This window comes from Aquarana catesbeiana, unplaced genomic scaffold (genome assembly GCF_042186555.1).
Source record: "Aquarana catesbeiana isolate 2022-GZ unplaced genomic scaffold, ASM4218655v1 unanchor237, whole genome shotgun sequence".
Lineage (NCBI taxonomy): Eukaryota > Metazoa > Chordata > Amphibia > Anura > Ranidae > Aquarana > Aquarana catesbeiana.
Genome location: NW_027362665.1, coordinates 1195984 through 1441994, shown reverse-complemented (window position 1 = coordinate 1441994; position 246011 = coordinate 1195984). Strand labels below are relative to the sequence as shown.

Below are 246011 nucleotides of genomic sequence, written 5' to 3'. Positions count from 1 at the left end.
ACCAGACCCTTATCCGAGCACGCAACCTGGCAGGCCCCAGGAAAAGAGGGGGATGAGAGAGCTCCCCCCTCCCCTCCTAAACCGTACCAGGCCACATGCCCTCAACATTGGGAGGGTGCTTTGGGGTAGCCCCCCAAAGCACCTTGTCCCCATGTTGAGAGGACAAAGGCCTCATCCCCACAACCCTTGCTCAGTGGTTGTGGGGGTCTGCGGGCGGGGGGCTTATAGGAATCTGGAAGCCCCCTTTAACAAGGGGACCCCCAGATCCCGCCCCCCCTTTTTAAAATGGTAACGGGTACATTGTACCCCTATCATTTCACAAAAAAAGTGTCACATTTTTAAAAAAAGCCACAAGACACACTTTAGGACAAGTCCTTTATTAAAAAATAAAAATGTCCCACAAAGTCCATTCATCTTCTTCTCTTGCTCCACCGATGGACCGAAAAAATAGTTAAAAAAGATCTGCCTCCATGGGAGGCACCCGCCGCATGACGTGTCCTTGCAGATAACAGTTATTTGGTGCAGGGTTCCCCTTAATATCCATACCAGACCTGAAGGGCCTGGTATGGATTTTAGGGGGACCCCCATGTAATTTTTTTTTAAATTTTGGTTCGGGGTCCCCTTAATATTCATACCAGACCCAAAGGGCCTAGTAACGGACTGGGGGATCCCATGCCTTTTTTATCAATGACTTTTATGTGTATTGCCGAGACCCGACAATTCACTATAGCCGCTATTACTTTTAAATGACTTTTTTCCTTTATAAATGTCATTTTGTGCGGGGACTGTTCTAAACACGGGAAAAATGTGCCACTTTACAGACATACTATAGACACCCCCCCAGGCACAATATTAAAAGTAATATTTCACTTTTATTGTTTCACTTTAAGAATTATTAAAATCACTGCTCCCGAAAAAACTGACATTTGTAAAACTTTTTTTGCATTGATACATGTCCCCTGGGGCAGGACCCAGATCCCCAAACACTTTTTAGGGCAAAAACTCGCATATAACCCTGTAAAATTAGCACTTTTGATTTCACCCATAGACTTTTAAAGGGTGTTCCGCGGCTTTTGAATTTCGAACAGACTCGGTGACACATGCACACACCCAGTGATAATATGTGATCTCCTTGTACATGGACCTCAATACAGATTAAGGTCAGGACCCACCTGAGGCCTCCTGAGGAAGTTCTGGTACAGGAGGGAAACACGCACAGGATTTGTAGCCGCTCTGTGGGTATGAGATCCCTGGCTGTATTAGTCACTATGACCCATGTTTATTCATCCTGAGATACACTATATTATCAAATGTATTGGGACGCCTGCCTTTACACACACATGAACTTTAATGGCATCCCAGTCTTAGTCCGTAGGGTTCACAATTGATTTGGCCCACCCTTTGCAGCTATAACAGCTTCAACTCTTCTGGGAAGGCCGTCCACAAGGTTTAGGAGGGTGTCTATGGGAATGTTTGACCATTCTTCCAGAAGCGCATTTGTGAGGTCAGGCACTGATGTTGGACGAGAAGGCCTGGCTTGTAGCCTCCGCTCTAATTCATCCTAAAAGTGTTCTATCAGGTTGAGGTCAGGACTCCTCCTCCTGAACCGTACCAGGCCACATGCCCTCAACATGGGGAGGGTGCTTTGGAGTAGCCCCCCAAAGCATCTTGTCCCCATGTTATTGGGGACGAGGGCCTCATCCCCACAACCCTTGCCCGGTGGTTGTGGGGGTCTGCGGGTGGGGGGCTTATCAGAATCTGGAAGCCCCCTTTAACAAGAGGGGCCCCCCCTATGTGAATTGGTAACGGATACATTGTAACCCTACCATTTCACAAAAAATAGTAAAAATGACAGGAGACACTTTGGGGCAAGTCCTTTATTAAAAATTAAAAATGTCCAGCGTTGTAAATCCATCTCACGCCGCCCGACAAACGTGGCGCCAGAGGAAGGCGGGGTCACCCGTTTATGTCACTGAGAGGCCCCGCCCTCAGCTATATAACAGCTGTCATCGAGAAGAAGCGTCACTTGGCGGGAGTCTCCCATGGAGGCGGAGCTGTTGCGGCTTTTTTTTCTTTTTTCAGCTTGTCGGGTGGCGTGAGATGGATCTACATCATGGGACTTTTTTATTTTTTAATAAAGGACTTGTCCCAAAGTGTCTCTTGTCTCCTACACCCCAGAATACATTTGGCTGCTTCTCCTGAGTACGGGGATACCACATGTGAAACTTTTTGGGAGCCTAGCCGTGTACAGGACTCTGAAAACCAATCACTGCATTCAGGCTTTCTAAGGGCGTAAATGTCAAGATAGCACAAAATCCCCCCAAATTCCCCCATTTTGGAAAGTAGACACCCCAAGGTATTTGATGAGAGGCATGGTGAGTATTTTGCAGATCTTATTTGTTTTTGAAAATGAAGAAAGAAAAGGAAATTTTTTTTTTCAATTTTCAAAACTTTGTGACAAAAAGTGAGATCTGCAAAATACTCACCGTGCCCCTCAGCAAATACCTTAGGGTGTCTACTTTCCAAAATGGGGGAATTTGTGCTATCTTGGCATTTCATGTGACAGGTAGTCACATGTGATAGGTAGTGAGGAAGTAAAATCACCCTTAAAAATCCTGAAGGTGGTGATTGGTTTTCGGGGCCCCGTACGTGACTAGGCTCCCAAAAAGTCTCACACATGTGGTATCCCCGTACTTGGGAGAAGCAGCAGAATGTATTTTGGGGTGTAATTCCACATATAACCATGACATGTGTGAGCAATAAATCATTTAGTGACAACTTTGTGTAATTTTTTTTATTTTTTGTCATTTTTTCAATCACTTGTGACAAAAAAAAGTTTTCTTAATGTGCTGAACATGCCTCTCAGCAAATTCCTTGGGGTGTCTACTTTCCAAAATGGGGTAATTGTGGGGGGGGGGTTTCGCTGCCCTGCCATTTTAGCACCTAAAGAAATGAGATAGGCAGTCATAGACTAAAAGTTGCGTAAATTCCAGAAAATGTACCCTAGTTTGTAGATGTTATAACTTTTGCGCAAACCAATAAATATACGCTTATTGAATTTTTTTTACCCAAGACATGTGGTTGAATACATTTTGGCCTAAATATATGACTAAAATTGAGTTTATTGTATTTTTTAATAACAAAAAGTAGAAAATATCGTTTTTTATCCAAAAATGTTGGTCTATTTTGTTTATAGCGCAAAAAATAAAAAAACTCAAAGGTGATCAAATACCACCAAAAGAAATCTCTATTTGTGGGAAAAAAAGGATGCAAATTTTCTTTGGGTACAACATTGCATGACCGCGCAATTACCAGGTAAAGCAGCGCAGTGCCAAATTGTAAAAAGTGCTCTGGTCAGGAAGGGGGTAAATCCTTCTGGGGCTGAAGTGGTTAAGCACTATGTGAGGGGTGGGGAGGGGCGGGAGTATCTAGCTCAAGTATAGCCAATAACCCATCTCAACCCTATCATTTATGAAAGAAAGAGAGAGCTTGTGGAATCCATATTACACTCATGGAAATACATTCATAGTAAAATTCAAAGAGCTTCTCAAAAACAATGTTAAAAAAATATATAAAATGCAGTATATATCTGTGTATATATACTGATAACAATCCATAATAATCAATAATGTTGACTCATGAATAAATAACAAATAAAAAGATAAAAAATAATGAAAAACAATATATATTGATGATGTCCTGCTCATCATGAATGATGAAAATAATAAAATCGATATATGTGAAAAAGGGGGAGGAGTTGATATATAAAAGGAATAATGATGATGATGAGGGTAGGATGTGAGGGTAACTCTACCTGTATATATATGTATATACACATGTGACACTAACAATGATAATGATGATGCTTATAACACAAGGACGGTGGAATGTGAGGGTAAATCTACATGTAATAGTAATAGTGTATACATATATAACCATGAACCTACCAATACCTATAAAAAGTATATATAGAACTGGGACAAACCTATTTCTTAGAACATCTGACCCAGTTAGACGTGAACTAGCTGTATGAATGTTACACGATGCTATGAATATCAAGTTCTTCATTGAGGCCTTCAGGCGAAAGAGATCCTAACATCTAGATCTGAAAGTTTTCTCTCCTGCACAGGAGGGAAAACCTCTCGTTGTCAGTAAGGGTCGGTTCACACTAGGACGACTTGTCAGGTGACCTAGTTGCCTGACAAGTAGTGTCTGTTCTGTACAATGGAACCGTTCTAATCGGAGCGACGCGCGAAAAAGGTTCCTGTACTACTTTGGGGGCGACTTGGGGCGACTTGCATAGACTTCTATACAGAAGTCGTTTTGCAAGTCGCCATGGCAGTCATGTCGTGCCGCCCCTAGTGTGAACCGAGCCTAAGTGTACCTTCAGGAATGGATTCAATCACCAATACTTCCAGACATTTTATATATTTGTTATGTATCTGGAGAAAATGGCGTGGGACGCTGTGTTTGTCAAATCCCTTTTAATAAACCTCTCCAACCCTCTTATGCAAGGTACGTATCGTACGGCCTACGTACAAGAAGTTACAAGGGCACCACAGGATATACAGTAAATAACAAAATCGGCTGAGCAAGTAAAAAACTGCTTAATCTGGAAAGTGGTACCCTTATTGGTGGCAATCTCAGGACGCCCATGAGTGATAAATTGGCAGGTGAGGCAACCTCTTTTGCGACATTGAAAAATGCCCATCTGGGGGAGATGGGCGGAGTCTAGCGGAGCAGACATGCATTGTTAGAGCTCTGCACTGCTGAGGAGAGAAGAGAAGGACAAAGCGGAGCCTGCAGGCTCAAAAGGTATCCATTTGAACCTTTTTGCCCCAGGGAACAAACTGTGAAAGTTTGGGCAGGAAATAAGGTACTGGGAGGAAGCCGTGGCAGAAATAAAAATCACCTCACAAAGAGCTCACAGGCACTCACTGCAGCTGAAGCAGCTCCAGTCACCTCACAAGATGCAGCATCAGGGCGCTCTCACAGACAGAAAATGTCACAGCAAGACTCTCCATTTGAGTCAGATACAGAACAAATCCTCTCACAAACTTCTCCACAAGCCTCCTCAGCATCCCCAGTAATATTATTACAATTTGAAAAGATGCTTCATAAGGCTTTAAAACAAACCTCAGACCAAATAACAAAAAGCCTAACCAAAGAAATAAGAAAGCTGGGAAACCGCACCGCAGCCTTAGAAATAAAAATGGATGAAATTGAAATTACAACCCAAGAAAATATAACAGAATTGGAACAATTAAAATAAGAGAATTTAATACTTCAAACTAAGCTCGAAGATTACGAAAATAGAGCCAGACGTTTCAACTTGCGCATAAGGGGAATACCTGAAACTGTGACAGACCTGCAATCTACTATTACTGCTCTATTACAAGAACTAAAGCCAGATATCCCTATTGAACGTTTAGAACTGGACAGAGTACACAGAGCCCTCACAGCCAAAAAGAAAGATGGACCCCCACGTGATATAATCACAAAATTTCATTATTACAGAACGAAAGAACAAATACTAATTGCTGCAAGAGAAAAAAAGGAACTTAATTTTCAAGGACACAATTATCAAATTTTTGCTGTCCTATCCCAACTTACTATTACTAAAAGACGATCCATGAAACCCCAACTAATGGAACTGCAACGCCACAACATTATGTATCAATGGGGCTTCCCCTTTTCAGTCAGATTTAACTACCAAGGTACAATTTACAGAAGCAGATCAGCAGATGAACTACAACAAACCCTTTTAAAATTAAATCTGACAGAACCCACAAGCAGCAACTCTCCCACACGCAGAAGAATGGCATCATCTTCACCTTCAGGCAGCACCCAGAAAATTTCAGAACAAAATGGGAATCATCATTCTCACAAAAGAGGCCGTTATGCCACATCATCCATGGACCAAGAAGATTCAATGGACTGACATCCTAATTCCTGATATCTCTTCATTTATTATACTAAGAGAGGGTTCTCTATAAAAAACCTATATTTATAACTGAATGTAACTGCATTCTGATAGTCACACACTGTGTGGGATCATGTTACATTCCAGTTATATTTCTTATTACTTCTGATTCATATAGCCTTAGAATATATAAGTGAAATAAGGAAATTCTTGTTCAGTTATATATTTTCAGGTAATAACAATAGATTTATTACTTTTTAGGACAAATATGTTCAATAATCCAGAAGTAATGGAAGCTTTTTCTTTCTTTTCTTAAAACAAATATATTATTACCTAACTAGTTCCTAGAACTATGTTTTTGTTTATTCTAATCTGAAGCAATACAACCTCAATTTTATGAGTTAACATATCTAAACAGTTACATATGAATAAAATATGTAATTGTTTACTCTAAAAGGGTTAAAACCCCAAAATAATTCAAACTATCTTCATCAATACCAAAGTTATTAACAGTACCTTTCTAACTGAATTATTTAGCCTAGGGCAAGACTAACCATATACAACCACCCTGGAATAAATAATTTCAACAAAAACTATATTCTGCACTCCAATTAATGAAACATCATTTTGATGTCTTTTGACATAGCACTTCTCTCCGGTAAGCGGAAGATCCGTGTACCCCCATTAGCCCTCCTCATTCTCCCAACCATATTATGTGGGAGTGTGACGAAGGCACTTATTCCCCTGAGAGAGATATTTATTCTCTTTCACGGGTAAATTGTGATTACTTGCAAAAAATAATTTATACAATGTATCATCTAATCTCATATGTTTTTTGTTTACTCTTTACTCCAGAATTCACTGGTTTCTTTTCTATCTTTTCATCTCTTCAGTCCACACAGGTTGATCTGCGCAGTCAGCTCTGCATAACAAAAAGTAAGTCAAAACTATTTGATCTGTTGCCATGGCACCACTGAATATACTTTCCCTGAATGTTCAGGGAATAAATGTCCCTCAAAAAAGGACCAAAGCCTTCCGTACTTTCCATAACAAGAAGGCTCACATAGTATGCCTCCAAGAAACACACTTCACCAAAGATTCTACTCCAAAATATATTTCTCCTTTTTATCAACAAATTTACACGGCTTCTGCCTGTACCAAGCAAAGGGGAACTCTAATTGCATTTCACCGATCCACACCATTCACCTTATCATCAGAAATTAAAGACCCAGAAGGTAGATACCTGATACTCATGGGTTATATAATGGATACAGCAATCACGGTGATTTCCTACTACGCTCCTAACAAACAACCTACACCATTCCTCTCACATATATTACAAGTGATTAATACACACAAAATAGGAACAGTGATAATGTGTGGGGATTCGAACCAGGTCCTCCTCCCATTTCTAGATAAATCACCTTTTACACCATCCAAAATAACCTCTAGATTACCTTTTTCTCAACTTCTTTCCAAATACAATCTGGTAGATTCATGGAGAGAAAGTAACCCAATGAAAAAGAAATTCACTTATTTCTCGCACCCTCATCAAACCTTCACCAGAATAGATCATATTTTTCTAACAATAGGAATGATACCAGAAATTATTGCATCAGATATAATTCCGATTCCGTGGTCTGACCATAATGCAGTATACACTACTATAGCCTCAGCCATACCAAAAGCGCATGACCCAACGTGGTACTTACCGGACATAATGCTCAAACACCCACTACATCAGATGGCCATTGAACAAGCTTTAAAGGAATACATATCAATTAATAATACAACAGACATCTCCCCAATAACACTGTGGGAAGCTCATAAGCCTGTCTTTCGTGGTACAATACAAAGACAAATGGCACTATTTAAACGGGAACGCAAAAATCTAGCAAAAAAACTAGAACTCAATTTTAATGCAGCCTACATATCATTTCAAGATAATCCATCTCAGAGTACAAAATCTCATCTGGAAAAATCTAGATTGGAATACGATCTATTTCTCACTGAGTCAGTTGATAAATCCCTCAAACGCTCCAAACACAATTTCTACATGAATACAAACAAACCAGGTACATATTTGGCTCGGGCATTAAATTCAACTAACAAATCTTTCAAACCAATACGTTTGAAATTATCAAAAAATGTTTACACTTGTAATCCAGTTAAAATAGTCCATAAATTTCACTCACATCTCGCAACTTTATACAAGACAAACAATGAATTTAATCCTACAGAGGCTGAATCCTTCTTCTCAAAAATAACCTTACCTGAGTTATCTCAGAATCAAAAAAGCAGTTTGGATGAGCCTATAACTATAGATGAAGTTGCTAACGCCATAAAAGACCTAAAACTTAACAAAAGACCAGGCCCAGACGGCTACTCGGCTTTATACTATAAAACATTCTCAGAAATACTCTCTCCCATTCTCACTGAAACTTTTAACAAACTTCTAGATGGACATTCTTTTCGGCAAGAAACACTAATGGCAATTGTTTGTATGATCCCAAAACCCCTTTCTGATGATACTTCCTGTGTGAATTATCGGCCTATCTCTCTGTTAAACATCGATATTAAATTATTAGCAAAAATAATAGCAAAACGCCTCAATAGCATTATAGGAAAATTAATACATAGAGATCAAGTAGGCTTCATGCCAAATAGACAGGCAGGCGATAATATACGCAGGACAGTGTTATTGGCACATATTGCTAAAAAACGGAAAATCCCTTTATGTTTTCTATCTCTCGATATTAAGAGGGCATTTGACACAGTATCCTGGCAATATATGCAATATTCATTACAAAAATGGGGTTTTGGACCCCACTTTTTAACATGGATCAAAGCATTATATAATAAACCCAAAGCCTATATAAAATATGCTGGATACAAATCTGAAGCCTTTAATATCGAAAGAGGTACCCGACAGGGTTGCCCATTATCTCCCTTATTATTTGCCCTTATACTCGAACCCATGGCCCAATACATCAGAACAAACCAAACTATAACTGGCATTGAAGTAGGAGGTATTACACACAAATTATGTATATTTGCAGACGATATATTACTTTTTCTATCATCACCACAGGTCTCTGGTCCTAACTTAATACCAGCTCTTGATGGATTTGCAGCCCTATCCGGCCTTATGATTAATCCTAAGAAATGCCTAGTGCTTAATATTTCACTCACAAACATGGAATTGATCCCGGCTAGGGCTGCACTCCCATTCACATGGGCAGAAAAATCAATCCCATATCTTGGAATTCATTTAACAGCATCCCATTCTGACTTATTCTCAACCAATTATCCTCCTGTATTAAGACAGATCACAAATCTAATAAAACAATGGTCGCAACTTCCTTTATCCTGGATAGGGAAGATTAATGCAATCAAAATGACTATTCTACCCAAATTGCTTTATCTATTCAGAGTCCTCCCTATTCCAATTCCTTCCTATTTTTTGAGAATAGTACAAAAAAGAGCAACTTCGTTTATATGGGGCTCTTCTAAACCACGTATACCTATACACACGCTACATCTTCCCAAAAATAAAGGAGGCCTGGGATACCCTAATTTTACTAACTACTACAGAGCAGCACATTTGGCCAGTCTGTCCAAATACCATGCAAAACAGGAAATCCCATTATGGGTATTTATAGAGGCTTCAGAAAATGACCCTCTATTAATATCAAACTTGTTATGGCTTGATCCTAAAGACCGCTTTAAAATTCATAATCCCATAACTAAACACTTCTTATCTCTCTGGGATAAACTAAAAACCAAATATCAGTTACAATCTCCACACAATCCTCTCCTTTCTTTTATCAGAAATCCGGCCTTGGATCTACCCAAATTCTTTTAAAGCTTGGACAACATCAGGCATTCAGACACTAAATGACTTCATAGCATCTAAATCATTCCTTTCATTCCCATCGCTTAGAGAAAAATATGATCTACCAAACTCTGAGATATTTAGATATCTCAAAATCAAAAATTTCTATACACCATTCCTAAAGGGGGATACACCATTATCCCAATTATCCATTTTTTAATCAATCTGTACAAAAGCTCCATTTGCTAAAGGTACAATTTCATCACTTTATAATCAATTATATGGAGTAGCAAATCTTAATAGACCCTCTTACGTTCAGAGGTGGGAGGAGGACCTGGGACGAACTTTAGAAGACACGGACTGGTCTAACATATGGCTCACATCTAAGTCATCTTCACCCAACATCTTAGCACTGGAGACAAATTATAAAGTCCTAACTCGCTGGTACCTTGTACCCACTAGAGTGGCAAAATATTCACCTAATACCTCAACTCTTTGTTTTCGAGGATGCCCAGAAATAGGCACATATTTACACATATGGTGGGCGTTCCCAGTAATCCAAACCTTCTGGAAGGAAGTTTTCGTGATTGCATCTAAAATATTTAAAAAAATAATACAACCAGATCCATATTTAACTTTACTTAATCTAAAACCGGAATGGTTAACACTCTCTCAATTCAAACTTATGATCCAACTAATAACGGCTGCAAAACAAACAGTGGCCAAGGCATGGAAATCTCCTACATTGGTACTAGCAGAAACAATTCACAGAATGAATAATACAATGTCCCATGCTAAGATGGTAGCCATCGATCAAAATCAAATTCCAAAATTTGAAAAACTTTGGCACCCTTGGATAAAACAACAGTTCCTGTCTAACTTCAATGACTCTGTCCTGTTGCCATGGTAACAGATTAAATGACTTACAGAGACACCAGTTTAAGGCTTCAAAGAGAACTAAAAAGAATAATAAACTGACGAGCGGGACAACCTTGTGGACCATACCTCTACCTTTCAACCCTTTTTCTTCTTTCTCTTTCCTTTTCTCCACCTTACGATTAAAGCTCATTATCAGAATTTATTTGACCTATATACACTCTACTTGTAAACAATATGTATAGTAGGTATAAATCATTTAAATATCTACAAAAGTAACTAAGGAAATGATATATATCTTTAATTTAGGTTTACGTGAACCCAATGTTTAATATTTGAAATTTCATGATATTTACCTATATAAACCCTACTGTAAAACAATGAGCTTACTTTATAGATCCTTGTAAACTTACTTTATGTATCTTTATAACATTGTATACTCAATAAACTTCTTTTGACAAGGAAAAAAAAACAAATAAAAATATATATAAGTGCCAAACATCTAAACAAATGCAACTACTTTATATATTAAACCTCTGATGCAGTAAACCACTCTGGTGTTGCACCCCCTGGGGGCAAGAATTAAAAATAACCTATACAAGTGATAGTGTTACACCCCCTGTTGATGAATATCAGAGTGTGTGTGTGTTGAAGGTGCTGAACTTCAGATAGGGTGTCCAACTGGTGTGCTACACCCTCTGGAGTCCGCAAACTAAAATCTATGATCTACAATATCTGGAACTGTAGAAATGCAGTGATCTAATACCTAGTTGGCAAAGTGATAAATATGGATGTCTGCTGTATCAAAAATCTGGTATGTGAATAAAAATCCAATTATGCCAATAGATAAACTTAAAGCAGAAGTGAAAAAAAATAAATAATAATAAACAACAAAAATGTGAGTGCACAATTCAATATACGTCTCTGTGTTACGCCACAGTAAGACCACATTCAAAACCAAAACGAATGATGAAATTATTGCAAACACTAAATTATTAGTAGATAAGTACATACAATAAATAAAGTGATGTGCTTAAAAAAAAAAACAGTGTCCAGTGCTTCATCAAAATTTGGTGCTGATTATCCTTTCAAGTGACAGTGGTGCCAGGTGATATTATCCGTGTTGATAATGTGATTGCACTCACCAGATGATATTACCCCTCAGGGTTGTTATGCCTTCACAGTGTGAGCTACTGTGCAGCTCTCTGGAGTTCTGCTGGGCAATCTGAGAAACGTTTTGCTGGCTTTTCCACCGAGATGTCACATAGGGGAAAGAGTAATGCCCATAGTGTGACATTGTTTAAAAAAGCTTTATTTAATAAAAAGTTTAGGAGATATACTCACATGATAAAACAAGAGCTGGCGTTGTGTAAACAACAATCGCCAATCAGACCGGAAGTGACGCCATACTAAAATAGAAGTTCTGAGTAAAAATATAAGATTTACTAACCTAACAGTAGAAGATGCTATAGCTTTGGAGACAGGATACCAAGGACAAAAATGAGTGGTTAGAATGGTTGAGGTATATGGTTAAAACTTTAAAAAAAGGAAAATGGTTTAGTTTGTGCCAGAGCAAGACTACATTTAGCAACTATTCTTTTTTCTCTAGATCAAAATACAGATCCAGGAGGTTTAAAATGTATGTTGCGATTGTATAATAATAGCTATAAACCTGAAACAAATTCTACCTGTCACACGTTGAGTTTGTTGTTTCCCCTAGTACAGAGACCTCAGATACCTCCAGCGGTTGCTGCTTATCCGGGCAACGTTACTTGTTTTGCACTCCCAGGGAACTGTAGCGGGGTGGATCTTGGGTCACTACCCGATGACTATTGTGTGGAGAGGATTAACATGGGCAATGGTGACTGGGTTGAACATGACATTCAGAGAGCTGATGTCTGGTGGATGTGTGGGGATAAGAAACTGTGAGCTAGGATATCAGCCAATGCCTGAGGGGATTGCGCTATGGTCCAGCTGGCTATGCCCCTGAGGATCCTGTCAGAACACCCGTGAACTAAGAGTCGCCAACGGTATCGGAGGGACACGTCTCCCATAGGGTCATTTGACTCTCGGATCTACATAGATAAGATTGGGGTTCCTCGCGGAGTGCTGGATGAGCTTAGGGCCAGGAATCAGGTAACAGCTGGGTTTGAGTCTCTTCTCTGGTGGGTGACTATAAATAAAAATGTTGACTGGATTAACTAAATATATATATATATATATATATATATATATATATATACTATAACCAACAACCATTTGTAAACTATACTAGGGACGCTGTGAAGGGCCTAACAGAACAGTTGGCCACCACATCTCTAATGGCATGGCAGAACTGATTGGCCTTAGATATGGTCCTGGTTGAAAGAGGAGGGGTATGCAAAATGTTTGGTAGCATGTGTTGCACCTTTATCCCTAATAATACAGCTCCTGGAGGGACCGTGGCCAGAGCCTTGGAAGGACTGACTGCTCTATCGAATGAATTAGTGGAAAACTCAGGTATTAATAATCCTGGCTTGAAGGATGGTTCGGTAAGTGGACTGGACTTATCACATCATGTTTGATCTCAATTGCTGTGGCTTTGGCCATTTTGGTCACTTGCGGATGCTGCTGCATTCCCTGTATTCGAGAACTTTCACAAAAACTGATTGAAACCGTAGTCTCAAGAACGATCTATCAAGCCCTTCCTACCTCTGAGGAGACCTATGTGGACATTGAAGCTCAACTTAATGACATACAGACCGAAAGTGTATAACACTGGGACTATCATTGAAATGTGTTGAGATAAAATAGTCACACAAGAGGAGGGAATGTTAGAAAAGTTTTAAATGTTTATTGTGTGACTATTAGAAAAACAATAACCCTGAGACTTTTCTTAAGATGATTTCTGAGCACATTGTTGTATTAACTTGCTGTATCGTTTGCTTTAACTAACTCCATAGTAAGTTGTAGGATGATTAGGCTTAACCATATATGGTAGAACAAGAATGTACAGGAAACACTAATTAGCGAAATAAAGTACCATTTTGTACCAGGCTTGCTATCTGTGTTTCCTCAGCCAATAGAAGCGTTATAGCTATATTATTGTAGGTATTAGGAGGGGGGATGTACATCTCTTTGTATGATTCTTACTGCATCTTTTGGCTTGTAAGCATCATCCATGTGTGTGACACATCTGAAATAAATTGTCTGCTTTTCAATACATCTGGAGTTCGACTGATCACAAGAGGAAAGTATTCCTAACAATAGCATTTCTTATCTGTAGGAAACATCTTTCTCACTTACATAGATTTTCTCCTGGTGAATTATATCTTGTGGCGTGCGGTTAGGCCGAAGTCTCCGAATAAATTTCCTGTTCTAACTGAAATGTACGTCATTAAGATGGAAACAGGGACATGCATCATCAGGGTGGAAACAGATGTTTTGCTAAAGATGTCTTGTGTCTGTAGCAATAACTCTCGGTGGAGCTGCTGGTTTAAGCAGGCTTGTTACCTTCACTCTCCTTCCCTCTGTTTCACCGGCACCGGGTCTAGGGTTCCGTTGAGTTTACTTCTGGATGACACACGCACCAACACTTGAGTATGTTTTCAATGCTTTATTAAACCATCGACAAAGGAAGTAGCAGGAAAGAGGCAGAAGGAAAACCCGCAGGGGAAAACTCAAATACCCTTTTTAGTAGAATTCTTGACAAATGTCCTTTGGGGTTGGATATTTCAATAGAATGCACTCCCTTGGTGGGACACACTCCTTACCTGCCTGGATAGGCCTCTCTCACTTGCCTAGCAGCCAGTACGTAGCATGAACAAAAGTCTCTGCCACAGACTTGTTTAGGATGAACCCGTACGATCCTCTGCTACAGGATGTATTGTTTTTTTTTCTACGATGAATGTCAGTCACAGTGCTTGAACCTTTAAGCCAACCCGGCAACACTATGCTGTATAGTTGCTTTAGGATACGTCCTCCAACCGAGTCACCAGGCCCCTCTCCAGACCAGCACGCTGCATGATCCTTCCATGACGGGTCCTCCCGTGGGATCTCCTCGGTCGTCCAGCTTCTTCTCTTTTGGATAAACAGCTCAGGACCATTCCTAGGCTGCTGTGGTAGGCCCCAGACAAGCTTCTGGGCCCACCCCTGCGCCGCAGCGATGTGGGCCTCCGGAACGGAGGCCCATGAGGTAGCTCTCTAATGCATACCTGTCGGCCAGGAGGGCCAGCAGGTGGCTGTAAAACAAACCCCAAAATATGGCGTCTGTCCCATAAATACCCTCGCCCAGAATGCAGCTCGGAGGACAACCTCCACCGAGTTGTCTCCGGGACAGAAGAGCATCCATACGCTTAGACACGTTGCCTTTCCAACACTAGCCAGTGGTAACAGCGACACCCACGGCTCAGTATGGAAACACACACAACGTCAGACAAGCTGAAACAGAGCAAATCTAACCTTCCTAACGAATGAGTTACTAAATTTACCTATCAGGTGGTAGATCGCAAATCTACCAGCGCTACATGTCTTTTTCCTGATAACATACGTACATATTGTACTAACTCCCTCATAAGCCCCACCTTTTCTTTTGAATTGCAAATATACTCTGTATTTGTGTTCAATAAACCAGACACCTTTTTGATACACTAAGGCCCCTTTCTATGGAGCCTGCCTCAGTCCATCGGCTCAGTGTCTGGTGATCTCCGTTGAGCCGGCGGTTGACAGGTCCCTCTCTGCTCACTGAGCGGGGAGGGGCTTGTCAGGCACCGCTGCTGCCTATGGAGGGATCGGATGAAAACGGACAGCATGTCCGTTTTCATCAGATCTCACCCGATCTGATTCACCAGCGACGGACCTGGACGTAGAGCCATCCGTCTGCTTTTAGCGGATCGGACCGGGTCGGATGTCAGCAAATATGTCTCCGCTGACATCCAACGCTCCATAGACTAACATGGAGCGCCCGTTCAGGTCCACCATCAAAACTGACAGACGGATCTGAACGATCCGACCGTGTGAAAGGGGCCTTAAGCAACTGTTCCATGTGTTAGAATTTGGGTGTCTCTCAGCTCTGAAGGGTCCCTGAAAGTTCTTCCTGCATTACTGGCTGGTCGTATTACCTGTTCCTCTTCACACACCAATGCGTGGATTTTGTATTTCCACATGTCTTACACAAATAAAGAATTGAAAAAAAAGGACATGTATAGCCTGTGGCCCTATCACAGAGATTATACATTTTGACCCCAGATCTGGCACGCTTGCTGGGGAGATGCTGTTTTATTGGAAGGTGGCCAGTGAAATGTATGATGGACTCATCTACATAGATGGTTTGTTGGGGCGTATATACATCTGCAAATTTCTGGGAGAGGTAGTTTATGAGGGGCAAGATTTTGGAAAGCTGATCATATTCAGGGTCACCCCGAGGATGACAAAGTGTGTGATCACTAAAATGCATAAAACACATTATCGTCTCATATCTATGCCTGACCATTGCAGTAGAGAACACAGGCATATGATGAATCGGGTCTCTGGACCAATATGATCGCAGCTCATTCTTTTTAGTAATGCCCATGTTGAGGGTTAGGCCCAAAAAAAGTTTTACATTTATAAACCTTGATAGGTCTCCAATGTGAATTGCCTGGCAAGAGTTGAATTTGGGTTGGTGGTGATGTACTGTTGTGTGTATAAATTCCTTCAGCTCACAATCGATCGATACAGATCTTCCGTGAAAAATAGCTAAAAAAAAAAAAAAATCTAGGGGAGTTGTTAAATTTGCTGTTTCCATCTGAATTCAGGGTTGGGCAGTGAATGGGGGAAGTACGAGCGCTGCACAATCTGTGGGCTGCTAATCAGGACTTGCACAAGCACATCTGGAAGAACACTATGGGCTCTATGGGTCTGTGGTTGAATTCTTGGTGTCTGCAGGATAATACTAGTGCTAGCCACCTCACCAGCTTGGACTGAATTTGTGGGACCCGCCAGGTCAGCACGAAATACTTCTGTCCTGGTATATAAAAGACTAGGATGTACTAGGCCGCTGGTACCTGCCAGCTCATCCAAAGGTAGTGGGACACTAGTACTGGCATCCTGCTACATATAAGACAAATCAAGTGTTCCTAGCACTTCAGCTACCCGGGGTCGGGTACACCTGACCTTAGCAGGGACCTCTCCTCCATCCTCTGAGCTCCCTGTCAGGGTGCAGCTGCTCTCTACAGGTTTGTATTCGGAGCCTGATTCTGTCAGTGAGGACTCCCCCTTCGCTCTCAGATGTCATACTCAGAATCCTGTAGGCCTTCTTACTAGTGTATCTTTGTTGGGACATTTTGGCCACTAAATTCACAGATACCTAGTGCCAGTCATGGGAAAAAGAGATCCTGGCTGTCAGGGACTGCTTGAACTACTACAAATAAAACTTACCTGCTAGTGCTAGAAGAGATCAGGCCTGATTCTAACACTGCAGCTATGTGTGCAATGTATCAGAGGTGCCGGTGATCTACTGACACTGCACTTGTTGGAGGTCAGAAGGGCTGATCCTGCTAACGCTGCGTTATTAGGGACATTAAACTAAGGAGGGACACGAATATAGTTCTGTTCATGATCGTAATATTGATCCATACAGACACTATACTAAGGGGGACACTAATATAGTTCTGTTCATGATCAGGATATTGATCCATACAGACACTATACTAAAGAGGGGAAACTAATATAGTTCTGTTCATGATCAGGATATTGATCCATACAGACACTATACTAAAGAGGGGAAACTAATATAGTTCTGTTCATGATCAGTATATTGATCCATACAGACACTATACTAAGGGGGGACACTAATATAGTTCTGTTCATGATCGTAATATTGATCCATACAGATACTATACTAAGAGGGGCTCTAATACAGTTCTGTTCATGATCAGGATATTGATCCATACAGACACTATACTAAGAGGGACACTAATATAGTTCTGTTCATGATCGTAATATTGATCCATACAGACACTATACTAAGGGGGGGACACTAATATCGTTCTGTTCATGATCAGGATATTGATCCATACAGACACTATACTAAGGGGGGACACTAATACAGTTCTCTTCATGATTAGGATATTGAGCCATACAGACACTATACTAGTAATGGTGATGATCAGGATATTGATCATACAGACACTATACTAGTAATGTTGGTGATCAGGATCCTATAGTGTGATTGAGATAGTGTGCGGGCAATCTAATGCTAGCTGACCCTGGCACAATCTGATGTAACAAGTGACCCTAATGCAGCGATTGGTGAAAAATACTGTACACTGACGCTGTACTAATGGCACTGGTTGGGTGACAGGGGTGATCAAAGGGTGAATGAGGGCAATCAATGGGGTTAAATGTGCCAATCTAAGGTGTGTGGATGTAAAGTGTGGTGATTATACTCACAGTGTGGTGTTCTCTTCTCTTCCTGAACCGAAAAGGACTCGGGAAGAGAAGAAATTGGAAGATAGCTCCCCGTATTTAAAAAATAAAACACAGGAGTGATTTGTCATTGGCTGCAGGTGATCAGCAGGGTACAGGGCAAAATCATTGGCTGGGACCTGCTGACAAACTTGTCCTACAGCCAATGACAGTGGAGGTTTCTGGGTGTGCGCGTGCATGGGTGCGGACCTGGAAGAAAGCCATGACATAAAAGTACATTACCAGACCTGTATGAGCCGCCCATCTACAGTATATACTAACACAGGTCAGCAACTGGTTAATATTGTTGCTTTGATTGACCAATTCCCGCCCGGCCTATAACAGAAAGACGGTCGGGCGGTGGTTCAGTTATCCTGACTGGGTGTCATATGACGTCCAGCAGATAATATGCCGGCGCACTCCCGCGGGGGCACACAGCGCAGTGATCAGTGGTGCTGTGTGTCACTCTGACACAACGCATCTCCGATCGTGGTAAGTAGCCTCTGAGGGAGGCACCTTACCACATGATCAGCTGTGACCAATCACAGCGTAAACCAGGAAGTGGTGGTAAACGGCTTTCATCGGTTCGTGCCGATCGGGGGCTCTCCCTGTAAGGGGGGGGTTTGAGCTAATAATCAGCACATGGATTATCAGCACAGCCCCATCAGAATTGCCACAAACCATGCCAATCAGTGCTCATCAGCTGTCAGTCAGTGCCCCATCAGAAACGCCTGTCAGTGCCCACAACAGTGCCAATCATTGCCCATCAATAAAACCTCTCAGTACCTGATCATCAGTGCTGCCCATCAGTGCCATATATTAGTGTAAATCAATGTCCCCTGTCAGTGCCCATCAGTGCTGCATATCAGTGTCCATCAATTCTACATATCAGTGCCACCTTATCAGTTCCAACTCATTAGTGCCCGTCAGTGAAGGAGAAAACAACATTTTAGAACAGAAACAAAGAAAACTTTTTTTTTTTTTTTAAATTTTGATCTTTTTTAGATTGTTTAGCAAAAAATAAAACCCTCCAGTGCTGATCAAATACCAACAAAAGAAAGCTCTATTTGTGGGGAAAAAAATAATAAAAATGTTGTCTGTGTACAGTATAGCAAGACTGCGCAATTGTCATTCAAAGTGCGACAGCGCTGAAAGCTGAAAATTGGCCTGGGCAGCATGGGGGAAAGTGCCTGGTATTGAAGAACTTCTGTCCTTCAGTGTGTACTGTACTCACCAGTGTATGAGGATGAAACCATGTCTGACAGGGGAAACTAAGGGGTCTACTTCTAGAAGATTCATTGGACAAATACAACAATCATTCATCCAACCATTACACATTCTGGTCATAATGCAACACAGTGATTTCCTATCATCATCAGCTCCATCTAGTGGCCATAATGAGATATTGTTTCTGTCATATCATTTGACAATACCGCATTATGGCCATTAGATGGAACCAAGGAAATCAGAGTATGAAATAAAATACATCCAACATTCATCACAGCCGGGTGAATGTCGGTCATAATCATTTAACTATTTTATTAAAAACAGACCTCTAAGTGTTTGTGAAATCTTACACCACAAAATGTACTCAGCCAATGAGAGGTAATGACTCCATTTTTATTTTTCTACTGCTATCAATGGCCAACACGGTACAACACTTCATCCATGTCTTTGGTGATCTCTGATCTCCTTATCAACTGTTTCTTACATGATGAAGATCAGCCATGGAGTATATCTGAGGTGTATATCAGGGTGTGCTTCTTCCCCACATGAGAGCTGTGATGTCCAGCAACATTCATATAGAAGACATTTCCCACACTCAAGGCACTAATACACCTCAAGGGTTGTGTGGGATCCCTGATGTACAGGAAGACAGGACTTCAGTGAGGAACAATTCCCTCACTCAGGACAGGAATACGGCTTCTTCCCGTGTGAGTTCTCTGATGTATGTGAAGACTGGACTTCCGTGAAAAACATTTCCCGCACTCAGGACATGAATACAGCTTCTCCCCCGTGTGAGATCTCTGATGTCTGTAAAGACTGGACTTATCTGAAAAACATTTCCCGCACTCAGGACAGGAATATGGCTTCTCCCCTGTGTGACTTCTCTGATGTCCGTAAAGACTGGACTTTTCTGAAAAACATTTCCCGCACTCAGGACAGGAATACGGCTTCTCCCCTGTGTGAAATCTCAGATGTGTGGAAAGATTGGACTTCACTGAAAAACATTTCCCGCACTCAGGACAAGAATACGGCTTCTCCCCTGTGTGAGATCTCTGATGTTTAGAAAGACTGGACTTCACTGAAAAACTTTTCCCACACTCAGGACAAGAATACGGCTTCTTTCCTGTGTGAGATCTCTGATGTGTGGAAAGATGAGACTTCTTCGCAAAACATTTCCCGCACTCAGGACAGGAATACGGCCTCTCCCCCGTGTGAGATCTCTGATGTGTGGAAAGACTGGACTTCTCTGAAAAATATTTCCCACACTCAGGACAGGAATACGGCTTCTCCCCCGTGTGAGATCTCTGATGTGTGGAAAGATTGGACTTCTGTGAAAAACATTTCCCGCACTCATGACAGGAATACGGCTTCTCCCCGGTGTGAGATCTCTGATGTGTGGAAAGACTGGACTTCACTGAAAAACATTTCCCGCACTCAGGACAGGAATACGGCTTCTCCCCCGTGTGAGATCTCTGATGTTTAGAAAGACTGGACTTCACTGAAAAACATTTTCCGCACTCAGGACAAGAATACGGCTTCTCCCCTGTGTGAGATCTCTGATGTGTGGAAAGATTGGACTTCTGTGAAAAACATTTCCCGCACTCAGGACAGGAATACGTCTTCTCCCCTGTGTGAGATCTTTTATGCACATTAAGTTTGGATTTAGAATGGAAACACTTCCCGCACTCAGTACAGGAAAAGCTCTTCTCTGTTGGAAGGACGGCACCGTCCCTCACAGTCTGAGGTTCCTCAGGATAAGAGGAATACGATGGTCCATCTACACTGTGTGGTGCCGGATGGACATTTGAGGTAGTCGGGTTTTCTCCTGGACTATACTGTGTGATGTCCTCATCTTCTACTTTACAGTCTGGAGACAAAGTGAGACAATCCTCTGAGGTTTTCCTCATCTCCCGTCCATCTACTAAAATAGAAATAAAAAGTTTATTACTAGACATGAGCTGATTGGTTCCCCTAAACCAGGACTCCGCCCACATCAGGCAGCTTTGTCTCTGAGGATCTTACAATTCCCCCCTCAAGATAACTAGTAAATGGGTCCTCTGATCTCCTACCAGTTCATTTCTTTATTCATGGACCTTAGTCAGAGAGTGAGAAGTCCTGCACTTCCTTATTTAGTCCATGATTTAGTCATGAATAACAGCGGGGCTGAGCCCCACCAGAGGTCAGAGAGTGAGGATGGGGGGAGAACAACCAAGATGAAGACTGGACTGATCCTGAAGACCACCATCATTGGGTCATTATCACTTTCTGTTTAAGGTTCCAAAGTTTGAGGATGTTATCACATTATTATCAACATGTAAAAGTCTGTGCTCCAATCAAATCATCAGATATAAAATGTCCAGCTGGTAGGAAATGGGTGTAACAAAAGAGAATACATATTATGTGTATATATAGCAGTGGGTAGAGGGGAGAGAGCAGAAGTCAGGACTATGTAATGTACAACATATTATATAAGATACAACAGATAGGACTATATAGTAACAGAATGATGTAATGTACAACATAGAGTATATAGTGCAGGGGTCAGGAGTATGTAATGTACAATATAAAGTATACAGTATAAGGGTCAGGACTCCTAATATTGGTATTCAGTAATCAGTGGAAGATGAAATGTTTACATGAGACAAGTTGCAGAGGTCCCACACCGCTGCCTCCCATCTCCTGAGACTGCACTCAGTGACTTGGGTCTGAGACTATACAGACATATCCCTCCACCCGACACAGCCAGCAAATAACAGAGCAAGTAACCCTGGGAGAATTGTTCTGTCAGAGATTATGCTACACCTGGGCATGAGGTAGAAGACCCAAAGCACATGCCCAAGGTGCCTAGGTAGAGCAACATTTATGGTGAAAATCAACCTTTTGCTGCCAGCTGAACCCCAGAATCTCCATAAATCCAGTCTAGATACATAAATTGTGTCTGCAGCACAGAGAAGGAAGATTATCCGAGAGAAATACAGGAATACAGGACGGGGAACACAGCTCAGGAAAGTGACCAGGGGATTACAGGCTGATATCACCCAGTCCCCACCCTACTCTGGACCAATCAGTGAGCAGTATGGGTGGAGGAATGTATTTAGTGTTAATGACCCACCTGTGCTGATCTCTGTAGGAGTGTCCTCCTCTATAAATGTCCCCGTTATTCCATCCTCCTCCATAGACTGCTGATCATCCCTCACATACCTCTCTTCTTCTTCTGATTTAACTTCAAATTCTATATCGATTGGATCTCCACTCTAAATCAAGAAAATGAGAGAGAATATCATCTGTAAGATATAAGATTTATTATTGTGACATCACATAAATAATCCACACATCATCTCTAGGAGTCCATGTTCTAGAGGATCCATCCCACCAACCTTGTAACAGTGAGGGATGGTGTGATCTTCCTGTGTGGAATCCCGGGAATACAGAGGACGGGGACATCTCTCTGGTGGGTTCCTGGTATTTGGTGGCTCCATCTTAACCTTCTGTCCTTCTGAAAACTCCATCACTCCATACTCCTCTTTATATTCTTCTTTAACATCGATATTATTATCTGTGAATTTTCCACTCTGAATATATAATAAAACATTAATTGTGTATAAATCAGAACTACCAATAATTGTCAATCATCTACCTGATAATGGTGAGGGATGGTGTGACCTTCCTGTGTGGAATCCCGGGAATACAGAGGACGGGGACATCTCTCTGGTGGGTTCCCATTACTGGATCCATCTGTAGGAAACACACACACTGACTGAATACATTGTTTCTATGTGTTTATCAGATGATGGGGGATCTAGGTGGACCCTCCGTACTGCTCTCTCCTTTACAGTAAAGTCTCCTCTTACCCGGTGATGTGAGGGGCGGCTGATTGTCCATCATGACGTCCTTGTAGAGATCCTTGTGTCCTTCTAAATACTCCCACTCCTCCATGGAGAAATAGACAGTGACATCCTGACACCTTATAGGAACCTGACACACACAATGATACAGTCACCATCCAGACACATCCCTTGTCTGTTACTGGATAATGTCCCAGAATTCCCAGCACCGCTCACCTCTCCTCCATGATCTCTCTGATGACTTCTAGAATCTTCTTCTCATTTCTCTATTCTATCAGGGAGGGAGGTGGAGGCAATGTGATGGTCATATGATCTCCAGACTTCACAGGAGGAATATTCTAGATCTAAAGACAAAACGTAAAATCAAATTATATTCCCAGAATCCTCCTCACCTTATCATTCAGGTCTCCATTTTATTAAAGCCCACCTAAGGTTGATATAGAATTTACCCACAAAGGACCCCCACACTCTGTAGGTTAAAAGCTTGTTGCAGGTATTCTGACATCAATACATATAATGCAGGATCAACAGTGCAACTTTGCAAGTAAGGATACCAAGGGTCCGCCCACATCCTAAGAGCATCAGAAGAAAAAAAGCCAGATAGAGGGACATTGGGAGGAGGAGCTGTGAGGTCAGTGTGATGTCATAGGACATATAGACTCTGGATGGAGGGACATTGGGAGGAGGAGCTGTGAGGTCAGTGTGATGTCATAGGACATATAGACTCTGGATGGAGGGACATTGGGAGGAGGAGCTGTGAGGTCAGTGTGATGTCATAGGACATATAGACTCTGGATGGAGGGACATTGGGAGGAGGAGCTGTGAGGTCAGTGTGATGTCATAGGACATATAGACTCTGGATGGAGGGACATTGGGAGGAGGAGCTGTGATGTCAGTGTGATGTCATAGGTAAGGGTGAAGCTCCGGTGTGTTCGCACAGCCCACGTGCAGAGCCCGCTAGGAAATCAGCACTGCGCTGCGCTAATCATAGGCAGTGAAACATTTCCTGATCTCTGCAGCCGCGTATTGGGACAATGTCTCACTGCCTGAGATTAGTACAGCGCAGTCCTGACTTCCTGGCAGGCTCTGCACATGGGATCTGCGAACACGCCGGAGCTCATCCTTAGTCATAGAACATATAGACTCTGGATGGATGGACATTTGGATGGGGAAATTTGAGGGGTCCTCTATATGAGGCTCCTGTGCAAACCAAATCATTGTTCCTGGGTGTGTCCTTCCTCTCCTAAACTGAAGATTGAACTTTGACCTTTACCATACAGAAATCTGTCAGGAATCTGTGAAAGTAAGCTCTCATGTGATCAGGTGACGTGCAGAGCAACGGAGTGTAAATAGCAGACAATTTTCTCCAGAGCTCCTAATGGTGAGGATGGATTTTGCTGAGTGCTGGTGCCAAGTTTCCACCCCCCAGGATCACTGCAGGTGTGGAGAAAAGCTGTGTAAGAGGATATGGAGGAGAGATGAGGAGGAGATCCAGGAATCAGGATAAAGGTCAGGACAAGCAACAGACGAGCGCATCCAAGAGATGAAGCCGGGGTCACTACACAGAAAATCAATCCAAGGAAACAACAGGCAGGACGAGGAATAGCAAGAAGGAGCTCAGAGACCAATGAGAATATTGCTCAGCCAATGGGAGATTATCTCAGCATGACTTACATAATGAAGGAGATGAGGGGGAGGGGAGGAAGTCACTTATGGTGGGGCTTGACAAATTTGCTTTGAATCTAGGAGCAAGCTACAAAAGTTAGGAGACAGTTTTTTTAGAGCAGTGTGGGTTTTCAGCACCCGGGGCTGGGCAAATAATGTGTGAGTAATCTGTGAGGTGTAGAACGTAGGACATGGCGTACAGGGTGCATGAGATGGATGCATGACATGTGGTGCAGAACACAGGACATGGGGTGATGGATACCGGAGAAGACTGTAGGTCACTGCAGTGTGCAGAACGTAGGACATGGCGTACAGGGTACATGAGATGGATGCATGACATGTGGTGCAGAACACAGGACATGGGGTGATGGATACCGGAGAAGACTGTAGGTCACTGCAGTGTGCAGAATGCAGGACAGGGGATGCAGGGTACCGGAGAAGGGTGTAGGTCACCACAGGACATGGGGTGCAGAATGCAGGACATGGAATACAGGGTACCAGAGAACGATGGAGGACATGGGGTGCAAGACATGTGGTACAGGGTGCACAAGGCAGGACATGGGGAGCCGGGTACAGAACGCAGGACATGGGGTACAGGGTGCAGAACATGGGATTCGGGGGTGCAAAACATGGGGTGCAGAAAGCAGGACATGGGATGCAGGGTGGAGGTCACCGCAGGACGTGGAGTACAGGAGAAGGGTGGCGTTCAGAGGACATGGGGTGCAGGGAGCAGAACATGGGGTGAAGGTTGCAGGTCACTGAAGGACATGTGGTGCAGGGTGTAGGACAGTAATCCTATCCCCCCTCCCCCCCCTGTGTCCTCCTGCATGTCCTGTACATCTCCCCCAGCAGTGTGTGAGAGCAGAGTGGATGGAGAGGACATCTTGTGTACATAAAGCAGCATGTCCCTCCCTGGCTGGTTTCTTAGCTGGCTGCTTTGCAGGCTTTTCCTGGTTACTCCTGTAAGGACTCTGTAGTCCTGTTTCTCAGCACCTTGTGGAGATCTTTGTGGCAGTGCCGAGGTGGCGCCATGTTGGAGATTTGGTCCCGCTCCTTCCTCTCTGTTCTGCCGGAGGGCTCTGCAGGGACACAGGCAGCTGTGGATGGAAGCAGGAGCCGATGGTGACAGTAATGCGGCCGCGGAAAGGAGAAAGATGGGCAGCGGGAGCTCAGTGAGATGAGTCCTCTCATGTCCTGTCCTGTCCAGTCCACCCCTCACTTCACAGGTCGGGTGCCATCATCTCCTCCTCCCCTCCCCCTCCCGCCTGGCCCCGCTCCGAGCCACATTCCTGTCTGAATAATGTGTCCGGGTTTCAGGCAGAAACGTTATTCAGACCAACAGTGAGAATGACAAGAGCCCAGGGGCCAGGACACCATTTCTAGTCACCATGGTGACCTGGGATTTGTTGTACCCTGACTTATGGTGACCATAGAGACATGGAAATTCAGCTGGTTCAGCAGGGATCGGTCACATTTCCATCCATGTGTGGTCACTGCCGGATAAAAGTCACTCCATCAGCGGCTGCAGCCAATAGCTTCATCACTGATCTGTGTATTCTGAGAGCGGAGGAGCGCCCCCCATTGTCAGAATACAATAGTGCAGCGGGGAGGATTCCCCCATCCCCCTCCAATGTGTGGATGGGGGAATCACTTCAGTTTTTTCCTCTCATCCCGCTGGATGAACGATAAAACTGAACCATGTATGGCCAGCTTTGGAGGGAAGATATATTAATCATCAACTGATCCCCTTGAAGGGGTTAATCTACATATTACCTCCTCTGCTGCCAGATCCAGCAACGTCTTCTTTCTACCTCCTTCCAAATGGAATGGCATTTGTCTTCTCTGTATCTGACATCACTTCCTGTCTGTACCTGACATCACTTCCTGTCTTCCATAGAGACTTCCTGTCTGGGTAGAAGTGAGATCACCATCTTGTGGAGATCAGAGGAACTGCAGCCCTGAGAAACGTCTGGTAGTGTGAACACGTCCTTGTGCTGTGTGTGTATGTACTGTATATCCTTATAGATGGGTCATCTCCACTCCCACCAAGGGGGATAGAAATATATTACTGCTCGGGGGGGAGACATTTTGGCCCCTTTGATTTTGCAGTAAAATTGATTGCAGATTTAGTCATGTAGAACATCTGTTATATGGATACAAAGAACCCCAGCCGAGAGTAAAGGGTGGAAATGGCTCCTGATCCCCAGATTTGGGCAATTATGTCACCAATATAAATAGAATAAAACCCGCGCTATGTGTAACAACTCAAATACCTACAAAAATAACTTATACCGGACTGCTGCTGTAACAAAGGTAAGTATTCCCTTTATCAACTAGAAGAGCATTATGTGTCACAGCGCTGTCCTATTGTGTGTGCACATAAATCATCACAAATACACTAAAATATGTGGAGACATTCATATATAAAGTGCTAGGGGCTCAAATCATATTCTCTGCAGATCTACTGCTTCCACTTTACACCTACTTCACTGATCTTATGGTGTTTATCAATAAATGAAGAAAACTGATCCATGTGTAAATTCATATAAAACAAAAAAGTGCTTTGTGCTCAAGATGCTGTTCCCTGCAGATCCACTGCTTCCACTTTACATCTGCTTCTTTAATCTTATAATATTTGCTGCTATATTAAATAAACTAAAAATCTGTGCAAATTCATGTAATCATATAATATTTTGTGCTCAATATAGTGTTCTCTGCATGTTCACTGCTTCCACTTTGTATCTACTTCAAAAACCTGATTTTTGCTTAAACAAATCCACAAATCAATAAAGATCACCACTAAGGAGGCGCCCTCACCATCACGTGTGTAAGAGGTGGAAGAAGGCGTGGCTACACTACAGCTGCCACAGATTGGAGCACCGAGAACTTTACACCTTATCAACTTTTCATTGATTGGTGGATTTTATGGAGAAAAATCAGTTTGTTGAAGTAGATGCAAAGAGGAAGCAGTGGACTTGCAGAGAACAATATAGTACAAAATATTGTATGGTTACATGAATGCACAGATTTTGTTTGTTTATTTAACATAGCAGAAAATATTAGATTGGAGAAGTGGGTGTAAAGTGGAAGCAGTGGATCTGCAGGGAACATCATCTTGAGTACAAAGCTCTTTATGTTGTATATAATTTACAGATGGATCAGATCACATAATTCATTGATAAACACAGTACAGTGCGGACCACAATATAATAAATACGTCCTCTTCTCTGATGATCTCCTTTTATTGGTCACTTCCCCTCTAATCCCCTCCCCCAACATCTGTCCATTACTGGATGATTTTGGTGAATCTCTGGCCTGAACATCAACATGTCCAAATCTCAGACATGACATATCACGGAGCCGCACACACTAGTCACACGTGTGATAGATCACTGTGACTTGTCTTGGAGGGATTCCGTCATTCCTTACCTGGGGGGGAATCTAGACTCCAGTATAGACCAACTGTATGGAGCCAACCTCCCCCCTCCCCCGATATACAGGAAATTAGAAGAAGATCTACAACAATGGGCACAACTCCACCTGTCCTGGTGAGGTCGGGTCATTCCAATAAGATGACTTTTCTCCTCCGTGTACTATACTTCTCCCGCTCCCTACCCTTCCCTATCATTAAAGACCATCTACAGCATTTAAAGGTGAAAATTCTTGACTTCATCTGGGGTTCGGAAGGGCATCGAGTGTCTAAGAGGGTCCTATTTCACGCTCGTGATGAAGGTGGTCTTGGTCTGCCAAACCTATTATGGTTCTATCAAGCCTCTCAACTAGCCCAGATCTCAATCATATATTCCCGAGTCACTAAACCCAATTGGGTGGATATGGAAGTACAGGCGGTACCCCAGTTCACTCTGGACTACCTAATGTGGTGTCCTCCTTGTCCCTCTATCTTGGCTCCAACTTTCTCTCAGTCAGTAACCCTATGGGGTGGCCTTTGAGAGTTGGTCTCTGATAGTCACCCATTAGCCCATCTGTTTCATAACCCTCAATTTCCTCCAGGCATGGACATCAAAGATTTTAAATGGTGGCTGAACAAAGGGTTGTATAGGACGGCCACTTTTTCAGTCCTCCAGTCCGATCTCCCTTAGCTTTTTGTATAAGTAGACTGGATATGCCCCTGACAGAGAAGTTCAGATTTCTACAAATCTCCTATTTTCACACTCTTTATGGGTGACTAAAACTGAATCATGGCCTACGAATAATGGTGTGGCCAAACAATGGAGTCGAGTGGGGGGGGGGGGACTGTGATCTACAAGTCACCATCCACTGATCTCACCAAGACCCCTCTACATGGTGGAATGTGAGGGAGACCATTGATTTTTGGAATTCCACACCATAATATTATTGATTGAGTACATACCATTGCATGCATTTGAAGAGTTAAAATATGGAATAAACCAAACTGATGTCCATTGGCTAATTATGCTGCTGAGTACAATGCACACTTCCAGGAGGTGATGCTGTCAGTGGGATTTGAACTCATGGCTTGAACCTTTGAGGGCAGCAGGACATACCGCTACACTACAGAGCTGAGCACATACCTACAGAGAAAATACATTTACTAATGTTTAATTCAATACAATAATGTTTTGCATTTCAGGCATTAATATTATAGTAACAACCATGCTCATACTGATGTGTCATTGGCTAATAGGCGTTCGCCTCTTTTCAGCATATGCTGCTGAGTCTAATGCAAGCTTTCAGTAGGTGATACCATCTGTGTGATTTTCAGCTATTTGAGCACAATTATATTGAGAACATACGTTTACTAGTGTTTGATGGTGGGACTACTTTATATTCTAGGTATAATAGTACTCAGCACAGTGACTTAGGCACCTTTCACACTTGTGCGACCTGAAAGTTGCGAGATTTTGATGCGACTTTAAGCAATGCCTGTGTAATCTTGAGGTCTATGGACGCAGGAGTCCACGATTTTGCGTCAGCAATTTTGCCGCGATTCCAGGGAATGCCTGTGTAAACTTGAAGTCTATGGACCTCAACTCACATCAAAGTTGGACCGAAGTAATACAGGGACTACTTAGAAGTCGGAGTGACTTGAAGTTGCACAGATATGAATGGTACACATTGAAAATCATGGGGTATGACTTGTTATGCGACTCGAATGTCCAAAGTCGCACAAGTGTGAAAGGGGCCTCTGCCCGACTTTGTGAGTGATTTCAGAGACATCAGTGCACTTTCCTTCACAGATGTCTAGTGAAATCACATAGGTCCCAACTGTCCCTGATTTGGAACAATGTCCCTCTGTCCCTCTTTCCTCCTCATTTGTCCCTCATTTTGTTCTGATCTGTATAGTTGTATATAAAATGCACTTTTTATCTTTCAAAAAGGGTTTCCCAGCACTAAACCTTTCATGTAATTTCTAAATTGCTTTGTTTGTAAATTTCCAAAGCCAATCTAAAGGAATATTATTGGTAAAAAAAAAGCACTTAGAGGTTTAACTAATATTTTTTTTTGTTTGAATAATTCTCCTTTAAGAAGGTGTTTTAGGAGGTGTGTCCTATGCCTACATACTTTTGCTAATAGGTGTCCCTTATACCCATCTCAAAAAGTTGGGAGGTAAGAAATCGCCCCCTGAAGTCGCCCAAAGTAGTGCAGGAACTACTTTTGGGAATCTTTGTGGCATCACACCAACCAACAGTTCCATTGCCGTCAATAGGCACCGATTTGGCCTGCAATTTGACATGTTAAGATGGGTGAAGTTGCATAGATATGAATGGAAATCATGGGGACAACTTTTCATGTGACTCTGAGGTCCAAAGCTGCATGAAAAGTCACCCAAGTGTGAAAGTAACCTAATGAGATTAATTGATAACACTTTTGAATAAGGCCCCATTTGCACTTGTGCGACCTTAAAATTGCACAGCTTTGCCATGACTTGAAGCAATGTCTGTGTAATCTTGTGGTGTATGGACCTCAAATCACATCAAAGTCAAACCAAGGTAGTGCAGGGACAAATTTGCCCCACTTTCAGGATGCACAAGTGACAATAGAGCCAAATTCAAATATATTATGCTTGAATCTCATTCACACTGCTGCGACCTGAAAGTCACACTATTTTGCTGCCACTTTGCCGCTGCAACTTGGCCCCAACTTCTGGGCATGCCTGTGTAATATTGTACCCGATATACCTCAAGTCACATGAAAGTCACACCAAAGTAGTACAGGGACTACTTTGAAGTTGTTGCGACTTAAAGTAGCACAGATATGAATGGTTGTCATTGAGAATCATGGGGTACAACTTGTCATGCAACTCTGAGGTCCAGATTTGCTGGAAAATTCACCCAGCTGTGAAACAAGTCATAAATATTTTAATAAAAGGAGCTCTCATTTATACTTGTATAGTCCTTACTGATTTACATCAGCAGAACAAATGCAGGAAGTGATGTGTGCACATGGGACGGAAGCAAATGTGTGGTGATGCCAAACAAATCAATGAACCCCACCCACACCAAATCTAACTATGACATCCACCCCCACATTGAGTAAGTACATATCCTACACTTACCCGGCCAATCAGCAGCACCTCCTCTTTGCCAAAGAGAGACCTCGCCATGTCCACCTAGATGGAGATCCTGACCAGCACAGGAACTTCCGGGTGATTACAATGATTCATTTCCGGGTCAGAAGGTCAAATCACGCTCTTTTGATAGCAGCTGCGAATATTTGATCACAACCACGATTAGTATTTTTTTATTTAGTTTATTTGCAGATATGCAAATCTGTATTTCTACATATAATGATATTTGAAGGTAAACTTAAGGGCGTTCGATAAGAAATGGTGTCCCTGGGTTAGCAGCAGGTGAATTACAAAGACAAAGGCCCAGTTTGAGCCCTGGTTCACACTGACAGCAGGAGGAAAGCGTTCAGCTGAACTCACACGATTTCATTCCTACATGTCAGTCTCGACTGCGGGGGGAATATCAGAGACATCAGTGCAGGTTTCTGCACTGATATCAATACAAATTGCACCCCAAAGTCGCACCAATTAGAACGGTGCAATTGCCACCATTTTGACATGTCAAATCGCACCAATGTGAACCAGAGCTGACACATACAACACTGCCTATCCACCAGCTGAATTCATTACCTGCAATTCTCCACAGCTGTTATATATAAAGATCCCACCTTTATCACTTACTTACAGGTGTGCTGAAGCCTAGGTTTACATTGGAGAGATTTGTCATGCAATTTGAGAGATCAAATCACATGACAAGTTGCAGCCTATTGGGGGCAATGGCACTGTTCCAATCGATGCGACACCGATTTTGCAGCACCGCACCGATTTGCAAAAGTAGTTCCTGCACTACTTCTGCTGATTTCAGGTGTGACTTAAATAGAAATCTGTGTATGAAGCCACACAGATGTCCATCAAGTAGCACCTGAAATCACGTTGACCTTGCTACTTTGACTACTTTTTTCAAAACACTCTATTTTTGTTTATAGCGCAAAAAATAAAAACGCAGAGGTGATCAAATACCACCAAAAGAAAGCTCTATTTGTGGGGGGAAAAAAAGGACGTCAATTTTGTTTGGGAGACACGTTGCACGACCGTGCAATTGTCAGTTAAAGCAACACAGTGCCGAATCGCAAAAAGTGCTCTCGTCTTTGGCCAGCCAAATGGTCCAGGGCTTAAGTGGTTAAGGAGCTTACAATCTAAAATTTGTCTAAACCTTACGCCCCGTACACACGAGCAAAATTTCTGTCGGAAAAATCTTGAATGGTTTTTCCGACTGGAGTCCGCTCAAGCTTGGCTTGCATACACACGGTCACGCAAAAGTTCTCTGAACTTTTGAACATCAAGAATGCGGTGATGTACAACACTACAACGAGCCGAGAAAATGAAGTTCAATGCTTCCGAGCATGCGTCGAATTGTTTCCGAGCATGCGTGGTTTTTTGCGCGTCGGAATTGCATACAGACAAACGGAATTTCCGATAGGATAGGAACTTTTTCCGTCGGAAAAATAGAGAACCTGCTCTCAATCTTTTGCTGGCAGAAATTCTACCAGCAAAAGCCCAATGGAGCATACACACGGTCGGAATTTCCGACCAAAAGCTCAGATCGATCTAACATCTGCGATGGCTCGGTTCTCACAGCTCTGCCCCCCGCACTCACTGGAGATGTGGAGGGGAGGGGAGCGCCCGTCTCAGTCTCTCAGTGGCTCGCTGAGAGGCTGAGATGGCCATCAGTCCAGGGACCTGGAAGATCCAGACTTCATTGTGGTGATGATGCGGTGCCTGGACTGATTCCAGTGATGTCACCAGAGAGAGGACTTCATCCCGCTCTCTGCTGAAAACAGGTCACAAGAATGCAAAACGAATTGTATTCCTGTAACCCATAGGAGAAGCCCAGCCAAGTGATCTCAAGCTGGACTTCTCCTTTAAGGAGGTGAGAAAAGTATGTGCAGGTGGGGTGAGAGGACCATCAGAGACCAACAGCCTGTGTGGTGTAATAATTGTCCTTTGTAGGCCATGTATGGTCAGGATGGTCATTGTCTTGTCTATTTATTGTCAGTGATGTTTGTTTAGAGGAACATATTACTAGAATTCATCTCCAAAATGAAGAGAATGTTCCGACCCCATAAGTGGGGAAATGTTCTGCCCCTGAAGGAGTTAATCTATGTATATCCACACTATATATGTGTGTATCATCATCTGCTGGAGATAAAAGACATCACAGTGACTATGGAGGAAGAGGACGGACATGACGGGGGGTTACTGGGTGTAAATAGAAAATAAGATCTTATTACCTCCTCTACTGCCACTTCCAACAATGTCTCCTCTCCACTTCCTCCTGACTCACCTCTCACCTGGAACTTCCTGTCTGTACCTGACATCACTTCCTGTTTTCCATAGAGACTTCCTGTCTGGGTAGAAGTAAGATGACCATCTTGTGGAGTTCAGAGGAATTGCAGCTCCAAGAAACGTCTCATAATAACCATTCCTGTATAACAGGGCAAAGGCAAAAACAGGACTAGGCCATCAAGGTTTATATCAGTACTATACTTTATGCCTTCACAGTTTTTGTATTACCAATGTTGTATAATATATGCAGCAACTTCTATTGATTTGTATTTGTTTGATAAAATAAATAAAAAATATTGTTAAAAAAAAACAAAAAAACATAACTCCCAAAATTGGTGAAGAAAATGCAAAAATATATCAAAAATCATAAAAATATATACAGTCAGGTCCATAAATATTGGGACATTGACACAATTCGAATCTTTTTGGCTCTATACACCACCACAATGGATTTGAAATGAAATGAACAAGATGTGCTTTAACTGCAGACTTTCAGCTTTAATTTGAGGGTATTTACATCCAAATCAGGTGAACGGTGTAGGAATTACAACAGTTTGTATATGTGCCTCACACTTTTTAAGGGACCAAAAGTAGTGGGACAATTGGCTGCTCATCTGTTCCATGGCCAGGTGTGTGTTATTCCTTCATTATCCCATTTACAAGGAGCAGATAAAAGTCCAGAGTTCTTTCAAGTGTGCTATTTGCATTTGGAATCTGTTGCTGTCAACTCTCAATATGAGATCCAAAGAGCTGTCACTCTCAGTGAAGCAAGCCATCATTAGGCTGAAAAAACAAAACAAACCCATCAGAGAGATGGCAAAAACATTAGGTGTGGCCAAATCAACTGTTTGGAACATCCTTAAAAAGAAAGAACGCACCGGTGAGCTCAGCAACACCAAAAGACCCGGAGGACGACGGAAAACAACTGTGACTGATGACCGAAGAATTCTTTCCCTGGTGAAAAAAACACCCTTCACAACAGTTGGCCAGATGAAGAACACTCTCCAGGAGGTAGGTGTATGTGTGTCAAAGTCAACAATCAAGAGAAGACTTCACCAGAGTGAATACAGAGGGTTCACCACAAGATGTAAACCATTGGTGAGCCTCAAAAACATGAAGACCAGATTAGAGTTTGCCAAACAACATCTAAAAAAGCCTTCACAGTACTGGAACAACATCCTATGGACAGATGAGACCAAGATCAACTTGTACCAGAGTAATGGGAAGAGAAGAGTATGGAGAAGGAAAGGAACTGCTCATGATCCAAAGCATACCACCTCATCAGTGAAGCATGGTGGTGGTAGTGTCATGGCGTGGGCATGTATGGCTGCCAATGGAACTGGTTCTCTTGTATTTATTGATGATGTGACTGCTGACAAAAGCAGCAGGATGAATTCTGAAGTGTTTCGGGCAATATTATCTGCTCATATTCAGCAAAATGCTTCAGAACTCATTGGACGGCGCTTCACAGTGCAGATGGACAATGACCCGAAGCATACTGCGAAAGCAACCAAAGAGTTTTTTAGGAGAAAGAAGTGGAATGTTATGCAATGGCCAAGTCAATCACCTGACCTGAATCCGAATGAGCATGCATTTCACTTGCTGAAGACAAAACTGAAGGGAAAATGCTCCAAGAACAAGCAGGAACTGAAGACAGTTGTAGTAGAGGCCTGGCAGAGCATCACCAGGGATGAAACCCAGCGTCTGGTGATGTCTATGCGTTCCAGACTTCAGGCTGTAATTGACTGCAAAGGATTTGCAACCAAGTATTAAAAAGTGAAAGTTTGACGGATGATTGTTAATCTGTCTCATTACTTTTGGTCCCTTAAAAAGTGGGAGGCACATATACAAACGGTTGTGATTCCTACACCGTTCACCTGATTTAGATGTAAATACCCTCAAATTAAAGCTGAAAGTCTGCAGTTAAAGCACATCTTGTTCATTTCATTTCAAATCCATTGTGGTGGTGTACAGAGATTAGAATTGTGTCGATGTCTCAATATTTATGGACCTGACTGTATGTATCAGTCCACTCATAATGAAGATGTTAAACATAAATTGCAAGGATGTAATGTTTACATAGGAATGGTGGTGGAGATCTCTCCAAGTAAGAACATTTCCTCATATATGCTTATACAAATAAAATAATTAATGTGCAAATAAGCTGTAAAACAATATAAAAATATATAGACTGAGTCATCCACTTCAGCCATAAAGGCATTGTGATTCAAGATCTTCCAGATCACATAGAAGGAGGACTCATCGACATACGTCCCAACTTTTTGACATGGGAATGCGGGACACCTATTAGCAAAAGTATGTAGGTATCGGACACACCCCCTGACACGCCCCCTTAAAAGAGAATCATACAAAAAAAAATGATTGGTTAAACCCACAAGTGCTTTTTTACCACTACTTTTCCTTTACACTGGCTGTTAAAATTTACAAATGCAGCAATTTAGAAATTGGATGAAAGGTTTAGCACTGGGAAACAATTTTTGAAAGATAAAAAGTGAATTTTATATACTATATATATATAGATCAGACCAAAATGAGGGACAAATGAGGAGGAAAGAGGGACAGAGGGACATTGTTCCAAATCAGGGACAGTCCCTGAAAATCAGGAACAGTTGGGAGCTATGCATCGGTGATTTCATACATTTGTTTGGAAGGATAGAACAATCCTCAGAAGGGAGCATGTAGGATGACCGGAAAGGCTCCTGACTGGTGAGATCCAACAGACATCCCAACTCTCCCACATTTCGGCTGTGGCTCCCTGACACCCGCAAGTGCCACGCAATATCCTGATTATGGGCGGCGATACCGCTAGGCAGTCACCTAGGGCGCAGCCACAACCGCTGGCTTACCTACTCTCCATTGGGAGGAGAGAGGGCATCTGATGCTTGTAAGTGCCTGTGCAGCTGTGCCTCATCCTCTACCCCTCCCCTACCTGGTGGCTATGTGACCAGTGGCATAGGATGGGGGGAGGCAGGCGGGGCACTGCCCTGGGGCCGGGTGCAGAATGTAAAGGGGCACTGTTGTACTGTCCCCAGTGTGATGGCCATTTAGCAGGGGCAAATAGGTCCAGCACTAGTGGCCCTATGGCAGCAATCCACATAACCCTTGGGTTGCAGGTGGGCATCCATCGCCACACACGGCAGTAATCAGTGATCCGAGGGTAGATAGGTGGGGGGACCTGAGAGAGCCCAGGACTCGGAAGAAGAGCTCCTCCGGCACCCCCTCTTCCTCCTAGACCCCGCCTCCCGAAGAGGCGAAAAGCAGCTGGGCAGGCGCAGCGTACCGTACCCCGTGCTTCCAGAGCAGCATGGATTGATCAAACTTCCTCCGCTCTCTAATGCCACGTGAGGCCCGGAGCGAGGACTGTCCTCTGAGGACAGGCTGATTTGGGACACAGAGGACAGCCGAGAGCAGCTGACTGGCTGAAAGGATCAAAGCGAATCTTCACAAGAAGACAGACTGGCATTGAATGGAAGGTACCGTACCATCACATCATCATCATACATTCACAGACCTGCAGACAGATTCTAGTACAATGGGACAAAGGAGGGACTGCAGATAGGGACAGGGCTAGGGGTCTCACTCATCTCCCCTCCCGCTCCCCTCTCTCAACCCTCCCCTCTCTAAGCACCCCCTCTCTTTTAGCCCTTCCTCTCTCAGACCCACTTTCTCAGTCCTCCTCTCTCTCAGCCCTCCCCTCTCTTAGCCCCCTTCTCTCAGCTCCCCCTCAACCCCCCTCTCTCAGCCCTCCCTCTCTCAGCCTCCCTCTCTCTCTCTCTCTCTCTCTCTCTCAACCACCCTCTCTCAGCCTCCCTCCCTCTCTCTACGTCAGCCCCCTCTTTCTCTCAACCACCCTCTCTGTCAGCCCCCTCTCTCTCAGCCCCCCTCTCTCTCTATCAGCCCTCCCTCTCTCTATCTCTCTCAGCCCCCCCTCTCTCAACCACCTCTCTCTCAACCACCTTATCTGTCAGCCCCACTCCCTCATATCAGCCCACCCTCTCTCTCTCAGCCCCCCCTCTCTGTCCACCACCCTCTCTCTGAGCCCCCATCTCTCTGTCAGTCACCCCCTTCTCACCCTCCCTCTCTCTCTCAACCACCCTCTCTCTCTCTCAGCCTGCCCTCTCTATCTCTCAGCCCCCTCTCTGTCCACCACTCTCTCTCTGAGCCCCCCTCTCTCTCAGCCCCCCACCTCTCTGTCAGTCACTCCCCCCTCTCTGAGCCCCTCCCTCTCTCTCAGCCCCACTTCTCACTCTCTTTCAGCCCTCCTACCTGTTTTAAGCAAAAACACTGCACACCCTGACTCAATAGTTGCCAACATTGTAAAAAAAAATTTAGGGACACTTTTTTGGCTGTAGGCGTAGTCACATTATAATTAGGGGTGGGGCATGCGATTTGTGGGCGGGGCATAGTAAAAACAAAAATGTGGCGCGCCCAGCTGAAACTGGGCATGGTTTACGCAAAATAGTGGGTGTGGCTTAAATGGGAGTGGCTCAAAAGGGGTGTGCTTAGAGTCTGAGATAAATGAGGGATGGAGAGGGAAAGGGGGGAGAGTTAGCAGGATGGAGGGACAGCAGCCCCAGATCCTACACCACAATAGCAATATGTGTATCCAAAGTTTAACAATCAGCAGATAAAGATACTTCAAACACCTGGTGTTAGCGCTTCAATCATCCCGGCACCATGGTTGTTAAGCGCATTATTTCTCTTATTACATTGTAATATAAAATTAAATCATTCAACTCACCATAATGCAGAGTCAGTGGGAGCCCTGAGCGTCGTCTGCAACCAGATGCCATCAGGTGCCCCCAGCAGAGTCCGTCCTTACATCAGGTGCCCCCCAGCGGAGTCCCTCCTTACATCAGGTGCCTCCATCATCGGAGCCTTCCTCACATCTGTGTCCCCAGCAGCCGAGTCCTCCTTACATCTGGTGTCTCCATCAGCGGAGCCCCTCCATACATCTGGTGTCCCCATCAGCAGAGCCCCTCCTTACATCTGTGTCCCATCAGCTGAGCCCCTCCTTACATCTGTGTCCCCATCAGTCCTCCTTACATCTGTGTCCCCATCAGTCCTCCTTACATCTGGTGTCCCCATCAGTCCTCCTTACATCTGGTGTCCCCATCAGCGGAGCCCTCCTTACATCTGTGACCCCATCAGTCCTCCTTACATCTGTGTCCCCATCAGTCCTCCTTACATCTGGTGTCCCCATCAGTCCTCCTTATATCTGGTGTCCCTATCAGTCCTCCTTACATCTGGTGTCCCCATAAGTCCTTCTTACATCTGGTGTCCCCATCAGTCCTCCTTACATGTGGTGTCCCCATCAGTCCTCCTTACGTGTCGTGGTGTCCCCATCAGTCCTCCTTACATGTCGCGGTGTCCCCATCAGTCCTCCTTACATGTTGCGGTGTCCCCATCAGTCCAACCTTACATGTCGCGGTGTCCCCATCAGTCCTCCTTACATGTCGCGGTGTCCCCATCAGTCCTCCTTACATGTCGTGGTGTCCCCATCAGTCCTCCTTACATGTCGCAATGTCCCCATCAGTCCAACCTTACATGTCGCAATGTCCCCATCAGTCCTCCTTACATGTCGCGGTGTCCCCATCAGTCCTCCTTACATGTTGCGGTGTCCCCATCAGTCCTCCTTACATGTTGCGGTGTCCCCATCAGTCCTCCTTACATGTTGCGGTGTCCCCATCAGTCCTCCTTACATGTTGCGGTGTCCCCATCAGTCCTCCTTACATGTCGTGGTGTCCCCATCAGTCCTCCTTACATGTTGCGGTGTCCCCATCAGTCCTCCTTACATGTTGCGGTGTCCCCATCAGTCCTCCTTACATGTCGTGGTGTCCCCATCAGTCCTCCTTACATGTCGTGGTGTCCCCATCAGTCCTCCTTACATGTCGTGGTGTCCCCATCAGTCCTCCTTACATGTCGTGTGTCCCCATCAGTCCTCCTTACATGTTGCGGTGTCCCCATCACTCCTCCTTACATGTTGCAGTGTCCTCATCAGTCCTCCTTACATGTTGTGGTGTCCCCATCAGTCCTCCTTACATGTCATGTGTCCCCATCAGTCCTACTTACATGTCGTGGTGTCCCCATCACTCCTCCTTACATGTCGTGGTGTCCCCATCAGTCCTCCTTACATCTGGTGTCCCCATCAGTCCTCCTTACATCTGATATCCCCATCAGTCCTTATATCTGGTGTGCCCATCAGTCCTCCTTACATGCCCGTGGTATCCCCATCAGTGAAGTCCTCCTCACATCAGCTTTCCTTCCCAGCAGCGGAGCTGGCCTCACATCAATGTCCCCATTAGCAGAGTCCTCCTGTGTGTCCCTGGCAGCAGAGCCCTCCTTCATGGCGCGTCTGTCGTGTCCCCTTCAGCAGCAGCTAGTACGTTCCCGGGTTTCTCTGTGTGTTCAGTGGAGAGGGGAGGGCCCTCCCCTCTCCACTGAACACAAGGTGATCAGTCCTCACGGCGGCAGCAGCGGCCATCTTCTTGTAGCCCGCCGGCTGTTTTTGCTAAAACATTCCCGATTTTCCCCTGGACAAAAAGCGAAATCCCGGGAATTTAATCAGAACGAGCTCCGACCGTGATGAGGGTCCCAAAATCGGTATTTTCCCAGGAAAATCGGGACTGTTGGCAAGTATGCTGACCGTACCCCTATCTCAATCCTTAGGATCCTGATCTCCCAAGATAAGATTAGCGACATCACTCAGGATATAACAGATGCCTTCCTATCTTTCTACCATGACCTTTATACTACTAGGGCCCACTACTCCGAGACACATCTCGACGAATATGTAACCCAAACAGCACTTCCCTAATTGTCGGACCAAGACCGTGATGAACTAGACGAACCTCCCTCTATGGAGGAGCTCTCCCTTGCAATTTCACAGCTAGCGACCCATAAGATGCCAGACTTGGATGGTTTTCCAGTTGAATGGTATACACACTTTCGGCACCTCCTTGGCCCTATCCTACTCAATACATATAATGAGGCCTTGAAAGACGGAGTACTTCCTTCCTTAATGAGAGAGGCATTAATCATTTTGATACTAAAACCTCGGAAAGATCCTCTTAAATGTGACTCCTATCGGCCGATATCCCTTATCAATGTAGATGTCAAAATTCTGACCAAAGTCCTGGCCAATCGTCTGAACAAAGTGGTTGCGAAATTGGTTGGGAGCGACCAGGGGGGCTTCATACCAGGCCACTCAACTAGAATGAACATCTGTAGACTATTCCACAACCTGACTTAGCCATATGACTGTTCGCCTACCCGTGTTGTTGTGTCACTGGACACCTGCAAAGCTTTTGACAGTGTGGAATGGCCTTATTTGGTTTGGGTATTACAACTATACAGGTTTGGCCCCCGACTCATAGCATGGATACGTCTCCTCTATAACTTACCACTAGCCTGCATACAAATTAATTCCCATGTCACTGAGACATTCCCAAATCACCAGAGGCACCAGGCAGGGATGTCCTTTATCACCCCTCTTATTTGCTCTGGCTTTGGAACCCCTTGCTGTATGGATCCATAGCTCTCCATCAATTAAAGGCCTCCCCATAAACGATATAGAGGAGTGCATATCCCTATACGCAGAGGATACCCTAGTTTACCTAGCAGATCCCCGCTTCTCCCTCACCAACCTCTTAGCTGAAATTAAATACATTTGGTGACTTTTCCGGATTCCGAGTGAATTGGGACAAATCAATCCTTTTTCCCCTAGACCAAGCTACTATATCAGAGATTCGATCGGACTGTAAGCTACAAGTCGCCACCTCCTTCAGGTACTTAGGAGTCAAAATTCAATTGCCATTATCCCTATACGTAACCAATAACCTATGCCCCTTACTGCTTCAATTACAAACACAAATCAAACAGTGGAAGGATTTGCCCCTAGACCTCATGGGAAGAGCCAATATCCTTAAGATGATTTACTTGCCTAAATTACTGTATGTCATGGCTAATTCCTCTTGTAGAACTCCCAAATCCATGTTTAAAAGTATTGACTCTATTTGTACTGCGTTCTCTGGAATGGATGACCCCCTAGAGTTGCTGCGCCTCCAATTCCACATGGCTGGCTTGGCTTTCCCTAACTTTTACTTTTACTATCTAGCATCCCAGCTGGTTAGTATTCACGATTGGCTTCACCCCAACTCTAATTATGCCTGTACCACTACTGAAGGAGCTATAGTCTCCTCATTTGAGACTCTCCATAACATTGTATATAGAGGATGCACACCACCTGGACCAGGCATGTCTGTTATACGTACTTCCCTCTCATGGTTCCAAACTGTGGTAGCGAATCTTTCCACTGACTCCTGGATGGCCTCTCCCAATAGTCCACTGTGGTTTAACCCTACTCGAAGGAGTTATGCTCTATGCCTGACCCCAAAAAATGGACGTCCAGGGGAATCAAGTACTTATGTCACATATATACCCCTCAAGGTTTCAAATCCTTCTCTCAGATGCGTTTAGCCTTTGACCTACCACGTACCTATCTATTTTACTATTACCAACTTAGACATGCAGTACGAGCACAGTTTGGTTCCCTGGACAGTCCTCTTGGGACGCCTAACCTGGAAAAACTCCTGAGATCCCTGGACCAGACACAACTCATTTCCACCTATTACTCGGGCTTCGTGACAGACACCAACCCTAGACTTAAGACAGCACAAAAGAAATTGGACTCCCTAGATGTCCCTATTACAGAAGAAGACTGGTCTGAATTCTGTGACACATTTAAGACTTCTGTTATCTCCTCCAGGGATAGGGCAATCCAAATGAAAATCTTACACCATTCACACCACACCCTGGCTAGAATGCATAAAATGGGAATATCCTCCTCTGCAGAATGCTTCGGGGATGTGGCCAAACAGCTCCACTGCTTCTGGACCTGCTCATAGTACATGATTTCTGGGTGAACATAGGCTCCTTCATCTCCTCAGCACTGGGTCTCCCAAATATAGTCAACCCCAAGAATTGTCTTCTGAGCATCTTTGGCGACCTCACTATTCCCTCTCAGGCCAAGAGACTGCTTCGTATCCTCGTATTTTTATATGAAGAAGTCCCTTTTACTGACATGGAAGGGATCAGAGATCCCAACTCGGAATTTCTGGTTAAAACTGGTTAATGAGTCCCTGCCTCTATACAAGCCTTTAATATCCGAAAGAGGAAAAAAAAAAACATTCCACGAAATCTGGGGCAGATGGCTAGCTAGTCCTCTGACCCTCTCCCCCATACTGCCATAATCAAAGATTTTACTGTGAGATTTGTATTGTACTACTACCCTGAACTTTGCCATGCTGATAATGTTTGGAACTATAGCACTTACCTCCCAAGACTGATACCCGTATCGGACGTAATTCTGCACTGCCTAGTATAGTGTCTATATCATGCACAATCCCCTTTTTTATAAGCTGGAATAGGAAAATTCTGTACTTTGTGTGAGTTTTTTTTGTGTATGTATGTATGTATGTCTGTTAAGAAAATGCAATAAAAAATATCTTAAAAAAAAAAAGATAAGGTACTAAGTGAGTTCAGCCACAGAACCCGTGTAATCAATATGTGTTCAGTTTTTATGAGATGAGGTGACAACCCTTGTGCTGATCCCTCCTGAAGGGGTTAATCTAGGTCTCCGCACTATATATGTGTGTATCATCATCTGCTGGAGATAAAAGACATCACAGTGACTATGGAGGAAGAGGACGGACATGACGGGGGTGTGATGAATGAAGAGTGCAGAGAGAGAGCTCACAGAGACAAATCACCAGGAACCCGACATTCCGGCATTTATTGGGGGACTCGGGGTACAGGCAGGAGGAGAATTACTTCACAGGACAAACAATAGACACAGCAATGAAGAGGGATCCCCAGGGTGGCAATATGGGACATCAAATGGGATGTAGTCCACAGGGCAAAGAGAAGGCACAGCAATGAAAAGTAAACCTTCGGGACAGCAATATGGGACAGCAAAGGGGTGATAGTCCACAGGGCAGAGCAGTGTTTGGTACAGCGAGGGTTAAAGTCCTTGGCACATGAGCAGAGCAGTGTTTGGTACAGGGGAGGGTAAAGTCCTTGGCACATGGGCAGAGCAGTGTTGGCACATCAGGGTAGCAAGACACAGTAGAAAAAAACATTCCCCCTGGGTAGCAATGTAACACCACACAGATAGTCCACCAAGGATGGCCCAGCAGAAATGGGGAACCCGTACTCAAGGACAGAGATCCAGGCAGACAGGGCTAAGTCCAGAACAGGGCAGAGATCCAGGCAGACAGGGCTAAGTCCAGAACAAGGCAGAGATCCAGACAGACAGGGCTAAGCCTAGAACAGGGCAGAGATCCAGGGAGACAGGGCTAAGCCCAGAACAGGACAGAGATCCAGACAGACAGGACTAAGTCCAGAACAGGGCAGAGATCCAGGCAGACAGGGCTAAGCCCAGAACAGGACAGAGATCCAGACAGACAGGACTAAGTCCAGAACAGGGCAGAGATCCAGACAGACAGGGCTAAGTCCAGAACAGGGCAGAGATCCAGACAGACAGGGCTAAGTCCAGAACAGGGCAGAGATCCAGGCAGACAGGGCTAAGTCCAGAACAGGGCAGAGATCCAGGCAGACAGGGCTAAGTCCAGAACAAGGCAGAGATCCAGACAGACAGGACTAAGTCCAGAACAAGGCAGAGATCCAGACAGACAGGACTAAGTCCAGAACAGGGCAGAGATCCAGACAGACAGGGCTAAGTCCAGAACAGGGCAGAGATCCAGGCAGACAGGGCTAAGTCCAGAACAGGGCAGAGATCCAGGCAGACAGGGCTAAGTCCAGAACAAGGCAGAGATCCAGACAGACAGGACTAAGTCCAGAACAGGGCAGAGATCCAGGCAGACAGGGCTAAGTCCAGAACAAGGCAGAGATCCAGGCAGACAGGACTAAGTCCAGAACAGGGCAGAGATCCAGACAGACAGGACTAAGTCCAGTACAGGGCAGAGATCCAGACAGACAGGGCTAAATCCAGAACAGGACAGATATCCGGGCCCACAGGGATTGGGGCTGGTAGCTGAAGCAGGTCAGGCAGGGTGAAGTCCATGGGCCCCTGGAGGGGGCTGGGAGGGTCTGACCGCAGCTCAGCAGCACAGACAATACAGAACTATATGTCCCGGGGTGCAGAGAGTAGCACCCAGTCCATACTGATCCATCAGACTCAGCAGTTCTAAGCACCTTCCAGTGAGGTCTGCAGCCATCAGCTCCTCTCTGTGTCCATCATGGAAGGCGACTCTCACCAGACTGACCCCCTTCTTTGTGTTGTGAATTCAGCCAGAGACCTCACCTCAGATTCAGGTGGTGCCGAGGTGTCTGGCTCTATCCTGACACAATATACAATCATTTATGTGCTTCTTACTGAGGGAGCCTCATGTCCTCCCCCTGTGGGGACCCCGGAACTCAGAGCTCCGCTACTTCATACACACTCAGAGCTCCGCCTCTTCATACACACTCAGAGCTCCTCCTCTTCATACACACTCAGAGCTCCGCCTCTTCATACACACTCAGAGCTCTGCCTCTTCATACACACTCAGAGCTCCGCCTCTTCATACACACTCAGAGCTCCGCCTCTTCATACACACTCAGCGCTCCGCCTCTTCATACACACTCAGAGCTCCGCCTCTTCATACACACTCAGAGCTCCGCCTCTTCATACACACTCAGAGCTCCTCCTCTTCATACACACTCAGAGCTCCGCCTCTTCATACACACTCAGAGCTCTGCCTCTTCATACACACTCAGAGCTCCGCCTTCTCATACACACTCAGAGCTCCGCCTCTTCATACACACTCAGAGCTCCGCCTCTTCATACACACTCAGGGCTCCGCCTATTCATACACACTCAGAGCTCCGCCTCTTCATACACACTCAGAGCTCCGCCTCTTCATACACACTCAGAGCTCCGCCTCTTCATACACACTCAGGGCTCCGCCTCTTCATACACACTCAGAGCTCCGCCTCTTCATATACACTCAGAGCTCCGCCTCTTCATACACACTCAGAGCTCCGCCTCTTCATATACACTCAGAGCTCCGCCTCTTCATACACACTCAGAGCTCCGCCTCTTCATACACACTCAGAGCTCCTCCTCTTCATACACACTCAGGGCTCCTCCTCTTCATACACACTCAGGGCTCCGCCTCTTCATACACACTCAGAGCTCCACCTCTTCATACACACTCAGAGCTCTGCCTCTTCATACACACTCAGAGCTCCGCCTCTTCATACACACTCAGGGAGGAGGGAAAGGGGAAGGATATACAGTACATACACACACAGCACAAGGCCGGGTTCACACTACCAGACGTTTCTCAGCACTGCAGTTCCTCTGATCTCCACAGGGTGGTGATCTCACTTCTACCCAGACAGGAAGTCTATGGAATAGAGAGGAAGTGATGTCAGGAACAAATAGGAAGTGATGTCAGGAACAGACAGGAAGTTCCGGGTGAGAGGTGAGTCGGGAGGAAGTATAGAGAAGACATAGCTGGAAGAAGTAGCAGACGAGGTAATAAGATCTTATTTTCTATTTACACCCAGTAACCCCCTTGTAGTGAAGGTCAGAAGTATTAGATGTTTGTATTTAGTTGTATAAAATGGACAATCTGTAATCCGGATACAATGTATAACGCAGTCAGTTTATCTGTATAATTTGGAGTGTGAGTTCCGGGGTCCCCACAGGGGGAGGACATGAGGCTCCCTCAGTAAGAAGCACATAAATGATTGTATATTGTGTCAGGATAGAGCCAGACACCTCGGCACCACCTGAATCTGAGGTGAGGTCTCTGGCTGAATTCACAACACAAAGAAGGGGGTCAGTCTGGTGAGAGTCGCCTTCCATGATGGACACAGAGAGGAGCTGATGGCTGCAGACCTCACTGGAAGGTGCTTAGAACTGCTGAGTCTGATGGATCAGTATGGACTGGGTGATACTCTCTGCACCCCGGGACATATAGTTCTGTATTGTCTGTGCTGTGTTCAGACCCTCCCAGCCCCCCTCCAATGGCCTGTGGACTTTACCCTGCCTGATCTGCTTCAGCTACCAGCCCTAATCCCTGTTGGCCCGGATATCTGCCCTGTTCTGGACTTAGCCCTGTCTGTCTGGATCTCTGTCCTTGAGTACAGAATCCCCAATTATTGCTGGGCCATCGTACGTGGACTATCTGTGTGGTGTTGCATTACCACCCGGAGGAATGTTTTGTTGTACTGTGTCTTGCTATGCTGATGTGCTAACACTGCTCTGCCCATGTGCCAAGGACTTTAACCCCCCCGTACCAAACACTGCTCTGCCCGGTGGACTATCACCCCTTTGCTGTCCCATATTGCTGTCCTGAGGAGCATGCTTCATTGCTGTGCCTTCTGCTTGCCCTGTGGACTATCACCCCTTTGCTGTCCCATATTGCCACCTTGAGGATCCCTCTTCATTGCTGTGTCTATTGTTTGTTCTGTGAAGTAATTCTCCTCCTGCCTGTACCCCGAGTCCCCCAATATATGCCGGCGTGTCGGGTTCCTGGTGATTTGCTCTGTGTGCTCTCTCTCTGCACTCTTCGTTCATCACACCCCCGTCATGTCCGTCCTCTTCCTCCATAGTCACTGTGATGTCTTTTATCTCCAGCAGATGATGATACACACATATATAGTGTGGAGACCTAGATTAACCCCTTCAGAGGGATCAGTTGATGATTAATATATCATCCTTCCAAAGCTGGCCATACATGGTTCAGTTTTATCGTTCATCCAGCGGGATGAGAGGAAAAAACTGAAGTGATTCCCCCATCCACACATTGGAGGGGGATGGGGGAATCCTCCCCGCTGCACTATTGTATTCTGACAATGGGGGGCGCTCCTCCGCTCTCAGAATACACAGATCAGTGATGAAGCTATTGGCTGCAGCCGCTGATGGAGTGACTTTTATCCGGCAGTGACCACACATGGATGGAAATGTGACCGATCCCTGCTGAACCAGCTGAATTTCCATGTCTCTATGGTCACCATAACTGACTTCCTCCCCCTCATCTCCTTCATTATTTAAAGTATTGTTAAAGGCTTGTTTTTTGTTTTTTTTAGATAACAAACATGTTATTATGGGGTCCCCTGCTTACAGTCCTGGCCCCTCCCTCCTGCCAATTGCCCCCAGAGCGAGCTGCTTGTTCTGGGGCACCCAAGCAGGCTCACTTCCAAGCTGCTGCTCTGCATGTCCATTCACACACAATGACGCAGCTCAGCCCCACCCCTCCTCCCTCCTCATTGGCTGACTGGCTGTGATTGACAGCAGCGAAAACAAATGGTTCCCACTGCTATCTCAGCATATGAGGAGGGAGAGTCGAGGATTTTGTGCACATCGCTGGAAACATTGATGTCTCTGATGAGTATGGGGGGGGGGGCTGTGAACACAGAACGTTATTTACCTTCATCTATAGAATACATGAGGGTAAAAAACCTTGAGCCTTTAGGACCATTTTCAGTCATGCTGACATAATCTCCCATTGTCTGAGCATCACGGACCCATCATGCCCTGGGCGGTGACATCACAAGAGGGCGTGGCCTCCGGATGACACAATCCGATTGCCACGCCCCATCGTTATTTAAGGAGTGCAGGACATCAGCGCCGACAGATCAGCAGGACGCAGCATCGGAGGAGGGTCATCGGTGGGAGCGGTGGCAGAGGAAGAAGAACACCGGACAAAGAAGACAGAAGAAGAGCGGAAGAAGAAGCAGGGGGAGAAGGAGAAGACCGGAGGATGAAGATGCGGGAGAAGATGGAGGAAGACCGGAGGAAGAAGCGGAGGAGAAGATTTTTAATAAAAGACTTGTCAAAAACTGTCTACTGTATTTTTTACCACTACACTACTTTTTTTTTAGTGAATGGGTAGGGGTACAATGTACCCCATACTCATTCACATGGGGGGCGGGATCTGGGGGCCCCCTTGTTTAAAGAGAACCCCTCAAACCTCCCTATCAAAATGTCCCTCCATCCAGAGTCAATATGTCCTATGACATCACACTGACCTCACAGCTCCTCCTCTCAATGTCCATCAATCCAGAGTCAGCACATCCTATGACATCACACTGACCTCACAGCTCCTCCTCCCAATGTCCCTCCATCCAGAGTCTATATGTCCTATGACATCACACTGACCTCACAGCTCCTCCTCCCAATGTCCCTCCATCCAGAGTCTATATGTCCTATGACATCACACTGACCTCACAGCTCCTCCTCCCAATGTCCCTCCATCCAGAGACTATATGTCCTATGACATCACACTGACCTCACAGCTCCTCCCCCCAATGTCCCTCCATCCAGAGTCAATATGTCCTATGACATCACACTGACCTCACAGCTCCTCCTCCCAATGTCCCTCCATCCAGAGTCTATATGTCCTATGACATCACACTGACCTCACAGCTCCTCCTCCCAATGTCCCTCCATCCAGAGACTATATGTCCTATGACATCACACTGACCTCACAGCTCCTCCCCCCAATGTCCCTCCATCCAGAGTCTATATGTCCTATGACATCACACTGACCTCACAGCTCCTCCCCCCAATGTCCCTCCATCCAGAGTCAATATGTCCTATGACATCACACTGACCTCACAGCTCCTCCTCCCAATGTCCCTCCATCCAGAGTCTATATGTCCTATGACATCACACTGACCTCACAGCTCCTCCCAATGTTCCTCCATCCAGAGTCTATATGTCCTATGACATCACACTGACCTCACAGCTCCTTCTCCCAATGTCCCTCCATCCAGAGTCTATATGTCCTATGACATCACACTGACCTCACAGCTCCTCCTCCCAATGTCCCTCCATCCAGAGTCTATATGTCCTATGACATCACACTGACCTCACAGCTCCTCCTCCCAATGTCCATCTATCCAGAGTCAGCACATCCTATGACATCACACTGCTTTTATAATGACCCCATCGTAGTGCTTCAGAGCAAAATTATTCAAGAAGGCAGAAGATCCTATTCATTATTACGTCTCTAAAGTTCCAACACTAAACAAAATGAGACCAGAAACAAAGCACAGCCCACACAGAGAATGGAACTTGTGATCCAGTGGACTGGGGACCATAGTGCTTAAATAAATCCTGACCTTCGTATTACCTCCTGATAGCCTCATCCTATTATTGTACAACCAATCCAGATAATTCTCTGTTATTATGTTATCTTTCAACAGGGAACCCTTCATAGATGATGGCACCAATGAGGATGGAGGAGGACCGGAGTCACATGACTGAGAAGATACTAAACCTCACCCTGGAGATCATCTACCTGCTGACCGGAGAGGTGAGGAGGATTCTGGGAGGTCACATGACATCACTCTTATCTCTATTAATAAAACACAGACCTGACCGGAGAGGTGAGGAGGATTCTGGGAGGTCACATGACATCACTCTTATCTCTATTAATAAAACACAGACCTGACCGGAGAGGTGAGGAGGATTCTGGGAGGTCACATGACATCACTCTTATCTCTATTCATAAAACACAGACCTGACCGGAGAGGTGAGGAGGATTCTGGGAGGTCACATGACATCACTCTTATCTCTATTAATAAAACACAGACCTGACCGGAGAGGTGAGGAGGATTCTGGGATTCTAACATGATATTCCTATTGGTTCCTCAATACAGAGATTTCCTCTTGTGAAGTCAGGTGATCATATGACCATCACAGTGCCTCCATGTGACTCCCTAAAACCTGAGAGACACAACATGCAGAAGATTCTAGAAGTCACCAAGAAGATGATGGAGCTGCTGACAGGAGAGGTGAGGAGGATTCTGGGAATTCTGGGACATTATCCAGTAACAGACAAGGTATGTGTCTGGATGGTGACTGTATCATTGTGTGTGTCAGGTTCCTATAAGGTGTCAGGATGTCACTGTCTATTTCTCCATGGAGGAGTGGGAGTATTTAGAAGGACACAAGGATCTCTACAAGGACGTCATGATGGACAATCAGCTGCCCCTCACATCACCGGGTAAGAGGAGACTTTATTGTAAAGGAGAGAGCAGTACGGAGGGTCCACCTAGATCCTCCCAGGATTACTTGTTCTGTTATCTGCTGGCTGTGCCGGGTGGAGGGATTTGTCTGTATAGTCTCAGACCCAAGTCACTGAGTGCAGTCTCAGGAGATGGGAGGCAGCGGTGTGGGACCTCTGCAACTTGTCTCATGTAAACATTTCATCTTCTACTGATTACTGAATACCAATATTATGAGTCCTGACCCTTATGCCCCGTACACACGGTCGGACTTTGTTCGGACATTGCGACAACAAAATCCTAGGATTTTTTCCGACGGATGTTGGCTCAAACTTGTCTTGCATACACACGGTCACACAAAGTTGTCGGAAAATCCGATCGTTCTAAACGCGGTGACGTAAAACACGTACGTCGGGACTATAAACAGGGCAGTGGCCAATAGCTTTCATCTCTTTATTTATTCTGAGCATGCGTGGCACTTTGTCCGTCGGATTTGTGTACACACGATCGGAATTTCCGACAACGGATTTTGTTGTCGGAAAATTTTATCTCCTGCTGTCCAACTTTGTGTATCGGAAAATCCGATGGAAAATGTCCGATGGAGCCTACACATGGTCGGAATTTCCGACAACACGCTCCGATCGGACATTTTCCATCGGAAAATCCGACCGTGTGTATGGGGCATTACACTGTATAATATATATTGTACATTACATACTCCTGACCCTTGCACTATATACTCTATGTTGTACAATACATCATTCTGATACTATAAAATCCCAACCATTGTATCCTATGTAATATGTTGTAAATTGCATAGGCCTTACTTCTTTTGCACCCATTTCCTACCAGCTGGACATTTTATATCTGATGATTTGATTGGAGCACAGACTTTTACATGTTGATAATAATGTGATAATATCCTCAAACTTTGGAACCTTTAACAGAAAGTGATAATGAGGGAGGAGTCAATAACCCAATGATGGTGGTCTTCAGGATAAGTCCAGTCTTCATCTTGGTTGTTCTCCCCCCATCCTCACTCTCTGACCTCTGGTGGGGCTCAGCCCCGCTGTTATTTATGACTAAGTCATGGACTAAATAAGGAAGTGCAGGACTTCTTGTGTTGAGAAGATGGCAATGAGTGATAGAGGGGTGGGGACACTCGTCCTATAATCCCCTCATCACTGTCACTCCTATAAAAGACAATTCTCGTTTCCTGACTAAGGTCCATGAATAAAGAAATGAACTGGTAGGAGATTCAGAGATGTAAGGCTGAAACAACTAATCGATTTTGAAACTAGTTGTCAACTATTTTCATAATCGATTAGTTGGTCAGTTGATTAATTGGCCTTCATACAGAATGCATTCTTTTTTTACATATCCGAAAATACAGCTCAGTACACCATCCATACATGCCAGTAAATGCCTGAGAACTTGAATGTGTGAGGAGCAATGCCTCATGGGACATGTAGTCCTGGGCAAGAGAAGGAAGCAAGTGATTCTAAAGGCAGGAGTTTCTTTATCTTGCTATAGGGGAACTCTATACTATACTTTGTAGCTTCCTATAAGGGAACTCTATACTATATTTTGTACCTTCCTATAGGGAAACTCTATACTATACTGTGTGGCTTCCTATAGGAGAACTCTATACTATACTTTGTGGCTTCCTATAGGAGATCTCTATATTATACTTTGTGGCTTCCTATAGGGGAACTCTATACTATACTTTGCGGCTTCCTCTAGGGAAACTCTTGACTATACTTTGTACCTTCCTATAGGGGAACTTTATACTATACTTTGTACCTTCCTATGGGTACTCTATACTATACTTTGTACCTTCCTATGGGTACTCTATACTATACTTTGTACCTTCCTATGGGTACTCTATACTATACTTTGTACCTTCCTATGGGTACTCTATACTATACTTTGCGGCCTCCTATAGGTGAACTCTGAAGGCAGGAGGAGCCAGATGTGGGGGAGAGGGGGGGGTCCATAAGAGGAGAATCTGGGCTGCTCTGTGCAAAACCATTACACAGAGCAAGTAAGTATGACAAGTTTGTTTAAAAAAAAAAGAAATCCAACTTATACAATAACTTTAAAGTCTCTGTTCAGGGAAGATCAGCATCTGACCCCAGAGAAGGTGGAGGCTGATAGACTGACGGCATCCCAGAACGCCCGCTCTCGCACGCTCCCCCAGCTGCCCCACCTTGTTGCAAGGACACGGCACGACCCGATCTCTGTAAAGAGCCGCGGCTCTTTAACCATGTGATCGGCTGTATCTAATCACAGGCAGTCACATGTAAACATGGAAATGCTGGTAATTGTATCTCATCACCTCACACTGACAGAGTGTGTGGTGAGGAGAGCCAATCAGCGGCATCTCCTCGCAGGGGACATCGAGATATATAATCAGAGCACTGATTACAATAAAGTGCCACCAATCAGTGCCCATTAGTGATGCCAGTCAGTGCTGCCCATCATTGCCACCCATCAATGCCTATCTGTGCCACCTCATCAGTGCCCATAAGTGTTGCCTCATCAGTGAAGGAGAAATAAAAATTCACTGACAGAAACGAAGAAAACTTTTTTTTTTTTGTTCTAGTAAAAAACCCAGCAGTGATTAAATACCACCAAAAAAAGTTCTATTTGTGTTAAGAAAATGATAAAAATGTCATATGGGTACCGTGTTGTATGAACCCCGCAATTGTCATTCAAAGTGTGAGAGCGCTGAGAGCTGAAAATTGGCCTGGGCAGGAAGGGGGTGAAAGTGCCCGGTATTGAAGGGGTTAACCACTTACAGACTGGAAGATTTTCCCCCTTAATGACCAGGCCATTTTTTGCGATACGGCACTGCGTCGCTTTAACTGACAATTGCGCGGTCGTGCGACGCTGTACCCAAACAAAATTGGCGTCCTTTTTTACCCACAAATAGAGATTTCTTTTGGTGGTATTTGATCACCTCTGTGGTTTTTATTTTATGCGCTATAAATAAAAAAAGAGCGACAATTTTGAAACAAAAACACAATAATTTTTACTTTTTGCTATAATAAATATCCCAAGATTTGAAAAAAAAAAATTAATTTCTTCCACAGTTTAGGCCCATGTGTATTCTAATACATATTTTTGTTAAAAAAAAACCCACAATAAGCGTATATTGATTGGTTTGCGCAAAAGTTCTAGCGTCTACAAAATAGGGAAAGATTTTTTTTTTTTACTAGTAATGGCGGCGATCTGCGATTTTTAGTGGGACTGTGACATTGCGGCGCACAGATCGGACACTTTTGACACTTTTTTTGGACCATTGACATTTATACAGCAATCAGTGCTATCATAGGCGTGCGCACGGGGTGTGCTGGGTGCTACCAGTGGCACCTATCAATGCCCATCAGTGCTACCTGTCAGTGCCCATCAGTGGCACCTATCAATGCCCATCAGTGCAGGAATGGGGAGATGAATTCAGCAGACAGGCACATTTTCTATGGAGGGCGGCCTGGTTGGGCACAACTGAAATCTAAAATCTAATATATAAAATATCTAAAAGGTAAAATAAAAAAGTGTCAGTAAAAGGCCTGTTACACTGTTATGTGTAAAACTTGTGTGTGAAACTTAGCAGGGATGGTGGAAACCCCTCCTATAGATATTTCCCATACAGATTACCTTCAAGTGTAATCATTCCAGTGATATGTGATGTCACATGTAATACACATCAAAATGAGAAGAAGACAAACATTTTTTTAAACTTATCAGGGATGGTGGAAACCCCTCTACAGATAATTGCAATACAAATTAACTTCAAGTGCAACAACTTTTTAGTTGAGAGGTTCCCACCATTATAGCACTTTGGAATTTTTATTTTTTAGATTGTTACATTAAATTGTATATGTTTTAGTTACTATTATAATGTAATTTTTTGCACTTGAAATTCATTTCCAACCACCCATGCTAAACCCATGTCTTTATGGACCTTGCTTTGTGCTCTGGTGCTCAGTCATGTTGGAACAGGAAGGGGCCGTCCCCAAACTCCTCCCACAAAGTTGGGAGCATGAAATTGTCCAAAATGTCTTGGTATTCCGACGCCTTAAGAGTTCCCTTCACTGGAAGTAAGAGGCCAACCCCTGAAAAACAATCCCACACCATAATCTACCCCCCCACATCATAATTTCCCCTCCACCAAATGATTTGGACCAGTGGACAAAGCAAGGTCCATAAAGACATGGATGAGCGAGTTTGGGGTGGAGAAATTTGACTGGCCTGTACAGAGTCCTGACCCCAACCAGATAGAACACCTTTGGGGTGAAATAGAGCGGAGACTGCGAGCCAGGCCTTCTCGTCCAACATCAGTGCCTGACCTCACAAATGCTCTTCTGGAAGAATGGTCAAACATTCCCATAGACACCCTCCTAAACCTTGTGGACGGCCTTCCCAGAAGAATTGAAGCTGTTATAGCTGCAAAGGGCGGAGCCAACTCAATATTGAACCTACAGACTAAGACTGGGATGTCATTAAAGTTCATGTGTGTAAAGGCAGGTGTCACAATACTTTTTGACAATACAGTGTGTGTATGTGTGTGTATATATATATATATATATATATATATATATATATATATATATATATACAGTGGGGATGGAAAGTATTCAGACCCCCTTACATTTTTCACTCTTTGTTATATTGCAGCCATTTGCTAAAATCATTTAAGTTCATTTTTTCCTCATTAATGTACACACAGCACCCCATATTGTACACACAGCCCCCATATTGTACACACAGCACCTCATATTGTACACACAGCCCCCCATATTGTACACACAGCACCCCATATTGTACACACAGCACCCCATATTGTACACACAGCACCTCATATTGTACACACAGCCCCCCATATTGTACACACAACACCCCATATTGTACACACAGCACCTCATATTGTACACACAGCACCCCATATTGTACACACAGCCCCCCATATTGTACACACAGCACCCCATATTGTACACACAGCACCCCAGCACAGCACTCCATATTGTACACACAGCCCCCCATATTGTACACACAGCACCCCATATTGTACACACAGCACCTCATATTGTACACACAGCCCCCCATATTGTACACACATCACCTCATATTGTACACACAGCACCCCATATTGTACACACAGCACCCCATATTGTACACACAGCCCCCATATTGTACACACAGCACCTCATATTGTACACACAGCACCCCATATTGTACACACAGCACCCCATATTGTACACACAGCCCCCCATATTGTACACACAGCACCCCATATTGTACACACAGCCCCCCATATTGTACACACAGCACCCCATATTGTACACACAGCACCCCATATTGTACGATCAGCACCCCATATTGTACACACAGCACCTCATATTGTACACACAGCACCTCATATTGTACACACAGCCCCCCATATTGTACACACAGCGCCCCGTATTGTACACACAGCACCTCATATTGTACACACAGCACCCCATATTGTACGATCAGCACCCCATATTGTACACACAGTGCCCCGTATTGTACACACAGCACCTCATATTGTACACACAGCACCCCATATTGTACGATCAGCACCCCATATTGTACACACAGCACCCCATATTGTACACACAGCACCTCATATTGTACACACAGCCCCCATATTGTACACACAGCACCCCATATTGTACACACAGCCCCCCATATTGTACACACAGCGCCCCGTATTGTACACACAGCACCTCATATTGTACACACAGCACCCCATATTGTACGATCAGCACCCCATATTGTACACACAGCGCCCCGTATTGTACACACAGCACCTCATATTGTACACACAGCACCCCATATTGTACGATCAGCACCCCATATTGTACACACAGCACCCCATATTGTACACACAGCACCCCATATTGTACACACAGCCCCCCATATTGTACACACAGCACCTCATATTGACAGAAAAACACAGAATTGTTGACATTTTTGCAGATTTAATAAAAAAGAAAAACTGAAATCTCACATGCTCCTAAGTATTCAGACCCTTTGCTCAGTATTTAGTAGAAGCCCCTTTTGATGAGTCTTTTTGGGGAAGATGCAACAAGTTTTTCACACCTGGATTTGGGGATCCTCTGCCATTCCTCCTTGCAGATCCTCTCCAGTTCTGTCAGGGGGGATGGTAAACGTTGGTGGACGGCCATTTTTAGGACTCTCCAGAGATGCTCAATTGGGTTTAAGTCAGGGCTCTGGCTGGGCCATTCAAGAACAGTCACAGAGTTGTTGTGAAGCCACTCCTTCGTTATTTTAGCTGTGTGCTTAGGGTCATTGTCTATTTGGAAGGTAAACCTTCGGCCCAGTCTGAGGTCCTGAGCACTCTGGAGAAGGTTTTCGTCCAGGATATCCCTGTACTTGGCCGCATTCATCTTTCCCTTGATTGCAACCAGTCGTCCTATTAATGCAGCTGAAAAACACCCCCACAGCATGATGCTGCCACCACCATGCTTCACTGTTGGGACTGTATTGGTGATGAGCAGTGCCTGGTTTTCTCCACACATACCGCTTAGAATTAAGGCCAAAATGTTCTATCTTGGTCTCATCAGACCAGAGAATCTTATTTCTCACCATCTTGGAGTCCTTCAGGTGTTTTGTAGCAAACTCTATGCAGGCTTTCATGTGTCTTGCACTGAGGAGAGGCTTCCGTCGGGCCACTCTGCCATAAAGCCCCGACTGGTGGAGGGCTGCAGTGATGGTTGACTTTCTACAACTTTCTCCCATCTCCCGACTGCATCTCTGGAGCTCAGCCACAGTGATCTTTGGGTTCTTCTTTACCTCTCTCGCCAAGGCTCTTCTCCCCCGATAGCTCAGTTTGGCCGGACGGCCAGCTCCAGGAAGGGTTCTGGTCGTCCCAAACGTCTTCCGTTTAAGGATTATGGAGGCCACTGTGCTCTTAGGAACCTTAAGTGCAGCAGAAATCTTTTTGTAACCTTGGCCAGATCTGTGCCTTGCCACAATTCTGTCTCTGAGCTCTTCAGGCAGTTCCGTTTGACCTTGATTCTCATTTGCTCTGACATGCACTGTGAGCTGTAAGGTCTTATATAGACAGGTGTGTGGCTTTCCTAATCAAGTCCAATCAGTATAAACAAACAGCTGGACTCAAATGAAGGTGTAGAACCATCTCAAGGATGATCAGAAGAAATGGACAGCACCTGAGTTAAATATATGAGTGTCACAGCAAAGGGTCTGAATACTTAGGACCATGTGATATTTCAGTTTTTCTTTTTTTAACCACTTCAATACCGGGCACTTATACACCTTCCTGCCCAGACCAATTTTCAGCTTTCAGCGCTGTCACAGTTTGAATGACAATTGCGCGGTCATTCATCACTGTACCCAAACTAAGCTTTTATTATTTTGTTCCCATAAATAGAGCTTTCTTTTGGTGGTATTTGATCACCTCTTTTTATTTTTTGCTAAACAATATTTTGAAAAAAATAAAAGTTTTGCTTTTGTTTCTGTTATAAAATTTTGTAAATAAGTAAGTTTCCTTTTTCACTGATGGGCACTGATAAGGCGGCACTGACAGGCACTGATAAGGTGGCACCGATGAGGGGGCACTGACAACGGGCACTAATCTGTGGCACTGATGGGCCCTGGTAGGCAGCACTGATGGGTGGCACTGATATGCAGCACTGATGGGCATTGATAGGCGCCACTGATGGGAACTCATGGGTGGCACTGGTGGGCACTGATAGTTGACACTGGGCACTGAAATGCTGCAAAGATGGGTTCTTATGGGTGGCACTGATAGGCGGCACTGCTGCGCACTGATAGGTGGCACTGCTGGACACTGATACGTGGCACTGATATGAGGCACTGATAGGCATCCCTGGTGGCACTGGCAGTGGTGGGCACTGATTGGCAGCTGCCTGGGCACAAACTAGTATTTCCCTGGGGGTCTAGGGAGGGCATACCTGATAGTTTAGTGTGGATGGCCATGCTGGTGGTCCTCGGTGGGATCCGAGGGGGGCTGTGCTGATAAACAATGTTTTGTGATACACTTTTAGGTTTTGCTGCATTAGATACACTTTTTTATCACTTGATTTCTGCCACTAGCTACATTTACTGGTTACTCTCAGTAGTGCGAGAGACACTTCCACTTTTAAGTGTTTAAAGTGCATCCAATATTTCATTAAAAAATTAAGTGAAAACAAATATTTTGAAAAAGTTCAGTAAAGTCCTTATGAATGAATAGTCGAATATTCAGAAAGGTGCAAACAGTGAAGACGGTGAAGAAATAATCCCTTGGTGTATTCTCATGAGTGAAATGGCTGACACCACACCACTGTGCTCACAGGACTCTCACCTCATGGACATATAACATATGCCTTAGATCATCATCCAGTAAAACAACGATCACCACCACTTCCAGGATCCAGAGTCACCAATATGCCTCTTCCCAAAAGGATTCTGCCCCTCATTCAAGGTAATCCATTTCACATGTAAGGTAAATAAGCTTCCAACAGTGTATTACCATTACAAAAGATGCCGGCTTACATCAATATAATAAAAAATGTGCCAAGGAAAGACAAACAAACGGTGTTCATGCCACCTCTCACGTGATTTCCGGTCCGCTGTATACTCCGGTCATGCCCTACGCGTTACATCACGTGTAAACTGAAAAAAAAATTACTGCGCTATCCCCAAGTGAAAAATATTATATGTGAACAAGCTGCAACCATACAATGTGAGACACATCCATCTGTTATACAAATCGAAATTTAAAGGCTGCGCTGCAATAAATGACATAAAACAAATGAAATAGTAAATGCATTTTGACAAATATCTATTTCTATGCGTGAATTATAGCAGTGATGACATAACCCACACAATAATAACCAAAAAATTAATAAACAACGTAAAGTCCAAACTGCAAAGTGCACAAAAGTGTATAGTTCATATAGAGGCAAGATTTATGCCAGGAAGAGAGTGGTGAACATCCGAATGGTGTATAGCATATGATTAAATCACCCAGGGTTCAGTGATGATAGAAAAAACTCCTCCACCTATGTAGAAAGATGTCCCCTTACCGACTCCAAAGATCTCTTTTCGGGAGATCAAGCAGGCATATGGCTGTATAACCCCAGCCTCGGGTATGGACCCGGAAGGTGACACTCATAAACCTCTAGGATGGGAGTCCTCTGTGTGGCGAATGGTCACTCGATTGTCATGAAAAATAAGTGACAAAGGCTCCCATAGCGTAACAAGTTTAAACACTTTATTTAAAAAAAGTAAAAGAATCACACTTACATGGTAGTAGAAATAATAATCGCACAATTGCCGGCCGGCTGCACACTGCTGCCCGTGTCTTCCGGGATCAGCGAGGATCGTGGTGACGTCAGCACGTCGCTCCTCCCTACGCCGTTTCGTCAGAGGTGACGTCTTCCAGGGGCACGGGCGGCGTGCTGACTCACCACCTATAAGTATCCTAACAGATAGATAGAAACGCCCCCATCCGAGCTCAAGGTGTCCCGCGATCGTGATCGCCATTTTGAAAGAGGGCAAAAATGCCCTTCTCTCGCACGGATGGATCTGTGGCTTGATTATATGTATGAAAAGGATTTCATTTGCTTAGCACTAATCCTCTCCTCTTTATTGCAGCGCAGCCTTTAAATTTCGATTCGCGTTACATCACGTGCCTTCCTCAGGGGCTGGGCTGGGATTGTTTCTAACTCTATGGAGCTGGGCTGACTGGAGGAGGAGACAGATTGCTGTTCCTAATAACTAGGAACAGCAGATCTCTCTCTAACTCTCGTGTCAGAATGGGGATCTGTCTGTTTACATTGACAGATCCCTGTTCTGGCTCTCTGAGGAGCGGACATTGCGGCCACCAGCCACACAGATCGGGTCCCCTGCCATGCAGCAGGCGCGCAGGCTATGACTCCTTAATGGAGCCAACGTACACCTACGGTGATTTGCAGGAATGTGCCGACCTGCCACCATATAATGATGGCGGCTGGTCTGTAAGTGGTTAATATAAAAGTGTTTTTTTCCCCATGACTCCCAGGTAAAATCCCCATATATCCTACTTCTGGGTATATTTATTATATATATGATATAAGATATATTACTTTCACTATTTCACAGTATAAATGAATCCCTTATAGTAGTGATTATCTGCTGTTTTTGTACTATAAAGGATTATTTTTTAACCCCATCATCAGAGATGATTAAAAAAAATCATGCTGCTACTAAATGTCCTATGCTGGCCATACACGGATCGATTTTTGAATGAGAATATTCACACAAATATGTATTTGAAAATTATTTGTACATTCGATGAATGGACGAGTGTAATTTACTAAATTCCACTTAATTTTAACAATCAATTCTAAAATGAATGTAACTTCTGACCACAAACCACATACATGATGTGAAAATGTGTTCGATGGAGAAAAGTTTCCTGTTCTGCTCACTGTGGTGGAAAATGAACGCCGATTTGACCCACTAATGGTTAGAAAATTGGATGAATGTTTTTTTGAAAGAAAAAATGAGTTTGTGTTCGGCCAGCATAAGTGACATCAGGTGCAGGGAGCTTGTACCCACCTACCTGTCTATGACAAGGGAGTCTGTCATCCATCATATTATATTACACTCCTGTCTGATCATCTGCAAAACAGCGTTTTACCTCTTTTTTACATTTTAATAATGTTGATCTCTGATTCTGATATGTAGCAGATTCTCCCTCTAATAATACATCTATCTGTCTGGTATTCTCAGAGTGGATTAAATATCCAACTATATATCTGGATATTTATATTTACCGCTGTATATAGATATTCAAGAATATTAACTAAATTATACACCAACCTTTTTTTGAGGTTTTTATGCAATTAGTCAATTAATCAAAACAATAATCGGCCAACTAATCAATTCTGAAAATAATCATTAGTTGCCGCCCTACAGAGGACCCATTTACTAGTTACCTTGAGGGGGGAATTGTAAGATCCTCAGAGACAAAGCTGCCTGATGTGGGCGGAGTCCTGGTTTAGGGGAACCAATCTGCTCATGTCTAGTAATAATCTTTTTATTCCTATTTTAGTAGATGGATGGGAGATGAGGAAAACCTCAGAGGATTGTCTCACTTTGTCTCCAGACTGTAAAGTAGAAGATGAGGACATCACACAGTATAGTCCAGGAGAAAACCCGACTACCTCAAATGTCCATCCGGCACCACACAGTGTAGATGGACCATCGTATTCCTCTTATCCTGAGGAACCTCAGACTGTGAGGGACGGTGCCGTCCTTCCAGCAGAGAAGAGACTTTCCTGTACTGAGTGCGGGAAGTGTTTCCAATTTAAATCCGATCTTAATAGGCATAAAAGATCTCACACAGGAGAGAAGCCATATTCCTGTCCTGAGTGCGGGAAATGTTTTTCACAGAAGTCCAGTCTTTACAAACATCAGAGATCTCACACAGGGGAGAAGCCATATTCCTGTCCTGAGTGTGGGAAATGTTTTTCACATAAGTCCAGTCTTTACAAACATCAGAGATCTCACACAGGGGAGAAGCCGTATTCCTGTCCTGAGTGCGGGAAATGTTTTTCACAAAAGTCCAGTCTTCACAAACATCAGAGATCTCACACGGGGGAGAAGCCGCATTCCTGTCCTGAGTGCGAGAAATGTTTTTCAGATAAGTCCAGTCTTTACAGACATCAGAGGTCTCACACGGGGGAGAAGCCATATTCCTGTCCTGAGTGCGGAAAATGTTTTTCAGATAAGTCCCATCTTTCCACACATCAGAGATCTCACACAGGGGAGAAGCCGTATTTTTGTCCTGAGTGCGGGAAATGTTTTTCAGAAAAGTCCAGTCTTTCCATACATCAGAGATCTCACACGGGGCAGAAGCCGTATTCCTGTCCTGAGTGCGGGAAATGTTTTTCAGATAAGTTCCACCTTTACAGACATCAGAGATCTCACACGGGGGAGAAGCCCTATTCCTGTCCTGAGTGCGGGAAATGTTTTTCAGATAAGTTGTATCTTTACACACATCAGAGATCTCACACGGGGGAGAAGCCATATTCCTGTCCTGAGTGTGGGAAATGTTTTACACAGAAGTCCCATCTTTCCACACATCAGAGATCTCACACAGGGGAGAAGCCGTATTCCTGCCCTGAGTGCGGGAAATGTTTTTCACGTAAGTCCCATCTTTCGACACATCACAGATCTCACACAGGGGAGAAGCGACTTTCCTGTCCTGAGTGAGGGAATTGTTCCTCACTGAAGTCCTGTCTTCCTGTACATCAGGGATCCCACACAACCCTTGAGGTGTATTAGTGCCTTGAGTGTGGGAAATGTCTTCTACAGTACCTGACCGCAAGATTGTGTTTCCAGCGTGATGCCATAGTGCTGGTTCTCGGCGACAGGGTACTGTGCATGTCACGTTGGCTCACTCATCGGGAAAGGAAAACTTTTTTTTCCTTTTGCGTTGAGTGACAGGCAGTGCTGACAGCTGTCTAGTATGAATCCTGAGGGGAAACACAGTGCCAAATTTTAAATGAAAAAACTGGCATGGGCTCCCCCCAGGGGCATACCAGGCACTATAATCTGGTATGGATTGTAAGGGGAACCCCCTATGCCAAAAAATCAGCATGGGGGTCCCCCCAAAATCCATACCAGACCCTTATCCTAGCACACAGCCCGGCCGGCCAGGAAAGGGGGTGGGGATGAGCGAGCGCCCCCCTCTCCTGAGCCGTACCAGGACGCATGCCCTCAACATGGGGGGGTGGGTGCCTTGGGGGAGGGGGCGCCCTGCGGGCCCCCCACCCCAAAGCACCTTTTCCCCATGTTGATGAGGACAAGGGCCTCTTCCGGACAACCCTGGCTGTTGGTTGTCAGGGTCTGCGGGCAGGGGGCTTATCGCAATTTGGGAGCCCCCTTTTATAAGGGGGCCCCCAGATCCTGGCCCCCACCCTATGTGAATGAGTATGGGGTGCATGGTACCCCTACCCATTCACCTAGGGGAAAGCGTCAATAAAAGAAAACACAGTACACAGGTTTTAGGAGTAATTTATTAGGCAGCTCCTGGGTCTTCCGACTTCGGGGGGGTTTCTTCTGACTTCTCCTGGTGTTCCGCCTCTTCTCCTGGGCCCCTCTGCTATCTTCTTCCAGCTCTTTTGCCAGCGGGGGGGCCCGGTCTGCTGCCGCTGTCTTGTCGCCGCTGTCTCGTCGCTTCTTCTCTTCTTCCGATGTTGACACGACGCTCTCTCCGGCTGGAATGCTTTGTGCGAGCTGCGGAGCCATTTTTATAGGCGGTGACCCCGCCCCTTGTGACACCACGGTCCCAGCATGCACAGGGACTCTGGCGTCATAAGGGAGCATGACCCCAGAGTCCCTGCGCATGCTGGGACCATAGCGTCACAAGGGGGCAGGGTTACCACCTATATAAATGTCTCCGCAGCTCGCACAAAGCATTCCAGCCGGAGAGAGCGTCGTGTCAACATCGGAAGAAAGTGACGAGACAGCGGCAGCAGACCGGGCCCCTCGCTGGCAAAAGAGCTGGAAGAAGATAGCTGAGGGGCCCGGGAGAAGAGGCGGAACACTGGTAGTAGAAGTCGGAAGAAGACCCCGGAGCTGCCTAATAAATTACTCGTAAAAACTTGTGTACTGTGTTTTTTTTTATTGACACTTTTCCCTAGGTGAATGGGTAGGGGTACCATGTACCCCATACTCATTCACATAGGGTGGGGGGCCGGGATCTGGGGGCCCCCTTATTAAAGGGGGCTCCAGGATTCCGATAAGCCCCCCGCCTGCAGACCCCGACAACCAACGGCCAGGGTTGTCGGGAAGAGGCCCTTGTCCTCATCAACATGGGGACAAGGCACTTTGGGGTGGGGGGGGCCCGCAGGGCGCCCCACTCCCCCAAGGCCCCCGGTTCCCCATGTTGAGGGCATGCGGCCTGGTACGGCTCAGGAGGGGAGCGCTCGCTCATCCCCACCCCCCTTCCTGGCCGGCCGGGCTGCCTGCTCGGATAAGGGTCTGGTATGGATTTTGGGGGGACACCCATGCCGATTTTTTTGGCGTAGGGGGTTCCCTTTACAATCCATACCAGACCTGGGAACCCACACCGGTTTTTTCATTTAAAATTTGGCGCGGCGTTCCCCCTCAGGATTTATACCAGACAGCTGTCAGCCACTGCCTGTCACTCATCGCAAAAGGAAAAAAAAGTTTTCCTTTCCCGATGAGTGAGCCATCTCTGTGCTGTCTCCCGCGACGTGGCTCGCAGGTGTCAAATATCGCCGAGAAATGCGGCGAGATTGACACAATATCGCGGTCACCTACTGTATATGAATGTTGCTGGACATCACAGCTCTCATGTGGGGAAGAAGCACACCCTGATATACACCTCAGATATACTCCATGGATGATCTTCATCATGTAAGAAGCAGTTCATAAGGAGATCAGAGATCACCAAAGACATGGATGAAGTGTTGTACCGTGTTGGCCATTGATAGCAGGAGAAAAATAAAAATGGAGTCATTACCTTTTTATTGGCTGAGTACATTTTGTGGTGTAAGATTTCACAAACACTTAGGGGTCTGTTTAAAAAAAAAATAGTTGAACGGTTATGACCAACATTCGCCCAGCCATGATGAATATTGGCCGTATTTTATTTCATACATAGATTTCCTTGACTCCATCTAATGACCATAATGCAGTATTGCACTAATTGAGGTAATTCAGGAAAAATACCCGATTATGGGCACTAGATGGAGCTGATGATCAGAGGAAATCACTGTGTTAAATCACAGCCAGAAATTGTAACAGCTGGATGAACGATTGTCACATTAATCTAATATTTTTTTGAAAAATAGACCTCTTATTCTCCTTTAGGGATGAGCTGAAGACCCCCCTGTTCGGTTCGCACCAGAACATGCGAACAGGAAAAAAGTTTGTTCGAACACACGAACACCGTAAAGTCTATGGGACACGAACATGAATAATCAAAAGTGCTAATTTTAAAGGCTTGTATGCCTTTATGTTAGCCCCCCAAAACACCTTGTCCCCATGTTGATGAGGACAAGGGCCTCATCCCCACAACCCTGGCCGGTGGTTGTGGGGGTCTGCGGGCGGGGGGCTTATCAGAATCTGAAAGCCCCCTTTAACAAGGGGACCCCCAGATCCTGGCCCCCCCTGTGTGAAATGGTAAGGTGGTACAAAAGTACCCCTACCCTTTCACTAAAAAACTGTCAAAATGTTAAAAATGACAAGAGACAGTTTTTGGCAATTCCTTTATTTAAATGCTTCTTCTTTCCTCTATCTTCCTTCTTCTTCTTCTTCTGGTTCTTCCTCCGGTGTTCTTGTCCAGCATCTCCTCCACGGCGTCTTCTATCTTCTTCTCCTCGGGCCGCTCTGCACCCATGGCATGGGGGGAGGCTCCCGCTCTTCTCTTTATCTTCTTCTCTTTTTCATCTTCTTCATCCCCCGGTGACCCTGCCCCCTCTGACGTACGGTGACTTGACGGGACTTCCCTGTGACATCACAGGGAATGCCACAGGGAAGTCCCGTCATGTCCCGTGTGTCAGAGGGGGCAGGGTCCCCAGGTGGCCCCGCCCCCTGTTATTTAAGAATCGTCAGAAGAGGAGACGCGTCACACAGCGGGAGCCTCCCTCAATGCCAGCATTGGTGCGGAGCGGCCTGGAGAAGAAGATGAAGAAGAGAAGAAGATGAAGAGAAGAGCGGGAGCCTCCCCCCCATGCCATGGGTGCGGAGTGGCCCGAGGAGAAGAAGATAGAAGATGCCGCGGAGGAGATGCTGGACGAGAACACTGGAGGAAGAACCAGAAGAAGAAAGAAGAAGCATTTAAATAAAGGAATTGTCAAAAACTGTCTCTTTTTTAACATTTTTGACTTTTTTTAGTGAAATGGTAGGGGTAATTTTGTACCCCCTTACCATTTCACACAGGGGGGGCGGGATAGGGGGTCCCCTTGTTAAATGGGCTTCCAGATTCCGATAAGCTCCCCGCCCGCAGACCCCCACAGCCACCGGCCAGGGTTGTGGGGATGAGGCCCTTGTCCTCATCAACATGGGGCCAAGGTCTTTTGGGGGGCTACCCCAAAGCACCCTCCCAATGTTGAGGGCATGTGGCCTGGTACGGTTCAGGAGGGGGGGTGCTCTCTCCCCCCCTCTTTTCCTGCGTCCCGCCAGGTTGCGTGCTCGGATAAGGGTCTGGTATGGATTTTTGGGGGGACCCCATGCCGTTTTTAAAAAAAAATTTGGCCGGGGTTCCCCTTAATATCCATACATAAGGGGAACCCCGGCCAAAATTTTTTAAAAAATGGCGTGGGGTCCCCCCAAAAATTTATAGCAGACCCTTATCCGAGCACGCAACCTGGCAGGCCGCAGGAAAAGAGAGGGGAATGAGAGAGCGCCCCCCTCCTGAACCGTACCAGGCCACATGCCCTCCACATTGGGAGGGTGCCCCCCAAATCACCTTGTCCCCATGTTGATGGGGACAAGGGCCTCATCCCCACAACCCTTGCCCGGTGGTTGTGGGGGTCTGCGGGCGGGGGGCTTATCGGAATCTGGAAGCTCCCTTTAACAACGGGAACGCCCAAATCCCAGCCCTCCCCCCTGTGTGAAATGGTAAGGGGGTACCCCTACCATTTCACAAAAAAGTGTCAAAAATGTTAAAAATTACAAGAGACAGTTTTGACAATTCCTTTATTTAAATGCTTCTTCTATCTTCCTTCAGTTTCTTCCTCCATCTTCTTCTGGTTCTTCCTCCGGTGTTCTCGTCCGGCATCTTCCTCCGCGGCGTCTTTTTCTCGGGCCACTCCGCATCCACCATGATGGGAGGCTCCCGCTGTGTGACGCTTCTCGTCTTCTGACGGTTCTTAAATAATAGAGGGCGGGGCCACCCGGTGACCCTGCCCCCCTCTGATGCACAGGGACTTGACGGGGACTTCCCCAAGGCTTTCCCCGTGATGTCAGAGGGGGCAGGATCACCCTTACATAACGGGTGACCCCGCCCCCCTCTGACATCAGGGGGAATGCCACAAGGAAGTCCCGTGCATCAGAGATGGGCGGGGTTACCGGGTGGCCCCGCCCTCCATTATTTAAGAAGCATCAGAAGACGAGAAGCATCACACAGCGGGAGTCTCCCATCATGGTGGATGCAGAGTGGCCCGAGAAGAAGAAGGGAAGAAGACACCGCGGAGGAAGATGCTGGACGAGAACACGGGAGGAAGAACCAGAAGAAAATGGAGGAAGAAACCGAAGGAACATAGAAGATAGAAGAAAGAAGAAGCATTTAAATAAAGGAATTGTCAAAAACTGTCTCTTGTAATTTTTAACATTTTTGACACTTTTTTTGTGAAATGGTAGGGGTACTTTTGTACCCCCTTACTATTTCACACAGGGGGAGGACCGGGATCTGGGAGTCCCCTTATTAAAGGGGGCTTCCAGATTCCGATAAGCCCCCCACCCGCAGACCCCCACAACCACCGGGCAAGGGTTGTGGAGATGAGGCCCTTGTCCCCATCAACATGGGGACAAGGTGTTTTGGGGGGCTACCCCATAGCACCATGTTGAGGGCATGTGGTATGGTACAGTTAAGGAGGGGGGTGCCCTCTCATCCCCCCCTTTTTTCCTGCGCCCTGCCAGGTTGCGTGCTCGGATTAGGGTCTGGTATGGATTTTTGGGGGGACCCCACGCCATTTTTAAAAAAAATTTTGGCGCGGGGTTCCCCTTAAAATCCATGCCAGACCTGAAGGGCCTGGTATGGAATTTAGGGGGACCCCCATGTCATTTTTTTAAAATTTTGGTTCGGGGTTCCCCTGTGGGGAATTCCTATGCCGTTTTTATCAATTAACTTTTATGTGTATTGTCGGACTGGCAATTCATTAATAGCCGCGAGTAGTTTTAAATGACTTTTTTTCCTTTGAAAAAGTCGTTTTGCTGTCAGACTGTTCTAAACACGGGAAACATGCGCCCCTTTACAGGAATACTATAGATACCCCCTGGTACGACATTTAACTTTAAGCATTATTAAAATCACTGCTCCCGAAAAAACGGTAGTTTTTAAAACTTTTTTTTGCATTGGGACAGGACCTGGGTCCCCAAACCCTTTTTATGACAATAACCTGCATATAAGCCTTTAAAATTAGCACTTTTGATTTCTCCCATAGACTTTTAAAAGGTGTTCGGTGGCTTTCGAATTTGACGCAAACACCTCAAATTGTTCGCTGTTTAGCGAACTGGCGAACAGCCGATGTTCGAGTCGAACATGAGTTCAACCCGAACTCGAAGCTCATCCTTACTCCAAACATATATTTTCTAAAAGCAGAGGCCCTGGAGAATAAAATGGTGGTAATTGTTAAGGTGTTCCTCGTACACAAATGTCACCTTCATATCCGGGTTTATTTTCTACTTTCCCCCATTTTCTATGGTGTGATCTTTTCTACAATACTTTGTTATAATAATGTAACACGTTGTGTATTGTATTGTACTCAAATTAATAATGACTCCACCTTCACATTCCAGACAAGTCATTTTCCTGACCAATTGGATTTCTTCCTTTTCTATTTTTCATTTTTTTATTGCTATCTTGTTCAAAGTAAAATTATAATAAAAATATGTATTAAAAAAATATTCTGTGTATCGTATCAATGATGAAAATCTTTGGTACCCAAAATTGCTCATAGATGATGCTTTAAAAGCCTTAAAGCTGGCCATACACCTATAGATTATCTGCAGAATTTCTATGGTTAGATGGAAAAAGTGGAAGATTCCTCCATCCACACATTTTAGCGAACATGGAGAAATCTGTTGCACTTTTTCCATCTAACCATAGAAAATCTGCAGATAATCTATAGTTGTATGGCCAGCTTTACAGGTCATCAGTTTAGAGATAACCAGAAATAATGGTCAGAGTGCAGTGGTCAGGAACATGTCATATACAGTCCTGTGTATAGAGTACAGTGGTCAGGAACATGTCATATACAGTCCTGTATATAGAGTGCAGTTGTCAGGAGAATGTCTTATACAGTCCTGTGTATAGAGTGCAGTGGTCAGGAACATGTCATATACAGCCCTGTGTATAGAGTGCAGTGGTCAGGAACATGTCATATACAGTCCTGTGTATAAAGTGCAGTGGTCAGGAACATGTCATATACAGTCCTGTATATAGAGTGCAGTGGTCAGGAGAATGTCTTATACAGTCCTGTGTATAGAGTGCAGTGGTCAGGAACATGTCATATACAGTCCTGTGTATAGAGTGCAGTGGCCAGGAACATGTCATGTCATATTGGCCTCGTAGAGGAGGATAGGCACCTGCTTCCCTCTGTGCCCCGCCTACCTGCGTTTACTCGCTATGGTGCTGCAAAACAAAAAGAGAAGAGAAACGGGTTCCATAAAAAAATACAATTGCAATCTGAAAATTACATCAACACAAGAAACAAATGTAGAATGAACACATATAATGAATCAATGCAAAATTTTTAGATTAGGTGCATTTTTTCATGTAGCACAAGATTTTTTTTTTTAATTCTTTATTTATATTTTATAAGTACAAAACTAAAGCCATACAATAAAAAATATGATTACACAACATTGTCGTGGAAAAATACAAAAATCTCCCTCATAATTAATACCCACCCCGCCGCCCGAACACACCCACCCCGCCGCCCGAACCCACCCACCCCTCCCCCTTCCTGCAGGTGGTTACAATAAAACTAGCAAACCTCCGTATATCCTTCCATACTTTCCCTAAGCCCGAACCCGTAAATTTAACTTGTAATCTCCGCTAGGTAACTCCAAGTACTCTTGAAGCTTCACCACCCTACCCATTTATCTATTCCCACATCCCCCTCATCTGACACCAGTCCAGGGTTGACCATATACTCTATATTATAGATTTTGTTTATATAGAGAAGCCAGTCACGGGTATTTGGACTCTCTGGCTGCAACCACTTCTTTGATATCTGCTTCTTAGCCGAGTCCAATAATATAGGGACAATGGATGATTGGTAATGCTTAATAGGCTTCTCAGTACCATGGAATAAACATATCCATGGGTCTTCTACTAAAGATTCATTAGTTATTTCCTTGGTTAGTTGTATAGTTTTCTTCCAATATGCTCTAATAACAGGGCACTCCCACCATATGTGAGCCATCGTGCCTATGTTTGTACACCCTCTCCAACATCTATCCGTTATATCCGGCTAAAGTTTGCTAAGTCTGTCCGGCGTGGCATACCATCTTGCAAGGCATTTAAAGTTAATCTCAGTTCGCATAACATCAATTGAGGAACCATGTAACATTCTGACTTGGTTAAATTGATGATAGGCAACTCCTATCCTCATATTGATTAGTGGTTCCAAATTAATAATAACTACTGCAGTAGGGAACAGACACAAAAGATACGCTCAGCATCTTTCTAAATTACTGTTCTGCTTTATTATGACGCAATTAAAGGTTTTTATGCACATGATTACATAGGTATCACATTAATATTACAATTGTACATTTATGGTAACAAGGGGCGTTACATAGGCAGGCTTATTCTAATCAGGACTCGAAAGAATGTAAACATGCACTGAAAACATTATTAGTGCCGTGTGCACAGTGATGGCAGAGTGCAATACATACAAAATAGAATACAATTATATACAGAACTTACAAATTTCCATTACAGTCTCCCCTCTTTTGATCAATATTTTGATCACTAACCATACCTGCTATCACCATTACCTGGAACCTCCAAACGCTTAGGTGGAGGTAGTCCTGGCCAAAGAGGCAAAAAAAAAAAAAAAACTCAATTGTGGAGAAAATAATAGCTGAGCAACTTTTTCATTACAAAATGACCTTTCATTGTGAAAAACAAATGATTGATAAGACATATTTACAGAGTACTGGCTGTACACTCCTGTGGCCAGAATGGCCTTCTAGCTGAATTTTTGGCATGCTGACTTATCAGCACATGTAAACACAGAGAATTCTACATAAAATGGAAGACATACAAAAGACAAATATGACTTCAACATGGCTAAACTACTTCTCAAATATATATATATCCCTTATAATTGTGAATTTACTACACTGTGACCCTAACTCCCTTTCCCATTTCTTGATGTATGGAGGTTCATCCAGCTCTTCATTCAAAGTCAGAATTTTATAGAGATGGGAGATAGTATTACCCGATTTATCTCTCTTACACAGTTGCTCTAACGCCCTGTACTCATCCTCACCTCTAATAGGTTTCGGAAGCTTCTCAATAAAGAGCGTCAACTGGGTGTACCTCCATGCATCAACCACCATAAGATCAGTCCCCGCTTTCAAGTCGAGGTACTAACTATGTCTTTTATTTGTGTGCTACTATTTTTTATCCAATTCCCTCCCACCTCCCTCATACCCGGCTCAAAAAATGTGTTATCTTTAATATATATCAGAGGAGAGTTATAACTCCATTTATTATGTGCGTCTACCTGATCCCATAATTTAAGAGTGTTTTGCGTTAGTGACGCTGTCTGAGTGCTTAGTAATCTATATTTTGGAGGGTTCCAGATAGTGTGACCTAAATCTGTGATACTTAAACTGTGTTCAATATTAACCCACCTCCTATCTGATACCTCCTTTGACCATTCTATAAACCGTGAAAGAATTACTGAAGTGTAATATTTATTGAAATCTGGAAGAACAAGTCCTCCTTTTTTTTTCCTCTAATCAGGACTGAGTGAGCAATTTGTGGCTTTTTGCCACGCCAGACAAAGCTCACGATTAGGCCTCGTAAGGCTCTCAAATAATAGTGTGGGAGTGGGATTGGAAGCATCTGGAATTTATACAGTATTTTAGGGGTTAACATCATTTTGGCTGCATTAATGCGTCTGAACCAAGAAAGGGGCCGCATTGACATGCTTCTTGTTTCCTGCCTGATTTCGTCCAACATGGTAATATAATTAATTAGAAACATTTTTTTCAGTGTGTTAGCTAATTTAATTCCCAGATACTTAATTTCCTTCCTCCAGGGGAAGGGGAAGGCCTCAGACAGACTCTCTTCTTCCTGTTTGCCCACATTTAAATTTAGTACCTCCGATTTGCTCAGATTTATTTTGAAGTTTGAAATGTCTCCATACATCCTCAAAATCTGGAGCAAATTCGGGATTGTGATCCTAGGGTTCGTGATATAGAACATAATGTCGTCGGCAAATGCTGCCAGTTTGTGTTCTTCTCGCCCTACCATCATCCCTCTGCAATCTGAGTTATTACGGATGGACGGATTGCCAACAAAGGCTCTAAGGACAGAACAAATAAAAGGGAGGACAGGGGACACCCCTGCCTAGTCCCGTTCTCCATCCTAAACTCCCTGGATGAAACCCCATTCACCTTGACCGACGCCGAAGGGTGATTATATAATATTTTCACCCAAGAAATAAACCTTGGGCCTACCCCCATTGCTTCCAATGCTTTAATCATGAACCCCCAGTCTACCCTGTCAAACGCTTTTTCAGCATCCATTGACAGGAATAGAGCTGGGGGCCCCCCCAATTTAGTGGACTCTAACAAGAGCAATGATCGCCCTCCATTGTCCCTACCCTGTCTACCTGGGACAAATCCTACCTGATCTGGGTGCACCAAGGTGTTCATTTTATCCTTCAATCTATTAGCCAGCACCTTTGCGTAGAGTTTAACGTCTGCATTTAACAATGCGATAGGTCTATAGCTGGAGCAGAGCATGTTGTTTTTTCCTTCTTTTAAAATCAACGATATGGTTGCTGATAGGGCGTCTCCCCCCATTATACAGTTGGAGCCCAGTTCATTCCAATAGTGGCAGAGCTTCGGCACCAATATATGTTTGAATTGTTTCAAATAAAGGGTGGCCCGGGCTTTTCCCCTTGGGTGAATTAATCAAGGCTGCGTAGATTTCATCTTTGGTTAAGGGTCTATCAAGAACTAATTTGTCCTCATCTGACAATCCAGCTATCCCAGCTCCTTTCAGAAATTCTTCCAACTTCCTGTTCTCTAATTGATCCTCGTCTCCCTTTTGTCTAATGGAATACAAAGCCTCATAGAACTTCCTGAACTCTTCTGCTATCCCTTTGGTAGTGGCTACTACTTCACCTTTTTTATTTTGTATTTTTTCAATAAAATTACGGTCTCTCTTCCTTTCCAATAACCTCGCCAGATGTTTACTTGATTTATTACCCCAAAAGTATTTATCTTTTGTTATTTTAAGTAAAGCCCTTTTTGAGTTCTGTTCCATACTATCCTTTAACTCCTCCCTTTTTGAAGCTAACAGGCGGAAACTCACTATGGTGCTGCAAAACAAAAAGAGAAGAGAAACGGGTTCCATAATAAAACTACAATTGTAATCTGAAAATGACATCAACACATGAAACAAATGTAGAATGAACCCATAGAATGGAATAATGCAAATGGAATTTTTGGATTAGGAGCATTTTTTCATGTAGCACAAGATTTGCACATTTTTTTATTTACCAAATTTATTTAAAGAAAAATTAAAAACGTATGCTTTTTGGTGCACAATAAAATATAAAAGACAGGATTGTGCCGAGTAAATTGATGTCCAGTCCACCAGTCTAATTACACGCTTGTGTGAACTGTGTATGGTGTAAATTTCCTTTCTTGTTTCTTTTGCAAAGCATTAACCACTTGCGGATGTGGACCCTCCCATAGTAAACATACAGTGGCTCCGCAAGCTGGTTAAGTCCAGAAACCGGAACACAACAATTTTTTCTTTTTTTAAATATTTAATTCTTTATTTTTTTGTTTCAATAACAAAAAATGTAAAACCCAGCGGTGATCTAATTCCACCAAATAAAAGCTCTATATGTGGCGGGAAAACGGCGTAAATTTCAGTTGGGTAGTACATCGCAGGAGCGCGCAATTGTCAGCTAAAGCTGCAGCACGCTAAATAGCAGAATATGGCCTGGTCAGAGAGGGGGCGGAACCTACAGGTGGTCAAGTGGAAATTAAAAGCACTTACTGCTCATCAGTTTAGTGATAAGAACAAATAACGGCCATGGAAACATTCCTCTCACAACGATCGTGGGGATAATATGTAACATGTGAAAACTATGCTTTCATGTGTAGGCTTGGCACACCTATGCGCAAATTAGGTTTTTCACAGGAGGGAGGATGATTTGAAAATTATTTTTCCTTTTTTTTAAAAAAAAATTCACTGAACTTTACTGACATTAAATGTGATAACAATAATATATGTTTAGGTGTGTGGGGGGGACTTGTTTTTGGGTATAATATGTGATTTTTAAAATGTAAAAGAAAAAAATCAGACACGTTACTTACCGTTTTATGTCGCTTAATTATTTGCGTCAGGCAGACGGTCACATGATGGCGCTGTATCACCTCAACTTTTCAGGAGATCTCCTCCCACTTCTCTCGCTTCCACTCTGAAGTGGTCTGCCTAGAGCGGGGGACACACAGCTGCATCCAGCAAGGAAGCGTTTCCCTTACAAGGACCTGGGACTCAATGTGAGTCCACGTAAGGTTACGCTTCCTGCTGGTTGCAGCTTGTGTCCCCCTCCTGCACTTTTTTGATGGTGGGGGTGGTGCTGCTGCTGCCTCCATAGAAGGGCCAGAAACCTCCATGGGGTCAAACTTCTTGGAGCCACCGTTGGATGCTGCCATCGCACTTGGAACCGTTAGGAGCGCAGAGCGAACAGGAAGGAAGTTATATGCTTGAATTTCGATACGCAATTCCATTGGCTGACTGTTGGGGTAGAACGTTGGACATGAACAGAAACAAACAAGTATTGTATCATTCAATACGATCAAAAATATGTATTCTACCGTTCGTCATGAAGATTCGACGAAGCAGCTAAAAACATACGATCGCCACGAGCGGACATTTACAGTCAAATTCTCCGCCCACAAGTTGTAGTAGAATTATAATATTGTTTGACTAGTAATAATAATTAATAATTACAATATTACTAGTCAAACAACATTAGAATTCTTTATATAACTTTTGGGGGCGGAGCATTCGACCAGAAATGTACGATCGCAGCGTCGTACAGTTTACTTTAGCTGCTTCGTCGAATCTTCTTAGAACATTCGACAGACACCATAAGCCTTCAATTGATATATTCAACCTTAATTCATTCAGATTTTCAAACGAATGCATTTTTAACTAAACAAAATAAATAAAATTGAATTTCGGAAGTAACTAAATAATTTTATTTTTCGGACGAAACCGAAATTCCGAAACAAAATATTTCATTGTGCACATGTCTATCGTTAAGTGGATAATGATTGCACCAGAACAGATATGATTTTCATGAAGATGGAGGTTTAATGACGACATTAAAAAAAAAAAAAAAAAAAAGAAGTGAAGTGGAGGCCACATGCTTCCTGTCATCAGTGAAACTCCACTCTGCAGCCACACCCCTCTTCTTGGAGACTTCCTATTTGAGTAGAAGTCAGATCACCATCTTATGGAGTTCAGAGGAACTGCAGCCCTGAGAAATATCTCGTAGTGTGATTACAGCCTTACCATTGACGTCTGGAACACTCTCTGGATTCCATCACCAGGCACTGCAATTATAGCCGACTGTGGGGAGCAGTGATCTCCTTTCTGACAGTGATAGTAGAACTCCGACATCAGCAGAGAGGGAGTGGGAGTGTGTGATCAGGTAAGTACCACAACTGACCACCAATGCTGGGCTGGAGTTACACTTTATTCTCACTGACACCAACAATGGGGCTGATTTTATCTCACTGACACCAATGTTAGATGTCAAGGAAATCATGTCCATGGTGACTTGCTAACTGAAGTGAGAATCTTAAATGGTGGAGGAGAAATGAGGGATTGGTTTATTTGGGAAGATAAAACCAGCTATGATGCAGTTCTCACAGCCTGCAATACTGCTGACCACCACTGAAGGGAGACTCTCCCACATTTATCTGGCTGGACACACACAGGCAGATACAAATCTTTCATACAATCTGATAAAATCAGTGTGGTGTAGACAAGTGATCCCCACACACTTCAGAGGATCCCCCAAGTGATCCTTCAATCTAGAATCCTGGTGTGATGACTTCTTCCACTGCCCCCCACACACATGATTTAGGGCAGATTGGTTGAAGTGTGTGATGTGAGTGGTGTGTCAGGCAGTGATACACACATACAGATCCCTGTCTGCCAGATACAATCACTTCCACACACTGACAATAATCTGCATTAGGGAGGAGCTCCGTGTCTGAACAGAAGTTTGGATGAACACTGGCTCCTCCCACATTCTTCGGAACATTCAACGTTTACAGCATTTGGTGCAGACGAATGTGATGGCTTCTGGCTGTCACTGGTTTCTAGGAAAGCAACGAATGCCTGCAACAGCTGTGTCCTTAGCAACCACCGGCTGTGCCCATTCCCTTACATGGCCACGTAGGCAAATGGGTGAGGCATAGATCATGACATCATTGTCTGAATATGACCATATCTGGGCCACAATGTCATCCCCGCCCCTTTCTTTACAGGTGAAACTAAAAAAATTAGAATATCGTGCAAAGGTTCATTTATTTCACTAATGCAACTTAAAAGGTGAAACTAATATACAGGGGGTCCCCGGGTTACGAACAGGATAGGGACTGTAGGTTTGTTCTTAAGTCGAATTTGTTTGTAAGTCGGAACAGTACCTTTTTTAAGTGCAAATCTAGTCTCAGAGACAGGATGTAAACCCAAATCAACAGAGAAAGGCAACCGGATGGCAGGGGTGGCATGGTTAGTTCAAATATGTTTTGTTTCTTTTATTTTTTTACTTTTTAATCACTTTTTTCTATTTGTATTTATTTGTAGCTTGTCGTTTACTTTTTTTTTTATTTTTGTATAATTTTCTTATTTTTAATATTATTTTTCTTATTCTTTACATTTTTTAATTTTTTTTTTATTTTATTAATTTAATTATTACTGTATTTCTTATTTTTATTTTTTTTATCAATTTTTTTTTCACTTAACTTTATTGCTATCACACAGGAGGAAACAATTCCCTGTGTGATAGCAATTGGAGGTGACAGGTTCTCTTTATTGACCCTGTCACTTCCAAAACAGGAGTCCAGGATCGCAGCTGAGCACTGCTCTCCCCTCTCACTATTTTCATGGCAGCAGCAACAGGAGACAGCAGAGAGGTACACTGTATGGCACAGCAGGGAGATGGATGGTGAAAGCAGCCATCAGAGGCCAGGCAGGCCGGCCGGCCGTGCGGCCGGCCGCGGTGCACCATCGCGGGGCAGCGGCGTAGGAAAGACCGGGGATCGTGGAGGCTTCGTAGGCCGCACAAGGCCTCGGCCACGACGGGCAGTTTCAGCGGCCTGGCAAGCCACCGGACCATACCAGGCCTGTGGATGGGCAGGCAGGAGGACGAAGGGGACCCGCAGCCAAGCCAGGAACGGAGGAAAGGCTCAGGAGAGGAAGATTCGGCCAGCAGTGACGTCATTCGGGCCCCGTTCGTAAGTAGGGGTCGTTCGTAAGTCGGATGTTCGTAAGTCGGGGACCCCCTGTATGAGAGAGACTCATTACATGAAAAGCAAGATAGTTCAAGCCGTGATTTGTTATAATTGTGATGATTATGTCTTACAGCTCATGAAAACCCCAAATCCACAATCTCAGAAAATTACAATATTACATGCAATCAATAAAACAAGAATTGTACATAGAACAATATTGAACCTCTGAAAAGTATAAGCATGCACATGTACGCAGTATTTGGTTTGGGCCCCCAATTACTGCCTCAATGCGGCGTGGCATGGAAGCGATCAGCCTGTGGCACTGCTGAGGTGTTATGGAAGACCAGGATGCTTCAATAGTGGCCTTCAGCTCTTCTGCATTGTTCGGTCTCATGTCTCTCATCTTTCTCTTGGCAATGCCCCATAGATTCTCTATGGGGTTCAGGTCAGGTGAGTTTGCTGGCCAATCAAGTACAGTAATCCCACGGTCATTGAACCAGGTTTTGGTGCTTTTGGCAGTGTGGGGAGGTGCCAAGTCCTGCTGGATAATGAAGTCAGCATCCCCATAGAGCTCGTCTGTGGAAGAAGCATGAAGTGCTCCAAAATCTCCTGGTAGACAGCTGCATTGACCCTGGACTTAATGAAGCCCAGTGGACCAACACCAGCAGATGACATGGCTCCCCAAATCAACACAGACTGGATTTGGGGTTTTCATAAGTTGTAAGCCATAATCATCACAATTATGACAAATCACGGCTTGAACTATCTTGCTTTGCATGTAATGAGTCCCATATATTAGTTTCAACTTTTAAGTTGCATTAGTGAAATAAATGAACTTTTGCACGATATTCTAATTTCCTGTTGCATCATGGCAGCATACACTTTGGGTTGTGCCCCCACAACCTGATAGGAACACATAGCTATAAATTGACGAGAAGGCACCCGCCCCAGTATTCTCTTATTTTTCCTCACCTGTCAGGACCGCACGGATCAGCACCCCCTTACCACTTCGCCCCAGCCAGGTTCTAGCCCCTCCTGGGTAGAAGTCCTTTCCTGTACAGCCTCTAAATGAGCTAGATGGAAGGAGCCCCACTCTGGTGATCTCAGGGGTGTTCTTTTTTACCGTCCGTAATATAAACCTTAAACAGGCTTAGTTTTGTTGCAGCAGCCCTAAATATAAGCCTTAAACAGGCTCAGTGGTGAAGTGGCCTTAAAATATAAGCCTTAAACAGGCTTAGTTGTGTGCAGCGGTCTCCCCTTACCTCCACCTTCTTTTCTGGTGCTCCTGGGCTCTGTTGTCCCTCAGGAGGCTTCCCAATGCGCGCCAAGCGTCTCGGCGCTTCCGCGCATGCACAGTGCGCAGTGTCAGGGCATTCTCTGCCTGTTGTCAATTTCCAAGATGGCGCCAGGTGTCGCGCGGCGCTACTGCGCATGCGCAAATGCTCAGCGATCATGGCGGCAATTTTAAAAAGCCCCAGTGACAGTTTTAACTGCCTCTGCTGTATTCTTGCCTAGATTGAATGTGCTATTCTAAAAATCTCCCTACAGAGGTAAGTGGCTGTCCTCTGTCTATTTTCTCTTACCTTCCTGCTATTTCTTGCATGTCTGATCTTTCTGTATCTATAGGTTCCACCACTCCTTCTCTATGGAGGCCGCTGCCCCAGGAGATCACCGCCAGCCTAATAGGTAAGGGGGGGGGGACATGGTAAGTAGTGAAGACTGAAAAAGAGAGCAGGATACTACTAACGCTGCCCAAATTGGTCAGCCCTATCAGGTCCTCAAGAACATCTAGTTCAAGACACAGAGAGACCTCGCACAGAAGAAGCCGCTGGGAGACTGGATGCTTTCCATAGACCTCCAGGACGCCATATCCCGATTCACACTGCTTTCCAAAGATTCCTTCACTTCTCAGTAAATCATTGCCACTTCCAATTTCAAAGTCTCCCATTCAGGATCTCGACTGTCCCCAGGACATTTACGAAGGTGTTATTGCCAGTGATAGCCTCCTTGAGAGAAAAAGGTCTAAGAGCCCACCACTACCTGGACGACATCCTCCTTCTCTCAAACAGTCAGGAGTCCCTTGTACAGCACCGGGAAATCCTAGTCTCCACGCTACAGAGCTTGAGATGGCTAATAAATTGGGAGAAAAGCAACATCCAGCCCACCCAAAGGATGGTCTTTCTAGGGGCCGAACTGGATACCCCAGTGAATACAGTAGAACTGCCACTGGAGAAGATCCCTCCATTGATCCAGAGAGTGAGAAAATCAATCTTGGCAGCATCCTTACCAGCCAGAGCATGCCTCAGTCTCCTAGGCTCTCTGTCAGCAACCATCCCAATGGTCCAGTGGGTGCAATGGAACTCGAGACCCCTTCAAATCTCCTTTTTGCGCCAGTGGGATGGCTCATCCATGTCCCAACTGATATACATCTCGGAAGAGGTCAAGCTATCACTACAGTGGTGGACGTGGCCTTGCAACCTGAGAAGATGCAAACAGTCACCCCCCCATCAAGAAATAGTGACTTCAGACGCCAGCTTGGAGGGTTGGGGGGCGCACTATCAACATTACGTGGCTCAAGGACGCTGGCCTTTCAGGACCCAGGACTGTCTCAAATGTGCTGGAAATGAAGGCAGCTTTTTAGGCCCTCTTGGCCTTCAGCCCTCATTTGAGGGGGAAACAAGTTCTTCTAAAAATGGACAACAGAGTGGCAGTAGCCTACATCAACAGGCAGGGGGGCACCAGGAGCATCTCCATGATGCAGGAGGTCCGCCCGGTGATGGAATGGGCACAACTGAACCTCCTGGATCTGAGGGCGGCTTACATTCTGGGTGTTCAGAATCTCCTAGCTGATTCACTCAGCCGAAGCTTTATTTCCAACAACGAGTGGTCTCTGAGTCCCCATGCTTTCACCCTCATATCTCAGACCTGGGGCCCACTGGACATAGACCTTGCAGCAACACCAGCAAACATAAAGTGCCGGAGATTCTTGTCCAGGATTCCCTTTCCTTCAGCGGAGGGAACGGATTGTCTCCAACACCCCTGGAACTTTCGCCTCGGCTACATCTTTCCACTGACTCCCCTCATAGCGAGGTTCCTTCTGAGGCTCAAGAATTCGGCAGCACTGGTGGTGGCTGTGATTCCCTTTTGGCCGAGGAGGCCATGGTTCGCTACCCCCCTACAGTTGAACACGGCAGACCCACTTTCTCTGCCAGTATCAGCAGACTTACTTTCTCAGGATCAGCTACTTCACCCAAATCCAGAGAAGTTACATCTAACAGCCTGGAGGCTGAGAGGATTAGATTCCTAGACCAGGGCTGTTCCCGGCTTTAAAAGAGGCCAGGTGGCGTCAGCTCGTACCATCGCCTCATGGCTGGTAAAGACTATCAAAAAGGCCTACTCGCTGAGCACTTTACAGATTCCGGAGGGCTTGAGGGTGCACTCTACCGGGGCAGTGGCAACTTCATGGGCAGCCTACTGTAGAGTCTCGGCAGAAACCATCTGTAGAGCGGCAACCTGGTCTTCCAGAAACACCTTTATATCCCATTATAAGATGGACGCTGCGCGCCTATCACAAGTGGATTTTGGGAAAAACCGTTATCCAAGCCAACTCTTCCATTCCTTGTTAATAAAACTTATTTGGCATTCCCACCCAGTTTGCGAGTTATTCCCCAAAGTGTATGCTGCCATGATGCGACAGGAAAACGGAAAATTGTATACTCACCTTTCTGTAATTTTCCTTTCCTGTCGCATCTTCATGGCAGCATACAACTGCCCACCCTTCTGTGGTGATTTATACATACAGAGAATACTGGGGCGGGTGCCTTCTCATCAGTTTATAGCTATGTGGTCCTATCAGGTTGTGGGGGCAGAGTCACAACCCAAAGTGTATGCTGCCACGAAGATGCGACAGGAAAGGAAAATTACGGAAAGGTGAGTATACAATTTTCCGTTTTTTCGAGTTTCACCTGTATATATCTGATGACAGCTCAGGACGCTATCAGTCAGTGAGTGTTACTAAGTGAGATCACTCTTGTGTGGCGGGTCTTTGGAGTTTATTGGGGAGTCAGTGGGGGGGTTGGCATTGGGATTGACTATGGATTTACAAGAGAATTTTTGGGGGATTTTATTTTTTAAAAAATACATTGAGTGTCTTTATTGTTTTATCTCCTTTTTTTGTGAATGAGTAGGAGTGCTATGTACTATGTACCCCAAACTTATTCATGTGGGGGGGCGGTATCTTGACACTTCAAGATTCTGATAAGCCCCCCACAACCACCAGGACAGGGTTGCGGGGTTGAGGCACTTGTCCTTATCAACATGGTGACAAGGTGCTTTACCATGAGGTGTCCCCCTGGGAAGGCACCCCATGTTGAGGGCACATGGCCTGGTATGGTTCAGGAGATAGGAGGGGCCTTATTCTTGTCCCTCCCCTTTTCTGGTCAGCCAGGCTGCATGTTTGGATGAAGGGTCTGGTGTGGATTTTCTGGAGGGAGGGGCACACACTTTTTCTGTGTGAGGTCCCCCTTTAATATCCATCTTACACTCAGAGGGTCTGGTATGTATTTGAGGGTCTCTATACATTTTCTCATTCTTGCTGTAGGATGGGCTACAGAAAAAGTGACAGATCTTATTCAAGACACAGCTGCTCCCACCACAGAAGATCCCCTGCATGCAGACATCGGTCTCCAGCGCATCACTCCCATCCCTCCAGAAATGCCTGCTGGGTATGCGGTGCTGTTGCCCTCCCAGACAAACTGGCCTGCCGCAGGTGCCTTGAGGAAGCCACCAAAGAAAAAGACCCAGATACCAGAGAATCCGTTGGAGTTTCAGCCCCATAGGCCTTGATTTCAAAGACGGAATTTTCAACCCATAGTACCTCTCCTGCTCCCGCTAGTACATCAAGAGAGCAGGATTCCCCGTCTGATAACGAGGGATTGGAAACATCGGCTTTGACTTTTCTCTAATAGAGCCTTTTGTTAAGTCAGTTAAGGAGGTGATAAACTGGGAGGAACCCCAGGAGGTCCAGCAAAAACAGAGGAAATATTTCCCGAATCTTAAAAGGGACCCAAAAACTTTCCCATTCATTGAGGAGCTGGACGATCTAATCAAAGAGGAATGGCAGAGACCCGAGAAAAAATCCAGTCTAAATAATAGACTTGCCAAGCTGTACCCGCTCAAAGAGCCTAAAATAACCCCCCGGGTTTACCCTCCTGTGGTGGACGCATCTTTGATGCGCCTAGCCAGACATGTTACACTTCCTATAGAGGACGCAGTAACGTTCAGGGACGTGCTCGATAGAAAAATCAACACAGACCTTAAAGGGGCCTACCTATCGGCAGGAGGCACTTGCAGACCGGCTGTAGCGCTTGCAGCAGTGGGTAGAGCCATTTCCAGCTCGTCCGCAAACACTGAAAAACTAGTCTCGGAGGGCGCAGACCAGGAGAAGATAGTAAAAGCTCTGCAAGAACTGAGCCTCGCGGGGGACTTTGTGGCAGAGGCCTCTGTTGATGCATTTAGGTCTGCATCAAAGGCCATGCTGGCCTCTGTAATGGCCAGAAGGGCGCTATGGCTAAAGCCCTGGGCGGCGGATCCTGCCTCCAAATCCAACTGGTGCCGAATCGCGTTTAAAGGGAAGAACCTCTTCAGGGCAAAGTTGGACTCAGCCATCTCAAAAGTGACCGGCAGTAAGTCCGGACTCATCCCCTCGGATAAAAGACCGAAGCAACAGAGACCTCCTCCCTTTAGACGAATTCTCCCGGAGAGATACAGAGATGCAAAAGCCTACAAACCTGGGAAGGAATATAGAAGGAGCTGGAAAAATCGTCAGACGTCCTTCATGAAATTCCAGAAACCTAAGACTCCCGCTTCCAGTGACCAAAAATTATTTTGAAGGTGCGTCCGTCCAGCCAGCAGTAGTGGGAGCCAGACTCTCAAAATTCAGGCTGGTCTGGGCGGAAATTGTAAGGGACCCTTGGATGGTGGCCACTGTCCAATTCGGGCACGGGTAGTCGTTCAAGTCGACCCCCAAAGGATCAGTTTTGCCTAACCAATCTTCCTCCATCTCAGAAAAAAAGATGTTGCTAATCAAGTACATCCAGGTCCTTCTCCAAAAGCGGGCGATAGTGGAGGTTCCGCCAACACAGAGAGGCAAGGGGTTTTATTCCTCATTATTCCTGGTCAAGAAAAAAACAGGGGATCTGTGCCCGGTTCTGGACCTAAAAAATCTCAACCGATCCACCCGGGTAGAGTCATTCAAAATGGAAAGCCTGCAGTCGATCCTCCAAGCTATAAATCTGGGAGACTGGATGCTTTCCATAGACCTCCAGGACGCCATATCCCGATTCACACTGCTTTCCAAAGATTCCTTCACTTCTCAGTAAATCATTGCCACTTCCAATTTCAAAGTCTCCCATTCAGGATCTCGACTGCCCCCAGAACATTTACGAAGGTGTCATTGCCAGTGATAGCCTCCTTGAGAGAAAAAGGTCTAAGAGTCCACCACTACCTGGACGACATCCTCCTTCTCTCAAACAGCCAGGAGTCCCTTGTACAGCACCGGGAAATCCTAGTCTCCACGCTACAGAGCTTGAGATGGCTAATAAATTGGGAGAAAAGCAACATCCAGCCCACCCAAAGGATGGTCTTTCTAGGGGCCGAACTGGATACCCCAGTGAATACAGTAGAACTGCCACCGGAGAAGATCCCTCCATTGATCCAGAGAGTGAGAAAATCAATCTTGGCAGCATCCTTACCAGCCAGAGCATGCCTCAGTCTCCTAGGCTCTCTGTCAGCAACCATCCCAATGGTCCAGTGGGTGCAATGGAACACGAGACCCCTTCAAATCTCCTTTTTGCGCCAGTGGGATGGCTCATCCATGTCCCAACTGATATACATCTCGGAAGAGGTCAAGCTATCACTACAGTGGTGGATGTGGCCTTGCAACCTGAGAAGATGCAAACAGTCACCCCCATCAAGAAATAGTGACTTCAGACACCAGCTTGGAGGGTTGGGGGGCGCACTATCAACATTACGCGGCTCAAGGACGCTGGCCTTTCAGGACCCAGGACTGTCTCAAATGTGCTGGAAATGAAGGCAGCTTTTTAGGCCCTCTTGGCCTTCAGCCCTCATTTGAGGGGGAAACAAGTTCTTCTAAAAATGGACAACAGAGTGGCAGTAGCCTACATCAACAGGCAGGGGGGCACCAGGAGCATCTCCATGATGCAGGAGGTCCGCCCGGTGATGGAATGGGCACAACTGAACCTCCTGGATCTGAGGGCGGCTTACATTCTGGGTGTTCAGAATCTCCTAGCCGATTCACTCAGCAGAAGCTTTATTTCCAACAACGTGTGGTCTCTGAGTCCCCATGCTTTCACCCTCATATCTCAGACCTGGGGCCCACCGGACATAGACCTTGCAGCAACACCAGCAAACATAAAGTGCCGGAGATTCTTGTCCAGGATTCCCTTTCCTTCAGCGGAGGGAATGGATTGTCTCCAACACCCCTGGAACTTTCGCCTCGGCTACATCTTTCCACCGACTCCCCTCATAGCGAGGTTCCTTCTGAGGCTCAAGAATTCGGCAGCACTGGTGGTGGCTGTGATTCCCTTTTGGCCGAGGAGGCCATGGTTCGCTACCCTCCTACAGTTGAACACGGCAGACCCACTTTCTCTCCCAGTATCAGCAGACTTACTTTCTCAGGATCAGCTACTTCACCCAAATCCAGAGAAGTTACATCTAACAGCCTGGAGGCTGAGAGGATTAGATTCCTAGACCAGGGCTGTTCCCGGCTTTAAAAGAGGCCAGGTGGCGTCAGCTCGTACCATCGCCTCATGGCTGGTAAAGACTATCAAAAAGGCCTACTCGCTGAGCACTTTACAGATTCCGGAGGGCTTGAGGGTGCACTCTACCGGGGCAGTGGCAACTTCATGGGCAGCCTACTGTAGAGTCTCGCCAGAAACCATCTGTAGAGCGGCCACCTGGTCTTCCAGAAACACCTTTATATCCCATTATAAGATGGACGCTGCGCGCCTATCACAAGTGGATTTTGGGAAAAACCGTTATCCAAGCCAACTCTTCCATTCCTTGTTAATAAAACTTATTTGGCATTCCCACCCAGTTTGCGAGTTATTCCCCAAAGTGTATGCTGCCATGATGCGACAGGAAAATGGAAAATTGTATACTCACCTTTCCGTAATTTTCCTTTCCTGTCGCATCTTCATGGCAGCATACAACTGCCCACCCTTCTGTGGTGATTTATACATACAGAGAATACTGGGGCGGGTGCCTTCTCATCAGTTTATAGCTATGTGGTCCTATCAGGTTGTGGGGGCAGAGTCACAACCCAAAGTGTATGCTGCCACAAAGATGCGACAGGAAAGGAAAATTACGGAAAGGTGAGTATACAATTTTCCGTTTTTTCGAGTTTCACCTGTATATAGCTGATGACAGCTCAGGACGCTATCAGTCAGTGAGTGTTACTAAGTGAGATCACTCTTGTGTGGCGGGTCTTTGGGGTTTATTGGGGAGTCAGTGGGGGGGTTGGCATTGGGATTGACGATGGATTTACAAGAGAATTTTTGGGGGATTTTATTTTTTTAAAAATATAGTTACATATAGTGGGTGAGGTTGAAAAAAGACACAAGTCCATCAAGTCCAACCCATGTGTGTGATTATGTGTCAGTATTGCATTGTATATCCCTGTATGTTGCGGTCATTCAGGTGCTTATCTAATAGTTTCTTGAAGCTATCAATGCTCCCCGCTGAGACCACCGCCTGTGGAAGGGAATTCCACATCCTTGCCGCTCTTACAGTAAAGAACCATCTACGTAGTTTAAGGTTAAACCTCTTTTCTTCTAATTTTAATGAGTGGCCACGAGTCTTGGTAAACTCTCTTGTGCGAAAAAGTTTTATCCCTATTGTGGGGTCACCAGTCCGGTATTTGTAAATTGAAATCATATCCCCTCTCAAGCGTCTCTTCTCCAGAGAGAATAAGTTCAGTGCTCGCAACCTTTCCTCATAACTAAGATCCTCCAGACCCTTTATTAGCTTTGTTGTCCTTCTTTGTACTCGCTCCATTTCCAGTACATCCTTCCTGAGGACTGGTGCCCAGAACTGGACCGCATACTCTAGGTGTGGCCGGACCAGAGTCTTGTAGAGCGGGAGAATTATCGTTTTATCTCTGGAGTTGATCCCCCTTTTAATGCATGCCAATATTCTGTTTGCTTTGTTAGCAGCAGCTTGGCATTGCCTGCCATTGCTGAGCCTATCATCTACTAGGACCTCCAGGTCCTTTTCCATCCTAGATCCCCCCAGAGGTTCTCCCCCCAGTGTATAGAATGCATTCATATTTTTGCCACCCAAATGCATTATTTTACATTTTTCTACATTGAACCTCATCTGCCATGTAGTTGCTCACCCCATTAATTTGTTCAGGTCTTTTTGCAAGGTTTCCACGTCCTGCGGAGAAGTTATTGCCCTGCTTAGCTTAGTATCGTCTGCAAATACAGATTTATCCCATCCTCCAGATCGTTTATGAACAAACTAAATAGGATTGGTCCCAGCACAGAACCCTGGGGAACCCCACTACCCACCCCTGACCATTCTGAGTACTCCCCATTTATCCCCACCCTCTGAACTCGCCCTTGTAGCCAGTTTTCAATCCATGTACTCACCCTATGGTCCATGCCAACGGACCTTATTTTGTACAGTAAACGTTTATGGGGACCTGTGTCAAATGCTTTTGCAAAATCCAGATACACCACGTCTACAGGCCTTCCTTTATCTAGATGGCAACTCACCTCCTCATAGAAGGTTAATAGATTGGTTTGGCAAGAACGATTCTTCATGAATCCATGCTGATTACTGCTAATGATATAGTTCGTACTAAAATCCTGTATATAGTCCCTTATCATCCCCTCCAAGAGTTTACATACTTTTGATGTTAGGCTAACTGGTCTGTAATTCCCAGGGATGTATTTTGGGCCCTTTTTAAATATAGGTGCTACATTGGCTTTTCTCCAATCAGCTGGTACCATTCCAGTCAGTAGACTATCTGTAAAAATTAGGAACAACGGTCTGGCAATCACTTGACTGAGTTCCCTAAGTACCCTCGGATGCAAGCCATCTGGTCCCGGTGATTTATTAATGTTAAGTTTCTCAAGTCTAATTTTAATTCTGTCCTCTGTTAACCATGGAGGTGCTTCCTGTGTTGTGTCATGAGGATAAACACTGCAGTTTTGGTTACTGAAGCCCCCCGATTCACTCGTGAAGACTGAGGAGAAGAATAAATTCAATACCTTCGCCATCTCCCCATCCTTTGTAACCAGATGTCCTTCCTCATTCTTTATGGGGCCAATATGGTCTGTCCTCCCTTTTTTACTGTTTACATACTTAAAGAATTTCTTGGGATTTTTTTTGCTCTCCTCCGCTATGTGTCTTTCATGTTCTATCTTAGCAGTCCTTATTGCACCCTTACATTTCCTGTTGCATTCTTTATAAAGTCTGAATGCTGAGGATGATCCCTCAACCTTGTATTTTTTGAAGGCCTTCTCCTTTGCTTTTATATGAATTTTTACATTGGAGTTAAGCCATCCAGGACTTTTGTTCGCTCTTTTAAATTTATTACCCAATGGGATACATTGGCTAATGCCCTTATTTAATATGCTCTTAAAGCAAACCCACCTCTCCTCCGTATTCTTTGTTCCTAATATTTTATCCCAGTTTATGCCTTTTAGCAAGGTTTGTAGTTTAGGGAAGTTGGCTCTTTTGAAATTCAGTGTCTTTGTATTCCCTTTATGTTTCCTATTTGTGTGATTTATACTGAAACTAATTGACCTGTGATCACTGTTACCTAAATTGCCCCGCATTTCCACATCCGTGATCAGGTCTGTATTGTTGGTAATCAGTAGATCCAGTAATGTATTATTTCTAGTTGGTGCGTCTACCATCTGACCCATAAAATTGTCCTGCAAGACATTAAGGAACTGGCGAGCCTTAAATGAATGTGCGGTTCCCTCCGCCCAGTCTATGTCTGGATAATTAAAATCCCCCATTATAACAACACTTCCCATCCTTGCTGCTACTCCAATTTGTGATAGGAGATCCGTCTCCACTTCCTCCCTCAGGTTAGGAGGCCTATAGCATACTCCCAGTATTATTTTCCCCTTAGCTTCATCCCTTTGGAGCTCTACCCATAAAGATTCCACCTCCTCTCTAGCTCCCTCAGTGATGTCATCTCTCACATTCACTTGTACATTATTCTTGATATAGAGGCATACCCCTCCCCCTTTTTTACCCTCTCTATCCTTGCGGTATAGGGTATACCCTTGAATGTTTGCCAGCCAATCATGAGAGCTGTTGAACCAGGTCTCTGAAATTCCCACAAAATCGCGTCATATTAAAGCAGAACGATGGAAAGATGCTGAGCGTATCTTTTGTGTCTGTTCCCTACTGCAGTAGTTATTATTAATTTGGAACCACTAATCAATATGAGGATAGGAGCTGCCTATCATCAATTTAACCAAGTCAGGACTTTAAGTGAAAACATGTATTTCCATCAATATTCAGTCAAGAGAAGGAGAGCAAGGAAAGTGGGACTTTGTATGAAGCATATGGTAGCAAAAGGATAACTTGGTTGAACAAGAGGAATTTTATTGATATAATAATATAAACATATTTTTTAATATCAAGTAAATAATAACACAATGACAACAATAAGCATAATGATAACAAGGTGTTTCAAAATGTTACCGCTGAAGTAGATGGTAGAAAAGTAGACATAAATAAAAAACAGTAAACAATTTAATGACAGTAAACTCTCAATAGGGACCAAGATAAAATTCCATAGATCAACCCAGACAAAGTTGGATAAAAACATCATTGCGAGGTAATGCCTGCAGGACCTAGGGCCTCACTGAACCTGTAGCGGTAGGTATTGTATAGTAGCTTAAAAATGGGTATAGATGGGTAGAGACACGGCATCAAACAGCTCTACGCGTTTCATGGCCGATGCGCCACTCATCAGGAGCATGCATGTGGTAATCTAAGGTAAAAATATAAGAAGATCAATAATGATTGTAATTATAAGCAAGGGTTGAGTAACACCCCCAATGGCACCAAGGTGCAAACTTACTGGTTAAGGTTCACTGGCTAATGATGCGGCGGTGAGACGCCAAAAGCACCCATGACTGCCTCCAACCGGGGGCCGTGGAGGGCAGCCCAGCGGGGACGACACAGACAGGCAGCCAACAGGGCGGACATGGGACCACGGGGGTCACTGCTGATAAAGTAGAAATTGAGCAAGGTTAAAGAGTGCCGAGGGTGGCTGGAAATGAAAGAAACACACAAAAAGCACCCAAAAAAAAAAAACAAAGTCCCTGAGCATGTCCAGACCAACCCAAATGCATTTCACACACCAAAAGACACATGAAAAAAATCAAAGTCCCTGAGCATGCCCAGAACAACCCAAATGCAGCTAGAACAAAATAAGCCACCCCCTGTCCAAAATGAAGCACATCTTCCAGCATGCTACCAAATTAGAGATGGGACAAACATCCCCCAGTCCAGGGGGGCAAACAAAGAGCCTAACATGTACACAAGTTATACAACAAATACCATTGCAGTCTATGGGAACTGACTTGTTAATTTTGCGAGTCCCCACTTGGCTGGCTTATCTTTTAGTTTTTGGCCTGAAAATGGGTATGGGGCCAGGACCCATCCTGAGAGACATAGATCAATGTCAACAATTTGGACTACCCCAAAAAATGAAACAAGAAGTGCCTTTAAAAATGCTAAATTAATTAAAATCTAGTAATTGGGGGGGGGGGGGGGGTTACTCTGTCTGTAAAGTGGTACATCTGTAGCATGTATCCAAAATGCTGCTTCAAAGATGTATGGCTTTAGAGAAAACCTACAAATCTACATTGCAGCTGCAAGATTTTAACACAAGACAAAAAATAGTCTGCCCCCCAATACATACAAGGCCATTTGGGTCTGTTAAGGCTTAAAATGAGAACCCCCACATGAAAAATCCCACCCCAAACTAAAAAAAGATTGTGCCCCTCCCACACACTAACAAACCCCTAGCCAAACACAGCAAGCCAGCCCATGAAAGGGGGGTGTACTGTTGGGGGCAGAAGGGCCTTGGGCACCCCAAAAGTCAACTACCTTGTTCCCATATTCAGGGGGACAAGGGCCTCTTCCACACAACCCTAGGCCGGGGTTGTGGGGGCTGCAGACAGGGGGCTTTACAGAAGGTAGAAAGCCCATTTAAACTAGTGGGTACAAGGTGCTTTGTGGTTGGTATTGGGCTGAGCCGAACATGCCCCAAAGGCACCCACCTATGTTGAGTGCATGTGGCCTTGTATGGTTCAGGAGGGGGTTGGGCGATCGCGCTTCTCGCCCCTTTCCTAGCTGCCCCTGTTGTATGCTCTGAAAAAGGATGTGGTTTGGATTAATGAAGGCAGCTCCCAGCCTTTTGAGATAGGAGTGGAGTGTGGAGTTCCCCTTTAAAAGCAAAAACTAGCCCTAGGAAACCATGTGCATTAGCGGGGGAAAGGTAAATGCTCTTTTAGGAGGAGCTAGAGGAGCGAGAGTCTTTTTACATAATTTTAACAAGGTACATGTCACATGTTGGCAACGTAACACGCTAACATGACCTGTGTGCAAATATCCTTAATAAAATACATAAGGGTGAACCAGCGTAAACAAAAAAAATTGTCAAGATTAGAGTTGCGCCCGTTCAACCCACACAATTGCATTTGCATTACTTGACATTTACTAAGATTTTGGCTGCACAGTGAACAAACGTATTTGAACGAGCGCAAGAGCCGCGTGCGCATGCGCAGTGCTTACATTGATCTCACACAGTTCTAAACGTACTTGCAGGCACAGCAGGCTTGTTCAGTTACTTTCTCATTCTATTTTGGGCATATTTGTTACTTGGGCAGTTATTACTAAACTTCCTCACATCACCCCATAATATTGGCACTTCCAGCTTCTTCTCATTTTGAATTGAAGATGCCGTGCTCCATGTCCATAGTGGCGCACTGATCGCCTCCTCCTGTGCGCCGAGATTACTTTCGTAAATGGGGATTAGCGATGTGTTACGGCGCAAACATTTTGTAAATCAGCCCCAATGTCTGTTCACTGTTATTTGAAACCTAGGAGTCCCTTATCCATGGCCCCATCAGGGGGGTACAGCCGTCACAACTGTAAGGGGCCCCAGAAGAAGGCAGGACGGGTGAAGGGGAGCCGTGTTGTGCATTACAGAAACGTTTTCACAGCTTCTGCTCTTCTCGTCTCATTAAGATTAGACATCGAGCTCTTTATCATCTCATATCTATGCCTGGGCATTGCAGCAGAGAACACGGGCATATGATGAATTGGGTCTCTGGACCAATATGATCGCAGCTCATTCTTTTTAGTAACGCCCACGTTGGGTTTTAGGCCCAAAAAAGTTTTACATTTATAAACCTTGATAGGTCTCCAATGTGAACTGTCTGTACTGTTGTGTGTATAAATTCCTTCAGCTCACAATCAATCCAGATCTTCCGTAAAAAACACCAAAAAAAATCTAGGGGAGTTGTTAAATTTGCGGTTTTCACCTGAATTCCAGGTTGGGCAGTGAATGGGGGAAGTACAAGCGCTGCACAATCTGTGGGCTGCTAATCAGGACTTGCACAATCACATCTGGAAGAACAATATGGGCTCTATGGGTCTGTGGTTGAATTCTTGGTGTCTGCAGGATAATACTAGTGCTAGCCACCTCACCAGCTTGGACTCCATTTGTGGGACCCGCCAGGTCAACACAAAATTCTTCTGTCCTGGTATATAAAAGACTAGGATGTACTAGGCCGCTGGTGCCTGCCAGTTCACCAAAAAGTAGTGGGACACTAGTACTGGCATCCTGCTGCATATTAGACAAATCAAGTGTTCCTAGCACTTCCTCTACCCGGGGTCGGGTACACCTGACCTTAGCAGGGACCTCTCCTCCATCCTCTGAGCTCCCTGTCAGGGTGCCGCTCTGCAGGAACGTATTCAGAGCCTGATTCTGTCAGTGAGGAATCCTCCTTCGCTCTTAGCTGTCATACTCAGAATCCTGTAGGCCTCTTCACTAGAGTACATTTGTTGGGAAATTTTGGCCACTAAATTCACAGGTACCTAGTGCCACTCATGGGAAAAAGAGCTCCTGGCTGTCAACGACTGCTTGAACAACTACAAATGTAGCAAGGTCTCCGGCCTCCTTCAGTCTAGTGAGAACCTCCAGGGCCAGAGATAGCTGACATCTGTTAGGAATACTCTCCTCTTGTGATCAGTCGAGCTCCAGATGTATTGAAAAGCAGATAATTTATTTCAGATGTGTCACACAAATGGATGATGCTTACAAGCCAAAAGATGCAGTAAGAATCATACAAAGAGATGTAGATCCCCCTCCTAATACCTACAATAATATAGCTATAATGCTTCTATTGGCTGAGGAAACACAGATAGCGTGCCTGGTACAAAATGGTACTTTATTTCGCTAATTATGTTTCCTGTATATTCTTGTTCTACCATATATGGTTAAGCCTAATCATTCTACAACTTAATATGGAGTTAGTTAAAGCAAACGATACAGCAAGTTAATACAACAATGTGCTCAGAAGTCATCTTAAGAAAAGTCTCAGGGTTATTGTTTTTCTAATAGTCACACAATAAACATTTAAAACTTTTCTAACATTCCCTCCTCTTGTGTGACTATTTTATCTCAACACATTTCGATGATAGTCCCAGTGTTATACACTTTCAGTCTGTATGTCATTAAGTTGAGCTTCAATGTCCACATAGGTCTCCTCAGAGGTAGGAAGGGCTTGATAGATCGTTCTTGAGACTACGGTTTCAATCAGTTTTTGTGAAAGTCCTCGAATACAGGGAATGCAGCAGCATCCGCAAGTGACCAAAACGGCCAAAGCCACAGCAATTGAGATCAAACATGATGTGATAAGTCCAGTCCACTTACCGAACCATCCTTCAAGCCAGATTGTTAATGGATCATACCTGAGTTTTCCGCTAATTCATTCGATAGAGCAGTCAGTCCTTCCAAGGCTCTGGTCACAGTCCCTCCAGGAGCTGTATTATTAGGGATAAAGTTACAACACATGCTACCAAACATTTTACATACCCCTCCTCTTTCAACTAGGACCATATCTAAGGCCATTCGGTTCTGCCATGCCATTAGAGATATGGTGGCCAACTGTTCTGTTAGGCCCTTCACAGCGTCCCTAGAATAGTTTACCAATCGTTGTTGGTTATAGTATATATAGTTAATCCAGTCAACATTTTTATCTATAGTCACCCACCAGAGAAGAGACTCAAACCCAGCTGTCACCTGATTCCTGGCCCTAAACTCATCCGGCACCCCGGGAGGAACCCCAATCTCATTTATGTAGATCCGAGAGTCAAATGACCCTATGTGAGAGGTGTCCCTCCGATACCGTTGGTGACTCTTAGTCCACGGGTGTTCTGACAGGATCCTCAGGGGCATAGCCAGCTGGACCATAGCGCAATCCCCGCTACGGTTCCCTGGGAGTGCAAAACAAGTAAAGTTGCCCGGATAAGTAGTACCCGCTGGAGGTATCTGAGGTCTCTGTACTAGGGGAAACAACAAACTCAATGTGTGACAGGTAGACTTTGTTTCAGGTTTATAGCTATTATTATACAATCGCAACATACATTTTAAACCTTCTGGATCTGTATTGTGATCTAGAGGAAAAGGAATAGTTGCTAAATGTAGTCTTGCGCTGGCACAAACTAAAGTTTTCTTTTTTTTTTAAGTTTTAACCGTGTACCTCAACCATTCTAACCACTCATTTTTTCCCTGGTATCCTGTCTCCAAAGCTATGGCATCTTCTACTGTTAGGTTAGTAAATCTTATAGTTTTACTCAGAACTTCTATTTTAGTATGGCGTCACTTCCGGTCTGAGCGGCGATTGTTGTTTACACAGTGCCGGCTCTTGTTTTATCATGTGAGTATATCTCCTAAACTTTTTATGAAATAAAGCGTTTTTAAACAATATCACACTATGGTCATTACTCTTTCCCCTATGTGACATCTCAGTGGAAATGCCAGCAAAACGTTTCTCAGATTGCCCAGCAGAACTCCAGAGAGCTGCACAGTAGCTCACACTGTGAAGGCATAACACCCCTGAGGGGTAATATCATCTGGTGAGTGCAATCACATTATCAACACGGATAATATCACCTGGCACCACTGTCACTTGAAAGGATAATCAGCACCAAATTTTGATGAAGCACTGGACACTTTTTTTTTTTTAAGCACATCACTTTATATATTGTATGGACTTATCTACTCATAATTTAGTGTTTTCAATAATTTCATCATTCGTTTTGGTTTTGAATGTGGTCTTCCTGTGGTGTAACACAGAGACATATATTGAATTGTGCACTCACATTTTTGTTGTTTGTTTCTTTTTTTTATTTATTTTTCACTTCTGCTTAAAGTTTATCTATTGGCATAATTGGATTTTTATTCACATACCAGATTTTTGATACAGCAGACATCCATATTTATCACTTTGCCAACTAGGGATTAGATCACTGCATTTCTACAGTTCCAGATATTGTAGATCATAGATTTTAGTTTGCGGACTCCAGAGGGTGTAGCACACCAGTTGGACACCCTATCTGAAGTTCAGCACCTTCAACACACACACTCTGATATCCATCAACAGGGGGTGTAACACTATCACTTGTATAGATTATTTTTAATTCTTGCCCCCAGGGGGTGCAACACAAAAGTGGTTTACTGCATCAGAGGTTTAATACATAAAGTAGTTGCATTTGTTTAGATTTTTGGCACTTATATATATTTTTATTTGTTTTTTCAAACACATTTTGAGACCAACAGACAGAGGATGTATCACACTTCATTTTATTTGAGGCATACCTCCCCTAATATTTTACATATATATATTTTTAATTTGAAGGGAAATAGCGCCACGTCTACACTCCCATAATCTACCTTTTCCTGTTGTCAGGTTTTATTAGGTGGTAATACCTTGAGGAAAAATTTGCCTGAGGGGTCAGTTCCTGACACCCATGCTCCCATAGAGTACAACCACTGGTCTTCCTTCCTCGACTCCTTTAATGTTATCAATAATTGTTTACAGTTCTTACTATGTGTGTAGGGGGAGTTGGCCGCTTTTGTAATTATGAGTCTTTCCTTTATTCCACTCTTTTTAGGCCCTGGTAGATTATACCCCCAATCTTAATACACTGGTCCACAGGGCTTGATCCTATGCTTGACATCCTGCCCTATTCCAGAGCCAGCAAATGTATTTATCTGCCCATAGAAGTCCTCTAGCCTCAGTTGTATCCCCACAATCTGCAATCTGACAGAAGTCTACCAGTATAGTGCTAGTTATTCCCTCTATAAAGGTTAGATTCAATGCTTTTCCTGTTCTTTCCCAACCCAAAAGTTCCTCTGCTCTTCCATAACTTATAACCCCTCTTATGGATGCCTCTCCTAGAATCACCAGTAACCCAAGGATAATTACTGTCCCTTTCATCCTAACCAGCTACAGAGTTCCAGCGGATAGGGTAGGGGAGTTGGAAGGGGAGGGAGACTTCACCGGTTTGAAACAAGTCCCACCTTGTGTGAGACCTCTCTTTGTAGCTGGACTTCCTGAACCTCTTGTAGCCAACTGGCCCTACTCTACCTGTAAAACCTTTTTGCAATGGGACTGGTGAATCCAGGTAGACCTCTCTGCAATCCTTATCGCAGTAGGGGTAGTTAGGAGGACTTTGAAAGGACCATCCCACCTTGGGGAGTACCACTGCTTTTTCTTATTACTTTTTGTTAATACCCAATCTCCCACATGCACCTTTTCATCTTCTCGAATTGGACCTTCTAGGATAGAACAAAAATCATTAGTACGTCTTTGTCTTAACAGCATTAACAATTTTCCACCCATTTGGTCAGGGTGTCTATGATTAGCAAACAATATTTCTTCCTTTCACATTTGTCCAATTCAATAAAATCAATGCAAATGTGTTGGAATGGATATTGCGGTGTGGGAAACTTCCCTTTCCGTGGTCTTATGCCTCCCTAAGCACTGTATCTTGCACATATAATCCATTGAGAGCAAAAAGTTTTTTTAGTAGTTAGTGAAGCCATAGGCTGTACATACCTTATTTAACATCTCAGTCACCCCCCTGTTTGACACATGTGTTACTCCATGTGTCAATACTGCTGCATACCTAAAATAGGATTTTGGCAATACCGGTTTTCAATCAGGTGGCATGTAGATGTTATCTATACTTGTGCAACCTTTTGTTTTTCAATATTGTTTCTTTGTCTCTAAGGACTGTGTAGTCTACATTATTTCATACCTTAATTTAATGTTCTAAACTCTAAAATACCTCTAAAGGTTCAATTTTGTACCCATTCATGTAATCACTAGACACCCACCCCATAAAAAAGAGCTCGCCTCATTCTTCAGTTGTGTAGAAGGAGAAGGGGGGGTGTCATATCTGCACGTGAATTGGGGCTGGGAAAATAAATACTCTTTATCTAACATGAATGAGCGCAGGATCACAGACCAAACTACCAAAGAAAGCCTTCCTTACTTTGGAGTTGTTAAAAACAATATTCTTTCATTTATTCAAATATAAGTCCATAAGTCCACCAAGTATGCAGACATAAAATGTTTCCTAGCAACATTTACATTATTTGACATATATATTTAATATATATAAAAATATTTTTCCCAGACCCTGATATTTTAGCAGAATTTAATAAAACATGAATCCCTTTTGTATTGTTCCCCTTATTCTCTGGTCCAAAAACATTTTTTTTTAACCCAAACACATATTCTGATTCAGAACTTAGCCTTTTAATTTTATAAATGTACCTAAATATAAACAGCATTGCATTATTAACACTTTACAGTTGAAAATCTGGAAATTCTAAAAGTAACATATGCAAGAAATATTTACTTTAAGACTATTATTCGGACTTTCTTTCCCACCGAAAATCCTAATATTTTCACAGATGCACAAATTAACCTCTGTGTGCTCAAAGGGTTAATGCTGCCCTACTAGTCATCCATCATCATCTCCCTCTCTCCTCTGCTATGTCCTATCAGGCAATCTGCATTTTTTTTGTTTCTGAGAAATGGCTTCTTGACCATCATTTTTGTGCTATAAAAGCATCAAGTCTGTTGTATTCCCTTCTCTCCTCTCTCTGGACTTCAAAACTATGGCACACTTCTCTTAGCAAAGCCCATTCAAATCCCTATTTCCTTATGGCAGTAAAATTAGCACTCAGTCACATACTGTCTCTGGACTGGACACATTTAAAGTAATAAAAACATTCTCAGCCTTTCCTTTTCTCACATTCATCAAACCACTTGATAATAGTTCTACAACATTCTGTTCACTCCACAATGTAATCCACCTTCATGTCTCCCATCTACCTCCTCAAAACTAGGGATGAGCCGAACACCACCCTGTTCGGTTCGCACCAGAACATGTGAACAGGAAAAAAGTTTGTTCGAACGCGCGAACCCTGTTAAAGTTTATGGGACACGAACATGAATAATCAAAAGTGCTAATTTTAAAGGCTTATATGCAAGTTATTGTCATAAAAAGTGTTTGGGGACCTGGGTCCTGCCCCAGGGGACATGGATCAATGCAAAAAAAAGTTTTAAAAACGGCCATTTTTTCATGAGCAGTGATTTTAATAATGCTTAAAGTCAAACAATAAAAGTGTAATATCCCTTTAAATTTCGTAGCTGGGGGGTGTCTATAGTATGCCTGTAAAGGGGCGCATGTTTCCTGTGTTTAGAACAGTCTGACAGCAAAATGACATTTCAAAGGAAAAACCCATTTAAAACTACTCCCGGCTATTGCATTGCCGGTCCGACAATACACATAGAAGTTTATTGATAAAAACGGCATGGGAATTCCCCACAGGGGAACCCCGAACCAAAATTTTTTTTAAAAAAATGACGTGGGGTCCCCCTAAATTCCATACCAGGCTCTTCAGGTCTGGTATGGATATTAAGGGGAACCCCGGGCAAAATTTAAAAAAAAATGACGTGGGGGTCCCCCTAAATTCCATACCAGACCCTTCAGGTCTGGTACGGATTCTAAGGGGAACTCCGCGCCAAAAAAAAAATGGCGTGGGGTCCCCCCAAAAATCCATACCAGACCCTTATCCGAGCACGCAACCTGGCAGGCCGCAGGAAAAGAGGGGGGGACGAGAGAGCGCCCCCCCTCCTGAACCGTACCAGGCCACATGCCCTCAACATTGGGAGGGTGCTTTGGGGTAGCCCCCCAAAACACCTTGTCCCCATGTTGATGAGGACAAGGGCCTCATCCCCACAACCCTGGCCAGTGGTTGTGGGTGTCTGCGGGTGGGGGCTTATCAGAATCTGGAAGCCCCCTTTAACAAGGGGACCCCCAGATCTCGGCCCTCCCCCCTGTGTGAAATGGTAAGGGGGTACTTACCCCTACCATTTCACTAAAAAACTGTCAAAAATGTTAAAAATGACAAGAGACAATAGGAATACAAGAAGAGTAAAAACATCATCACTCCCCACACTATAGGGAGAATCAAAAAGAAATAATTAACTTGTCTCTGCAGTACTGTTGTTTTTTTTTTTTTTTTTTTCAATAAGGTTACAGCATCAAAAAAAGATTAAACATGAGAAAGGATAAACTAAACACACAGAAGAAAGTTAGTCTTGTGATCTTTCTAGATCACTTAAGCACTTACATCGTCGGGCAATACACCTCCGACGACGACGTCAGGCATTCACCCTCTGACGTTCGGTATACCTCAAATCTTTTTTTATCTGTCCTGGACAGCAGGTAACGCTATTTTTTACCTTAGACAACGCTCTTAAGTGTCTCTGTCTTCGCACACTGGATTATTAAGATATTATACAATCAATACCAGTGTCGGCAATTAAAACACATTAAACCAGAATCAAACAGAAAGAGAAGAAAAGACTCCTAGAGAGTATTAAGAATAAGTTAAATTATCTTACCTCTCAAACACCAGGAGGACTGGATCACAAAGTTTGAAACCAGACAGTGGATCTGGGTCTCAGGCCCCCGCCCCTATTTCACCACTAACGTTGAGTGGGGGGACTTTTCATTCTCAGTGAGCTTTGAGGTCCAATACTCACCAAAGTTTTTGTCGGGACCATCTGACCCGAAATGCACTTGTTGATTCCGGCTCGGAGGACCAAAAATGTTAGGAATACTCTTCTCTTGTGATCAGTCGAACTCCAGATGTATTGAAAAGCAGATCATTTATTTCAGATGTGTCACACAAATGGATGATGCTTACAAGCCAAAAGATGCAGTAATGCCGCGTACACACGAGCGGACTTTACGGCAGACTTTGCCTGGCAGACAGGATTTCGTCAGACAATTCGATCGTGTGTGGGCTTGTTTTCTCAAAAGTTGGACGGACTTAGATTTGAAACATGTTTTAAATAAATCCGTCGAAATCGAGTCCGGTCGAAAAGTCAGCTCGTCTGTATGCTAGTTCGGACAAAAAGCCACGCTAGGGCAGCTATTGGCTACGAACTTCCTTGTTTTAGTCCGGTCGTATGTCATCACAAACGAATTCGACGGACTTTGGTGGATTGTGTGTAGGCAAGTCCGTTCATTCAGAAAGTCCGTCGTAAAATCTGTCGAAAAGTCCGCCGAGCAAAGTCTGCCGTAAAGTCCGCTCGTGTGTACGCAGCATTAGAATCATACAAAGAGATGTACATTCCCCCTCTTAATACCTACAATAATATAGCTATAACACTTCTATTGGCTGAGGAAACACAGATAGCATATCCTGGTACAAAATGGTACTTTATTTTGCTAATTAGTGTTTTCTGTACATTCTTGTTCTACCATATATGGTTAAGCCTAATCATTCTACAACTTACTATGGAGTTAGTTAAAGCAAACGATACAGCAAGTTAATACAACAATGTGCTCAGAAGTCATCTTAAGAAAAGTCTCAGGGTTATTGTTTTTCTAATAGTCACACAATAAACATTTAAAACTTTTCTAACAACATCCTTCTGTATATGGTTGGTTATGAAGCATAATGGGTGCAAGGTGGAAGTTATTGGGTGCCAGACACTTCTTGAATGCAAAAGAGATGTTTATTTCTCTTACAAACTTTTTGGGGGAAAGAGGGTTAGGGCCATGACACACTAAAGTAGTTGCAAGTTCAATTAGCAGACTCTGAGACTTCATTAGGTGGACAGCCGTGCAGGGAAAGGCATCCAGCAAGACACCACATCTGCACGTGCAGGAATGCTGTCTCCTATGGCAACAGTCTTTAACAGTTCTTAACACAAAGCACAATAGTTCTTTTACCTTCACTACAACTTCTCCTTGTAGTTTTTCAGCCCACTGAGCTCCCGGTCTCTCACTAGACCCTCTGATTCACTGATTCTGAATCCCTTGAGCTTCTCCAATCTTCACGGTGGTATCTTCCTCAAGCGTCATCCCCCGCCTCTTTGCTGGGTCCCTAACTGGGCACTCCGGATACTTCTCAAGCTTCACTCCACTGGCCTGCTCAGTTCCTGGCTTGACACACAAGGCTGCTCTACAAGTGTCACCTCCGCTGGTTAGGTCCCTGGCTTGATCACTGCCTGAAGTTTCCTGATTCTCCACCATGCCATGCTACTGCTTCGGTACTTGCTTCTGTTACTCATTGAGGTCCCTGGTAATAAGGTGGTTGGTCCCTTAGTGGCGACAGCTTCCCCTCTACCTCCGACCATGACAGGTTCTTTGGCTGGCAGAACCGTCACTTTTGGTTGGACTGCAAGCCACAGTGCCAACCCTGCGCTGCTCATTTACTTCTGGATAGGACCTCAGACAGTCTAGCAGCCAGATGTGCCCAGGATAGGCCCAATCTCCAGTCTAGCAGCATGGGGCATACGACACACATTCACCTAGACAGCCGTCCAGGTGGCACCGAACATCGATCACATGACTCCACCCCTATATATAGGTTCTCCCAGCAGGCCAAGAGATTCAAGAAAACCCCTGCCCATTGGTTGAGATACCCCATATACCCATAATCTGACCTTGGGTTGTCCTTCTCATATCTAGTACTGCCAAGTGCCCGGCCACCTAGTGGTAGAAAAGTGCAACAAGGTCAAACTTAGGGAGAAATCAATAGATCTCTAACAATCAACCAGGATAACTACTCCTGGCAAGTAAATTTGTGAGGAGCTCCCTGCCTAAACTCCAGGGGCTACACAAATAACTTACCTGCTAGTGCTAGAGATCAGGCCTGATTCTGCTAACACTGCAGCTATGTGTGCAATAAAAAAACAAAAAAGAAAGCGCCTCTTAGGTATAAAGGATTTATTCACATGTTAAAAACATAGTAAACACTTACATTGAGGTAGATAATGTGCTACTTCCATAAAGAACTTGTCCCGGTGTCTCTCAGTAATTCCCAGTGATCGGGGGGGGCTAGATGGACGCCGTGCGGGTGGCCGCCGACATCCGCTCGGAAGCACCAGCTGTATAAGCGGTATAGTGGAGAAGTCACTTCCGCGTTCCAGCGGATCACATGGGAGATGACGTTACTAGGGAAGATCAGATTAGCTGGGGACCACTACGCGTTTCAAGTGTGACTTGAAAAAGGAGCGCGCATGCCCGCTACGAGCTTCGCGCATGCTCTGAAACGCGTAGTGGTCCCCAGTGACTTCTCCACTATACCGCTTATACAGCTGGTGCTTCCGAGCGGAGGTCCGCGGGCACCCGCACGGCATCCATCTAGCCCCCCCGATCACTGGGAATTACTGAGAGACACCGGGACAAGTTCTTTATGGAAGCAGCACATTATCTACCTCAATGTAAGTGTTTACTATGCTTTTAACATGTGAATACATCCTTTATACCTAAGAGGCGCTTTCTTTTTTGTTTTTTTATGCAATACGGAGGATTGACTTCACTCAACAGGAAGCTGCCCTTGGTATTTTGGAGAAATAGATTTCCCTGGTTTTTATTGATCCACGGATTACAGACTTTCCTTTGGAATCATTTATGGACTATTTCTTTATTTATTTTTTCTGCTATATCCACGGACTTTAGCGCAATTACATTATATGTGTGCAATAAGGTGCCGGTGATCTACTGACACTGCACTTGTTGGGGGGTAGAAGGGCTGATCCTGCTAATGCTGCGTTATTAGGGACACTATACTAAGGGGGACACTAATATAGTTCTGTTCATGATCAGGATATTGATCCATGCAGATACTATACTAAGGGGGGACACTAATATAGCTCTCTTCATGATCAGGATATTAATCCATACAGACACTATACTAGTAATAGTGGTGATCAGGATCCTATAGGGTGAGTGCGATAGTGTGCGGGCAATCTAATGCTAGCTCACCATGGCGCTATCTGATATAACAATATATATAACAAGTGACGCTAATACAGCGATTGGTGAAAAACACTGTACACTGATGCTGTACTAATGGCACTGGTTGGGTGACAGGGGTGATCAAAGGGTGAATGAGGGCAATCAATGGGGTAAATGTGCCAATCTAAGGTGTGTGGATGTAAAGTGTGGTGATTATACTCACAGTGTGGTGTTCTCTTCTCTTCCTGAACCGAAAAAGAGTCGGGAAGAGAAGAAATCACAAGATAGCTCCCCGTGTTTACAAAATAAAACACAGGAGTGATTTGTCATTGGCTGCAAGTGATCAGCAAAATCACTGGCTGGAACCTGCTGACAAACTTGTCCTACAGCCAATGACAGTGGAGGTTGCTGGGTGTGCATGTGCATGGGTGCGGACCTGGAAGAAAGCCATGACGTAAAAGTACATTACCAGACCTGTATGAGCCGCCCATCCATTGTATTTTACAACACTTCATCCATGTCTTTGGTGATATCTGATCTCCTTATCAACTGTTTCTTACATGATGAAGATCAGCCATGGAGTATATCTGAGGTGTATATCAGGGTGTGCTTCTTCCCCACAAGAGAGCTGTGATGTCCGGCAACATTCATATAGAAGACATTTCCCACACTCAAGGCACTAATACACCTCGAGGGTTGTGTGGGATCCCTGATGTACAGGAGGACAGGACTTCAGTGAGGAACAATTCCCTCACTCAGGACAGGAATATGGCTTCTCCCCCGTGTGAGATCTCTGATGTCTGTAAAGATGGGACTTATCTGAAAAACATTTCCCACACTCAGGACAGGAATATGGCTTTTCCCCCGTGTGAGATCTCTCATGTCTGTAAAGATGGAACTTATCTGAAAAACATTTCCCGCACTCAGGACAGGAATACGGCTTCTCCCCTGTGTGAGATCTCTGATGTTTGGAAAGATTGGACTTCTGTGAAAAACATTTCCCACACTCAGGACAGGAATACGGCTTCTCCCCTGTGTGAGATCTCTGATGTTGGTAAAGAGTGGACTTATCTGAAAAACATTTCCTGCACTCAGGACAGGAATACGGCTTCTCCCCCGTGTGAGATCTCTTATGTATGGAAAGATAGGAATTCTGTGAAAAACATTTCCCGCACTCAGGACAGGAAAACGGCTTCTCCCCCGTGTGAGATCTCTGATGTGTGGAAAGACTGGACTTCTGTGTAAAACACTTCCCACACTCAGGACAGGAAAACGGCTTCTCTCCCGTGTGAGATCTCTGATGTTTGTAAAAATCGGACATCACTGAAAAACATTTCCCACACTCAGGACAAGAAAACTGCTTCTTCCCTGTGTGAGATCTCTGATGTGTGTGAAGACTGGACTTCTGTGAAAAACATTTCCTGCACTCAGGACAGGAATATGGCTTCACCCCCGTGTGAGATCTCTGATGTGTGTCAAGACTGGATTTCACTGAAAAACATTTCCCGCACTCAGGACAGGAATACGGCTTCTTCCCTGTGTGAGATCTCTGATGTTGGTAAAGATTGGACTTATTTGAAAAACATTTTCCACACTCAGGACAGGAATACGGCTTCTCCCCCGTGTGAGATGTCTGATGTGTGGAAAGACTGGACTTCTGTGTAAAACATTTCCCACACTCAGGACAGGAAAATGGCTTCTCTCCCGTGTGAGATCTCTGATGTTTGTAAAGATCGGACATCACTGAAAAACATTTCCCACACTCAGGACAGGAAAACGGCTTCTCCCCTGTGTGCGATCTCTGATGTATGTAAAGACTGGACTTATGTGAAAAACATTTCCCGCACTCAGGACAGGAAAACGGCTTCTCCCCTGTGTGAGATCTCTGATGTGTGTCAAGACTGGATTTCACTGAAAAACATTTTCCGCACGCAGGACAGGAAAACGGCTTCTCCCCTGTGTGCGATCTCTGATGTGTGTCAAGACTGGATTTCACTGAAAAACATTTCCCGCACTCAGTACAGGAATGCGGTTTCTCCCCCGTGTGAGATCTCTGATGTGTGTAAAGATGGGACTTCACTGAAAAACATTTCCCGCACTTAGGACAGGAATACGGCTTCTGCCCTGTGTGAGATCTCTGATGTTTGTAAAGACTGGATTTCACTGAAAAACATTTCCCGCACTCAGTACAGGAATGCGGTTTCTCCCCTGTGTGAGATCTCTGATGTGTGGAAAGATGAGACTTCACTGAAAAACATTTCCCGCACTCAGGACAGGAATACGGCTTCTCTCCTGTGTGAGATCTTATATGCCTATTAAGTTTGGATTTAAACTGGAAACACTTCCCGCACTCAGGACATGAAAGCCTCTTCTCTGTTGGAAGGACGGCACCGTCCCTCACAGTCTGAGGTTCCTCAGGATAAGAGGAATACGATGGTCCATCTACACTGTGTGGTGCCGGATGGACATTTGAGGTAGTCGGGTTTTCTCCTGGACTATACTGTGTGATGTCCTCATCTTCTACTTTACAGTCTGGAGACAAAGTGAGACAATCCTCTGAGGTTTTCCTCATCTCCCGTCCATCTACTAAAATAGAAATACAAAGATTATTACTAGACATGAGCAGATTGGTTCCTGCTGTGCTCCAATCAAATCATCAGATATAAAATGTCCAGCTGGTAGGAAATGGGTGTAACAAAAGAGAATACATATTATGTGTATATATAGCAGTGGGTAGAGGGGAGAGAGCAGAAGTCAGGACTATGTAATGTACAACATATTGTATAAGATACAACAGATAGGACTATATAGTATCAGAATGATGTAATGTACAACATAGAGTATATAGTGCAGGGGTCAGGAGTATATAATGTACAATATAGAGTATATAGTGCAGGGGTCAGGAGTATGTAATGTACCACATAGAGAAGGGGTGCTCAACCTTTTGAGGAGCGAGGGCCACTTTAGGGACTTGGTAACAGGTCACGGGCCACGATAAGTGTAGCGGGCGGATGGCAGGTCTGTGTCCACTCTGCATATGTAGAGCAGACACAGATGCAGCTCGCTCTACCCTAAGGGCCCTCCAATCCGCCCAGACAGAAGGGGACGGATCCCCTTCTGTTTTTTTATGCATATCGGATTGCAGTTAGGTGGGTGTAAGCAGATACAAGTCCGTTTACATCTGCCGCTCTATAGAGGTGAATGGAGGGTCCGATTGGGTCCACCTGAAAAACAGACAGGCAGACCCAATCGGACCGATCATGTGAAAGGGGCCTAAGGCTGCTTTCACACTGATGCACAGCAGTTTACCAGCATCTCAACTGACCTCAATCTTCACTTCTTCCTCAGGATTCCTGCAGCTGGTTGCTGCTGTCCACCAGGTGGTTATAACTGGTGGCTGCTGCTGGCTGTCCTCCAGGGCTGGTACTGCTGGCTGGTACTGCTGGTGGGTACTGGTACTGGTACTGCTGGCTGATACTGCTGGCAGATACTGCTGGCTGGTACTGCTGGTGGGTACTGGTGACTGGTACTGCTGGCTCTGGCACTGCTGGCTGCTGTCTAAGATTGCGGGTTCTCATGCATTAGTGTGACAGAATCATGCAGCTGCAGTAGAGAGCAGAGCCAATGCTTCCTGTCACAGGCGGAGAACATTTGGTATCACTCCACCTGTGAAGGAGCCGGCACTATACAGGAACATCGGCTCTGCTTCCTCTAGCAGCGGCTCCGATGCTCCTGATGCTCGGATATGGAGGGTCTGGAACCTGCGATCTGGGCTTGCCAACCCACCATCTCAGAAAAAGACATAGAGTATATAGTGCAGGGGTCAGGAGTATGTAATGTACAACATAGATTATATAGTGCAGGGGTCAGGAGTATGTAATGTACAATATAAATTATATAGTGTAAGGGTCAGGACTCATAATATTGGTGCCACGATCTCCTTGAGTCGGATCGCGGGTCCCGCGGACTCGATCGCAGCGGGCATACCCGCGATCGCCTCACGGAGAGGACGAACGGGGAGATGCCGTTGTAAACAGTATATTGTCGTTCTGCCTAGTGACAAGTGTCACTGATCACAGCTCCCTGTCATCGGAGCAGAGATCAGTGATGTCACACACCAGCCCATCCCCCTGACAGTTAGTAATCACTCCCCTAGGACACGTAACCCCTCCCCGCCCTCTAGTGGTTAACCCCTTCACTGCCAGTGTCATTTATACAGGAATCAATGCCTTTTTATAGCACTGATTGCTGTATAAATGACAATGGTCCCAAAAATGTGTCAAAAATGTCCGACATGTCCGCCATAATGTCACAGTCCCAATAAAAAAAAAAAAATCGCTGATCGCCGTCATTACTAGTAAAAAAAAATTATTAATAAAAATGCCATAAAACTATCCCCTATTTTGTAAACGCTATAACTTTTGCGCAAATAAATCAATAATCGCTTATTGCGATTTTTTTTTTACCAAAAATATGTAGAAGAATACGGATCGGCCTAAACTGAGGAAAAAAGTATTAGTTACTTACCGGTAACTGTCTTTCTGGGAAATCTTCCAGGATGGCACACCTGAGAGATGAGAGGCTCCCCCCGAAAGGAAACACAATCAATCAACAGCTGTTTTAAGTCCCCACCCTTCCCCTTGATCCTCAGTTTGTAGAGAAGTAACTCCTGAACCTGTTTCACAAGGGAAATCATTCCTCATAGGTACTCACCTTCTAGTGTTCTAAAATTTTCCCTCCTCCAACGGGTGGGAAGTAGGCCTGCCGTCCTGGAAGATTTCCCAGAAAGACAGTTACCGGTAAGTAACTAGTAATTTTCTCAAGTCATCTTCCAGGACGGCACACCTGAGAGGATAATCAAGTAGCTCAGGCCTACCTTTAGGGTGGGACCACTGCAAGACCCTCTTGGCGAACCTCGGTTCTGCAGTGAGCTTTACCTTCACTCCATATGCTTGATGAAGGTATCTTAGCTGGATCATGCGGCTGATCTGCCGGTCTACTCCACCGGTGTCCCTGCCTTCTCTGCTTCGGATGCAGGATCTAGGTGGAGTGGGCTCTTAAAGATGGAATCAGAAAACATGTTAAACTTGTAGGTTATCAATGTTGCCTGTCACACATCTAACAACAATGGCCTATTCTGCCTATAGGTGCTGCTTAGAACCACTAAAAAGATTAATCGGAGAGCTGTGTTGTAAGACAAGGACACTACATTGATCAATAAGGGAGCCTGTCTTAACACAACCCTGTCCAGGGAAATAAAACTGCCAAAAGGGGGGCCCCTGACAGACAACCTTTTTTGTTCATTTTTATCTTTACGTCAGCAAAGACTGAAGGGAAACCTACTTAAGGGAAATAGATTAACAAAAAAACTTAACCCCTGGGTTTAAGGCATGCCCAATCTATAGTTTTACTTATGCCTGAGAGCCTACTCAGGAGATTAACATCCGTAGCAGGAGGAGAACACTCATACTGCTACATCTAGTTTTGCTAGAAGGGCAAAATGAAGGCCATGCACCGAGCTGTAACCTATTTGGTCGGGTATACATCTTTATACTTCATCTTCAGGCCATAAAACTCCTCTGAACCAAACTTCCTAAGTTCTTATTACAGGGCGACTCATTATCGCCTTCCTCCAGTGACCCATAACTCTACCGGGCTTCAACCCTAGGAAATAGCTCTGGCATCCCTGAAAGTAAGGGGTCGAGGCTTTCTGACATGTGACATTTGCAGCCAGAACTCCTGGCCCTTCCACGGAAGAGAAGGCTGAAATACAAAAGGTGATACATGTATTATTAATATCACAAATAAAAAGAAAAAAAATCATAGATTGTGGACATAGCACAATAGATTTAAACAGAAAGGACACAAACATAGACAAAAATGTTGTGTATCTGAGTGTGACTAGCTAAACCAACATATCAAACATGGGAAGAGACCCAAATCTGAACCTCACAGTCTGGTTTTCTGATGTGCGGCCAATATGTAAACATTAAGACACAAACACACCTTAAATGCTGCGCATTTCTGAAGTGCAGCTAGCTAGGTCATAACTGGTAAATACAGAAAGGACGGGAACCCCCTTTTACAATGGTGTTTTACTGATGTACAGCAAAACAAGGCCTTAAAGAGAAGACAGAAAGACCCAAACTTCTATGTTGCGTATTTATGACGAACCACCAAGTACAGTTATAAGACAATCCTTTCTGTTATGCAGTTCTGTAGTGCAGTTACATAGAACCGACACAGAAAGAACACAAGCAACCTACAGCATTGGGTTTTTCTGAAGTGCAGTAAGGTAAGACAATATAAAACAGAAAGCACCAACAAACTTCAATGTTGAGTATTTCTGCTGTGCAGCAACATAAAAACAAAGAAACAACAGACAGCCTTTACAGCTGCGATCTTTCTGGTCTACTGCAAAATAAGGCAATAACTCCACAATGAGTATCCCTGCTGCATAGCAAAACCTCAACAGGAGGGACAGATAAGCTTAGGGTTCCCACACCCGTGCGACCCAACCTGCCACTTGGGACTGCAAGACGCCTGAGAAGTCATATACTATGGCTTCCAAAGGGTACCATTCGTGACTGTGCGACTCCAGGTCGCAGCGTCTCCAGCAGTCCCTGCTTACGGAACCACAGACCTCAAGATTACACAGGTCGCAGGAAAAGCAGTTTTCAGGTCGAACAAACAAGGGGTCCCCATGCTGTGGCTCCCTGGAGGAGTGCAGCCAACAATCCCCTACTGTGTATACCTAAGAAACAGCAAGGAAGATCAATGAGAAACACCACTTACTGCTGTGCCTTTCTGATATACGGACGATAAGGCAGTAAATATAGGACATACAGGACACAAACAATGTTCAATCTTTGTGTATGTCTAATGTGTAGCAATATAAAATACTGAGCAGAGATGCCATCACGCTCAATGTGTCTCCCTGCTGAGCAGCAAAAACTAAATCAGAAAAAGACAAACAACCTTCACTGTTGTGTCCTTTCTGATATGCAGCCAATAAGGCAGTAAATGTAAGACATAAAGGACAGACAACCTTCAATCTTGTATGTGTCTGATGTGCACCAACAATTTTGAATAGAGATAGCACATCCATATTCAAGTGATTTGGCATGCGACTCAACATGTCAAATCGCATGCCTAAAATCGGCAGCCATTGCCGTTAATAGCACTGTCTGAATCAGTACGGGCCACTTTGTGGTGCTGCACCGATTACCAATGGCAGTATGTGTACTACCCCAGGCACAGGTTCAATTTTGTATTTTCCAACAAAATCAGGAACATCCATCTTCACTGCTGCCTTTCTGATAAGCAACCAATATGGCAGTAATACAGGACCCACAGACAGACCTCAGTCGTGTATATCTCTGATGTGCAACAATCTAACAATTCTGAATAGAGATAGCACATCCATCTTCAAGCGATTTGGCATGCGACTCAACATGTCAAATCGCATGCCTAAAATCGGCAGCCATTGCCGTTAATAGCACCGTCTGAATCAGCACGTCACTTTGTGGTGCTGCACCAATTACCAAAGGCAGTATATGTACTACCCCTGGTACAGGTTCAATTTGTACTTCTGTTATGGAGCCCGGCAAATCAGGACCATCAATCTTTCCTGCTGCCTTTCTGATAAGCAACCAATAAGGCAGTAATACAGGACACAAAACCCCCACAGACAGACCTCAAACTTGTGTAGGTCTGATGTGCAGCAATATAACACTTATGAGCAGAGAGGTCACCAGACTCAATGATGTGCGTTTCTGCCGTGCGGCACAAAACCAGAAAGTACAGACCACCTTCATTGTTGTATTTTTCTGATCTGTAGCCAAATAAAGCAGTACCTTTAGGATATAAAGGACACCAAACAAGCTTCAGTGCAGTGCATTTCTGATGTACAGCAATATACCCCTTATGAGCAGAGATGTCACCAATCTCAATGTGTATTTCTGCTGTGCCACAAAACATTCCAGCAAGGACAAACCTTCACTACTGAGGTCTGCTGGTAAGCAGCCAAGGAGTCATGGTGTATCCCTTTATGAAATAACCAAACAGGGGCAATTTATTCCATAGGCCTAGCCTGGGCTGTAGATACTAACCCTTCACCACCAGTGAAGGAACCAATCCTAAAATGGTTGGACACCTTACTATAGTAGCTGTTGTCCTACCTTACCTCCGTAGATTGAGCAAACGCTAGCCAGCTCATACACGGGTGGGGCTGATTAGTAACTAAAGTCTCAATGAGCCCAGCCCTAGAGACCAATTTAAGACCCCTAGAAAGGGTGGTTACCAATTTAGCCTGGAGGTAAATAGCCACCTGCAGCCCTTAAACAAGCAATCATATAGCCATCTAGCTCTTGCATATGTTTGCACAGAAAATCCTTATTCAAAGGATATAGGAAAACGATTTATGGTAAATCGCTTTTAGATCTGTCACTGAGTGGACTGTAGCCCAAACCAACAAAAAGGTTTTTCTTACCCCCTGCATTAAAATATAACCACAATGTAAGAGTGGAGTGGGAGGTTGGAGCTTATGAAAAGTTACCCATAGCAAGCAACCCCTAAAAGGAGGATCTGTCACAAGGGAACCCCTACTGTGCCACACAGAAGCTTGGTCCCTGCCACATTGTTGAAGGTTAGGTCAGCTTTTAACCACTTGCCGACCGCCTACCGCATATATACTGCGGCAGAATGGCACGGGCAGGCAGAATCACGTACCCGTACGTGATCTGCCTCCCGCGGGCGGGGGGTCCGATCGGACCCCCCCCCGGTGCCATCGGCGGTCGGCATTTGACTGGGAGCGTCGGGAGGTGAGGGGGAGACCATCCGATCGTGGCCCCCCCTCGCGATCGCTCCCAGCCAATGGGAATCCTCCTCTGCCTGTGTGTCGTTTCACACAGGCAGAGGATGTGATGTCATCTCTCCTCGGTCTGGCAGTTTCCGTTCCAGCGCCGAGGAGAGAAGACAAGTGAGTGCACACAACACACACAGTAGAACATGCCAGGCATACCTTACACCCCGATCCCCCCCCCCGATCGCCCCCCAATCACCCCCCCCCCGTCACAAACTGACATTAGCAGTATTTTTTTTTTTTTTTTTTCTGATTACTGCATAGTGTCAGTTTGTGACAGTTACAGTGTTAGGGCAGTGAGTATTACCCCCCTTTAGGTCTAGGGTACCCCCCTAACCCCCCCTAATAAAGTTTTAACCCCTTGATCACCCCCTGTCGCCAGTGTCGCTAAGCGATCATTTTTCTGATCGCTGTATTAGTGTCGCTGGTGACGCTAGTTAGTGAGGTAAATATTTAGGTTCGCCGTCAGTGTTTTATAGCGACAGGGACCCCCATATACTACCTAATAAATGTTTTAACCCCTTGATTGCCCCCTAGTTAACCCTTTCACCACTGATCACCGTATAACTGTTACGGGTGACGCTGGTTAGTTCGTTTATTTTTTATAGTGTCAGGGCACCCGCCGTTTATTACCGAATAAAGGTTTAGCCCCCTGATCGCCCGGCGGTGATATGCGTCGCCCCAGGCAGCGTCAGATTAGCGCCAGTACCGCTAACACCCACGCACGCAGCATATGCCTCCCTTAGTGGTATAGTATCTGATCCGATCAAATCTATACTAGCGTCCCCAGCAGTTTAGGGTTCCCGAAAACGCAGTGTTAGCGGGATCAGCCCAGATACCCGCTAGCACCTGCGTTTTGCCCCTCCGCCCAGCCCACCCAAGTGGAGTATCGATCGATCACTGTCACTTACAAAACACTAAACGCATAACTGCAGCGTTCGCAGAGTCAGGCCTGATCCCTGCGATCGCTAACAGTTTTTTTGGTAGCGTTTTGGTGAACTGGCAAGCACCAGCCCCAGGCAGCGTCAGGTTAGCGCCAGTACCGCTAACACCCACGCACGCAGCATACGCCTCCCTTAGTGGTATAGTATCTGAACGGATCAATATCTGATCCGATCAGATCTATACTAGCGTCCCCAGCAGTTTAGGGTTCCCAAACACGCAGTGTTAGCGGGATCAGCCCAGATACCTGCTAGCACCTGCGTTTTGCCCCTCCGCCCGGCCCAGCCCAGCCCAGCCCAGCCCACCCAAGTTCAGTATCGATCGATCACTGTCACTTACAAAACACTAAACGCATAACTGCAGCGTTCGCAGAGTCAGGCCTGATCCCTGCGATCGCTAACAGTTTTTTTGGTAGCGTTTTGGTGAACTGGCAAGCACCAGCCCCAGGCAGCGTCAGATTAGTGCCAGTACCGCTAACACCCACGCACGCAGCATACGCCTCCCTTAGTGGTATAGTACCTGATCGGATCAATATCTGATCAGATCAGATCTATACTAGTGTCCCCAGCAGTTTAGGGTTCCCAAAAACGCAGTGTTAGCGGGATCAGCCCAGATACCTGCTAGCACCTGCGTTTTGCCCCTCCGCTCGGCCCGGCCCAGCCCACCCAAGTGCAGTATCGATCGATCACTGTCACTTACAAAACACTAAACGCATAACTGCAGCGTTCGCAGAGTCAGGCCTGATCCCTGCGATCGCTAACAGTTTTTTTGGTAGCGTTTTGGTGAACTGGCAAGCACCAGCCCCAGGCAGCGTCAGGTTAGCGCCAGTACCGCTAACACCCACGCACGCAGCATACGCCTCCCTTAGTGGTATAGTATCTGAACGGATCAATATCTGATCCGATCAGATCTATACTAGCGTCCCCAGCAGTTTAGGGTTCCCAAACACGCAGTGTTAGCGGGATCAGCCCAGATACCTGCTAGCACCTGCGTTTTGCCCCTCCGCCCGGCCCAGCCCAGCCCAGCCCAGCCCACCCAAGTTCAGTATCGATCGATCACTGTCACTTACAAAACACTAAACGCATAACTGCAGCGTTCGCAGAGTCAGGCCTGATCCCTGCGATCGCTAACAGTTTTTTTGGTAGCGTTTTGGTGAACTGGCAAGCACCAGCCCCAGGCAGCGTCAGATTAGTGCCAGTACCGCTAACACCCACGCACGCAGCATACGCCTCCCTTAGTGGTATAGTACCTGATCGGATCAATATCTGATCAGATCAGATCTATACTAGTGTCCCCAGCAGTTTAGGGTTCCCAAAAACGCAGTGTTAGCGGGATCAGCCCAGATACCTGCTAGCACCTGCGTTTTGCCCCTCCGCTCGGCCCGGCCCAGCCCACCCAAGTGCAGTATCGATCGATCACTGTCACTTACAAAACACTAAACGCATAACTGCAGCGTTCGCAGAGTCAGGCCTGATCCCTGCGATCGCTAACAGTTTTTTTGGTAGCGTTTTGGTGAACTGGCAAGCACCAGCGGCCTAGTACACCCCGGTCGTAGTCAAACCAGCACTGCAGTAACACTTGGTGACGTGGCGAGTCCCATAAGTGCAGTTCAAGCTGGTGAGGTGGCAAGCACAAGTAGTGTCCCGCTGCCACCAAGAAGACAAACACAGGCCCGTCGTGCCCATAGTGCCCTTCCTGCTGCATTTGCCAATCCTAATTGGGAACCCACCACTTCTGCAGCGCCCGTACTTCCCCCATTCACATCCCCAACCAAATGCAGTCGGCTGCATGAGAGGCATTTTCTTTATGTCCTCCCGAGTACCCCTACCCAACGAACCCCCCCCCAAAAAAGATGTCGTGTCTGCAGCAAGCGCGGATATAGGTGTGACACCCGCTATTATTGTCCCTCCTGTCCTGACAATCCTGGTCTTTGCATTGGTGAATGTTTTGAACGCTACCATTCACTAGTTGAGTATTAGCGTAGGGTACAGCATTGCACAGACTAGGCACACTTTCACAGGGTCTCCCAAGATGCCATCGCATTCTGAGAGACCCGAACCTGGAACCGGTTACAGTTATAAAAGTTACAGTTACAAAAAAAAGTGTAAAAAAAAAAAAAAAAAAAAAAACACAAACAAAAATATAAAATAAAAATAGTTGTCGTTTTATTGTTCTCTCTCTCTCTATTCTCTCTCTCTCTATTGTTCTGCTCTTTTTTACTGTATTCTATTCTGCAATGTTTTATTGTTATTATGTTTTATCATGTTTGCTTTTCAGGTATGCAATTTTTTATACTTTACTGTTCACTGTGCTTTATTGTTAACCATTTTTTTGTCTTCAGGTACGCCATTCACGACTTTGAGTGGTTATACCAGAATGATGCCTGCAGGTTTAGGTATCATCTTGGTATCATTCTTTTCAGCCAGCGGTCGGCTTTCATGTAAAAGCAATCCTAGTGGCTAATTAGCCTCTAGACTGCTTTTACAAGCAGTGGGAGGGAATGCCCCCCCCCTCAACGTCTTCCGTGTTTTTCTCTGGCTCTCCTGTCTCAACAGGGAACCTGAGAATGCAGCCGGTGATTCAGCCAGCTGACCATAGAGCTGATCAGAGACCAGAGTGGCTCCAAACATCTCTATGACCTAAGAAACCGGAAGCTACGAGCATTTTATGACTTAGATTTCGCCGGATGTAAACAGCGCCATTGGGAAATTGGGGAAGCATTTTATCACACCGATCTTGGTGTGATCAGATGCTTTGAGGGCAGAGGAGAAATCTAGGGTCTAATAGACCCCAATTTTTGCAAAAAAGAGTACCTGTCACTACCTATTGCTATCATAGGGGATATTTACATTCCCTGAGATAACAATAAAAATGATTTAAAAAAAAAAAAAATGAAAGGAACAGTTTAAAAATAAGATAAAAAAATAATAATAATAAAGAAAAAAAAAAAAAAAAAAAAAAAAAAAAAAGCACCCCTGTCCCCCCTGCTCTCGCGCTAAGGTGAACGCAAGCGTTGGTCTGGCGTCAAATGTAAACAGCAATTGCACCATGCATGTGAGGTATCGCCACGAAGGTCAGATCGAGGGCAGTAAGTTTAGAAGTAGACCTCCTCTGTAAATCTGAAGTGGTAACCTGTAAAGGCTTTTAAAGGCTTTTAAAAATGTATTTAGTTTGTCGCCACTGCACGTTTGTGCGCAATTTTAAAGCATGTCATGTTTGGTATCCATGTACTCGGCCTAAGATCATCTTTTTTATTTCATCAAACATTTGGGCAATATAGTGTGTTTTAGTGCATTAAAATGTAAAAAAGTGTGTTTTTTCCCCAAAAAATGCGTTTGAAAAATCGCTGCGCAAATACTGTGTGAAAAAAAAAAATGAAACATCCACCATTTTAATCTGTAGGGCATTTGCTTTAAAAAAAATATATAATGTTTGGGGGTTCAAAGTAATTTTCTTGCAAAAAAAAATTATTTTTTTATGTAAACAATAAGTGTCAGAAAGGGCTTTGTCTTCAAGTGGTTAGAAGAGTGGGTGATGTGTGACATAAGCTTCTAAATGTTGTGCATAAAATGCCAGGACAGTTCAAACCCCTCCAAATGACCCCATTTTGGAAAGTAGACACCCCAAGCTATTTGCTGAGAGTCATGTTGAGTCCATGGAATATTTTATATTGTGACACAAGTTGTGGGAAAGAGACAATTTTTTATTTTTTTTATTTTTTTTGCGCAAAGTTGTCACTAAATGATATATTGCTCAAACATGCCATGGGAATATGTGAAATTACACCCCAAAATACATTCTGCTGCTTCTCCTGAGTACGGGGATACCACATGTGTGAGACTTTTTTGGAGCCTAGCCGCGTACGGGACCCCGAAAACCAAGCACCGCCTTCAGGCTTTCTAAGGGCGTGAATTTTTGATTTCACTCTTGACTGCCAATCACAGTTTCGGAGGCCATGGAATGCCCAGGTGGCACAAAACCCCCCCAAATGACCCCATTTTGGAAAGTAGACACCCAAAGCTATTTGCTGAGAGGTATAGTGAGTATTTTGCAGACCTCACTTTTTGTCACAAAGTTTTGAAAATTGAAAAAAGAAAAAAAAAATTTTTTTTTCTCGTCTTTCTTTATTTTCAAAAACAAATGAGAGCTGCAAAATACTCACCATGCCTCTCAGCAAATAGCTTGGGGTGTCTACTTTCCAAAATGGGGTCATTTGGGGGGGGTTTGTGCCACCTGGGCATTCCATGGCCTCCGAAACTGTGATAGGCAGTGAGGAGTAAAATCAAAAATGTACGCCCTTAGAAATCCTGAAGGCGGTGATTGGTTTTCGGGGTCCCGTACGCGGCTAGGCTCCCAAAAAGTCCCACACATGTGGTATCCCCGTACTCAGGAGAAGCAGCTAAATGTATTTTGGGGTGCAATTCCACATATGCCCATGGCCTGTGTGAGCAATATATCATTTAGTGACAACTTTGTGCAAAAAAAAAAAAAAAAAATTTGTCACTTTCCCGCAACTTGTGTCAAAATATAAAACATTCCATGGACTCAACATGCCTCAAAGCAAATAGCTTGGGGTGTCTACTTTCCAAAATGGGGTCATTTGGGGGGGTTTTATGTCATCTGGGCATTTTATGGCCTTCAAAACTGTGATAGGTAGTGAGGAGTAAAATCAAAAATGTACGCCCTTAGAAATCCTGAAGGCGGTGATTGGTTTTCGGGGCCCCGTACGCGGCTAGGCTCCCAAAAAGTCCCACACATGTGGTATCCCCGTACTCAGGAGAAGCAGCTAAATGTATTTTGGGGTGCAATTCCACATATGCCCATGGCCTGTGTGAGCAATATATCATTTAGTGACAACTTTTTGTAATTTTTTTTTTTTTTTTTGTCATTATTCAATCACTTGGGACAAAAAAAATGAATATTCAATGGGCTCAACATGCCTCTCAGCAAATTCCTTGGGGTGTCTACTTTCCAAAATGGGGTCATTTGTGGGGGTTTTGTACTGCCCTGCCATTTTAGCACCTCAAGAAACGACATAGGCAGTCATAAATTAAAGGCTGTGTAAATTCCAGAAAATGTACCCTAGTTTGTAGACGCTATAAATTTTGCGCAAACCAATAAATATACACTTATTGACATTTTTTTTACCAAAGACATGTGGCCGAATACATTTTGGCCTAAATGTATGACTAAAATTGAGTTTATTGGATTTTTTTTAGAACAAAAAGTAGAAAATATCATTTTTTTTCAAAATTTTCGGTCTTTTTCCGTGTATAGCGCAAAAAATAAAAACGGCAGAGGTGATCAAATACCATCAAAAGAAAGCTCTATTTGTGGGAAGAAAAGGACGCAAATTTCGTTTGGGTACAGCATTGCATAACCGCGCAATTAGCAGTTAAAGCGACGCAGTGCCGAATTGTAAAAAAGTGCTCTGGTCAGGAAGGGGGTAAAACCTTCCGGGGCTGAAGTGGTTAAGCATCTTGGAGCAACTTCAGATTCCTAGCAGCTGGGCTAATAGGACCATATAACCTAGTGCACCTGCTGAGCAAGGGAGCTTACTCCTGAATCCTTCAACCATTGCACGATTAATAATTTGTTCAGTGGTATACCTGGCCAGTAAGGAACTCTTTGTTCTACCAGGTCACCCCCTTTGCTGTATTCACCCCTACTAATGTACCACAACCGGGTATGTAGGGAGAGGCTGGCAACCTACTGTTGTGATAACCACAGTGTCTCTGCTATAAGAGGGAGCTGTGGCTGGTGGTTTTTAGCAGTAGCTTCTGGGCTATTTTGTTATGGAGACCCCAGGTCCTGCACTGCACCACTTAGTAAATACAAGGGGGAAGGGGAAAAAATGCCTTACCAACCTCTTTCCCATCTGAGGTGGTTTAGGCACACTCGCTCCTCTGCACCACTTGTCCACCATACAGCATCTCTGATGTAGGAGGGAGCTGTGGCTGGTGTCTTTAGCAAAAGCTTCTGGGCTATTTGAATCCAGACCCCAGGGGAGATTATCTCAAATGCCCAGAAACCATCTGGCTGGGATTGGGGATTTTTGACTCACCGTTGTCGTCTTCCCCTTTTTCCACAGCCACCGGGCTTGCTTTTCCATCCTTATGGTCCACACGCAAGGAGGATAGCCCCAAAGTGCCCCCCCCCCCCTCCAACTGCTGTCCCTTTAGGGAGCTGCAAGGTTAGGCTGTGTCCTTCACTGTACCAGTCAGTATATACACATGGGGGGGGGGCAATGCCATATGTTCCTCATTCCCATCTGAGGTGGTTTAGGCAGACAATTACCATAGTGAATTGGTGCCTCCTCGAAAGGAGGATGTGGGCGCCTGCTCCTGCTGACTCTCAGCCTTCCCTTCTGGGTAAGAACGCGGGTCGTTCAGGCGGTGCCCTCCCCAGCAGCCCACGCGAGCTACCAGGGGCCCAGAAGTCAGGGGATACGATCCCCCTGGAAAGAACCGACGGCCAGCACCCCCGTCTGAACGGACGCCCGGACAGGTAAGGGGGGGAGACAGGATAAGGGCCCCTGAAGTTCTGGGGACACCACTGTACCCAGGGGCCTTCAGCTATCAGGGGGGCTTTCCCAGTTTTTGCTGCCCCCCCTGAAGAAAGGATAGGGGAACCCCCCGGGAAGGATAAATATATCCGGCCAGACCCAGAGGCTTCCCAGGCATTTGGTCCGGCTCCCAGGGGGAGACCACCAGCCCCAGGCTTCAGTCATTTGGAAAAAAACAAACAAACAGTTTCGCCGTGTAGGGAGAAACACAATCAAAAACTGAGGATCAGGGGGAAGGGTGTGGACTTAAAACAGCTGTTGATTGATTGTGTTTCCTGTCGGGAGGAGCCTCTCATCTCTCAGGTGTGCCGTCCTGGAAGATGACTTGAGAAAAAATGTTTATATATATATATATATATATATATATATATATATATATATATATATATATATATATATATATTGGGGATAATTATAGCATAATTATGTAAAAAATAATGCGTTTTTTCAAAATTGTCGCTCTTATTTTGTTTATGGCGCAAAAAATAAAAATCGCAGAGATGACCACCAAAAGAAAGCTCTATTTGTGGGAAAAAAAGGATGTCAATTTTGTTTCGGAGCCACGTCGCAACACCGCGCAATTGTCAGTTAAAGCGACGCAGTGCCGAATCGCAAAAAGTGCTCTGGTCAGGAAGGGGGTAAAATCTTCCGGGGCTGAAGTGGGTATATAGTGCAGGGGTCAGGAGTATATAATGTACAATATAGAGTATATAGTGCAGGGGTCAGGAGTATATAATGTACAATATAGAGAATATAGTGCAGGGGTCAGGAGTATGTAATGTACAACATGGAGTATATAGTGCAGGGGTCAGGAGTATATAATGTACAATATAGAGTATATAGTGCAGGGGTCAGGAGTATGTAATGTACAACATAGAGTATATAGTGCAGGGGTCAGGAGTATGTAATGTACAACAGAGTATATAGTGCAGGGGTCAGGAGTATGTAATGTACAATATAGAGTATATAGTGCAGGGGTCAGGAGTATATAATGTACAATATAAATTATACAGTGTAAGGGTCAGGACTCATAATATTGGTATTCAGTAATCAGTGAAAGATTAAATGTTTACATGAGACAAGTTGCAGAGGTCCCACACCGCTGCCTCCCATCTCCTGAGACTGCACTCAGTGACTTGGGTCTGAGACTATACAGACATATCCCTCCACCCGGCACAACCAGCAGATAACAGAACAAGTAATCCTGGGAGAATTGTTCTGTCAGATATCATGCTAGACCAAGGCATGGGGCAGAAGACCCAAAGAACATGTCCAAGGTGCCTAGGTAGAGCAACATCTATGGTGAAAATCAACCTTTTGCTGCCAGCTGAACCCCAGAATCTCCATAAATCCAGTCTAGATACATAAATTGTGTCTGCAGCACAGAGAAGGAAGATTATCACCCAGTCCCGCCCTACTCTGGACCAATCAGTGAGCAGTATGGGTGGAGGAATGTATTTAGTGTTAATGACCCACCTGTACTGATCTCTGTAGGAGTGTCCTCCTCTATAAATGTCCCCGTTATTCCATCCTCCTCCATAGACTGCTGATCATCCCTCACATACCTCTCTTCTTCTTCTGATTTAACCTCAAATTCTATATCGATTGGATCTCCACTCTAAATCAAGAAAATGAAAGTGAATATCATCCGTAAACAATAGGATTTATTATTGTGACATCAGATATAAAATCCACACATCATCTCTAGGAGTCCATGTTCTAGATGCTCCATCCCACCAACCTTGTAACAGTGAGGGATGGTGTGATCTTCCTGTGTGGAATCCCGGAAATACAGAGGACGGGGACATCTCTCTGGTGAGTTCTTAGTATTTGGTGGCTCCATCATATCCTTGTGTCCTTCTGATAACTCCTCCATCACTCCATACTCCTCATCCTCCTCTTTATACTCTTCTTTAACATCAATATTATCATCCCTGAGGTTTCCACTCTGAATATATAATAAAACATTCATTGTAACAAACATGCTGTGTATAAATCAGAACTACCAATAATTGTCAATCATCTACCTGATGATGGTGAGGGATGGTGTGACCTTCTTGTGTGGAATCCCGGGAATACAGAGGACGGGGACATCTCTCTGGTGGGTTTCTGTAGCTGGATGACTCCACCATGGTGTCCTGGTACAGATCTTTGTGTTCTTTTAGAAACTCCTCCATCACCCCATCATCCTCCTCTTTTATCTCTTCTTTAACCTCAATTTTAGAATCTCTCAGATTTCCACTCTGAATATAGAATAAAAATCACATCAAAGATAACAATGCAGATAATGTACAGATCCTAATGATACTATCAGTGATTGTTCCTCATCTACCTGATGATGATGAGGGATGGTGTGATCTTCCTGTGTGGAATCCCGGGAATACAGAGGATGGGGACATCTCTCTGGTGGGTTCCCATTACTGGATCCATCTGTAGGAAACACACACACTGACTGAATACATTGTTTCTATGTGTTTATCAGATGATGGGGGGATCTAGGTGGAGCCTCCGTACTGCTCTCTCCTTTACAATAAAGTCTCCTCTTACCCGGTGATGTGAGGGGCGGCTGATTGTCCATCATGACGTCCTTGTAGAGATCCTTGTGTCCTTCTAAATACTCCCACTCCTCCATGGAGAAATAGACAGTGACATCCTGACACCTTATAGGAACCTGACACACACAATGATACAGTCACCATCCAGACACATCCCTTGTCTGTTACTGGATAATGTCCCAGAATTCCCAGCACCGCTCACCTCTCCTCCATGATCTCTCTGGTGACTTCTAGAATCTTCTTTGTATTTCTCTATTCTATCAGGGAGGGAGGTGGAGGCAATGTGATGGTCATATGATCTCCAGACTTCACAGGAGGAAAACTCTAGATCTGAACACAAATAGTAAAATTTAGATGATATTCCCAGAATCCTCCTCACCTCACTATTCAGGTCTCCATTATATTAAGGCCCTACTTCAGACTGAAGTATAATTTACCCACACAGGACCCCCACACTATGCAGGTTAAAAGCTTCTTGCAGGCATTCTGATGTCATTAGATACAATGCAGGACCAACAGTCCCACTTTGCTAGTTGGGATGCCAAGGGTCCGCCCACATCCTAAGAGCATCAGTAAAAAAGCCAGATAGAGGGACATTAGGAGGAGGAGCTGTGAGGTCAGTGTGATGTCATAGGACATATAGACTCTGGATGGAGGGACATTGGGAGGAGGAGCACTGAGGTCAGTGTGATGTCATAGGACATATAGACTCTGGATGGAGGGACATTTGGATGGGGAGATTTGAGGGGTCCTCTATATGAGGCCCCCGTGCAAACTAAATCATTGTTCCTGGGTGTGTCCTACCTCTCCTAAACTGAAGAGTGAACTTTGACCTTTACCATACAGAAATCTGTCAGGAATATGTGAAAGTAAGCTCTCATGTGATCAGGTGACGTGCGGAGGAACGGAGTGTAAATAGCAGACAATTTTCTCCAGAGCTCCTAATGGTGGGGATGGATTTTGCTGAGTGTTGGTGCCAAGTTTCCACCCCCCAGGATCACTGCAGGTGTGGAGAAAAGCTGTGTAAGAGGATATGGAGGAGAGATGAGGAGGAGATCCAGGAATCAGGATAAAGGTCAGGACAAGCAACAGACGAGCATCCAAGAGATGAAGCCGGGGTCACTACACAGAAAATCAATCCAAGGAAACAACAGGCAGGACGAGGAATAGCAAGAAGGAGCTCAGAGACAAATGAGAATATTGCTCAGCCAATGGGAGATTATCTCAGCATGACTTACATAATGAAGGAGATGAGGGGGAGGGGAGGAAGTCACTTATGGTGACCATAGAGACATGGAAATTCAGCTGGTTCAGCAGGGATCGGTCACATTTCCATCCATGTGTGGTCACTGCCGGATAAAAGTCACTCCATCAGCGGCTGCAGCCAATAGCTTCATCACTGATCTGTGTATTCTGAGAGCGGAGGAGCGCCCCCCATTGTCAGAATACAATAGTGCAGCGGGGAGGATTCCCCCATCCCCCTCCAATGTGTAGATGGGGGAATCACTTCAGTTTTTTCCTCTCATCCCGCTGGCTGAACGATAAAACTGAACCATGTATGGCCAGATTTGCAAGGAAGATATATTCATCATCAACTGATCCCCCTGAAGGGGTTAATCAACATATTACCTCCTCTGCCGCCAGATCCAGCAACGTCTCCTCTCTACGTCCTTCCAAATGGGATGTCTGTCAGTATCCAACGTCACTTCCTGTCAGTATCCAACATCACTTCCTGTCTGTATTCCATAGAGTCTTTCTGTCTGGGTAGAAGTGAGATCACCACCTTGTGGAGCTCAGAGGAACTGCAGCCCCGAGAATCATCTCATAGTGAGAACACGATAAATATGTAAAAAATACCGCGCTATAAATCAAATAAGTGAGGAAAAAAAAAAAATAATATTTTTTTTCTTTAGGAAAAAATTGTGTTTGTGAGGAAACAACTATGAAAAGTAAAAAACTATAAACTAGGAGCAGCTGCTAGGAGTGAGATACACACATAAATAGATGGAAAAGTTTGTAGCAGTGCTAAAAATTACTATACTAAATTATAGCAGTGATAATTAACAACAGTGCTTCAATATAAACTGTAATGATTACAATATTGATTAAAAGTTCATTGATTATAAAAAAGAAAAACATCCTTCTATGTATATAGATTGTGCTCATAATCCATAACCAAAGTGTGGGTAAAGCTTCATAAATATTGATTGAATAAATCCTCCACCACAACCACAGTGATGACACCACACAGAATGCTCACTTACCCTAAGGCAAGCTCTATAAGCCTGCGACCTATTACCCGGCCAGGGCCTTTATCCAGGGGAGATTCAGGGACAACGATATCCCAGAGAACCTTATGGAAGTGTGAAGGAGCCGTGTGGGTGGGAAATTACCAAGAGAACACCGGTGTTCTGCCATATAGTGTCCTTGTATCAAATAGTGTCCGCCTCGTACTGCGCAGGCGCAGCGCCTGCGCAGTACGGAGGAGCAGGAGATGCCGAAAATGTCCGAAGGTGATCAGCTGACCATCAGCTGTACACGGCGCTCGGGCACCTGTTAGCGATGGCAGTGTAAGAGGGCCCCTCGCGGGCTCGCTTCGCTCGCCACGCTTCGGGCACGGCCTCGCTGCGCTCGGCAAATATTTATTCTAACTCTATGTCCACTTGGATAGTGGGGAATGATCCTGGACATAGGGTAAGAATAAATGCGCAGGCGCCGTGTACAGCTGACGATCAGCTGTTGAACTTCGGAGACTTTCGGCGTCTCCTTTGTCCTCCGTACTGCGCCTGCGCAGTACAGGGAGGACACTATATGATAGGGGACTGAATTCGACAAGACACCGGCATAGAGAAGGATTCCCCCTTCCCTCCTTTCACTTTACACACCTGATACATACAGGGAACATCTGAATGGTATCCAATCTGATCACTAGTGTGAACACGGCCTTGTGCTATGTGTGTGTACTGTATATCCTTCCCCTTTCCCTCCTCCCTGAGTGTGTATGAAGAGGAGGAGCTCTGAGTGTGTATGAAGAGGCGGAGACCCTGAGTGTGTATGAAGAGGCGGAGCTCTGAGTGTGTATGAAGAGGCGGAGCTCTGAGTGTGTATGAAGAGGCGGAGCTCTGAGTGTGTATGAAAAGGCGGAGCTCTGAGTGTGTATGAAGAGGCGGAGCTCTGAGTGTGTATGAAGAGGCGGAGCTCTGAGTGTGTATGAAGAGGCGGAGCTCTGAGTGTGTATGAAGAGGAGGAGCCCTGAGTGTGTATGAAGAGGCGGAGCTCTGAGTGTGTATGAAGAGGCGGAGCTCTGAGTGTGTATGAGAAAGCCGAGCTCTGAGTGTGTATGAAGAGGCGGAGCTCTGAGTGTGTATGAAGAGGCGGAGCTCTGAGTGTGTATGAAGAGGCGGAGCTCTGAGTTTGTATGAGAAAGCCGAGCTCTGAGTGTGTATGAAGAGGCGGAGCTCTGAGTGTGTATGAAGAGGCGGAGCTCTGAGTGTGTATGAAGAGGCGGAGCTCTGAGTTTGTATGAAGAGGCGGAGCTCTGAGTGTGTATGAGAAGGCGGAGCTCTGAGTGTGTATGAAGAGGCGGAGCTCTGAGTGTGTATGAAGAGGCGGAGCTCTGAGTGTGTATGAAGAGGCGGAGCTCTGAGTTCCGGGGTCCCCACAGGGGGAGGACATGAGGCTCCCTCAGTAAGAAGCACATAAATGATTGTATATTGTGTCAGGATAGAGCCAGACACCTCGGCACCACCTGAATCTGAGGTGAGGTCTCTGGCTGAATTCACAACACAAAGAAGGGGGTCAGTCTGGTGAGAGTCGCCTTCCATGATGGACACAGAGAGGAGCTGATGGCTGCAGACCTCACTGGAAGGTGCTTAGAACTGCTGAGTCTGATGGATCAGTATGGACTGGGTGCTACTCACTGCACCCCGGGACATATAGTTCTGTATTGTCTGTGCTGCTGAGCTGCGGTCAGACCCTCCCAGCCCCCCTCCAAGGGCCCATGGACTTCACCCTGCCTGACCTGCTTCAGATACCAGCCCTAATCCCTGTGTGCCCAGATATCTGCCCTGTTCTGGACTTAGCCCTGTCTGCCTGGATCTCTGCCCTGTTCTGGACTTAGCCCTGTCTGCCTGGATCTCTGCCCTGTTCTGGACTTAGCCCTGTCTGCCTGGATCTCTGCCCTGTTCTGGACTTATCTCTGCCTGGATATCTGCCCTGTTATGGACTTAGCCCTGCCTGCCTGGATCACTGTCCTGTTCTGGACTTATCCCTGCCTGGATCTCTGCCCTTAAGTACGGGATCCCCATTTCTGCTGGGCCATCCTACGTGGACTATCTGTGTGGTGTTACATTGCCACCCGGAGGAATGTTTCTTTCTACTGTGTCTTGCTACCCTGATGTGCCAACACTGCTCTGCCCATGTGCCAAGGACTTTAACCCCCGCTTTACCAAACACTGCTCTGCCCTGAGGACTATCACCCCTTTGCTGTCCCATATTGCTGTCCCGAAGGTTCACTCTTCATTGCTGTGCCTTCTGTTTGCCCTGTGGACTACATCCCCTTTGATGTCCCATATTGCCACCCTAAGGATCCCTCTTCATTGCTGTGTCTATTGTTTGTTCTGTGAAGTAATTCTCCTCCTGCCTGTACCCCGAGTCCCCCAATAAACGCCGGCGTGTCGGGTTCCTGGTGATTTGCCTCTGTGTGCTCTCTCTCTGCACTCTTCGTTCATTACACCTCCGTCATGTCCGTCCTCTTCCTCCATAGTCACTGTGATGTCTTTTATCTCCAGCAGATGATGATACACACATATATAGTGTGGAAACCTAGATTAACCCCTTCAGGGGGATCAGCACAAGGGTTGTCACCTCATCCCATAAAAACTGAACACATATTGATTACACGGGTTCTGTGGCTGAACTCACTTATTACCTCATCTTTTTTTTTTTAAGTTATTTTTTTTTTTCCAAATAACAATTTTTATTATAAATTTTAGTGATACAGAATAAAGGAACATAGAAAATCACAAGCATTGTTCAGTGTATCCATAAGCGGTATTAAGCATGTATTCTGTATGACTTAGCTGGTAATAGTTCTAATGATAAACCTGGAAGCAAATGTAAACATTCATGCAGATGCTGGATTGAGTTCCAGTCTTCTTGACTGGGAGAAAAAAAAAAAAAACACTCAAAAATAAAACAGATATTTGTAAAAAAGGGAAGAGCAAAGCTGTATAAACCTGTATCATATAGGGATGAGGAATAGGATGGGGGGGAGAAAAGGAAAGAAGAGGAAAGAGAGAAAGTGCCTTCTAGTTGACTTTATTACCTGGTCATGGTGGGTCCTCCCGGAGGTGCCACAGCTCCCAAACCTTATTATGTGCCTCTAGTCTATCCTGGATTCTGGCTGTCATTTTTTCCATCAATTCTACATCCTTGATTCTAGCGTATAGATCTTCAGCAGAGGGTGGGGTAATGCGTTTCCAGTTTAGGGCTATTAGGCAGCGTGCTGCTGTGAGTATGTGTCGTACTAATTTCTTGTATGGTCTACAAATTTTTAGTGGTGATAAGCCCAATAGAAAAAAATTTGGAGTCGCTTGGATTTTGGTTTCTAAGAGGCGGGCAAGGAGGTGACTGACCATCTCCCAGTACTGAGCCAGTAGTGGGCAGGTCCAATACACATGTATAAGAGTGCCTTTAGCTTCTTGGCAGTGCCAACATTTATCTGAGCTATTAGGGAAGATTGTGTGTAGCACGTCTGGAGTCATGTACCAGAAGTAGAGGATTTTGTATGAGTTTTCTTTATATAACGTACACATTGAACTCTTCGCTGCTTGGTTCCATATTGTCTGCCACTGTGCTAATGAAAATTCTTCCCCTAAGATCTTCTCCCACTTGAGCATGTAATAATGTTTACCTTGCTCCTCTAGGGAGATGGCAGTCAGGATCTTATAGATTCCTGATATAAGTCCCCTCTGCGAGTTACCTGCTAGAATAATGGTTTCAAACGGGGATGGAGGTGAAAATTGTAGGTTCGGGGCTATAGTTAGTGCATAATGTCTTATTTGTAAATATCCATAGAATGCTTGTCTTGGTAAATTATGTTTGGTCTGCAGGTCTGAGAAGGACAGGAGCCTACGGGTTCTAGGATCTACTATACTCCCAAAATGGAACAAACTCCTAGAGGACCAGGGGTAAGACATCTGATGTGTGAGACTATCTGGCACCTTGGGGTTACACACAAAGGAAGTCAGGGTCAATTTCTCCGGGATTAGCTTATTAGAATGAGCCAATGTGCGCCAAGTCCTCTTTAACATGAACATGGGGCCCAATAGGCACATTCCATAGTAGGTTGTTCGGGTGTATTGGGGCTAGCCATAATTTTTCGATCTCTGTCCACTTATTGTATGATTTTTGTGTAAACCATGACGCCACAGCTCTCAGCTGTGTCGCTTGGTAGTATTTGATTAGATTCGGGAAGGCAAGACCCCCCTCACTGCGTGACGCCATCAACACCGTTTTTGAGATCCTATGTTTTTTGTAGTTCCATACATAGTGAAGTAATTCTGTTTGAAGTTTTTTCAGATGTTTGAGTGGTATGGGTATGGGGAGTGTTTGGAACAGATATAAAAGCTTTGGGAGAATGGTCATTTTTATTGATGCGATTCACCCTAGTAGAGATATATGGTGTTTTTTCCATTGAAGTAAGAGGGATCTAATAGTGCTAAAGAGAGGGGGGAAATTCTCTTGGTACAGGGTGTTAAATTTTGGGGTGATGTGTATCCCTAGATATTTCAGGGCGGTTGTTTGCCAGTGATAATTATAATTGGATTTTAAAAGTGCCAGCTCAGCTTCAGGGATGTTAATGGGTAAAGCTTCTGACTTTGAGGCATTTATTTTGTATCCTGAAAAGGCACGAAATCGGTCCAACTCAGCGTGTAGGTTCAGGAGGGATATGTGGGGTTGAGTCAGGGTGAGTATTATGTCATCTGCAAAGAGGGAGATTTTAAACTCCTTATCTCTGACCGTTATTCCCCGTATGTTTAAGTTATTCCTAATAGAGGCCGCTAAGGGTTCCACGCATAGCGCGAACAACAGGGGTGACAGCGGGCATCCCTGCCTTGTGCCGTTTGATACTGTGAATGATGTTGAAAGTGCAAACGGAGTTCTGACCTGTGAGGAGGGGTTAGAATATAGGTGTTTTATTGCCCGCAAGAATGGTCCCCGGAAGCCCATGTGGGTCAACGTGGTGAACAGGAACGGCCACCCCAGACGATCAAAAGCTTTCTCAGCGTCTAGACTTAGTAGCATAGAGGGGGCGCCCTCCCTGTTCGCCACCTCCACCAGGTCTATCACCTTTCTGGTATTGTCACCCGCCTGCCGCAATGGTACAAATCCTACCTGGTCTTTATGGATTAATGATGGTAAAATCATATTCAGGCGATTGGATAGAAGTTTAGTGAAAATTTTTAAGTCCGAATTTAACAACGCAATGGGTCTGTAGTTTGCGCAAATAGAAGGATCTTTATCCGGTTTGGGAATTAAGGTAATAAAGGATTTCTGCATTTCCAGGGGAATTGGGGTGTCTTGGAGGAAAGCATTGAACAGTCTGCGAAGATAGGGGAGCAGTATGGGGAGAAATGCTTTATAGTATTCGTATGGGAAACCGTCCGGGCCCGGGGCCTTATGGGACGGCAGGTTTTTATTAGTAAGCTCTAATTCCTCATCAGTAATCTGAGCATTGAGTGCTAACAGATCAGTTGATTGGAGATGGGGAATTCCACTTTGTTCTAGATATTGTTTCATCGTATGGGTCAGGTCAGTAGGGGGAGGGTTACTGGGTATGTCCGGGTTGTTGTAGAGTTTTTTGTAGAAGTCCGCGAATGTGCGTGCTATGTCTTCGGGGTGTGTTAGCATCTGTCCCATTTTGTTTTTAATTTGGTTCGGGGATTGCATATGGGACCTCTCCCGTAGTTTGTTAGCTAAAAGAGAGTGTGCCTTATTCCCCTTGTCGTAGAACCTTTGTTTTAGCCTAGTGAGAGCTTTCTCTACCTGTCCCATCGCTAGATCGCGAAGAGTTGTGCGAAGATTAATTATTTTCCTTAGGTTAGATATTGTGGGGTTTGTCTGGAGCTGATTTTCGAGAGTTCTGAGTTCCCGTTCCGCTTTTACTTTGGCCGCTATGGCGTCTCTTTTTAGTGCTGATGAGGACGCTATGCATTTACCTCTAAGGACCGCCTTGTGGGCCTCCCAAAGTATAGGGAGTGAAACTTGCTGGTTGATATTTTCCAGGAAATAGTGCTTGAGTGCTAAGGTTAAATCAGCTAGGGTTGGTTGGTGTTGGAGGAGGAATGTGTTTATTCTCCAGTTATATGGCCTACGGACATGGGTGCCTAGGTCTAATGTGATTAAGATGGGTTCATGGTCCGACCCTGAGATAGGACCTATTTGCGTCTCGCGTGTCAGTTTTAGGGTGTAATTATTAACGAAAAAATAATCTATGCGGGTGTGTGTGTGATGGGGAGCCGAGTAGAACGTATATTGTCGGCCTTGTGGGTATAGAGCCCTCCATGCGTCAAAGAGCGCATACCGTCAGGTAATTTGCCTGAATAATCTTGAGTCTCTATGGACCCTAGGTGATGGAGCTTGGGGGGTTATCGTCTGGCGGTCTGCAGTGATCGACTGAGTGAGGTTGAAATCCCCTCCCAAAATAAGAACCTTGGGAGTGGATCTAAAAATTCGCGAGAGTACCTTGGACATGAAGCTATGTTGTTTAACATTGGGGGCATATAGTGCACAGAACGTCACTTCTTGTGTTTGCCAGAGTCCTGTCAGGATAATAAAGTGGCCGTTAGGGTCACGGTATTGGGTCATGCAGGTGAAGGGAGCCCCTCGCTTAATAAGTATGGCCACTCCAGCTTTTTTACGGCTACCCGATGCGATATATATTTGGGAATAATATCTGGATGCGAATGCAAACAAGCCTTCCTTATTATAATGTGTCTCCTGGACCATAACGATATCAGCTCCTGAGTGTCTAAACTCCCTCAGCGCCAGATGTCTTTTCCTATCGGAGTTCAGTCCGTGTACATTTATGAAAGTACCTTAGTCATGGTGGTGACGGATAAATGTGTGGAAGTGTACGCTTACCTAGTAGTGGATTGTCAGCTGTCGAGACCCCAGGTTCAGGGTAGGCACTCTCCAGGAGGAGACCAGGAATCTTCATGCACCTATCCATGCACAAAATGAGATGGCCAAAGAGAAGGAAAGAAAGAGGGGATTGGGGGGGGATAGAAATACAGTTAGTGCACAAAAATAACACATAGTCAACTTTGCTATCCATCTATAAACGGCCAACAGGCCTAGACTAGAGTGGATTCCAGCGTGAGCTCCCATCCCCACCCCGAATAGGGCGGACATAGAGGCACACCCAGGAGCCCGTGTTCTGTCAACGATAAGTTCTCAAACTGTGCACAGCCTAAAACTGTGCACCAGTATCCAACCAACGTAGGTTAGAAACAGACAAACAAAAAAAGGGGGGAGGGTGATAGACAATGGCTTCAATGCCTTTCCTCTCGGGGCTCATCTAAAACTAGCCCTTAGTAGTAAACTATAGTTGGGCATAGGGGTATAGTCATGTAAGATGTTCTAGGGGAATATCAAACTATATGTTAACTAAACATTTCTATTTACTGAATCTAGGTACTCGAGTCTCTGAGCTGTATGCTGTAGTAGTAAACGCTGTTCAGCGGCCCTTTTGCTTGGGGGGTTTACGTTGAGTATCAGAGTTCCTAGGCCGATTGGATGCGGGCACCTTTTGCCAGGTAGCAGGTGGTGGTGGAAGGTAGCAACTATGTCCCATTCTGGGAGCTGTGGAGCTGCTATCTCAAGAATGTCACAGAATGTGCGAAGATCTTCTGGGTATCGCAATACAGCGGATTTTCCTTGGTGTTTTGCTGATGAGGCTAAAAGGAAAGCCCCATCGATAGATAATGGCTTCTTTCTGCAAAAGTTGTAGGAGCGGTTGAAGGAGCCTACATTTCTGCAGGGTTATCCACGAAAGGTCCGGGTACAGTTGTATCTGGAGTGTCCGCATAGGTTATTTTGCGTGCCAGGCGCGCCTGCCGCATAATTTCCCCTTTATGAGGGTAGGAGCTGATTCTACATATAACGTCTCTTGGTTTGGAGGTAGTGCTTTTGGGCCTAAGCGCTCGGTGGGCCCTGTCCATTTCTATATGTTTGGAGGGGGGGTCCCCAGTGAGATTGTTGAAGATAGACTGCAGGATTGTTTGCAGATCCTCCGTGTTTTCTGATTCCGGGATGCCTCCCACCCGTATGTTATTACGGCGCCCCCTGTTGTCCAAATCCTCTACTTGCCTCTGCATATCTCTTAGCATTACTCTGTGATCTGCACCCTGAAGTTGTGTTCTATGGACCGCTAGTTTTGTTTCTTGTATTTCCTCTTCGGCCATTTTCACCCTGTCCGCCAGATGTTTGAGGCCTGTTTGAAGTACTTGAATTTCCGTGCGACATGTGGTTTTCACATCCTCGATTAGTTGTCTAAAGTCCTCCTTAGTAGGCATGGCTTGCAGATAGGTTTGCCATTGTTGAGGTATGTGTGGGGGCACGTATGAGTCCCGTGCTGGACTGTAATAATGAGGAGAAGGGGATACACGTGGTAGAGAGTGTGATGGTAAAGCCCCTGCTCCTTGGTTGAACTGTACTCCAGTTGCTGGGGGGTCCCATGAGTCCATGCATGCCCCTATTTGTTGCTGTTGTGGAGGGGGTCTGGTGTTAAAATCCTCTGCTGGGGCGGAAATGAGGCACTGGCTTTCTGTGCATAAGATGGCACGCAGGTGGTATGCTGCCTTGATGTACTAGGATCTCTGGAGCGGGACAGTCTCTGTGCTTTGGGAGGCAATTACCCCTGCCCATGCTCCCTCGGTCAAGCCATCAGGGGATCTGTAAATGCCAGCTTGTGGGCCTGCGGGGCTCGGCAGGGGGGGAAAGTCCCGGGACAGATCCAAGGAATCTGTGGACACAGGCTCCATGTCTTGTGAGAGCGGCTCCAGAGCCGTTCTCAGCAGCTGCGGGAAGGCCGCGAGCACTGAGTGTAGTGCGTGGGGGAGGCGGGCGGCATGGCGGGCTGGGACCCATGTGTCTGCTCCGTGGGGATGCCTGGGTGTTGGTGGGGACTCACCCTTCCCATGCCGGTGCTCACTGCTTGGTGGATCGCCGTGTCCCACTGCGCTCCTTCAGGGAGCCGTTGCTCAACGTACGCTGGCTGTGGAGGCTGGGCGGGACTCCTCTGCATACTAGCTGGAGTGTCCGGCACCATATTGGCCTCCTCGTCCTGGGACATTCCGGGCTGGGTAAAGTAGGAACGGAGGTCCGTGGAGGCCCCTGGAGGGGGTAGGGATGATCCTCTAGGCCTGGAGGATCGAGTGGTCCTAGATTTGCCCATGTGGGTGCGAGATAGATACCCCTAAAGTTGCCGTTTATGCTGTGGGCTTAGAGAGCTGAGAGCTTAGGCTGCCATCAAGCTCGGCTTCCGGTCACGCCTCCTAAGTTATTTTTTATTGCATTTTCTTAACAGACATACATACATACATACACAAAAAAACTCACACAAAGTACAGAATTTTGCTATTCCAGCTTATAACAAAGGGGATTGTGCATGATATAGACACTATACTAGGCAGTGCAGAATTACGTCCGATACGGGTATCAGTCTTGGGAGGTAAGTGCTATAGTTCCAAACATTATCAGCATGGCAAAGTTCAGGGTAGTAGTACAATACAAATTTCACAGTAAAATCTTTGATTATGGCAGTATGGGGGAGAGGGTCAGAGGACTAGCTAGCCATCTGCCCCAGATTTCGTAGAATGTTTTTTTTTCCTCTTTTGGATATTAAAGGCTTGTATAGAGGCAGGGACTCATTAACCAGTTTTAACCAGAAATTCTGAGTTGGGATCTCTGATCCCTTTCATGTCAGTAAAAGGGACTTCTTCACATAAAAATACGAGGATACGAAGCAGTCTCTTGGCCTGAGAGGGAATAGTGAGGTCGCCAAAGATGCCCAGAAGACAATTCTTGGGGATGACTATATTTGGGAGACCCAGTGCTGAGGAGATGAAGGAGCCTATGTTCACCCAGAAATCATGTACTATGGGGCAGGTCCAGAAGCAGTGGAGAAATTTAGCTGTTTGGCCACATCCCCGAAGCATTCAGCAGAGGAGGATATTCCCATTTTATGCATTCAAGCAGGGGTGAGGTGTGAATGGTGTAAGATTTTAATTTGGATTACCCTATCCCTGGAGGAGATAAGTCGTAAATGTGTCACAGAATTCAGACCAGTCTTCTTCTGTAATAGGGACATCTAGGGAGTCCCATTTCTTTTGCGCTGTCTTAAGTCTAGGGTTGGTGTCTGCCACGAAGCCCGAGTAATAGGTGGAAATGAGTTTTGTCTGGTCTGGGGATCTCAGGAGTTTTTACAGGTTAGGCGTCCTAAGAGGACTGTCCAGGGAACCAAACTATGCTTGTACTGCATGTCTAAGTTGGTAATAGTAAAATAGATAGGTACGTGGTAGGTCAAAGTCTAAACACATCTGAGAGAAGGATTTGAAACCTTGAGGGGTATATATGTGACATAAGTACTTGATTCCCCTGGACGTCCATTTGTTGGGGTCAGGCATAGAGCATAACTCCTTAAGAGTAGGGTTAAACCACAGTGGACTATTGGGAGAGACCATCCAGGAGTCAGTGGAAAGCTTCGCTACCACAGTTTGGAACCATGAGAGGGAGGTACATATAACAGACATGCCTGGTCCAGGTGGTGTGCATCCTCTATATACAATGTTATGGAGAGTTTCAAATGAGGAGACTATAGCTCCTTCAGTAGTGGTACAGGCAATATTATGCCCCGTACACACGGTCGGACTTTGTTCGGACATTCCGACAACAAAATCCTACGATTTTTTCCGACGGATGGTGGCTCAAACTTGTTTTGCGTACACACGGTTGCACAAAGTTGTCGGAATTTCCGATCGCCAACCATGCGGTCACGTACACCACGTACGACGAGACTAGAAAAGGCCGGTTTAGAACCAAGCGCGGCACCCTTTGGGCTCCTTTTGCTAATCTTGTGTTAGTAAAAGTTTGGTGAGAGACGATTCGCGCTTTTTCAGACTCGTGGTTTTCAGATCATTTTCTGCCATTCAGTTTGTGCTTGTGGGTTTGTATCTGCTCTTCAGTGCGTGCAGCAAGTTCCGCGTGACTTTAATTAGTCATTGTGTTCTTGTTCGTTCGTTACTGTTTTTCAGGTCGCTCTTCACAGGCCTTGCTGTTCTTCAGTGCGTTCTGTTACTTCGTTCTGAGCAGCCGACCGTTTTCTAGCCATGTTGCGTATGCATACTCCTCGTAGAGTTCGTGCTGTGCGGGGGCTTGGTGTTGGGGTCCTGACCTTGACACAAGTCCAATCCATGAACAGGGTGGGGAGGAGTTCATGGACCAAGAATTGGTTGCTTCAGCGTGACCAGTTCTCTCATATGCCTTTGCTCCGTGAGATCCGTGAGAATAATCCTGATGATTTCAGGAACTTTCTCAGGATGACGGACCCCGTGTTTAACCATCTGTTGGCTACGCTGACCCCTTATATTAGCAGGCAGGATACCTGCATGAGGCAAGCCATCACTCCGGAGCAGAGGCTCGTCACTACCCTGCGGTACTTGGCGACAGGGAGAAGCCTGCAGGACTTGAAGTTCTCGACAGGCATCTCCCCCCAGGCTCTGGGGATCATTATCCCAGAGACCTGTTCTGCCATCATCCAGGTCCTGCAGAAGGAGTATATGAAGGTAAGATTTTTATCCTTTAGTATCACATTTTATTGTATTGAATGTTTGCTAATATATTGTATTTCTTTCCTCATTCCCTAATTACCATGATTGGAATATGCTGTGAATGTCCCCTTTGTCCTCATGCATGCTGGATTTTTATGTAATTATTATTTTAGGTCCTTCATACATATTTGCCCTTCAATAACCTCCCCAGCATGGTCTCTCCTGGCCCTATATTCACCTCATGTAGTCACTTAATGTATTTTATCAGCTCCATAGTAGTGCTTTACCCCAAACACCCCCTAAAATGTTTTGAAATGTTATTTTTGCTTTAAATTCAGGCAGAGTGCCAGAGGCTTTTTTTTTGTGGTGTCCCCAAATAATTTTTAGTAACCCTCCCTCCCCCAACTGCTAAGTCAGCTGATCCCAATTCTCTATCTATCCTCAATCACCTATCTGCTGACTTTGCCAAACCCATACACACTATACCCATCTCTTTAGTGCTCAGATTTATGGATGAATTCCCCAAAGCATGTAGTGCAAGGGCCTGCCTGTATACTTTCAAATGGTACTGTTTAAAGTTTTTGTATCCTATTATTATCTTGATAGGTAATAGCAGATTGTCCAAATGTGCTCAAATGTGTACAGTGTGTATTTATATCTTTGTATTATGACACTTCTTACCTGTCCAGTGGGCTGCCAATAGTGTAACTAAAGGAGGGGCTGTTCCAAGTAATACCCTGTATTTAGGCATTCATCTCTCAATGAAGTGAAGAGGGTTACCTGTCCAAGATTTCCACACCCCCCATAATGTTAGAAATGGCCCATGAGAGGGGGGGGGGTAATATGATAGGTGTACCTTATACTTTGGCGTTGTTAAATTCCCCTTAATAAATGCTATCTGGAGGTTGCCCCATAATGTTTGTGCCTAATCTGCTTGCCATGTTTCTGAGCAAAAATAGTAATGTTTTATTTTTTCCCTCAACAGTTTCCTTCCACGCCACAGGAATGGCAGACTGTGGCCTCCCACTTTGCCCAGCGGTGGGACTTTCCTAACTGCGGAGGGGCAATTGATGGGAAACACGTCCACATCATCCCACCACCCAACTCGGGGTCATACTATTTCAACTATAATGGGTTCAATAGTATAGTGATGTTGGCGTTGGTGTCGGCTAATTACGACTTCCTGTATGTGGACGTGGGGAAGAATGGCCGGATGTCCGATGGTGGAGTTATCACCCAGACTGAATTTTACAGGCGTCTCCAGAATGGCAGCTTGGACTTGCCAGCTCCAGAGGACAATGTGGAAGAACTCCCATTTGTGTTCGTTGCTGATGAAGCGTTTGCGCTGGGGGACCACCTGATGCGGCCATTCCCGATGAGGACCCTCACCCCGGAACAGAGGGTTTTTAATTACCGGCTGGCCAGAGCCTGATCAGTGGTGGAGAACACATTTGGAATCCTGGCCAGCCGGTTCCGATTATTTCTAACACCCATCCATATGGCGGAGTATAAACTGAACCATATAATACTTGCCTGCTGTGTTCTCCATAATTTTTTAAGAAAACATTCAGCCAACTATGCTGGCTCAGTTGGGCCTGAGGCCGGAATCCCAAATCCATCAACACTGACGGCGCTTGAAAGTGGCCGTCCTGGCTTGCCCTCCCTGAGTGCCCGTGATGTCCGGTTACGCTACCTGGAGTTCTTTGCGGGTAGGGGGGCTATCAATATGCCAGACAGTCTGGGAAACCTTTTTCAAATAAAAAACAACCAAAAGAAATTCTTTGTGGACATTTACTGCTTGTGTTTGTTTTAGCTGACCCTGACAGAAATGTGTTGAGTGCAGAAAATGTTGTGATTGGGTAACCTTATAAAAAACAGTGTTGGCTGGTACTTCCTAAATGCAAAAACACATTTCACTACAAGTGCACTTGCAACTGCACTGAACCTGCACTTGTAGTGCAAAGTGGATTTGCCCTTATGAAATAACCCCCATTTTTGCATAAAACAGCAATTACATCACCCCAAAAGTGTTGTAGTGTTGAGACAATAATCCACACATTCTTGAGTAAGCCACTTTTTTATACCTGCACAATCACATGTGCATTTACGAAAGGTTTTTAAAACAAACCAACATGTTTGTTGTATAACAATTTTTGCAGTAGCATTATCAAAAATCGAAATATCCATTTCAGATAAAACAGGCCTGTGTAAAACCAACAAGAAAGCCAAAAAACTTGAACTTACAAAGTTCACATTAGGTAAAACCTGAAGGCTATATCAGACATCAGTATTTAGGAACTGGGTTTGATATAGCGTTCAGATGGGGAGAAATCACCCCTGGAAAAGCCAAATTTGGAAGATGCACACCAATTTACGAATGTCAATATGTGCTATCTGCCATCAAGGGGGATCAAGGGACGTGTTTTGGGGGAGCAAGCCCTTCCTCAACGTGACTTTATAATTAAGGAAGGGGTTGCACCCCCAAAACGCGTCCATTGATCTCCCGTGATGGCAGATAGCACATGTTGGCACACTGTGTGCATCCTCCAAATTTGGCTTTTCTAAACATTGAAAACATTTTTGGAAGATTGGACCACAATAGAACCGGTAAATTTTGTGGGGTTTAAATTCGCCCCAAAACATCAATGATGTTATTATTTTTTTTAATAACATCATTGATTTTTTGCAGGATGTTTTGCAGTTCGGCATTACACTCCATGATCTCCCCGATCAGTATCTGGGCACTTTCTGATGTGAAACGTTCTCTCTCCCTCACATCACGATCACTTAAAAAGAAATAAAGAACAAAAAAAAAGGTCTCAAAAATCTGCCACCATCCATCTCTTTTACCTGAGCCTGTGGTCGCAGACACTCACCTGTTGTGGTGCCAATCTCCACCACATCTTCTTCTTCCTTCTGCTCAGCTTCTTGTGTTGGTGGTATTTCACCTTCTTCCATAGGTGGGGGGTCTGTGTTCTCCTGGGATGAGGGGTGTCCTCCGAGTCTTTTCTCCCCTATGTAAAACAAAAATGGTATAATTAGCACACAGATATTTGATGGCAGAACTAGAAATAGGAAACATTGCTTGGAAGTGGGGTACAATTGTCTATTTTAGCCGAGTTCCAAGATGTATATATTTTATTGCCCTTTATCAAGCTGCAATACTTTACCTGTTTAGTACAAGCTTCACAGATGTAGCCCCCCCTATAGCATACACTGGAGCACCTGTGTGCCCCCCCTAAGAAAAACGGTGTTCTTGTGTCCCACACTAGTGCTCCAGTGTCCAGATGTGAAAACAGCTGCTCAGTGTCCTCTCCTTACACACAATCTAGTTGGCATTTCATTCTAGTAACAAACACATCTACACAAACAAATATTTGGCATCCAAGTAGGCCCCAAAAAATGTGTGAAAATGCATATGGCCTAAACAATGGTGTTCTAGAGGCGGAAAGAAAAATGTTTGATACGAACGAATAATGTGCCCATGAACATTAAAGTTGCCCTTTTAAACGTTACAATTAATAAAAGCATATGGAGCAGAACGAACGGAATAAAGACAGAAAGAATAGGAACACAGCACAACTACTTACTTTTTTGCAGCACTCTCTGGATCTTTCGGTACTGCTCTGGCTCTCTCAACTTCAGGTCCGACCACCGCTTCCTGAGCTGATCTTTAGATCTTCGTACCCCGAAATTCCTCTCAAGACTCCTGACCACTTTCGCCATGATCTTGGCCTTTCGGATGTTGGGGTGGGGGTAAGGCCCATATTTTCCGTCATAGTCGGACTTCCTCATGATGTCGACCATCTCCAACATCTCCCCAAACGACATATTTGTGGCCTTAACACGTCTCCTTCTGGATCGGGACGTGCCTGGATCCGGGCTTTCCTCCTCCTCCTCCTCGTTGCTAGAATTAGCATGCACCTGCTGTAACTCCGCCATCATGCTCTTCACCCACTGCGCCGAACAAAAAGGGGCAGGGAATAGACTAGAAAGAACGTCAGGGGCAGGCGGAGTTACACGCATGCGCAGTGTGTATAAAGCGTAACACGCGTGCGCATTACGTACGAACTGTGAGCGGAGGAAGGAGCATTGGACGCGCCGATCGTAAGAACGAAGGTAAGAGACAAACTTGGGCCTATACTGCTTCGAGATTGAGGCCTATATTGTAACAAGATTAGGAGAGTTTTGTCTGACATTAGGCTTTGTCTTGTGTTGTGTCTTGCAGTGAACATGGATATCTTAATGAAAGACAATGACTTCATGTCAGTATTCATAGATATCTTAAGTGAGCTGCCCTGTCTGTGGGAGATTACCCACCCCCATATCAAGAACCAAGCAAAGAGGAAGGCAGCACTGGAGCAATTGTGTGAAATTGTGAAGCAGGTGATCCCCACGGCAGACATCACTTATTTAAAGATTTTCATTGGTGGCCTGAGGAGCACATATCTGAGGGAGCGCAAGAAAGTCCTGGATTCGCAGAGATCCAGAGCAGCAGATGACATCTATGTCCCCAGGATGTTGTACTACGACAGGCTGCACTTTCTGGCAGGCCAGACTGAACCCAGGCCATCCCTCTCCAGTCTTCCTTCCACGCTTCCTTCCCCCCGGCTGAGGCTTCTGACGCCCAACCTGGGCCTTCCAGGCGATATGTGGAGGAGCCCAGATTGAGCCAGGTATAGCATTCCTCTAAATATTTCTGCTTGTCCAATCAATGATGTTAACTAGATGTTAGTTGGGAGTACTAATTTAGGATTGTGATTGATGAAGCAAAACATTACAACCATGTCCCTTTTTCATACACAGGGAAGTCTCAGCCAGGGGGTGGCCCGGGCTGAGCCGGCTGGCTGATATCAAGGTCCCTCCACCCCCCCCTGAAAAGAGAAAGTGGCAGTAGGAGGAGTACCCTAGAGGAGGCTGCTATAGCATTCTTTTGGAGGGCTACAGAGGTCCTGGGAGCACCACACACCATGGAGGAGAACATTGCTGCCTTCATAGCCTATAAAATGCAGAGGATGGAGGAGGGCCAAAAAGTCTTGTGTGAGGCCCTCATATCGGAGGCTCTGGAGAAAGGTATGAGGGGCCAAATTACACCTCAGACGCATCTTGGGGATGGTCCTCCTCCTCCTCCTGCAGGTCCTCCTCCTCCTGCAGGTCCTCCTCCTCCCTCTCCTCCAGGTCCCCCCAGTCCTCCTCCAGGTCCTACTCCTCCTCCTGCCACATCTCCAACTGCACAGCCACAGCCCGGAAGGAAGCGTGGAAGGAAGACTAGACAGTGATTGCCCTGGATCCAGTCTGGTCAGCCAAAAGATGCAGCCTCTTGTGGTACCACAGCCTGGGGACACAGATGTCATCTGCTGCTATCCGGATCTCTGCGAATCCCGGACCAGACTGCCCTCCCTTACATATAGACTCCTCAGGCCACCAATTTTGATGTTGAAGAATTGATGTCTGCCGTGGGGGTCCCAGGCTTCGCTAATTTCTGCTGTTGATCCAGTGTTGCCTTCCTCTTTGTTTGGTTCTGATCCCTTAATAAAGGCTTTTTGTTTTGAATTATACTCTCCTATGTGTTTTACTTCAAAAAGGACAGTTGGTTTGTGAGGATTCAGGTACATTTCAAATATACAATGTGAAATGAACAAGGGACACCAACAACAAAAAATCTCCTGGAGATTAAATAATAAAAGATATCAATGGTGTTGGGGTAACTTGACACACAAAACACACCCAAAAATATTCTGGAGTAAAAATAAAAATAACATTGAACAAAGATCAGCCTTGGAAAAAATCCAAACAATAAAGAAAAAAAAAAGGCTTAAAATCCAAAAAAAAATAAAAATAAAAAATATAAAACTGTCAGATGTGACAACTAATAACAATATATTCAGGGAATCCCACTAAAAAAACACAAATAAAAGTTTGTGAGAAGTGTGTGTGAATATGAGCAGCAAAACTACTTAATTCTTGTCACATTATAAAGAAGAAGAGAGTGCGCTGTATTAAACCATTTTGAACATTGCAGCGTGACGAAAGTGCTTTATCCATTGCGAACGCTAAGTTTACCAGAACGAGCTGTTCCGTCTTGGAATTTCTTCTGAGCATGCGTGGCACTTTGTGCGTCGGAACAGGCCACACACGGTCGGAATTGACGCGATCGGATTTTGTTGTCGGAAAATTTTATCTCCTGCTCTCCAACTTTGTGTGTCGGAAAATCCGATGGAAAATGTCCGATGGCGCCCACACACGGTCGGGATTTCCGACAACACGCTCCGATCGGACATTTTCCATTGGAAAATCCGACCGTGTGTACGGGGCATTAGTGTATTTTTTTAACGGATTGACATCATCAGTAATGTGGCATAAAAAAAATTGAAACCACCACCATTTTATTCTCCAGGGCCTCTGCTTTCAGAAAATATATATTTGGGGGGTTTTATTTAATCTTCAGGCCCAAAATCTCCATATTACCATGTGTGAAAAAAAAATCCAAACCAGCTCTGGCAGTGAAAGGGTTAATGTGAGCTAGATGGGATCACTCTGCTGTGGTCACACTCTAAACATTAGAGCTCCCCCTAGCTGCAGCCTGGTAATAACATTGCTAGGAGGTCTATTCATTTATCTGCTACATACTTCCCATCTTTATAAAAACGTCTCCTGACATATAGGGCAGTGGTGTCACTAGGGGGTGCAGGCTGCACCAGGGTGACACCTGTGGACAGTGCCGCGGCACCGCTAACACCGCACCCCTACACTGATCTGCTCTCACCAGCTGTGTCCCTCAACGGAGCGCACCAAAGCCGCCTCCCCCTTCTCTCTGTTTACATCTACACAGGAGGAGGGAGTCCGAGGGACACACCACTGTGCATGTACTGTGCTGTCTGAAGTCTGTACACTGTATTGTAATGTAGATGGACATGTGCAGGGAGGGGGCTATGGGAGAAGGGTCTACTAGCACAGGTACTGAGTGGGTCTGCACTGAGGGAGGGTCTTTACTGGGGGGTTCTGCTCTCAGAAGGGGTCTGCACTGAGAGGGGGTCCTGCACTGAGGGGGGTCTGTACTTAGTGGGGGAGTCTATACTGAGGAAGGGTTGGTCTGTACTAAGTGGGGGAGTCTATACTGAGGAAGTGGGTCTGTACTTAGTGGGGGGGTCCATACTGAGAGAGGGGGGGTCTATACTGAGGGAGGGGGTCTGTACTTAGTGGGGTATCTTTACTGAGGGAGGGGGTCTGTGTTTAGTGGGGAAGTCCATACTGAGAGGGGGGTCTGTACTTAGTGGGGGAGTCTAAACTGAGAGAGGGAGGTCTGTAGTTAGTGGGGGGTCTATACTGTGGGAGGGGGTCTGTACTTAGTGGGGGTTTATACTGAGGGAGTGGGGTCTGTACTTAGTGGGGGAGTCTATACTGACGAAGGGGGGTCTGTATTTAGTGGGGGGATCTATACTGAGGGAGGGGGTCTGTAGTTAGTGGGGGGTCTATACTGAGAGAGAGGGGTCTATACTGAGGGAGGGGGTCTGTACTTAGTGGGGGTCTATACTGAGGGAGTGGGGTCTGTACTTAGTGGGGGAGTCTATACTGACGAAGGGGGGTCTGTATTTAGTGGGGGGATCTATACTGAGGGAGGGGGTCTGTAGTTAGTGGGGGGTCTATACTGAGAGAGAGGGGTCTATACTGAGGGAGGGGGTCTGTACTTAGTGGGGGGATCTATACTGAGAGATGGGAGTCTGTAGTTAGTGGGGGGTCTGTACTAAGTGGGGGAGTTTTTACTGAGGAAGGGGGGTCTGTAGTGGGGGATCTATACTGAGAGAGGGATCTGTAGTTAGCGAAGGGGGGTCTTTACTGAGGGGGGACTATAGTTGGTGGGGGGGGTGACAGCAATTTTTTCCGCACCGGGTGACACCACCCCTAGTGACACAACTTATTTAGGGGTCTATTCATAAAACATTTGCATAGCAATTCCTCCATGGAAAGTGCATGTACATTCCTTCTGTGTGAATGGGATGGGGAGAACAAACGTTGATAGACTTTTTGCCGAGCTGTTTGAATGGTTTACATTGATTTAAAATGGAAAATACCATATTTACTATTAGATGGTGCTAATTTCTTTGATACTTAGCGCCATCTAAAGGCCAAATGCAGTATTTCCCATTTTAAATCAATGGCTGGTTTATTAGTGTTTGTTTAAATAACTTTTATGATACACTAAAAATATACGGCGGACCCTCAGTGTGCCGCCTACCTAATTAGTATGTCAAAAAAGATGAAACAATACTAATATATGGGGACTGAATAACCACAAAAATGTTAGAGTAAAAATGACAAAATGAAAAAAAGAGGGAAAAGGAGAGGATGGGAGCTCATGGTATGAAGATTAAATGGCAAACTTGAAATAAAAACCTGTAATAGCACAACCAAGCCTGTGGTAGCACATATCTATGGAACTTCACTCACCATACAAACATGATTAGCAAAAAAAGATTTATTGGTGTCAAAGATAAGAAAGACATTAAAAAACATCATGCATACATTAGCATTAAAGCTATAAAAACAAAAGGACATCTCTGGACAGGAGGTGCAATTCCACCCAAGTTGCAGGAGATGTAAAAATGCTGTAATACAGCTGGGATAATATCCCCAGGTCTAAGCGACCTCTGAAGAGTGACCCAAGTGTTGATCTGATATTGAAAAAGGGAGAATGGATAAAGTCAAAGCACAAAGTGGAAGCTATGAGATGATATGAATGGTTCTCCGATCTGCATTGGAAAAAGGTGGACAAGTAGATGATTGTATTGATCTGGAAGGTAGGTGTAAAGAAATAGGGGGGGGTTGCTGGGTAACAGTGGTCAGGAGGAGATGTACAAGTGGAATAGTAATGAATATGGGGGTCCAATAAAGTGATGTGTGGCTCACTAAATCCAGAAGAACATGGTCCTCCTTGGCCTCCCTCTCACTGTACCAATCAGAGTCCCTATGAGGACTCACTCTCACACCCCAAATGAAAGAGCAATGTGAAGAGGTAATCCTTTCCAGAAAGTAATAGTCCTTTCCAAAGAATGGTAAATGTATTTATACTGTACTTATCAGCTTGTCATCAAGTCCACAGGTCCAGGGTCCCGGGGGAAGGTCCTCCCTTGTCCGTGAAAACAGCAGTCTTGTAAAGTGTGTAGAACCATATATGGGTCAAAGGCATGTAGTCCAGAGATGGGCCGCGCTGGCCTGACCGCTTTCACCCATCTCTGTCGTCTCCATCAGAGGCTGGTTCCCAATGCCGTCCATTGCACTTTTATCCTTCAGTGTCTACTTAACTCACAAGTGTATGAGTCCAATCTCCGATATTACAATCAAACCATGCCTGACAAATGGAAATTAAGGGCTCTACTAGCCAGAATTTACCTCAGTGATTTCCTATGACCATCAGCTCCATCTAGTGACCATAATGGGGTATTTTTCCTGAAATACCTCAATAAAAATAGCACAATACCACATTATGGCCACTAGATGGAGCCAAGGAAATCAGTGTATGAAATAAAATACATCCAATATTCATCACAGCCGGGTGAATGCCGGTCACATTCATTCAACTATTTTTTTTTTTAATAGACCTCTAAGTGTTTGTGAAATATTACACCACAAAATGTACTCAGCCAATGAGAGGTAATGACTCCATTTTTATTTTTCTCCTGCTATCAATGGCCAACACGGTACAACACTTCATCCATGTCTTTGGTGATCTCTGATCTCCTTATGAACTGTTTCTTACATGATGAAGATCAGCCATGGAGTATATCTGAGGTGTATATCAGGGTGTGCTTCTTCCCCACATGAGAGCTGTGATGTCCAGCAACATTCATATAGAAGACATTTCCCGCACTCAAGGCACTAATACACCTCGAGGGTTGTGTGAGATCCCTGATGTACAGGAAGACAGGACTTCAGTGAGGAACAATTCCCTCACTCAGGACAGGAATACGGCTTCTCCCCCGTGTGAGATCTCTGATGTGTGTAAAGATTGGACTTACGGGAAAAACATTTTCCACACTCAGGACAGGAATACGGCTTCTCCCCTGTGTGAGATCTCTTATGTCTGGAAAGATGGGACTTCTGTGTAAAACATTTCCCGCACTCAGGACAGGAATACGGTTTCTCCCCTGTGTGAGATCTCTGATGTGTGTCTAGACTGGACTTCGCTAAAAAACATTTCCCGCACTCAGGACAGGAATACGGCTTCTCTCCTGTGTGAGATCTCTGATGTGTGTAAAGACTGGACTTCATTGAAAAACATTTCCCACACTCAGGACAGGAATATGGTTCCTCCCCTGTGTGAGATCTCTGATGTGTGTAAAGACTGGACTTCATTGAAAAACATTTCCCGCACTCAGGACAGGAATATGGTTTCTCCCCTGTGTGAGATCTCCGATGTGTGGAAAGACTGGAGATTCGTGAAAAACATTTCCCGCACTCAGGACAGGAATACGGCTTCTCCCCTGTGTGAGATCTCCGATGTGTGTAAAGATGGGACTTGTCTGAAAAACATTTCCCACACTCAGGACAAGAATATGGCTTCTCCCCTGTGTGAGATCTCTGATGTGTGTAAAGATGGGACTTCACTGAAAAACATTTCCCGCACTCAGGACAGGAATACGGTTTCTCCCCTGTGTGAGATCTCTGATGTGTGTCTAGACTGGACTTCACTGAAAAACATTTCCCGCACTCAGGACAGGAATACGGTTTCTCCCCCGTGTGAGATCTCTGATGTGTGTCTAGACTGGACTTCGCTAAAAAACATTTCCCGCACTCAGGACAGGAATACGGCTTCTCCCCCGTGTGAGATCTCTGATGTGTGTAAAGACTGGACTTCATTGAAAAACATTTCCCACACTCAGGACAGGAATACGGTTTCTCCCCTGTGTGAGATCTCTGATGTGTGTAAAGACTGGACTTCATTGAAAAACATTTCCCGCACTCAGGACAGGAATAGAGCTTCTCCCGTGTGTGAGATTTCCGATGTGTGGAAAGACCAGAGATTCGTGAAAAACATTTCCCGCACTCAGGACAAGAATACGGCTTCTCCCCTGTGTGAGATCTCCGATGTGTGGAAAGACCAGAGATTCGTGAAAAACATTTCCCGCACTCAGGACAAGAATACGGCTTCAACCCTGTGTGAGATCTCTGATGTGTTTTAAGATAGGACTTATCTGAAAAACATTTCCCGCACTCAGAACAGGAATACGGCTTCTCCCCCGTGTGAGATCTTTGATGTCTGTAAAGATCGGACTTCATTGGAAAACATTTCCCACACTCAGGACAGGAATACGGCTTCTCCCCCGTGTGAGATCTCTGATGTTTGGAAAGGCTGTACTTCAGTGAAAAACATTTCCCACACTCAGGACAGGAATACGGCTTCTCTCCTGTGTGAGATCTTTTATGCCTATTAAGATAGGATTTAAATTGGAAACACTTCCCGCACTCAGTACAGGAAAGCCTCTTATCTGTTGGAAGGACGGCCCCGTCCCTCACAGTCTGAGGTTCCTCAGGATAAGAGGAATACGATGGTCCATCTACACTGTGTGGTGCCGGATGGACATTTGAGGTAGTCGGGTTTTCTCCTGGGCTATACTGTGTGATGTCCTCATCTTCTACTTTACAGTCTGGAGACAAAGTGAGACAATCCTCTGAGGTTTTCCTCATCTCCCGTCCATCTACTAAAATAGAAATACAAAGATTATTACTAGACATGAGCAGATTGGTTCCCCTAAACCAGGACTCCACCCACATCAGGCAGCTTTGTCTCTGAGGATCTTACAATTCCCCCCTCAAGGTAACTAGTAAATGGGTCCTCTGATCTCCTACCAGTTCATTTCTTTAGTCATGGACCTAAGGCTTGATTCACACTAATGCGTTTTTTGATACATTTTGCAGAAATGCAGGAAAATTTTGGAACATGTTCACATCAATGCATTTTAGTGCCTCTGCATTTTTGGAAAGGGTCGGGGACTTTTTTTCCGCAAAATGCAGCATTTTGCATGTAATAGAATTCAATGGACCCGCATCCAAAATGCAAGTACCGCGTTTTTACCGCGATTTGCATTTTTTATTTTAATTTTTTTACACTGTATATAGCTGGTTGCTGGGGCGTGGCCTGACCTAGCAGGAAGATGGAAGCTTAATCCCTGAGCTCCTGCCACCACAGGGAAAAGCTGACTGGAATCTGAGGTAAAATTGCCCCTAAATCCCTCCAAATCATGGGGACTGCATCGCGGAACTCTTCTGCCTCCCGCTCCCCCCGCGAACAATTAGGGGACGAGGGTTATAATATTCCTGAAATGCTTCATACCAGCAGAGGGAACACAGGGCCTTCCCTCCACAGACACTCACACTCTCAGGCTTCTGAGGCAGCCCTGACAGAACCACCACACACAGGATCTCCAAACCCTCACAGGGATAGAAATGTCATTGAACTCTCACCACAGCCACACTTAAACATGCAGGACCTGCGGACCATCGCAGAGGATATCAAAGACACCTTATCTGCCGCCATTTCAGAGCTCAGGCTCGATATCCGTGCGCTCAGTGACCGAGTTCTCACAGTTGAAAGAGTGACTGAACGCCATGATGTGACTATCTGCAAAGCTGCGAATCGCATTGACTCCCACACATTACAAATGAGAGATATGCAACGCCACCTGGAAGACCTCGACAATAGAGGTCGGCGCCATAATCTCAGAGTCAGAGGACTGCCAGAGGCCATCGAGGGAGAACAAATAGCCTCCACTGTGACTGGAATCTTCAATGGTCTGCTTAATAGACCACCTCATACACCCATTGATATGGAAAGGATCCACCGGGCCTTACGTCCCAAGGGAAGGGAGACGGATCCCCCGAGGGACATCATTTGCTGTATAATAGACTTCAAACTGAAGGAAGAAATTATCAGACAAGCAAGAAGCAGACCTCAAATTCTCCATGATGGGAGAGCAATTCAAATCTATCAGGACCTCTAAGGAATCACCTTACAGCACCGCCGTGATCTGAAGCCTCTGCTGGACGCCCTTCGCACGAAAGGTATTCAATATAAATGGAAATTCCCGTTTTGCCTTTCTGCCTCCACCCAGGGCCGCACGGCTCTCCTGAGAGTACCAGAGGATCTCCCACACTTCTGTGGAACCCTGGGCATACCCCTGGTAGATGTCCCTAACTGGTATGCAGAGTTTCGTCACTCAGTGACAAGCAAAGAATCACCTCAGGAAGAACCCATGGAGGCGCAAGATACCAGGTACCGTAGGAGAAGGTCCCCATCCGCCCCCAGGCACCTTACCGGTACCCACATTCACTACCAGGGGGGCAGCCCCACAAACTCACCGAGGCTCAGGAGAGCTCGCCGAAACCGCTAGCCGGCCTCAGATACACGCTACCATGCAATCTCAGTTTGCCCTGTTCGGCTTTAATCAGTTCTCTCACACTGTTAACCTTTAATTCAATGTTTATGTGACTGACTTTCTTCAAGAGATATTCAGCACAATAGATGTTTTGCATCTTTACTGGGTTCGGATTGTGTCCCTGTCATGGACATTGCAAGTTTAGCTAGAAAGCAGCAGCACTTGCCTATGGAATGAACACCGCCCATATGTCTAGTGGAGTGTTCTAAAACTACATGACCCACAACACCCTGCGGTTTGTACCCGCCCCTGACCTGGTAGCAGTTCTGTACAGTGTCACTTCCGCCCACAATCTCCCTGACAGCAAGGAAAAGCCTCAAGAACATCCGACGAACACTGCGACTGTTACCTGGACAACGCCTCACACAGATCATCACACTCAATGCTGACTTCCAAAGCCGCGTCTCACATGGTCTCCTCTTCTACTCCATCGCTGGCGGCAATCACTCGTGTACTGACTGAGGAGCCTACAGGGGCTACCCCCTCCATCTACATGTCCTGTACAGACACTCAACTGATGTGACACCTACCTGCAGGCTTATACACAGTGCACTACATCCATCTACATGTCCTGTACAGACACTCAACTGATGTGACACCTACCTGAAGACTTATACACAGTGCACTACATCCATCTACATGTCCTGTACAGACACTCAACTGATGTGACACCTACCTGAAGACTTATATACAGTGCACTACATCCATCTACATGTCCTGTACAGACACTCAACTGATGTGACACCTACCTGCAGGCTTATGCAGAGTGCACTACCGCTATCTACTGGCCTGTAACTGTAACTTTACCCAATCACACTTGCTGGCATGTTAGGTTGCACGGTGAGGTATGAGGTATATTCCACACTCTCTCTATGGGAAATCTTCGAGTCTATAAGTTTAGTATTCCTCAGACTTTCTAGTTGGAGATCTGTCACTGATTGCATGGTCAGCTTGCTGACTGATTTACTTGTTTATTTACATGTTACTCCGGTTACAGTGTTCTATCCGTCTTTTGAGATTTTTGTGCTATTTTTAGGCCCTATAAATGTCCTCTTTTTAATTACCTCACACGTTCTGAGGCCGACACTTGACCCATGAGAGGGCACCCACCTTTACAAATCCCAGATTTAGCCGTGATAGTATTTAATGGCGTTTTGGGTGCCTTCTGGTATGGGGGCTGGGTGGTGGTATCAGAACTCCCAATATTTCTATATGATGGTTCTTGTATGCTGTTTGTGTAATGATGCATTTACTCACCCAAATCCCACCACCCAGCACTCACGTTTCTTTGAGAGTATCCCCTCGCCCTATTATATATCCCCCAGAAAATACGTTCTCCAAAACCTCCTCCTTTTATCACCTGAAGACCCTGTGGTGGCGGACTATACCATTCTTTCCTTTACCTATAGTCCTCCTTCACTGCTTAATGATTGCCAACCCCCACACAGTTGTGAGTCACGGTGCTGTTACACCCCTCGGGGTACACACATCGTACCCGCACTGTACCTTACCGATACTGTACAGTTTAGAGGTACGGGAGCAAGTCACCCCCAAACCTCATCGGTTTCACCCCAGTTACCTCAACATTACACTTAAGCCTGCCATACACTGAACAGACCCACATCCTGATCGCCTAGGTCATCCCTCTCCCTTCACTCATACTTATGGCGGATGACACAGACCCCCGGGCCTCACCGCCTGACCTACATAAGCACCTACAGACACTCAAACTCTGCTCAATCAATATACAAGGCCTTAACATCCCAGAGAAAAGGTCTAAACTGTTCTATTTCCTACAACGATCGAAAATACATGTAGCACTTATACAGGAAACGCACTTCAGGACGGATAGCATCCCTAAACTGTATAATCACCAATTCCCACTGGTGTACCACGCTTCCAACACCGAGGCTAAATCCAAAGGAGTCTCAATCTTAATTTCTAAACAATGCCCCCTGCAGGTGACAGAAGTCCAAAGAGACTCCCAAGGGAGATTCCTATTCATTAAAGGCACTCTGCACCACAGGCCTGTCACAATAGCTAACATTTACACCCCTAACTCGCAACAAGTGGCCTTTTTTAGAGACACCTTCCAACAACTTCTCAGCTTCCAATCAGGTACTCTGATAGTAGGAGGTGACTTCAATGTCGCTCTGAATCCCTCCCTTGACACATCCAATGGTGCTTCCTCCCTAACCTACAGAGCCTTACGAGCTATTAAATTGCAACTCAGCAACCTGTTACTTCACGATGCCTGGCGCACATTACACCCCAACACTAAGGACTTCACCTTCTTTTCTGCACCTCATAACAAATACTCCAGAATAGACCACTTTTTCTTATCCCAAAATGATCTCACACACCTCTCAAAAGCCACGATTAAACCCATGGTTCTTTCTGATCACAACCCCATATTTATAACTCTAACCCTCCCGACGACCCATGGTAGGTCCAACATATGGCGACTTGATAATTCTCTACTGACCGACCTGGACCATATTCAACAAATTACCACGAGCCTCACCCAATACTTTACAGAAAATACAACAGAAGACACCTCTCCTATCTCCGTTTGGGCAGCACACAAATGCGTCATAAGGGGGAAATTTATCTCCCTTGTGGCCCAACGAAACAAGATTAGAAAAGCACGAATTAATGAGCTGACCGACCGCATACTAACACTTGAGCAAGCACACAAAGCGTCGCTAGCAGCTTCCACATTAACGGAACTAACTCAGACCAGAGAAGAACTTCTAGAGGAACTTAACCATACACTAAAACGTAACTACGCCATGACCCAAAAATTATTCTATGAATTCGGCAACAAGTCGGGTAAACTTTTAGCCAGAGCGCTTCAAGTTAAGAAAGCGGCCCATACCATTCACAAAATTACAACACCGACTGGCGACGCCCTTGTTAATACGGATGATATCTCTGACCATTTTGTTCAGCACTTCTCCAAACTATACAACCTCCCCACCACACTCCCCCCTGCAGCCACCTCGGACCGAATGGCAGCCATTACCGACTTCCTTGCACAATACTGTCCCTCCCCCCTCTCTTCAGATGAATCCTCGGACCTTGATCTCCCACTCTCAGGAGAAGAAATTTTAACTGCATTAAAACAAATGAAACCGGGCAAAAGCCCTGGCCCAGATGGCCTGTCAGTTAGCTATTATAAGTCCTTCCCAGACACCCTCATTGCCCACCTCACCAAAGCCTTCAATAATCTCTCACCAACCTCTAATACGATGAGGGACATCCTTGAAGCACACGTCACTCTCATTCCCAAACAAGGCAAAGACTAGGGCTGAAACAACTAATCGATTAATCGACAACTAATCGATTATGAAATTAATCGATTACTATTTTCATAATCGATTAATCGGCCAGTAACATAATGGGGTTAAAAAAAGAACTAAAATGAGCTCTTTATAGTACAAATAGAGCAAATAATCTCTACTGTAAATAAATTAAATAAATATATTTAGTTGGTCTACCTGACCGTGGTTTGGTTTCAACAGAACCCCTCATTTTCCACTTCTTGATTAGAGTTTGAACACTGCTGATTGGCATTCTCAATTCCTTGGATATCTTTTTATATCCCTTTCCTGTTTTTTTTTACAGTTCAACTACCTTTTCCCGCAGATCCTTTGACAATTCGATTTTGACCCCACTAACAATTAGAAAATCGAACGAACGTTCTTAAAATGACATTTTTTTGTCATTTGTCGGGGAAGACATTGTTTGTTTTTTTTAAATAAAAAATAGATCTCTGAGTCTGATGATATTTATCAGATTCACCCTTTAATAGTATATACAGTATATCTCCTCTAATAGTATATACAGTATATCTCCTCTAATAGTATATACAGTATATCTCTCCTCTAATAGTATATACAGTATATCTCTCCTCTAATAGTATATACAGTATATCTCTTCTGTCTGTTATTCTCAGAGTGGATTAGATATTTTGCTCCCTAACCATATAGTTGGTTACTTATATTCACCACTGCATAGAGATATTTAAGAATAAATTGCCTTTTTTTAAAACTTTACATATTAACTAAATGATGCACCACACTTTTTTTTAAGGTTATTAACCGATTAATCGATTAATCGAAACAATAATCGGCCAACTAATCGATTATGACAGTAATCGTTAGTTGCAGCCCTAGCAAAGACCCCTCATTGGTCTCTAACTACCGCCCGATTTCACTTCTGAACGTAGACCTAAAGCTCTACGCCAAAGTGTTGGCAAACCGCATTCTCCCTCTGCTACCCAAATTAATCTCCCTTGATCAAGTAGGTTTTGTCCGTGGCAGGGAGGCCAGGGACAATACTATCAAGGCTCTAAATATCCATCCCTGGCTCTCCAAAACATCCACACAAGGTTTTTTCCTGTCTTTGGACGCAGAGAAGGCATTCGACAGGGTGGCCTGGGACTATATGGAAGCGACTTTAAGAGTAATGGGTTTCCCATCGCATCTACTCCAAATGATCCTGGCGCTATACTCTGCACCTACAGCTAAACTTAGGATCAATGGCCGCCTGTCGAACGCCTTCTCTGTCTCAAACGGAACCCGTCAGGGATGCCCCCTATCCCCGCTCATATTCATCCTTACTATGGAACCAATGCTCCGCAGATTAAGAGACAACCCGGACGTCAAAGGCATTAACATTGGTTATAACCACTATAAATTAGCAGCCTATGCAGATGACGTTTTACTCTTCCTCACGGACCCTATAGTCACTATCCCCAATCTTCTTAAAGATTTCTCATTATTCAAAACCTTGTCAAACCTTCAAATCAACTTTACAAAATCGAAAGCACTGAACATCTCCCTACCAGCCTCACTGGTCACCCAATGCAAACAGAACTTCCCCTTTACATGGGAATCACAGGACATTACATACCTGGGAATCAAAATACCTACCAAACTACAGGATCTCTACATGAGAAACTTCCAACCCGCGCTTCAAAACATACAAGCTGATTTAAATAAATGGCATTTCGGGTCTTTCTCCTGGTTGGGTAGGACAGCCATATTAAAAATGAATGTACTGCCCAAACTTCTTTACCTTTTTCAGGCAATCCCCATAAAGCTACCCACCTCCTTTTTTACATCATACAAGCGTATGTGCAGGACTTTTATCTGGTCGTCCAAGACCCCCCGACTAAGCTGGGATAGGCTAGTACTCCCCAAGCTATTAGGGGGCCTTGGCCTCCCCAACATTCAAAAATACCACTGGGCATGTCATCTAACTAGGATTGTAGATTGGCATCTGCATCGTTCCAATAAAGCCTGGATTACACTTGAGGATTCTTTCACTAAAACCCTGCTGTCACATCTACCCTGGATCAATCACAACTCCATTCCTAGAGATTTGGTGACACATCCCTTTATTGGAGCCACATTGTCCCACCTTAAATTAGCCGGCAAAGCACTCGATTATACACCACACCCAGGCCCTATGACCCCTTTGGTCCGTAATCCTGACTTCCTGCCAGGCCTTGCCTTAAGAGATCTGCACAGGGAATCATGCACAGCCCCCATCAGGGCACACCACTTCTTCCAAAATGGTGAACTCCTCCCCCACCAAGCCATGGCAGCCAAACTCACGGAATACAACATCCCCTTTTACAAGTACCTACAATTAAGACACTTTTTTACTGACGCCAAATCCATCTCACTGTGGTACCGAGAGCGTACACCCTTTGAATTGCTATGTGATAGTTCAGAACCCCAACGTCATGTGATCTCTACTGTTTACACATTCTTATTTTCAAATTGCAAAATTAAAGATGATAAGCTTATCCGTCGTTGGGAATCAGAACTGTCTATAGACTTAACCTCCACTGAATGGGAACATATACACAACCATATTCATAAGGGCTCCATTAATGTATCCACCCAGGAAAACAGATACAAAATATTCACCAACTGGTATAGGACACCTGATAAGATCCACAAAATGCACCCCTCGGTCCCCCCGACATGCTGGCGTTGCAATGCGGCGCTTGGCACCCTCATTCATATCTGGTGGGAATGTCCTCTTATCATACCGTACTGGACGGAAATTCACCGCCTTATCACCCAAATTATCTCTTACGCCCCAGACTTCACTCCGGCCCAATACATGCTCCATCACACCTCCATGCCCCTCTCCTCCTACAAAAAATCCCTTACCCTACATCTTATCAATGCAGCCAACCTCTGTGTCCCGGTTCACTGGAGGAGTTCCACACCACCCACAGTGGCTGAATGGTTCAAAAGAGTCGATAGAATGGCCGAGATGGAAAAACTCATTTACCAAGCAAAAGACAATCCCACAAAATTTAACACAACATGGGCTTGCTGGTTACACTTTAGAGTTTCCTCGACGCAGATCATTCTGCCCGGTGACCCAACCTCTCCGCCATGATCGATACATAGTTTCTGGCTGATCGTGCCCTTCCTCTGTCCATACCCTTCCTCCGTCCATACCCTTCCTCCGTCCATACCCTCCCTCCGTCCATACCCTCCCTCCGTCCATACCCTCCCTCCGTCCATACCCTTCCTCTTACCCAATTAATCCTCACCGATCATACTTAGGCGATCTCCACACCCTCTCAACCTGATACCAACATAACTCCTTCACTGTTCTGGCAGGAGCACACACCCTAACAGTTTCTGGTCTCCTTACTCCCCCCCCACTCCTAAACAACATATTATTATTACGGAGCTGCCTCTCAATCATAGGGGTACCAAATAGGTTTAAAACCACACACATTACTACACATGGCCCCCACCCATTCACAGTTAGAACCCTTTAGGGGTGAATGGGTTTAAGGGTGGCTTTGATCGGTACATAACATTACCCCGATTGGACCCCTACCCCCACACCAACCCCTTCTCCCTCACACGGAGATGCTTAATGATCCTTAGTTTATACACTTGTTAATTAGGGTATTCCCGCTTTACCATAGGAATACTTTACTGGGTCGGAACTTCACCTCCATCACTAATACAGAAGTGACCTAGTAAGAGGCTCAGTTGGCCGTATTTTGAACTCGTTCTTACATTTCTGCTTTATTTATCAATTGTATGACTTATTGATTGTATGACTTATTGATTGTATTAACAGCTTCTGTTTCAATGTATACCCGATAACTGTGACTTTATGTATATCTGAAAAATTTTAATAAACATTTATTGAAAAAAAATATATAGCTGGTTGCTAAGGAGGTAGCATGCAGGCCAGGAAAGGGAGGGGACAAGCGTGCATCCCCCCTCTCCTGAACCATACCAGGCCGCATGCCCTCAACATGGGGGGATGGGTGCTTTGGGGCAGGGGGGCTCTGCGCCCCCCACCCCAAAGCACCTTGCCCCCATGTTGATGGGGACAAGGGCCTCTTCCCGACAACCCTTGCCCGGTGGTTGTCAGGGTCTGCAGGCGGGGGGGCTTATCAGAATCTGGAAGCCCCCTTTAACAAGAGAGCCCCCAGATCCCGCCCTCCCATGTGAATGAGTATGGGGTACATTGTACCCCTACCCATTCACTAAAAAAAATAGTGTAGTGTAGTGTTATAAAATCCAGTAGACAGTTTTTGACAAGTCTTTTATTAAAAATCTTCTTCTTCTCTGCTTCCTCCTCCATCTTCTCCCGCATCTTCATTCTCCGGTCTTCTCCTTCTTCCCCCTGCTTCTACTTCCACTCTTCTTCTGTCTTCTTTGTCCGGTGTTCTTCTTCCTCTTCCGACGCCGCTGCTCCCACCGACGACCCTCCTCCGATGCTGCGTCCCGCTGATCTGTCGGCGCCGATGTCCTGCATGTCTTAAATAATGACGTGGAGCATGGCAATCAGATTGCGTCACCTGGAGGCCCCCCCTTGTGACGTCACAGACCCATCATGCCCTGGGCAGTGACGTCACAAGGGGGCATGGCCTCCAGATGACGTAATCCGATTGCAACACCCCCATCATTATTTAGGACATGCAGGACATCGGCACCGACAGATCAGCGGGACGCAGCATCGGAGGAGGGTCGTCAGCGGCAGCAGAAGAGGAAGAAGAACACCGGACAAAGAAGACAGAAGAAGAGTGGAAGAAGAAGCAGGGGGAGAAGGAGAAGATCGGAGGATGAAGATGCGAGAGAAGATGGAGGAGGAAGTGGAGAAGAGGAAGAAGATTTTTAATAAAAGACTTGTCAAAAACTGTCTACTGTATTTTTTAACACTACATTATTTTGTTTAGTGAATGGGTAGGGGTACAATGTACCCTATACTCATTCACATGGGGGGGCGGGATCTGGGGGCCCCCTTGTCAAAGGGGGCTTCCAGATTCTGATAAGCCCCCCCGCCCGCAGACCCCAACAACCACCGGGCAAGGGTTGTCGGGAAGAGGCCCTTGTCCCCATCAACATGGGAACATGGGGGCAAGGTGCTGCACTTCCTTATTTAGTCCATGATTTAGTCATTTATAACAGCGGGGCTGAGCCCCACCAGAGGTCAGAGAGTGAGGATGGGGGGAGAACAACCAAGATGAAGACTGGACTGATCCTGAAGACCACCATCATTGGGTTATTGACTCCTCCCTCATTATCACTTTCTGTTTAAGGGTCCAAAGTTTGAGGATGTTATCACATTATTATCACCATGTAAAAGTCTGTGCTCCAATCAAATCATCAGATATAAAATGGGTGTAACAAAATAGAATACATATTATGTGTATATAGCAGTGGGTAATGGGGAGAGAGCAAAATCAGGACTATGTAATGTACAACATATTGTATAAGATACAACAGATAGGACTATATAGTATCAGAATGATGTAATGTACAACATAGAGTATATAGTGCAGGGGTCAGGAGTATGTAATGTACAACAGAGTATATAGTGCAGGGGTCAGGAGTATGTAATGTACAACAGAGTATATAGTGCAGGGGTCAGGAGTATGTAATGTACAATATAAATTATACAGTGTAAGGGTCAGGACTCATAATATTGGTATTCAGTAATCAGTGGAAGATGAAATGTTTACATGAGACAAGTTGCAGAGGTCCCACACCGCTGCCTCCCATCTCCTGAGACTGCACTCAGTGACTTGGGTCTGAGACTATACAGACATATCCCTCCACCCGGCACAGCCAGCAGACAACAGAGCAAGTAATCCTGGGAGAATTGTTCTGTCAGAGATCTTACTAGACGTCTATTTTAAAAATAAACATTTTGCTGCCAGCTGAACCCCAGAATCTCCATAAATCCAGTCTAGATACATAAATTGTGTCTGCAGCACAGAGAAGGAAGATTATCCGAGAGAAATACAGGAATACAGGACGGGGAACACAGCTCAGGAAAGTGACCAGGGGATTACAGGCTGATATCACCCAGTCCCCGCCCTACTCTGGACCAATCAGTGAGCAGTATGGGTGGAGGAATGTATTTAGTGTTAATGACCCACCTGTGCTGATCTCTGTAGGAGTGTCCTCCTCTATAAATGTCCTCGTTATTCCATCCTCCTCCATAGACTGCTGATCATCCCTCACATACCTCTCTTCTTCTTCTGCTTTAACCTCAAATTCTATATCAATTGGATCTCCACTCTAAATCAAGAAAATGAGAGAGAATATCATCTGTAAGATATAAGCTTTATTATTGTGACATCACATAAAAAAAGCACACATTGTCTCCATGAGTCCATTATATAAGCTCCATCCCACCAACCTTGTAACAGTGGGGGATGGTGTGACCTTCCTGTGCGGAATCCCGGGAATACAGAGGACGGGGACATCTCTCTGGTGGGTTCCTGGTATTTGGTGGCTCCATCATATCCTTGTGTATTTCTGAAAACTCCTCCATCACTCCATACTCCTCATCCTCCTCTTTATACTCTTCTTTAACATTAATATTTTCATCCCCGAGATTTCCACTCTGAATATATAATAAAACATTCATTATAACAAACATGCTGTGTATAAGACCCCTTTAACACTGGGGCGGTTGTCAGGCACTTTAGCGCTAGAAATAGCCTCTGCTAAGTGCCTGAAAACCGCTTCCCATTCACTGCAATGTGACCTTTCAAAATCGGGCGGTGTGCTACCAAAAGTCCTCTAAGCTACATCTTTGGGGCGGGTTGGGAGTGCTGTATTTAGTGCTCCCAAAATGCCCTTCTCATTGCAATGAATGGGCAGTGCTTCCAAAGTACTTTGAAAAGGGGAGTTTTTAACACTTTTTTTGGGTTAAAAGCGCCCTGCTGGTGGCCAAAAAGCGACGCAGAAGCCCCACTTAAGCAGCACTAAAGCGCCACTAAAAGGAGCAGCGCTTTGACTGTGAAAGCAGTCTTAATCAAAACTATTTGTGATTTTTTCTTATCTACCTGATGATGGTGAGGGATGGTGTGACCTTCCTGTGTGGAATCCCGGGAATACAGAGGACGGGGACATCTCTCTGGTGGGTTCTCATTACTGGATCCATCTGTAGGAAACACACACACTGACTGAATACATTGTTTCTATGTGTTTATCAGATGATGGGGGATCTAGGTGGAGCCTCCGTACTGCTCTCTCCTTTACAATAAAGTCTCCTCTTACCCGGTGATGTGAGGGGCAGCTGATTGTCCATCATGACGTCCTTGTAGAGATCCTTGTGTCCTTCTAAATACTCCCACTCCTCCATGGAGAAATAGACAGTGACATCCTGACACCTTATAGGAACCTGACACACACAATGATACAGTCACCATCCAGACACATCCCTTGTCTGTTACTGGATAATGTCCCAGAATTCCCAGAATCCTCCTCACCTCTCCTGTCAGCAGCTCCATCATCTTCTTGGTGACTTCTAGAATCTTCTGCATGTTGTGTCTCTCAGGTTTTAGGGAGTCACATGGAGGCACTGTGATGGTCATATGATCACCTGACTTCACAAGAGGAAATCTCTGTATTGAGGAACCAATAGGAATATCATGTTAGAATCCCAGAATCCTCCTCACCTCTCCGGTCAGGTCTGTGTTTTATTAATAGAGATAAGAGTGATGTCATGTGACCTCCCAGAATCCTCCTCACCTCTCCGGTCAGGTCTGTGTTTTATTAATAGAGATAAGAGTGATGTCATGTGACCTCCCAGAATCCTCCTCACCTCTCCGGTCAGGTCTGTGTTTTATTAATAGAGATAAGAGTGATGTCATGTGACCTCCCAGAATCCTCCTCACCTCTCCGGTCAGGTCTGTGTTTTATTAATAGAGATAAGAGTGATGTCATGTGACCTCCCAGAATCCTCCTCACCTCTCCGGTCAGGTCTGTGTTTTATTAATAGAGATAAGAGTGATGTCATGTGACCTCCCAGAATCCTCCTCACCTCTCCGGTCAGGTCTGTGTTTTATTAATAGAGATAAGAGTGATGTCATGTGACCTCCCAGAATCCTCCTCACCTCTCCGGTCAGGTCTGTGTTTTATTAATAGAGATAAGAGTGATGTCATGTGACCTCCCAGAATCCTCCTCACCTCTCCAGTCAGGTTTGTGTTTTATTAATAGAGATAAGAGTGATGTCATGTGACCTCCCAGAATCCTCCTCACCTCTCCGGTCAGGTCTGTGTTTTATTAATAGAGATAAGAGTGATGTCATGTGACCTCCCAGAATCCTCCTCACCTCTCCGGTCAGGTCTGTGTTTTATTAATAGAGATAAGAGTGATGTCATGTGACCTCCCAGAATCCTCCTCACCTCTCCGGTCAGGTCTGTGTTTTATTAATAGAGATAAGAGTGATGTCATGTGACCTCCCAGAATCCTCCTCACCTCTCCGGTCAGCAGGTAGATGATCTCCAGGGTGAGGTTTAGTATCTTCTCAGTCATGTGACTCCGGTCCTCCTCCATCCTCATTGGTGCCGTCATTTGATCTATACAGGTCTCCTTGTAGACGGATAACTTTGGGAAATGAAAGTAAGAATTATTTGGATGGTGTTGGTCACACAATAATAGGATGTGGATGTGAGGGGGTAATAGGAGGGTTGCTGTACATTTTACAACTACTCCCCCCCATGGGAACAGATTTAGTTTGGACTGTTACATTTTTAAGGCCCGTTGTCTTGCCGAGAAAGTTCCCTCGGCGGATAAGTTCCTCCCCTGTACTGCGCAGGCGCAGCGCCTGCGCAGTACCAACTACTGTCAGCCGGCAGAGATAGCCGAAGCTCAAAATCCACAATCGGCTGTACACGGCACCTGCGCTCTGGGTCCAGATTCCTTCCCCACCATCCAAGTGGACCTGGAGGGGGAATCTAAAAGTGCCGAGCGCTGCGAGCCCGCGAGGGGCCCTCTTACAGGCGCCGTGTACAGCTGATTTTCAGCTGTTCCGCTTCGGCTATTTCCGCCACAGTGAGGAACTTATCCGCCAAGCGGAACTTATTCGGCAGAACACCGGGACCCTCTTGTCCTGCTGGATCAGATATTCCCCTTTCTATGTTGGGTTTGTTTAGTTTCTGAACTGGATTTGATTGGTTTTAGATCTGCAGACAAGGAATGATAAATACGATCCTTCCTTTGACTTGTTTGCTCTGAGGCAGTGATGTGAGGACAATGTCGGGTCATCATGATGTCCAGGAAGGGGAACTTGCTGACTTTTGGTCGGAGTTGTCGGCTAATCAGGATAATTGCCAGAACTCCGGCTGCAAGGCTCCAATCTCCGGCAGCCTGCTGACTGATCGGAGTGATGTCACTGTCACTCTCTGCAGTAAGAGAAGGGATCAGATTGGATAGCAGGAGGATTCTGCTGGTGGAGTACAGAACTGTGGGGGGAGGAGTCAGTTTTGTTCTCTCCAATAGCAACCCATCTGCCATCTATGCTGATTATGAAGATTATAACATGTAAGTGTACTATTTGTTTTTATGGAATAAATGACTTCATCATTCTAATGAGGATCTCGCGCTGTCATTTCTTTGTTGTTTGATCTCCTTGGATCTTCCCGGATCTTTATCTGACAAGCTGCAGGACCCTTGTATGTTGGAATGAACATTTGTCCTCATCATGCTGTTACCATAGACTGCTGTCTGTTGGGCTGGACCTTGTAGTGCACATTACTGGTGTGTGATTTTTATTTCAGTGCTGGTAGGAGGACAGCAGGGGGGAGGGGTTTGTTCTCTTGGTCTATTTTGTATCCTGTAACATATTTCTAGAACGGTGAAATGGTGAGGTGAAGGCTTCCTTCACTTGCTGGCAGAAGGTCTTTAAAAGAGAAGTATGATTTTATTTTCTTTCAGATTCATACTTACCTAGGTGGATGCAGCATCGGTCCCCCGGCACCTCTTCACTGAGAACCGATCGATCTAACATCTGCGATGGCTCGGTTCTCACAGCTCTGCCCCCCGCACTCACTGGAGATGTGGAGGGATGGGGAGCGCCCGTCTCAGTCTCTCAGTGGCTCGCTGAGAGGCTGAGATGGCCATCAGTCCAGACACCTGGAAGATCCAGACTTCATTGTGGTGATGATGCGGTGCCTGGACTGATTCCAGTGATGTCACCAGAGAGAGGACTTCATCCCGATCTCTACTGAAAACAGGTCACAAGAGTGCAAAACGAATTGTACTCCTGTAACCCATAGGAGAAGCCCAGCCAAGCGATCTCAAGCTGGACTTCTCCTTTAAGGAGGTGAGAAAAGTATGTGCAGGTGGGGTGAGAGGAGCATCAGAGACCAACAGCCTGTGTAGTGTAATAATTGTCCTTTGTAGGCCATGTATGGTCAGGATGGTCATTGTCTTGTCTATTTATTGTCAGTGATGTTTGTTTAGAGGAACATATTACTAGAATTTATCTCCAAAATGAAGAGAATGTTCCGGCCCCATAAGTGGGGAAATGTTCTGACCCTGAAGGGGTTAATCTAGGTTTCCACACTATATATGTGTGTATCATCATCTGCTGGAGATAAAAGACATCACAGTGACTATGGAGGAAGAGGACGGACATGACGGGGGGGTTACTGGGTGTAAATAGAAAATAAGATCTTATTACCTCGTCTCCTCGTCTTCTCTCTACTTCCTCCTGACTCACCTCTCACCCGGAACTTCCTGTCTGTATCTGACATCACTTCCTGTCTGTATTCCATAGAGACTTCCTGTCTGGGTAGAAGATCACCATCTTGTGGAGTTCAGAGGAACTGCAGCCCCAAGAAACTTCTCATAATAACCATTCCTGTATAACGGAGCTAAGTTAAAAACATAACTCCAGAAATTGAACTTTTTGATGAAGAAAATGCAAAAATATATCAAAAAGCATAAATATATATAATTCAATCCACTCATAATGAATATGTTAAACATAATAATAATAATAAATATGTTCTGTCTCTGTATAGGAAGGCACTCGGAGGTGAGACAGGAGAGGGGATGGGGAAGAGAGGGACAGATGCAGCTGTGCTGTGCTGGAGCGCACCTTCCTTGCGGCCGATACATAAACCAGACCGGAACGCATCCCTCATGCTGCTCTCTTACCTTCCGCCTGCAGCTCCGCTCGGGCTAAAGAACGGAGCTGCCAACATCAGTTCTGGCTTTCGCCTGTTTCACGAAAGCCGGAAGTGACCTCAAGATTTGAAAAGCAATGCTCCCGCCCATAGAATCACACTGATTCTATGGGCGGAAGCTAATCGGCGTTTACGATTGTGCCGCAAGGCGGGTTAAAAGCCCGCAAATGAAGTGCCACGTCTGCAATCTCGTGATTCGCATAGTTCACTGTGTCCGGCGCCACAGTGCACTTTGTTAAAGGACTTTTTTTTGTTCTTAAAGGGGCCAATTTAAAAATTTGGCTTGTTTTTTTTTTTTATAGGAGGGAGGGCGGCGACCCCTATGGATGGGCCTCCACTGGAAGGAGGACTCACCGACATACGTCCCAACTTTTTGAGATGGGAATGCAAGACACCTAAAAATACCACAATCAATAATTGTGCCTGTGATTTTGCGCAAAACAGAATAAAATGAATAATCAATAAATAATAATCAATGAATATGCATAGGTGATAAATCATATAAAAATCAAATAGTCCATGAGTGAATATCCGTGACTGTAGTGCAAATCAATCAAGTGAATAAGATGCGTGAATATTCTATGCAGTGTAACATCAAAAGTGCAAAGTGCGTTGATAGTAGATGTCTCCTCTCTACTTCCTCCCGACTCACCTCTCAAGGAAGTAGAGAGGAGACATTGCTGGAAGAGGCAGCAGACGAGTCCATATACCGGAGAGAACGCCATCTCCCCATAGACGCACCAGAACAACTACACAGATTGGATTGGAACAAGCACAGTCCTGAATGGATACATAAAGGCACTATTTTGGTGTCAACAAGGTGAGAGTTCTGGGAGCCCCTAGTGGGTATCCAACACCACGAAAGTCACGAGATCTACTATCAACGCACTTTGCACTTTTGATGTTACACTGCATAGAATATTCACGCATCTTATTCACTTGATTGATTTGCACTACAGTCACGGATATTCACTCATGGACTATTTGATTTTTATATATTTATCACCTATGCATATTCATTGATTATTATTTATTGATTATTCATTTTATTCTGTTTTGCGCAAAATCACAGGCACAATTGTTAAATGTGGTATTTTTAGATTATAGTTAGTGAGTGGTGTTCACTTTTTTGATTTTGCAGCATTTCACATAGTATTCACTTTAGTAGAGCAGAAGTTCATCTTAGGATATATTTTTTATTAATGCAGGACACCTATTAGCAAAAGTATGTAAGCATCGGACACACCCCCTGCCACACCCCCTTAAAGGAGAATCATACCAAAAAAAAAGATTGGTTAAACTCACAAGTGCTTTTTTACCACTACTTTTCCTTAACATTGGCTGTTAAAATTTACAAATGCAGCAATTTAGAGATTAGATGAAAAGTTTAGCACTGGGAAACAATTTTTGAAAGATAAAAAGTTCATTTTATATACAACTATATAGATCAGACCAAAATGAGGGACGAATGAGGAGGAAAGAGGGACAGAGGGACATTGTTCCAAATCAGGGACAGTCCCTGGAAATCAGGAACAGTTGGGAGCTATGCATCGGTGATTTCATACATTTGTATGGAAGGATAAAACTATCCTCAGAAGGAATCATGTAGGATGACAGGAAAGGCTCCTGACTGTTGAGATCCAACAGACATCCCAACTCTCCCACATTTCGGCTGTGGCTGCCTGACACCCGCAAGTGCCACGCAATATCCCGGCTGTAGGGCCAATTCTGGGCGGGTGCGCAGGGCGCACCTAGGGCTGGCGCTACCCCTAGGCAAAACTAGGCAGTCACCTAGGGTGCAGCCACAACCGCTGACTTACCTACTTTCCATTGGGAGGAGAGAGGGCACCTGATGCTCGTGAGTGCCTGTGCAGCTGTGCCTCATCCTCTACCCCTCCCCTACCCAGTGGCTATGTGACCAGTGGCATAGCATGGGGGAGACAGGTGGGGCTCCGCCCTGGGGCTGTGTGCAGAATGTAAAGGGGTGCTGTTGTACTGTCCCCAGTGTGATGGCCATTTATCGGGGCAAATAGGTGCAGCGCTAGCGGCGCTATGGCAGCAATCCACATCGCTCTTGGGGTGCAGGTGGGCATCCAACGCCACACACGGCAGTAAACAGCCATCCGAGGGCAGATAGGTGGAACGGACCTGTGAGAGCCTAGGACTCAGAAGAGCTCCTCCGGCACCGCCTCTTCCTCCTAGACCCCGTCTCCCAAAGAGGCGAGAAGCAGCTGGGCAGGCGCAGCGTACCGTACCCCGTGCTTCCAGAGCAGCATGGATTGCTCCAACTTTCTCCGCTCTCTAACATCACGTGACACCTGTGGACAGTGTGGCGGCACCTCTAACACCGCACCCCTACACTGATCTGCTCTCACCAGCTGTGTCCCTCAATGGAGCGCACCAAAGCCGCCTCCCCCTTCTCTCTGTTTACATCTACACAGGAGGAGGGAGTCCGAGGGACACACCGCTGTGCATGTGCCGCGCTGTCCGAGGTCTGTACACTGTATTGTAATGCAGATGGACATGTGCAGGGGGGGCGCTATGGGAGAAGGGTCTACTAGCACAGGTACTGAGGGGGGTCTGCACTGAAGGAGGGTCTTCACTGGGGGAGTCTGCTCTCAGAGGGGGTCTGCACTGAGGGTGTCTGCACTGAGAGGGGGTCCTGCACTGAGAAGGGGTCCTACACTGAGAGGTGAGTCTGCACTGAGGGGGGTCTGTACTTAGTGGGGGAGTCTGTACTTAGTGGGGGAGTCTATACTGAGGGAGGGGGTCTGTACTGAGGGAGGGGGGTCTGTACTTAGTGGGGGAGTCTATACTGAGAGAGGGGGTCTATACTGAGGGAGGGGGTCTGTACTTAGTGGGGGAGTCTATACTGAGGAAGGGGGTTCTGTCAGTGGGGGAGTCTATACTGAGGAAGGGGGGTCTATACTTAGTGGGGGAGTCTATACTGAGGAAGGGGGTTCTGTCAGTGGGGGAGTCTATACTGAGGAAGGGGGTTCTGTCATTAGTGGGGGAGTCTATACTGAGGAAGGGGGGTCTGTACTTAGTGGGGGAGCATGGAAGCCAGCTTGAGACCCAGAAGGAGACATGCAGTGTGAGAGGCTGCGGTAGCCTAGGAAAGAGGACCCTTGGACCCAGCAGCCGCCCTGATCCCACTCCCCCTCTATGCTCCAGCCTGGATGTAAGCGTTGGCCACCTCTGAGGGCAGGGACGAAACACAGCAAACAGCAAGCGGCAGATAGAAGCTCCCTCCGGTAACCCCCACCTCCCTGTGATTGATGTGTGGTCAACCGGGAGTGAGAGGACCGAGCCAGAAGATAATAAGATGAGAGGGTGAAGAGTGGGAAGACGGACTTCAGTGAGCTGATCTGCCTTAAATGGAGGGACGAGGGGGAGAGAAGGTGACGAAGGTGGAGGAGAGTTATCGATTATTGGAGGATATCGCAGCACCGGTCCCCCGAGTACACCGAGCATGCTGTGCTTATCTAAACACCTCAGATGGACTGCTTGATGTGTAGCCCCCTATTGCCCACCACCTCATACTAGAATTGAATCACATCTGCTCCTGCTAGAGGAAATTGTCTGGGAAGAGGCAGTGATGCATTAGAAGAGGTAAACCTGGTTGAATGGGAAGAAACAAGAAGAAAGGGGTGAGAGATATTCATTTTTGCTCTGCTCTAAATAATTAAAAGAACTGTTTCATGAACTGCTATATGATGAAATGAAGATATTGCTTTGGGTCTGTCTGAGATGGGAAAGAACTTTGAAAAAAGAAAAAAAAGTGCATGAACTGGCTCTGAGGTTATATACGATCGTTTTTACAGTATATGATTGGACTTATAAAACTGGCTCAAAATCATTAGGAGTTGTTTTATAAAGGAAAAGCGGTAAGTGAACTGTCATATGAAATATCTAGAAGTGGGATTGTCAACTACTTTCGAAAAAGCCTCAGTGACCATTCCTGAAATGAGGGAACTGTATATGAGAGATTAAATGAAGATCTAATACAGGATGTAGAGGTAGAAGAGAAAATAAAGGAAGAAAACGAACAGTATTTCAAAATAAATAATGCTACGGAGGTAACAGAAGCTAACACTATGGGAGGCCCATAAGGCCTAAATTAGAGGTATTTTGATGGAGATAGGATCGAGGAAAAAAAGGAAAGGAAAAAAAAAAAAGATGGAAATATTAATAAAGGAAATCCATGAAATTGAACAAAGCCATAAAATAAAGGGAGTAGGGGAAGGGTATCAGGCATTGGTGATCAAGAGAGATGGATTAAAAGAAGTGCTCGAGCAAGAGATTAGACGGGATTTCAATAGAGTTGCAAAGGAGAGATATGTATGGGGAAAAAACTGAGAAACATATCGCAAGACTGTTGGGAAAAAAAAAAAACCCATTAAACTATATCGAAAAAATACAGAGTAAGAAAGGGAGATGGTATATTCAACAACAGAAATCGCAAAAGTGTTTCAGTATTATTATGGATCCTTATACTCAATAAAACAAAAAGGGCAACAAGGAATAGTAAGATCAGAAAAGATAAAAGAGTTCCTAAAAAATGCCAGATTACCCCAAATAGATGAAAATAAATGAAAAATATTGGAAGCACCCATAACAGAAGAAGAAATAATAGGGCTTTAAAAGAATCGGAAAAGGAAAAGCCCAGGCCCAGATGGGTTTACTGCCTATTATTACAGACTATGTTCATATATGAAGGGACTAGGAATAAACTATGAGATGGGTAGAGAAGCTCTGTCAGCCTTAATGACCATTCTTCCAAAAGAGGGAAGGGACAGCACCGTATTTTCAAGCTATAGACCAATATCGTTACTGAGTACGGATACAAAGTTATTTGCAAAGGTTTGCCTAGGATGAAAGATCTAATGGCGGAGTGGGTACACACGAACCAGGTGGGGTTTATACCTGGGAGAGAAGGGAGACATAATGGGGTAAGAACACTACTCTTGCTTCAAAAAATAAGAGAGGGAAGGGCCCCTGGTCTACTTCCGTCGATTGACGCTGAAAAAGCATTTGACAGGGTAGACTGGGGGTTTATAATGAGTACTCTGGAAGCTATGTGAGTGGGCCCAAGGATGGCCCAATGGATCCAGGTCTTATATAAACACCCTACCGCAAGAGTGAAGGTCAATGGCACCCTATGCCCCCCATTTGAAATGTATAATGGAACAAGGACAGGGGTGCCCTCTGTCACCATTATTGTTTGTACTATCTGTAGAACCTCTGTTAGCTACCATAAGGAATAATCCAGACATAATAGGGATAAAAATTGGAGAAGAGGAACATAAAATAGCAGCTTATACTGATGATGTTTTACATTTCTAATCCTAGGATCACAATGCCCTGCCTAATGAAGACAATAAAAAACACTATGGGGGATTATCAAATTTAAAAATAAATTCCTCTAAATCGGAAATCCTAAATATAAACGTAAATAACCAAGAAGAAAGGCTGTTACAGCAGAAGTTCCAATTTAGTTGGAAGACAGAAATAAAATATTTAGGAATAAAACTGACATCGTCCCCGGGGAAACTATACCAGGCAAACTATCTTCCACTATTAAACAAAATAAAAACAGAAATAAAAAGAATGGCAAGTAGGTGTCTCTCATGGACAGGTAGAATAAACACCATAAAAATGGTAATAGTACCGAAATTCATCTACAATTTCCAAATTCTACCTATCCCACTACCCAAGACATATTTTATAACATTAAAAAATATGATATCTAAGTTTATCTGGAGAAGAGCAAACCAAGAATTGCATTCTGGGTATTAAAGAAAGATAAAGCGCAAGGAGGGATAAAAGTACCAAAAATATTACAAGGCGGTGTTAATCTCACGGGTGATGGAATGGTCTAAGGCAGTAAATGAGAAAAGATGGGTACAAATTGAGAAGACAATGAGGGACACACGGGGGGCTGAGTAGCATTATTTGGATCCCACCACAATATAGAGCACTGGGGGAAGATACACATATTATGACACGTAATGTACACAGAATATGGGATCCAATACACAAAGTCAATGGAAATAGAATTCACCACTAATCTCACTGAAAGGAAATAATTCTTTGTTACCTGGTAAAGGGAAATTATTTGGAGAGTGGATTAAACACGATAATGTACAATTAAAGGATATAATGACAAAAGGGGAAAATATACACATTTCAAGAATGAAAACACAAGACAGAAATGATGAGGATTAATGAATGGCGGAACCTCCAGCTGAAACATTTTGTCAGTACTCTACCTCAACCAATAAGATCGGGGGAAGATCTCAGACCTCTGGAGCGCTTGAGTTTGGTGTCAAGCACATAAAATGGGATATGACATATCTATAAAATCTTGCTGGCAGCGGACGGGCTGGAGGTCCCGCCATACATGAAACAATGGGAGAAAGAATTAGGAGTTAGAAGTAATAAAGTTAGATTAGAAAAGATGATGAGATTAGCACACACCTCTGCAGTGGATTCCAACACAGCGGAGATGAAGTACAAATGTCTATCAAGGTGATATAGAACCCCGGATAAAGTAAGCAGGTATCAGAGAAATCACCATTCTGTTGGAGGGGTTGTAAAATAGTGGGAACAATGGCCCATTTATGGTGGACTGACCAAAAATTAAAATGATTGGAGGGAGATAATACAGCTAATAAAAGAAATGACTACAAAGGAAATCTCAGAAGAGCCATGGATGTGCTTATTTCATGGGACAGTGGGCTCAATAAAACAATATAAAGAATCTTTCATACCACATTTATTAAATGCGGCTAAAAGTCAGATTCCAAGATATTGGCAAGAAATAGAAAGTCCTACAATAAAAGATTGGATTGGAAAAGTAGAAGCCACATATATTATGGAAGATCTGAGATATAGTGGAGAGGAAGAAATAGAGGGAGTGATAAACAGATGGAAAGACTGGAAGGTGTTTAAGAAAACCAGGAGATATGCGGAGGTTATAAGTGGAAGACAAATGGTCTAAACTAGGAGTACCGGAAAAAACAAGGACATTTAGTTCCAGCGGAGGATGGGAATAGAGGGGAAGAAGAAAGGGAGGGGGGTGGGGATGTGTTTTAGTAGTTGGGTGAAGGGATGGAAAATGTATACTGTATTTATTTGCATGTTACACTTTATTGGTGTGTTTGTATATGGATGCAAATGAAAAAATAAAAATAAATATATAATAATAGAAAATAAAAATGAAAGGCCAAATGCAGTATTTCCCATTTTAAATCAATGGCTGGTTTAATAGCGTTTGTTTAAATAACTTTTATGATACACTAAAAATATACGCCGGACCCTCAGCGTGCCGCCTACCTAATTAGTATGTCATAAAAGATGAAACAAAACTAATATATGGGGATTGAATGACCTCAAAAACATTAGAGTAAAAATGACAAAATGAAAAAACAGGGAAAAGGAGAAGATGGGAGCTCACGGTATGAAGATTAAATGGCAAACTTGAAATAAAAACCTGTAATAGCACAACCAAGCCTGTGGTAGCACATATCTATGGAACTTCACTCACCATACAAACATGATTAGCAAAAAAGATTTATTGGTGTCAAAGATAAGAAAGACATTAAAAAACATCATGCATACATTAGAATTAAAGCTATAAAAACAAAAGGACATCTCTGGACAGGAGGTGCAATTCCACCCAAGTTACAGGAGTTGTAAAAATGCTGTAATACAGCTGGGATAATATCCCCAGGGCTAAGTGACCTCTGAAGAGTGACCCAAGTGTTGAACTGATATTGAAAAAGGGAGGATGGATAAAGTCAAAGCACAAAGTGGAAGCTATGAGATGATATGAATGGTTCTCCGATCTGCATTGGAAAAAGGTGGACAAGTAGATGATTGTATTGATCTGGAAGGTAGGTGTAAAGAAATAGGGGGGGTTGCTGGGTAACAGTGGTCAGGAGGAGATGTACAAGTGGAATAGTAATGAATATGGGGGTTCAATAAAGTGATGTGTGGCTCTCTAAAACCAGAAGAACATGGTCCTCCTTGTCCTCCCTCTCACTGTACCAATCAGAGTCCCTATGAGGACTCGCTCTCAAACCCCAAATGAAAGAGCAATGTGAAGAGGTAATCCTTTCCAGAAAGTAATAGTCCTTTCCAAAGAATGGTAAATGTATTTATACTGAACTTATCAGCTTGTCATCAAGTCCACAGGTCCAGGGTCCCGGGGAAGGTCCTCCCTTGTCTGTGAAAACAGCAGTCTTGTAAAGTGTGTAGAATCATATATGGGTCAAAGGCATGTAGTCCAGAGATGGGCCGCGCTGGCCTGACCGCTTTCACCCATCTCTGTCGTCTGCATCAGAGGCTGGTTCCCAATGCCGTCCATTGCACTTTTATCCTTCAGTGTCTACTTAACTCACAAGCACATGAGTCCAATCTCAGATATTACAATCAAACCATGCCTGACAAATGGAAATTAAGGGCTCTACTAGCCAGAATTTACCTCAGTGATTTCCTATGACCATCAGCTCCATCTAGTGACCATAATGGGGTATTTTTCCTGAAATACCTCAATAAAAATAGCACAATACCACATTATGGCCACTAGATGGAGCCAAGGAAATCAGAGTATGAAATAAAATACATCCAATATTCATCACAGCCGGGTGAATGCTGCTCACATTCATTCAACTATTTTTTTTAAATAGACCTCTAAGCTTTTGTGAAATATTACACCACAAAATGTACTCAGCCAATGAAAGGTAATGACTCTATTTTTATTTTTCTCCTGCTATCAATGGCCAACACGGTACAACACTTCATCCATGTCTTTGGTGATCTCTGATCTCCTTATCAACTGTTTCTTACATGATGAAGATCAGCCATGGAGTATATCTGAGGTGTATATCAGGGTGTGCTTCTTCCCCACATGAGAGCTGTGATGTCCAGCAACATTCATATAGAAGACATTTCCCACACTCAAGGCACTAATACACCTCAAGGGTTGTGTGGGATCCCTGATGTACAGGAAGACAGGACTTCAGTGAGGAACAATTCCCTCACTCAGGACAGGAAAGTGGCTTCTTCCCCGTGTGAGATCTCTGATGTCTGGAAAGATGGGACATCTGTGTAAAACATTTCCCACACTCAGGGCAGGAATACGGCTTTTCCCCAGTGTGAGATCTCTGATGTGTGTAAAGATTGACCAACTGTGAAAAATATTTCCCGCACTCAGGACAGGAATATGGCTTCTCCCCCGTGTGAGATCTCTGATGTCTGGAAAGATGGGACTTCTCTGAAAAACATTTCCCGCACTCAGGACAGGAATACGGCTTCTCCCCCGTGTGAGATCTCTGATGTCTGGAAAGATTGGACTTCACTGAAAAACATTTCCGGCAATCAGGACAGGAATACGGCTTCTCCCCCGTGTGAGACCTCTGATGTTTGCAAAGATCAGACTTCAATGAAAAACATTTCCCGCACGCAGGACAAGAATGTGGCTTCTCCCCCGTGTGAGATCTCTGATGTCTGGAAAGACGGGACTTCTCTGAAAAACATTTCACGCACTCAGGACAGGAATAAGGCTTCTCACCTATATGAGATCTTTTATGCAAATTAAGTTGGGATTTAAAATGGAAACATTTCCCGCACTCAGGACAGGAATACGGCTTCTCCCATGTGTGAGATCTTATATGCACAATAAGTTGGGATTTAAAAGGGAAACACTTCCCGCACTCAGTACAGGAAAAGCTCTTCTCTGTTGGAAGGACGGCACCGTCCCTCACAGTCTGAGGTTCCTCAGGATAAGAGGAATACGATGGTCCATCTACACTGTGTGGTGCCGGATGGACATTTGAGGTAGTCGGGTTTTCTCCTGGACTATACTGTGTGATGTCCTCATCTTCTACTTTACAGTCTGGAGACAAAGTGAGACAATCCTCTGAGGTTTTCCTCATCTCCCGTCCATCTACTAAAATAGGGATAAAAAGATTATTACTAGACATGAGCTGATTGGTTCCCCTAAACCAGGACTCCGCCCACATCAGGCAGCTTTGTCTCTGAGGATCTTACAATTCCCCCCTCAAGGTAACTAGTAAATGGGTCCTCTGTAGGGAGGCAAATAATGATTATTTTCAGAATTGATTAGTTGGCCGATTATTGTTTCGATTAATTGGATAAAAACCTCAAAAAAAGGTTGGTGTATAATTGAGTTAATATTCTTGAATATCTATATACAGCGGTAAATATAAATATCCAGATATATAGTTGGATATTTAATCTTCTCTGAGAATAACAGACAGATAGATGTATTATTAGAGGGAGAATCTGCTACATATCAGAATCAGAGATTAACATTATTAAAATATAAAAAAGATGTAAAACTCTGTTTTGCAGATGATCAGACAGGAGTGTAATATAATATGATGGATGACAGACTCCCTTGTCATAGACAGGTAGGTGGGTACAAGCTCCCTGCACCTGATGTCACTTATGCTGGCCGAACACAAACTGATTTTTCTTTCAAAAAAACATTCATCCAATTTTCTAACCATTAGTGGGTCAAATCAGCATTCATTTTCCACCACAGTGACGGGAAAATTCAAAAGAAGCAGAACAGAAAACTTTTCTCCATCGAACAAATTTTCAGATCGTGTATGTGGTTTGTGGTCAGAAGTACTAAAAGCTGAAACTTTTTTCATGGATTTAATCATTTTAACTGCTTGCCGACCAGCCGCCGCAGTTTTACCGCAGCAGAATGGCACGGCTGGGCAAAACGACATTACCTTACATCGCTTCGCCTTTTGGCCACTAGGAGCGCTTGCATGCTGTCGGAGTGCGCACGAACGCCCAAAGCCGATACTAGTGCCCAGGGGGCGCGATAACCGCCTGGCACCCACGATCGCTTGTGGCAGAGCGAGAAACGGGATTCGTGTGTAAACACAAATCCCGGTTCTTTCAGGGGAGTAGAGACAGATTGTGTGTTCCTACCAAGTATGAGCACCGATATCTCTCCCCACATAGAACACACACCTAGGGAATACACTTAAGCCCTTGATCGCCCCCTAGTGTTAACCCCTTCCCTGCCAGTGAAATTTTTACAGTAATCAATGCGATTTTATAGCACTGATCGCTGTATAAATGCCTATGGCCCCAAAAATGTGTCAATCAATATAGGCTTTTTGCGATTTTTTTTACCAGATATATGTAGAATACATGTCGGCCTAAACTGAGGAAATTTTTTTTTTTTTGAAAAACAATGTCGGATGTTTATTAAAGTAAAGTTTTTTTTTCAAAATTGTCGCTCTTTTGTTTATAGCGCAAAAAATAAAAACCGCAGAGGTGATCAAATACCACCAAAAGAAAGCTCTATTTGTGGGGGGAAAAAAACGTCAATTTTGTTTGGGTACAAGATCGCACAGTTGTCAGTTAAAGCAACGCAGTTCCGAATCACAAAAAATGGCCTGGTCATTGAGTAGGCAAATCTTCCAGGGGGGGGGGGGGGGTTAGTAGTGGTTAAATATAATGCACAATACTAGTAAACTTTTACTTTATATAATAGTAATGCCTTCTATCACCTCCAGTCTATCAGCCTCCACCTTCTCTGGGGTCAGATGCTGATCTTCCCTGCACAGAGACCTTAAAGTCATTGTAAATGTTGGATTTTCTATTTTTAAACAAACTTGTCATACTTACCTCTAGGGATGCACAGAAATTTTGGCGCCCGAAAAAAAACTGCCGAAAAACAGTATTTTTATTACAGCTTACCTGTAAAATCCTTTTCTTGGAGTACATCATGGAACACAGAGCCTTAAGTAATTACTTAATGGGTTATGGGCCACCTTCAGGTGTTGACACTGGTAAACCCAATCAAAGGAAGTTCACTCCCTATATAACCCCTCCTCCTTCCAGGAGTACATCAGTTTTTGTAGCAAAGCAATATACTTAAATTCCAAAAAAAGAGGGGCGGGAGCTCTGTGTCCCATGATGTACTCCAAGAAAAGGATTGTACAGGTAAGCTGTAATAAAAATCCTATTTTCTTTATCATACATCATGGGACACAGTGCCTTAAGTAATTACTTAATGGGATGTCCCATAGCAATGCCACTTGAGGGGTGGGAGAAACATGGAGCGTACCCCCAGACTTGAGGATCTATACTGCTGCCTGCAGCACACTGCGATCCCCTCATACCTCCTTACATCCACCTGATAAAATCTTGTGAATGTATGTACTGAAGACCAAGTTGAGGGCTTACAGATCTGAGCCATGGAGGCCCGATGACGCACTGCCCAAGAAGCACTAACTGACCTGGTAGAGTGCACCTTAAAATTGAAACGGGGGAATCTTACCCCTTACATCATAAGTTTGAATTATCACTTGCCGAATCCACTTGGCGACAGTGGATTTTGAAGCTGCCTGTCCTTTCTTAGGACCCTCTGGCAGAATAAATAAGACATCAGTCTCACGAATCTGAGCAGTTTTCTTCAAATAGATTTTAACTGCTCTCATCACATCAAGACAATGTAGTGACTTTTCTTCCCTGGAACATGGTTTTGGAAAAATATCTTGGTTCAGGTGAAAACCTGAAGTCACTTTTGGCAAAAAGCCTGGACGAGGGCATAACACCACTCTGTCCTCATGAAAAACCAAATATGGCTTTTTACAGGAAAGAGCAGCCAATTCTGAAACCCTCCTTGCTAAGGATATAGCAACCAAAAATACCAACTTCCTTGTCAGAAGGCGTAGGGGAATCTGTTGTATTGGTTCAAATGGCTGTTTTTGTACCATAGGCAAAATTAAGTTCAAGTCCTAAGGGCTCAAGGGAGGTTTGACGGGCCGATTAAGCCGCCTTACCCCTTGTATAAAACCCCGGACTAAAGAATGAGTAGCAAGTGGTCTTTGAAATAAGACCGATAAAGCTGAGACTTGGCCTTTAATAGTACTTAAGGCCAATTTCATTTCTACCCCTAATTGTAGAAAGGCAGGGATTCTGCCTATGATATATCTCCGAGGGTGCCAATCCTTGGATTCACACCAGGAAACATAAGCCCTCCAGACTCTATAATATCTAGTTCTGGAAGCTGGCTTCCTTGCATTAATCAGGGTAGAGATAACTGACCTGGAAAGCCCCCGTTTTTTTAGAATGTGGATTTCAATATCCAATAGCCAAGCTGTTAAATTTAGAGACCGTAAGGAAGGATGGAATATCGGTCCCTGAGAGAACAGATCTGGCCATAGTGGGAGGGACCATGGATCCTCCACTGCCATCTTTACGATTTCTGCATACCATGACCTTCTGGGCCATGCTGGTGCCACCAGAATTACCGGCTTTCTTTCCAGCTTGATCCTGCAAAGTAGTCGAGGCAGCAACTGAATAGATCAGCGAGAACTGATCCCATGGGGGTAACCAACGCATCCGTTCTGCATGCGCCTAGATCCCTTCTGGCCACAGAGTTGACCAACGTCATGTTGAACCTGGATGCTGGAAGATCTACGTCCGGAGTCCCCCATCTTTGACAAACAGCCCGAAATATGTCAGGGTAAAGAGACCATTCCCCTGGGAATAAGTGCTAGTGACTAAAGTAGTCCGCCTACCAATTCTCTACTCCGGGAATGAAGACTGCCGAAAGGCACAGGACATTCCTTTCTGCCCAAGATAGAATATGGTTCACCTCTCTGCGCTGAGAGACTTTTGGTGCCCCCTTGGTGATTGATATAGACCACAGCTGTGGCATTGTCGGACTGAATCCTGACAGGACAATCCCGTAACCTGAAAGACCAGGCCTTTAGAGCCAGATGTACTGCCCGAATCTCTAGGATACTGATGGGCAAGGTTCCTTCAGTTCTTGACCACTGTCCTTGGACAGTTGTCTTTTCTAGTACTGCTCCCCAGCCTGCAAGGCTGGCATCCATCGTTACCACTTTCCAGATGACTGGTCTGAAGGAAGGGTTTTCCTTTCAGCAGATTCTGGGTTAGTAACCACCAAGTGAGGCTTTGGGACACTCTTGGGGACAGCCGCATTGGCAAGTCTAAAGCTTGAATGTTTTGTTCCAAGCAGACAGGATACTGTTTTGCAAGTGTCTTGAATGGAACTGGGCACAGGAAACTGCTTTGAATGAAGCCACCATGGTTCCTAGAAACCTCATGTAGAGGCAAATGGAGGGATCGCTTTTTAACCTGACCATCCGCACCAGCTATCTTATGGAGTTGATTTTTGCCTGAGGCAAGAACACCCTTTCCTGGGCTGTGTCTATGATCAGAGCCTTTTTAGTGGTATTAAGGAAGATTTCTCTAGGTTGAGAATCCAACCCAAACTTTTCAGATAGTTGGCTTTGCTCCAAACGAGTCACTGATTGATCTATAAGTAATAGATCGTCTAGGTACACTACAACTGTTATGCCCTGTGCCCTTAACCTGGCTAGAGGTGGGGCCAGCACCTTGGTGAATACCCGGGGTGCTGTGGCTATCCCGAAGGGCAGGGCTACAAACTGGAAATACTGCTGGCCTAACTCAAACCGCAGAAACTTTTGATGAGCGGGAAATATAGGAACATGCAGATATGCAACCCTGATGTCGATTAATGCCAGAAGTTCTCCTCCTAGAAGGATAGAAACTACTGACCTGATCGTCTCCATGCAAAAGGAGCAGATCTTCAGGAACCGATTTAGATTTTTTTAGATCTAGAATGGGTCGGACATCTCCATTTGGTTTTGGTTCCATGAAAAGATTTGAATAAAAACCCAGACCTTGCTCTTTTGTGGGGATCTGTATGATCACCCCTTGAGATATTAATTGGTCTAGTGCCCGAAACAAAGATTGTCTTTTCTCTGGATCTTTGGGAACGCTTGATCTCAGGAAACAAGACTGTGGAAAAAGTCCCGAAATTCCAGCTTGTATCCCAGCGTTACTGTGGAGATGACCCATCTGTCCTGAATTTCCTTTTTCCAGACTTCTGAAAATTGCAGACGTCTTCCCCCCACCTTGGTGAGAGGGGTTGCCTCTTCATGATGAGGCTTTAGGATTCTGCTTTGCAGATTTCCCACCCCAGGATTTATTTTGAGCCTGGGTCTGACCCTGAGGTTTTCCTCTAGAGTCTGACGGCGGAGGCCGTCGCCACTGCCTAGAGGCGGAAGTCCATTTAAATGAAGGGCGTTTATATTTTCTTTTGACTGGTAAAAGAGTACTTTTCCCACTAAAAATTGTCTTGATATATTTATCCAAGTCTTCTCCAAATAGTCGCTCCCATGAAAGGGGAACCCAGTTAGGAGGTTTTTACATGGTGTTTCAGCTGACCAATTTTTTAACCACAGGATTCTGTGCATATGTACAAGCATAAGTGTAAGGGGGATGCCTGGTGGAAAGAATCTTTAATGACATTGCATATTACCTTAGGTAGTTCAGCCAAATCCTGGGCTTGTTGTGTAGGCAGCTCTCTAAGGGACTGTTTAAATTGGTCCTTTAGGGATTGACAGATGCCTATTGCGGCGACTGCGGGCTGAATGATGGCACCTGCTATGGAAAAAGCAGATTTTAGCAGGAATTCCAACTTCTTACCTGTTGGATCCTTAAGCATCTGTGCATTGTCTACAGGACAAGTTAGGTTAGTATTCACATTGGAAATTGCAGCGTCAATTGCTGGTACTTTCCATTTTTTGGAGAATTTCTCCTCCAGAGGATAGAGGATTGAAAACCTCTTAGGAGGGAGAAAATGCTTATCCGGGTGATCCCAATCAGCAAAAATAAACTGTTCAAGTAATGCATGTGCAGGAAATGCATGCAAAGGATTAGAAGGTTTTAAATAACCTAAGGAAGAGGCCGAGTTTTCATGAAGCTCTGTTAGAGGCAGCAAGAAAGTGGAACAAACAATTTCTGTAAGAGATTGTATCAGCAATTTCTCAGATTGAGAGGCTGAAAAAGGTTCATCTACCAATGTTTCCTCTGCAGAGGAATCATCGGTTTGTTTCTCTTCCTGATCGACTGTGGGTAACACCTCATCCTGTGCCCACTGTTCTCCTTGCAAAGGTTCTGAAGTGGGGGAAGGGGACCTAGTATGCTTCCTATCCATTTGAATGGAGGATGTGATTAAAGCTGCTAATATTTCTTCCAGACCCTGGAGGGAAGAGGAAAGGGCATCTTCAGTCACGTATAAAGGGGCTGAGATGTGAGAGGCAGCTGCACCATCAATTTGTTCTAATGGCTCACCTTGAGTTGCCATAATTGGCAATTCAGGCAAGGATGACAGCGTGGAAATACAGCTCGAGATCCCAATGCCTGGGGGTGAAACCTTTACTTTTTTGGTAGGCATAGTCCTAAGTACAAAAACAAAGGCGCTATACAAATTGCACTAAATCGCTGAAAATAGTCATGACTTTTAAAGTCGCTATAAAGTTCAGCCTAGTGCTGGAAAATGAGTGTCCCTCCTGAATCAGGAATGCCAGTTTTGCAACCCATACATGTCCTACAGCTCGTGTGTCCCTGTGTTGCAGGCAGCTTGTCTCTTCCTCATCAGCAGAGGAGAGACTGTCACAGATATAGTATTTATCTGCTTTTAGCCTGGCATGTGTCCTCGTGGATGTTCACAGCACCTGCATTTTGGCCCCGCACCCTCCAAAAAATTCCGCCCCTTTTTTATTTAAAATTTTTCCCATGCCTGAGTGCAGCGTTTTTCGGGTCCCAGACCCAACACGAGGAGGGGGGGAGGGGAGGCAGAGAGTAATGCAGTAGAGGCACAGATTTGAAAAATACAGCCACAGTAAAAGCAAACTTTTAGCGGTAAAATAGCATGACCTCTGCATCCCCCACGGCGGGGGGGGGGGGGTGTAATGTAAGGGGGGTGCAGCGCTGCTGTACCCCTACCCTCTGGTCCCATCAGGGGGAGAAAAAGAAATTTTTTGCAGATTTATTTTTAACCTTGCAAATCTCCCTCCACACGCTGTGCAGCCAGACACGGACTGAAGACAGAGTAAGGTATGTGCATAGACTCCATCTAGTGGAGATTTTAAGGCATGACACATTTTTTTCCTTTAATGGAAGAAACATAGATGTTTTCATACTTAAATTTCTTCCTTTACCTTACCTTATCCTCGCCGCAGGATTTTGCTGAATTAACAGAAAATACAACCTTCACCCATCACGGCGGGCTGCATTTAGCAAACCTTCAAGGACTGGGTCCCTAAAAAGGGGTTCCACTCCCTTGGGCTCTGTACAATGCACCCCATCAGGCTTTAGGTAATGTAGCAAGACCTAAGCCCTGGGTTCCTGGGGTTCAGCCCTACAAAGAGAGGCGTTACAGGCAAAACCTCGTGCTTCGGATATGAGGTCTCAGGTACCATCCACTTAGGCCTCAGTGGCACTTTGGATGGATCTGGTTTCTTTCTATGGAGGCTATTTAAATCCAGCATGGATCCCTCCTGGAGCTCCTCAGAGCACTTCTTTACTTGTGGCCAACACCTTAGACAGTAATACTGGCGAAAAAACTGATGTGCTCCTAGAAGGAGGGGTTATATAGGGAGTAAACTTCCTTTGATTGGGTTTACTAGTGTCAACACCTGAAGGTGGCCTATAACCCATTAAGTAATTACTTAAGGCTCTGTGTCCCATGATGTACAATAAAGAAATGAACATTTTCCTGCCAGCTGAACCCCAGAATCTCCATAAATCCAGTCTAGATACATAAATTGTGTCTGCAGCACAGAGAAGGAAGATTATCCGAGAGAAATACAGGACGGGTAACACAGCTCAGGAAAGTGACCAGGTGATTACAGGCTCATATCACCTAGTCCCGCCCTACTCTGGACTAGGGATGAGCCGAACACCCCCCTGTTCGGTTCGCACCAGAACATGCGAACAGGAAAAAAGTTCGTTCGAACATGCGAACACCGTTAAAGTCTATGGGACACGAACATGAATAATCAAAAGTGCTAATTTTAAAGGCTTATATGCAAGTTATTGTCATAAAAAGTGTTTGGGGACCTGGGTCCTGCCCCAGGGGACATGGATCAATGCAAAAAAAAGTTTTAAAAACGGCTGTTTTTTCAGGAGCAGTGATTTTAATAATGCTTAAAGTCAAACAATAAAAGTGTAATATCCCTTTAAATTTTGTACCTGGGGGGTGTCTATAGTATGCCTGTAAAGGGGCGCATGTTTCCTGTGTTTAGAACAGTCTGACAGCAAAATGACATTTTGAAGGAAAAAACTCATTTAAAACTACCCGCGGCTATTGCATTGCCGACAATACACATAGAAGTTCATTGATAAAAACGGCATGGGAATTCCCCAAAGGGGAACCCTGAACCAAAATTAAAAAAAAAAAAATGACGTGGGAGTCCTCCTAAATTCCATACCAGGCCCTTCAGGTCTGGTATGGATATTAAGGGGAACCCCGGGCAAAATTAAAAAAAAAAGACGTGGGGTCCCCCCTAAATTCCATACCAGACCCTTCAGGTCTGGTATGGATTTTAAGGGGAACCCCGCGCCAAAAAAAAAAAAAAAAAACGGCGTGGGGTCCCCCCAAAAATCCATACCAGACCCTTATCCGAGCACGCAACCTGGCAGGCCGCAGGAAAAGAGGGGGGGACGAGAGTGCGGCCCCCCCTCCCTCCTGAACCGTACCAGGCCACATGCCCTCAACATTGGGAGGGTGCTTTGGGGTAGCCTCCCAAAACACCTTGTCCCCATGTTGATGAGGACAAGGGCCTCATCCCCACAACCCTGGCCGGTGGTTGTGGGGGTCTGCGGGCGGGGGGCTTATCGGAATCTGGAAGCCCCCTTTAACAAGGTGACCCCCAGATCCCGGCCCCCCCCTGTCTGAAATGGTAAGGGGGTACATAAGTACCCCTACCATTTCACGAAAAAAGTGTCAAAAATGTTAAAAATGACAAGAGACAGTTTTTGACAATTCCTTTATTTAAATGCTTCTTCTTTCTTCTATCTTCCTTCATCTTCTGGTTCTTCTGGTTCTTCCTCCGGCGTTCTCGTCCAGCATCTCCTCCGCGGCGTCTTCTGTCTTCTTCTCGGGCCGCTCCGCACCCATGGCATGGGGGGGAGGCTCCCGCTCTTCTCTTCTTCTCTTCTTCTCTTCTTCATTTTCTTCTCCGGGCCGCTCCGCAATCCATGCTGGCATGGAGGGAGGCTCCCGCTGTGTGACGGCGCTCCTCGTCTGACAGTTCTTAAATAACGGGGGGGGGGCGGGGCCACCCGGTGACCCCGCCCCCCTCTGACGCACGGTGACTTGACGGGACTTCCCTGTGGCATTCCCCGTGACGTCACAGGGAAGTCCCGTCAAGTCACCGTGCGTCAGAGGGGGGCGGGGTCACCGGGTGGCCCCGCCCCCCCCGTTATTTAAGAACTGTCAGACGAGGAGCGCCGTCACACAGCGGGAGCCTCCCTCCATGCCAGCATGGATTGCGGAGCGGCCCGGAGAAGAAAATGAAGAAGAGAAGAAAAGAAGAAGAGAAGAAGAGAAGAGCGGGAGCCTCCCCCCCATGCCATGGGTGCGGAGCGGCCCGAGGAGAAGAAGATAGAAGACGCCGCGGAGGAGATGCTGGACGAGAACGCCGGAGGAAGAACCAGAAGAGCCAGAAGAGCCAGAAGAACCAGAAGATGAAGGAAGATAGAAGAAGCATTTAAATAAAGGAATTGTCAAAAACTGTCTCTTGTCATTTTTAACATTTTTGACACTTTTTTCGTGAAATGGTAGGGGTACTTATGTACCCCCTTACCATTTCACACAGGGGGGGGCCGGGATCTGGGGGTCACCTTGTTAAAGGGGGCTTCCAGATTCCGATAAGCCCCCCGCCCGCAGACCCCCACAACCACCGGCCAGGGTTGTGGGGATGAGGCCCTTGTCCTCATCAACATGGGGACAAGGTGTTTTGGGGGGCTACCCCAAAGCACCCTCCCAATGTTGAGGGCATGTGGCCTGGTACGGTTCAGGAGGGAGGGGGGGGCCGCACTCTCGTCCCCCCCTCTTTTCCTGCGGCCTGCCAGGTTGCGTGCTCGGATAAGGGTCTGGTATGGATTTTTGGGGGGACCCCACGCCGTTTTTTTTTTTTTTTGGCGCGGGGTTCCCCTTAAAATCCATACCAGACCTGAAGGGTCTGGTATGGAATTTAGGGGGAACCCCACGTCATTTTTTTTTTTAAATTTTGGCCGGGGTTCCCCTTAATATCCATACCAGACCTGAAGGGCCTGGTATGGAATTTAGGGGGACCCCCACGTCATTTTTTTTTTTTAATTTTGGTTCGGGGTTCCCCTTTGGGGAATTCCCATGCCGTTTTTATCAATGAACTTCTATGTGTATTGTCGGCAATGCAATAGCCGCGGGTAGTTTTAAATGAGTTTTTTCCTTCAAAATGTCATTTTGCTGTCAGACTGTTCTAAACACAGGAAACATGCGCCCCTTTACAGGCACACTATAGACACCCCCCAGGTACGAAATTTAAAGGGATATTACACTTTTATTGATTGACTTTAAGCATTATTAAAATCACTGCTCCTGAAAAAACGGCCGTTTTTAAAACTTTTTTTTGCATTGATCCATGTCCCCTGGGGCAGGACCCAGGTCCCCAAACACTTTTTATGACAATAACTTGCATATTAGCCTTTAAAATTAGCACTTTTGATTTCTCCCATAGACTTTTAAAGGGTGTTCCGCGGCATTCGAATTTGCCGCGAACACCCCAAATTGTTCGCTGTTCGGTGAACTTGCGAACAGCCAATGTTCGAGTCGAACATGAGTTCGACTCGAACTCGAAGCTCATCCCTACTCTGGACCAATCAGTGAGCAGTATGGGTGGAGGGAGGTATTTAGTGTTAATGACCCACCTGTACTGATCTCTGTAGGAGTGTCCTCCTCTATAAATGTCCCCGTTATTCCATCCTCCTCCATAGACTGCTGATCATCCCTCACATACCTCTCTTCTTCTTCTGATTTAACCTCAAATTCTATATCGATTGGATCTCCACTCTAAATCAAGAAAATGAGAGAAAATGTCATCTGTAAGATATAAGATTTATTATTGTGACATCATATAAAAAAAAAAAAAAAAAAAAATCTACACAATGGTGTAGATTTACTAAAGGCAAATCTCTACCAACTACAAGTGAACATGGAAGTGCAGTCGCTGTAGATCTGAGGTGAAGATCTGAAAAGAGGGGAAGCTCTGCTGATTTCTATCATCCAATCATGTGCAAGTGAAAATGTTGTTTTTTTTAATTTTCCTTCTATGTTTCCCTCAGATCTACAGCGACTGCACCTCCAAGTGCACAGTGGATTTGCCTTTAGTAAATAAACCCCCCTGTCTCCTCAAGTCCATGTTCTAGATGATCCATCCCACCAACCTTGTAACAGTGAGGGATGGTGTGATCTTCCTGTGTGGAATCCCGGGAATACAGAGGACGGGGACATCTCTCTGGTGGGTTTCTGTAGCTGGATGACTCCACCATGGTGTCCTGGTACAGATCTTTGTGTTCTTTTAGAGACTCTGACTCCTCCATCACCCCATCCTCATCATCCTCCTCTTTTATCTCTTCTTTTACTTCAATTTTAGAATCTCTCAGGTTTCCACTCTGAAAATATAATAAAAATGACATCAATGCAGATAATGTACAGATCCTAATGATACTATCAGTGATTGTTCCTCATCTACCTGATGATGGTGAGGGATGGTGTGATCTTCCTGTGTGGAATCCCGGGAATACAGAGGACGGGGACATCTCTCTGGTGGGTTTCTGTAGCTGGATGACTCCACCATGGTGTCCTGGTACAGATCTTTGTGTTCTTTTAGACACTCTGACTCCTCCATCACCCCATCCTCATCATCCTCCTCTTTTATCTCTTCTTTAACCCCAACTTTAGACTCTCTCGGGTTTCCCCTCTGAATATATAATAAAAATGACATCAATGGTAACAATGCAGATAATGTACAGATCCTAATGATACTATCAGTGATTGTTCCTCATCTACCTGATGATGGTGAGGGATGGTGTGATCTTCCTGTGTGGAATCCCGGGAATACAGAGGACGGGGACATCTCTCTGGTGGGTTCCCATTACTGGATCCATCTGTAGGAAACACACACAATGACTGAATACATTGTTTCTATGTGTTTATCAGATGATGAGGGGATCTAGGTAGACCCTCCGTACTGCTCTCTCCTTTACAATAAAGTCTCCTCTTACCCGGTGATGTGAGGGGCGGCTGATTGTCCATCATGACGTCCTTGTAGGGATCCTTGTGTCCTTCTAAATACTCCCACTCCTCCATGGAGAAATAGACAGTGACATCCTGACACCTTATAGGAACCTGACACACACAATGATACCGTCACCATCCAGACACATCCCTTGTCTGTTACTGGATAATGTCCCAGAATTCCCAGCACCGCTCACCTCTCCTCCATGATCTCTCTGGTGACTTCTAGAATCTTCTTTGTATTTCTCTATTCTATCAGGGAGGGAGGTGGAGGCAATGTGATGGTCATATGATCTCCAGGACTTCACAGGAAGAAAATTCTAGATCTGAACACAAATAGTAAAATCAAATGATATTCCCAGAATCCTCCTCACCTCATTATTCAGGTTTCCAGTTTATTAAAGCCCCACCTAAGGCTGATGTATAATTTACCCACACAGGACCCCCACACTATGCAGGATAAAAGCTTGTAGCAGGCATTCTGACATCAATACATATAATGCAGGACCAACAGTCCCAGTTTGCTAGAGTGGATGCCAAGGGTCCGCCCACATCCTAAGAGTATCAGAAACAAAAATCCAGATGGAGGGGCATTGGGAGGAGGAGCTGTGAGGTCAGTGTGATGTCATAGGACATGCTGACTTTGGATGGAGGGACATTTGGATGGAGAGATTTGAGGGGCCCTCTATATGAGGCTCCTATGCAAACCAAATCATTGTTCCTGGGTGTGTCCTACCTCTCCTAAACTGAAGAGTGAACTTTGACCTTTACCATACAGAAATCTGTCAGGAATCTGTGAAAGTAAGCTCTCATGTGATCAGGTGACGTGCGGAGGAACGGAGTGTAAATAGCAGACAATTTTCTCCAGAGCTCCTAATGGTGGGGATGGATTTTGCTGAGTGCTGGTGCCAAGTTTCCACCCCCCAGGGTCACTGCAGGTGTGGAGAAAAGCTGTGTAAGAGGATATGGAGGAGAGATGAGGAGGAGATCCAGTAATCAGGATAAAGGTCAGGACAAGCAACAGACGAGCGCATCCAAGGGATGAAGCCGGGGTCACTACACAGAAAATCAATCCAAGGAAACAACAGGCAGGACGAGGAATATCAAGAAGGAGCTCAGAGACAAATGAGAATATTGTTCAGCCAATGGGAGATTATCTCAGCATGACTTACATAATGAAGGAGATGAGGGGGAGGGGAAGAAGTCACTTAAGGCGGGGCTTGACAAATTTGCTTTGAATCTAGGAGCCAGGTAAAAAAGGAGAGATGCCCACACTGGTGATGCAATGGCTGGATAGAGAGGAGCACTCCATGCGAGAGGAACTTAACAGACGCCGGAGAGCAACCTGATTGGTGATATATACACCCCATACACTGAACCACACTGTTTTGGAAGAGACAATGTCTAAATTTGCATACATTGATCCTGGAAAGGCAGAGGACTATCTACACAAGTCACACCAGAACTAATAAGGCCGCAGAAAACACCACGCGGCATGATGCCTGTTGGCTCCCCGAAGCCGGCTACTGAACTTAACCCCAAATTGCAGGTCCCTCGTGGACAGTACAGTTTTTTGTTGGTTCGTTATGTTGGACCCTGTTGGTCCATAGGCTCTCTACCTGCCTAACATCTTTTTTCATAGGGATCACCCTCAGGTTCAAAGACTACCGTGTGCCCTTTGGCCTCAATTGGTGCTAATAAGGGAGGTTGTTTATTCTCATGGTTCGCTGATTGGGTTTAACCTAAGCCATTACTTATCCTTCTTACTGCTATATTCTTTGTATGCTACTGCTTTCACACCTTATGGCTAATTGCAATGTGATTACAAGCTGGAATGTGCGGGGTCTTGGAGACAGAGTGAAACAACTGGCGGTACTCCAAATGCTTAAACGCCTGAACTCCTCCATGGTGTGTCTACAGGAGACTCATTTGTCCCCCGGTCAGACATCTCCGTTTTCCACCAAGATGTTTGGCACTCAGTTTCACTCTGTCTTCTCCTCCTACTCCAGAGGAGTTAGTATATTGTTCGGCACGAGCGTGCCTTTTGCATGCTCAACCCCACTTGTTGACCCACATGGTCAGTACATATTTCTATTAGGTACACTCGATGGGTTACAATGCATTATCATAGTTACATATAGTTACATAGTAGGTGAGGTTGAAAAAAGACACAAGTCCATCAAGTCCAACCTATGTGTGTGATTATGTGTCAGTATTACATTACATATCCCTGTATATTGCGGTCATTCAGGTGATTATCTAATAGTTTCTTGAAGCTATCAATGCTCCCCGCTGAGACCACCGCCTGTGGAAGGGAATTCCACATCCTTGCCGCTCTTACAGTAAAGAACCCTCTACGTAGTTTAAGGTTAAACCTCTTTTCCTCTAATTGCAATGAGTGGCCACGAGTGGGGTCAGCAGTACAGTATTTGTAAATTGAAATCATATCCCCTGTCAAGCGTCTCTTCTCCAGAGAGAATAAGTTCAGTGCTCGCAACCTTTCCTCATAACTAAGATCCTCCAGACCCTTTATTAGCTTTGTTGCCCTTCTTTGTACTCGCTCCATTTCCAGTACGTCCCTCCTGAGGACTGGTGCCCAGAACTGGACAGCATACTCCAGGTGCGGGCGGACCAGAGTCTTGTAGAGCGGGAGAATTATCGTTTTATCTCTGCAGTTGATCCCCCTTTTAATGCATGCCAATATTCTGTTTGCTTTATTAGCAGCAGCTTGGCATTGCATGCCGTTGCTGAGCCTATCATCCACTAGGACCCCCAAGTCCTTTTCCATCCTAGATTCCCCCAGAGGTTCTCCCCCCAGTGTATAGATTGCATTCATATTTTTGACACCCAAATGCATTATTTTACATTTTTCTACATTGAACCTCATTTGCCATGTAGTCGCCCACCCCATTAATTTGTTCAGGTCTTTTTGCAAGATTTCCACATCCTGCGGAGAAGTTATTGCCCTGCTTAGCTTAGTATCGTCTGCAAATACAGAGATGGAACTGTTTATCCCATCCTCCAGGTCATTTATGAACAAATTAAATAGGATTGGTCCCAGCACAGAACCCTGGGGGACCCCACTACCCACCCCTGACCATTCTGAGTACTCCCCATTTATCACCACCCTCTGAACACGCCCTTGTAGCCAGTTTTCAATCCATGTACTCACCCTATGGTCCATGCCAACGCACCTTATTTTGTACAGTAAACGTTTATGGGGAACTGTGTCAAATGCTTTTGCAAAATCCAGATACACCACGTCTACGGGCCTTCCTTTATCTAGATGGCAACTCACCTCCTCATAGAAGGTTAATAGATTGGTTTGGCAAGAACGATTCTTCATGAATCCATGCTGATTACTGCTAATGATATCATTCTTATTACTAAAATCTTGTATATAGTCCCTTATCATCCCCTCCAAGAGTTTACATACTATTGATGTTAGGCTAACTGGTCTGTAATTCCCAGGGATGTTTTTTGGGCCCTTTTTAAATATTGGTGCTACATTGGCTTTTCTCCAATCAGCTGGCACCATTCCAGTCAATAGACTGTCTGTAAAAATTAGGAACAACGGTCTGGCAATCACCTGACTGAGTTCCCTAAGTACCCTCGGATGCAAGCCATCTGGTCCCGGTGATTTATTAATGTTAAGTTTCTCAAGTCTAATTTTAATTCCGTCCTCTGTTAACCATGTAGGTGCTTCCTGTGTTGTGTCATGAGGATAAACACTGCAGTTTTGGTTACTGAAGCCCCCCGATTCACTCGTGAATACTGAGGAGAAGAATAAATTCAATACCTCTGCCATCTCCCCATCCTTTGTAACCAGATGTCCTTCCTCATTCTTTATGGGGCCAATATGGTCTGTCCTCCCTTTTTTACTGTTTACATACTTAAAGAATTTCTTGGGATTTTTTTTGCTCTCCTCCGCTATGTGTCTTTCATGTTCTATCTTAGCCATCCTAATTGCACCCTTACATTTCTTATTGCATTCTTTATAAATTCTGAATGCTGTGGATGATCCCTCAACCTTGTATTTTTTGAAGGCCTTCTCCTTTGCTTTTATATGCATTTTTACATTGGAGTTAAGCCATCCAGGATGTTTGTTCGCTCTTTTAAATTTATTACCCAATGGGATACATTGGCTAATGCCCTTATTTAATATGCTCTTAAAGCAAACCCATTTCTCCTCTGTATTCTTTGTTCCTAATATTTTATCCCAATTTATGCCTTTTAGCAAGGTTTGTAGTTTAGGGAAGTTGGCTCTTTTGAAATTCAGTGTCTTTGTGTTCCCTTCATGTCTCCTATTTGTGTGATTTATACTGAAACTAATTGACCTGTGATCGCTGTTACCTAAATTGCCCCATATTTCCACATCTGTTATCAGGTCTGTATTGTTGGTAATCAGTAGATCTAGTAATGTTTTATTTCTAGTTGGTGCGTCTACCATCTGACCCATAAAATTGTCCTGCAAGACATTAAGGAACTGGCGAGCCTTAAATGAATGCGCGGTTCCCTCCGCCCAGTCTATGTCTGGATAATTAAAATCCCCCATTATGATAACACTTCCCATCCTTGCTGCTAATCCAATTTGTGATAGGAGATCCGTCTCCACTTCCTCCCTCAGGTTAGGGGGCCTATAGCATACTCCCAGTATTATTTTCCCCTTAGCTTCATCCCTTTGGAGCTCTACCCATAAGGATTCCACCTCCTCTCTAGCTCCCTCAGTGATGTCATCTCTCACATTCGCTTGTACATTATTCTTGATATATAGGCATACCCCTCCCCCTTTTTTACCCTCTCTATCCTTGCGGTATAGGGTATACCCTTGAATGTTTGCCAGCCAATCATGAGAGCTGTTGAACCAGGTCTCTGAAATTCCCACAAAATCCAAATCCTCCTTGTACAACAGTATCTCTAGTTCACCCATCTTGTCCGCCAGGCTCCTGGCATTGGTGAACATGCCACATAGTTTAGACCGGTCGCATATTGTCCTCGTATTGGGTGTTTCAAGATTGCAACTTGGACTTGCTACTATACTCACCTTGTGTTTTTGTGCTTTGGTTAACCTACCACTAATGCCCCCAATACTACCCTCTGGAATATCTTCTGGCTGGCTATCACTGTCTCTGGACCCTCCCCCCCATCGCCTAGTTTAAAAAACCCCTCTAACTTTTTGGCCATCTTCATTCCCAGCAGATCTGCACCCTCCTCATTTAGGTGCAGTCCGTCCCTTCTATAGTACCGGTTACCGACTGAGAAGTCGGCCCAGTCCTCCAGGAACCCAAACCCCTCCTTACTACACCAGCTCTTCAGCCACTTGTTTACTTCCCTAATCTCCCTCTGCCTCTCTGGTGTGGCTCGATGTACCGGTAGTATTCCTGAGAACACTACCTTGGAGGTCCTTTTCCTCAATTTAGCTCCTAAGTCCCTAAAATCGTTCTTTAGGACACTCCATCTGCCTCTGACTTTGCCATTGGTGCCAACGTGCACCATGACAGCCGGGTCTTCCCCAGCCCCTGCCAGTAATCTGTCCACAAGATTACTGAATGTGTATATCCCCCCTCCCTTTTCAGTAGAGGTTGTCAAGCTGGTGGCTAATTTCCTAGCACACCACCCCAATATACCTGCACTCGTGGCAGGTGATTTCAATAATTATCTTGACAAATATTCTAAACGAGCCCAACCACATACCATGGGAAAGGGCCATACTCCCTTTGCTCGGCTTCTGTTGGAGCTGGGCTTACGGGATGTTTGGAGGCTACAGCACCCGCAGGTCAAGTGCTACTCATGCCACTCAGCCTCACATGGAGGACTTTCCAGGATCAACCTTAGCCTAGGTAATGAGACAATGCTTCCACTGATCTCATCAGCACAATACGCTGCTAGAACTGTTTCCGACCACTCTCCATTATGTATTAAAATTCTTAAATCAGGGGTGGCCAAGCGAGTTTGTTGGAAAATTAATCAGTTTTGGCTGTCGTTATTTCCTAACCCTGACCCCATACATCACAACCTATCCACATTCATACACATTAATAAGCCAACAGCTAGCCCTGGTATTTTCTGGGAAACGCTGAAGGCTTTTCTAAGAGGTCAATTTACTAAAACAATTGCAGCCATCAAAGGACAAAACAGGGTCCTGGGAAAGATCCGTGCTTCGGGAGGTTGAGAGGGCAGAGTCGATGTTTGTCGACTCCCCCTCTGAACAGACCGAAAGAGCTTGGGAGAAGGCTCAAAATATCACAAAGCATGTTGTTTTGATGAAAGCTGAAAATAAAAGGTTCTTTCTTCAACAGAGATATTGTGAAGAAGGGGAAAGTACAGGTCATATGCTAGCCACGATGATAAGATCACAAAGGGGATCCTCATATATTGAGACAAACATGGCCTATTGTGCCTGTAGGTGCTACTTAGAACCACTAAATATAAGAGACCTGTCTTGTAAGACAAGGACACTACATTGATCAATAAGAGGGTCTGTCTTAACACTACCCTGTTCAGGGAAATAAATCTGCAAAAAGGGGGTCCCTGACAGACAATCTTTTTTGTTCATTTTTATCTTTACGTCAGCGAAGACTAAAGGGGAAGCCTACTTAAGGGTAATAGATTAACAGAATCTTGATCCCTGGGTTAAGGCATGCCCAATCTATGGCTTTCCTTACGCCTGAATGCCTACTTCAGGAGATTAAGTCCATAGCAGGAGTAGAACACTCATATTTCTACATCTAGTTCTGCTAGGAGGGTGAAATGAAGGCCATGTACCGAGCCGTAACCTATTCAGTCTGGTATACAGGTTAGGTGATACATTTTTATACTTCATCTTCAGGCCATAATACTCCTCTGAACAGAACTTCCCAAGTTCTTACTAAACAGGGTGATTTTTTATCACCTTCCTCCAGTGTCCTATAACCCTACTGGGCTTCAACCCTAGAAAATGGTTCTGGCATCCCTGAATGTAAGGGGCTGAGGCTTTCTGACATGTGACGTCTGCAGTCAGAACTCCTGGCCCCTCCACGGAAAAGAAGGTCTGAAATAAGAAAATGATGATACATGCATTAATAATATCACAAATATAAAGGCCATAGATTGTGGGCACAGCCCAATAGATTTATACAGAAGGGACACAAGCATAGACAACAATGTTGTGTATCGGAGTGTGGCTAGCTAAACCAACATATCAAATATGGGAAGAGACCCAAATCTGACCTTCAACGTAGACAGTCTTCACAGTTTGGTTTTCTCATGTAGGGCCAAGATGTAAAAACATTAAGACACAAGAAAACCCTAAATGCTGCGTATTTTGAAGTGCAGCTAGCTAGGTCATAACTGATATAAATACAGAAAGGACGGAAACCCCCTTTACTGTGGTGTCTTACTGATGTACAGCAATACAAGGCCATAAATATAAGACAGAAAGACCCAATACTTCTATGTTGTGTATTTCCGACAAACCACCAAGTACAGTTATAAGATCAATATGAACGCGGGAAAAATCCCACCAACTCCCATGTTGTGCATTTCTGCTGTGCCACAGGGTAAAATAATATGGAACACAAGACAATCTTTTCTGTTATGCAGTTCTGTAGTGCAGTCAGATAGAACCAACACTGAGAAAGGACACAAGCAACCTGCAGCATTGTGTTTTTCTGAAGTGCAGTAAGGTAAGGCAATATGAAACAGAAAGCACCAACAAGCTTCAATGTTGAGTATTTCTGCTGTGCAGCAACATAAAAACAGAGAAAAAACAGACAGCCTTCACAGCTGCGATCTTTCTGGTGTACTGCAAAATAAGGCAATAACTCCATGATGAGTATTCCTGCTGTGTAGCAAAACCTCACCCAGAAGGGACAGATAAGCTTAGGGCTCCCACACCCGTGTGACCCAACCTGCGACTTGGGACTGCAAGACGCATAAGAAAAGTCATGCACTATGGCTTCCAATGGGTACCATTCGTGTCTGTGCGACTCCAGGTCACAGCGCCTCCAGCAGTCTCTGCTTTCTGGATCCACAGACCTCAAGATTACACAGGTCGCAGGAAAAAATTGCAATTTTCAGGTGGAACAAGCGAGGGGTCCCCAATGCTGTGACTCCCTGGAGGAGTGCAGCCAAAAAACCCCTGCTGTGTATCCCTAAGAAGCAGCAAGGTAGATCAATGAGAAACAGAAAAGACATCGCTCACTGCTGTGCCTTTCTGATATGCAGCCGATAAGGCAGTAAATATAGGACATACAGGACACAAACAATCTTCAATCTTTGTGTATGTCTGATGTGTAGTAATATACCAATACTGAGCAGAGATGCCACCATCCTCAAGGTGTCTCCCTGCTGAGCAGCAAAAACCAATCAGAAAAGGACAATCAACCTTCACTGCTGTGTCCTTTCTGATATGCAGCCAATAAGGCAGTATATGTAAGACATAAAGGACAGACAACCTTCAATCTTGTATATGTCTGATGTGCAACAATATAACAATTCTGAATAGAGATAGCACATCCATATTGAAGTGATTTGGCATGCGACTCAACATGTAAAAACCGCATGCCTAAAATTGGCAGCCATTGTCGTTAATACCACACTTTGTGGTGCTGCACCGATTACCAAAGGCAGTATATGAACTACTCCTGGTACCGGCTCAATTTGTATTTCTGCTATGTAGCCCAACAAATCAGGACCCTCAATCTTCACTGCTGCCTTTCTGATAAGCAACCAATAAGGCAGTAATACAGGACACAAAACCCCACAGACAGACCTCAATCTCTGATGTGCAGCAATATAACAATTATGAGCAGAGAGGTCACCAGACTCAATGATGTGCGTTTCTGCCGTGCGGCACCAGAAAGTACAGACCACCTTCACTGTTGTATTTTTCTGATCTGTAGCCAAATAAAGCAGTACCTTTAGGATATAAAGGACACCAAACAAGCTTCAGTGCAGTGCATTTCTGATGTACAGCAATATACCCCTTATGAGCAGAGATGTCACAAATCTCAATGTGTATTTCTGCTGTGCCACAAAACATCCCAGCAAGGACAAACCTTCACTACTGAGGTCTACTGGTGTGCAGCCAAGAAGGAGTCATGGTGTATCCCTTTATGAAATAACCAACAGGGGCAAATTATTCCATAGGCATAGCCTGGGCTGTAGATACTAACCCTTCACCACCAGTGAAGGAACAAATCCTAAAATGGTTGGACACCTTACTATAGTAGCTGTTGTCCTACCTTACCTCCATTCCCTGAGACTGAGCAAACACTAGCCAGCTCATACACAGGTGGGGCTGATCAGCAACTAAAGTCTCAATGTGCCCAGCCCTAGAGACCAATTAAGACAGCCTCTAGAAGAGGTGGTCACCATTTTAGCCTGGAGGTAAATAGCTATCTGCAGGCCTTAAACAAGCAATCATGTAGCTCTTGCATAGGTTTGCACAAAAAAACAGACCTGGTCTGTTGCTCGGTGGTCCAAAGTCCTCTTTTCTGATGAGAGCAAATTTTGCATCTCATTTGGAAACCAAGGAGCCAGAGTATGGAGGAAGAATGGAGAGGCACACACTGCAAGATGCTTGAAGTCCAGTGTGAGGTTTCCACAGTCTGTGTTGATTTGGGGAGCCATGTCATCTTCTGGTGTTGGTCCACTGTGCTTCATTAAGTCCAGGGTCAACGCAGCCGTCTACCAGGAGATTTTGGAGCACTTCATGCTTCCTTCCGCAGATGAGCTCTATGGAGAAGCTGACTTCATTTTCCAGCAGGACTTGGCACCTGCCCACACTGCCAAAATCAACAAAACCTGGTTCAATGACCGTGGGATTACTCTGCTTGATTGGCCAGCAAACTCACCTGACCTGAACCCCATAGAGAATCTATGGGGCATTGCCAAGAGAAAGATGAGAGACATGAGACTGAACAATGCAGAAGAGCTGAAGGCCGCTATTGAAGCATCCTGGACTTCCATAACACCTCAGCAGTGCCACAGGCTGATAGCTTCCATGCCACGCTGCATTGAGGCAGTAATTGCTGCAAAAGAGGCCCAAACCAAGTACTGAGTACATATGCATGCTTATAGGAGGTTCAATATTGTTCTATGTACAATTCTTGTTTTATTGATTGCATGTAATATTCTAATTTTCTGAGATTGTGGATTTGGGGTTTTCATGAGCTGTAAGCCATAATCATCACAATTATGACAAAGCACAGCTTGAACTATCTTGCTTTGCATGTAATGAGTCTCTCATATATTAGTTTCACCTTTTAAGTTGCATTAGTGAAATAAATTAACTTTTGCATGATATTCTAATTTTTTGAGTTTCACCTGTAAAGGAAGGGGTGGGGATAGTGGTGACATCATTGCCCAGATATGGTCATATTCAGACAATGATGTCATGATCTATGCCCCACCCATTTGCCTACGTGGCCATGTAAGGGAATGGGCGGGGTGAAATCGGTGGTTACTAAGGTCACAGCTGTTGCAGGCAGCCGTTGCTTCCCTAGAAACCAGTGACAACCAGAAGCCGTCACATTCGTCTGCACCAAATGCCGTAAACGTTTGATGTTCAGAAGAATGTGGGAGGAGCCAGTGTTCATCCAATGTTCTGTTTAGACACGGAGCTCCTCCCTAATGCAGATTATTGTCCGTGTGTGGAAGTGACTGTATCTTCTGGCAGACAGGGATCTGTATGTGTGTGTGTATCACTGCCCGCCACACCATTCACATCACACACTTCAGCCAATCTGCCCTAAATCATGTGTGCGGGGGTGGGGCAGGGGAAGAAGTTATCACACCAGGATTCTAGATTGAAGGATCACTTGGGGGATCCTCTGAGGTGTGTGGGGATCACTTGCCTGCTCCACACTCTTTAGATTGTATCAGATTGTATGAAAGATTTGTATCTGCCTGTGTGTGTCCAGTCAGATAAATGTAAGATAGTCTCCCTCCAGTGGTGGTCAGCAGTATTGCAGGCTGTGAGAACTGTATCATAGCTGGTTTTATCTTCCCAAATAAACCTATCCCTCATTTCTCCTCCACCATTTAAGATTCTCATTTCGGTTAGCAAGTCACCATGGACATGATTTCCTTGACATCTAACATTGGTGTCAGTGAGATAAAATAAGTCCCATTGTTGGTGTCAGTGAGAATAAAGTGTAACTCCAGCCCAGCATTGGTGGTCAGTGGTGGTACTTACCTGATCACACACTCCTTGCCTCTCTGCTGATGTTGGAGTTCTACTATCACTGACAGAAAGGAGATCACTGCTTCCCACATTTGGCTATAATTTCAGTGCCTGGTGATGGAATCCAGAGAGTGTTCCAGACGTCAATGGCAAGGCTGTAATCACACTATGAGATATTTCTCAGGGCTGCAGTTCCTCTGAACTCCACAAGATGGTGATCTCACTTCTACTCAAATAGGAAGTCTCCAAGGAGAGGGGTGTGGCTGCAGAGTGGAGCTCCACTGAAGACAGGAAGCATGGGCCTCCACTCCACTTCTTTTTTTTTTTTACTGAACTTTATTGTGACTCTCTGCAGCTTGAGCTCCACTACAGGAAGTGGAGGTCACGTGATTTCTGTGTAGAGTGGAGCTCCACTACAGGAAGTGGAGGTCACATGATTCCTGTGTAGAGTGGAGCTCCACTAAAGGAAGTGGAGGTCACATGATTTCTGTGTAGAGTGCATAGTTGCCAACAGTCCCGATTTTCCCGGGACAATCCTGATTTTGGGACCCTCGTCCCGATCGGAGGCTGTCCCGAATCGGGATTTGCCCAGGGAAAATCGGGAATGTTTGCAATTTGCATTTTTGGGAAATTGGCTTCAGTAAAATGGTGGCCGGTCCCACCGCCGCCGCTAGATCGCTCCCCCTTGTGTTCAGTGGAGAGAGGAAGGGGGCTCGATCCGTGCAGCCAATGAATCGGCTTCACCTCTCGCACGGATCGGCCCCTCCCATCTCCACTGAACACATGGCGCCGGCGGCCGCTGTATGTGCTTACTGCTGGGGCCTGGGGGCGTTATGGGAGGGGAGGGTCTGCACTTATGGAGGGGGGTCTGCTGAGGGCATCTGCACTGATAGAGGGGGGGCTGCTGAGGGGGTCTGCACTGATAGAGGGGGGTCTGCTGAGGGGGTCTGCACTGATGGAGGGGGGTCTGCTGAGGGGGTCTGCACTGATGGAGGGGGGTCTGCTCTGAGGGGGTCTGCACTGATGGAGGGGGTTCTGCTCTGAGGGAGTCTGCACTGATGGAGGCGGGGTCTGCTGAGGGGGTCTGCACTGATGGAGGGAGGTCTGCTCTGAGGGGGTCTGCACTGATGGAGAGGGGTCTGCACTGATGGAGGGGGGTCTGCTCTGAGGGGGTCTGCACTGATGGAGAGGAGTCTGCTCTGAGGGGGTCTGCACTGATGGAGGGGGGTCTGCTCTGAGGGGGTCTGCACTGATGGAGGGGGGTCTGCTCTGAGGGCGTCTGCACTGATGGAGGGGGGTCTGCTCTGAGGGGGTCTGCACTGATGGAGGGGGGTCTGCTCTGAGGGGGTCTGCACTGATGGAGGGGGTCTGCTCTGAGGGGGTCTGCACTGAGGGTGGTCTGCACTGATGGAAGGGGGTCTGCACTGAGGGGGTCTATACTGACTATGCTGGGGGCACCTGATGCAAGGACAGACTCTGCTGGGGACACCTGATGCAAGGACAGGCTCTGCTGGGGACCCATGATGCAAGGACAGACTCTGCTAGGGGCACCTGATGCAAGGATGGACTCTGCTGGTGGTACCTGATGCAAGGATGGACTCTGCTGGTGGCAGGCAACGTGTAAGGTGACACGCTCAGGGATCCCACTGATTCGGCATTATGGTGAGTTGAATGATTTAATTTTATATTACAATGTAATAATAGAAATAATGCACTTCAATCATCCTGACACCATAACAATCATGGTGCCGGGATGATTGAAGCGCTAACACCAGGTGTTTGGAATATCTTTATCTGCTAAGTGTTAAACTTTTTAGAATACACATATTTCTATTGTTGTGTAGGATCTGGGGCTGCTGTCCCTTCATTCCTCTCTCCCCCTTTCCCTCTCCATCCCTTATTCATCTCAGACTCTAACCAAACCTCCTTTGAGCCACGCCCATTTAAGCCACGCCCACTATTTCATGTAAACCACACTGATTCTTTGCCGCATCTTCTCTTTTATTGCCAAGCCACGCCTACAAACGCATGCCACACCCCCTAATTATTATACGGCTCCGCCTACAGCCAAAAAAGTGTCCCACATTTTTTTTTTGCAATGTTGGCAACTATGAGAGTGGAGCTCCACTACAGGAAGTGGAGGACACGTGATTCCTGTGTGGAGTGGAGCTTCACTACAGGAAGTGGAGATCATATGATTTCTGTGTGGAGTGGAGCTCCACTACAGGAAGTGGAAGTCACATGATTTCTGTGTAGAGTGGAGCTCCACTACAGGAAGTGGAAGTCACATGATTTCTGTGTAGAGTGGAGCTCCACTACAGGAAGTGGAAGTCACATGATTTCTGTGTAGAGTGGAGCTCCACTACAGGAAGTGGAAGTCACATGAGTGGAGCTCCAGTGACTGCATTCTTCAGCACATACTTATCTATTCTGTTATTATTTATTAAGCCTGAGATTTGCAGAAATACAAGAAGATATATTTTTGGGAGGTTTTGTACTTTCTGGTAAAGTGTTCTCCTTGTAAAAACAATTTTTTATTATTTACCAATGTACATTTCTGGTGATGATGGAAGTTCATGTTTATGTTGGAAGAAGAATACAATCCATGTCTCTAATCACAATCTCATTGTCCTTGTTTGCACTCCTTCATATCAACTAACAGGACGAAGACTGAGACACACATTAATCTCCACACAAAAAATGGTTTACGGTTCAATGGTATGTCGTCATTAAACCTCCATCTTCATGAAAATCATATCTGTTCTGGTGCAAATATTATCCACTTAATGATAGACATGTGCACACTGAAATATTTTATTTTGGAATTTCGGTTTCGTCCGAAAAATAAAAATATTTTGTTACTTCCAAAATCCGATTTTATTGATTTTGTTTCATTAAAAATGCATTCGTCCGAAAATCCGAATGAATTAATGTCGAATCTATCAATTGAAGGCTTATGGTATCTGTCGGATGTTCTAAGAAGATTCGACGAAGCAGCTAAAGTAAACTGTACAACGCTGCGATCGTACATTTCCAGTCGGATGCTCTGCCCACAAGTTATAGTATAATTCGAATGTTGTTTGACTAGTAATATTGTAATTATTATTACTAGTCAAACAACATTAGAATTCTTCTATAGCCTATTTGACCGTAAATGTCCGCTTGTGGTGATCGTATGTTTTCAGCTGCTTCATCGAATCTTCATGTAGAACTATTATATTTTTGATCGTATCGAATGATACAATACTTGTTTGTTTCTGTTCATGTCGAACGTCTACCCCAACAGTCAGCCAATGGAATTACATATTGAAATTCAAGCATATAACTTTCTTCCTGTTCGCTCTGTGCTCCTAACGGTTCCAAGTGTGATGGCGGCATCCGACGGTGGCTTCAGGCAGTTTGACCCCATGGAGGTTTCTGGCCCTTCTATGGAGGCAGCAGCAGCAGCACCACCCCCTCCATCAAAAAAGTGCAGGAGGGGGACACAAGCTGCAACCAGCAGGAAGCGTAACCTTACGTGGACTCACATTGAGTCCCAGGTCCTTTATGGGAAACGCTTCCTTGCTGGATGCAGCTGTGTGGCCCCCGCTCCAGGGAGACCACTTTAGAGTGGAAGCGGGAGAAGTGGGAGGAGATCTCTCGAAAAGTTGAGGTGATACAACGCCATCAGTGTGACCTGTCTGCCTGTAGTAAAAAATTCAGCGACATAAAACGGTAAGTAATGTGTCTGATTATTTTATTTTTTTACATTTTAGAAATTGCATATTATGCCCAAAAACATGTCCCCCCCCACACACATAAACATATATTATTGTTATCACATGTGATGTCAGTAAAGTTCAGTGAATTTTTTTTAAAAAAAAAGGAAAAATAATTTTCAAATCCTCCTCCCTCCTGTGAAAAACCTCATTCGCGCATAGGTGTGCCAAGCCTACACATGAAAGCATAGTTTGCACATGTTACATATTATCACCACGATCGTTGTGAGAGGAATGTTTCCATGGCCGTTATTTGTTCTTATCACTAAACTGATGAGCAGTAAGTGCTTTTATGTTCCACTCCACCACCTGTAGGTTCCGCCCCCTTTCTGACCAGGCCATATTCTGCTATTTAGCAAGCTGCATGTTAACTGACAATTGCGCGCTCCTGCGATGTACTACCCAAATGAAATTTACGCCCTTTTCCCACGAAAAATATAGAGCTTTTTTTTGGTGGTATTCAATCACCGCTGGGTTTTACATTTTTTGTTATTGAAACAAACAAAAAAAAGAGTTAAATATTAAAAAAAAGAAAAAATGTTGTGTTCCGGTTTCTGGACTTAACCAGCTTGTGGAGCCGCCGTATGTTTACTATGGGAGGGTCCGCATCCGCAAGTGGTTAATGCTTTGCAAAAGAAACAAGAAAGGAAATTTTCACCATACACAGTTCACACAAGCGTGTAATTAGAAAGGTGGACTGGACATCAATTTACTCTGCACAATCCTGTCTTTTATATTTTATTGTACACCAAAAAGCAGACGTTTTTCATTTTTCTTAAAATAAATTTGGCTAATAAATCAATGTGCAAATCTTGTGCTACATGAAAAAATGCGCCTAATCCAAAAATTCCATTTGCATTAATTAATTCTACAGGTTCATTCTACATTTGTTTCATGTGTTGATGTAATTTTCAGATTACAATTGTAGTTTAATTATGGAACCCGTTTCTCTTCTCTTTTTGTTTTGCAGTAAACGCAGGCAGGCGGGGCGCAGAGGGAAGCAGGTGCCTACCCTCCTCTACGAGGCCAATATGACATGACATGTTCCTGACCCCCGCACTCTATACACAGGACTGTATATGACATGTTCCTGACCACCGCACTCTATACACAGGACTGTATATGACATGTTCCTGACCACGGCACTCTATACACAGGACTGTATATGACATGTTCCTGATCACCGCACTCTACACACAGGACTGTATGTGACACGTTCCTGACCACTGCACTCTATACACAGGACTGTATATGACATGTTCCTGACCACCGCACTCTATACACAGGACTGTATATGACATGTACCTGACCATGGCTCTCTATACACAGGACTGTATATGACACGTTCCTGATCACTGCACTCTATACACAGGAATGTATGTGACACGTTTCTGACCACCGCACTCTATACACAGGACTGTATATGACACGTTCCTGACCACCGCACTCTATACACAGGACTGTATATGACATGTTCCTGACCACCGCACTCTATATGACATGTTCCTGACCACCGCACTCTATGCACAGGGCTGTATATGATATGTTCCTGACCACCGCACTCTATGCACAGGGCTGTATATGACATGTTCCTGACCACCGCACTCTATGCACAGGGCTGTATATGACATGTTCCTGACCACCGCACTCTATACACAGGGCTGTATATGACATGTTACTGAACACCGCACTCTATACACAGGGCTGTATATGACATGTTCCTGACCACCGCACTCTATACACAGGGCTGTATATGACATGTTGCTGACCACCGCACTCTATACACAGGGCTGTATATGACATGTTGCTGACCACCGCACTCCATACACAGGGCTGTATATGACATGTTCCTGACCACCGCACTCTATACACAGGACTGTATATGACATGTTCCTGACCACTGCACTCTATACACAGGACTGTATATGACATGTTCCTGACCACTGCACTCTGGGACATTATTTCTGGTTATCTCTAAACTGATGACCTGTAAAGGATTTAAAGCGTCATCTATGAGCAATTTTGGGTACCAAAGATTTTCCTCATTGCACCAACACACAGAATATTTTTTTCCATGTAATACATATTTTTATTATAGTTTTACTTATAACAAGATTGCAGTCATAGAATCGGGAAATAATAAAGGAAGAAATCCAATTGGTCAGGAAAATGACTTGTCTGTAATGTGGAGGCGGAGTCATTATTAGTTTGTGTACAATACAATACACAACCTGTTACATTATTATAACAAAGTATTGTAGAAAAGATCACACTATAGAAAATGGGGGAAAAGTAGAAAATAAACCCGGATATGAAGGTAACATTTGTGTACGAGGAACACCTTAACAATTACCACCATTTTATTCTCCAGGGCCTCTGCTTTCAGAAAATATATGTTTGGGGATTTTATCTAATCTTCAGGCCCAAAATCTCCATATTACCATGTGTGCAAAAATAATGGAAAACCAGCTCTGGTAGTGAAAGGGTTAATGTGAGCTAGATGGGATCACTCTGCTGTGGTCACACTCTAAACATTAGAGCTCCCCCTAGCTGCAGCCTGGTAATAACATTGCTAGGAGGTCTATTCATTTACCTGCTACATACTTCCCATCTTTATATAAATGTCTCCTGACATTTAGGGGTCTATTCATAAATAATTTACATAATAATTCACCCAATGAAAATACATGTACATTCCTTCTGTGTGAATGAGGGAAAAATTGAGTTTATTTGGCTATTTGCTGTCAAATAATTCCCATTGATTTAAAATAGAAAATACCACATTTGCCACTAGCTGGAGAAAATTGCTATTATACTTAGCGCAATCTAAAGTCCAAACATAGTATTTCCCATTTTAATTCAATGGTTAGTCTAATAGTGTTGGCTTATTTAAGCGATATCCTTCAGTGTGTACTGTACTGATAAGTGTATGAGTATGATCTCAGGTATTAGTATGAAGACATGTCTGATGAAGGAGACTAAGAGGTCTATTTTTCAAAAAAATTATTGGACTAATGTGACAATCATTCATCCAGCTGTTACAATTTCTGGCTGTGATTTACCACAGTGATTTCCTATGATCATCAGCTCCATCTAGTGGCCATAATCTGGTATTTTTCCTGAAATACCTCAATTAGTGCAATACTGCATTATGGTCATTAGATGGAGTCAAGGAAATCAGAGTATGAAATAAAATACGGCCAATATTCATCATGGCTGGACGAATGCCGGTCATAATCGTTCTAAGTGTTTGTGAAATCTTACACCACAAAATGTACTCAGTCAATGAAAGGTAATGACTCCATTTTTATTTTTTTCCTGCTATCAATGGCCAACATGGTACAACACTTCTTCCATGTCTTTGGTGATCTCTGATCTCCTTATGAACTGTTTCTTACATGATGAAGATCAGCCATGGAGTATATCTGAGGTGTATATCAGGGTGTGCTTCTTCCCCACGTGAGAGCTGTGATGTCCAGCAACAATAATATAGAAGACATTTCCCGCACTCAAGGCACTAATACACCTCGAGGGTTGTGTGAGATCCCTGATGTACAGAAAGACAGGACTTCAGTGAGGAACAATTCCCTCACTCATGACAGGAAAGTGGCTTCTCCCCTGTGTGAGGTCTCTGATGTTTGTTAAGACTGGACCTATCTGAAAAACATTTCCCGCACTCAGGACAAGAATACGGCTTCTCCCCTGTGTGAGATCTCTGATGTGTGTAAAGATTGGACTTCTGTGAAAAACATTTCCCGCACTCAGAACAGGAATATGGCTTCTCTCCTGTGTGAGATCTCTGATGTGTGTAAAGATGGGACTTCTGTGAGAAACATTTCCCGCACTCAGGACAGGAAAGTGGCTTCTCCCCTGTGTGAGATCTCTGATGTCTGTTAAAACTGGACCTATCTGAAAAACATTTCCCGCACTCAGGACAAGAATACGGCTTCTCCCCCGTGTGAGATCTCTGATGTGTGTAAAGATTGAACTTCCCTGAAAAACATTTCCCGCACTCAGGACAGGAATATGGCTTCTCTCCTGTGTGAGATCTCTGATGTGTGTAAAGATCAGACTTTTGTGAAAAACATTTCCCACACTCAGGACAGGAATATGGCTTTTCCCCCGTGTGAGATCTCTGATGTATGTGAAGACTGTATTTCACTGAAAAACTTTTCCCACACTCAGGACAGGAATACGGCTTCTCTCCTGTATGAGATCTTATATGCACATTAAGTTTAGATTTAGAAGGGAAACACTTGCCACACTCAGTACAGGAAAACCTCTTCTCTGTTGGAAGGACGGCACCGTCCCTCACAGTTTGAGGTTCCTCAGGATAAGAGGAATACGATGGTCCATCTACACTGTGTGGTGCCGGATGGACATTTGAGGTAGTCGGGTTTTCTCCTGGACTATACTGTGTGATGTCCTCATCTTCTACTTTACAGTCTGAAGACAAAGTGAGACAATCCTCTGAGGTTTTCCTCATCTCCCGTCCATCTACTAAAATAGAGATAAAAAAGATTATTACTAGACATGAGCTGATTGGTTCCCCTAAACAGGACTCTGCCCACATCAGGCAGCTTTGTCTCTGAGGATCTTACCTTGAGGGTGGAATTGTAACTAGTAAAAGGGTCCTCTGTAGGGCGGCAACTAATGATTATTTTCAAAAAAACAATAATTGGCCAACTATTTAGTTATTAATTGACTAAGTCTCAAGAGACACAGCCGTGCTCTTGAGCAAGCATGGGTTAAAGTCTTTACCTTGTACAAATCTGCCCTTCTCAAATACAACTCCTGCTTCCACACTGCTAAACAAACCTATTACAACCCTCTCATCCAAACCTCATCAAACTTTTCTACCCTTAATTCCTTACTTCATCTCCCACTGCCCTCACCCAACAACTTGCTTACCACTGAACAGATTGCCAACCATTTCAAAAGCAAAATCGACAAAATTCGCAAGGAGATATCCAGCATTCAACTTCCTCCGCTACCCAACACATCGGGTCCAACACCACACTCAATACTCTCTTCCTTCTGCCCAGTTACCACCGATGAAGTTGATAAACTCCTCTCCATGGCCCACCTCACCACCGGTCCCCTGGACCATGTACCCTCTCAATTACTGCGACCACCTTCCCGCTCTATCCTCAACTCCCTAACCCACATCTTCAACCTCTTCCTCTCCTCTGGCTCCTTTCCTTCCCCGCTCAAACATGCACTGGTTACCCCCGTACTTAAAAAACCCTCACTAGACCCCACCTGTTTGAATAACTTAAGACCCATCTCCCTGCTCCCATTTGCCTCCAAGCTCATCGAACGCCTTGTCCATGACCGAATGAGTCACTGCTTCATGGACAACAACCTTCTCGACCCCCTAAAGTCCGGCTTCCATCCTCAACATTCCACTGAAACTGCCCTACTAAAACTCACCAATGACCTACTAACTGCTAAAACCAATGGCCATTACTCCATACTCATACTCTTAGACCTCTCTGCTGCCTTTGACATAGCTCCTCCTCAGCAAACTACACTCCCTTGGCCTCCGTGATTCTGCTTTATCCTGGTTCTCCTCCTACCTATCTCAGCGCACTTTCAGTGTCACTTACAACTCCATCTCCTCCACTCCTCTTCCTCTCTCTGTTGGGGTACCCCAAGGCTCTGTCTCTGGGCTTCTCCTATTCTCACTCTATACCTCTTCCCTGGGCCAGTTACTAACCTCCCATGGCTTCCAATACCACCTCTATGCCGACGACACCCAGATCTATCTCTCCACTCCTCAACTCACCCCCTCGGTCTCCTCACAGATCTCAAAGTTACTTATTGACATATCGGTATGGATGTCACACCACTTCCTCAAACTCAACTCTATGACCTGGGCCCTCCTGTCCCTTCTGTATTGAACTGTAATTGTGTTGTCCCTCCTCTACATTGTAAAGGGCTGCGTAAACTGTTGGCGCTATATAAATCGTGTATAATAATAATGTATAATAACCTTGGAGATGTTGTGGAGGTTGAGGCAGCAAATTTTGGAGAACGATAGAATGTGGGGCCAAAAGGTTATTTCAGAGTCCAGGATTACACCTAGGACCTTGGCGTGGGGGGACAAGTTGATAGTTGAGCCGTTGATATTGACAGAGAAATCAGGGGAAGTGGCACATGGGGAAGAAATATTATGGGCTCAGTTTTAGGTTGAGTTTGAGGAAGTGGTGTGACATCCAGGCTGATATGTCTGCTAGTAATTTGGCGATGCGTGAGGAGACAGATGGAGAGAGCTGGGGGGTGGAGAGAAAGATTTGGGTGTCACCAGCATAGAGATGATATTGAAAGCCGTGGGAGGCAATCAACTGACCCAGGGAGGAGGTGTAGATTGAGAAAAGGAGAGGTTCAAGAACAGAACCTTAGGGGACCCCAACAGAGAAAGGAAGAGGAGGAAGTAGAGTTGTAAGTGACACTGAAGGAGCGGTGGGATAGGTAGGATAAGAACCAGCGAAGAGTACAGTCACAGAGACCAAAGGAGTGGAGTTTATTGAGGAGGAGGGGGTGGTCCACTGTGTCAAAGCCAGTAGAGAGATCCAGGAGAAGTAGTAAAGAATATTGTCCGCTGGTTTTAACCGTTAGTAGGTAATTTGAGAGTTTAATGAGAGCAGTTTCCATGGAGTGTTGAGGGCAAAATCCAGACTGAAGGGGATCAAGAAGTTTGATCATGGTCAGATAGTCGCTCAGTTGGTTGTAGACCAGTCTTTCAAGAAGTTTGGAGGAGAAGGCGAGTAAGGAGATGGGACGTAGGTTGTTAAGATTGGTGGGGTCCAGTGAGGACTTTTTAAGTATGGGGGTGACTAGCGCATGTTTTAGAGAGTTTGGGAAGATTCCACAAGAGAGGGAGAGGTTGAAAATGTGAGTTAGAGAGTGTAGAATTGAGTCACAAGGTGAGCATAGCATTTGCGAGGGAGCAGGTGGTTAGATGAGTGTTAGATAAAAGTTTAGCAACCTCATTAATAGTAGCAGGGTTGAATGAGGGAAGTAATGATTGCATCTGTGGACATGGGGTGTTGCATGGGGGAAGTTTTTGCGCGTTGGAGATCTCCTCATAAATTGTATCAATCTTAGTTTTTAAGTGATTGGCGATCTCCTGGGCAGTGAGTGAGTTGGTGGAGGACAGAGTAGAGGTGTGAAGGTAGAGAAGAGTTGACGTGGACTGGATGAGAAGGTGTTAATGAGTGTGATAAAGTAGGTCTGTTTGGCAGTGTGGAGGCAGGAATAGTATTTTAGGAGGGCAGATTTATATTGTGTGAACTCTTCCTGAAACTTAGTCTTATGCCACAGACGCTCAAGAGTGTGGCTACGTTTTCTGAGACTTCTGGTGTTGTCTGTTTGCCAGGGTTGTAGCAGTCGGGGCCTAATTCTGTGTGTAGTGAGGGGGGCAAGCTTGTCTGGGTAGGAAGACAGTGAGTGGTTGTAGATAAAAGTGGCTAGGTTGGGGGGGGGGCCTGATACAGCATGGAGTAGGACGTGTGGGACCCGAGATCTGTCCAATACTCCTGTTTAAACATCAATCCTGTTACTCAGCAACCTCCTGCAGCAGCCTGGCATACCCCCCGGGGGCCCTCCACATATACTGACTTGATTCAGCGGGCCTCTGATCGGACGGGGGCTCCGAACGGCACGACGCCCCTCGGCGGCGGCAGCCACAACTACAGGCCACGGCTTCGGCCTAGTCGGCTCCAGCGGCCATCTTGCTCCTCCTGGCCTCCTCATCAATACTCCTTCCTGGCTTCCCTGATGTCTGGCTCTCCCACCACACACAGACTCTGCTCCACGGGCTTCCGGTCAGGGGTCTAAGCGGAGTGGTACCCTCCCGCACGGCGACAGCCTCAAATCCAGGCCGCGGCTTCTGCCTAGTCCTGAGGTCCGGCGGCCATCTTGCTTCTCCCGGCCTCTACAAAAGCGCTGTGTCCTGGCCCCTCTGTTATCTGGCTCCCCCACCAAGCGATGATCCTGCTGCACCGGCTTCTGACTGGAGGTCTGAACTGAGCAGTGCCCTCCCACACAGCGGCAGCCCCAAATCCGGACCGTGGCTTCGGCCTAGTCTTGGCGGCCATCTTGGTACTCCCGGCCTCTTCACCAGCACTACATCCATCCTTCCTGGATACGCGTGGCGACCATCTTGCCGTTCCTGACCTTCAAACTCCCCCAGTTCACCCTCTGTGCCAACTCCGCAACCGCTCAGCCAGCTACATTTGCCACCTCTTACTAACAGTCATGGCCCCGACGAAACCCAAGTCCGACACGGCTGCCAAACTTGATAAGTACCGCTGACAGGATAAAAACAACCTGGGGGAAGATGGCAGCACCGCGTCGGAGGGGAGGGAGGTGGCGGGCGCGGACACGGATAGAGTGCTGGAAGCCATCTCTGCACTCCAGGCTGCCCTCACGACCAAAATTGAAGAGGTGAAGGTAGATGTCTCACTGGTCCGACAAGACCTCCATAAGCTCAAGGAGCGAGTTAAGACATCGGAGACCAGACTAGGAGAGGTGGAGGACACGATCCCGCCATTACAGACTACCTCTGAACGCATGCAATACCAGATCAACCAACTCCTGTCAAAGCAAGATGACATGGAGAACAGGCTTCGTAGGTGCAACCTTCGCTTCATTGGCCTGCCAGAGGGGACGGAGGGGAAAGACCCTACCACATTCCTGGAACAATTACTAATTACAACATATGGCAGGGAGGCCTTCTCGCCCACGTTTGCCGTCGAAAGAGCGCATCGCATGCCCGCTAGGCCGCCACTACAAGGTGCCCCTCCCCGCACATTTATCGCTAAATTATAAAGACCGTGATACAACGCTGCGCATGGCAAGGGTGAAAGGTAATATACCCATTGGCAATGTCAAGGTAGCCATCTTCCCTGATTTTTCCACTGAAGTACAGAAGCGCAGACAAAACTTCACAGAAGCCAAGAGGCGCCTGCGCATCAAAAATCTTAAATACTCAATGTTATTTCCCGCACGCCTTCGTGTGGCCGAGCCATTTTCTTTGAAACCCCTGAAGATACCATCGCCTGGCTGGAGCGCCAAGATAACAGGAAAGAGAATGAATAACCCACCATATACAGCACATGGCCGTGTACTGCAGAAAGGGACCACAGGCCTCTTTTCTTACAACATGAGGGACATTGCCCTAAGTATCTCAGGAGAAACTACATACTATCACTCATCATTCTGACGACCAGAGCCTCGGGTCAGCAACAGTCCTACAGAATACATGCAAGGTGCAGCGTGACTTTGCCCCACGCACCTTTAGGGAAATCAGTCACCGAACCTGGAATGAAGCCGTCCAATTACACACATATATCTATCCCAGAGAATACACGCAAATATTTTCTTTATGCATGATTTTGTGGGGTATGTTTACCCGGGTTCCAAAACCCAACGGCTACCTTGGTTTTTTCTTTTATTTCAGATGCAACTGACTGTTTTTTCCCGGATTTCAATTTTAGTTTTGTTTTGGAAGTATGCCCGCACAGGTTGGGGACAGTGCAGGGCTGGGAGGGAGAGGGGAGGGAAAATGTTGAAGTTACCTTTTAAAATGCAAGTAGTACTATGTACACACTTTTTGAATCAATATAGATTTTTGACTAATATTGAAAATTTGACTTTGTTATTATATCTTGTAGTACTGTACATAGTCATGCATAATGTTTGTATAGAGGTACTGGTGAGACTCATGATACACACCTTAATACTGAAATTGATCTGTGAGAACACCATATGGCGTCTATAAAATTCCTTACTTGGTACGTGAGGGGCTTGCGTGAACCGCTTAAGCGGTCGGCAACCCTTGCGTTCCTTAAGAAACAGAGGGCTGATATATTAGCACTGGTGGAAACCCATATAGATGGCAAGCTACAGATGGCCCTACGCCGCCCCTGGGTAGGATGGGCATTTCACTCGACGTTTACATCCCATTCCAGAGGTGTATCTATTTTAATTGCAAAATCCATACATTTTGAGCCAGGAGAGATATGCACAGACCCTCAGGGCAGATATGTCTTTATATCTGCTAAACTGTACGGAGAACCCTTCCTAATCTTAGCTTTCTATGTCCCCCCTCCATTCTCTATTACTATAATACTGGAGGGTGTCTCCTTTATGGCAAGATACCCCACAGTGCAAGCAGTATGGATGGGGGATTTTAATTCCACAATGAATGATACACTAGACAGAATTCGCCCACTGACAGTAGCTGCAACGAGGACAAATGACACTAAACTACATAAAATAACCTCATCCATTCATCTAATTGACACGTGGAGAAATACATTTCCGCATACTAATGCTTATTCATGCTTCTCTTCCATGCATAACTCAATGTCCCGAATAGATTTCATTCTGATATCTCAACAACTTTTACCAACTTTTTCCAGTATATCTACCCCTCAAGTATTTTAAACTGTTAGAAGCACACAGTCAAAAAAGACTATAGACATTCCTTGCTGTACCATTATAGACGCATATGGGAATTGGCTTCTTCTAAACTAGAGACACCATCATATAATGACTATACACCACTTTGGCATAATAACAAGCTGCAGGAACTTAATGGAATCCGGAACTCAGATTTATGGGCAGCCAAGGGACTGGAAAAGAGACATTAACACAACCCTTCCATATAAAAAAATTCCTTTATATTAACAGAGGTTGTCCAAATAAATATAACAGAGTATGGGATAGATGGTTACAAGAGTCTACGACATGCACATAAACAGTGCTTATCCAGATACTTACTAAGTATGAGTATGGAAATGTACGGATTATATCAGAACCTAAAGAACTAACTATATGATAGAAATATATGTGTATCATGTTCATTTTGTAAGAAATACCTTCTGTATGATGTTAAACATGTGTACCAATGCTTTCCATGTGTTATGTACAATCTTGCAAATAAAAAGTTTGTTATAACGTAAAAAAAAAAGTGGCTAGTTTGGGGCAGGACAGGGGTGAGATTTTGTCATAGAGGTGATCAGTAGCAGAGTAGAGAAGGGAAGGGTTGAGGTGGCAAAGGTTTCTACGTGTAACTGTTAGGCGGTTGGAGGAAGAGGAGGTGGAAGACAGGGAGAGATCAAAACTAATAAGGTGGTGATCAGAGAGTGGGAAAGGATTGTTGGAAAGATTGCACAGAGTGCACAGATAAGAGCAGACAAGGTCAAGGGTGTTGCCGTTGGAGTGAGTAGGAGCCTGTATCCATTGCTTCAGGTCAAGCGATGAGGTTAGACTGAGAAGTTTAGAAGTAATAGTAGTGTTAACGTTAACAGGGATGTTGAAGTCACCGAGAATAATTGTGAGGATATCAGAAGAGAGAAAGTAGGGTAGCCAGGCAGAGAAGTCATCAAGGAAGGCTGATACTGGTCCAGGGGGCTGGTAGATGACAGCAATTCTTAGAGAAATGGGAGAGAATAGACAAATGCAATGTGCCTCAAAATAGTGTCAGAGAGGGAGGTGGTTGAAGTACCCGATAGGTGCTGCATGGGGCTAGAAGGATTCCCACTCCATCTCCCTTCCGTCCACTGGGTCTGGGGGATTGAGTCCAGAGAAGGCCACCATGGGAGAGGGAAGCAGGAGAAGTAGTATCTGATTCATGAAGCCAGGTTTCAGTAATGGCAAGTAGGTTAAGGGAATTTTGTGATAAAGAGGTTGTGGAGACGGTGAGTTTGTTACAGACAGAGCATTACAAAGGACACAGGAGGGGGGGGGCTGGTTTTGGAAAGAAGAGGAATAGAGACTAAGTTCTGTGGGTTGCGGCTCCTGCCAGAGGGTGTAGGGGGATGGGAGCATTGGGCAGAGACAGATGATGGCGGCCCAGGGTTTGGGGATGTGTCACCAGAGGTTAGAAGAAGCAGGAGGGTGAGGGAGGTAATGTGGGAATGTGATTTATATGAAGGGGAATGCCTCAGAGTACTGGAGGTTTTATCAGTATATGGATGTAGAATGAGCAAGAGTTGGTAGGAGCAGTAATAGGGAGAGGACAGAAGGCAGGGTGATATGTATAAGCAGGGGGGTGGAGAAGAGGGGTGAAGGTAAGAGAGTTTGAGGAGAGAGGACACGAGTGTCAAAAGAAGTGGTAGAGAACGCATGTTATAGAGTGGAAGGAGAGCTGAATAGAGAGACGGGTCACCTGCAGTCTGTTAGGTGCTTTCCAGTGCAGTTTGCTATGTATGTTCTCAAGTCATATCACTTGTAGAAAGAATCAATTAGACGTGGAGAAATAAATTTCCGCATACTAATGCTTATTCATGCTTCTCTTCCACGCATAACTCAATGTCCCAAATAGATTTCATTCTGATATCTCAACAACTTTTACCTAGATTATTGACAGTGTCCTTTGGACCTAGACTGTTGTCTGATCATAGCTTTTACTCTATTACTCTTAGCATGTCCCTTGCTAAGCAGAAGCGGGCCTGGCGCTTGAACCCATTTTGGTTGTCCTTGCTGCCAGAAGATGATACACTTGAAGTGGAATGGACTCGGTTTTTTACTGACAATGAACATTCGGCTCCCGCGCCAGTAGTGTGGGACACGTTTAAGTTGCATGCCCGTGCGATCCTGACCTCACGCATTAATCAGATTAAAACAAACTCTATGGAAGCCCTGGACAAAGCAATCATAGAACTATCCTCTTCAGAAAAAGCATATATAGCTGACCCATCCATAACAAATGCCAATACTCTTAAACTACAGACAAGAGTGGTGTCTCAGATGCAATATGAAAAAGCGAAGCAGAAATTATTCTTCACTAGACAGCGGTGGTTTGAACATGGAGAAAAAGCTGGTAAATTGCTTGCATATCTTGTTCATAGTGAAGACAAACCCCCAATTGTAATAACACTTCACTGTAAGGATAGACAGCCAATCACGGATCCTTTTGTCGTGTCCTCCAAGTTTAGAGATTTTTTTACAGAACTTTACACATCGACAGTCTCGGAGGATACGACAATAATGGATCAGTTCTCGAGCAACACCATACTTCCACAACTCTCGAAGAGTCAAGTTGAACTCCTTGAGGCACCCCTCAAGGAGGAGGAAATAAAGATTGCTATTGCAGACTTTGCCAGGTCCAAATCCCCGGGGTCTGATGGTTTGCCCATTGAATTCTATGCGCACTTTTCTGCGATACTTACACCCAAACTGCTGACTCTGTATAACACTATGTTTGAAACCTCAACACTACCTGCATCCATGAGAGAGGCCACGATAGTACTTATACCCAAACCAGGGAAAGACCTAGGGTACCCTGAGTCGTACCGCCCCATATCCTTACTCCAAGTAGATGTCAAAATATTGGCCAAAGTACTCTCCAAACTTCTAAACCAAGTAATACTATCCCTTATACATGTGGATCAGTCAGGGTTTATGCCTGGCCGTAACACTTCCTTTAATTTAAGGAAGCTATTTATCAATCTCCAGGCCAAGCATGATAATGTGGGCACAAGAGTAATAGTAACATTAGATACAGCCAAGGCATTTGATTCGGTTGAGTGGAAATATCTCTGGAGATGCATGGAGGGATACGGATTTGGGCCCAAATTTATCAGATGGGTGCAACTGTTATATCAGCAACCAACTGCCCGAGTGGTGGCCAATGGATGCCCCTCTCGGGAATTTGGCCTAAGCAGAGGTATGAGGCAGGGATGTCCGCTCTCGCCTTTGCTATATGCTCTGGCATCGGAACCCCTCGCCGTGTCCATCCGTACTAACCAGGAGATAATAGGTTTGACATTCGGATCCCTTACCGAGAAAATTAGCCTTTATGCAGATGACACTCTCCTCTACCTGGCAGACTCTGGCCCCTCTCTACACACAGCACTTAATGTAATTGAGCAATTTGGGAAATTCTCGGGCTTGAGGATTAATTGGAAAAGTCACAGATATTACCAATTGATAGTTTCCCACCTACAGAATCACAGTCTAATTTACCCCTTCAAAGGGTGGATATAATAAAATATCTTGGCGTTAAAATATCCAAGAATCCAGTAGACTATATTTCCTTGAATATTGAACCATTATTCTCCCTAATTAAATCTAAGATCCAGGTCTGGTCCCGCCTCCCTTTAGGAATATGGGGCCGTGTCAATTTAATAAAGATGGTACTACTGCCCAAGGTACTGTACGTCTTATGGCATACTCCAGTATATCTACCCCTCAAGTATTTTAAACTGTTAGAAGCACTACTTAAACCATTTATATGGGGGAAATCTAGACACAAACTCTCGTGGCAAACACTTAAAAATTCAACGGATATGGGTGGAACAGCACTACCTGATTTTAACCATTATTATATTGCGTCACAACTATCCCAACTATTTCACATTGACAAAACTGACAAGGAACGCTTACTGGAGACCCAATAAACGGGATAGCAGTAGGTGTAGGGAACACACAGTCAAAAAAGACTATAGACATTCCTTGCTGTATCATTATAGACGCATATGGGAATTGGCTTCTTCTAAACTAGAGACACCATCATATAATGACTATACACCACTTTGGCATAATAACAAGCTGCAGGAACTTAATGGAATCCGGAACTCAGATTTATGGGCAGCCAAGGGCATATATTATTTACACCACCTGTTCACAAACGGAACTTTTAAAACGTTTGATGCACTTAAGATGGAGTTCCAGATTCCGAATCATATGTTTTTTTGTTATCTCCAGATCCATCATGCGATCCAGACGCAGTTTTCACAGGGTCTTCCACAACCCACCCCTAATTCTATAATAGCCATAGTCAAGCATACAGACTCAAAAAAACGTATTTCCTGTTTTTACAACATGTTATCAGCCCCTACCTCTGCAAAATTAGCTTACGTGTTAAAACCAAGATGGGAGAGGGAGGTTGGGAGGATGAAGAGTGGGAGGAGGCTTTGGAAACATGCAAGTTAGTTTCACCCAAACTTTCAGACAGACTGCCCTAGATCTTTATACTTCACCGTGCATACCTCACTCCTCTTAGGGTAGCTAGATATAAAAGAAGTCAACCCACCACATGTCCAATGTGTGCAACTGAAACAGGCACATTCTTTCACCTCATATGGTCCTGTCATAAGATACAAGACTATTGGAAACAAATAGTTACCTTCCTACATGACGACATGGGGTCTCCATTAACCCTTGACCCAAAGCAATGCCTCCTGGGGATTTTTCCAGATGTACTAGATAAATTCACAAAATTATTGCCAGACAATGGAGGAGACCTGAACCCCCTCACTTGGTGGACTGGAAAAGAGACATTAACACAACCCTTCCATATAAAAAAATTCCTTTATATTAACAGAGGTTGTCCAAATAAATATAACAGAGTATGGGATAGATGGTTACAAGAGTCTACGACATGCACATAAACAGTGCTTATCCAGATACTTACTAAGTATGAGTATGGAAATGTACGGATTATATCAGAACCTAAAGAACTAACTATATGATAGAAATATATGTGTATCATGTTCATTTTGTAAGAAATACCTTCTGTATGATGTTAAACATGTGTACCAATGCTTTCCATGTGTTATGTACAATCTTGCAAATAAAAAGTTTGTTATAACATAAAAAAAAAAGTGGCTAGGTTGGGGCAGGACAGGGGTGAGATTTTGTCATAGAGGTGATCAGTAGCAGAGTAGAGAAGGGAAGGGTTGAGGTGGCAAAGGTTTCTACGTGTAACTGTTAGGCGGTTGGAGGAAGAGGAGGTGGAAGACAGGGAGAGATCAAAACTAATAAGGTGGTGATCAGAGAGTGGGAGAGGATTGTTGGAAAGGTTGCACGGAGTGCACAGATAAGAGCAGACAAGGTCAAGGGTGTTGCCGTTGGAGTGAGTAGGAGCCTGTATCCATTGCTTCAGGTCAAGTGATGAGGTTAGACTGAGAAGTTTAGAAGTAATAGTAGTGTTAACGTTAACAGGGATGTTGAAGTCACCGAGAATAATTGTGAGGATATCAGAAGAGAGAAAGTAGGGTAGCCAGGCAGAGAAGTCATCAAGGAAGGCTGATACTGGTCCAGGGGGCTGGTAGATGACAGCAATTCTTAGAGAAATGGGAGAGAATAGACAAATGCAATGTGCCTCAAAATAGTGTCAGAGAGGGAGGTGGTTGAAGTACCCGATAGGTGCTGCATGGGGCTAGAAGGATTCCCACTCCATCTCCCTTCCGTCCACTGGGTCTGGGGGATTGAGTCCAGAGAAGGCCACCATGGGAGAGGGAAGCAGGAGAAGTAGTATCTGATTCATGAAGCCAGGTTTCAGTAATGGCAAGTAGGTTAAGGGAATTTTGTGATAAAGAGGTTGTGGAGACGGTGAGTTTGTTACAGACAGAGCGTGCATTACAAAGGACACAGGAGGGGGGGGCTGGTTTTGGAAAGAAGAGGAATAGAGACTAAGTTCTGTGGGTTGCGGCTCCTGCCAGAGGGTGTAGGGGGATGGGAGCATTGGGCAGAGACAGATGATGGCGGCCCAGGGTTTGGGGATGTGTCACCAGAGGTTAGAAGAAGCAGGAGGGTGAGGGAGGTAATGTGGGAATGTGATTTATATGAAGGGGAATGCCTCAGAGTACTGGAGGTTTTATCAGTATATGGATGTAGAATGAGCAAGAGTTGGTAGGAGCAGTAATAGGGAGAGGACAGAAGGCAGGGTGATATGTATAAGCAGGGGGGTGGAGAAGAGGGGTGAAGGTAAGAGAGTTTGAGGAGAGAGGACACGAGTGTCAAAAGAAGTGGTAGAGAACGCATGTTACAGAGTGGAAGGAGAGCTGAATAGAGAGACGGGTCACCTGCAGTCTGTTAGGTGCTTTCCAGTGCAGTTTGCTATGTATGTTCTCAAGTCATATCACTTGTAGAAAGAATCAATTAGAGAAAGAAGCCTCTGCAATGTGCTCCCCCAGCAAAGGTCTAGTAACATCTATGGTAAAAATGAACATTTTTCCGCCAGCTGAACCCCAGAATCTCCATAAATCCAGTCTAGATACATAAATTGTGTCTGCAGCACAGAGAAGGAAGATTATCCGAGAGAAATACAGGAATACAGGACGGGGAACACAGCTCAGGAAAGTGACCAGGGGATTACAGGCTGATATCACCCAGTCCCCACCCTACTCTGGACCAATCAGTGAGCAGTATGGGTGGAGGAATGTATTTAGTGTTAATGACCCACCTGTGCTGATCTCTGTAGGAGTGTCCTCCTCTATAAATGTCCCCGTTATTCCATCCTCCTCCATAGACTGCTGATCATCCCTCACATACCTCTCTTCTTCTTCTGATTTAACCTCAAATTCTATATCGATTGGATCTCCACTCTAAATCAAGAAAATGAGAGAAGCTTTATTAGTGTGACATCACATATGAAATCCACACATTGGGGGGTTATTTACGAAAGGCAAATCCACTTTGCACTACAAGTGCAAACTACAAGTGCAAAGTGCACTTGAATTTGCACCGAAAGTGCACATGGAAGTGCAGTTGCTGTAAATATGAGGGCAAGATCTGAAATGAGGGCAAGATCTGAAATGAGGGCAAGATCTGAAATGAGGGCAAGATCTGAAATGAGGGGAAGATCTGAAATGAGGGGAAGATCTGAAATGAGGGGAAGCTCTGCTGGATTTATCATCCAATCATGTGCAAGTTAAAATGCCGTTTTTTATTTTCCTTGCATGTCCCCCTCGGATCTACAGGGACTGCACTTCCAAGTGCACTTTGCACTTGTAGTGCAAAGTAGATTTGCCTTTCGTAAATAACCCCCATTGTCTCTATAAGTGTGTTTGTTTAATATCCTCTGTCCCACCAACCTTGTAACAGTGAGGGATGGTGTGACCTTCCTGTGTGGAATCCCGGGAATACAGAGGACGGGGACATCTCTCTGGTGGGTTCCTGGTATTAGGTGGCTCCATCATATCCTTGTGTCCTTCTGAAAACTCCTCCATCACTCCATACTCCTCATCCTCCTCTTTATACTCTTCTTTAACATCAATATTATCATCCCCGAGGTTTCCACTCTGAATATATAATAAAACATTCATTGTAATAAACATGCTGTGTATAAATCATAATGTGAGAAAATATATAATCAGCGCAATATACAATACAAAAATAATGTGAGTAAATATAATAAGATGAAATATTCAATGTACTAATAGAATTGATGTGATTGCTGCCTACACCTCTTAGAATGAATCCACATGTGACTCTCATTGAAATACTAGCAAACAAAATATAGTTTTCCCGCAACCAAAAAACAATAATAATAAATCAAGTCCTCATATTATCAAAATGCCCCTGTTGTGCAACTTTCAGTGACAGTTCATTATTATCCTGTGACTTCAGTGACCGACACCTCTAGCTGGAATGCCTTCTCACCTCCAAAAGTTGACACCACTACAGAGTCACACGCCTGGAATATATCTCTCAGGATTAGGGATGAGCCAAACACCCCCCCCGGTTCGGTTCGCATCCAGAACACGCAAATGGACCGAAAGTTTGCGCAAACTTTCAAACACCGTTAAAGTCTATGGGACTCGAACCTGAGAAATCAAAAGTGCGAATTTTAAAGGCTTATATGCAAGTTATTGTCCTAAAAAGGGTTTGGGGACCTGGGTCCTGCCCCAGGGGACATGTACTGCATCAATGCAAAAAAAGTTTTAAAAATGGTAGTTTTTTCGGGAGCAGTGATTTTAATGATGCTTAAAGTGAAAAATAAAAGTGAAATATTCCTTTAAATATCGTACCTGGGGGGTGTCTATAGTATGCCTGTAAAGTGGCGCATGTTTCCCGTGTTTAGAACAGTCCCTGCACAAAATGACTTTTTTTCCTTTAGAAATGACATTTAAAACTGTTTGCAGCTTTAATGTAATGTCAGGTTCCGGCAATAAGGATGAAAATTATTGAGAAAAACGCATGGGAACCCCCCAGTCCATTACCAGGCCCTTTGGGTCTTGTATGATATTAAGGGGAACCCAAAATTAAAAAAAGAAAAGGCGTGGGGCCACCAGGCCCTATATACTCTGAACAGCAGTATACAGGTGGTCCCAAGAAAGACAGGGACTGCAGGTTTGTGCTTAAGTTGAATCTGTTTGTAATTTGAAACAGGTACATTTAATAAGCTTAGCTCCAGCCAAAAAATCTATTTTTAAGTTTGGGAAAACATAGGGAAGGGTTATCACCTCTGTAACATTTGTGCCCCTATTCAGAATATTTCACCTCAGTTTCTGTCCCAATGACAATTGGATTTTGAAAATTTGGGGTTTTGTAGGGAAACAAGGATTGGTGATAAAGCATCAGTGGAGGAGACACCTTTTTCCCATATTAACTCTTACAGGAGAGAATTTCCCTTCCTAGGGGTAGATTTCATCTCACTTCCTGTTGTCTCCTTCCGTTTGTAAGTAGGAGTCATTTGTAAATCGGATGTTTGAAAGTAGGGGCCTGTCCTATATACTCTGCAGAAATTTGGGCCTTAGGTGTTGGTGGTACCAGAACACTGTAAGCCCTCACAGTTACTCTTGCTGGGCACTGGAACGGCCCTGCTGTGAAATATTATATATGAAGAATTGTAATTACATGCCCCTGTTGAACAAGGTCAGAAAAATTGGGCCTTTGGTGGTGGTGTTGCCACAACACTGCAAGCCCTCGCAGTTACTCTTGGTGGGCGCAGGAATGGGCCCTGCTGTGAAATATTAGATCAAAAATTGCAATTACATGTCCCTGTTGAACAGGGGCAGAAAAATTGTGCTTTAGGCACTGGTGCTGGTGCCACAACACTGCAATCCCTCACAGATGCTCTAGTTGAGCACAGGAACAAGCCCTGCTGCAAAATATTACAGCAAAAATTGCAATTACATGCCCCTGTTAAACAGAAAAATTGGGCCTTAGCCACTGGTGGTGGTGCCCAGAACCAAAAATGTTCTTACAAGCTATCAACATGAACATTGAGGAGGAATATTATAGTCACTCAGCATCAGCATAGGCAGTCTTCAAGGGATCTCACATTCATAAAAAAAATCAGTCGGTTACATCAGCATCAGGTACTTGGTGTCTGGTGATCCAAGACTGATTCATTTTTATGAAAGTGAGCCAATCAACCGAGTCGGTGGACAGGCGCACTCTGTGATCAGTTACAAAGCCTCCAGCAGTACTGAATGTGCGTTCCGAAAGAACGCTGGATGCAGGACAGGCCAGTAGCTCAATTGTATACTGGGCAAGCTCTGGCCAGTGAAGAAAACAAGATACTTTTTTTCTAACCATTCATATATCACTTTGGAGGCTGGGGGGGGGGGGGGTTGTTTTTGTTTTTATTGCCATCTCCAGTTTATTGCGCCTACACTTGTATACTGTGACTCTTTTGAAACCTCTTGTGCTGCATACTGGTAACTGTATATAATAACTTTCCCAACCCTCCCTATCCCTCTCTCTCCTTTTTTTATTGATTAGGCCCTTGTGCCTTTAGCAACATGGATATTGTCTCTGCTATAGCTAGCCATAGGTATGCGACACTTGAACAACTGTACATCTTGCTACTCCCCATCACCCTTTTCAGACACTGTGAAACTCCAAGGCAAAATACGCCACAGTCTTTGTGGCAAGTTTAAACAACTCAAAAGCATAATCCACACCACCAATTCCCAGTGGTGGGACAAATCCTTTCTACAGCAATATATCGATGTTAAAATTTCACCTAGAGGCTTACAAGTCATGAAAGACTGCCCCAGTTTTTTGAATGAGGATAGCACCAAAGAATGGGCCAGTATTGCAGAATTTTGCACAACGAAGTGGATGGGAATACTCATCTCTCATAGAGCCAACAGGCTTAACAAATTCACCCAGCAAGTTCAAGCCATTATTAGTGAAATTGCTAGCTTTAATGTTTATATCCCACAGTGATGGCTTGAGATATTGAAGGAAAAAAACAAAAAAGATGAGGATACTCTCATTACTGTAAAGATGGGGAAATTCAAACGTGACTTGGATGATTAATTCTAACAAGGTTTTTTCATGGAATAAAAAGAACAACCCAAAATTCATTTATTCCCCACATTCACCCTATTGGAGTGGATGTGATCAGGTGCTTCCTAAACCTCCTATCCCTTCTTTGTTGGACATAAAGCCATATGATGCTATTATCCCTGTTAGACACATGACCATTAGACACATGGTGTGTCCAAAGGGTGAACTGCTCAGAGCAAGGAAGGTTCTGCCAAGTGTTTAGTGTCTGGTCGGTATCCCCACTGGAAAGATTTTCTACTGTTTTCTATTGCTGTGACCACAGCATCTTTCCAAAGTATCACACCATTGGCTGCTTCTTTATACATTATGCACTGCTGAGCTCGGGACAAGGTTGCCAGGACATATCCACGCTGCTCCTGCCAGGAAGTTCGGTCTGTGTTTATGATAATCTGCTCACTTATATTTGACATCTGGTAAGCAGGATTTTCTTAAGGTTCGCTGTAATTTTATACCCCTTTGTCACTCCTTCTGGTGTTAAGTCTTCAGCTGTGTGGAATCTGCTCAATAGATTGCCATCTGGTAAGCAGGATTTTTATGTGGCTTGCTGCACCTTGTGGGATTTCTTTCCATGCCTTTCATCTGTGGGATAGTTATATGCTGACTTGTCTTTAATATCTGGTAAGCAGATTCTTTGTAAGGTTCACGTACCATTTTCTCCCATTTGGGAATATACACTCTATTGCATGGCACTCACTTAACGATCCTATGTGTGTTTATGACACTGGATGTTCTTATGAATATATATGGTTTTGTTTTTTGTTGACTGTTGCACAATTCTCTTTTTTTGAGTTTTTTATTTTATCAGTATTACGCTATGTTTTTCAATATATTTTTTGGGTAATCCTTTGTGGATCTGAATACACGGTACGAGTGTGATCTATCCTGTCTCATTGGGATCGTTTTTCTTAAAGGCCCAGGCTGGGTTTTAAGCCACTCGCCCGTTTGGCTTACTTTCTGGTAAGCATTTCACCACATAGATGTGTTTCATTTGAATTTTCACCCTACAACATATGAACTATTGAAGAACTTCACGTTATTCACCGTATGATTGTTGGACGTTTCTCTGTATAGGACTATACACTTTCACGATTTTGTATAATACTTTATAGCGCAGTTTTTCTTTATTTTTCTTTTTGTATTGGTGTACCTCACTTATAACCGCAGCTTTTACCTTATTTTCCAAGCGCAGTTTTTTATTTTTTATTTTTTTATTTTTAGACACATGCCCCTCCACCCTTGATACTGTTGGTGAAATTTCCACCACTAATTCTATCAGTTCCAAACATACTGACCACTCAGCTACTATGGAACTTCTGATGGAGAACCCATCATCCCTTGGTATTCTTCCACCTAACACTTCCACTATCAACAGTGTCTCAACAGTCAACTGCTCCATTTCTCCTTTTTTAGTGTCCAGTCCTCCTCCGACCCCAATTTCAAGAAAAAGAAAGCTCACAGAAGAGGATGCAGAGGAGGACAAACTAGAAAAACACGTCAATGTGCTAAAACACCTGAAACGATAAAGATATTTAACTTATCCTCTTATACCTTGTCCCCTGCAGACATTTCTCTCCTTAATCATGGATTGAATTTTGCTCCTGCCAATAAGCCTAATCCCTTGGTTCTTTTTAAGGACCTCAACAGCTATATACGTAACCTGACTTTAAAAAGACACTTCCAGATGAAACAACTAAAAGACCAAAATATAGATGGTGCCGATACTACTCAGATCTTGACTGCACCCCCTACAGTCTCATCAGAATCTATCTTGGAGTCTCCTGACTTCGATATTGATTATTTGGACATGTTTAATAGTGACGACCTCACATCACTAATGCTTACACAACACCTAGTTTCATCCCCTCCGATTACCCGTTCTACATTGAAACCCAAGTCCATCTTCTTTCCAACCCAAAGGTCCATACATTGAGAGCTTCTATAGGGTGGTCTATGCAGACCTACTAAAAATGTGCAATTCCACTTCCAAAGTCCATAATCTTTAACCCCTTGAAATCAAAGCACTGGGCCACTTTACACATGCCGAAGACCTTGTGATCAAATCAGCTGACAAGAGAGGCGGTATAGTGCTGCTAAATAGGTCTGACTATCTGAGGGAATCCTATCGACTCCTTTCCGATAAAGCTACCTATGCCAAGCTTAATAAAGACCCCACTGCAGAATTTGCACCAGAAGCTGAAACACTCATAAATACTGCCCTCAAAGAAGGTATCATAAGGAAAACAGAAAGCCTTTTTTTGCGCAAGTCCTTTTATCAAATTCCTTATTTTTACTACTTACCTAAGATTCACAAAAGTATACTAGATCCTCCCGGCAGACCTATCGTGGCGGCTATGGACAGCGTCACCACTGGATTCAGCTTGTACATAGACCAGTTCTTACAACCTATAGTCTCATCCCTACAGTCATACATACGTGATGGAACACATTTGCTAGAACTCCTGTCCTCCTATAGATGGGAGCCCTCCTACATCTGGCTTTCACTCGATGTCTGTTCCCTTTATACTTCTATCCCACACCATTTTGGACTGATGGCTTTGGAGCAATTTCTATCTAAAGACCCTTTGATGAAAATGCGTCAGGCTAGATTCATCATAGAAGCCACAGGTTTCTTCCTGACGCATAATTATTTTACTTTTGATGGAGATTTTTACCAGCAAATACAAGGTACGGCGATGGGGGCTAATTTTGCTGCCTCATACACCAATATGGCTATGGGCTTTTGGGAAAATGAATATATTCATAACCACAATCCTTTTGCAGCCAACATAGTCTTTTTCGGCAGGTACATTGATGACTTGATTATCATCTGGGATGGCGATCTTGAGCTTATCACTCCTTTTGTCAGACATTGTAATGATAATCCCTATGGGCTCTCATTTACATCAGTTACAGATCGTGCCACCATAGCTTTCTTGGATTTGGAGTTGGGACATGATGGTCCAGTTATCACCTCCAAGAATTACACAAAACCTACAGTGGGCAACTCGTATTTGCATTCTAAGAGTTGTCATTTTCCAAAATGGATTACCAACATCCCTAAAAGGGCAGTTTTGCCGCCTTTGAATGAATTGCACGAAAGATTCCGATTACACTGAACTTAGTGCCAATTTAAAAAGAAAATTTCTGGATAAACAATATCCTGAATCTCTGGTCGAAGAAGCTTATGAATATTACCTCCACGGCAAACCTCCCAGAAATAGCCAACCTTTAAAGGATTGCCCCAGTAGGTTTGTAACCACTTTTCACCATAAACATATGGAGAAAATTCTGCTTAAACATTGGGATAGCTTACAACAGGATCCCCATCTCTCAGCTGTACTCCCTTCTCACCCGAAAGTTACGTACCATAGGGCCCCTAATTTAAAAAGAGCAAAATTGCCCCGAGTAAGCTCAAATCCATCTTAGCTTCTCCTGTTGCACCTATACTAATACCTTGGGTAGGTATGTACCAGTGCCGCAAGGCCTTGTGCAAAACCTGCCATTTTGTCCATCACGGACAAAAGTCTTTCACTACCAAAGGCAAATCCTACATGCTAAAGGACTTTTTTAATTGCTCGTCGGACTTTGTTGTCTATGGCCTTGGCTGCCCTTGTGGGCTGATCTATGTAGGTCGGACAATAAGGGCTCTTAGACAGAGGTTCGGCAAGCACAGAAGGCTTATTGAGGGTAGTACTGATCCGCACAGTGTCCCGAGACACTTCGCAATGGCCCACCAGAGCTCTACGGTAGGCCTCAAGGTGTGGGTGATTGAACAGATCCCCAGGATTGAACAGATCCCCAAGTCCCTTCCTCCTGCCGAAACATTCAAGAAGCTTTGTGCTCGTGAAACCTTCTGGATATACACCTTGGATGCCTTGTCGCCAGGAGGAATTAATGAAAGTATAGAAATTTCCACCATTCTGTAAAATAATTTCTTCAACCCCAGATTGATCGATTTTTCATGTTCTAGATATAATCATTTTGTATTTCTCTTAATGGTTGCTGGTATGTTCTTAGATCACCTTAGTACTAATTTCCTTCCCCCCTTCTCCCCCCCCCCGTTTTTAATTATCACCTTTTTAACAATAAATATATTATATATATTTTTAATTATATATGATTTATATGGTTATTCATGAGTTCTTTATTGGGCCTGACATGGACATTCATTGTACTGTTCATTTAAGCACAAGAGAATCCATTTTGTTCTCACTGTTGAAATGTGTTCTGTAACCTTCACCTAACACACAGACACTTCTCCTACTAAACACTCTCTACTCCCCCTCCCTTTTCAAGGTTTTACTTTTGCAATTGTTCTATTCGCTAGTTTTTAATAATATATTTCTATTTGTTAGCTTTTAATAACATATTTCTATTTGTTAGCTTTTAATAACATCTCACACCACCCCTTTCTTATCTATGTATAAAATAACATGTAATAATAAATTTTTCACCGAACGGACATTTTAAACACAGTGATTGAGTCCTGTGAATCTCTTCCTGCAGCTGCAGTATTAACTTTGTTTTAGAGTCCCAATCAGAAATCAGTCATAACAATCTTGGCGAGCCATAACAGGAGTTTGGCAGAGTCTCCAGAAGGAACCGCGCTTCGATCGGGATCATCGGGAAACGCAGACCTCAAATGCCGGCTAGGTAAGCTGCCCTTAAGCTTGCTATATTTCTGCCTTTTCCTATGTATCCTATCTGTCTGTTCTCAAGGAAACCAGACCACTCTCAGACCTTTCTGGTTGGGTAACGTGTGTGTGTGAATGTGTTTGTGTCCCCCTTCACGGGTTGGACTGTGTGTGGATAGGGAAAATCCTCTGCAGTTCCCTGCGTTGACTCCTTGTGGGCGACCTGGGTCAGAGGCGCATGGTAGGGTCAGATAAAACTCACAGAGAAGAGACGAGGAGGGTCTCTTAATGAGTGTTTTGTCTATTGTCATAAACCCCTTCTATCCACGTAGATAAGTGGAGACTATTCTTGTAAATCTGCAGATTTGCTGTACTATTTGTTTTAGAGGCAAGAGGGTATAGGCACAAGTAGAGAAGAGAGAAGACTGGCCAGTCATTATGGGCATTAAATTAATTAAGGGAATGAAGGGAGAGAGGCCTTCAGAAAATGCCCAGCGCAAGATGAGCGCTAGAGAATATATGAACCGAAGGTACGGTTCTGCCTATACTGAGCCCCTAGATAAATGGGTAGAATGGACAAAGGGAACAGCTAAACCTTTAAAATCTGAAGGAACTTTTGATTTAAAAGTATGGCAAACTTTTCTGCATGATTATGGCCCACTACTGTGCAGTGAAGGAACGTGGAGAATAGCTTGCACATGGGAGACAGAAGCTAAAGTAGCAAATCAAACTGGCTTGACGGAGATATTTAATAAAAGTACTGCCCAAATTTACTACGTTTGGCCAGAAGACTCTGTAGAGGAGGACCCCCCACCTTATGTGGCTGCCAGTTTGGCTTTAAGGGGTCCACGCACAAAAGCAAAAGAATTAGATTACATGGAACACACAAAAGATGAGCTATGCAATATAGTAGAGAGCAGAGGTTTAACAGCCCCATATCAACCTACAAAGAGGATTTTGGCTCATATCCTAGAAACAGATGATTGGCATAAATCAAAAGGCACATATGCAAACCTAGATCTCTCTGAACTTAAGGCTTTGGCCAGAGAAAGAGAGATAGAGTCTGAACTTCCAGAGCAAACCATAATTTCCAAATTGTGGCAGCAAGATGAAGAGAGAAGGAAGCGAGATGCCAGCCCTTCTGCCCCTGGCATAGAGAAATCTGTTGCAGTTTATCCTGTCAGAACCCAATTCGTTTTTGAAGGTGATGCTGTTGACAGTAAGTCTCAAATTAAATGGCATGTACCTTTTAGTCCCCAAGATATGAGAGCCATATTAGAGGGATTGGGAGATCCTAGAAAGAATCCAATTGGGTTTGCAAACAAACTTAGTGCTGCACAGGAAGCATATGAGGCTTCTGCTACTGACATTCATCAGCTTCTTATTAAAGCAGTGGGAAGCAACATGTCTGGCTATATACTTAAAGAATGTGGTGTAGACGTCAAAAATCTAGGTAAGATGGTTAGTGGACGGGAGGTTTGTGAGAAATTGAAGGAAAAATTTCCCCAAATATATGGACAAACCAGACATGCTGAATTTATGAATGCTAAGCAAGGGAAAGAGGAAGCAGCAGGGGCTTATTGGAGGCGGTTAAGTGATATGGCTGAGGAAGCAGGCATTAAAATAAAGGAAGAGAAGGCGGGAGAAACTGCAAGTCCATCTACACAACTGGTGAAACAAAGGTTTCTTGATGGTTTAATACCTGAGTTGAAAGAAAAGTTGTTCACAGCAAGGCCTGAGGCAGGCAATATGTCTATTCGAGACGTCCTGCCTATCCTGTTATCCATAGAAAACAGGATTAACCAAAAAGACAGCAAACCCAAGGTTATGTACATGGGGAAGCAGAGAGGAAAAGGAAGAGGAAGAGGCAAAGGCAATTTCAGAAATCATGGCAATCGGGGACCAATTATATGCTACAATTGTGATGGGGAAGGACACATAGCCAAATTCTGCCATCTTCCTGACCGTAGACTGGAAAAGAGCTTAGAGGCACCTCATGCTGATCCCAGTTCTCTGCCAAAAGCAGTGGATCAGGCATAAGAAAATGGCATGCCAGTATCAATCATGTTAAATAGGGGAGACAATGGTCCCGAGGCCAGAGTAAAAGTATTTTTACAAGAACTCCCTTATCCTGGAGGAGAAACAGAATTAACCTGTTTAATTGATACTGGTGCAAGCCAAAGTGTTTTTAATATAGAGAACTTACCTCCAGGATTATTATCTACACATGTTATCTCTGGTGTTGGCCTAACCGGGACCTCTACTGATTTGGTTGAGTCCAAGCCACTTAAACTCAGACTAGGACAGCAAACAGAAATTGTCACTAAAGTGTTAGTTTCAGACACAGTTCTTACCAATGTTTTGGGAGCTGACATTTTGAACCAAATTCTAGCAAACATAGACTACACTCCTACAGGAGTCCAAGTGGTCAGTAGTCTATCAGGAGAAGTTTTAAATTCTGCCTGTGGAGTATTTTTAATCCAAGACTCCACTCTGCCATTTCCACCAGAATTGAAAGTGATTCCCACTGAATTATGGGCCACCAGCAAATATGATGTAGGTCTGCTGGATTGCACCCCAGTCATGATAAAAATTAAACCAGGAGCCCATCTCCCACAGATTAAACAGTACCCACTGAGTATTGCTCAGACTGAGGGGATAAAGGATCAAATCACTCAACTGAAAGCAGCAGGGGTTGTTGTACCAATTAAGTCCCAGGTCAATACACCCCTGTTCCCAATTGCAAAGAAGCCAGACAAGAAGGGTGGGCAGGTGACATATCGCATGGTGCATGATTTGAGAGCCATTAACAATATAATAGAGGCAGATACCCCGATCGTGCCCAACCCCCGCACTTTACTAAGTGGAATACCTGCCTCCAGCACCTGCTTTACAGTGATTGATCTTGCAAATGCTTTCTTTTCGGTGCCCCTGCACCCAGATTGCTGGCACCTTTTTTCATTTACCCATGATGCCCAAAAGTTAGCATGGACAAGATTGCCCCAAGGCTGTGTGAGTAGCCCCCTCTGAATATAATACTGCGTTAAAGCAAGTATTGGACCAATGGTCCCCCTTACACCCAAACACAGTTTTGCTTCAGTACATAGACGATTTGCCTTGTTCTGATACAAAGGACATTTGTAGCAGAGAAACAGTAAGCCTTCTCCTGTTTCTCTATAACAGTAACAACAAAGTTAGCAAAGATAAGCTACAATACTGCCAAGAGAAAGTGATCTTCCTGGGTCACTGCATTTCACATGGAATCCGTCACCTAACCCCAGATCGAGTTAAAACTCTACAAAACTTTGAAAAGCCAAGAAATGTACGGCAACTACGTGCCTTCCTGGGGTTAGTGGGATATTGTAGGGACTGGATTCCAAATGCATCAGAACTTATGGCTCCTCTATATGAGGCTACCACTAGAAACCCTTTCAAACTCACATGGGACAAAGAATTGCAGATGAAGGAGCTTACGCCTGGCTTCCTACTAATGTTACAGGTACATGTTATATTGGGAAGTTAGTACCTGCTTTGGCTGTTCGCAAAGATACAGTGCGACCAGATCAAAGTCCAGAATACCCTTTAGTGTTCAAAAGAGAGGTGTTCACTGAAGGTGACATGGCATGGTCATGGTTCCCTTCCTGGACAGGATGGGGAATTGAAGCAATGAAAAGACTAAATAATTACACTAGAATTGTGGATGAGATTATTACCCTTACTACCACTGATATAGGTTTATTAAATGAAGAAATGGCTCAGCTTAAAAAAGTAGTATTAGAGCACAGATTAACGCTAAATTATCTCACTGCAGCTCAAGGTGGGATGTGTAAGATATTTCACCCTGACTGTTGTATATACATTTCTGATAATGAGGACATTATTAAAGGGCATCTTGCTAAGATAAGAGAACTACAGAATAAGGACAGAGATATTGCTAAAGATGGATGGAACCCCTTTCAGGGTTTAGGAGGTTTTGGTGATTTTTTATATGGCATAGCAACATGGTTACAGAAACTAGGCGCTTACATTGTGATGTTCCTATTTCTCATGTTTGTTATTTACTTCCTCATCAGGCTATGCCTCTGTGTGACTACCCGCTGTACCAACAAATGTACCACCAGCCCTGATGAACCCATTATTGTGAGAAAGCTAGGAGAGAGCTGAACAGGACGCCGTCTCTCTGCGCCAATGTAACAGGAGTTACCAGCAATCGGCTGAACGTAACGCGGAGAAGAATGGTGTCAAATAAACAAAAGGGAGGAAATGACATGGACATTCACTGTACTGTTCATTTAAGCACAAGAGAATCCATTTTGTTCTCACTGTTGAAATGTGTTCTGTAACCTTCACCTAACACACAGACACTTCTCCTACTAAACGCTCTCTACTCCCCCCTCCCCTCTCAAGGTTTTACTTTTGCAATTGTTCTATTCGCTAGTTTTTAATAATATATTTCTATTTGTTAGCTTTTAATAACATCTCACACCACCCCTTTCTTATCTATGTATAAAATAACATGTAATAATACATTTTTCACCGAACGGACATTTTAAACACAGTGATTGAGTCCTGTGAATCTGTTCCTGCAGCTGCAGTATTAACTTTGTTTTAGAGTCCCAATCAGAAATCAGTCATATCAGGCCACATCACTGTAATTTTGTTGCGTATGTGTGCATGCGTGTGTATGTGCGGTGTGCGCACGCATGCACACATACTAATATTGCTCTTGTTGTACTATCTTTTTTGTACAAATCTTTTTTATATGAGGCCTGTTTTGCGTGTGGTAGAGACACATGCTATAACTCCTTTGTTCTCATTAGAATCATTTATTGCCCATTGTCATACATGTCTCTAGGTGTTCCCTTTGCCCTTTGTTTTGTTGTATGCCTGTGTCTTTGACGGGTTCTCTTGCCTGCGTTTGTTTCCTCTTGTGCCTCTGATCATTGTTTATTGTTTTATTCCCCACTGCTGACACACCTGATAACCATTTGTTAGTTCCGTTCATCACTTCCGCCCTCCCCCTTCCTTTCCGTTTGACCAATCGCTGCACCTTTTGTTCCAGCCCCTCCCCTCACATCCTATTATTATAGCATCCAGTCCCATCTTTCTTTAGCCTGATGAAGGGGCACAGCTGTCACGTCATCGCAGCCCGTACGCCCCGCAAACGTGTCGCTCGTCGCAGTGACGTCATTTCTCTGCGCCGGCTATCCACCTGCGCTCCAAGCCTCGTTTTGGGTTCTGTCACCACTGCGGCCGGCATCACATCACAGCGGTGTCTCTCCATACACAGGTAGAGCTGCAAGCCAGCTGATTAGGAGTCCACGACTGATCTGATGTATTTCTTATGATGGATGATGCTTCTCATGATGGATTGTTCACATTCACATGCTTTCTGACAACCTCCTAAATGTGAGTGTGACTACTACTAGTTTTTATGAATAAATTGTTTTAAGTCTACACCCAGAGGCGCCTCTCTCTTTTGATTTCTTCTCAGGATTTGGAATCTGGTTTCAGTTCTCGGTGAAGGCAGCCCTACTTGTGGACTTATTGTCTTGTTTTTTTGGATCCCTGGACTTTGATATGTTTATGACTGTAATATAAATACCAATATTTATATATCCACGAATGTGGTCTCCTCCCACATACCTATTTATCACATTTCCTAGTTTTAAAATTTTTACAGTTTCATATGTGTTGTTTTTTAGAGATACTTTTTTTCTAACCATTCATATATCACTTTGGAGGCTGTGTGTGTGTGTGGGGGGTTGTTTTTGTTTTTATTCTCCAATTTATTGCGCCTACACTTGTATACTGAAGCTCCGGACTAAAAAATTGTCTGAACGCATCTTTCAGAAGGCCATCTTCTCCACCACTCCTGTTACTGACCGAAGCCTCAGCAACACGTTGTCCACGACCAGGAATTTGTAACCTCCCAGGCTCTGGAAACGCATTGCACAAACCTTTCTGCAAGGCCTCCCGAAGAAGTTTCATCCTCTGCGCCCTCTGCGATGGCTGGATAAGTTCCGCAACCTTACCCTTGTAATGTGGATCAAGTAGGGTTGCCAGCCAATACTGATCCCTCTCCTTGATACCACAAATCCAAGGGTCCTTTCGCAGGCTTTGCAGGATCAGGGAGGCCATGCAGCGTAGGTTTGCTGAGGCATTCGTTCCGGAGTCCTCTGGGTCACTAAGGATGACCTGATCCGCAGCAACCTCCTCCCAGCCATGTACAAGTCCATGGGTTTCTGGGGCCTGTAAATGATCCCTTGAAGACTGCTGCTGCTGCTGCAGCAGCAGCAGCAGCAGCAGCAGTCTTCAAGGGACTGCTGCTGATGCTGAGTGCTAGGTTCCACCTCCATGCTGACTCAATCATCCTCCTCCTATGCGATCGGTGGGCCCGCAGGAACACTGTCTGAATAAAGGGGACCTTGAGAGGTAAGGAAGTCCTCCTCTTCCTCCCTCTGTTCTGCCTCAAGTGCCTTCTCCATTACTCCATGCAGCGTGTGCTTTAACAGGTAGACAAGAGGGACAGTATCACTGATGCATACACTGTCACTGTTCACCATCCTCGTGGCCTCCTCAAATGGTGACAGCACAGTGCATGCATCCTTGATCATAAGCCACTGACGTGCTGAAAAAAAGCCAAGCTCCCCTGACCCTGTCCTGGTGCCATAGTCGCACAGGTACTCATGGATGGCCCTCTGCTGCATGTGCAGCCACTGCAGCATGGCCAACATTGAGTTCCATCTGGTGGGCATGTCACAGATTAGGCGGTTCTTCAGCAGATTGTATTCCTTTTGGAGGTCAGCCAGCCGAGCACTGGCATTATATGACCGGCAGAAATGCACACAGACTTTCCTGGCCTGCCTCAGGAGATCTTGTAAGCACGGGTACCTGCACAAGCACCGCTGCACCACCACCGCCCTGTCGTAGCGAGGCCAAGACATTGCCTTCCACATGCCGGTAGAGAGCCGGAATCGCCTTTCGTGAAAAAAAAGTGGCATTTGGAAACCTGCCACTGAGGTGCCGCACATTCCACAAATTCACGAAAGGGGGCAGAGTCTACCAACTGTAAAGGCAGCAGTTGGAGTGCTAGCAATTTAGCCAAGCTAGCATTCAGCCGCTGGGCATGTGGATGGCTGGGACCGAATTTCTTTCGCCGGTTTAGCAACTGGGGTAGGGAAATTTGCCTGCTACAAACGGACGTTGGTGTAGCGATAGCAGATTGCCCGCAAGTACTTGGCACACCTAATTCTACACCTTCATTCCTCTCAGTGCAGGTTTCTGGGAGAACTGACGGTATAGTGGGGTTGGAGATCCCAGCTGATGAGGAGCAAGGAGAGGTCCACCTTGTTCTTTGGTGTGGGTCTTTTAAGTACGCTTGCCAACAGACTGCATGGGAGTTAGACATATGTCTGGTCAAGCATGTGGTGCCCAAGCGGCTGCTGTTTTGGCCACGTTTGATATGCTTCAGACATATGTTGCAAACAGCAACGGTGCAATCTGCTGCACATGTCTCAAAAAAGGCCCACACCAAAAGAACATTTTGAAAAACGTGCAGAGTCAGCAGTGCCCTGCACATGCGGAGCTCTGCGGTGTGATGCAGTCGGTTGGCTGCCCTTAAGCTGGCCCCTGGAGGGCATCCTGCCTCGTTGGAGATGTCCTCCTCTCTTCTATCAGGCACTCACGTAGAGTCAGTGACCTCATCATCCCCTCCCTCCTCGCCACTGGAGCAAACCTGGCAGTATGCTGCAGCTGGGGGAACATGACTGCCAGTTTGTTGTCCTTCTTGGGCACCCCCTCTCTCTGGGCTCATGTTACAGCCTTCCTCAATCTGGGTACCATCATTGAAACCTTCAAAACGCTGCACATCCTCCTGCAGCATGTACCCAATACTGTGGTCGAACAGTTTGGGGGACTCCTCAGGACATGATGGTGGGGCTAGGGAAGGAGTGACTGATGACATTGAGCCGATGGAAGAGGTCGCTTTGGCAGCTGCATTGGCAGCCAAAGTACTCTGAGCCTGAGTAACAGAGGATGAGGATGGCTTGGTCATCCACTCTACCAACTCTTCTGCATGTTGTGGCTCAACATGGCCAGCTGCTGAAAAAAAAAGGACAAGCGTGCCCCACGGCCACGTGCTGAGGATGCACCGTGTCCACGACCAGCAATGTTGCCTGTAGACACAGAGCCTGCTTGCCCTCTTTTAGTGACCTGTGAGCATCTGCCTCTGCTTGCTGGTCTTCCAGACATATTGTATTTGATGTATTTGAATAGGTACACCAAGAATGGCCTGCAGTGAGATGTAGCTGCACAAATCTGGGATGTATATATATACTGATTATACTGCAGCTAACTGAACGAACTGCCTGCCTGTAGTATATTAGGAACAGAACAAGAGGAACGGTCTGCAGCGAGATCTAGCTGCACAGGATACAGTACTAAATATACTGCAGCTAACAATGAACTCCCTGCCTGTAGTATATTAGGAAGAGAACAACAGGAACGGTCTGCAGCGAGATCTAGCTAAACTGGATACAATATAATATATATATACCGTATTTATCGGCGTATAACACGCACATTCATTTTAAGAGGGAAGTTTCAGGAAAAAAACTTAAATTTTTAATAAGGAACTTTGAAGCAAAATAAGGGTCAGTGCCCATCTGCAGACTCACCAATGCCATCAATGCAGCCCGATCAATGCCCATCTGCAGCCTCACAAGTGCCATCAATGCAGCCTCACCATTGCCATCAATGTAGCAGCCTTGCCATTGCCATCAATGCAGCAGCCTCACCACTGCCATCAATGCAGCAGCCTCACCACTGCCATCAATGCAGCCTGATCGATGCCCATCTGCAGCCTAGAGGGGACAGAGAGGGGGTCGGGACAAGCGCCGACAGATTACATACAGTGAGAATCTCCTATGATAGACAGAACAGTGGCCCAATGGGGGCCCAGGAGACGGGACTTTCTATTACAGAGGCCGCCAAGTAAACAGGAGATTCTCACTGTATTTAATCTGACGGCGCTCGTCCCGCCCCCCCCCCTGTCCCCTCAGAGGCAGCTAAAATTGAAGTATTGGCGTATAACACGCACACGCTATTTGCACCCGATTTTCATGGTGAAAAAGTGAGTGTTATACGCCAATAAATACAGTGTATATATATTATATATATATATATATATATATATATATATACACACACACACACACACACACACACACACACACATATACACACACAAAGCCTGGAATGTATTATATATACACTTAATATACTGCAGCTAACTGAATCAACTGTCTGCTCAATCTATCTAAATGAAATTAAAGAGGGAGTCCACCTAAAAAAAGTATATTAAAAGCCAGCAGCTACAAATTCTGCAGCTGCTGACATTTAATAAATGGACACTTACCTGTCCCAGGGTCCAGTGATGTCGGCAGCCGATGCCGATCACTCGCTCGATTCTCGGCAGCTGCCACCACCATCCTAGGTGAGGGAATCAGGAAGTGAAGCGTTGCGGCTTCACTTCCCGGTTCCCTACTGTGCATGCGCGAGTCACACTGTACGTCGCACCCTTTGGCCAATTATGGCTCTGTTTGCTTACGGCGCTGTGATTGGCCAAAGCATGCGGTTCACAGTGCATGCTTGGCCAATCATCAGCCAGCAAACCACTGCGATGACGCAGTGCATTATGGGCCGTGACGCGCCGCTTGAATTTGGCGCGAATGACCCATAATGTTCGATCTTCGTCAAACGATCGAACAGCCGATGTTCGAGTCAAACGAATGTTCGACTCGAACTCGAAGCTCATTCCTACTCAGGGAAAACGACTCCTCCTCCTGGTGTTCCTGGACAAGACCGACCTCCTCCTCCTGGGTTCTCCCAATGTCGGCCCCACTACAGAGTCACACAGGTCTGGTGTAATATATAAATACTTTCACAGATTTCTGACACATTTCTGTATGGTAAACGTCAAAGTTCACTCTACAGTTTAGGAGAGGAAGGATGCACCCAGAAGCAATAATATGGTTTGCATAGGAGCCTCATATAGAGGGCCCCTCAAAGCTCCCCATTCTCACGTAATATTTATATATTACACCAGGCATGTGTGACTCTGTAGTGGGGCCAACTTTTGGAGGTAAGAAGGCATTCCAGCTAGAAGTGGTGGTCACTGAAGTCACTGGATATTAATGAACTGTCACTGAAAGTTGCACAACAGGGGCATTTTGATAATATGAGGACTTTATTTATCACTATAGTTTTTGGTTGCGCTACACTATATTTTGTTTGCATGTATAAATCATATCTACCAATAATTGTTAATCATCTACCTGATGATGGTGAGGGATGGTGTGATCTTCCTGTGTGGAATCCTGGGAATACAGAGGACGAGGACATCTCTCTGGTGGGTTCCCATTACTGGATCCATCTGTAGGAAACACACACACTGACTGAATACATTGTTTCTATGTGTTTATCAGATGATGGGGGATCTAGGTGGACCCTCCGTACTGCTCTCTCCTTTACAATAAAGTCTCCTCTTACCCGGTGATGTGAGGGGCGGCTGATTGTCCATCATGACGTCCTTGTAGAGATCCTTGTGTCCTTCTAAATACTCCCACTCCTCCATGGAGAAATAGACAGTGACATCCTGACACCTTATAGGAACCTGACACACACAATGATACAGTCACCATCCAGACACATCCCTTGTCTGTTACTGGATAATGTCCCAGAATTCCCAGCACCGCTCACCTCTCCTCCATGATCTCTCTGGTGACTTCTAGAATCTTCTTTGTATTTCTCTATTCTATCAGGGAGGGAGGTGGAGGTAATGTGATGGTCATATGATCTCCAGACTTCACAGGAGGAAAACTCTAGATCTGAACACAAATAGTCAAATCAAATGATTTTCCCAGAATCCTCATCACCTTATCATTCAGGCCTCTATTTATTAAAGCCCCACTTCAGACTGAGAAATAATTTACCCACACAGGACCTCCACACTCTGCAGGTTAATAGCTTGTAGCAGGCATTCTGATGTCATTACATACAATGCAGGATCAACAGTCCTACTTTGCTAGTGAAGATGCCAAGGGTCTGCCCACATCCTAAAAGCATCAGAAAAAAAGCCAGATGGCGGGACATTGGGAGGAGGAGCTGTGAGGTCAGTGTGATGTCATAGGACATATAGACTCTGGATGGAGGGACATTGGGAGGAGGAGCTGTGAGGTCAGTGTGATGTCATAGGACATATGAACTCTGGATGGAGAGAGATTTGGAGATTTGAGGGGCCCTCTATATGAGGCTCCCATGGAAACAAATCATTGTTCCTGGGTGTGTCCTTCCTCTCCTAAACTGAAGAGTGAACTTTGACCTTTACCATACAGAAATCTGTCAGGAATCTGTGAAAGTAAGCTCTCATGTGATCAGGTGACGTGCGGAGGAACGGAGTGTAAATAGCAGACAATTTTCTCCAGAGCTCCTAATGGTGGGGATGGATTTTTCTGAGTGCTGGTGCCAAGTTTCCACCCCCCAGGATCACTGCAGGTGTGGAGAAAAGCTGTGTAAGAGGATATGGAGGAGAGATGAGGAGGAGATCCAGGAATCAGGATAAAGGTCAGGACAAGCAACAGACGAGCGCATCCAAGAGATGAAGCCGGGGTCACTACACAGAAAATCAATCCAAGGAAACAACAGGCAGGACGAGGAATAGCAAGAAGGAGCTCAGAGACAAATGAGAATATTGCTCAGCCAATGGGAGATTATCTCTGCATGACTTACATAATGAAGGAGATGAGGGGGAGGGGAGGAAGTCCCTTAAGGCGGGGCTTGAGAAATTTGCTTTGAATCTAGGAGCCAGGTAAAAAAGGAGAGACGCCCACACTGTTGATTCAATGGCTGGATAGAGAGGAGCGCTCCATGCCAGAGGAACTTAACAGACACCGGAGGGCAACCTGATTGGTAATATATACACCCCATACACTGAACCACACTGTTTCGGAAGAGACAATGTCTAAAATTGCATACATTGATCCTGGAAAGGTGGAGGACTATCTACACAAGTCACACCAGAAAACGCCGCAGAAAACACCACGCGGCATGGCGCCCGTTAGCTCCCCGTAGCCGGCTACTGAACTTAGCCCCCAAGTTGCAGGTCCCTCGTGGACAGTACAGTTTTTATTGATTCGTTATGTTGGACCCTGTTGGTCCATAGGCTCTCTACCTGCCTAACATCTTTTTTCACAGAGATTACCCTCAGGTTCAAAGACTATCGTGTGCCCTTTGGCCTCAATTGGTGCCAATAAGGGAGGTTGTTTATCCTCATGGTTCGCTGACTGGGTTTAACCCAAGCCATTACTTATCCTTCTTACTGCTATATTCTTTGTATGCTACTGCTTTGACACCTTATGGCTAATTGCAATGTGATTACAAGCTGGAATGTACAAGGTCTTGGAGACAGAGTGAAATGACTGACGGTACTCCAAATGCTTAAAGGCCTGAACTCCTCCATGGTGTGTCTACAGGAGACTCATTTGTCCCCCCGGTCAGACATCTCAGTTTTCCACCAAGATGTTTGGCACTCAGTTTCACTCTGTCTTCTCCTCCTACTCCAGAGGAGTCAGTATATTGGTCGGCATGAGCGTGCCTTTTGCATGCTCAACCCCACTTGTTGACCCACATGGTCAGTACATATTTCTATTCAGTACACTCGATGGGTTACAATGCATTATCATGAATGTGTATATCCCCCCTCCCTTTTCATTAGAGGTTGTCAAGCTGGTGGCTAATTTCCTAGCACACCACCCCAATATACCTGCACTCGTGGTAGGTGATTTCAATAATTATCTTGACAAATATTCTAAATGAGCCCAAATACATACCATGGGAAAGGGCCAGACTCCCTTTGCTCGGCTTCCATTGGAGCTGGGCTTACGGGATGTTTGGAGGCTACATCACCCGCAGACCAAGTGCTACTCATGCCACTCAGCCTCACACGGAGGACTTTCCAGGATCGACCTTGGCCTAGGTAATGAGACAATGCTCCCACTGATCTCATCAGCACAATACGCTGCTAGAACTGTTTCCGACCATTCTCCATTATGTATTAAAATTCTTAAATCAGGGGTGGCAAGTGGGTTTGTTGGAAAATTAATCAGTTTTGGCTGTCGTTATTTCCCAACCCTGACCCCATACATCACAACCTATCCACATTCATACACATTAATAAACCAACAGCTAGCCCTGGTATTTTCTGGGATACACTGAAGGCTTTTCTAAGAGGTCCATTTATTAAAACAATTGCAGCCATCAAGGACAAAACAGGGTCCTGGGAAAGATCCGTGCTTCGGGAGGTTGAGAGGGCAGAGTCGATGTTTGTCGAATTCCCCCTCTGAATAAACCGAAAGAGCTTGGGAGAAGGCTCAAAATATCACAAAGCATATGGTTTTGACGAAAGCTGAAAATAAAAGATTCCTTCTTCAACAAAGATATTTTGAAGAAGGGGAAAGTACAGATCATATGCTAGCCATGATGATAAGATCACAAAGGGGATGCTCATATATTGAGACAAACATGGCCTATTGTGCCTGTAGGTGCTACTGAGAACCACTAAATATAAGAGACCCGTCTTGTAAGACAAGGACACTACATTGATCAATCAGAGGGCCTGTCTTAACACTACCCTGTTCAGGGAAATAAAACTGCAAAAAGGGGGGTCCCTGACAGACAATCTTTTTTGTTCATTTTTATCTTTAAGTCAGCGAAGACTAATGTGGTCGGACTTTTCGACCGGACTGGTCCGACGGACCAAATCCGGCTGACAATCCGATCATGTGTGGGCTTCACCGGACCTTCAGCAGACTTTTCCAGTCACAAATCTCACGGACTTTAGATTTGGAACATGTTTCAAATCTTTACGTCGTAACTCCGCCGGACCCAGAAATCCGCTGGTCTGTATGCTAGTGCGACGGACAAAAACCCACGCTAGGGCAGCTTTTGGCTATCAACTTCCTCACTTTTGTGTGATCGTATGTAGTTAAGTCTGTTCGTTAGAAAGTCCACCGCAAGTCCGCCAAAAGTCCGTCGAAAGTCTTTCGGATGGGGTGTCTGACTTTTGTAGCCGAAAAGTCCGACCGTGTGTACACAGCATAAGGGGGAAGCCTACTTAATGGTAATAGATTAACAGAATCTTGATCCCTGGGTTAAGGCATGCCCAATCTATAGCTTTCCTTATGCCCGAATGCCTACTTCAGGAGATTAAGTCCATAGCAGGAGTAGAAGAAAATATTACAGCGCACACGTCTTTTTTGCATGTGTGTGCTGTAATATTTTCTTCTACTCTATGGTCTTATAGCTGCACCATCTTAATGCATCTTTTAGGGTGTGCCCCCCAAATATCTTGTTTGTATATTGTATGGATTCTGACCAAATCCTTTTGGGTGAGGAGCACCCCACTCCCTCATCAAGTACCTCTCATTAGTGTCCACTTGTGTCATGGGTGGAGACCTCAAGATTCTCCAATTTAGAAGAGTGTATGGCTCTCATGGTTCAGAGAAGCAGGATCTCCCAATCTATGGATAGTGTAGGACCCACTAATCATGAGGTACTTTGTCGCAGTAAGTGGGCTTAGCACCATATAGCAATATGGTGTGACCAAATCCCCATATTTTTTGATAATATTTTTTTAGGTGTTTTAAACTAGCCTTGCTGGGGGTAAATGTCTTTTTTTCATGTGTGCACTGTAATATTTTCTTCTACTGTATGGTTTTATAGCTGCACCATCTTAATGCATCTTTTAGGGTGTGCCCCCCAAATATCTTGTTTGCATAGCAGGAGTAGAACACTCATATTGCTACATCTAGTTCTGCTAGGAGGGTGAAATGAAGGCCATGTACTGATCCGTAACCTATTCCGTCTGGTATACAGGTCAGGTGATACATTTTTATACTTCATCTTCAGGCCATAATACTCCTCTGAACAGAACTTCCCAAGTTCTTACTAAACAGGGTGATTTTTTTTATCACCTTCATCCAGTGTTCTATAACCCTACTGGGCTTCAACCCTAGAAAATGGTTCTGGCATCCCTGAATGTAAGGGGCTGAGGCTTTCTGACATGTGACGTCTGCAGCCAAAACTCCTGGCCCCTCCACGGAAAAGAAGGTCTGAAATAAGGAAAAGATGATACATGCATTATTAATATCACAAATATAAAGGCCATAGATTGTGGGCACAGCCCAATAGATTTATACAGAACGGACACAAGCATAGACAACAATGTTGTGTATCGGAGTGTGGCTAGATAAACCAACATATCAAATATGGAAAGAAACCCAAATCTGACCTTCAACGTAGACAGTCTTCACAGTTTGGTTTTCTGATGTGCAGCCAAGATGTAAAAACATTAAGACACAAGCAAACCCTAAATGCTGCGTATTTTGAAGTGCAGCTAGCTAGGTCATAACTGATATAAATACAGAAAGGACGGGAACCCCCTTTACTGTGGTGTCTTACTGATGTACAGCAAAACAAGGCCATAAATATAAGACAGAAAGACCCAATACTTCTATGTTGTGTATTTCTGACAAACCACCAAGTACAGTTATAAGATCAATATGAACACGGAAAAAACCCCACCAACTCCCATGTTGTGCATTTCTGCTGTGCTACAGGGTAAAATAATATGGAACACAAGACAATCTTTTCTGTTATGCAGTTCTGTAGTGCAGTCAGATAGAACCAACACTGAGAAAGGACACAAGCAACCTGCAGCATTGTGTTTTTCTGAAGTGCAGTAAGGTAAGGCAATATGAAACAGAAAGCACCAACAAGCTTCAATGTTGAGTATTTCTGCTGTACAGCAACATAAAAACAGAGAAAAAACAGAGAAAAAATAGACAGCCTTCACAGCTGCGATCTTTCTGGTGTACTGCAAAATAAGACAATAACTCCATGATGAGTATTCCTGCTGTGTAGCAAAACCTCACCCAGAAGGGACAGATAAGCATGAGAAAAGTCATGCACTATGGCTTCCAATGGGTACCACTCGTGTCTGTGCGACTCCATTTCACAGTGCCTCCAGCAGTCCCTGCTTTCTGGATCCACAGACCTCAAGATTACACAGGTCGCAGGAAAAAATTGCAATTTTCAGATTGAAATAATGAGGGATTCCCAATGCTGTGACTTCCTGGAGGAGTGCCAGCCAACAACCCCCTGTTGTGTATCCCTAATGCGGCGTACACATGGGCGGACTTTGACGGACTTTCCGAATGAACGGACTTGCCTACACAAGATCAACCAAAGTCCAACGGATTCGTACGTGATGACGTATGACCGGACTAAAACAAGGAAGTTCATAGCCAGTAGCCAATAGCTGCCGTAGTGTCGGTTTTCGTCCATCAGACTAGCATACAGACTAGCGGACTTTTCGACCGGACTAGAGTCCGTTGGACAGATTTGAAACATGTTTCATTTCTAGGTCTGTCGAACTTTTGGGAAAAAAAAAAGTCCACTGGAGCCCACACAAGATTGTATTGTCCGTCAGACTCCGGTCCGCCGGACCAAGTCTGCCGTAAAGTCCGCTCGTGTGTACGCGGCATAAGGAGCAGCAAGGTAGATCAATGAGAAACAGAAAAGACATCGCTCACTGCTGTGCCTTTCTGATATGCAGCTGATAAGGCAGTAAATATAGGACATACAGGACACAAACAATGTTCAATCTTTGTGTATGTCTGATGTGTAGCAATATACCAATACTGAGCAGAGATGTCACCATCCTCAATGTGTCTCCCTGCTGAGCAGCAAAAACCAATCAGAAAAAGACAATCAACCTTCACTGCTGTGTCCTTTCTGATATGCAGCCAATAAGGCAGTATATGTAAGACATAAAGGACAGACAACCTTCAATCTTGTATATGTCTGATGTGCAACAATATAACAATTCTGAATAGAGATAGCACATCCCTATTGAAGTGATTTGACATGCGACTCAACATGTAAAATCGCATGCCTAAAATCGGCAGCCATTGCCGTTAATAGCACTGTCTGAATCAGCACGACGCCACTTTGTGGTGCTGCACCGATTACCAAAGGCAGTATATGTACTAGAGGTCGACCGATATATCGGCCGATATTTGGCTCTTTTTACTTAATCGGCATCGGCCGATTGTGCTGATAAAAAAAGCCGATTATAACTTCAGTGGGACTTGCAAATGACTTCTGTAATAGTCAATGCAAGTTGTCTGAAGTTTTCTTCTCTCCTCCTCTGGGCAGCCAAGTCTGATAAGAAGATACATTGTATCTCTTTCAGGTTCTTTTATCAATAGACTGAATTCCGTGGAGAAGTTTTCAGTTTAACCATTTAAAGACTAAATCTTTTCTGACACTTGTTGCTTACAAGTAAAAAGCCTGTATTTTCTGCTATAAAATCACTTAGAACCCCCAAACATTATATATATTTTTTCTAGCAGAGACCCTAGGGAATAAAATAGCGGTTGTTGCAATATTTTATGTCACACGGTATTTGCGCAGCGGTCTTTCAAACGCAATTTAAAAAAAAAAAAATACACTAATGAAATAATAATAAAAAAAAAAAAAAGCAGTAAAGTTAGACCATTTTTTTTCGTCCAAAAGTTTTGATTACCTGTTTTTGTGTATTAAATATTTAAGATATAGTTATTTTTTTTTTTAATCTAAATTATACATACAAGTGAAATGATTGGAGGTTTGTTTTGTTTAATAAATGTTTAAATATAGAAAATTTTCTGTATCACTTATTACTTAAGGCTGCTTCCACACTGGAGCGGGCATGCATTGACGGTAAAACGCTGTTAGTTTTAGCGGCGCTTTACCGTCATTTTAGCGGCGCTATTCAGCTGCTAGCGGGGCGCTTATAACCCAGCTAGCGGCCGAAGAAGGGATTAAATGCGCCCCTGAAGTGCTGCTGCCAAAACGCTTTGCAGGCGCTTCGGCAGCGGTGCGCATTCATTTCAATGGGCAGGAGTGGTGGAGGAGGGGTATACACCGCTCCAAAGATGCTGCTTGCAGGACTTTTTTTTAACATCCTGCCAGCGCATCGCCCCAGTGTAAAAGGAGTCTAACTGTTAGATTTTATGAGATGAAGGGAAAAAAAAATATATCATATATCGGCCATCGGCCACCGAGATTTCTAAATATCGGCTTTGGCATCGGCCAGAGAAAAACCCATATCGGTCGACCTCTAATATGTACTACTCCTAGCCCAGGTTCAATTTGTATTTCTGCTATGTAGCCCAACAAATCAGGACCATCAATCTTCACTGCTGCCTTTCTGATAAGCAACCAATAAGGCAGTAATACAGGACACAAAACCCCACAGACAGACCTCAATCTCTGATGTGCAGCAATATAACAATTATGAGCAGAGAGGTCACCAGACTCAATGATGTGCGTTTCTGCCGTGCGGCACCAGAAAGTACAGACCTCCTTCACTGTTGTATTTTTCTGATCTGTAGCCAAATAAAGCAGAACCTTTAGGATATAAAGGACACCAAACAAGCTTCAGTGCAGTGTATTTCTGATGTACAGCAATATACCCCTTATGAGAAGAGATGTCACCAATCTCAATGTGTATTTCTGCTGTGCCACAAAACATCCCAGCAAGGACAAACCTTCACTACTGAGGTCTACTGGTGTGCAGCCAAGAAGGAGTCATGGTGTATCCCTTTATGAAATAACCAACAGGGGCAAATTACTCCATAGACATAGGCTGGGCTGTAGATACTAACCCTTCACCACCAGTGAAGGAACAAATCCTAAAATGGTTGGACACCTTACTATAGTAGTTGTTGTCCTACCTTACCTCCGTTCCCTGAGACTGAGAAAACACTAGCCAGCTCATACACAGGTGAGGCTGATCAGCAACTAAAGTCTCAATGTGCCCAGCCCTAGAGACCAATTAAGACAGCCTCTAGAAGAGGTGGTCACCATTT

General features: G+C 44.8%; 3 protein-coding genes across 3 annotated transcripts; 1 reads left to right on the top strand and 2 right to left on the bottom strand.

Annotated features, from left to right (window-relative positions):
* Positions 1 to 19572: 19572 nt before the first annotated feature.
* On the bottom strand, positions 19573 to 237921 carry LOC141122062 (uncharacterized). The gene is given in 22 exon segments (XM_073611859.1): positions 19573 to 21202; positions 22772 to 22858; positions 104338 to 106160; positions 121421 to 121562; positions 121686 to 121892; positions 121972 to 122187; positions 122277 to 122374; positions 122492 to 122615; positions 122702 to 122827; positions 146235 to 148033; positions 159210 to 159351; positions 159473 to 159679; positions 160125 to 160222; positions 160339 to 160462; positions 160551 to 160685; positions 161543 to 161668; positions 204966 to 205861; positions 218565 to 218706; positions 219196 to 219402; positions 237375 to 237472; positions 237589 to 237712; positions 237799 to 237921. Coding segments are annotated over 21 exon segments (8142 nt in total). The 5' UTR covers positions 237674 to 237712; positions 237799 to 237921; the 3' UTR covers positions 19573 to 19942.
* On the top strand, positions 58336 to 63272 carry LOC141122025 (uncharacterized). The gene is made up of 2 exons (XM_073611822.1): positions 58336 to 59175; positions 61792 to 63272. Exons 1-2 carry the CDS (start codon positions 59139 to 59141, stop codon positions 62952 to 62954), a joined length of 1200 nt encoding a protein of 399 aa, XP_073467923.1. The 5' UTR covers positions 58336 to 59138; the 3' UTR covers positions 62955 to 63272.
* LOC141122028 (uncharacterized) lies at positions 171816 to 174344 on the bottom strand. Its single transcript, XM_073611825.1, has one exon. It carries the CDS (start codon positions 174282 to 174284, stop codon positions 173301 to 173303), a length of 984 nt encoding a protein of 327 aa, XP_073467926.1. The 5' UTR covers positions 174285 to 174344; the 3' UTR covers positions 171816 to 173300.
* Positions 237922 to 246011: the final 8090 nt, after the last annotated feature.

Excerpts from the sequence above, each read along its gene's own strand:
- LOC141122025 (XM_073611822.1), top strand. The coding sequence starts at position 59,139 with ATGCCTCTTCCCAAAAGGATTCTGCCCCTCATTCAAG. Across the intron at positions 59,176-61,791 it reads GATTCTGCCCCTCATTCAAG|TAGATGGATGGGAGATGAGG; the intron begins GTAATCCATTTC and ends TTCCTATTTTAG.
- LOC141122028 (XM_073611825.1), bottom strand. The coding sequence starts at position 174,284 with ATGTGGGCGGAGTCCTGGTTTAGGGGAACCAATCAGCTCATGTCTAGT.